General features: G+C 38.0%; 4 protein-coding genes, 1 long non-coding RNA gene and 1 pseudogene across 6 annotated transcripts; 4 read left to right on the top strand and 2 right to left on the bottom strand.

Moving 5' to 3' along the window:
- Window positions 1–24,689: 24,689 nt before the first annotated feature.
- LOC149819012 (uncharacterized) lies at window positions 24,690–47,526 on the top strand. Its single transcript, XM_089983987.1, has 7 exons — window positions 24,690–24,969; window positions 25,092–25,277; window positions 26,463–27,533; window positions 27,603–27,797; window positions 27,892–28,043; window positions 47,116–47,226; window positions 47,372–47,526. Exons 2-7 carry the CDS (start codon window positions 25,161–25,163, stop codon window positions 47,421–47,423), a joined length of 1,698 nt encoding a protein of 565 aa, XP_089840113.1. The 5' UTR covers window positions 24,690–24,969; window positions 25,092–25,160; the 3' UTR covers window positions 47,424–47,526.
- A 10,821-nt stretch (window positions 47,527–58,347) lies between these two features.
- Window positions 58,348–66,909, top strand: LOC149819011 (phytochrome-interacting ankyrin-repeat protein 2-like). The gene is made up of 3 exons (XM_089984921.1): window positions 58,348–59,043; window positions 65,170–65,341; window positions 66,451–66,909. The coding sequence occupies exons 1-3, from the start codon at window positions 58,912–58,914 to the stop codon at window positions 66,660–66,662; spliced, it is 516 nt and encodes a 171-aa protein (XP_089841047.1). The 5' UTR covers window positions 58,348–58,911; the 3' UTR covers window positions 66,663–66,909.
- Window positions 66,910–85,121: 18,212 nt separating this feature from the next.
- Window positions 85,122–85,510, top strand: LOC149819010 (uncharacterized). The gene is made up of 3 exons (XR_016427341.1): window positions 85,122–85,171; window positions 85,296–85,351; window positions 85,449–85,510. It is a non-coding gene; the product is annotated as an uncharacterized LOC149819010 (long non-coding RNA).
- A 12,498-nt stretch (window positions 85,511–98,008) lies between these two features.
- On the top strand, window positions 98,009–208,206 carry LOC149819009 (amino acid transporter AVT1C-like). The gene is made up of 14 exons (XM_089984574.1): window positions 98,009–98,119; window positions 99,438–99,529; window positions 99,837–100,046; window positions 100,479–100,798; window positions 101,223–101,437; window positions 143,671–143,694; window positions 148,112–148,292; window positions 149,258–149,477; window positions 149,612–149,747; window positions 149,855–149,874; window positions 205,415–205,560; window positions 206,362–206,405; window positions 206,499–206,561; window positions 207,975–208,206. Exons 3-14 carry the CDS (start codon window positions 99,865–99,867, stop codon window positions 208,068–208,070), a joined length of 1,647 nt encoding a protein of 548 aa, XP_089840700.1. The 5' UTR covers window positions 98,009–98,119; window positions 99,438–99,529; window positions 99,837–99,864; the 3' UTR covers window positions 208,071–208,206.
- Window positions 208,207–230,580: 22,374 nt separating this feature from the next.
- LOC149819008 (thioredoxin-like 3-2, chloroplastic) lies at window positions 230,581–240,938 on the bottom strand. 2 transcript variants are annotated; one of them, XR_016427337.1, is made up of 6 exons: window positions 240,182–240,938; window positions 239,890–239,964; window positions 239,616–239,682; window positions 237,298–237,315; window positions 237,055–237,220; window positions 230,581–230,857 (listed from the first exon to the last, which is right to left on the bottom strand). XR_016427337.1 is itself a non-coding variant. In XM_089985408.1 (5 exons), the coding sequence occupies exons 1-5, from the start codon at window positions 240,541–240,543 to the stop codon at window positions 237,122–237,124; spliced, it is 621 nt and encodes a 206-aa protein (XP_089841534.1). In that variant the 5' UTR covers window positions 240,544–240,938; the 3' UTR covers window positions 236,851–237,121. The 2 variants fall into 2 exon arrangements, 1 of the variants encoding a protein (XP_089841534.1); XM_089985408.1 differs by lacking the exon at window positions 230,581–230,857 and having other exon boundaries at window positions 236,851–237,220.
- A 12,221-nt stretch (window positions 240,939–253,159) lies between these two features.
- On the bottom strand, window positions 253,160–254,525 carry LOC149819007 (ADP/ATP translocase 3, mitochondrial pseudogene; annotated as a pseudogene).
- Between the last annotated feature and the right edge of the window lie 3,464 nt (window positions 254,526–257,989).

The following is a 257,989-nucleotide window of genomic DNA, read 5'->3' as shown; positions in this document are numbered from 1 at the left end:
CCTTTTGTTGTTGTCTGTTGTCGTCGGAGCATCATTTGCCATTGTTTGTTGCCGCCAGAGCACCCTTTGCCGTCGTCGTCGTCTATTATCGTCGGAGCACCTTTTGTTGTCGTTTGTTCGTGAGAAACACTTGAACTACTAGAAAAATCAGCATTTTGTCTATTGTTCATCATGATACGAGGGTACAAACGTCGAACTGACTAGACAGAGAATAACGATTTACAACAGAAATAATGATGATAACGTCAAACTGAGTAGAGTATCGATTTATAATAAAAAATAAATAAAAGAGTAACAATTTACAGTAGAAATCAAATAAGAGAGTAGCGATTTACAGTAGAAATCAGATAAGAGAGTAACGATTTAAAGTAGAAATCAAAGAAGAGAGTAACAATTTACAATAAAAATAAGATAAGAGAGTAGCGATTTACAGTAGAAATCAGATAAGACAGTAGCGATTTACAGTAGAAATCAAATCAGAGAGTAGCGATTTATAGTAGAAATCAGATAAGAGAGTAACGATTTACAGTAAAAATCAAATCAAAGAGTAGTAATTTACAGTAGAAATCAGATAAGAGAGTAGCGATTTATAGTAGAAATCAAATCAGAGAGTAACGATTTATAATAAAAATCAGATAAGAGAGTAGCGATTTACAGTAGAAATCAGATTAGAGAGTAACGATTTATAGTAGAAATCAAATCAGAGAGTAGCGATTTATAATAGAAATCAAATCAGAGAATAACGATTTACAGTATAAATCAGTTTTTTTTTATAAATCGCTATTCTCTTATTTGATTTCTATTGTAAATCGCTACTCTCTGATCTGATTTTTACTGTAAATCGCTACTCTTTGATTTGATTTCTACTGTAAATCGCTACTCTCTTATCTAACTTTTATTGTAAATCGCTACTCTTATATCTGATTTTTACTGTAAATCGTTACTCTTTGATTTGATTTCTACTATAAATTATTTTTTTAACCAGAGAGACAATAAATAAACCATGACCGCTCAGAGAGAAATCTTATTGCTCTTTTCAACAGTTACAAGAGAGAAAGAAAAGAAAGAATTTATACAAGGCAAGAGCGTCAACCCTAAACCTAAACAAGTTGGGTTTGATCCATAAGAAACCGAGTCTCAAACATAAGCCCAAAAAATTTTTCTTCCGGGGGGCGCTGCCCCCCACGACCCCCCCGCCAAGAGCTGCCCCCCTTAGACCGCTGATCGCGCAACGGGACCCGTGCCGGGGGGATCCCTCGAACCCCCCTTCCTGCAAGGGCAAAAACTCTGAATCAGGCTCCACAACTCATCAAGAAGAAACGAGAAGGCGGCCATGTGTTGTAACATAAGCTAAAAACAAAGGTGAAATATGCAAATCTATTTACGGGGAGCGAGAGGACATTTTCATCCAACACATATCTATCTTATCGAAGGACATTTCCGTCAAAAGCATATCTACCTTTTTTATATGTTATTTTATTATAAAGTCGCGGGTCCCAAGATATTCCTCCGTACACACAGGAACACATAAATTTGTGTTTCGGGGAGAACACACACCACCCTCAAGAATTATCAGGGTTAGAGAGGGTGTTATGTGTGCACCCCCGATTTCGGGGTCCCCACTGAGCACCACGTGGCGCTCAGTGGGGTGTATGAGGGAGTCATACACCCCACTGAGCGTCACGCGGTGCTTAGTGGGGACCCAGAAACATGCATTGTAGCTACAATGCGTGTTCCTGGGGGGGGAACATATAACCTGCCCGCAGAATTATCGAAAATATCAAGAGTTTAGGATAAACATGCAACCTGTATAGTTATCTTCCTGTCCATCTTTTTTGGTCTTCTTTAGAGGGTATAAATACTAGTATGCTGAATAGAATAACATCAACATTTTTCCAGTTATCTTCTTTTCTCTTTGTGTCAGAGCGATATCACCAAGGCTGAGATTTTGTTGAATGCATCACGTCAATGGCGTAAGAAGAAGAAAGTTCGAAGGATAAGTCTCTCAAGACTAAATCAGGTCAAGATACTTTTAGTTTCTTCTTCATTCATCACTTTGATATTCTCTAAAACATATTGGTCTCTCAACGGTTGATCTGAGATAATTATGACACTTGGAGTAGAGCCATAATGATGACTCTTAGTGCAAAAAATAAACTTGATTTTATTGACGGCTCTATTGCCGAACCTAAAGAAGGAACGATTGATCACCCTTCATGGATTTGCTGTAATAACATGATATTATCCTGGATTCTGAACTTAGTAAGTAAATATATTGTTGACAGTGTAATCTATTCCATCACTGCCTACGAAGTATGGAGAGATCTACAAGAAAGGTATACTCAAAGTCTGGCACCACAAATTTATCACATCCAAAGTTTTATTTATCACCTGCAACAAAAAACAATGTGACATGCTACTTATTTTACTAAAATAAAGTCTTTATGGGACGAACTTAGTTTGTATTCTCAAATACCAATGTGCAAATGTGGCTCAATAAAAATGTTTTCTGATCAAATATAAAAGGAAAGAGTTATTCAATTCTTCATGGGGTTAAATGACTCTTATAATGCAATAAGAAGACAAATTCTTTTGCTCGAATCCTTGCCTAGTGACTAAGGTATATGCATTGGTGCTTCAAGAAGAAAAACATCGTGAAGCCAGGTATACAACACCGGTAAATGGTCAATCAGGTACAACCTTAGTTGTACCATATGGTAATACTACCGGTCACGAACCCTCAAATGTGGTTAGACATGAACCTGCAGCCTGATTTCAAAAATTCAAAAATAGCTGGCAAAACCGACCCATGTGTAGTCATTGCAATGGAGTCGGTCACTTCAAAGAGAAATGTTTCAAGCTGATAGGTTATCCTCCAGGTCATCAGCTATATGACCCAAACTTTAAACCTACCGCAGCTACAACATCCTTTTGCAATGACCACTAGGCTACTTCAACAGATATACATAGTGTTACTAGTAAGAGTGATGGGTCAAGTAATATAGCTCTCGCATTCACTATAGACGAGTATCATAAAATCCTGTCACTTGTAAAAAACCAGCCTACATCGATTAACTTTGTAGGTATGACTTCTCCACTCATGGTTTCTTATAATCATATTTGGGTAATTGATTCTGGTGCCAGTCAACATATGGGAACCAAATCTCTTGCTTTTTATAATCTTGCTCCATGCAATATACATGTTTCATTACCTAACAGTAAACATATTCTTGTGTCACATCAAGGTTTAATTTCTCTTCTCTTGTTTAGCATGGATCATGTTTTATGTATTTCTTCATTCAAAATAAATTTACTATCAGTGAGTCAATTGACTAAATCTCTGAATTATTCAATAACTTTCAATCATAATTCTTGTGTTATTCAGGACATGAAATCGAAGATGATGATTGGACAAGGTGAAGAAAGAAACGGGTTGTATTTTCTATAACCAAACAATAATATCCGAGCTTGTTTTACCACCATAACCAATCATGAACTATGACATAGACGATTTGGACATCCCTTATCTTCAAGAATGAAATTAGTAAAATCATATTTGGATTTAGTTTCTTATTTTGATGAATTTCATTATTGTGATACCTGTCATAAAGCCAAGCAAACCAGATTGAAATTTTCTTTGAGTGAGATTAATACAGAAAGTGCTTTTGATATGATTCATTATGATATATGGAGATCCTATTCGCAGTCCATATTGTCTAGTGCACACTATTTTTTAAGCATAGTGGACGATTTTACAAAAACAACCAGGGTTTTCCTTATGAGAGACAAGTATGACACCTTTTCTCTTATAAAAGATTTTTTTAATCTTGTTATGACCTAATTTCTTAAACAAATCAAGATCTTTCGTTCTGATAATGGGTCTGAATTTTTTTCACATGAGATTCAAGATTTTTTTCAAAAATAATCATATGGTACTTCAACATAGTTGTGTTTACACTCTCCAACAGAATGAGATAGTTGAACATAAACATCAATGCCTTCTTGAAGTGGCCCGGGCTCTCCAGTTTCAATCAAACTTATCTATACATTTTTAGGGTGAGTGTGTTCTAGCCGCTGCCTATTTAATCAATCAAACACCAACACCTAAACTTGAGTAATAACGCTTTTCAAAAAACTTTTTCATAAAAGACCAATTTACAAGCATCTTCGTGTTTTTGGTTTATTATGTTATGCAACCAACACAGGCCAAAATAAAAGGAAATTTGACTCGAGAGCCCGACGTATATTTCTTGGATATTCGAAAGTACAAAAAGCATATAAGGTGTACGATTTAAAAAATCAATAAATTTATACTAGTAGAGATGTGATTTTTCATGAAAACATATTCCTTATAACTTTATTGAAGAAAATGAGGATGGTGTTGTGTTGCCTAAGCCTATAGATCATGCCGAAGATCAAGAAACTGTTATCATATCACACATGTTATAAGATCCAGTACCTGAAGTGCCTACCCATGAAGCTCTGGATTCTTTCATTGAGCTTCAACCAGAAATCATGAATGCAAACCCTAATAATATTGAACCCGTATCTTCCATACCTTCCTTTGAGAGTGGTCTTAGAAGATCATCTCGACCAAGAAAGCCCAATACGTGGTTGAGAAATTCTATTGCTCATTAATTTTTTCACCAAGCCCGAACACGTCTTCAACACAAGGGTCTAAGCTAAGTACTCATTTTTCATTATCAATGTTTATTTCTTTCAAAAAAAATTCAAGTAAGCATTATTCCTTTCTAGCCTCTATTGCTTCTACTCATGAACTTGACACCTTTGAAGAAGCGGTTTAGTATAAAGTTTGCCAGGATGCTATACACTCAGAAATATGTGCTTTACAAGAGAATAATACTTGGACCATCACCACTTTACCTAACAACATGAAACCCATTGGTTGCAAGTGGGTCTATAAAGTGAAATATAAATTTGACGGGTCGATCGGATGGTATAAGGTGCAGTTGGTCACCAAAAAATACTCACAACAAGAGGGTCTTAACTATAATAAGAATTTTGCCCCAGTTGCTAAGATGGTCAAGGTAAGAACCTTATTCATAGTTACGACTGCCCGCAATTGGGTGCTTTGCCAAATGGATGTTCAAAATGCATCTCTATATGAAGATTTACATGAGGATGTTTATATGGAGATTCCTCGGGGATATGTCCAACAGGGGGAGAACCATGTGTGTAAGCTTCAGAAATCCCTATATGGTTTGAAGCAGTCATCGCGGAATTGGTACAACAAACTCTCTAATGCTCTTGAAAGTTTTGGGTTTAAATAATCTCATGCAGATCATTCACTCTTTACTTATGTTCAACGCCATATCTTCGTGGTTGTTTTAATTTACGTGGATGATCTAGTCATTGCTGGCAACAATTCAAGAGAAATTGATAAGTTGAAGTTACATTTTTCATAGCTATTCCACATGAAAGATTTAGGTGCTCTTAAGTATTTTTGGAGAATCAAAGTTGCTCGCTCAGATAAAGGAATTTATCTGTCTCAACAGAAGTATGCTTTGGATACCATAACTGAGATGGGTCTTCTTAGTGCCAATTTTGTCTCTTTTCTCATAGAGCAAAAACACAAACTGAGTCTAGAATAGGGAGATCTTATAGATAATCCTCTTCACTATCATCGTCTAGTTGGATGATTGATATATTTAAGTGTCACATGACCGAATATTCAATTTGCAATGCATGTTCTGAGTTAGTTTATGCAGCAACCAAGGTTCCCACATTTTCAAGCTGCCCTTTGAGTAGTTCGATATTTGAAGTTACAGCCTGGATAAGGTATATTACTACAAAGCAATAATCTTCTTCATCTTACTGCATTTTGTAACTCAGATTGGTCAGCCTGTCCCAAACGTGATGCTCTATAACTGGGTATTGCATATTTTTGGGTCATACTCCTATCTCTTGGAAAACAAAGAAACAAGACACTGTTTCTCTTTCATCAGCCGAGTCGAAGTACCATGCTATGACAAATGTTGTGTGTGAGGTTGTATGACTTAAAATATTGTTGACTAATTTATGTGCTTTGCACACACAGACGGTCATCGTATTTTGTGATAATCAAACGACTCTACATATTGTCGAGAATCTGCTATTTCATGAGCGCACCAAACATATCGACATTGACTGTCATGTTGTGCATGAAAAGTTGGCATAAGGCATTATTCAGACATGTTACCTTCGTATTCAAGATCAAGTGGCAAACCTCTTTACCAAGGTATTGGGGAAGGAAGCTTTTCTTCATCTTCTTGACAAACTAGGTGTGTGCAACCTCCACGCATCTGTTTGAGGGGGAGTGTTAAGAGTACCGAATTATCAGAATTATTAGAGTACCAAATTATCAAAGTTATCAGAGTACTGAATCAAAATTATTGCCCATGTGTAAGAGTACAAAATTATCGAAAATATCAAGAGTTCAGGATAAACGTGTAACTTGTATAGTTATCTTCTTATATAATTTTTGTGGTCTTCTTTAGAGTGTATAAATACTCGTGTATGCTAAATGGAGTAACATGAACGTTTTTCATGTCATCTTCTCTTCCCTTTGTGTGCCGAATTTCACAAGGCACGACAGCTGGTGGCCCATCCCCCAAAGCCTCTCTCACGTCTATCTTTCCAGCTTCCCAGGCACGTAATGAGAAGCTTCCAGAATTGAATTTCCTTCCCATTCTAACCAGGGTTCGACTGTCCCTGTGGACTTGGATGCGGATACTCGAACTGCTCAACCTAACCCACATCATAGCAAAATCTACATGGAAGATTAAAAAATGGGACACTAGTAGCCCTCTAATGAGTCCTTACGAGCCGATTAAGAAGAAAGGCAAGGTTTTCGTAGCCCTTCTTGGGTGATGGAGGAGCTCTTGGATCGTACGGACGAAGTTCAAAATAGGCCTCCTAAAGACGAACTAGGGTACCTCCATTGATGTTGAGTGCTAGTGAGAAGACTCTGGTGTTGGACGCAGAGATACAAAGCTTGGAGGACTATGCAGAACACAACCAAGAGAGAATTTCCCCTCAATAACCCCCCCCCCCCCCGTTGACAATGATAATAGTCACGTGGAATGTTATAGGCCACTTGGTTGCAAGTAACAAAGAGGAACCTGACAAAATAGGCAAGAATAAAGGTTAAATTGGTCCTGAATGGATCAAGATGTTTAAATTGGATCCTAAGAAATTGCATAGACGAATTGAAGTCCAAATGCATTACCAAGGGAGGTTCAACTATAGGACAAACTTTAGAATCTGCTTAAGGTATAGGTTGAGACCTAGTTACCCAACTAGTGGGCTAATTAGGAACCCACACCCCTATCTGGTTCAAACCCAACCAAATTTGAACCCATTTGGACATAGTTTGCCTAGGTTCATACTCACATATTTAAGTCTTATTTGAGCATTCGAAATCCATAGATCTCTCTTTTTTCTCTCTCTTGGCTAACCCTCTATCACCTTCACTCTCACACTAACTCTCACCTTCTCTCTCCTTGGTGGATGACCCACCTGTTTCGCCACCAGCCTGTGCTTGAGCTGCACCATTGTTGGAGTCTTGCTGCAACTAGAACGATCTGTGGAGGTACCCTAGTTCATGCTTAGGCTTGTTTTGGAGTAGACAACTTCCTAATTCATGTATTGTAGTTGAGAATTCGAGTTTGTGTGTGGGAGCTATGCATAGAACTTTAGTGGTTCATGTTGTGTGCTTTTGTGGTCCTATTCCTGTCGGATATAATGATGCAAGGTAGGTACTTGATTCTTTATTTCATAGGTAGTGAGCATGCTAGGATTGAGTGTAGTGTGTGATGTACTTTTGTGAAATAAAATGCATAGGATCATGCTTAGAATGCCTTAATTTGTTGGTAAATTTGATTGTTAGTGATGTTCATGGTTGTTGATGTGTATTATCAATTTAAGATACCTCTAAATGTGTTGGGGTTGAGTTTCATTCGCGTTGGAGGCTTTAAACCTCAAGATTTTAGTGTTTCGAAAGCAGGGAGCTGAGTTGAAATTACTCAAGGGCTGACTCCTGCAGTTCAGGGGTCGACTCTTGTGTATTTTTTAGGTTATGGTTGACCCAAGGGTCGACTTCTGCAAAACAGAGGTCGACTCCTTATTTTGATCTGTTTGGTATGGTTGTGCAACAGAAGAGTCGACTCCTACAATTTGGTTGAGTTGACTCTTGAATGCAATAGTTGACCCATGCAGAGCAAGAGTCGACTACATCACCTCAAGAGTTGACTCTACAACACAAGAGCCGACTTATGTGCTCAAGAGCGCCGACTCTTATACTCAAAGAGTTGACTCCTTAGTGGGTAAAGTGATGAATAATGCGAATTATGTGTGATTTTGGGACTGTATAGCTTCGAGTTTGGGGAAACCAACCTGCAACAGTTGTGCATAGGTTGGTTGGACTTGTGTTTGTTGTACTTTTGATCTATGCTCATGTTTTGCAGAAATTTTCAACTGAACCATGTGGTTTTTCTCATATATTTGCTCAAGATAAGTTTTAAGAACAAAAATGTGCTTTTGTTGTTATTATAAACCATGGATATGCAAATCTGCATTGGTTGTTATTGTAAAGAGTGTTTACAAACCAATTTTTGGTATTTCTTAGATGAGCTAAAATTTTGGTAGTTTTTTCTTATTGCAAAAGTGTTTAGTATTTCTAAGGGTGTTTTTTTCGAATATAGAATGTTAGTTTTTGAGAAAAAATTAGGTTATTCAAGATGATAGTACAACAGGTTCTATGTGAAGAATGCATGATATAACATGTTTTGTGAATTTATATGCTTTCAACTATGTTAATGTTTAGCTCTTTAGTGGAGCTATGTTAGAATTGTTAAGTTAAGAAAGAAATTTGTGTTTGAGAGCTTGGAATAGATAAATTCTTGGGTTGCAAAACTAGATGTGTTCTAATTATGTAACCCAAGTTCTTATTCATGATATGATTGCTTAAAATTGTTCTAAGCTTGTCATTTTTATTGACCCCTAGCATGTTGGAGTGGAGTGTGATGAGGCAGAACCACTGCTTGATAGAGTATCATAACTCAAAATGATATTTTGGTAGAGCTACCTAAATCTGCAAAGCGTAGAAGTCGACCCTTGCTAAACAGGAGTCGATCATTACCGCTTTTTAGAGGTTGGGAAGACTCGAAGGTCGATTCCTACTTCATGGGGGGCGACTCCTCTCTTTGAACAGGGTCGATGACTGTTTTTTCAAAAAAAGTTGACTCTTATTTTGAAGAGTTGACTTATTTCAAAAGAGTTGACCCTTATTTTAGAAGGGTTGACTCTATTCATAAGAGTCTACTCTTGCTTCCTGTAGAGTTGGCTTCTGCAAACTGAGTAGGAGAGTTGACTCATGCACCCTATGAGTTGACTCCTGAATCATGGGAGTCAACTTCTGTGAGTTGTTTAAGAGTTGTCTAACCTGAGAGTCGACTCCTGTTTATTATTTAAGTTCTGGATGGCATGAGAGTTGACTCATGTGTACCAGAATGTGATATGTTGATGTTTTGATCTTGAGTATGGGATTCAAGTAAATCACCTTGAAAACAGGTTGGGAGACCTGTGTGTGTTGTATTTTTGAGATTGATGCACTGATATGTGTTTGGTGGTCCAAAGAGGACCTGGTTTGCATTGAGATGGACAAGTTTTCAAGTGTGCATGCATTAGATTATGTATATGAATGTGATTTATGCTATTTTCATTTCAGTATGTTTGATAAAAGGTTGTTAGTATGTTAATGCAAGTGTGACATTGTGTGGTTTATGCATGCATGATCTTGTTTGGTTATGGTTCATATTTGCAAGTGTGACAATATGAAGTTTTGGTGCTGATGTGGGCACAAGATTCATATTTGTATTGAAAGGATGGGCAATACATAGATGAATGCATGACATGATGTTGATTAGGGTATGAGTGTGACCTCATGTGTACAATGAGAATTGCGCATAAATAGCATATGTTGCTTAATTAATTGCATTGTGTAGCTTGTTGGACAAGGACCCAAGGTATTGGTGGGGGTACCTAGATAATTTGTATTAATGCATATAAACTAAAGATAAAGTGAAATAAGTTATACAGAGTTGTGTGGGTACGCCTTGAAAGATGGAGTAACTTGTTACCTTGAGTGACTTTGTACTCATCTAGTGAACGAGTTTGCACCAATCGTGTTGAGTTGATGATAAACTCATTCTCAACAACGGTGGCGTATTGTTATTATGGGCTCCATCTTGGTCACTGAGTATAGACCAGTTTCCAACCACTATGGCTTTAGGGACAAGGACTCCTGAGAGCGGGAGGTCCAGCTACGTACGCTAGCGGTAGTGTACTATGACTTTATCCGGAGAAAGGAATGTCTTGATAAAGGGTTTTAGACCTTAGTGTTGGTGTAACTGTGTGCTCTTGAGGTTAATAAAAGATATAAAATACCAGTATTTGAAAATAGACTCCCATGTAGACTGGTGAGCCTATAGCGGCCCGAGGCGGTGGTGCCTTCATGAAAACAATAATTAATATTGAAACAAAGTAATTGCATTGGCATCATATAGAGTGCAAAAGAGAAAAACATAAATGAAGAAAATAATTAAAATATGTGTATGCATTTAGGATTGTGTATGTCTTAGTCTGTTTGACCTAATCCTGCATAGAGATGGAAGTATGACTTGTACTTATACCATAGACCTTTGATAGGTCAGTTTGCTTGTAGACCTAGTTGTGTTCGCTATCGTGAGATGGGAGGTCGATTTACTTATTGAGACGTGTTGGTCTCACCCCTGCTTACTTTTTATTTTTCATGTACCCACATGTAGGCATGCCTTGATGATGATGGATGCGGTGGATCGAGCATCTCTAGAGCTGGATCATGGACCCTTCTATTCTTGTGACCGTTATGTGTTTTGATCTTTTGTAATTGAACTATGTTTGAATGAACTCTCTTTTGAATGAAATGAAAAGCTTAGTTGGATTTAAAATCTTGAGTTAGTTCATATTGAGAATGTTTTCTCTTAAATCGGTTTTCATAAACCATGCCTATTCCGTTGTTTTCAATGTCAACCTTTAAAAAAAAAATCTATTTGAGATTGGTTATGGAAGCTCCGATCCATCATTTCTATGGTCACTTCTTAAACAATGAGGTCATTCTAATGGAAAAGTAAAAAAAAATTCATGAGGATTTGGTTGATCCCACGCATGCCTCATGAACATCCTACTTTATTCAGATATAGGAGTCACCTCTGAAGATCAAGGTTTGACCAACATGAGTGAATATCAAGGATCAAATTGTATTATGGTTGGAAGCAGGACCCATCTTCCTATCTCTACAATGAGTAATATTTGTTTGAATCTTGAAAGTAAGAAATTTGTGTTGAAAGAAGTTCTTTATGCACCCTCTATTAAAGAAAAACTCTTGCCAATAGCCAAGTTTGCACTAGATAATCACAATTTGTTTCAGTTTGATACTAATGGTTTTTTTGTGAAGGACCTATGAAGCGGGATTACTCTTCTAAAAGGACCGAGTAGAGGAGAACTATATCCATGGCTGAATGGTCAGCATAGAAGCATGAATCAGTCTTCTTAGTCAGTTTTACAAAAGTGGGCAATAATAAGTTCAAATTTTTTTGATAGAGTTTGGCATTGTCGTCTGGGACACCTTGGTTTTAAACTTTTGAAAAAACTTGAGAAAAAACAAGTCTATTTTATTTATAAATGATAAAATTTATGTATGCTCATCATGTGCTATAAGCAAGATTTACAAGTTACCTTTCAGTATGCATGGGTTTTTTGCGCAAGCTCCTTTGAAGCTAATTCATGCAGATCTCAGAAGCCTTGCCTCTGTACCATCTCGTGAAGCGTACAAATTCTATATGCTTCGTGTAGATGATTTTTCATAGTTTTTATGGTTGTTCTCTTTAGTCAAGAAACCTGACACTTTTTCATGCTTTGTAAACTTCAAAAACATCGTGATCTTCCATAGTGATGTTGGTAAAGAGTTCGTTAGTAATGATTTTACAAAAAATTTTAAATCAATGTCAGATCAAATGTTGGTTATCATGTCCTCACACCCTCGAACAAAATGGTGTAGTAGAAAAGAAACATCGACATGTTGAATCGGGTCTAACTTTGTTATTTCATGCCTCTTTGTATCATAAATTTTGGGTAGATGCTTTTAGAACTGCTACTTATCTCATTAATATCCTACACCAAACCTTAGCCAAAAGTCCTCATATGAGTTGCTTCTTAAATGTGTCCCTGGTTATGAGCATTTAAGAATTTTTTGGTGCACATGCTACCGTTATCTAGTTCCCTTCACCAAGTCTAAGCTTGATCCAAGATCTAAACCCGGCATTTTCTTAAGTTATGGTATCAATTATAAAGGTTACTTATGCTTTGATCACATAACCAAGAAAACCTTTATCTCAAGAAATGTTGTTTTTGGTGAAGGACAATTTCTTTATGACAAAAGAAAAAACCCATTACAACTCAATGAGTCCCAAGGTCTGAACCTTATCATTGACCTTCTTCATCAAGCCCTGCTTAGAACTCATCACATGGTTACTAGATCCAAAGATGAAACCCTAAAACCAAGATTATTCTTTGGAATCAAATATCCTATATCCCTTCTCAGCGAAATGAGCCAATAAGAACATGAACCATACTCGTTTTACCAAGCTCTTACTGGACACAAATGGCATCAGGCTATGGAAGAGGAAGTTAAGGCTCTTTACCAAAACCATACTTAGTCACTAATACCTTTAGATAAATCTACCAATATGGTTGAGTGTAGATTGATCTATAAAGTCAAGAAGCATGCAGATGAGTCCATAGTTAGGTATAAAACTAGGCTTGTTGCTAAGGGTTACCGGGTATTGATTACCTTAAAACTTTTAGTCCAATTGTCAAACCCACATTCGTCAGACTGGTTCTTTCTATAGTTGTCAGTTTGGGTTGGTTGATCCATCCGTTGGATGTAAATAATGTCTTTCTTCATGGTGTCCTAAAAGAAAAATTATATATGAGTTAATCTCTAGGATTTGAAAACATGACTCTCCATAACTTTGTGTGCAAACTCAATCGTGCTCTATATGGCATAAAGCAATCTCCTAGAATGTGGTTCGAAAGGTTATGTGCTTATATAGAGAAATTGGGATTCATCGAGTCAAAGGTTGATCCATCATTGTTTATGTCTCAAAGCCAAAGGTTATATGTGTTTGTCCTGATTTATGTTGATGATATCATTATTACAGGAAACTCACATGAAAATATCAAAAATCTTATTCAAGACTTTGGATGTGAATTTTTCATTAAGGATATGGGTACCCTGCATTATTTCTTGAGATAAAAGTCATTCATGAGGCTTCAAGAATTATGCTTTGTCAAAGAAAGTACATCCTAGTACCTCTTGATTAAGACAAATATGATCGATTGCAAGCCAGTTATAACTCATGTAGTTCCAAATGTAGTCTTGTCAAAACATGGGGGACAACTATTAGAAGACGTCACATAGTACAAAAGTGTCGTTAGGGCATTGCAGTATGTCACGTTCACCTGACCAAATATTGCATACTCAGTTAATAGAGCCTACCAGTTTATGCACGAATCAAGTTAGGACCAATGAGCTCACGTAAAGTAGATATTGCATTAATTGAAGGAAACCATTAACCTGGGCCTATAGATTAAGAAGTCTTCTTCTCTTCGTTTATCTGCATTTTTTGATATTGACTGGGCATGATGCTTAGATAAACGTAAGTTCACAAGCGGTTACCTGACATATATGAGAATCAACCTACTGTCTTGGAGCTCTACCAAACAATGAACGATTGCCCGGTCTAGTATAGAGGTCGAATATAAAGCCATTGTAGGTGTCGTGTCTAAGCTTGCCTGGCTCAAACAATTATTAGCAGAGTTAAACGTCCTCTTGGATGAAGTCTCCTCCTTATGGTGTGACAACCTTGGTGCTACATACCTTGCGGCTAACCCTTTTTTCATGCATGAACCAAGCATATTGAAATTGACTATCACTTTGTGCGAGAAAAAGTTTTCAAAGGCAAAATTAATGTTGAGTTCATCTCTTCACAAAAGAAAATCGTTGATATTTTGACCAAGCCACTTCTAGGACCTAAATTCAATTACTTCAAAAATGAGTTCAACCTCGTGGAGGTAGTCGTGAGGGGGCGTGTAAAGATAACAGGTTCAGATCTGAGTCCAAGTCTAGGCCCATAATCCACCGTCAATCTAGAAGGAGCTCACTACCTTTCAAAAGGAATCCAAATGACTTCAACATTTTCTAAAGAAGCTCACATTGGCAAGGAGTCTCATTTGAGTGAGAAGTCTCGTACAAATAAAATATTTGTTGCAACTCCTAACGAGAGCATCCTTAATAAACAAGACTCACATAGTGGTATGGACTCCACGGAGATCAAGAACTGTAGAGTCCTTAATCAACTTATATATCATTCTATAAATAAGCAAGGAGCACCTTCTCCTCTCATCGTGTATGAGAGAGAGAGAGAGAGAGAGAGAGAGAGAGAGAGAGAGAGAGAGAGCTTTCATCGTGGACGTTGGTCAGTCATATGATCGAACCATGTTAAACGTGTGTGTGCTTATGTGTTTGTATTACCGTGTTTCGAACCTTTACAATTGTTACATCTCATGTCTGAATCAATGCAATGGTCTGCTGATCATTCTAGAAAGCCACCCTGGGAACTAGTTTGTGCAGATTGGGATGATGTCTGCTAGTGGGCAAGGATGGTCGATAAGTTGTCCTATTATTATTATTGATGAATTAAAATAATAAAATCATGATTTTTTTAATAGTCTAAGGAAAACAAAACCATCACCTACCGCACATTGGTAAACTGTTGAGGTCCCTCCTGCCTACTGGCGAGTAGGCCTAGCTTCAACCTTGTGGCAAGCAACGCCATATGCGGTTGTCAAACTTGTGACATTCACAAGTCGCCCCTATTAGATGAGCGGAACCCTTGTGGACTAAAAACTATTAGGGCCTGTTTGGAACCTGTAGTTGGGATGGCCGTTTTAGGGGTGGCAATTTCTGACACGACCCGCCAACCCGCTTCTTAGCCGGGTTTGGGTTTGGCTTAAACGGGTTCATGTCGTAAATGGGTCGACCCGCCTAACCCGTTTATTAAACGTGCCGGGTTCGTGTTAGGGGTATGCCAACCCGTTTAATAAACGGGTTAGGCAAGTCAGGTCAACCCGTTTACCCGAACCCGACCCGCCAACCCGCCCGCCAACCTGTAAACTTTTCAATGTAAAACCCTGAACCCGATCCGCCAACCCGCCCGCTAACCCGCCAACCCATTTACCCGACCCGTTTATTAAACAGGTTAATCGTGTCGTGTCAGATTACCCGTTTAATAAATGAGTCGGGTTTGTGTTTGTCACAGCCGACCCGTTTAATAAATGGGTTGGGTTCGTGTTGAGGTATGCTGACCCGCCGACACGACCCGCCTACCCAACCCGATTGCCACCCCTAGGCCGTTTAGGAGTTTATGCAAGTTGCAGCTGTCAAATCCATGATTTAGTGTAAATACAAAAGAGAAAGGGCCTCACTTCCCATCCTAAGTGCATAAACGCCCATCCCAGGGCCGAGATTCCAAACAAGACCACCAAGATAATTTGACCAATATTTTACCTTGCCCACCAAATGCATAAACGCCCATCCCAGGGCCGAGATTCCAAACAAGACCACCAAGATAATTTGACCAATATTTTACCTTGCCCACCAAATGCATAAACGCCCATCTCAGTGCCGAGATTCTAAGCAGGCCCTTAGTTTCACTCATTATATATTTCGCAAAAAATAAAAATAAAAGGCCACAAAACAATCAACATTTCTTTGGGGCCAAGGCTTGATCCATTTTGGCTATGTTTGTAGCTTGGACACAATTTTACAGTAGCTTGGACCCCATTTACAGTCTATATTGCTCGCCAAGGCACCATCCATTGAGCCTAGCACCACCAGTCTTATCATGTAGATCATATCCATGGTGTTAGATTGAGTCTCAGTAAGGGTGAGTCTCAGTAAGGGTCAGCTCATTGAAGCATCCTAAGAGCCAACTTACTATGCAACAAAAGCAGCCAGAAGTCACGTGGTTCCCCTTCACTTTGTTCAGCATGGGGATGCTCTAACCCATGTGAAGACATTGAGATGGTGGCCCAACTGATTGCCTCCAAATCATTGCTACCATATCCCCCACAGACATGGATTTTACAGTAATAGGCCTACATTCTCATTATCTACTTGTGAGCCAGGATCATTGGCTTTCAGGTAGGGGTGTCAACGGGTCGAGTATCACCCAATCCCGACCAGTACTGAATCCTGCTGGTTTGAGGTTTGGTTTGGTTTGGTTTGGTAATGAAGGAAGAGGTCAGGTTAGACATTCGGATCAGACCGGCCCATAAGGTCCGATTATCATACAGAGCTGGGTACGGTTTGTGAAACTTCATACCAGACCCAGGTCCTCCCCAAGTCTTGATTAAGATCTGCAATTTTTCCAATGCAGATGTTATAAAAACCATTATTTTAGCAGCTTTGTCTGGGACTTTTGTATATGATCCTCATAGGGTTGCAAAAGATCAAATTCACCAAGAGGAATTTGCAAAATTTAGCTGATCCGACTCTTCAATATATTTTGAGATCCGAAACCCGACCCGTTGTCATTCCTACTTTTTTTTTTATATATTTACAGGGAGAAACCACCTTCAGGATCATAGACCTAGCCATGCTGGCTTTGAATGCTGTACTTACAATCACTGTTTCAGGATGTCCCACTAAAGAGTTCTCTTTGGGTTTAAAATTATCAATATTGCTTAGATTAACCACTGGAACTTCTAGTTTCCCATTTTGAAGAGAGTTCCAAGACATGTTTCTCACGACTCAAAAAAGAGAAAATGCATTGGAGTATGAACGTGTATCATGCATGTAGATCAAATTCAGACTCTCATGCAAATAAGAGAATGAATCCCACTGGCATTGCTAACCAAAAGTTTAGAAAAATAAGCAATGGGAAATAGATTCTCATTTGTTTTCTCAAACGCAAGTTGGTTTCTCATTTAAGTGAGAATCATTAAGTCTGATCCATACGACTCCAAATCAAATTTGATTTACAATACACATGGTGACGTTTCTTTTCTTAATTTAATTTTGAAAATCTACATCGCTTCAGTCATGTGGGACAGTCACAATCTGTAGTGTTGTAGCCGTTGGGATGAGTGTAATGCAAAAAACAAAAAAAAATGACGCTCTTCATGGCCAAACAAGCGTCAAATTCAAACTAGGAACTCATAAATTTTAAGCATTGTTTTTATATGTTTCGTGAGACCCAACAACAAGCATGCTACTGCTGCATGGAAACTGGACATTTTCCATAAAAAAAAAACAATAATTGCTCTATTTGAGAGCTGTGGGATTCACTGAATCTCTTAATGCACTGCTGTTTGGGAGCTTAGATTTGGAAGATGAGAGTGGAAATGGACTTCTAAGTTCTATCATCTATTCATTTTACATACATTTTCGATCGTGAACAACTTCATCCTCATCACTCTCATCTTTTTTTCGAAAAAGAGTTGCACCTCATGATCCCTGTTTGTTCTATACATTCTCTGGGGCAATTCCAGTTTGATTCTAGCTATTGCTGGTATTAGAATTTATTGAGAGGCGCTTGAAGCTTTGCTCATTCTTGTGGTGAGCCAAGCCGGGTATCATCCCGGCTTGTTTATAGAAAAAATACACTATTTTCTAGCTGAAAGGAAAATAATCAATGTTGTCAGTATCGGCCCAAAATAGATGTGACTCACCCATGAATCGGCTGTTTTTTAATAAAATCCTTTAAAAATACTTAATATTATTTAAATTTCTGTAACACATGTCATGCATGTTCAGAACGATTCACTTTAATATCGGTATCGGTCGATTCCTATTCAGATGAATCGTTGGCCAAACGATATATGGCTGATACCGATACTGACAACAATGAATAGGATTACAAAAAAAGTACATGTAAATTATACCTAAAATATGTTAATGACCTTGTATGAGCGGAGCTGAGCCGAGCCGAGCCGTTAACCTATTGTTCATATTCAGCTTACCGGGCTTATTTTACGAGTTTGAACGAGCTCTTTGTGAGCTGAACACGAGCCGAGCTACAAGCAGCCCCGGCTTCGCTTCCCAGCCCTAGTTTCAGCTGCCAGAGCTGATCAACGGTCGTCCACACGAGGGTACGCTGCTGCTGGTTCTACATTGGATCTAACCTACATTGGATCAACGGTGGGTAACGCATCAAAGAGATTCATCCGTGTCCCGTCCTCCCTTGGATAAAAAGCAAGGGAGCCGTGGGGCTCTTTAGTCAGAGGAGAAAGTCAAAGACCATTTGCGTCACAGTTAGAGGCTCAAACGTGCCGCTCTGACTCCACGTGCCTCTGCGTTCTTTGGGAAACCGTAAACTCTTTGGGAGCTTTGACCGGATTTTAAAATTTTGAATTTTTTTTATAGAGATACAATCTCTTGCATGATATTTCAAAAAACACCTATGTTTCAATCAAATTCTCAAATATAGTCAATAATGTTATCAATGGATTCGTATGTATGATATAATTATCTGAATCTGTTTAGTAAATAAAACAACAACCACTCAATAGTTGAATTCCGATTTAGGAAAGGGTGGTGGATATCCGAATCCATTCTCGCATATTTGTATATTTGCTTAGCTAGTCACATCCAAATTTAGTATGCCTTATTTGGCATGAATCCTAATCCAATCAAACATATATATTTACGTTCGGTCCAATATCTACACCCAATCCGAATCTGACCTATTCACATTTCTATTGCATAAATCGGAAGTTGATTTCATGGTTAAAATGCATACAAATTGTAATACCCATAATTTTTTGGTATTTATTTAAATAAAAAAGATGAATTTTTGTCTTAAATATAAATTTTTATTTATTTAAATATGCATGTAAGTTAGAATTGATTGTGTACATTAATTCAAAATAAATCCTAAGTGAATTAGAATTTTAACTAAAGTTAAAATAGAATTTTAACTTCAGGTTAATTTAATGTAAATTAGAAATTAAATAGAATTTAACATGAATTTGGGTTTGGATTTAATTTTAATTAAATTTGGATTTGGTATGTAGGATTGGATCCAAATTATATTTGGAAACTAATTGAGTTTGGATTAGGTATGAAATCAAAAACCTAAAATGGATCTAAGATCCAAATTAAAAAATTTAGAATTAATCAAAATTAATAAGAGATATTAATTATATTAATGTAATAAGTCAATCCAAGTGGGTGGGATGCCCCCTAGGTGGGTCCACACCTCTTGGTTAGAATTTGATTTCCAAAAACATAAATCAACTAAAAATAATAAGTAGAAAAAAAAAACAAGGTAAGAAAAGTCAAGACTTATGAAATTTGATTTAGGTTTTAGTAAGGAAGCCTTAAGTCAAATTAGGAATTTATTTGGTAACAAAGGCAATAAGGGAGACCTACATAAGACATCAATGCCTATTTGGAATGTGAATGCATGAAAACAAAGAAAGAAAGAAGAAAGACTAGAGAAAAAAAAAGAAATTGAGTTAAAACAACCAAGTTTGAAAAGAGGGTTTTGCATTAGCCTTTTTTGAAAGGAGAATGAGTCAGGAAGGAGGGTCGACCCACCATTTTTCTTTTGCTAATTGGGCCGCTAAGGCAAGCCCAAAGTCTTGCCTTAGCTAGACCCAAACCCCATCAAAAGGGAGGAGCCCATGAAGAGCGTCTCACCCTATTTCTCTCTCTCTCTCTGTTTCTCAAATTCTTTTTTCTCTCCCTCTTTCTTCTTTCACATCTGGTCTAGAGCTTCCAACAATCATTGGAGCTCCTTGGAGGTACGTCTATAGGAGGTAGAAGCTTGCAAAGGAATTGAGAGCCATTACAAGGTATGTACCTCTATCGTATAAGCTCATATCAGGGTTTTGAGTGCATAAAATATATATTCTTGGGTTTTATGGAAATCCATGAGTATATCAGCCATATAACTAGAATGAGAGAGGTTTTGAAATGGGTTGGTTTCGGTATACTTCATGCATAGGGTTTTTGAAAAAGTTGATTTCACTAAAGCCATGATTTATTTCGTGTTTTAACCAAAGATTGGTTTTGAAAATCATGTAGTTTCAAGGGGATTAATGCAAATCAGTTATGGTGAGTATATAATGGTTTATTTGCATGCTTAGATGTATTAATGATGTTAAACATGTTATGTATGATGATTTAATAGAAGTGGAAATGTGGTTTTATTAAATTCCATGATTAAGAGTGAAAAACATGTTTTTTCAGTGAGGTGGTTTTGAGATCTTGGCAAAAGCGAGTGTAAAGTTGTGATCTAAATGCATGCAATGATTTGTTTTCCAAGTTTTAGCATCATGTTTGAATGTTCATGAATGCATTTTGCTTAGAAATCCATTATAGTTGTGTTTGTGCATGTATTTACATGTAGAACATTAAATCTTCAACCGTCTACATGCAGTTTGCGTTTTTTCTACTGTCAGTAGAAAAATTATAACACATATCTATGTACAACTCAACCATTTCCTTTTACATGGAACTTCTAGACACCTAGGAATACCCTATAAAAATAAAGATGGGCTCAGGGGAGCAACAGATCTAGGGTATATGGTTGCTGTAACATAAAAACAAAGATGAATTATATCCCAAGAAAAATAATTAAAAAATTAGAACTCTTACTTATGAGTATTAAAATTTTACCCAAATTTGTGAAATTTTGTTACCCGCAGAAAAATAGGACTTGTGAGTCTCTTGATAGGGATCCAGTCCAGAATAATTTTAAAATTATGAGCATGGAGTTTTAAACAAGAGTGAATTCTAATGAAAGGTAACATATAAGGATATTTCAAAAAAAATAGAGAAAATGATCAGCCATAGGTAAGGTTGTTGAATTATTGTTTCTTCGGGAAGTAAAATTCATCACATGTGTCGATTGACAAAAAAACTAGTTTTTATCTTAAATTTACAAATGTAAGAATATGATAGATATTTCAGATCTTTTACTTGGAGATATTAAGGGACATATGCAGGTGCTGCCTGAAATTTTTGGCAATCCTATGAAACTTTATGTGATGTATAACAAAGCTTGAAACAAAAGAGTGTTTTCTGTTAAATGTTGTATTTATGCAATGAATATGAAACTATGCTATATAATACATGTCATGCTTGCATGAATGTTATATAATTGCAAATTCATATATAATATGAAAATTTTATACAATTGTTGAATGTTAGAATGATAAATATTTTATGCATGATGATTATAAGAAATGCCATACTTAATTGATGTAATGTAACATAATGAGCTGAATCACATGCGATGACAACATGCATGGGTGATGCATTTATGGTTTATATTATGGGCATGGACAACATGCATTATGTGAGTGGTGTGTGTAGCATGTAGATGTGTGGTAGGTCATGAGGGACCCTACATGCACACGGCTCACAAGAGAGCTTAGGTTCGGTAGAACCACTATGGTGTTTGGGTGGACTATATTGTGAATGTTTATCATGCATGCTCATGCACGCTCTAAACCTCAAAAGAAGCAGGACTCAAGGGTATTCTTGAGGAGAATATGTTACTGTGAGTCAGCTCAAGGGTACTTCGGAGCGGAGATATGTTACCGAGAGCTTGGTTTTAATGTATTGAGTATTATCGTGTGTTGTTTGTAAGAGCATCTCAAGGGAAGCTTGGGTTGAAGAGTCTATGGTGCTGAGGCACTTGAGTTGACTTGTAAGTATACTTAATCGACATTAAGTAACTCGTTCAAACCTTTTGTCTACCTTAGAAAGGGTATGCAATATATACAATCGAGAAAATAAATGATTAATTTGAAAAGCAAAGTGTCTCCCCAGTTCCCCATCATCGGCGTAGAAAATCAAGACTACTTGATAAAGCCTAGGTAGGTAGCTCCAGGACATTGTAGGGTAGGAATCGATTCTCTAGACCATTGGTGTGTCTCTCATTTATGGACTGACCCAATAAGTATTTGCAGATTCTTTTAAGTCCTTGGAGATAATAAAATAATGGCATAATGAATACCCCATTTGATTGGTTGAATCAAAGTTGAAGTCCCTAAGAGTGTACCCCTATAGGGCGAGAAAAGGAGAATCAATGCATTAAAGATGAGATTCATATGTTTCATATTAAAATGCATAAAATGAGTATATGCAATGATGTATGATCTTGATTATTGAGGAGTTTGAATGCAAGTACAATGCTAAAGATTAAGTTAATATTGTGTATTTACACGTATGTTCTTTTGTGTTTGAATGTAATATGGATCTATGATATATGTTTGTTTGATATACCAATTGCATGCTTTGTGTTCTTAGAATTTCTTTCTTTGTTTATATGGTAGAGTGTTATTTAGTGAGGCATGGTTTGATCCTCTTACTTTTACTATTTTTCAAACAATGAGTAAGTTGGTGATGCAATATACTTGGAGTAGTGCCTAGATGAATGTCATAGCTCTATTCTCGGATGCACAACTCTTGGTTTTTGACACTTGAGCATTCAAGACATTTTAAATGTTAATATTTTGTTAAGACTCTGATTTAATTTATGATTAAATGTTTTAAATTTGAATGAATGATTTTATTTAAACCTCTAATTCAATCATATGTGTGTGTTGTAGTTTGATTGTAACCCGCTCAAGTTTAATCAGATTAAAAAAAAATCTTGAAAATTCTTGATACAAATTTGGTGCATTACACAAATTACCCTTTTAATTTGTTTCTTTGATATTTACATGAGAAAACCACTCCTAGGATCAAAGACATAGCCATCAATGCTTAAAACCGTATTTACCGTCACTATCCTGGCAGCGTAAAACTCCACGTGCTTACCCCTTGCCCTTAGGGAGTCACCACGCTTCAACTCGCGCAAGGGGTGATCACCTATAAGATTAGGTATCTAATTTGTTTCTTGAAACAGACCACAAAGGTTACACTCATTTGGTAGGCAATGTTAGATCATCACCATGCTAAAGTGACATTATGAGTTCAAAACCTGTGGATACATGTCCTTTGTTGCAAGGTGGAAGCTGGTTATGCCTCTTTGGTGGGCGAAGGGGATGAAGCAATGAACGTATAAGAAGAGAGATATTTTACTCCAATGTTGTCAATATTATTGTGAATTGGCCAATTTGTATTGTATGGCCCCAAAATTGACAAGAAATAGGGCAGATATGGCTACTCTTACCTAATAAAAGTTAAAAAATTTCAAAATTTGAGTATTTTGTCGTTGATCAGATCCTATAAATATGATCTACAATCATTATCTAGTGAAAAACACATTTTGGATCATTTGATTATGGTATACATGTAGAGTTTTTAAAAATTTAAAAAATCAGCCTCTCACGATGTGCCGAAATTTTATAACTAAGAAAAACTATTTTTATGTCAAAAAACATGCTTCCTATAAAATAAACTGTATAAAGTACATCTGTAAGGTTTGATCTAAAAGATGCAACCTACAACTATGATTTTTGTTAGGTAGTAACAGGTGCTCCTGGAAAACCGTATCATTACTCTTTAATGTTTTTACTGACATATGCTATCCTCTGGTTGAAAACTGGCCAATTCAAGATCGATTCAGGGTCTTTTCTCCAAGTATCAATTTTTTTTTGATAAAATGTCTTTAGCTAATGTTACTGTGTTTGAACAATAGAAGTAAGGGTGGCAAAATCTGACCCGACCTGCCAACCCGCTTCTTAGCCGGGTTAGGGTTTGACTTAAACAGGTTCGTGTCGTAAACGGGTCGACCCGCCTAACCCATTTATTAAACGGGTCGTATTCGTGTTAGGGGTATGCCAACCTGCCAACCGGTTTGACCCGTTTAATAAACGGGTTAGGCAGGTGGGTTAACCCGTATAATTATTTATGTTTATCTTGATGATTGTATGACAACTTGGTAGATATGTTTGTAGTATGGTTGTAACTTGTAAGACAATTATGTTGATGTTGTCTTTATGTTTATGACTTCATGTTGAAGTTTTATGTTATTGTTGGCAGTACAATTTCATATTGAGATTTGCATAAAAAAAAGTATAGCATGTGTTTTTTTTTTGTGTGTTTCTAATTGTGTTATAAGGGTTAGACAGGTTATTCAAGTTACTCAGGTGGGCTATCGTGTTGACCTGTTTAATAAATGGGTCACCATGTCGTGTCGACCCGACCTGTTTATTAAAAGGGTTAACCGTGTCGTGTCGGGTTACCCGTTTAATAAATGGGTCGTGTTTGTGTTTGCCACATCTGACCCATTTAATAAACGGGTCATGTTCGTGTTGAGGTATTCTGACCCGCCAACCTGTTAACCCGACCCGCCAACCCACCGACCCGACCCGATTGCCGCCCCTAAATAGAGGTTTACTAACTTTAATCATATATAATTAATTCACGGTTAAGCTGATGGTTAACCACTGACTGAGGTTTCCATTTTGCAATTTCGTTGTACCCATAGCTCTGCAATATTTGAAAATCTGGAGACCGTTTTTGAGATAACCAAAAAAAGGGTGGCGTCCAAACGAAAATTTCCCCCTTTTCGAAGACGCCTACAAAGTACCCTTTGCAACCTCTTCACCTCTCCCCTTCCCTCCCCTCCCCTCCCCTCCAAAGATGATGACGTGAACAATCTTCAAAAAGAGGGAACACATCGAGGAAAAATAGCAGGAGGGGAGGGAAGAATCATAATATTTGCCAACAAGCTCAATGAGATCCACAGATAAATAAATCCTCATCAGTGTCTGTGATTTCATCTCCTTCTCCATTTCTGGGCCAAACATCGATCCCCATTCTAGGGCTCCCTGTTTCTGATCAAATCTGAAGGGTTTTCCCTATTCATTAGGGTTTCCTGGAATATAGGGTTTCCATTTTTCTGTGTAAGAAGCGTGAAGGCGATTTGTTTCTTCTCTGCAGTTCTTCGGGAGCTGCGGAGTCGCTTGCTTCATCTTTTGTTTCTTTCTATCTATATTTATTTTTGGATTCTTTTTCATGGGGGAAGGAAGGGCGTGCTTGTAATGGAGTGAGGGGAAAAGGGCGCACGTGTGTGTTGTTGTTGTTGCGGAGGAAGATGGGGACGGGGTGTAGTAAGGATTGCTCGAGATCGCGTCGAAGGAGAGGTGGGCTGTTGCGGTCCTGTTTGGGAGGATTTCCGTGTTCTTCGGATCAGTTTGATGATCGCAACCAGGTCAGATCGGTTGCTTTCTTTTTTTATTGTTCTTTCTGAACGTCTTCGATGGATACCGATGAATGTTGATTTCATCTTGATTGATCAATCGAGGCGGTATCTTGCGATTGTTTTGCAAAGGTGAATTTTTGTGGAACTTTTGACTTCCGTATATTTTCCGTTTATGCATCTTGATTCCATTTCGTTGGGATACATTTATGCATTGCAAGAGCTATTTGAAGGTCGATTTGAGTGTATAGGGTCATGCATGATGTGTATGCTAGCTGAGAGAGCTAGTTAACGTGCATCTGTGTGAAATATTTGGTTTGTTAGCTTAGTGAATCACTCAGAGAAGCATTGAATATGCAACCATACGGAACATTTGTGAAGAGGATCTGAGCGTTGGCTTTTGAAGGTGGTTTCATTTTGATCTCTGCAGGGGTCTAGAAGGCCTACTAAAGTTGGAAAAAAGGCGCGATCTGCCATTCTTAGGAATGTTTTTTGATTGAATGTATGCTGTGAACTTGCATAGCGTGTGGAACTTCAAGAACAAATATTGGTTTAAACAGTCGAAAAAAACTAGAAAGTGTTTCATTTTCAGCTACTCTGAACATTTTGGCTCGAAAACTTGTCCAACAAACCTGGGAAAGACAAATTATATTATTCGAAAGATTTTTTCCCTGTTTTTGAGTCCTTACCTGCTATTGAAAATGAATCTCGGAGGAGGATCGGTTTAAGTAAACATTTTAGGTTAAAAGCCTGTATATTTGGTTTTTGTAACTTTGGCCAACTTGTTCACTAGATGTTTTAGCATTTTCAATTTCTTTGTTCATTTTCTTTTCTTTTGAGACGCCCTTTTTCACCAACTGCCTTAGACCTTCTTCTGTCTGTTTTCATAGGTTCACTGATACTTCAATTGCTTTGTTCATGTTTTTCCCTATATTGGCATTTAGCATGGCCAAAGTTACTTGCACTCATTTAGGTTCTGTTGGTCGTTTTGTCTCATTTATTTACAATTTTGTTTTCATCTAAATAAAATGATTATTTACTTTTAATGATTGCCTTTTTGTGTAGATTTTTGTTGCCGGCCTGTTTGTGTATAACAGCTAGATGCATTATCTTGCTTGTGGCATATGTAATGAACGTTGAGATTATTTGCTCCTGGAGAACAAGTTTCACGTAGTGTTTTTTTCTTTTTGTTTTCAGAGAAAGCAAATTGGTAGGACGGAGTGGGAACTATGCAGAGATCAGACCAAAAGGCAATCGGATAAAGTCAAGCATCAAAATTGTGTAAAAAGTCAAGGGTTGGGAACCATTCAAATACCTCCTATCTCCTCTAGTGGAGGGTTTGATGGATGGGTTCCAGAAAATGCATCATCTATTGACCCTGTTGATGGAAGCAGCTCTGTGCTAACTGCAAATACTCAACTGTTGGACCCTTCAAACCATTTTCATCCTCAGTCGAACCCAATCCCTGACCATATTGGCATCAGGTTGAATAGAGCTGCGAGTCTTGGGTCCTCTGAGTCTTGTTCACTTTTGTCTACTGGTCTTGAGATTTCAGACTCTACTGCGTCTTGTCAACAACATACTAATTGTTTGCAATGTGGCACTGGTATTCTTCTACACAGTAACTTATGCTGCTCTTCATCTGCACTACCTTCGATAGATTCATCAAATGTCTCTCAGGGTGTAGATCCTTCTTCTAGTGAACTACAATCAGCCCATTCAGTATCTGTGGTTCAAGGTCAGGAACAGGTTATGGTTCCTTTCCACGATGGAGGAAGTCATAATTTGATTGCATTGTCTGAAACTGCTGGAAATGGATGTTCTATAAGGAGGCATCCTGGAACAGATTATGTTGAATCAAGGCATGCTTGTAGACGGACAGGAACTTTGGAACCTTCCCGGGGCAGCATACAATTTGTCCGGACATTGAGTTTTGGGAGACTTCGTGATAGAGTTCTTCGAAGAAATGTATCATCTACAGGTCCATTCAATCGTATTGGGGATGATGATGTGTCTAGGGATGTTATACAGGGTAATCTGAGGCAGCTTGATGACTCCTCGACTGACGAAGTGATTAATCAAATTGCTGAAAATCCACAAACTTCCTCCAGTTTTGATCTTGCTAATGCTGACAGTTCTGTTGGGCCCACTAGCAGCAGCCAGCAATTCCAGGTGAACAATCAGCAACCAGGAGTAGATGCCAGTAATAATAATCCTTTGTTGCATAGAGCAACATTTCTTGAAAGAAGGCAGAGAGTGAGGTCTCAGGCAAGTAATACACACTTTATACCTCTGCCATAACTAGTGGTAAGTGTTTTAATAGCATGCATCTTGCAGGTTCATGCTCTTCAGCGGTTGGGCAGTCGATTTGAGAATTTAGTTGGACACGATAGGTCTTGCATCTTGTCTGGTCACTATCGTAGTGGCCGTTGTCTGTGCCACACAAGTATTAGGGCAGATAACACTGAAGATGATACAAGTACCAGAGCAAGTATATCAAGAATTGTTATGCTAGCAGAAGCATTATTTGAAGTAAGAGGCTTAGTTAAATATTCTATGGTTAATCATCTTCCTAATCTTATATTATGATTTTGAGTATTAATACTTCTTGAACTATATATTTTAGGTTCTGGATGAAATTCACCAGCAATCGGTGGTCTTATCTTCTCGTCCTTCTGTCTCTTCTTTCGGATCTGTACCTGCTCCAAAGGAGGATGTAGAGCGCCTACCTGTAAAAATATATTCTAGATCTGGCCTTAAGAATGAGGAAGCTGCTCAGTAAGTTGTCAATGTCCACCTCAGTATTTTTGTGCATATTTATTAATTTATATTTCTTTTGCTATTTCACATTATATTTCACCAAATCCTTGGGTTCATTGGATTGCTCTCTTTGATTCTGTTACCTAAGTAGTAACTATGTCACATGGGTACAGGTACAGGGAGCTTCTAAATGTATGTGTGTGATTTGGTGCATTTTTGACAAAGTGTATTTGTTTCCATAGTTGGGGCAGAGTTTGAAAGAGAAGAAAAATATACTTTTCTTATTGCAATTAAAATATTAGTAACAAAGTTCACGTTGCTATGCAATAAGGCACTCTTCACATCTAGTTGATATAAAAGCCCCGATGTATGAATCATTGGAGCAAGGATAACCTAAATAGAGTTCAATTTTGCCACATGAAAATTGTTTTACATAATTTATGCTTTAAGCTTGTGTATATCCTTTTTTCACAAGTCTAGCCTTTTATCTCTATAGATCATTTGACTTGAATTTCAATGTGCACACCCACTTGCATCCTATAACCTTCTCTCCTTGGATAAAGAAACAATGTCCCAAGTTTGATTCTTTTGTGGGGCCTCCATTTCAGTGATCATGGCGTCCCTCTACTGAGGAACTTTAAAGTTTCCTTCATATTCTTAGGAAGAACTAAATTGTAATTAGGAACAATTATCTTGTAGGACGAGGAAATGAACTGATGAGAAACAAAGTCATACAAAGGGTAAGTAGCAGAATGTCTCTTTCCTTTCTGGATAGCTTTGGGAAGGTTTAGGTCGACATCTTGATACAACAACAACAAAAACAACAACAACAACAACAACAACAACAACAACAACTACGCCTTCATCCCAAAACAATTGGGGTCAGCGATATGAACCAAAAAAGAAATTCATTTTGGGTCTTCCACATGAATCCTTTTCCTCCAATCATTTCTATCCAACGCCATGTCCTCGGTGAGGTTCAAAGCATTCATATCCTTTCCTATCATCTCCATCCAAGTCTTCCTAGGCCTACCCCGACCTCTTTTAACTAATATATTTTCCCATTTCTCCAACCTTCTAACTGGAGCATCATTAGGCCTTCGCCGAATATGTCCAAACCACCGTAAACGATTCTCTCGCATCTTATTTTCAATGGGTGCAACACCTACCTTCTTACGTATCTCTTCGTTCCGAATCTTATCTTTTATTGTTTTTCCACACATCCATCTAAGCATCCGCATCTCAGCTACACTCATTTTTTGAATATGATGTCTCTTGGCAGCCCAACATTCCGTACCATATAGTAAAGCGGGTCTAATAGTCGTCCTATAAAACTTTCCCTTCAACCGCAATGGCATTCTACGATCGCACAACACTCCAGTAGCACTTTTCCATTTCATCCACCCAACCTTTATCCTATGATTTACATCTCCATCAATTTCTCCATACTTTTGAATGATGGATCCCAAATATTTGAAATAATCATTCACCGGTATATCTTGCTCACCAAGCTTCACTACACTCCCATCACTACTTCGTTGCTTACTAAACCGACATTCCATATATTCAGTCTTACTCTTACTCAACTTAAAACCTCTAGCTTCCAATGTCTGTCTCCATAATTCTAACTTAGCATTAACCCCAGCTCTAGACTCATCAATCAAAACAATATCATCAGCAAACAACATACACCACGGTACATTTTCTTGAATTGATCTCGTAAGCTCATCCATCACTATCGCAAATAGGAAAGGGCTTAAAGCAGATCCTTGATGTAACCCAACCGTTATCGGAAAATTGGTTGTCACCCCTCCACAAGTGCGAACATTGGTTACTACTCCTTCATACATATCTTTAATTATACTAATGTACTTGAGAGAAACACCTTTCTTCATCATTGTCCACCAGAGAACGTCCCTAGGTACTCTATCGTATGCCTTCTCTAAATCAATAAAAACCATATGCAAATCTTTGTTCCTCTCTCTATATCTTTCAATAAGTTGTCTAAGAAGATGTATAGCTTCCATAGTTGATCTTCCAGGCATAAAACCAAATTGATTCTCCGATATCATGACAACCTTCCTCAACCTAGACTCAATCACCCTCTCCCAAAGTTTCATAGTATGACTCATGAGTTTTATACCACGATAGTTTGTGCAATCTTGTATATCACCCTTATTCTTATATAAAGGCACCAAAGTACTCTTCCTTCACTCATTAGGCATCTTATTTGTTCGCCAAATCAAGTTAAAAAGATTTGTCAACCATTCTAAACCTTTCTCTCCCAAGCATTTCCAAGCCTCGATAGGTATACCATCTGGGCCAACTGCCCTTCTTGATTTCATTTTCTTCAAAGCCTCTGCAATTTCTTTCTTTTGAATCTTGCGCATGAAGTCACGATTTATCTCATGAAAAGGAATGGAGAAGTCTCCAAGATCTTGAGCATGACTATCATTAAATAGCTTATCAAAATAATCTTTCCATCTCTCCTTAATCTCCTCATCTTTGACTAAAACCCTTTGCGTTTCATCTTTGATACATCTAACCATACCCAAATCCTTCGATTTCCTATCTCTCATCTTTGCAAGCCTATAAATATCCTTCTCGCCTTCTTTGGTATCCAACTTGTCATAAACCTTCTTATATACCTTAGCCCTCGCGTTTCGAACAACTTTTTTAGCTTCCTTCTTTGCTATCATATACTTCTCCAAATTCTCATTATCACGACTCTTACTTAGATTTCTATAACACTCTCTTTTAACCTTAATAGCTAATTTGACATCCTCGTTCCACCATGATGTATCCTTACCTAGTGGTGCACCGCCTTTAGACTCACCCAATACCTCCTTAGCTACTTTTCTCATACCACCCGCTATCTTATTCCACATTGATTCTGAATCCTCCTCGAGACACCAATCAACTTCCTTAACTACCTGCTCTACAAACATTCCTTGTTTAGCTCCTTTCAGTGCCCACCACTTAATTCTAGGATCTATCCTATGTCTATCCTTTTTGCGGCATTGTCTAATTCTAAGATCTAAAATTAAGACTCTATGTTGTGTAGCTACACTTTCTCCTGGTATAACCTTACAATCGATGCAACAACCCCTATCTCTCTTTCTAAGTAGGAAAAAATCTATCTGACTCGTATTAACCCCACTTTTAAATGTTACTAGGTGAGACTCCCTCTTCCTAAACCAAGTGTTTGCTAAGATCATATCATAGGACAAACAAAAATCTAAAATCCTTTCTCCACTTTCATTTCTTTCTCCTATACCATAGCCTCCATGGATATTCTCAAATCCATCCCTACTAATGCCTACATGTCCATTAAGGTCACCGCCGATGAAAAGCTTTTCTCCATAAGATGTCTTTTGTACTACTCCATCTAAATCTTCCCAAAATTGATGCTTAATGGAATCATCTAAACCTACTTGAGGTGCATAAACACTAATAATATTAATAATATCCGTACCTAATACTAATTTAATAAGTAAAATTCTATCACCCTTCCTACGGACCTCAACTACATTATCTATAAACTGACGACTCATAACAATCCCTACTCCATTCCTATTCCTATTTATTCCTGTATACCAAATCTTATATCCCCAAGGTTCTATCACTTTAGCTTTCTCACCTACCCATTTGGTCTCTTGAAGACATAAAATATCAATCTTTCTCCTACACATAACATCTACTAACTCTACCAACTTACCAGTTAAAGACCCTATGTTCCAAGTGGCTAACCTAATTTTATGGTCTTGGACTAACTTCTTTACCCCCACCCGTCCAACAAAGTGAGGGAACCCTTGCCTATTTGACACCACACCCGGGCGCCGGTGTGACGGGTCGCTTCTGGGCGACGACCTAGCAACCCTTGCACATTTATCACTGCCTCCGGGCCTAGAGAGTACAGCGCGTCGCTCAGTAGGGAACGCCCCAACAAAATTCTCATATTGGTTCATTTTCATAGGATATGACAAAGTTTTTATGCTGGCTGTCACAGGCCTACCGCAACCCTCCTCCTTTATCCGGGCTTGGGACCGGCAGTGTATAACTACACAGGCGGAGTTAGGTCGACATCTTGATAAGAAGGAATTTTTAGTTCTTCAGCTGGTACTTCCTCTAGGTTTCTACGATTAAATATCTCTTCATTCTTGCATATTGATAACATGAAGATAATTTTTTTCACCTCTACAACATATCCTAGCAGTTTCAAACTTAGAAAAGTGATTGCTAGTAGGAAAACATTCAAGAGGAACTCTGCTTAAATATGGTACTGGAGTGCCGATATCAGTTCATCCAATGGATCCTCCTTGCTTCCATCTTTGACATGGTATGGTGTGCTTGAAAAAGATGACATTCATATAAAAAATTTCCTCGTCTATGAGATTATAACACTTGTTACTTCTTTTGAGATGAGGAATATCAATAGATCTACATCTCTTATCTCTTTGATCAAATTTATCTTTATATATATGGAAGATGGACCTAGCAGATGCAACCAATTTCTGCAGCATTATGTGCATTGTAGCATGAACCTGCTGGGAATAGTGAATACGATTACTATTTGGACTATGGTATCATTTCAACTGTCAATGACATTATCCTTGTGCCTCCATAAGGTATTGTGTTGTGTCTACACTTATAACTGATCTTAGGTCTGTTACTATTAGTATTAATAAATGACTGCATAGTCTTTTTTTTCATGGATAGCTGATTACATATTTTGATTAGGAAAAAGGATTTATTATTTTCGACAACCATTTATGTAGTTAGTGTAGTTTTTAAAAGTATTTTCTTTTTCTCAAGTACATGTGCATTTAGATGTATCACTTGTTTCCTATTTCTGAATTCTCCATTGAATTCAGTTAGCCCTTTGGCCTTGCTCAAGATTTTGGCATTGTCTTTACCAATGGGGGCTTCGCTTGTCTGGTAGGAGCAGCTAGTGCACGCCACCTTTTGTTGGGACGTTGTAGGTTCAAAATCCAATGGCAGTGTTGTGAAAAGCATTGAGACGTAGCGAGGCGCTCCACCAAAAACCGAGGCGAGGCATAAGCCTCGAAACACAAAGAGTAAGCCTCAAAATTTTTTTTTTTGAAAACTTTAAAAAATTTATAAAAAAGTATCTAAAAATAGAAATAAATAAAGAAATGCTTTATTGATGAAATAACAACCAATAAGAAATAGAAAATCTCAAATAAGTACTAAAAAATATGAGATTAACATATAAAAGTAACTAAAAATTGATTATATAACTGGAAAATATATGAGATTAACAAAAAAAGTTAAAATATACTAAGAAACTTATTACATAACTGAAATAACTGAAAAATATATGAGACTAACCTACAAAAGTTAAAATATATGAGATTATTCTAAAAAATATGAGATTAACATATAAAAGTAACTAAAAAAATGATTACATAACTGGAAAATATAAGAGATTAACCAATAAAAGAAAAAAATATACTAAGAAACCATTTACATAACTGGAAAATACATAAGATTAACCAACAAAAGTTAAAATATATGTGATTATTCTAAAAAATATGAGATTAACATATAAAGGTAACTAAAAAACTGATTACATAACTGAAATAACTGGAAAATGTATGAGATTAACCTACAAAAGTTAAAATATATGAGATTATTTTAAAAATATGAGATTAACATATAAAAGTAACTAAAAACTGATTAAATAACTGGAAAATATATGATATTTGATGAGTTGTGGAGCCTGATTCAGAGTTTTTGCCCTTACAGGAGGGGGGGGGGGGGGGTCGGGGACTCCCCCCGGTGCGGGTCCCGCTGTGTGTTCAGGCTGCCCCTGGCGGGGGGTGGGGGTGGGTGGGTGGGTGGGTGGGGGTTCTTAGGGGGGTAGCGCCTAAGTTTGAGACCCGGTTTCTTATGGATCAGACTCGACTTGTTTAGGTTTAGGGTTGTCGCCCTTGCCTTGTATAAATTCTTTCTTTTTTTTCTCTCTTGTAACTGTCGAAAAAGAGCAATAAAGTTTTTCCTCTGGGCGGCCGTGGTTTTTTACTCTCTCCCTCGGATTTGAGGGGAGGTTTTTCCACGTAAATCTGTGTGTCCTTGCTGTGTTTGGTTTGATCGTTCTTGTTTATTGTTTCCTTCGGTTGTTTCTTGCTCACGGTTTTCGTAACAAGATTAACCAACAAAAGTTAAAATATACTAAGAAACTGATTACATAATTGAAATAACTGAAAAATATATGAGATTAACCTACAAAAGTTAAAATATATGAGATTATTCTAAAAAATATGAGATTAACATATAAAAGTAACTAAAAACTGATTACATATATGGAAAATATATGAGATTAACCAACAAAAGTTAAAATATATTAAGAAACTAATTACATGGCTGAAATAACTGAAAAATATACGAGATTAACCAACAAAAGTTAAAATATAGTAATATACTAAGAAACTAATTACATAACTGAAATAACTGGAAAATATATGAGATTAACCTACAAAAACATTTTTGATTATGTCTCAGAAGTCTTGTTTTAATTTTTTTTTTTTTTTGCACCTTGAGGCACAGAGGGCCATGCCTCAAGGCGAGGCGCGCCTTTTGTGCCTCAAGGCGCGTTTTTGATAACACTGCTCAATGGTATAGTTGTATAACCGGTAGGGGTCTGCCTAACCCCAGCTTGCCTTTAAAAAAAAAAAGAATTTGACATTGTCTTTAGTTCCAAACATAGCTCTTGGTGTCTAACCGTCAACACTTGCTTGGCTGTTGGGGTTCATGTAACCCTGCGGCAATTGCCTTAATATGTGGTGTTGAGATTTTTTTTAGCAATAATGCAAGTTGCCAAACGATGATGATGATGATGGTGAAAATAGGACTTTGGGTGTCAAACAAAATTTGAGGACCCAGTTGTTGTTTCAATATGGTTTTAGGTTCTTAAGCGAACCTTTTTGAAGTGGTCAGATAATGTTTATGAGGAGCATGTGATATATCAGGTCTAGTCTGTACTTTGTATTATGTCATTTGGGTACGGGTATGGAGGGTACGACAATTTCAAAAAATGTGGGTATGGGGACACAACTATATATATTAAATATCATATTAATACAAAATAAATTTAAAATAAACTGAATATAATCTAAATATATATGTTATATCCTATGTCACAGGGATTCGGCTAGGAGGGTGCCGCACCCGCATCGACGCGACTCGACGCGGGTGCGGGTGCCGCACCGGGTGCGGTCAACTCGATCCTGGGTGTGTTGACCGCACCCAGGATCATTAATGTCCATTTTAAAAAAAAAAATTGCCCAAATGGGCTTCGAATTTTTTTTTAAAAAACTTTATGCTAGTCTGTCAGCTGCCTAGCATAAAGTAAGTTTTTCAGTTTTCACGCACAGCTGCTGACAGCAGCTGTCAGCTGTGCTGTCAGCTGTGCTGTCAGCACAGCTGCAGCAGCTGCCTGTCAGCAGGCAGCTGCTGACAGCAGCTGCCTGACAGCTGCAAAGTTTAAAAAAAAAAACCCGCCTATTCCCCAACCCCCTTTATATATATATATATATATATATATATATATATATATATATTACTTATTACATTTTTGCCCCTGCCACACCCCCGCACCCGGGTTTTTTGGAAGTGCCGAATGCCCGCACCCGCACCCGCGCCCGCACCCGCACCCATGTGACATAGGTTATATCTAAAATATATATTATACATACTGAAAATATAATTATAAATTATAAATTGAATACAAACTTGTATATATAGAGGGTAAATGGTGTGTTAAGGTGTCGATGCATGTCAATGTTAAAATGTACCCATCAATTGTTGTAATTAGACATATTTTATATATATAAAAGATGATACATATACATATATGGTATATATGTATATGTATCCTCCTATTTATATATATAAAATATATATTTTCCTTTTGTTTAGCCGTAGGGGTATTTTAGTCTTTTCCTCTGTTTTACGCACATTCACTTTATGAATGTGATTGTAATTTATTTTATTTTTCTTTTTCTTTTATTTTTTATTTCTTTTTTCTCAAGTACCAAAAGGTACCTTGGGGGGCCCACTCAAATAGACGTTGGGCCCCTTCCAACGGTCACATTTGTGACCGTTGGAGGGGCTCCAACGTCTATGCGTGGAGCCCCTCCAAAGCTCCTTTTTGTTATAAATAGGGGCTCTCCCCTTTGTATTTCTTAATTTTTGAGGGAGCTTATGCTCCATTGTAATGGGGTTTTTACCCCTTCTCCATTATTCTTCAATGATATGCAACTTATGACTTTATGTCGTATTTTTCCCTTTTTATGGGTTTTATGTGTTAGCACATTATGTGCTTATATTGTTTCCCTTTAATGGGTATATTTGCACTCTACGTGCATAAGTATGGGTTCATTATTGAACCCAATGTATTCCAAGTCACTTTCTAACATGGTATCAGAGCAAGGTTGAGATTGAGTTGCTCTTTGGTGCATCGGGAAGCGTGGTATTCAAGAATTTGTTAAAGAAAAATGGTGAAGTGTTCATTTCTCTCTATTGTCTTTCTTATAGTTATTCGGTATGCATTCTATTTCTTTGAGTATTGTATGAAGAATGGAATATGTTCTTTTCTTTATGTGTGATTTTTGTCATTATGTCTTTTTTGAGTTTTTTGCTACTCCATTGAATCGTTTTCGTATGTTTTTCTTTGAAAAACTTTAAATGATAACTTGTTTGGCGAAAAATTAGATATATGATTGCTCAAAACTTGCTTTAATGGGTCGGTAAAAATTTATGACCGTTGGAACTTTGAATTTACATTTTAAACCTAACCTTGTTTATGAAAATACCTTTATATGAATGTTTAGTCTTTAAAGAAAGGTATGTTAAGATTAAAATGCTTGTGAAATATAGTTTTTTGAAAAATGTTTGGCATATATGAAAAATTCCATATTATGTGTCCGTTTTATATGAGCAACATTTAATTAAGAAAGTTTTTTTTTTTAATACCGGTTGAATTAAGTTTTAAAATGGTCTTATGGAATATGGTGATTTTCTTTCCATCTTTACACTCTTAAGGATGTTTTCAACATTTAGAGAGTTCTCTCTCTTTTCAATAAGAGACATTTATATTTTTATGTTGTGATTGTCTCTTGTGGGTTTTGGTGTTTGCCCTTTTGTTTGTTCATTAGTGAATGTTGTAAGTGCTTAATGCACTCTTTTGCTTTTCCGCATATTTCATTACAAAAGTTATGGTCTTCACTAATGTTTATTGTGTACTTATTTCATTAGGAGTAGGTAATAATCTATTAAGTCATGTTTTTCGATAAAACTTAAGAGTGTTAAATTTTTCCTCAATAAATGTTTACTTTTTATTTAAGCCATAGTACAATCTTATTTATCATAAGGTTTTGTTAATGAATCTATTTTGTTGGAATTTCTTACACTTTAATGGAGTTTTCTCCTTCTTTGGGAGTTGTATATGTTTGTTTGTTCAAACTCTCCTTAAGGAGCCTTTCGGTCATTATAATCTTCTTGTAAGTATATACTCTTTTATGAAGATTTCATGATTGTTTATCATTTTTAAGTTGAAATAGTAGATTTCATAAGTTTTTCGAAATTCATTTTTAAGGCTTGTTTGTTCCAAATCGGTTCATACACATGATGTTGCTTAATATTTCATGTTATGTTGCATAGTAAGCCTTTTTTGGTGTACAAGACTTCTTTTGAAGATTAAGCATAATTCGTGGTTATGCAAAATTGTTTTGATGGATTATATTGGACCTTTGATTCAATTTGTTAATCGGTCTTCTTTGTAAAAAATTTTTTATTTGGAAAATGATTCCTTATGTGTTTATTGCCCTTTTGTGGCATTTATGTTTGTCCATCACATGTTATTTAATGCATCATTGTTTTGGCCTTATTATTGTTTTATTAGAGATGTTTGTTGAGGTGAGTTATGGGCACCTCGTGTTATATCATTTTAGATTGTCCAAATTGCCATATTATAGATGGTGGTTGAGGTGAGTTATGGGCACCTTGGGACTCTAGAATGATTTGGTATATGATCTCTAATTATGAGTGTGACACTCATTGTTATGTCTTTTTAGATTGTCCACTTACCATATTATAGATGGTGGTTGAGGTGAGTTATGGGCACCTTGGGACTCTAGAATGATTTGATATATGAGTGTGTCACTAGTTTGTTCTTGTGCCATTGATATTATGGATGCTTCTAAGTAAATGTGATGGACATATGGTATTTGAAACCTTAAATGTTTTAAGGTACATTTAAAATCAAGATGTTTTGGGATTATAGCCCAACCTTTTATTTGTTTATGAATCTTATGAGTGCATTTGCACATTTGTGATTTCGTATGTTGTGCTCGTTGTGCACATGTGTTCTTGTGATTTTGCACAAGTATTCTAAGTGTTTTTGGTGTGTGTATGTTCACACATTTGTTCTAAAGAATATTATTTTATCATCTTGTTGAAGATACTTTTACATGCATTTATTCCAAAATGTTATTATTATGAGTATTCATGTTTTAAAAGGAATATTGTTTCATTTGAGGTTTATTTTCATTACAAGTTTATTGCCTCAAAAGTCTTTTCCTTTTATGCCCATTATCTAAGTGTCATCATATGTAGACAAGAATTTTATTACACCTTCGTGTGTTTTTAGCCCTTTGTTGGCTTTTGCTCTCTTGGTCTAGTAGCTGAACACACTTGTCTTGAGTGATCTTATATGTAGACAAGACACGTTGATTCACACCATGGTGTGTGATTTTTAGCCTATGTTGGCGTTTGTGTCCTTGTTCTAGTCGCTTAAGATGTATGCCCATGGTTGGCTTATTTCACTCATTTCAAGTGCTATCATATGTAGACAAGAGATGTATTATGTTTTAGCCCATGGTTGGCTTCTTACTCTTGTTCTAGTAGCTGAACATACTTGGTTTTAAGTGTATTTTTTACGTAGACAAGAGATACTTTTTAGTCCATGTTGGCATGTATTCTCTTGTTCTTGTCGTAGATGCACTTATTTCAAGTATTATTATATGTAGACAAGAGGTTCTTTTACACACCTTTGTGTGTGTCTTTGGCCTTTAATGGCTTTATATTCTTGATCTAGTAGCTTATACACTTGATTTACGGGTTTTGGAGGACTAATGAGGAAGATGTTTGTAATGGATAAACTATTATTGAAATTTGCAAAATTTCATTCATGACTTGTGTTTTTCAAGCAAATCATATTTTTGATATGCATATCAAGTTGATTTCTTAGCATTTAATCTATATATTAAGTGCTTATGGTTTTTGCGACCCTTATATGCAAAATGTGTATTAAGTATGTCTTTCATAAATGATTTTAAAACCTTGTGAACTCTTGGGTTTATTTTGCCTAAAGTATGCTTGGAGACTTCGTCTCTCTTGTTTGGGACTTCATTACATGTTTGAAGCATGTTTTAGTTCTTTGAGTATCAATTCATATTATGATTCGTATATGCATATGCTCTTTATGGCCTTTTTTGGGCTCTCATTCAATAAAGCATATGTATGTTATGCCTCTTCGTAGGCTTCTTGTGGTATCCCTTAGTGGATCATTTTGTTATTCCCCATTATGGGGTTATATTTGTCCAATGGTGGACCTTATGAATGCATTATGCATTCTTGCAATTTTTGCATAATTTGCTTCCGCTCATTTTGTTTTAACATAATGTATGATTTAGAAACTTTGGTTTTCTAAATTTTTCGTTTCATAATAAAGTAACTATCATATTATGCATAAATTTTGCACCTTGTTAGGAATGTTCCTTTTTGAGTAAAGTGCAAAGATATTGTTTACTTGTTCTTTGTTGTTTTCTTTTCTCATGATCTTGGAGATAGGACAAAGGGAAGTACCCTGGATGGTTCGGGAAATGGGTTCATCATTTGAAGACAATTGGAGGAAGGCTATTTCAAGTTTCATTGCATCCTTGCCGAAGCCTCTTGGAGTCGCCGAAGCCTCGTGGAGTTTTGCCATTTTTTCAATCTTTTCGTTTCCTTGCAAAGCTTGAGGGGGGGTGTTAAAATGTACCCATCAATTGTTGTAATTAGACATATTTTATATATATAAAAGATGATACATATACATATATGGTATATATGTATATGTATCCTCCTATTTATATATATAAAATATATATTTTCCTTTTGTTTAGCCGTAGGGATATTTTAGTCTTTTCCTCTGTTTTACGCACATTCACTTTATGAATGTGATTGTAATTTATTTTATTTTTCTTTTTCTTTTATTTTTTATTTCTTTTTTCTCAAGTACCAAAAGGTACCTTGGGGGGCCCACTCAAATAGACGTTAGGCCCCTTCCAACGGTCACATTTGTGACCGTTGGAGGGGCTCCAACGTCTATGCGTGGAGCCCCTCCAAGGCTCCTTTTTGTTGTTATAAATAGGGGCTCTCCCCTTTGTATTTCTTAATTTTTGAGGGAGCTTATGCTACATTGTAATGGGGTTTTTACCCCTTCTCCATTATTCTTCAATGATATGCAACTTATTACTTTATGTCATATTTTTCCCTTTTTATGGGTTTTATGTGTTAGCACATTATGTGCTTATGTTGTTTCCCTTTAATGGGTATATTTGCACTCTACGTGCATAAGTATGGGTTCATTATTGAACCCAATGTATTCCAAGTCACTTTCTAACAGTCAACACGAGGACATGCTTGTCGACACGGGTACAAAGGATAAAATAGAGTGTCTGTGTGACATAGGTTTGTAGCAGAGTTGCCAGAAGCTTCTTTGATAGGTGAGAAGCTCGCTTCCCAGAAACTCGCTTCGGAAGCGCGATACTCCTCGCTTTCGAAACTTGATGAGAACCTCGATTCCCTCACGCTTCTCGTATGCTTTTCACACACTTCATTTATTCATCTTATATGTTCTGTTACTCAACTTTTCATGTTTTTTTATGTGTTTTCTCTCACTCTTCTCACTTACTTCCATGTACTTTCTCTAAATTGGTAATCATCATTTTTAGATTTTGTTAAAAATTTAATTCTTACACTAAAAAATCATGACATTTAATATTAGTCACTTTTATTTTAGTTTTTATTTGTGTTTCATATGATTCACATTCAATTATTATATTTCTTTTTTTATTCCTCGCTTCCCGCTTCCTATACATTTTAAAATGCATCGCTTCTGCTTCCTAGTCTGGTAACCTTGGTTTGTAGTCTGCCCCATGGTTGTACGTATCTTCAGTATGATACATATCATTACTTTTGGGTTTTGTGATACGATACATACTCGTATCACAATACAAGTGTGTATCGTACGATACACCCATGTACCGTGTTGTATCGTACGATACAATATCAACGCACTTAAAAAGGCTGAAAGTTGTATTTTTTCATTTTGGGTTTAAAAGGCCTCTTGAGGATCGAGTTCTCCATGTGTAGAGTCCGTTAGAAGGGAACCCATGCACCATAGGTTCTGTGAGATCGATTTTGGGCCCGATTCGTGCGTAAGAGAGAGGGCTTTTGCGATTTTATCAAGTAAGAGTGCATTTTCATCATTTTTTTACTTAAGAAAGTGGGTTAAGGTACAAAATCCCTATTCTTTGCTTCTTATTGAGCTTTTTTGGGGAAGGGTGTGTCTGGTGCTTCTTATTGAGTGTTTGAATTAGTTATATTTTATTTTAGATCCTTCAATGTCATCTTTAGACTCTTCACGTTCATGTCATAGAGATGATTCTGCATGGCAGTATTGCAAAAGCATTGATGATGTACCACGACTAGGGTCACCATTGAATTTGAGATGTCAATTATGCTATTATTAGAGGTGGATTGCATAGATTTAAGCAACATGTTGCAGGTCAAGATCAAAATGTACGTCCATGTGATTCTCTCTCTGTTCCTGTCACTTTTTGTATTGATGTTATTGTTGAACTAGAAGAAATTCAAAGAAGAAGAATTTTGCAAAAATGCAAAGTTCCCGATTATTAAGATGATGATGATGACCTAATTGCCAAAAAAATGGTTGAAGATAAAGAGATCATCACACAACAATTGGATGCAACACTGAGGAAATATTGTCCTAATGTTTGGCAAATAAACTCTATAAGATAGTTTAGTTTTAGGATCTTTGTAGTTTATAACTTTAGAGATGAATATTGGCATGTAAGACTTTGGTTAAATGTAATATTTTTAGTTTTCGTGAACTCTTAGTAGTTTAGTTATGACTTATGACATTTTAGTATGACTTGAATATGAATTTAATATTGTTAGTTAAGCTTCAATTGTGTTTAAAGTTTAAATTATGTAGTTGCCTTTTATTTACATTGCCAGTTATCAGTTACATGGTTTGTTATTAATTTAAATTATATTGTTGCCTTCATATGTGATTTTAAGGTTGTATTTTGTGCAATTCATCATTGTTTTATGTGATATGATTTTTTTTAGAATTTTTGTTAACTTTTTCTGATTTTTTGGAATTTTTTTATTAAAAATTTACATTATGTTTAAGATACGATACAATGTTACTTTGGGCCCGACCGATACAGGTAACTATACGATACTTACAACCTTGGTCTGCCCTGATAGTATTGGAACTGATATGTCATCTTGGAGGCTTCACATTAGAAAAGGCACCTTAACAAGGATTAGAAAATCATGATTAGGTTGTTGATCCAGAAGCATTTTTGCTTTAACCAGAGGATGCCCTAAGCTCAATTTTGGGAGTTGGATATCAAAAATTCATGAAGATTAAGTTAACATGGCTGAAAACTTTGTTCCTATGACATGTTTTTATAAATTTTGAAAAATTTCCCAAAGAATACTGTTATTTGGCAAGCTTTTCCTGAAGAAGAGAAAAATTTGAAACTCTCTTAAAAAATCATTGACAATATAGAGTCATTTTTTAATGTTTGCCACCATGCTGTGTTGTATTTGCATTTCCTGCTATTCTCTTCAGACCATAGTTATCAGAGAAAGAAGTTAGTGTATGAATCAAGAAGCGGGTCTTGACATTATCTTAGTTTGTGAAGTGCCACCATGTGTGTTATAGATTCATGTCCTGCTATTCTAGCTAGACCATAGTTAAAGTGTATATATATATACACTTATTGTTATGTGTATGTACATGTATAGGTAATACCCATTAGGGGTATATTTATCTTTTAACTGATTGTAATTAGTTGTGTTCACTAGGGACACTTTAGGAGTAGTAACCAATGTCCGCACTTGTGGAGGGGTGACAACCAATTTTCCGATAACGGTTGGGTTACATCAAGGATCTGCTTTAAGCCCTTTCCTATTTGCGATAGTGATGGATGAGCTTACGAGATCAATTCAAGAAAATGTACCGTGGTGTATGTTGTTTGCTGATGATATTGTTTTGATTGATGAGTCTAGAGCTGGGGTTAATGCTAAGTTAGAATTATGGAGACAGACATTGGAAGCTAGAGGTTTTAAGTTAAGTAAGAGTAAGACTGAATATATGGAATGTCGGTTTAGTAAGCAACGAAGTAGTGATGGGAGTGTAGTGAAGCTTGGTGAGCAAGATATACCGGTGAATGATTATTTCAAATATTTGGGATCCATCTTTCAAAAGTATGGAGAAATTGATGAAGATGTAAATCATAGGATATAGGTTGGGTGGATGAAATGGAAAAGTGCTACTGGAGTGCTGTGCGATCGTAGAATGCCATTGCGGTTGAAGGGAAAGTTTTATAGGACGACTATTAGACCCGCTTTACTATATGGTACGGAATGTTGGGCTGCCAAGAGACAATCATATTCAAAAAATGAGTGTAGCTGAGATGCGGATGCTTAGATGGATGTGTGGAAATACAATAGAAGATAAGATTCGGAACGAAGAGATACGTAAGAAGGTAGGTGTTGCACCCATTGAAAATAAGATGCGAGAGAATCGTTTACGGTGGTTTGGACATATTCGGCGAAGGCCTAATGATGCTCCAGTTAGAAGGTTGGAGAAATGGGAAAATATATTAGTTAAAAGAGGTCGGGGTAGGCCTAGGAAGACTTGGATGGAGATGATAGGAAAGGATATGAATGCTTTGAACCTCACCGAGGACATGGCGTTGGATAGAAATGATTGGAGGAAAAGGATTCATGTGGAAGACCCAAAATGAATTTCTTTTTTGGTTCATATCGCTGACCCCAATTGTTTTGGGATGAAGGCGTAGTTGTTGTTGTTGTTGTTGTTGTTGTCAATGGCATTATTGTCTTTGTAATGCCCTTGATCCAAAGAGCCGTTGGGACCACTCCCAATGGCCCTTTGTGTCCCTTTTTTGTGTATAAATAGGGGATGAATCACCTCTTGTAAGTATGCTTTTCTCAAGCACTTATTAATAATATTTATATTTTTATGTTTGTTTCTTTCCCATTAGTGGCCTTGTGGTTGCGTTCTTGTATTTGACCCATAAGTGGTCCACTGGTCCTTGTTTATGCACACTTTTGTGTGTTTGTAAAGCCCATGAGAGGCATCCTATTGCTGTTTTTTGTATTTCATTACAAGTTACCGGAGAAAGAAGTGGGTCTGAGAAGCAAGAAGCAAATCTTGAAACTGTCCTAGTTTGTGAAGTGCAAAACATCTAGAAGCATAACAGGATGCACTAACAAGCTATGATGGAAGTGCATAGGGAGTTACGTTAAGAAAAAGGTGGACAGAACATGTGTTTTGACTTTAATGTATCTTTAAACTTTTGCGTAAAAGTACCAATTATATGTAGGTTTAATGATTAAAAAAAAGAACATGCAATTTCTTAATAATGAATAGTGTATTTTCAATATCAATGGAAGTTCAATTTCATCTGGAGGAAGTGAGCTTTCCACAAAGTCTCGAAGCGTGACAGAAGCAGGCAGCTTCAACTTTTGCATCGAGCTTCCAATGTTTTTAGAAGCTTATGGTCACTATGCTCCATACTACATTAGGCACTTCTCTCACTCGGGTGCTCCTTGTGTCAACTGGTTGTTTTTGTGGGCGTGGGGGATATAGGATGCAGTCACATTGTTGATATTAATCCAGGGTACCTTTTCTGTAGGCACTAATGGCACATGTCTAGCTGATGAGGTGAATGCTTTAACTAGTTCCACATTTATTGGGTGATTTGGAGGACAGGAAAATTTTATTAAGTGAGATTTAACTAGTTCCACATTTAACTAGACAATCTTCCTAGGTGAATGGTTGGATGATTTTTAGCCAAGATGGTTTTGTCATGGTCAAAGCTGTAGCCTCTAAAGACTAACTCATTGGCATCTCTATGAAGGGTGAATCCACATCTTTGGTTGGGTTAAAGTGTTGGTGCCTAGAAGTTAAAGCTAACATCCCCAAGTCCAACAATCATCTGCTGCAGATCTGGATTGTAGTTGATGGCCTTAGGATGTGATGCATCACCACAATCTTCCCATGAAAGTCCTCTACCTATAATTAGGACCTATAATTAGGACATCTATTTCTTTTCCTTGTATTGTGGACTATGTTACCGTGACACGATGGTTTGACTGCCATACCTGTGTCGACACGGGTATGGGTACCAAGCACAGTGCGGGTATGCCTGGTACCCGAACCTCAGACCCCCCCTCCCGAAACCTTTGACTCTCTCTCTGTCTTCCTGGTCTTGCTCTCCCCCATCGTATGGCTCTCGTCTGCCCCCCTCCCTCCTCTCTCCTCTTCCCCAGAGGGAGACAGCGAGAAGAATCAAGAGCGAGGGAGACCGAGACCAGGGAAAGAGAGAGAAAGGAGAAAAAGGGGAATCGAGAGGGGTAAATAGAGAGAGAGAGAGAGAGAGAGAGAGAGAGAGAGAGAGAGAGAGAGAGAGAGAGAGAGAGAGACGACAACCAGAGGGAGGGGGTGTAAGAGCGTACCTCTTCTCTTATTCTTCTTTGTCTCTCTGCAACAAACAGAGAGAGAGAGAGAGAGAGAGAGAGAGAGAGAGAGAGAGAGAGAGAGAGGTCTTGCCCTTCCCCTTTTTATAACTTGGTTAAACAAAGTTGATTTCGTTGACCAGTTTTAGACAAATCCAAATCTGGTCAATGAAACTAAAAAAAATGACCTTTAAAAAACAAGTTTCTCTCTCTCTCTCTATATATATATAGCAGTGTCCCCGTACCCTCATCTTTTGAAATTGCCGTCTCGTATCCTCTGTGCCCGCACCCACGACATAGATTGTGGAAGATGTCCAACTGTTGGTTTATGAAAGAATTCTTTGTTGATGGGGCTATCAAGTAAACTCCACACATTTCTTCCTGTGACGAACAGGTAGTTCTTGTCCATCAGATGAGTTCATTTGTTTCGCACTTGTCCTTCCTTCTGGTGTTTTTAATTCCCGCTTTTCCTGGCGAGTAAGAGGTTTTGTAAAGGTATACTAATTTCTGGAAATCGCATGACCCTGTATTAACTAGTCTAGAGAAAGACTCAATGAATTATAAGATTTCAGACAATCCATCGAGAAACCTTTCCTAAGCTTTGTGCTTGCAGCATCTGCGCTATAGGTGTGGTCAAAGCACCTGATGTTTGTTCGTGTTGTTGATTTACTTCAAAAAAGCTTTGGGTTGCAAATGGAAAGAGGAAAAGGAAGGAAAGAAATTTACTTGGTCCGAGTTGCTCTAACCTCTAATTTAAATCAATCCTTTGACTTGGGACAGTTGGTGGAAGTCAAAATCAACTTACACTTTCTGTTGAGCCCTATCCAGGTCAACAATCGGCCCATTTTGATATTGTTGGAGATAATTCTGTTAAATACATCATATCATTTACCTTGCATCCATAGTCTCCCACATGCATCACCAGGTGCCTATGTCACAGGGACTCGGCCAACTGGGTGCCGCATCGACACGACACGACGCGGGTGAGCATGCGGTCAACCTGACCCTGGGTGTGGTCAACACGCCCAGGGTCATTTATGTCCAACTTTTGGACTTTATATATATATATTTTTTGCTGCACCCCCGCACCCAAATTTTTTGAAAGTGCCGCACCCGCACCCATGTGACATAGCCAGGTGCAAGTTCTGTAGAATATTTCTGTTCATAAAATCACAGTAGTATGGCTCAACGTCTAATCTTCTTTGACATGTTTCATGTTCAGATGCCACATTTGCCTTGTGGAGTATGATGAGGGTGATGGGCTGAGAATACTCCCTTGCCACCACGAGTTTCATCAATCATGTGTAGATAAATGGCTGAAAGAAATTCATAGGTATGCTGTGTGTTTGCTGTCTATTTCCTTTCTATTGGTGATCACTTTGAAAATCATCTACTCTTTTATTAGGTGGTTCTACTTCCGTAGTTTGGCACTGCCAACTTTGGTTAGTTTGATATCTTTCTCCCGTTGGTCTCTGCAGGGTCTGCCCACTTTGCCGAGGAAACATTTGTTTATTAGATTCTTTGCCATAGGAGAGTTGATTGAAATACGAACAGATACAGTGGCTATTCTTCTTTATGCGTCATCCATATGTGTGTCTACCAATAATACATTTATAATGATTTCATTTATGGATCATCTTCTTCTTCATCATTATCAGGCTGCTTTCTTGATGGTTTAATTGAAATTTTCCATTTCAAAATTGTAGTTTCTTTATTTTACTCTGGCTTACCTTTGTTCTTTCTTGGTTCATTGCTGTTTTCTCCATGAAGGTTGTAATTTCAAGTTGTCCAGGCTTAGTTTGTTAAGGAATATCCAGTTCAAGTTAGAGCTCAAGCTTGTCTTCCGCGCAGCCTACCAAGCTTGAGCTTGATTTGATTCGTTCATGAGCTTATTGAGTTTATGCTTAATTTCAAACTTTTCCTCTCTATTATCATTGACATCATTGATCTTTATTTAAGTAGATGGTGATCGTACCATGGGATGATGATCAGTGTTTTTTTTTAAATAAATAAATAAATAAATTGAGTTTTTAGATGAATAAAAGGGATGGTTTTATAAAATACAAATAGTACTGTTAGAGGAAGTAAAAAGGACTACCGTGAGAGTTTAAGTGAAGAAAGAAAAGGGACATTAAGAATAAAAAAAATTATATATGTGACTTCAAAAGTTGATTCAATGCTAAAAATGAAGGTTTTCAAAATAGTAATTTAAATATGATAAATGTTATAGGTATTCTTCAAAAAAGGTTTGCACGTATCTCATATTTTGAAGGAAATTTCAAATTGAGAATGTTAATATATATTGGAAATTTTGATATATTACTAAATGAGAAAACATGTAAAATTCTTTATGAAAACCACACCCGTTCTAAACAAGTAGGCCATTTCCCGACATGCACACACATATTCACATATTTATTATTCGCAATTTTGAGTTTTACAATAAAACAAGAAAATTATTAAAAATGTTTCTATAGTAGTTCCTAGGAAAATTATCCTTACAATGGTTGTTCCAACCCCATCAGCAATTTCTTTTCACGTTTAAACTTTGATCCCTCGATCACCAACCCTTGCATGAATATCAAATTAACATTGGCATAGTGATTAATATTGAAAAAATTGACTGAGAAACATGTTGGCTTCGAGGCTTGCAATGAACTGCTTCGTTTATTAACTTGTCATTTGGTGCAATGGGCTTGGCACGATTGACTCCTGTTATGCAATCAAAATTTTCCATTGCTCACTGTGTCCAGCCCACCAACGGGGCCTCCGCTTGTTTGGTAGGAGCTGTTAGTGCATGTCACCATGTGTTGGGACGTTGCAAGTTCAAAACCCAATGGTATGTTGTGTAACTGGTGGGGGTCTGTCTAACCCCAGCTTGCCTTTCAAAACAAGACTGTCCAGCCCATAGCTTTCACTAGCTGACACTCGATGCTAGCCTTTTTTATTCAGAAAAGGCTCAAGACGAGATAAAAGGGAGAGAAGACTTGATAAATTCAAAATCTTTTAAATGGGAAATGAACTGAGTTTTATTTAGACCAGAGCCCAACAGCTAGAAATAAGTCCACAACAACTAAGAATAAAGATTAAATACCACCTAGGTGGTATCCCATTTGGTAAGCGGGGTTCTGTGCCAAGCTGAAGGCCCAGGTTCTAATCCCTCTGCCACATGGGGCTTAAGAGATATCTGGTCTGTCTAACCCCAGCTTGCCTTTCAAAAAAAAGAAAGAATGAACATTGAATAATTATGTTACAATAATCAAACAACTAGTTAATGTTGAACATTCAAAGTCAAATAATGGCTAGCTTTTAACAGCTAGTTTCTAACAGTTAAATAATCGCCGACTCAATTAAATTCCTAAGAATAGATCGTGATTTTTGCCCATAAGTTGGCTTCAACATTAAGTTAAATTTCAAATACATAGGACTTGAAAACAAACATCAAAAGTATCTTTTGTGCACTATGCTTGTCAAGTTAACATATGGCAAGGGCTTTATCAACAAACTAAACAACTCATACTTTAGCTCACTTTGCCTTGTACAAGAGCTTGTTCAAGGTTGTGAAATAGGTGAACTAACCAATAAAATCTATTGAAAATGAGCTAGCTCGAACACGATGTGGGCATGTGCTAACCCGAGCCCAAGCTATAGTATCAACTTGAGCTGGGTTTGAGCCAAAACGAGCCAAGCTTGAACAGTCCAAGACTTGTTAGTTCTAACATTTTCCAGACTCAGAAAAAAGTGCTTTGGAGTCTCGCTTTATTGGTTAGCAACTGATAGTCTAAGCTTTCCTCACTTTCAAAACTGGCTTGATTGTCTATAAGTCAGCTACCTCTCAACACTAAAAATCCAAAATGATCTTTTTTATTTAAAGAACCTCTAACACATAAGTTGCCTAGTGTAAATTTTAGGTACCTTATAGGTTTTGAAAAATGAAGCAAATATGTACTTAAGAATGTGTTGAAAAGTTGAGGGGGACTATCATATTTTTAATAAGAAATACTTTTTCTTTTCTTTGTGCTTTGCTCGAAGTCCAATACAAATTAATCAGCTATTGTTTGATTGGTATGTAATCCTTTTGAGAATTCTTTATATACTGCGTGTTTGGATTTCGTTAAGGTTCTCAAAATAGGTTAGATTATGAACTTTGGTTCTTTAATTAGATTTATAGATCTGAATTAGATATTATCAGTTCACTCATCTAGAGCCCGACCCTAACGCTGAAAATTGAATTTGAATCTGGATTCAGATCTTAGCAGTAGTACTGAAGTAGGATCCAATTAAATTCATAACGTTACATGGTGTTCATGGATTAGACCGTGGATCCAAATATGATATTATTAGTTAAAAAAATGATTGCAGTGGGACATATTTCAAAATTTTAAATGCCTCACAATTTTTGAAATATGCTCTATGTTCAAATTTGCAAATGTCAGACTTCTTGAAGACATTTTTACTCTTCCACACGTGCAAACCTCTTGAGTTTTGCATGATATATTGGTACTGTCTCCACGTACCACAAACTCTCAATAAAATGTAGATTATTTTTTTTTGTGGACATCACGAAGTTCACATAATCAAATTTGCAAACCTCCTATAACTAAAATTTGCGTAACTTTACAAATACCCCACTAAATTTGCATATATAGTATAACATTTGCAAGATACCGTGTGAACCTCCTTTCAGTACTGATTCTCAGGGAGATCCACAAATATGTGGCGATCTGCGCATATAACATGTTGTGAAGTTCACATTAACCAAATTTGGAACCTCTTGTAATTGAAACATGTGTAACTTCGCAAATTTGCATATATAATACAACATTCGTGAGAGACTGTGCGAACCTCATTTCAATGACCAATCTTAAAGGAAATCCGCAAATATATGAAAATTTCTGCAAATTTTAGGAATGTAAATTTTTATATATTCGTATGCTTGCTAAATTATACATAAAATTACTTTTATTCATTTTGTTTTTTTTTTATTTCTAGAAAGAACCCTAACCCTTTTTTCTCTAAAACCCTCAATATTTTCTCTCTCCTTGCATCAATTCCCATGAATTTTTTTTGATGCATTCTGACGAAAGATGAGTTATGGTATCCTTCTCATTGACTTCCCCAATTAAGTCAAAAAATGAGTTTTATACCAACAATATATGCTTATTATTTATTTTTTTATAGATATGAGCATTTAATAGCACCATGCATATTTGGTTTTTGTATATTTTCTTATGGTTTATTTAATATTTGCCACCAAATTTATCAGTTTTTTTACACACACACACATATATATTGTGTTGTAGATGATTTATGTTTGTTTGTCCTTCAGTTAATATTCAGTATTTTTTATTTAGTATAATGGGATTGGGGTTAACTGTGCACAATCATTGAATAAGGGTTAGGGGGTTAATATGGTTTGTTGGTTTTGAGAGTGGTTGTTGTAGGTATGAAGTGTATATAGATAACCTTTTCTCACATGCTATTTTTATTAGATAAACGATATGTTGTTTGATTGATGTATGCATTTAATGATGGCCTCTGAAAGAGTTAAACTATACTATCATAGCATTGATCACCGTACTTGGAGATCTATTGTGGTATTAAAAAATAGCCGCTGTAAGAAATTTATAGCGTTGATGTCTCGTAAAATTAGATATGTGAAAGAGTCAATGATTTTTCAGTATAATTATTCTCCAAAATTAGATGGTTAACATATATGGATAGATGTCTTGAACAATGATGATATAAAATTAATGTTATTTAGTTGTGACATTTACTTAGTTGCTCGCAAAATTGAACAAGAAGTAGTTGCTTGTGAAGTTAAACAAGCAATTGAAAGTGATGTACAAAAAGCAGTTGATAAATGAAATGATGAGAATCTTGTAAAGAATGTGTATTTATCTTAGATACCATCTATCGAGTTTAGTCAATTGGTGAACATCCAACTACCCCAAACAGTGAACTATGACCCAAATATTGAGTTTATACACACATAGGGCATAGAGTTGCCTAAACCGATTAGGAATAGATGTTTAACGTACCAACAATGAAAAACTTTCATGAACAATTGATGTTCTACATGATTAAAGGATCGTTGTAGATGATATGAAACCACATGGGCAAACTAGTGTCAGTGATCTTCATCAGAGTAATGTTGATGGCATCTAGCCTTATAGGAGAGATGACAAAACTAGATACAAGTTATTGCACTTTATAATTTATACTTGAGGTGTAAGTGTGATGATTGATGCTATATTTTTATGATTAATCTTGAAAGTTAGAAATGTAAGAATGTTGTATGCATGAAAACAAAATAATCAATAGATACGATGAATTTTGATTTACTTTGTACAGTAAAATAATTAATTAGTAATAATAGCGATGACATAGATAGTAGAGAATTAGATGACATTAGTGATGATGACTATACCATGTCTATTGAGCCGTACTAAGAAATGATAAGAGATGACTAAGACATTGATGATATGAGATAAGTATAAATAACAATTAGAAAGTAAAATACTTGGTATGCTGTATTAAGCTATATAAGCTTTTGTAGAAAAAATAGACCTATTTTATTCTTTTACAGTAATAAGACATTGAATAAGTTCTTGTTCAATGGATTCTTATACAATGAAGCACAATTGAAAATCATTAAAGCATTGGCATCTCAATTGTATGACGACTTGTTGGATCTTCTAAATCTTTTCATTACAGATTATCTAATCACAATTCACTTTGCTGGAATCAGTCAAATTAATAATTGAATAATACACATAAATATAATCAATCAATTTCAATATCCAAACTAGTTATCCTAAAAATATAATTCATACACACACATATATATGACAAATTAATAGATTTATATATCCAAACTAGTTATCTTATAAACATAATGCAAACACATATAGAAAATTATTCAATGAATTGCAATACTCAACATAATTATCTTACAAACATAATTTACACACACATATATATCATTTCATACATTGAATCACAAGAGTCAATCTAGTTATCCAAAAAATATGTTTCACGTATACATAACAAATTAATCAATCAATTACAATATTCAAATTAGTTATCCTAAAAACATATTTAGCACACACATAGGTATACAAATGATGCATAATTATTTTTGTATAAGGGGGAGTAGTTGTTCGAGCCCTGTTAGTCCCGTCCCGCCCTGGGATCCTACGAGTCAATTGATTCATCTCTCCACTATATCTAGGATCACAAGTGGAAGTTATTTATCGGGGTCCATTTCAGCGTCACAAACAACCTTTTTCCTTACACACCAGAAGTCTATCGTTGTATCCCTGCAGATATTTTTCTTTCTCGCCACAAAATTAGGAAGCAGTGCTAGATCATCTCAGTTTGAGTCTGAGTGATGGTATCCTCTAAAACTAACCCAACTCATGTTGGAGAGACCTGTTCAATGGTCACAAGTAGTTCACATCTTCACAGACATGTCTATTTCACTGAGCCTCTCTTCGAAACTCAGATAAGCCCTCCCTGAAAGGAGAAGGCAGCCTGGAATGCTAACATATCTAATTCATCGACACAATAGCACCCATTTTGGAAACATCTAGTGCCAAAGTCACTGAAGCCGAACCTAAACCTATGCTCAAGATATAGCTATCCATACATTGCTAAGGAATGTATGGATTCTTAAGAAGAGAGAAGCCATGATGCCCCCCCCCCCCCCCCCCCGTGGTGGAAGTCATCAGTTTAAGCTAGATTATTCATAAACCCTAGCAATTCAAATATCTTTTTTTAAATTCAAAAACTTCTAGTAAAATGCCCGCCCGTAACCTAGCAGATAAAGTATATTACATAGTCAATTTTAGGTTAGGGATTGGCGTCTTTTGACCAATTTGGGGTAAAAATGGTGCATATTTCTTTTACTTTAAATTTTTTATTAACAATGAGTCAAATCATTGCAAAAGGGGTCAAACTACCTGAGAAACATATGATTGATGCAATCAGGGACACCAATCAAAATAACTAATTGATGCAATCAGGTGCATCAATTAAAATACTTGAGATGTATTTGATTGATGCAATTAGGAAAACACCAATCAAAGTACTTTATAAAAGTTTAGCCTTCTAATAGGTTTTTTTAAGAAATATTATCATTTAGCTTTTACCATGTCTTTACCATTTATGATAAAGGATTTACTATTTTCTTGAGGCTATATATAATGCCATAAAACCATAAAATATATAGTTTTTAACTGGGCCTTTTTACTAGCAATCAAGGGAAATCAATGGCTGGGGGCGACCCCAAGATTTCTTTTTCACAAACCTGGAGAAATCTCAATCATTGCTCTTTCCTTCTGAGACTATAAATAGCACACCTTACACCCTTCATCCCACAACACACATAAAAAGTTAAAATATATGACAAACTTAATGAATGTATATATTAAAACTAGTTATCATATTAACATGTTGCAAACATATATAACAAATTAACCAATGAATTACAATGCTAAACGTGATTATCTTACCAACATGTTTCACACACACATATATAGCATTTTACATATTGAATTACAAGAATCAAATTAATCATCCTAAAAACATGCTCAATACACATGCACACACACACACACACACATATATATAATAATAATAATAATAATAATAATAATAATAATTTAATAAATAATTGAATGTAAAATTGACAATAATTGCAAACGTCTTATAAATATGTATATACAAAAAACACTCGTGTGCAAAGTACCTGTCCACTAGCACCAAACCTTATTTTCCGCTCCAGCCGCTTAATTTCTTAGAGCATGCACCGGGACATCAACCTTGAACTTTTAATGATGCTTTTATGATCTCTCCACATCCCCCTAAGTATCCTATCCAGTGCAGCCAAATGGCTCTCACTCACCACTACTTCTCGATGAACCTCTACATTAACCTTAGCCCTAAGGTTCACATCCTTCCCTTGCTGAAGTACGTCATTTGCCTTTGTACATAAACCTTCATCTCTATTTTCCACACTCTCCATCTTCATTTCTCCACAACCATTGCAGGTGGTAGCGTCTCTAGCTTCCTCTATTCGGGCATTGTGGTTAGCAACAATCTCAAAGTGAGTAAATGGGTCAAACTTTTGTAACATTGAGTCCTCCCCCCCCTCCTTAGATGCTTTTAGAATGAGAGACGATTGTTGTCACAAACTCGTCAACCTTTTTTTTGCGTATTCTGCCTTATATTTGGGCAATAATGAAATTGTTAGTTGTTGTTTGTTTAAGCACATCTGGATTTTCGATTAGTGAGGTTGTATTTTCTATGATAAATATCAGACACCTAGGACTTTGGCCATGGTGCAGACTCCTCTACCCAAGTATTAATTTCACGTCATACTTCATAGTAGGAAGAATCACCCACTATATAATTTTTCTTCTTTATCTCTTTTTGTTATGTTTTAATAGTAGCAGATGATGTGTATGGACTCCTCCAAGTCAGTCATCTCAATCGTCATATTGTAATAAACAAATTCGAAATTTTCTACAATAATAAATTGGATAATATATGTAAACATGTGAGCAACAGAGACAAGACACAAGCTATTGAAAAAACATTACAAAAAATAAAAAAATTTGCTATTCCCGATGCAAAAACTTGAATCATTAAAAAAACAAAAAAATGTTCCCTAATCATGTTTATAATACAAGATACACAATATATAAACAACCAAAATAGATTATACAAGTACGCAAATCGTTAAGGAAACAAATGATTTAAGACAACTAGTTAGACAAATGGACACTCACATATAGATGATTTAATTAAAGAAAATAATAAAATAGGTTATTGAATATGCAAAGATAACTTAAAACCATGCATTTTTTTTCATAAAATAACTAACTCATGCCAATATTTTAAAAAATTAATCAATTCAAGCTGTTAAAAAAAACTATTTCAGCCATTAAATATGTGTTTACCAAAATTTTTTAAGGATGAAGTGTCATCGATGAATTATCAAAAAAGGTCATAAAAAATTATTGTCGAGGAAAAGCACGTTCGGGACTACAAAAGACCCTTGTTTATGCGAAAATAGCCCTAAGGTGTAGACATTCAGTTTTTAAAATTGAAGGGTCACATTTAATGCTCATACAAAAATCCGTAAACAAGAAAAAAATTCACTTTGTATTCATTCTCAATCTTTGCGATGTTTCAGAAAATTCATAAATTTTCATTAAATCCGCATATAAAGAGCATATTCACAATGACCTAATTTGCAAAGGTAGAATCTTATTTGCGATAGTCGTTTTATAGTGTGAACTTTTTGAAAATTCGCAACATGTTATATGCATAGATCATCACATATTTGTGGATCTCCTTGAAGGTCAATTATTAAAATATGGTTCACATAGTCTCTCATGAATGCCATATTATATATGTGAATTTAGTACCTTATTTGCGGTGATAGTTTTGGAATGCAAACTTCATGAAAATTCACATGTTATATGCGCAGATCACCATATATTTGTGGATCTCCTTGTAAATCAATTACTGAAATGAGGTTCACATGGTATCATGTGAATGTCGTACTATATATGTGAATTTAATACCTTTTTTGCGATGGTCATTTTATAGTGTGAACTTCATAGAAATTCATATGTTATATACGCCGATGACCACATATTTGCCTATCTCTTTAAGGACCAGACCAGTTACTAAAAAGAGGTTTGCATGGTGTGTCATGAATGTTGTACTGTATATGTGAATTTAGAACTTATGAGCCATAATCATTTCATAGTGGGAACTTTACCTAAATTCACATGTTATATGCACAAATTACCACGTATTTGTGGATCTCCTTAAGGATAAGTTATTGAAAGGAAGTTTGCATGGTATCTCCTTAATGTCATACAATATAAGTGAATTTATTATGGTATTTGAAAAGTTACACATATTTCAGTTACAAAAGGTTCAAAAATTTGGTTATGCCAACTTCACGGGGTTCACGTAAAAAGATGTGTGTATATTTTACTGAGAGTTTGCAATACCTGAAAAGTGTACTGATATATATCCTGCAAAACTTAGGATGTTTGCTTATGTGAATTAAAAATGTCTTAAAAAAGTTAAACATTTGCAAATTTGGACATGGGGTAAATTTAAAAAATTGTGGGATATTCAGAGAAATTATTATTTTGTTGTACCGTACAGTTTTCCGTTATTAGTTCCTCACTGTATATTGACATTCACATCAAGGGCTGTATAGTGATCTGATTCGGTTTAGATCTTAGGATTACTGAAGCCAACCTAATCAGATTTTGCACAATCAGATTTTGGATGAAAAAAGCTAAAACCACATCTGATCCAACTAACTTAAATAGGTATCTGGATCACAAATTTACATGTATTCAGATTCAGATCCATGTGAGTTTTGGATTCGTTTAGATTTAGGATTTAATTGATGCTCTATACATAATCCAGATCTGATTATTAATGGGATATGACTTCTGCTATCGAATCCGACTAGCCAGATTTGAATTCGGTCAGATTTCTGACCTGAATCCCAACCATTTATCTGGTATCACATATCTGAAAACAGGATCCTAATTGTGTGTGTCAATGGGTTGGGTTTGACCCGGTCCTGACATGTACTAAACCCTATAAGGTCAGGGTTTGGTGATAAATGAGGTGGTCCAATTACAATCCCAGCCAAACTCCAAATGGTCTGATCAATATGTGGAGCCAAGTATGGTTTGTGAAGTTTCGTACCAGAGCTGAGCCCAACCCGAGTTCCAACTAAGATCTACAATTTCTTCAATGTAAAAAAGATAAAAAAACAATTGTTTCACCATGTATGGTCTGGTGTAATCTTTATAGGATCTGGGTATGACCTCTCTTATGATGGGTCTGATTGAACCTGTAACCGTACCCAATACCAGCATCTTAAATCAGATTTGAGTTTGGTCCCACCTTGGTCCGAATCAAACCCGACCCATTAACACCCCTAGTCCTAGGGGAGTCAACATGTCGGACCCTGTTAAAATGGGTGGTGCAAACTCGGATCTGACTAAGTGATGCGATATCAGATCCAGATTGGGCCCTGACCAGATTTTCATAAGAAAAATCATATCCGGATCCCATAAAAATTATATAAACCAAACCATATAAAATAATATCTTTTAAGTTTTTTACATTGAAAAATTACAGATCTTAGTCGGAACTAGACTTGCAACCCGAGTTTTAGTATAAATTTCATAAACCATACCCGGCCTATTTAATAATCGGAACTCATACTGCTGACCCGGATAGTTAATTGGACCCCTTCTTTGTAACCAAGTCCTGACCCTATAGTATCCGGCATGGGTTGGGATCGGGCCATACTCGAATTCGGATCCGAATTTCGGTCTAAATCCGGGAAACCTGAGGATTTCTCGCGGCTATAAATACCCGAGAAGGCTCCAAACAGAGTCCCTGTGCGTGAAGCGTCTAGGGTTCCATGTTTCCGTGCCAACGCCTCCCTTCACCTTCTCCTTGTCCTCTCCGAGTTTACACTTACATGCTCTCCTCTATCTGATGAATCTTTCTTTCTCCCTCTCCCCTGTTCTTTGATTCCTGCTTTCGATTTTCCCCTCTTTCCTCTCCTCATCCGTCTATCCCCTCTCAGATTTCCATTATGATTTTCGCTTCACCGTCGAAACTCCTCCCGAGCTTCTCCTCTCAGAATCTTCGCATCTTCGGACCCGGATTGAATCCTTTTTCACCGTACGGCATGGCCAACCATTCCTTTTCCTCTCGTTAATCTCGAAAACCCTAACCTACTATGTGAATTTCGGTCTTTTCCTTTTTAGTTTCTCGCGAAACCGTTGTTTCTTTCTTTTATGGGACGTCAGGAAACTTGATTCTTCTGGAGGTCCTTGAGGGCTGTATCTCCGGCACAGAAAAAGTTTTAGGTTGAGTGTTGAAGGAGTGGTATTTTCTGTATTCTTTTGGTCGGATTATACCCGGATAGTCTGTCTACGGTTTGTTTTTGTGCGATATGCCACAAGATTGTGCGGCTTCTCTGCGGCGGAACTTATCGAGAAGGAGGTCGTTCGTTTATCCTGAAGGGAGGGATGATAGAGGCTGGACTCTTCTTCACATTGGTGCGCATAAAGGCGATCTCAGGGAGGTATTGAGTTCATGCTTTTTTATATTTTTCTTTTCGTTTTCCACGTGAATTGTACCAGAGATTTTTCAGTTAGATAAATAGCAGTAATTTATGCGTTTTTTTTCATTGATGGTTTCAGACGTCTTTGTTTTTGAACTATGAAAAAGATCATCGATATTTCACAAGATAGAGAGAAATTTAGATTCATGCGTTCTATATAGTTTATATGCGTTCATGCCCCCGTCCTAGAGTTTCACATGATTTTTTTTAGGGCATGTATTTTTAAATTGTTGCTTTTTCCTTGTATCTACAGTTGGAACTTGCCTTACATGATTTCTTTCTTGCTGAAAGAAAAGTGTCACGACCATTTGATTCATCCTTAGCTCTTTCCTTCTATTGTTTGTTTGGCTTGATATTTGACTGTTAAAAGAGATCAATACATTTTTTTGATAGGCAGGATTAATAAAATTTGTCAGAGGGACATATCGAATATGTTGAAAAGTACTGTTATTCGCAGGAGAATCTTTGGGAAAATATCAACATGTATTAAAATTATAAATTATAAAAGTGTAAACTAATCTAAGGAAAGCAAAAGAGTATTTAAGACGTTAAAATCATTTTTTATGACATTAATATCAAGGCAAAAATAAATTGTGAAATATCAGTTTTTCAGGAAATACATCAGTTTTTGAAAAATATTGTAATAAAGTTGTGATGTTTTAAAAGTTTCATTGATATTTGTTATATCAGTATTTTCTACATTAATTTGGTTATTGTAATTTAAAGGCAGTTGAAAATTGGTTTTAGGGTGATGTTCATGTAACCTTCAATTTAAGATTTCAGATCTAGTGACTTTGAATATGATGTCTCCTTCTTGTCCAGCCAACGTCTCTTCCTACTACATTTTGTATTTCAATTAAAAAATGGACAAGTCTGTTCTCTCGACAGACTCATCCACGACTAGTATGTGTTGCCAGACTTGTGCCTAGGTTGACTAGGTGCAAATTTGACTTAACAAAGACATATCAATACAACAGCTTAAAGGATTATTTTACCAACTTGTCATGAATTTATCCTTCTTGGGAGATAGAATATGGAAAACAATCATTTCTCAATCTTGACATGTTCCTCTTCAGTGGGTGGACTTGATTTAACCAATTAAGTGAGTTTTGGCTGTGTTTGGATGCAGATCATCCCAAAATAAATAAAATGGTTTTGAGAAAAAAACATAATTTATTGTGTAATTATAGCTTTTATCTGTATAGAAAAAATTAAATGAAGTTCAAAAGAACTATTTTGTTTGCGTTAAAATTGTGTACGTTTATTTATTAGAATAAAATATGTTTGATAGTTTTTATACTTATGGTTTTAATTATTTTTAATGAATATTGTAGGGAATTACAAAATTTTATCACTTCTTTTAATGGTATTACAAGAAGGCTGATTCACTGGTAATGAAAGAGTAGAATGTTGAATTGTTTCTGCCCTAATTGGAGTATGCATGAAGAGAGATAGTATTGCACATGAAGAGATACGATAAATGCATAATGTTAAAGACCATTGTTGATCCACTCATGATCAACATCTCATGAACAAGTAGTTATGAGGCACAAATATTTGATCATCAATAAATATATTATTGATGGATGTCTTCAAAGATTTATTTGGCCCATGAAGTAAGGGGAAATTCAAAATCCTCGTTGGAAAGCAACTCAGCGTACATCTTCGAAAACTCTCAAAATGTTTTCGTGGAAAAGATTGTCATATAGCACTAAATTATTTTCAAAGAAAGAATAAGGAGAATTCAGACTTATTTTGCTATTCAAGTTGATAAGTGGGATTGAGACAATTGTTTTTTAGTAGATGCTATAGTGTGGGAAGATTGCTACTATTTTGGTGGTGACATTTGATACATAGTGGCAAAAGTTAAAAATGGCAAAATATCGGCAGCCAAAAACTTTTGAGAAATTGATTTTTTCTTAAATCTTGCATTTTTTGGCAAATTCTCTGCAATAAAAAGTATAAAAAATAATTTTTTATAAGGAAATATAAATAAATAATATTTAAAAATAATAACTACATGGGTTTTTCATGATAAATAACTGATAAAAATATAAATATCAAGTTTTAAATGCGATATTTATGTTTTTGGCGAAAAACTCATGAGAAATTATTGTTTTTAACTTTTGGGTAATTTCTTGCGATATTTTCACGAGATTTTCATAAATCTCGCGAGAATTATCACTATGATTCGATACAGCCTAGAAGACAAAAAAAGTATTTCATATCATTTGGCCCTAGTTTTGTTTTGTTTTTTTTCATGACCAGGAACCCTCGCTGTGAACCGGGCCACTTAATGGGTTCACTCCCCTACTTGGTAAACCCCAGGTGGGGTCACCGACAACCAAGCCCATACAGAGCCCACTAGATAAAGGCACCCACACACCCAGTGGGAGTCGGACCTGGGACAAGGGGGTCAGTACCTTCTTCCCAGGCCTGTTGCCACTCGAGTGACCCGGACAGGTGTCATTTGCCCCATTTTGTTGTAGATAAAAGGAGTGTAAATTATCATAATGAATTTTATGTAGTTGTGCACTACTTGTAGATGTAAAAGGGAGTCATATATTTGAAGACATCCGTCATTAATATAATTGGTGATGCTTAAAAATTTGAGTCCCGCAACTATTTTTTCATGATATGTTGATGCATGACTGTATCCACATTGAGCTTTAACATGATGCATTTCTTTTAGCTTTTCATCTGCATTCACCATCTCTTATCATGCATCCTTCAATTGGGACAGTAGAAATGTAGCCTTCTATTGTATTACTAGTGAACCATCCTCCTTGCAGCACTATTGGAAGAAGTGACAATTTTATAATTAAAATATTCAGTAAAAATCAGATTTTTACATTTTTTTTTAACTTATGGAACATTTTATTATGTTAAAAAATATACATAATTCGGACACTTAGTTGTCTTGATTACTTTATTTTTTTTTTGCTATATGTAGGTGCTATAATTCCACAATGACAATGTAGACCCTGAAAAATTCTGTTGCTTTCAATTAATACTGCACAAACAAACAAAGTGAGCATAATTGATGAAACAAGTGTGAACAGATTCTTGGTGTACAGGTGATTTTACTTGATAACTTAGAAATTAGTAAAGTTAGAATATTTTGTATATTACTCACAATCTCACATAAACTTAAAAAATAAGATTTTTCTTTTAGGAAATAAAACAAAAACCACAATGTTATATAAGAAATATGAATTGGCTTTTTTTTTCATCCATTTGTTACATTAAAAGTTAACATGTTTTTTCCAAAAAAGTTCTATGGCTTATTTGGATGATAAAGGGAAAACCTGGGTAGTTAGAAACCTAGTTTTGCTTATAACAAGATTTTTGTCAAAACCTGGTTTGCCAAAAACTTGTTTTTTTGCCTGTTTGAATGACCAAAAACACAAAAAGCCTAGTTTTTGGTTGCCAAAAACAAAAAAAGAAAAACGATGTTTGCCTTTTTCAAGCTACCGAGTAGCCATAAAATGTTTGGAAATGTGCCATTTTGGCCACCGGTCGGCCCAAACTGGTTATACAAAGAAATATCCCAATCATTTTTCGGTTAGTGGGGTGACCGAGAAATGACTGGACAAGATTTTTTTTACCAAAAAAAGGAAAAGGGAAAATATCTCATTTATTTCGTTTGGATGGTAAAAACATGTCAGCAGAAGTGTTTTTTCCAAAAAAAAGAAAAAATCTAGGCCATTTTCTGGCCTTCACTGGCCAGAAAATGTACTTAGCATCTTTAAGGCCATAATTTTTGGGTGGCACACCACACACACCGATCTTCATAGATTTCTTAGAATGCTCAATGGGTGCCTCTATAGCCTATTAGCCTGTTAGAATCCCCTTATTATACATGATTTCCCTTAACCCTAACAGGGTATGGGTTACGTATAACCTGCCCTTGACTCATAACTAACCCAAACTTCTAGATGCAATTAGGTAACTAACCCCAATTCCCCTCACAATACCTTGTTATCCTTGACTCCTAGGCACTTGATGTTCCTAACTAACAGTTCAAGACCAGTTCATAAGATATAATGAAAATTAATCATCTTACATGTTACTCAACAAGGGTCACCCATAGACAAAACTAGGTTTAACTGGAAGCAAATATCACTAAATATAATTTGAACAATTTGCATTCTCTTCATTTATATCCGAGCATTATAAACTGCTTAAACCCACTGAACTTTTAAAAGAAACATCTGAAAATGTCCAAGTTATCATTAAAGAACTTAAATCAACTTGTTGTAACCATTGTTGTTGTTTTTTCCCTTGATGGCGTCCCTTAACTGCCAAACTCTTCATTGAAGGTACTTGTGTTAAGCTTAAGCACCTCTGATTTTTCAATGTTGATTTCATACATTGAGTGATCCACTTGAACTTGCCTGACTGTGTCTCTGTGTCTTTGCCTTAATGGATTTCACATTTTCTCTCGACTAACAATTTAGAGGAAAATCTGCTCAAATGATCAAATCTGTCATAACTTGCCCGAATCAGTTGCCCATGAGTAGCATGAGCTTTTCTCTTCATTCTAGTGAAGATAGAAATGGAGTTCCCCTCTGGTAAAGTGGAATTGGTTGTTGAAGAGGGTTTTGCGTGTACATAAGCTGTAAGATAGCGGAAGAAACTTAGATATTCTATTGCTTGTCATTCCCACAATCTTTTCTTGGAAGGGCTGCAATTATCTCTTTCCCATTTGGGTGGCTAGAATCTCTCGAGAGTTCTCAACTTTCCAAATCCTAAGTCATGATGTTAGCTATGTCACATGGGTGCGGGTGCGACACGGGTGTGGCGCAATTCCAAAAAATTTGGACACGGGGACTCGGCTATATATATATATATATTAAAAATATATATTATAAATATATATATTTTAAATATTATAATTATTTATAATATACTGCCAAAATAATCTGCGAGCAGAGGGTGCAGGGAGGGGGGCCGAGCCCCTCCCCTGCGAGCAGAGGGTGCAGGGAGAGGGGCCGAGCCCCTCCCCTGCGAACCGAGGGTGCAGGGAGGGGGGCCGAGCCCCTCCCCTGCGAGCAGAGGGTGCAGGGAGGGGGGCCGAGCCCCTCTTCTGCGAGCAGAGGGTGCAGGGAGGGGGGCCGAGCCCCTCCTCTGCGAGCAGAGGGTGCAGGGAGGGGCCGAGCCCCTCCCCTGCGAGCCGAGGGTGCAGAGAGGGGGGCCGAGCCCCTCCCCTGCGAGCAGAGGGTGCAGGGAGGGGGGCCGAGCCCCTCTTCTGCGTGCAAATGGTGCAGGGAGGGGGGCGAGCCCCTCCTCTGTGAGCAGAGGGTGCAGGGAGGGGCCGAGCGCCTCCCCTGCGAGCAGAGGGTGCAGGGAGGGGGGCCGAGCCCCTCCCCTACGAGCAGAGGGTGCAGGGAGGGGGGCCGAGCCCCTCTTCTGCGTGCAAAGGGTGCAAGGAGGGAGGCTACGAGCAGAGGGTGTAGGAGGGTCGACATACCTGACGGAGGGGGAGACGGTGGCTGCCTGTCACCGGAGTTCGGATCGTCGGCGTGGTTGCAGGAGAAAGCTGCAGGGGCTGAGGGGGAGAGGCAAAATCGAGAGGGTAAGCCCCTCTCCCTGTCGATAAACCCCTTTTAGGGTTCGGCTGCCAAAAAAATTGGATCTGGGTCGGGTTTGGACCCGACCCGACCCGGATCCAAAACATAATTTAAAACTCGAAATGGACAATTTTGGACTCGGTCAAAGTTGACCGAGTCCAAAATGTGGACGGACTCGGCCCGGACTCGTTGACCGAGTCCGACTCGGCGTTGACCGAGTCCGGGCCGAGTCCGAAGCCGCACCCGAGTCCGCACCCGAGTCCGTGCGTGTCGACGCGGGTGCGGCAACCCTTTAGCCGAGTCCGTGTGACATAGGATGTTAGTTATATGCTTGAATGAGTTGGCCTGGCCTGATCCTCGATGCTTGGAAACCCCCATGATCAGATTCTTTTTTAGTTGGTTCACCCCCCCAAGCAATAGTTTTTGACTGGTCAAAAAACCTGATTTGCACAAACCTTCTGGAAACTGATTTATGTGCATGTCTTATCATTGTTGACATTTATTTTTCCGACAGGTGCGACGCCTTCTTGATGAGGGCATGGATGTCAATACCCCAGCATGGGGCCCGAAATCACATGGTGTGACCCCACTACATCTTGCTGCCCAGGGAGGCCACCTGAAGGTGATGGATGAATTACTTGAACGTGGTGCTGACATCGACGCTAGAACAAAAGGCGCCTGTGGCTGTAAGTATTCGACAGTTGTTCATGTCACTCTTTTCTTAAATTTCATAGTTACTCCAAAATATTGCTGTTATCATAGTCTGTCTACGAATTTCAGAAACTGTCTTTGATTGGGGTACTGAACTCTGTGAGTTTCGTGGGCTGTCTAAGCAATTTTCTATGCAGCCTGACCATATCCGGTAAGTGGAGAATGTTGGTAGTCCCCAGCTGGTCTGGACTTTGACCTTTCTTAATCTTGCATCAGAATGAAGGCATGATTTTGTGTGCTCTGATGCAAATATTCTTCTTTGGACAATGATAGGATAGATGCTGTTAAGACTGGGAAAATTAAAGTCATTCTTTCTGCTACATGCAAAAAAATAAGTGGTTCTAGGGGAGGTAACAGTAGATTTCATGAAAGCATCTTTCTTTTATGCATGGTTGTAGGCCATCGAGCAGACCACCTTTTCAAACATGTAACATGGCATCATGATTATAAATCCTTTTAACAGTGAGTCATTGATCACATCTTGAAATTTGAATTAAATTCAGGTCATTAATCTTGTGAATTATAAAGCAGATTAATTTGGAAATGCGAAAAAACTAAGACAACTTATGCAGACGTGTGTGAGTGTGCGTGCACGCTCAGTGTTAACAATATGAGCAATAAAACATGAATATCAAGTGCAAATTCTTGACTAACAATTCTAAATAGTTGTAATTTAGAAATCTATAGGTGAAAATTGAAATCTACATCATTAATGATAGATATTGAAAATAAGGCAGGTTGGTCATTCCAGAAGCAGGAATACCCATGAAGCGTGATGATTTTCGTGCTGTAGATGCTTGTGTCATGGGACATACTGTTTGTCTAAAAGTGCATGTCATTTTGGTGAAAACCTGTACACTTTTATGCATGGCATTTGTCTTAGAATCCACAACTTTAATCTTACCACGTTTTCTTCTCGAGTGGAAGTTATTTCTTATTATCATTGTTTGCCAATTTTGTGTAAAAATATATAGGCGTACTGTTTGAATTTTTGTTCTGCTTCCTGCTATCTGTTCTATATGAAAATGTCTTGCACCAACTTCATTTTTAAAATTTTCATAATCATTCATCTTTGATCTACCAGGGACTCCCCTGCACAATGCGGCAAAGGCTAGAAAGAAAGCAGCAGTAGAATTTCTCATCGAGAATGGTTCCTTCCTGCCACCCGACATCAACGATGTCAGATTTAATCCTCCCTTGCACTACTGTACTGGCTTGGAGTGGGCTTATGAAATGAAGAAGCTCCGAGAGGAGAACCTGTCTGCAGGAGATGGTTCTTCCACATCTGAGAGCTGATATGGTACGGTGTTTGTGGTTTGCCTACATGGTGTGCCTCGGCTTTTACTAGTCAGAGCTGCCATGAACGTTTAATTAGGTGACTGATCGTGTTTCCTTCAATGGGATTGTTTGGTGACACTCTTAATTAACTATACTGGTTCATTTCATTTTCTGTAAGTGTGGAAACTCACTTAGCGGACTAGTTCAACGTAAACAAGGTTGTCGTTATCGTAGATTTGGTGCAGCTGCTTGTGAACAAAGTTTGTTAACTTCATTGCAGGAGCTTGTGGTACAGATAGAATCTAGAAAGGTAATGCCACCTGAGTGGTTTCCTGATGGTTCAGACATATCCCAGTTTGTCAGAAAAAAAAACAAAGGGATGTCATAATCAAATGGTTGAGCCCTGCAGGAAACAAGATTCCTAACTTTTTTTTTTGAAGTTTAATCATTTTGCAATAAAAAATCATTTTCGTAAATCTAGTCTGCTTGATTTTATTCAAACCGGTTATTTTTTAATAGCATTGGTTGAACACATACGCATGAACTTATCATTAGTTGCATCATGTATGTCTTTCGGAGTTTGGACATAAAAAGCTTGGAGAAGCCCAGCCAGTAAGATTTCTTCTAGGCTTGTGTTTGATGCCAATCAAGTATCAACTGTGTAACTTTATGTTTTTGAAGTATATGATAATTATGATCCTAAATATTGTCCTTTTAGGGAATTTATCACATTGACCCAAGGATTTTCAATTTAAAAATGAAAAATTCAACGTATGAAAATCAATTAAGAACACCTGAGCACATGCTTAATCAAACAAACACCACCTGCAAATGACAATGTAGAGGCTTGCCAACTTTCAATATGTATAGAGGTCTTGTAGAAACTCGAATGGAGTGCGAAAGTGAAACTGTGACCAACTCTCCGGCGACGGAAAACCTTAACAGGGAGGTCGATGTGTGGCATGTCCCTCCGGACAAGGGAAAACCAGTCTCCATGCATGTTGTTGTCATCAACCGGGCTCCCATCCTGGTAGGAGACTCATCTGGGCGCCGCTCATGGGCGGGGGCGGTAGTTTCAGGCCATACCAAAGCTCCGGCGTTTCCTGTTCAGGTCTCATTAGCGGCTCCGGAGAATCCAAGGCCGAGGGTCCAGATCCCGGCGAGAAGATATGCCGAGCTGCTGGAACCGATGAACCTCACACTGCTTGCAGGCTTCCCTGGAAGTCTAACAAAGGAACGGACTATAGATTCATTATCGGATCGCTTAAAAAACAGTTGGTCGGGATGAAAGGTGTTACTTTCTCAACCTTCAAGGACGGGCTCTTCCTGATAACAGCAAAATCAGTGGAACAACTGAATCAAATCTCCAAGAAAGGTGCCTGGCGTGTGGCTGTGGGAGGACTCTAGGCATTAACCCATGGCGCCCAGGATTGAAGATGAAACTGGAGGTTAACACAGCGGTTCCTCTGTGGATACGCCTTCCTGAACTCTCGTTGGAGTTCTGGTCATTCGATATCTTCGTGGGTATTGCAAAAGCAATAGGGGGAACTTGTGGAAATGGACCATTACACGCGCTCCTTCGAGCGCGTTCAGTTCGCCCGTCATCGACTGTGGAGCTCGAAATCGAAGGTAAATCGCCAATTATGCAGGAGATACTTTACGAAAACATCATCCGCTACTGCAGCGCGATAACGCATGCTACAGACCGCTGCCGAAGCCGCCCGATTACAGAGGACAAATCGCCGGAGGCCGAAGATGGAGGCTGGAAGACGGTGAAAATCACGAAGAAATAAGGTTGAACCAAACTGAATAGCCGCCGACATCCTCAGCAGAACCGGTTTGATGTGTTAAGTTCGGTCCAGGATGATCAAGGAAAAGTGGAAGATGATCATCTAGGAACATGTGATTCCAATCCAAAGGCTGATGCGGTGAGTCCTCAGGCAAGTCCAGGTAAGGTATTACATCCATCGAAACAGAGCAAACTCGGTAAAGAAAACCAGGGTACTGCAGGGGGGTGCTTTCGCCGGAATCAGAGGATACAACAATGGAGGATGTTGGGCAGGCCAGAAAAGGGAAATACCGGCCGTAGTCCATCTCCAAAGTTCAGCAAGGAGTCGGCAGGTCCCTACACACAGGAGAGAGAACCGACAAACAGGGACTGAGTAAGGTTAAACCTGAGGCGCGAGAGGAAGGGGTGAAGGATCAAACAGCAAAAGTGGAGCAGACCGAGCTGTCGAACATGGCGGAGGATCTAGTCGTGAGCGAACCCGCTGCCGGTTTGGTAGAGGCGCAATCCCAGGACGACGAGCATGTGATGGTCGGGGGCAGTCGTCCGGCAGGTTTTCCGTTGAAATCTGGAGATGCTGAGGAGAAGTCACGGTCGGTGAGGCGGGACACGCCGTATCCGGGCGTTGGCTCGATTCCAAGGAGGTCAGAACGACCTCTTGCAAAAGCTGCAAGGGCCAGCCTGCCGTAGATTACTTCTGCAATAAGCAACTTGTATGAAGGGAGGGCGGCTGCAGGGTATGATGAGATCCTTCGAGACCTTCATAAAACTGCCCATCTGGGGAAAATAACCAACCAGGTTATTAACAACCCTCCACCGGGTTTTCAAAACCCGTTCAGTTGGACCGAGCCGTCGAACCTAGTCACGTTAAGTGAAATGGAGCCCCAACAAGGAGAGATCCGACAGTCCTGCCCACCGATCCGGAGGAGCTAAAATGGATAGTTCAACCGGAACTGGACCCAGACAAGCAGAGTTGCTCGGGTAAAATAAGGAGGAATTCAGCTGAAAAAGAAAGAGTTTATAGGAGAGGGTATTGCCCTTACGCAAAAAGCCCCCGCCAATCAAGCCGTTGAATGGCTCAAAAAGAAAAATCATCATTGCAATCCGTAACAATGGAGTCCGTGGATGGGAGCGAATGACAGCCGGAAGCGCAGGATCAAGAAACAATGGAAACGGGTCTCGAACAAGAGACACGCCACGATGGGATTCGACCCTTTAGCAGGGACGATCCAAATGAGGATAACTGCTTGGAATTTTAGGGGGCTTGGGAGGAAATGGGCGTGCAGGTACATTGCAAATGTTATCAAGGCATAAATTGTTTTTTTTAATGGAGACCAAGATCACGTATGATAAAATCCTGATGATGAAGAAAGAGTTTCCCAATCATGAAATAAGGGGCAATTTTGAAGCAACTTCTAATAGTCGTATCATATATGGCTATGGGATGTGGCCCAAGTGAGTGTAGAGGTGGTGCTAGTCACGGACCAGTTGATGACAGTGCTAGTGAATAGTGGACATGATCTGGTGATGGTTACTAGAGTGTACGGTTCAAATGAAGGCCTCTACAGAAGTTATTTGTGGCATTCCCTAGAGCACCACCCAAAGGAGGCTCCTTGGGTCCTCCTGGGAGATTAGAACACCACTCGATCAATAACGGAAAACGGAAAGGATGTGTACCTTGATTGGACATATTGATTCCGACCAATTCAACAACATATGAAAATCAATCACCCAGGACAAACCTTTTCCTGGCACAACAATCAAAGAGGGAATAAGTTCTGAGCCAGCAAGTTCGATAGAGTATTGATTAATCGCCAATGGGGTGAGATCTTCCCAAATTCGCAAGTAAGATGGCTTCCACATTCAATCTCAGACCATAACTGCTTGCTTAGTAGTTCTCCCGAAAAGAAGGTAGGTAGCCTCACCATTCAAATTCGTCAAATTTTGGGCTAATAAAGAAGGTTGTAAGGAGGTAATTCAAAAGTACTGGCAAAGAAAGGTGAATGGGAATCCGATGTTCAAATTGATGATGTGAAAAGAGGCCTCAAGGAATAGAACAAGCTATCCTTTGGTGACCTGCCAGAGCGAATTAAAGCGATCAATTTCCAACCGAGAGACATTTTGCAGATTGGGGAAACAAATGACAACTACATCATGAAGGAAATGACGTTGAGAGACGGACTCATAGAATTATGCAAATTAGAAGATCTGTAGAAACAGAAGTCTCAGATGCAGATGGTTGCGAGAGGGTGATAGGAACACTAGATTTTTCCACACAACGAAATATCATGAACAAGATCACCAGCCTTATAAGAGAGGACGAATCAGAGATTGAAGACCCGAAAGGAATAAAGCAGGAAGCACATAATTATTTCATCAACCTCTTTTCATCTTCGGGAAGCAAGTATAGTCAAAAGGCATCAAAGTCTCGGAGAGGGAGAACAGGAGTCTCTTAGTGGAGGTGTCAGGAGATGAGATCCGACCAGCCGTTTTTGAGATGGATCCAGAAAGTGCCCCGGGCCCTGATGGATTCTCAGGTATATTTTTCCAGAAATATTGGGATATAATTGAGGCAGACTTCAAGTTAGAGGTTGCGAACTTCTTCAAATCCAAGAAAATGTTAAGAAGAATCAACTCAACCAATATTGTCTTATTGCCCAATACAAAGGGAGTGAATAGGATGTCTCAGTATAGACCAATCAGTCTGTGCAACCTGGTTTATAAAGTGATAACTAAGATTATGGTGATCAGAATGAGACATATCCTGGACAAGATCATCAGTCAAAATCAGCAAGCATTTTTCAAAGGCCGTTCAATACAGGATAGCATGCTCCTGGCCCATGAGCTAAGTGGACTGTATGGAATCTAGCAAGAGTAAAAGTGTCCTATTTAAGACAGATTTGATGAAGGCCTATGATCACATTGAATGGAACTTCTTGGAGGAGTCTCTCAGTGTATTCGGTTTCACCAAGGATTGGATAGTATTGCTGATGCAATCCATCAAAACCGCTCGTTTTGCAGTAGTAATAAATGGAGAAGCAGATGATATGTTTAAGAGTGTCTGAGGTATCAGGCAGGGAGACCCTATATCTCCATATTTTTTCCTTCTAGTGATGGAAAGATTGACTAGAAGCATGAATCATGAGGTGGAAATGGGTAGAATTGTGCCGGTTAGGACGAGCAACTTCAGTTGGCATCATAGCTTCTATGCTGACGATGCCCTGTTCTTCTTGCTAGATAAAATGGATTCAATAAAGCATTTCCTTTCCCTGCTAGGGGCATTTGCTGAGCACTCAGGCCTTCAACCAAGTAAAGAAAAATCGGCCATGGTCCCTTTCCACATTCCTCTCACAAGGACTAATTATCTTTTGCAACTTTGCTGGTGGAAATGTAAGACGCTCCCAATCCCCTATCTTGGGCTTCCCTTGTTCGTTGGGAGACAAGGAGATGTGTGCACCATTAATTGCAAAGTTCAGAGCAAGACTTAGTCATGGAATGGAAGATTACTTGCTAGATCGGCCAAGGTGATCCTCATCAACACAGTGCTATCATCGTTCCGGGTAGCTTTAAAATTCCTATGGCTGCTATCAGCAGCATGGAAAAGATCATGAGAGAATTCTTATGGTATGATGAGGGTCAAAAGAAGCACATTCACCTACTGAGCAGGGAGGATGCCTGCAAACCCAAGATGGAGGGAGGCCTGGGCATCAAGAAAATGGAGGATGTCAACAAGGCAACACTTACAAAATTACCTTGGAGATTACTTCACCATGCCCCCAGTCCGTGGTCAGAGCTAACCAAAGCCAAACATGTGAGCAAAGAATCCATGTGGGTGCTGAAAAATAGGCCTTCTTGCTCGCATGGATGGAAGGGAGTGAGATATGGGGCGCAAGCCTTATTGGAAGAGCTAAAATGGAAAGTGGGCAACGGGCAAGGAACTGAGTTTTGGTTTGACCCTGGGATGCAACTTAGCCCCTTGGTCATGGAACTCTCAACAGGCACACGCTAAATTCTTTCCAATTCCCTAAGACATATCACTCTGGATAGTATGTTGGAGGAAAGTTTGGTGCCAAAGATAAAAATTACGGATCTCCGGGTAAGGCTTCCTCCCTCAGTCCACAGTCTGGTTGAAGATCAATGTTGGGATCCGTGTAAGGTGATGAAGTTGCAAGGGATGACACTAGTGGTTTCTGTTGGATTCCTGATTAGGGAAATCATATTTCTTGATCCCTAAATTTGTTCATGCTAAATCATTGAAAAGATCATAAATAAACAAATAAAATATAATGCAAAAGTGTACATGAATCCATTATTGTACCGGCAGATTTTGATGGGTTACATCTTCCAAAACCTTTTTAGGCGGCATTTCCTTCTTCTCTAAACCTAATGAGAGATGAACAATTTTCTTTCTTGATGAGAAGGCAAAAAAAGAACAACCATCATATAGTCTTATTTTTAATTCAACCCATCATAAAATAAAAATTGACATATGAGAGCACATAAGGTATCTACACATTATTCTAACTATACTTTATAAGAGATCATATGACCCAACCCTATAAGATCACTTTATAGGAGCCTTCATCTTAAGCAATTTATAATGTATGATCAATTACATATATTGGCCCACATGAAATATCTAACAATCTTTTACTTGGGCTACATATGTTACCATACAATCACACATTATACAATATCCTTATGAGATAAAAATATTGTCTTATTAGATGACATCTTCGACAATCTGGTTCATCGATCATGTCAACATAGAACCAAAGTGATTTTCATTATAATCATCATAATTAGACTCATCAATGATCACATATATTGACATAACCAACAACATAGATCAAGTATGGATGTGAAGCATGAAAATTACATGTAATGTGATCTGAACATGCCTATTTTCAACTGGTCCTGCTTTATTCTTTAGTGAGTTCACAATAAATGAGTACAAAATGAAACTAGAACCTAGCCTTATATTGAAGTAATAAAATAAAACTTTATTTTATCTCAGAACATTCAAATATAAACTCCCACTAAACAAGCATATCGTTAAATGATATAACACCCATTCGAATATAATTAAATGATATAACACCCATTCGAGCAGTATGCTCGTGAAAAACCTTGGGTGGTAAACCTTTGGTAAGCGGATTCGTAATTATAGAATTTATGTCAATATATTCAATAGATATCTGACCATTCTGCACTCTTTCTTTAACAAGGAACTTAATGTCTATATGTTTTGACTTTAACGAGCTCCTGTTGGTGTTGTAATATAGTACTGCAGAATTATTATCACAAAACAACTTTAATGATATTTTAATATTATCTAAAATCCGCAACCCAGTGACAATTACGTTTTTGACTGATTGCAAAATTGAAAAAATCCATGTCATTATATCCTGTTTTAAAAAAAAATCGTTGTTGACAGGTTGTACCAATATCTTTGTGACATAGACCAACAGGGGGCTCCATTGCATGTCTCCATATGGTGGGACGTCGCATGTTCGAAACCCAGTGCTACCTTGAATAATAACGGGTGGGGTCTGCCTAACCTCAGCTTCCTTTCAAAAAAAAAAAATCTTTGTGATATAGGAAACTTGCGTTAATATCTACGTAGGGGTGGGCAACCGGCTCGCCGGCCCGTTGAGAAAACCCCAGCACCCACCTGCCCACTAGGCTTGTGGGTCTAATCAGGTCAGGTTGGGTCTATTATATTATATATATTATATAATGTCTAGTATATATATAATATTATGTTATATATACGAACAGGTCCAGCTGAACTGAGGCCCGACCTGTGTCAGCCTGGTTTGGGCCGAGCTTAGGCCCAAGCCCGGCCGGTTGCCCACCCTTACTCTTACCCATTAACCTTGTTCTCTTGTGATATCAAAGGGCCTGGAATTCCTAATAAATTTCAGCATAGTCACAAATCTTGTTATAGGGATATTTTTTGACAAAGAAAAATATCGTAGTAAATTAAAATTTTATTTTTCTCAAAAGAATCTTGAGAAAAATCAGCATAATTATCTTTTAACAATAAATAAGAAAAATTTTAAAAACTGCCTTAAAAATATAAATATTGCATTAATAATTGCTATGATAATATCATGATGTAATCACAATGTTTTCAAAATAAGTGATATTTTTAGATATATTGCATTTGTTGGGATTATATTGTTTTCAAAAATCTCACAATAAAATTTTGAGATTTCAAAAAATTGGCAGATAATTGTGACAATGAATTTCACAACATACTTATTAATCTTTGCAAAAAAATGCCATTGTTTTTTGGTGCAAGCCATGGTAGCTCACATGGCCAACGGCAGATCAAGTGCAACCACATTGCACACTTTAGTGTGCCGCTAGACCTGATCCACTCTCCATCTTCTGTTGGGCCCCACAGCTGACAGGTTGTGTATCCCAGAGATAAAGGGTGGTCAAGTGCAGCGGGACACTCAAATTGTGTAATGTGAATGTACCTTATCCGCCCTCTATAAGGCCTGCTTCAAACCCTAATCTGAATAGCTTCCAACTTTTATTGGATCTATAATTTTACTGGTCAAGTTTAAGCAATTCCAAGTATTTTCTCACATTTACTGGATTTTAGACTTCGAAACCCTTATCAGATCGGACTATGCAGAGTCAGAATCAAGACCAAATATATGCTTGCACAATCTGAATAGATGTGTCCGGGTTGATCCAAACCCATTTCATCCACATCTGCATTCTCCACCAATGTGTCATTGCCTTTAAGGTTGTGTTTGCTTCCGTGGAAGAAGGTGCCGCGGCAGCACCTTATTCCGCAAAAAATGAATCGAACCACCCCTCCAGGGGAACTGGATCCACGGAAAGGGAGGTCCAGCGTGTAAAATGGGGGCTGCTTTCTATGAGGAAGGCAGCTCCCACGTTTGTGTTGCATTATGGGACCCGCGAAAATGGCATGGGGGCCCATGAGTTTCTGCGGAAAACTCACCTTTTTCATGACATGCAAACGGGCCCTAAGTCTCTGTTTTGGAGTCCCTTCAAAAATATCACGGAAAAAGTGATACTTGGATCACCATCTTAAACGGGGCCAAAATATTGTGATATTTTCAAAATATAGCGATAATACCGTCTTAAAAATCATTTTATGATTTTTGTTTATAATTTATGCTTTTGACGCCTATTTTGCAAGAGAAAACAGCTTGCTTTATTTTTTACTGCTCTTCGCATATTTCTGTATCTAATTTAATAAATTATTTATTCTGCTGATATTTTGTTGATTAAAATGTGAAAAAATAAAAAAGATTTTCAACTTCTCACGAGATGTTATTCTGCCCTGTTGAACTTGTTGTGTCGCTATGTGTGGGCCCTGCTGAGTCACTTGGGAGAAGTACACCTGTTAAGCTCTACAAGTTCAACTGCAGTGGGCCCCATCATATGATATTAGCATTTGAGTGGGGCCGTTCAAATGATGGGGGGCATCTCATTCGTATAAGTTTTAGATTCTGTTCAACTACAAATCAACGGCGTCCCATTCCATCTCATTTAATTGGACAAGATGTGGCCCTTGCAGAGAATCCCCAGACATGTCATTGGATTAATGAGTAGGGAATCTAGGGATGGCAATGGACCGGGGCGGGAGACCCCCTCTCAAAACCCGAACCTCTATCCCCTCCACCCCGCCTCCATCCCCGGTCCAAGTGGAGCCGGGTTTTTCTTCATTCTATTGTCATCTCTTAGAAGGATTAAAGATAGGGTAGAGCAGAACAAGGCGGGGATCGGGATGAGGATGGGGCGGGGGAAAGCGTAAGTCCATCCCCTCACCAGGATGAATTTAACCTTCATCCCCGTTTCATGCCCTTCATCCTCGGTCTAAACGGGGTGACGCGAGGCAGGGCTCCATTTTTCCCTGGTCCACTGCCATCCCTATTAATGAGTCGGTATCTCTTTATGATGTGCTTCGTCCCTCTCCCTATAAAGAGGGACGCATTGAATTAGGTTTGGATGTAGCATATATCAAATCCACCCAATAGGATTCGGATTCGAATGTTAAATTTCTTAAATAGGATCAAAATTAAATTGTTACCAATAAAAAGCAAAAGCCTACCCAAATTCGGATTTCCTTACCAAAGCCAAAGCTAATGTCCTAATGTATATATATATATATAACAGTGCATTGGTTTACAACATTTCTATTCAAGGTGAGGCTAAGATACTTGGTGCAAGTTTTTTGAAAACTGGGGCTCCCTTTTTCTGGCAGGAGCAGCTAGTGCATGTCACTTTGTGTTGAGAGGTTGCAAGTTCGAATCCCAATGGTATATGGTTGTATAACTGGTAGGGATCTGCCTAACCCCAGTTTTCTCTGTCGAAAAAAAAAAACTTTTTTTGAAAACTGGTTTCGTGCTTTTTAATGGAATTACATATTGAAAGGCGCCACCTACAACATATTTGAAGCCTTTTTTTATTGCATTTATAACGACAGAAACACGATTTATACCTTGTGAAATGTTGGTTTGCATGTCAATAACATACCAATAAGCATCCGTTCGGATTTGCATGTGAAACAGAATCCGATCAATTTAATACCGAATCTGACCCGATTATATAATCGAAGCTGCAATATCTTACCAAACCTGAGTAAACATATTCGGTTGGGTTGGATATCCAACCCAAACTGGAACCGTTGACATCCCTAAGTCTTTATATTAGAAAGCACAATAGACAAATTATACCATTTGTCTATGAACATGATAGGCTAATCACATCTATCTCCCTCGAAAGCCCTTCTACCTTATGAAGGGATAATTTTTTCTTTGAGAAATATATCTATGATAAAAAGTTGCAGCGGGTGTTCGATGACTTTTTATCTTGATTTTTTTGAGGATAAACACCCCCAAAACCGCTCAGGTTTCACTCATAGGGATGCATAGTATATGTGACCATAGTATATGGATTCATAATTTCACTCCCTAATCTGTCCACACCTGCTCAGGTTCATTCATAGGGATGCAAACGGGTCAAAGTTCTGACCTGAGTCTGGCTTAGATTTGACCAACATTATCGAACTTAAATGTTATATACTTGAATTTGGATTGGATCTGAAATATTTTATTCATGCACTAGGAGAAAGATTTTTTCATTCTTAACTGAAAAGGTATGTTGCTGTGAAAGAGGGACTAAGTGGAACAAAATTGACTGGATAGTAGCATAATCATTGATACACTTGTTTATTCCACTATCTACAATACAAATGCTGTCATCAATTTGGACTCTCAATTGAATAAGTTTTTTTTTTTTGTCATTCACCTCCTATCTTTGATCTTTAGGAGGTCAAATTTGATTGATATATTTTCACTTTAAATTCAAGTTAAAGTGATGCCATAGATCGGCTAGTTCCTATTTAGAAGGCTCCAATTTTTAAGTAATGCAGTTTCTACTTTTGCTAATAATTTAACATATTCATTATTGCTACTACGTCGAGGCTTGAAAGTGTAAGGAGATTTTACTCATTGATGCCATTTAGGTGGTATATGGACTTTTGTCACTTTTTTTCTTTCTATAGAATATAAAAAAACAGAGCAAAACATCAATAAAAAATGTGGAATACTATTCCATTGATTGAACCAATGGGTACTTATGATTTAATTCCATATTGAATCAATATTTCGAAGCATTATAAAGTTGAGTTTATGTAGACCGAATTGGAATTGGATGAGCATATTTGGTCAGATCCTGATCGTGATCAGCTCCAACCTAAAATATTTTACCTTTCTCACTTAAAACGAATGATTTTTGTGTGCTTTCACCATATCCAGTACTATATGGTGTATCTTTCAAACCAGATCCCAAAATTTAATATAAGATCCGGCTTGGATCTAAATCCGAAAAAGATCAATTCTTCAAAGTCAGATCCAATATCAGGTCTACTTTAACCCAATATGTTTGCAACCCTGATTTTTTGTGATGTATCCATGACCGACCCACTTCTGCATATCTGCATTGAGGGAAGATTCTCAATGCTTGTCAGGCCCTCCTCAAGATCCGGTTGAATCGGCTCAGAGTTTGGATTCGAAGGAAACCCCGAGCTAGCAACAAACATATCTATGCACGACGGAAGAGAGATGATCAAATCTGAGATTTTTGGCCCTCTAAGGCTTGGGCTGAATATGTTTGGGGTGCAGACCCCGACTGAACATGTTGGGGTAGAGGTCTAATGATATCCATGGTGAAGGTTTTGGATAGTTATGAGAAAAGGCCTACAAAAATGGAAAAATCAAGTAGGTTAAAAATGGCTCCTGAGGCTAATTGATAAAGGAGTTTGGTTCAAATCTGATATAGAATGAACCAAGAGGTTGTTGGACACTTAAGGATGCATGTTAGGGTTAAGATAGGCTAATAGAGGTCAGGGATCACTAACATAAGTCGTTGGGTGACTAGGATGCTCAAACAGTAAAAACTACATGTTCTACTGAATCAATAGAGTGCAGTTTTGGTATTTCGCGTCTCGAATGTGGTTAGGGTATTAGCTAAGGCTGAGATCAATTTCAAGGGTTGTGTAAGAGGTCTAGGAATGTCCTAAAGGGATCAAAACGTTCAAGTATGGTCAGAGTATATGCAGGAGATCGAAATAGGCAGAACAACCCATATAACGGGACAACACTGCTCTTTCGAATACGGTCTTAGGCTAGACGGCTTAGGCAACCTTAGGAAATATTAGAGATTAGTCCTAAGGTATGATAGAGGTCTAGAGAATAGTATAAATACCTTAAACTCATTTATAAGTAAGACTGATCAATAAAACCATGGTCAATAGGGTTCATATGTCAATTTTTAAGGTAGAGATCACTGCACAACAAAGATACGGGTACAAAAAAGGGCTTGTGATCTTGGAATGGATAAAAGACCATCCTAGAAAGGATTGGTCTTACTTGAATTACATAGAGGAGAGGGAGAAACATGAGAGAGGAGAGAGAGAGAAGAAGGAGAGACGTCTAGAAAGAGAAAGATTGAGAAACTTTAATTTCTTATTTCATAATGCATATAGGGAAACCCCAGACCTCTATTTATACATGGGAGACTTGAGATAGAGTCTTTATCCAATCAATTTATCATAAACCATAAAAACTTATACTAAAAAATAAAGACTGAGTAAGGACTCTAGAATCCTTCCTCTGACAGGGCCTTTTCTCTAAAAGAGACTCCTCAAAAGAATAAATCTACTAAGAACTATTTTATAATTAATTAACTACCTAATTAACTCTAATCAGATTCTACACTGGGGGATGCACCTTAGGACTCTCTTGCATGGCATACCTCACTACGTTGATCCTACTCCTTAATTGACTTACCTCATTTGCTTGACACATGTTTTGCTGAAACTCTGACTTGTCACATATTAGAGAATCCATATCAACTATCATGTCATCATAATGAACCCCACACACAAGCTAGAATCACCTCCTATAGGCATAAAGTGGCATTTGAGATTTGGAGCATAGATCCTGAGGTGACTCCTAAAAAATTAGGCTGTAACAAGGCCCAAAACAGATATTTGTTGGTTAGGACTTTTGGTTCATATCCTGTGGATCCGAAGTCTTTGAAATGGATTGAGATATATAGTTTGGACCGAGATCTCTCAATTCTGGAGTTCATATCACACAATAGATCATATAACTGTGTTGGAATAAAATAATTGTTGGTTGAGGATTGATTAGATATGGTTCAATTTTAGTTAGCTCAAGCATGTACCATCATAAGATTCATTCCATTTAAAATTTATCCATCTTCCAATATTCTGCCAATAAAAATGTAAGAAAACAAAAAAAAAAAATATTTCTCTTGAGATTTTTTGCTGTATTTTTTTTTTTTAAGCTTCTGTCACTATGATTTAGATTAAGTTTACGTTTGGCAGCCAAATTTGGGAATCACATTAGGGGTCGTTTGCTTGTCACAAAAATGGTGGGGTTTCCACAAAAGTGCACAAACCACAAAGCATTTTCGCGGGCCCCACCATAGTTATACAAACACTGCCAAGCTTTTCCTTGCAAAAAAATGACCCCAAAATCAATGACCATCCTCCCATTTTCACGAAAACCATTCTCCTGGTGGGTGGTCTGATTTCTCTACCGTGGAAGGACACTTTGTCCGGATTGCGACACGAAGTGCCCTTTCGTTACACAAATGCACTCTCAATGTCTATACCCAGACTTGTGCCTTATCTATTTATCTATATGATACACCCCTATATCACACAAATTTTTTAGTGTGTATGTGATGAACGACAACCCTAATACCTTTTGGTGAACTGCTTTTCAACCATTCATTTTGCAAATCCTAGATGTTGCCCTTCTAGGGCATAAATGGTTCTAAAAAAAAGTGTGGGACACATCTAAAATATTGGAAATTTTATACAATTATCGCATAACTTTTGATGAAATCCATGGATATTCAAATATGATCGCGATTATATTCATGAATTGTTGTTCTGGTATTGCATGCAATTATGATTTATGTAAGATCTTATCATGATTTTACTAGTTTTGGTTGCAGAATAAGCTTATTTGAAAACTTATATAAGTTGTATCAATTTGGACACAGAAAAAATCTCATACTTAGAACTTTAGATGCATTGATTTTGATGTCTCACAAATCAAGTTAAGGTATAAGCCTGAGTGAATTGAGGTGATGCAGTGTGATAATGCATGAAAATACATTCATATTTATTATTAAATTCATGAATTTATGTGTCTTTTATTATTTTGATCATGTTTTTGGTGTTTTATGTGTCAAGGAGTCATGGTTTGAATTTCATCCAAATTGAAGCTAAAATGATAAAGTTATAGCCGTTTTATGGTTTTGGATCAAATGTCAAGGATAACCGGTTCCAGAGCCAGCCTAAAATGCCATCTTATGGATCTTGGATCTAATCCACACATGTTTAGTAGCCCACTTAACTCAAATCCATTGTGGTTTGATTAACAAAATTTCTAAAATGTCCCTCCTCCTAGGCGCCACCCTTGTTTTTGCAAATTAAGATAGATTTAGGTACTCTTTTGAAATAACTTTTAAATTAAGTGTGGTTTTTGTAATTGTTTATTAAAACCTAGAATTCTAATATATATAATAGCAAGAGAAGGGCGTGAGGAGAAGATTGGCTCTCTCAACCGACCACCCCCTCTTCTTTTTCCTCTCTTTCTTCCTCACGCGAATCCCAAACCCCTCTTCTCTTTTTCTTCTTCCCAATGTCATCTTCATCTTCTTCTTTCTTTGTTTCTTTCCTTTTCTTTTTCTCCCTTATCTTCTTCTTCTTCTCTATTTTTTTTTTATTTTCTGCAGAACCATGCGTGTGTGGCAGCCGATCTAGCACCTTGGATCGATCATCCAAAGGCGCTCCAAGGGATCGACCTCCTAGCCTCCCCGATTGATTTCTCTCTCTTCTTCACCACCGATCATCGCCCCAACAACATTCTAGCCATGCAACGTGATGTCCAACAGTAAGAGCACGTGAGAAACACCTTCGGAGGGTGGTTGCACATTTTAAGAGGTCAAAGCTCACTCTCTCCTTTACCCAATCCATTGGGAGATGCTGAATCAGATGGTTCAGTATCTTCTTTCCCTTCTTCCCTATCGTTAGATCTAGGATTTTTAATTTATGCTATTTTTTTTATTTTTTATTGATTAGATTAGGTTTAACTAATTCTTATTCTTCCAGCATATATTTAAAATTTTTCTTTGTGATATTTTTTTAGAGAAGGGTAAATAAAAAAAAGAAACTGACGGCTAGAGTTGGCCATTTCCCAACTCAAGTCGCGGGTTAGAGCGTAGTAGTTTCTTTTTATTTTCTGCATTTTAGTTTTATTTTTTATTTTCTCTGTTATTTATTAGATTAATTCATTTACTTTTCTTCTAATTTCATTAGTTAGAATTTATTTTTCAAAAAAAATATGATGAGAGCATTTTTTGAGTTATTGCAATATCGTTAGTTTTAAATTTCTAGTTTTTTTTCTGATATTGTTTTGCTTATATATGGAGATTTCGAAAGTGTTTTGCAAATACATCAATTGGGTTAGGACTCTGGACTGATCTAGTATATTTCTGCAAAATTTCATCAAAATCTGAATCCATTTAGCTGTTTGTCGCATTGTTTTTCCAAAATCTTTCCAGAAATATTTTGTTTATTGGGTATGTGTTTTTCAGTTTGTCGTCATAATTTTATGTGACTTTTTTTGAAGTTTTTTTTTATTTCATAAATTGTATTGGATTTCTGAGCATGTCAAAAACTTTTTGGCAAAATTTTATTAGAATCTAAAGTTGTTTACTTGTCTATTTTTCTGTTTTTTTGAGAATTTGTTCAGAACATGCGATTCTCTAATCGCGCAGGGCAAATTTGTAATTTTTATAATTTTAAGTGTCTTTTTATGAATTTTTCAGTTGGTGTCATGTTCTGGAGCAAAGGAAACTTTGTTTTAGATCAGAAACCAACATGGTCACATTGAGATTTGTGTCTAGATTCTTTCTGTTCTTTTAATTCACGTTTAGTGCTCTCATTTCTTCATTTTTAACTAACATAGTTGTGTATAGTTCATTGTTTTGTTTACGTGTCTTTGTTTGTGCAGGTGGCTCCCGTAAGCTAGAACCGTGATTAGGTGATGGGCATTGAGGTGGATGCACCAAGATTCTCAACACTGACATATACGGATCATGATTCACGAGCAGAGGCATTTTCATTTACTTTTTTTCTCTTTTTTTTATTTTAGTTAAGTAGGGCCTTAGGCTAATTTTTAATTGATTGTATTTATTTTCATTTCTGCTCGAACATCTTGTAATAGGTTTTCGTGCTTGTTTGCTACATTTTATTTTTATTTTTAAGGCAATAAATATGTGATTTTATGTAGAATACTTAGATTTCTCTCCTGTTCCCTGAGTTTGACTCAGACTTCACCATTAGTGTGAATCAGTTTTATTATTTGGTGTTCGATTTGCACAAAAGTTTTATTGAAAATATTCTTCTAAAAATATCTTTTATAAAACTTACACTACATTGTATCTTATTCTTTTTCTAAAGTAGGGTCTCTTGAAGATGAGGCCTTCGAGAGTTAGGCCTACTCACGATGCCAATATGAGAAAATTACCTGATGACTCGATAGAGACCATGAAATATGCATCACACATGCTTGCAGTAGACCCGACATTGTTTTTCTGTTAGTTAGGCAATTTGACATGTGCGAGGGGGGGGGGGGGTAGGTAGCCTTATTTATAGACGATGGTTAATAACTACACTCGTTAGTAGCCTTTGATATATGATTGGCTACATAAACTTTGGTATTAGACAATCAACGTGCCCTATATTGGTATTGTGTGTCTATGTAATAACTAAGATTTTTGGTAATTAATAAATAATTAAAATACAAATTTTATGCTTTATTTGGTGAAATTAAGAATTTATTGAGTGTCAATTTGAATTTAAATTATATGTTAATTTGAATCTTAGTTGAATTTGAAATTTGAATTGAATTTGAATTTTAAGTTAAGAGTGAATTTGCATTTAGAATTTAATTTAGTGTGAATTTGGATTTGAGAGTTCAAATATGGATTTGGATTGGATGTGGGTTTACTTAAATTAATTTTGATCAACATTGAATTTAAAATCTAATATAGAAATCTATATAAAAAATTTTAAATGAAATCACTATAAGGATGAGGGTCAATAGGGGTGACTCTTTTTCAGCAAGAAAAAATCTCGCCTTTATTGATAAAGCGATAACGGTGATATTTTTGTCTTTGCTATTAGCTTCATCAATAATGGCGAGCTATGAATCTCGTCGCTAGTACTCTACTACGGCTATGAATTTTTCCGTTATTAGATTTATTAATAACAATGACATGGATATCCCCTGGAATGCCTTTGCTTTTGGACACATCTCGTTGTTAAAGATATATGTATAAGGGTGAGATTATCTGGCTGTTAGATATAGATCAATAATGACTAGTGAATCTGGCTCGCCCTTATAATTAATGGTGCTTTAGTATAAAAACGGCATGAAGGGTTTTAGGGTTGGTTTTACTCTATAACGACAAAAGTTACTTCGCCATTATAGAGTGACCTATAAAAAGCCCTTACACCTTTTGTTTTTAAATTTTGTTCTCTCTCTGCGATCTCTATCATTTCAAAATACCTTTTAGTTTAAAAACACGCATTTTAGAAGAAGAATTGCTCTTTTCTCTTTTTCCTAGAGGATTTAGGGTTTACCCCATCTTCGATCGATCCTTTTCGTTCTCATCTTCCTTCTTGAGTTTTTTTCGAGGGGTTTAGGGTTGCTGTATCGAAGATGAGGAAGATTCTGATGAAGGGTCACGAGAGGCTGCTCACTTTCCTCAAGTACAACAGGGATGACGATTTTCCTCTTCACCTGCGCCAAGGATCACATGCCAATAGAGAAGGCTGCTCACTTGTCCTTAATGGTAAACACGCGGTTACACTTGATTTTTCTTTTCACTGGTTTGATGTTCTTAAACATTCCATGGCCTCTCTCGCTCTTTCTCCATAGCACTAGATCAGTAAGGTAAGGATCTTGTCAAATTTTTTGTCACTATGATTATTAATCTTGTTAAATGCGGTAATTTCAATCTTTTAGTTATTATTTTCACTATGATTCATTTTTATCAAGATAGTAATGTCGGTTGCATCTTGTGTAGGATCATCAAGGTTTTGTGAACTCACTGGGCTGGAACTCAGAGATGCTCTCTTTTGGTATCTGGTCCAAATGGTTAACGACGTTTTGTGTTGCTTTTTGCAAAGGCTTGGACCTTCCATGAATATCTTTTTGGTTTGCTACTAAATAACCATTCATGACATGTCTCAAATGTTTATGCAGTTCTTTCCCAATGAAGACATCAACTGGATATGCACAAGCATGCTGAGATTTCAGATGTCTGTCAATGTGTTTAATATTTTACTGGAATGTCCTGAATTTGTTGGATACCTGTTAGGTTCTGTTCTACCGCTGACTTGGTCATGGTTTTTACAGCATTTGACTGAGGTGCATTGGTGGGTTTGAGGCATGTAAGATGTTTTGATCGACTTCCGCCACACGGTAGATGCACTGCTACTGCCTCACTGCTGCTACTCTACTACTCTGTATAATGTTTGTTGTTCTCATTCTATGTTTATACTGTTGTATTATGAACATTTTGGTTACCACTGGAGGGTAACATCTTTCTACAGTGATTTCTTTTTTCTTCATTGTTGCTCAGGTTTCAATGGAGAAGGAAAATTTATATCTTTATTGTTTATATTGTACTGTTGTATTATGAATGTACTCTTAATTGTAGCAATGTTCTATTTAACTAAACTCTCAAAAGACATTGAATTGGATTATGCTTTTGAGTTATCGCATACACCTATCTACTTTAATAGTTGGAAAGAGGGGATATTGCGGAGTCCCGAAAAGAAGCATGCAATTGAGCTAGTTCCTGCCAAAACTGTAAACACAAGGACGAGATTAACTGAGTTCTGAGAAGTTCCCGAGTCAGACTTAACGAAGTTAATTACTTCCAAACTATGACTAGGGATGTCAGTGGACTGGGGCCGGGGACAAGGTCTCCACCCCCGCCCCATCTCAAAATCCTGCCCTCCATCCCCGCACGGGTTTTGATTTTAACCTCCATTCCCGCCTCCATTCCCGTTTCATGTCCTGTTTGTCCTTGGTCCATTGCCATCCCTAAAGACGGATTGGGGACAGGGCAGGGCGGGGATCGGGACGAAGACGGAGCTGGAGAAAGCGTAAGTCCATCCCCGCCTTCACCCCCCTCACGGGTTTTGATTTTAACCTTCATCCCTGCCTCCATCCCCGGTCCAAACGGGGCGAGGTGGGGGCGGGGCCCGTTGCCCTCGGTCCACTGCCATCCCTAACTGTGACCAAGTTTTAGTTTAGACTTTAGATCTTGAAACTCTGCAAGTCAAAGGGGATTTTGTGTGTGAATAGTTCTCTCAGACTCTTGCCCTAATGATTTAGTAGGTTGTAGTGCCAGGTTCAGATGCTGCCTTGAATTAATTTTTTTGCTACTTGTGGCTGGTGTGTTTGTTTAATGTTTTACAAAGATACCTAGATTGGGTGGTGTTTCAGATCAAACTTTAAATTTTATTTTACAGTAGGATGAGCTATCTGAGCAAGTTAAATTTCATTATGTTGAAATAGTTAGCTAGTGGACAAATAAGATTGATGTTGTGGTGCCTGCCCATATCTTTTAGCTTAAGCGGAGTGTCGTGGTCACAGAGGTTGCGCTAGAGTGAATGCAAATGTATATATTTTAACAGTTGACATCAAATGAAAGAAAACCGTTACAAAACTACAAACAAACTTTTTGCCAAAAAAAATCCGTACCTATATTTGCTTTCAAAGTATAGACCGAGGGGTGTTCCTGTGATTGAATTTGGCAAACCCTTTGTGAAGAATTTCATTACTCAATCTGCCATAGTCTTGGGTCTAGAAGGATTCAGGGGAAGGGACTGGTTTGATTCCATCTCTCAACAGCCTATTTTTTATTTTGGGCTTCCCTTCATGTCTTCTGATGAGTGTGGGTCCTGCATGTGTATATGATGAGGTACCTTTGTGATGTAAGTGATATTGCTTTTTCCTATGTATGCTTAAACATGAAACACTGAAATTTTCACCTTATTAATATTGCATTTATGTGCTTGGTATGTCATCAGAACTGTTACAAGGGTTCCTTTTAGGCAACTGAATTCGTGGTTGGGTTTTGATTAAGCTGTTGAATTCTCGAGTGGTATTTTTATTGCCCTCGAGATAAGAAATACACAATTTTTTTTTTCAGGTTTATAGGTTATAATGGTGAGATCCCTGTCTCACTGTCATAGCTGATAACGACAAGTCAATTTCGTTGTTATAGGCTATAACAACAAGATACAGATCTCGCCTTTATATCCTATCTCGCCATTAAAACAACCTTGTTGCTATTAGTGTTCTCAGTTCCAGCGAGATTCTTCATTGGTATTGGTTCACTCTTTAACAACGACCTATAAATGTCGCTACTATTGGTGAACAAAAGCATTTTTTTTAGCAACTTATTCTCACCATTATAAGCCAATAGCAACAAGAAATAGAGCGATAGCGGAGATCAATAGCGCCATTATAGGCCATTTCCTGAATACCCTAAAGAATCAAACAAGCCTAAGATTTTTGTGATTTGTCAAAGCATTGAAATGGGAAATTGGAACCTACCATGTGGGTTTTAATAATCCCTAAACCAATATAAAAGGGGCTCACACGCCTCTCCCCCCTCTATTCTTTCTCACTATTCTCTTTCTCTCTCTTCTCGCAACGTGTGGAGGACTCTAGTAAAGGTGGAGGTGCTGTTGCTAGGAGGAAGAAGACCAGCAAGCTGATCCAGCCCACTCAGCCAACGTTTGCATGAATCCGTTCCCGACTTGGGTTTCGACTTTTCGAGATAGGGGTGCTTTAGCCCATGTGCATGTAAGTAGGACCGATGTACATAAGCATGTTGTGAGGATTCTAATTAATGAAATATGTATCTATATCAGTCATAACTGATTAGATATGGATTTCAGAAGTGAAGGAACTAAAAAAAAGATTTGAGTAAAAACCAAAATTTAAAAATATATCAAGCTTTATTCTTTAAAAAATTTTGGTGGATCTGATCCATATGTTGATCAGTCAAGGGACCCCATTGGATGTGTGTGTATGCGTCCATATTAGTATTAAGGCTGATCAGACATGGATTTGAAAGAGTTAACAAAAAAAAAAAACTGTTTGATCAAGCATTTATTAGAGGATCGTTTCCTTCTTTTTGAAGGGGATGGTAAGTTCAGACCGTGTGAGTCTTACCTATGGAGTGTGCATGGTGTATCAGTCTAAAGAGACCTTCGGACTGATCATGCATGGACTATAGTGAATGGTTTTCTCCAAAGGATTTCAGGTAAATCAGTTTTGGAGAAAACCCATTCACTCAATTATTAGAACAATCAATTCGGGTGTTCAATTGTATGGCTCATAGTATGACTGATAGAGCCTGTGCAAATGCGTATAAAATCAAATTCAAAGTGAAACTGAGGTTTACACACCTATTAATGTATAAAGAAAAAAATATTTAGTAGTAAGATGAGGGTCTTTTGTGTAAAACGTGAGATAGTGTGGGGGTTTCATGAATTCAAATTGGAAATTTTCATTTAGTGATTTCAGGTGTCTGAAAAGTTGTTGAATGTCATTTGATACATAAAAATGTTTCAGAAAATTAATTATGCAAAAAATATGTTAATCTGGTAGTATGTGTGTAAGACATTTTATATTTTTGCTTGCAGCCTAATTATGTTGATGTTGAATATTAATGAATTGTGTTTGTATTATGTCTAGGTCTGTAGCCATGTATTTATATGTTCTATGTGATTTTTGACATGATTAGAATAGGTCTAAATTAATTGAATTAGAAGATTATACACGGTTTGTGATTGTGGGTTTGACCAATTTCAAAGATGCAAGTGGGTCTCTCAAACCGCAAACTCAACGGCCATAAACATTTTTGGGGGTCTTTTACATACATGGAAGAGGTTCTAAAAAGAATTAAGATCCAGAGATGGCACGGTCTGAGAGCGAAACTCGCCACAAAATGAGATAGAAAAACATGCTCAGTTTGCGGGGTTGTTTTGACATGTTGTAGTGTCTGATTTTTATCTTCCAGAATATGTGTCATCTGAGACCACAATTTTTACATGTATTATACCACATGTGGTGTGACATAGGATAAAAATCTTGATTTTTTTCCTTAACAGTAATCACAAAAAATTCACGCAAGTTAAAAAAAAATGCACTATTCAGAAAACAAATTATGTCTTGTCCCACGAGTAGTGTCTGATCCCGAAATTTTAATTATTTATTGGTAATGATTTTGACTCGAGATTTTAGCATCTGAAAGATAAGATATGTGGAAACCTTCAATAAAAAATAAGATTTTATTTCTATTACAGTGGTTGATTCTTTATGACAGTCTTGGGCCAAAAATCGAATCTGTCATGTACAGTTTGAAAAAACAGATTTCAGTATTTGGTTTGTAATTTCCAAACTGCAATGAATTTTGACACCAGGTTCACCTGGTTTGAAAGCTAACATATGTGGGTACCTCCCATAAAAATATGGGACCCAAAATCCAACTACACAGGTGAACAACCATTGTAACAAATATATTTTATGTTAAATCAAACCCGTATTGGGGAACTAGGCGGTTTGTGTGATTGAAGTGTGTGCATTTGATAATGCTACACTAAATGCCATTATGACATGATATGTCAACTGCTAATAAATGTTGTACATGCATGCAAATGAATAGAATATATGAATGTTAGAGGATGCTATTGAGGTATGCTAATGCATGTTATTGAATTTGGTTAATGTATGTTATTAAATCCTGCAAATGCATGATAATGAATTATGCCAATGCATGTTATTGAAAAATGCAACTGTAAGATATGCCAATGCATGGTACTAAAATATGCATATGAATGTTACTTGCTTATGCGCATGCATAATAATTTGATATGCTTGGCATGCATTAATATATGACTCATGCATGACTATGCCCAATGAAGGTTGATAACCTGTGACTGGTTAACTGAAATCATACATGTATGTGCTTAAATGGGAGGCTAATGACCTTAATAAAATGGTTAACTATGTTATTGCATGTATGGTAATAGAATTATTGAAATAAAGAATAACATGAACATTAATTTTATTGGTGCTTACAATGAAAAAATAAATGATACTTCTGGCTCTGTGGAATATTGTTTTAAGCACGAAATGTTGCTTCTCACTATCCACGAAGATAGGGGATCTAGATACCACTACAATAAAAAAGGTAGTATGTATTATAACTTATGAGTGAAGTCTGATATACCAGATTAGAGGTATTGAAAGATCTCTTTCAACAATGGTCATTCCTCACTCACCACTAGTGAAAGGTGTACGATCGAGTTAGTAAGTCACAATATGTTTGAATCTAATCCTAAACTATGCCCTGATCCAGGACACTAATATATGTTAGTACCCATAGATTCTGAATATCGAAACAATTATTGATTGTACATTTAGTTAGGCATTGCATGCATCACTTAAGAAAGAAAATATAAATAAAATATGTTAAAACCACTCATGCATAAATGAGATATTTGGTTCACGTTGATAAGTATATGCATTATTCAACTGTTCATGCATAATCTGGATATCTGTGTCTGAATCAAATTGTGACATGCACTTGTATTTAAAATCATGCCCTAAATGAGATAACTACTTGAGTGTTTCAAAATTGAGATCATATTTTGATAACTGCTTAATTGTTATATGTATGTGAATGAATACATGCCACATGTATATTCAGTTCTATTCACATGTACTATGCTTTAGTATTTTTTACTGAGACTCAAACTTCACTTATAAACATGTCGGTACCAATTAAGAAGCCTTCTGATGGTGGGATGCTGCAGCAGTATAGAGAGCTAGTCCTTTTCCTTTCTTGAAATTGTTTTGAAAAAACAACTATTGTTTATTTTGGACTTAAGATTCTTTAATTTAACTGTTAACTTATTGAGACTGAATTAAATTTAATTGATGAATGTTATTATATTTTAATTCAGTTGTGATGATAGAACAATCTATAACTCACCCAAAATATTTAACCGATTTCAAACAAATGATTTTTGTTGTGTTTTAAAAATTATTTGATAAAAGGGTTTTATCAATTGGACATCTTTTCTCAAACTTTGTTCCAAGGAGCTGTTAAACACTAGTGCTTGTGCATGCTGACTCCTTAGCGCTTAATTCGGTTAAGGTAATGTTGTAGATGAGACATTAAATTGGATAATAAAAAAATTTGCATATTTTTTGGGTTAAAATTTTGGGGCGTTACAATCTATGTACTAGGTGAACAAAGTTTTTTTTATGCTCGTAATGGTATATAGCGTGAGAGCATTATATTAAGGTTACACTTCTATTACATCTTTTAATATGGTCTTAATTAATATACTAATAAATATGCATATATTGAGTCAAAGTTGTGATTTGCCAACATGAATTTTATAAATCTTGTTTTTAAAATATTTTTATAATTATTATATTTGTTAAATTTTATATTGAGTCAAAGTTGTGATTTGTTTTTGAGATATTTTTATATGCATATATTAAGTCAAAATTTTGGTATCTCTACAACTTTTAGAGTCTTATTTTAATTAAAAATATTACATAATGAGGAATAAACTTATCAATTTGGAAAGTGTGGTTGGCATTAATTGAGAATCCTTTTCTTAATGGGGGAGTAAAGTCCCCACACTCTATAAATAGAAGGTTTCACCTTAAGGATGAGCAATTGAGAAACCCTTTTGGATAGCCATGTAGCCAATAGACAAGCCCAAGTCTGCCCTATTTAGTATCTTAAACCTAGGATGGACACAAAATCTTGAGCTAGATTCTATTTTGATGGTGGTTCAAGTTAAAGTAAGTTGATCTAGCCTTATGTTTTATTTTTTAATCAACATGGATTTGAAATCTTTTGCTGGTGAAAAATGCATTTTCTTTTTTTCTCTTTCTTAATGTCATTATTGATTTATGTATATTATTTATTCAAATTCGTGATTGGGTCCTCTACATATATTTGGGTCGAATCATACTCAAAATTAGATAAAACTTGACATAGTCACTTTGCAGAAGCCATAACTATGCAACCGTATATCAAAATTTAGTAATTTTTTCTGCATTGGAAACCTTATTCAATTATCTAAAATTTGTTTTTTAAAGCTAAAAGCAAATTTCTCCTTTCTCATGTCTAAAATTATATGTCAATCAAATGGTTTATGTTTTGACAAATTCAGTTGCTTATTTAAGTAAGCTTGATCTTATTTTTTATCTTAACTAAAATTATATTTATAATTATTGATTATGATTACATGTTTGTTTTTAATTTTAAGTAGATATTATTTAAAATTTGATCCATCTAGATAAGTTGTTGTACCAACATTGAAATTGAGAGATGGGCCAGAAAAATGATTCAGATCTGCTACCGATAGGTATTCAATCGAAATTCAGTGGATTCAAGCGGATCAAACCTATGATGCTTACCGGTCGAAAAAAAAGAAGGAAGGTAGGGGCGGCGGCCCTGCCCTCTGGCTAAAAAAAATAGGCAGGGGGCATCGCCCCTCTGCCAGTCGACCGAAAAAATAAACAGGTGATGGCAGGAGGGCATCACCCTCCTGCCAGCTGAATCCTGCGAGAGATTGAGAGAGAGCAAAGAGAGCTCACCTGAGGGCGGGAGGGGTCAATAGGAGGTCATCGGCGAAGCTCCCAGCGAAGGGGGCTTTGACTCCAAAAAAGTGAGCATGAGATGAGAGAGTCAAGAGGAGAGAGAGAGGGGGAGCGGGGGGTCTCTTGCGCGTAAAAGGAGAACGAGAGGAGGAAGGGAGCGTTGGGGAGAGAGAGAGCAGCGCAGGGGCTGCATTCTTTTTTTTTCAAAGAAGACCCCCTGTGGGGGGTTTAAATAAGATATGGGGTGGGGGTTAAGACCCATATCCGGGTTGAATCCGGTCGGATCCAACCTGGATTTAAAACCAAATTTTTTCTTTGAAAAAGCAAGTGTTTCAATATGACTTGGGTTTGGGTCTAACTCCAATCTAAAAATGAAATACTAACCCATAATTATCCTACACCCTCTAACTATCAAAACAGGATCTTAAGTCACAGTCAGAACTAGACTAGAGAAGGGGCCAGTTAGCCTAACTAGGGACCCTCCCTAATCAAGTTTTAAAGACCTAACCAAAGTACTAAAAACATAAATTAAATAAATGAAAACAATATCAAGCTGGACCCCTTTTTACAAAATAGAAAAGAGAGAGAGAGGGGAAAGAAGGTGAGACATCCTCCCTTGTTTCCTTCTTTACTTTTCTTTCTCATTCACAAGTTGACCCTCACTTGTTGACTTTGTGGCTCCTCTAATTTAGTAATTTTTTTCCCTTCTTCCTTCATGTGCCAAGTGTTCTCTGAAGTTAAAAAAGTTTTTGTCTTTTAGTGAGCTCTCTTTATATGTCATATATCTTTTTTGTGAGATCCATATTCTCTTCTTTTATAAAAAAAAAACACGTTCTTTGACTTTTTCACACTATATTTAACCACAAAAGCTTTCATATTAGCACAATGAAGCTCACACAAGCTAGAATTGCTCCTCATAGGACATATGGTGATGTCTTAGGTTTGGATCACGGATCCTAGGGCATCTTTCATAGTTTAGGTTGTATAATAAGTTTTGATGACTCTTGGATCTTGACCCATATAGTCCCGACCCAATTCTTCAAAAAAATGTAAGAATCAAGCTTCCTGTACCAAAGACACCCTAAACCCACTCCAATGAAACATTAAATCCTCGTGAAATCAGAAAAACATCATGACAAACTGGACTTGATTCTGGACCTTAACATAAGCTTAGATATTTCAATTGACTATTTATGATCATGTGTACTAATTTAAAACATCAATTTGGCTTCAATTGCATATTTAAATTGACATATTGTATGGATCATGTATAAAAGTGTATAGCTGATCTTATTACTATGATTATTTTAAATAATAAAAAAAGCAATACTATTGTTTCTCATAAAATAAAGTAATGAAACTCTACTTAATTTCTATTATATATGGATATGCCATACTCGATTGATAATAATATTCATAGTACTTGAATGTACTTGAATTTTATAAAGTTTATAGGTTATGGTTTAGATCCTCTTACCATGTTTTCCAATATAAAAAAACACAGATTCCATCCATGGTGTTTGAGATACCCTTTATTACACCGATGAACGACATCAAAGCATGCTCTGACGGATTACAGCCAGAACATGCTCTGACCTGATATGCACTCTGAATTTTTAGTAGATATTTTGACGTGGTGGTCCAGTTTGTTGAGAAAAGATATACCACAAGGAAACAACAAAACGGATACGGAACATGCCATTTTATGAGAGTGCATGAGGTCAAACTCAGCTCTTATGGTAAACCGTCAAAGCTGCCTCAACTTCCATCCATACATCATTGTGATCACATGAACAGCAGCCAGAACACCACCCTGTTTCATTTTGTTTCAGCCACTGATTTTTGGAGGCTATAGATGTCGTTGATCTAAAATATGAATGGCTCTCAAAAATCTTGTGGGACCCATCCAAGAAACAGAGGGTTATCCATCTAATGATGTTTTGGTTGCCGTTCATTACATGGATGAATGACATCCAAACCAGCTCCACCTGATGCACTCTCAAATTTCATTACAAGAGAGCACACGAAACAAGCATAATTTGGAGCATCTCTTGAAAATGGGTACGGGTGCGACAACTGAGATTTGGCCCAAAAATACGACATTGAGGTTACTTTTGGCAGTAAATCACCCAAGAGTCGCAGGTGGCAGTGAGATCACATTTGAACTTGTTTTTCAAATTCCACAAGGGTGAGGGAGCCCATCTTCCAGACCAAATCGATTAACGACCGCTTCCACATGAGGGAAGAAGCCACTTTCTTGTTCGAAAAGAATGCAGATAGTTTTTTATAAGATTTAAAAATTGGTCGCTAAAAAATTTTCGTGGCTTACAAATTTATGTTTTTTTACATAAAAATAACATGATTCAAGTGTCGTTTTTCTTGCAGATCTATCATGCCAACAGATGTGTGGGTCAAATTTGCAAAAAAAAAAAAAAAATGGAAAGCAATCGTTTGCTGACGGTAATATAACAGTAAGTTAGAAGAGTGGTTGGCAACTGCCACTTTTAAAACTGTTCTAATGACAGATTGAATTGGCTTGAACTGCTGATGTGTTATTTTACCCCACACTCCGAACTAAGGAACCTGATCATCTCATTTTGAAAATGAGCTTTATGCCCATCCAAACATCTTGGCCTTTGGTTTCATGTTTTCGATGAATGCCACATATTATTGATGGTGTTCACTTTTTTGAGTTAACTTTGTTAATCCTTAACCCTTTCATTGTTTAAAAAAAAAAAATTTTATTGCATGAACCTCACCTTTTAGGGTCTCTCTCTCGTTTGTGTATGGCCATCAACCATTTGGTTTCCTTTCCCACTCTCTCTTAACGTAGAAAGCTCTCTCTCTTGCCATTAATATAATATTTGTGAATTTTATTTATTTTAATTTTTAAATTTGAGTGAAATTTAAGAGAAATTTAGGTTAAAATTAAGTTAAATTCAAGCAAAATTCAAGAGTCTAAGTTGAACTAGAACTCTAGTTAAGTTCGTTACAGGCCGTAGATCTCATAGGAGATCAGATTTGGTGGTTTAAGTTATGGCTAGTTTAAAAAATATAATTTTTAAAATTGATCGGCTTCTATTTTAGGTTTTCTAACTTAGATAAGGTTTAGAATTTGGTTATTTTAAATTGATCGAGCTATATTTTGAATCCAAACTAAGTTCCTTATGAGACACAAAGGGTCACATCCAACCCAATGAGGTGCTACGTGATGGCCAATAGTTTGTATGGATACTGGGCGAGTCATATTTGGATCCAAACACTAGTATTTGAATCCAATAATGATTTGGACTTCATATATGGATATGAATCTTTAATTTAAGTAATGGATCTGAAATTATGTTTGGTACTTGAATCCAATGCAACTTAGATTAGATTCGGTCTAAAATTTTCGGATCGAATCACATGAATTGGATCCAAGTGGGGCACCACCTTGGTGGAGCCCACTTGATATTCTAGAGGCCTCATGAAGGATGATCTCGAACCATATGAGAGGGGTTTTAGAGAGGGTGGGACGCCCCCATAGTGGACACCACAACTAATTAAAGATTGAAAAATTAATTCTAGAAAAACTCTTAAGAGGCCTATCGTTTTAAAAGACTTTTTGAAAAAGAGTTTCTTAATACTTGAAGACTCTTTAAAAGAGCCTTCTAGGTGGGACGCCCCCCTAGTGGGGTCCACCAAAGATTGTTGGAGGTAGAATCTATCTCTAGATCCTTTATAGAAGTCCAATAGGAGGGGACACCCTCCTATGAAACTGTTTATGCTACCTCTTTTAGTTGAGGTGCATTTCTTTCTTTTTCTTTCTTACATCTCCTTCCTTCCAACCTTTGTGGTGGTCCAAATCTCTATTAGAGACATGCAATTATCTTGGTGAAGGTTTAAACCGTCTCAGAAGCATGTACGTATGAAAGAAAAATCAACGGTATTGTTATGAGAAACACATTTTTGGTAGAGAATTTCTACTTACATGGTGTTCGATTTCAGGATGTATTAGCATACCTTCTTTTGATTTAGAGTTTGGATTTACATGTGATCTATGCCTAGAACGTCTATGACTATTGAATCTACATGAAAAAGATTTTTGAAAAAGTTAAAACAGTGTTTTGGTGAATCAATTTTGAGAAAAATATTTTGAAGAGAACTAGTTTAAAAAAGTGTAAAATCATTTTTTGTAGAATGGTTTCTTGTTTGTTTCAGATTATTGTGAGCATGATAATGAATTATATCATGTTAGAAAAGTGAATATTGATATTATCATATCTATAATAAACTGAAATATCATGATTTAGTTTATTTATCATGTGATTAGCGTTAAATATGAATTAAAGATTTGATTCATGATGTTTTATGGTTTACTAATGAGATTTATGAATTTTAACAGTAGGTCAATATGAAAAATGGCTAAATATTATTGTGTATTTACCGTATTCATGTTAGAACATCATTTATGGTTATGAATCATATTTTAATGCCATGTTTATCTTATGATTATGCTTTCTTCAAGAGTTCTGATAAACTTGGATTGTTGTTTTCGTTTACCAGATTAATTTTCAAAATAATTTTGTTTTTCATAGAATATAGATCATAAAAAAATAAATACAAATATCATAATTTTTTATACATATGAAGCTTAACACTCGTTATAAAATAGCACAAATTTTTTTGCCACGGTTTTGATCAGTTATTTTGAAAGTCTCAAAAACCTATTAAAAAAATCTGATAAAATTCGACAGCGTCTTCTTAAAATGACTTCTTTATGCGTAAAAGAGAGGGAGAGATTTTACGAAGTTGAAGAAGGGGAAAATCTCTCTTCCGGTTAAGTATGAAGAGAAAAAGTGGAGGAGGTTCGTAGGAATCTCTCTCTCTCTCCGAGGTTTAGAGGAAAGAAAAAGTTAAAACCTGTATCCGAATATCCCCATATCTCTCTCTCTCTGGATTGACAGATTCCAGAGAAGGGTATAAAGGACAGAAAGGGAGTCAGAAAGGTTTTATACTATACTTTTTACGCCCCACGTCATCGCTAAACAATCTTTTTGTTTATTAAATTAGTCTGAAATAGTAACGTGTTTTGGATTTGTTTTCCTTGTCGATTTGATTTACGGTTTGTTTCCCTCCCCTTTTTTTATTTATTTGTTGCTTTGTTCGTTTGTGAACAAGTGTGATGAGTAGGTACGAGAGTACGCTGGAAGCTCATCCCTCGCTGTAGTCGAGTGAGCGAAAGAAAGAGACGGTCTCCTCTTCTTCTTCTTATCTCTTCTCCTTCTCTTCCTTCCTCTAGATTTTAGTCTCTTTTGTTCTGCGGAAGAGCGAGCGATCGAATCGGAGGATTAACAACAAAAAACAGAGAAAAACACGAGCTTGAAGTGAATTCTGTAAATTCCGATCTTTTTATTCTTTCCGCTTATGGTTCTTGAGTTTTCTGTAACATTTGGTCGACATTTTGTCCCCAAGGGCGTTCTTTTAGATGTTAAGGTGAGGTAGAGAGTTTCTTTGGGTTCGATGAGTTGTTTTTGCAAAGGAAGTACTCCGCGTTTTGTTCTTGCAGATGCTACTTTCTAGCGTATTTTTGTAGATTCGTACGTCTTCCTTTGCTGAAGAAAAAAACAATATCGAAGATCGATGAGTTGTTTTTTGCAAAGAATTGATCTTCTTGTGCGTACTGTCGAGATTCACAGCGCATTTTGCTCCCGAAGTTGCTACTTTCTATTCACTTTTATAGATTCACACGTCTTCCTTTGCTTAAAAAAAAAAAAAAAAATCGATCTCTCTCCCCCCCTCTCATGCGATTCTTTTTTTGGCGATCAATTGCGAAAACTCGAAAATTTTCTCGAAATCTGAAGATTTCTTCTTCAGAATCCCGTCTTGAAGTCCTTTCTGCGATCGATTCTGTTTTGAAGGCTTTTCGAGGTGTTGATGGACGTTGTTGCCTTGTGTGTGTTTTTTTTTTTTCCTTTTTCTGAATCGGATCTGATGTTAGTTTGAATTTGGTAGATCCTAGCTCTTGACTGTTACATTAAGAGCTCTTTCGGAGTTGCCGGAAATTTTAAAATCCGAGTCGCTGAAAATAATGAATTTATTTTGGTATTTTATATATCATTCTTTCGAGGCAGTGAGTTTTGAATGCTGAAAATTCGACAATGACTGGAATTTAGCGGGCACAATTATCTGTTTTTATAGTTTTTCCTATACTTTTTTGAACGTTTTTTTTGTTAATAAAATTGCAACTGCATCAGCAGCTACTGTTTTTTTATTACTTCGCTGAAATTCTACATTTGATCATTGTTTATCTTTCAAAATGCGTAAATCTGGATTTGGCAGACAGTTCTTCTTCTTTCGTACTTGACATGATCCAATCCTAAGAATCTCAATCTCTTTTCTCTTTTTCCTTCTTTTATTCCATTTGGAAGATCTTTCTAACAAGATATTTGAGAAGGTAAATAGGCGGTTGAAGGATTCTTATGATATGGTTGTTGTTGTCCTTAATGATTTTGCTGTTATTGTTACTTTCGTTTGGCATGTTTGAAATAAAATTTCAACTGCTTTGTCGGGCGAATTTTATGCTAAATTTTGGTAAACCCTTGGATGTTTTGCCCTTTAGAGGTTATCAAGGTATTCAGATACCTTTGAGGTCATTGAAGCTAGAAATATCCAGGGTACTCATAAGCTGCTTCTGTTTCTCTAACCTTGTAGATCTGATTTATGGTCGCTGTGTTCCACCGGAGAGGCTGAATCATAACTTCTGCTTGTGGGTAGTGTTCTTATACTGCTGCTATTGGATTCTGGTAATCCTTACTATATTTGTTAAACTGTTTTTTAGCTATTATTTTTCGTTATCCGTCATTTCTCCGCTTTAGTTTTATCCAGAGTATACCTCTTCCTTTTGCCATGTTTTGAGATCAGGGAAAAAAAGTTGCTGGGCTGGTTGATATGCGATTCACTTTTCTCTGAAGCTACTGCGGCTTTCATTATCGATGTTTACATGTGTTATGTGTTCCGCCTTTGAGCATTAAAAGATGGAGTTCTGGTGCTTGAAAAACATTAATTCCACTCTGAAGACTTAGGCCTTGATAGCCATTGCCCTTTTTCCAGACTTCAGCAGAAGACTTTTCGGGGGAACATGAAGAAGTCGGATTCAGACCAGAAGTTTTACAGTGAGAGTGACGATGAGGAAAGCATTGCTGAGAAGGCTGATGAAAGAGGATATGGAGATGAATCAGATTCTGCGGATTCTTCTCCATCTGATAGCCCCCAGAGGACACAACCTAATTCATATAATATATCATGGCCAAAAAGTTACAGGTATAACCTTTTCTAATTTGAAATGGTGTCATGTGAAATGAAACTCTTTTGCATGGAAGATATTGAGGGCTGCAATTCCTGTCACCCAACATGATTTTGGTGCTCGAGTGTTTGGGGAAAAAGTTTTCTATTTTGGACAGATACAAACTGATGCTTCACAGCTCAGACTCCCTTGGCTGGTTTTAATGGTTACTTAGTTCATATTAGCAATCCACACCAAAAGTGGACCAATATAGAATCCGAGGACACAGTCTTTTCTTTGTTTTAATTTTTCATTTGAATCTTAACCTGATGGGACAGAGACAAAGATGTTTGAGATTGATTTGGCTGATTCCTGCATTTAGATGAACCAATTAGATATATAGTTTTTTTTAAATTCAAAATGTGTAAGAAATTTGAAACTAATATTCTTTGTATGATCACACTGGGCAGGCAATCCATCGATATGTACAGTTCCGTAGCTTCTCCAAATATTGGGTTTTTGGGCACCCCAAATTTAGCCCGATTGAGCAGCGCTTATTTATCAAGTTCACTTCAAAGGATGCATACTCCTGAAATACTTGTTTCACTGGTTAAGCCATTACTGCCAACGAGATCTGAACAGCAGCAAGAGCAAGATTCTGATGTTCTCGTACTTCCAGCACGTACACGGGTTTCATCAAAGAAGCCAATACATGATAAGAAAGAAACAAAGATATCACATGAGATGCCAGTCAATCGTGAGTGCACTTATGGACAGGCAGTACTCAATGGTACTCATCATTCTAATGCTATTTTAAATAAATAGCTGACTAATGCATTCCACACTCATCAATTTTAAACCAGTGATCAATGGGTTATACTAATTCCAGAAACGACAAAGTTATTCAAGACAAGTGATTTGCAGTTTTAACCACAGAATTTGATTTCGCCGTTCTATTTTTTTTTTTGCTTTTCTTGAAAATATAATCAGCTTTTCTTCTGGTCAATGTTATTCAAGTGCACCACTGAACCGACTGATTATTATGGACATCAACAGTAGGTTCCTTGCATACATGTTTTCTAATTCACTGAACGACCCTGTAGCTGCCACCAAAATGTTTCATAAGATGCATGCCATCCTCTGGGTGGTGTGAGGACCAATGATCAGTTACTCATGATCTGGGATTGAGATATCTTGTACTATTTGATGTGTAGGAATAAATGTTCTGTGTGGGGTAGGAATACTATCTACCCCATATGCAATTAAGGAAGGAGGGTGGCTTGGGCTCTTGGTGTTGGTTCTATTTGGGATTCTTTCATATTATACAGGGATCCTCCTCCGCTACTGCTTAGACAGTGAACCTGGACTTGAGACTTACCCTGATATCGGCCAGGCTGCATTCGGTACCATTGGTCGATTTTTCATCTCTGTGAGTTTTTCTCTTTTCTGTATGAAAAATATGCTGTTATTTTTAAGATTGTAGCCTGATGCTTGCAAGCTTCAACTATTATAAGTGACAATTTGGAGTTCCCTGCTGGTGACTTACAGTACCAAAATTTCTAGCACAAATTAACAACTCCATCTTTTTTCACATTAACTAATCCTCCTTAGTCTACCACACACACACATACTCTCTCTCTCTCTCACACACACACACCCATACACACACCCATACATGATACACATGGTGTGTTTGTTTTTTCATGCTGCTGCAGGCTTGCATCTAGTGATCGTTTTTATCTAGTTGACATTAACACATTTACCACATATTTTTCAGACCTCAAAGAATTCCTCATGTAGATTTTCTGACATCTGGTAGTTTAAAATAGTCAGATGACTTGTTAGAACTTAACCTCTTCCTTTTACTAGTGTAACGACCCCAACTCATCCCCGTTGAAAAGTGATTTTTTTTAAATAATTACGGAAACTATACCCAGAGATCCAGGGCCTTACACACATAATCACAATCCACACCATAATGGATCTTACATTAACTATCAACCAACTAAAATAACTTTATTTATTAATAACTAGAGTTTGAGACTATGTCACATGGGTGCGGGTGCGAGGGTGCGGCATTTTGAAAAAACTTGGGTGCGGGGGTGCAACAAATCTCTCTCTCTCTCTCTCTCTATATATATATATATATAAAGTCCAAAAGTTGGACATAAATGACCTTGGGTGCATTGACCGCACCCAGGGTCAGGTTGACCACACCAGTTGGCCGAGTCCCTGTGACATAGGTTTGAGAACATTATTCAAATGAATATCAATAAAAATAGAGCCACACTGTCCCAAAAGTAAAACGTCAAAGCAGTCACACAGTCCTCGTAGGCTCTCTATAACAGTTGATCTCATCACTGAGCTTCAGAGGCTGTGAAAAACATAAAGAGTACAGGGTCAGAATCATAGATCCTGCGTACGACTTCTTCTAACAATTCAAATAGGTAACAAAAACATAAATCAAATTCATCTAACATTTTTAGAGAATACAACTACAACCATTTTATAATCCAAATTTAAGGACAATTATCATGCAACAATCAATATATCACATGTAAGAGAGCAGGTAAGGATGCATGATCTAATACAGAATAGTTAATATGCATGAGTGACTTATTAACTTATTAGAGTTTTATTTTGTATGATGTCCCTATTAAATGCACACAAATTTAGTTTCACTTTCATTAAAACCTGCGGATACTCAAAACAGACACAACAAATTTTTGAAGTTTAAGTTAGGTTTTCAGTTGTAGCTTAACACACAATTTGTATTTTATTACTGGGTTCCACACTTATCCCTCGACCGATATCAGGAATCAACATCATCCATCGAAACATTATAAATTAACATCTAATGTCGGAACATTAGAGAAATCAACATCCACTAATGTTACTTTCTTGCTATACCAATAACAACAGTTGTGTTTACACACTACCCCCAGGCAAAGTAGAGGAATCTCCCTAAAACTGTGGTCGAGAGGTGAACCACCTAGTTAGGTTCAAGGGCACAATCACACATGGAGTTTTAGTATCCTCACGGTTCCCCAAAACTGAAATTCAGGATTCCCACACTGTAAAAGGGACATCGAGGAAGAAATATTAATTACACTGTTTATCTCTTTTTATCAAAAGAAAGATTCATTACATAATATTCATTTTGCAAATCAACATACAAAACACAACACAGGACCTCAACTCGTTATAATATGGAACAATGAAATTAATTCATAAATTCAATAAATATCAATTGGATTTTTGCAATGATATAACAAAACTTAGAGCAACACTTGCTCGTGGCCCACAGGGTCTATGGTGATTCACATTTGACTACTGATGCACCTTATGCAAAAACCACAATGAGCATGCAACATACGTAATCATTCAACATGCTCACAAATGTACATTCATGCACACATAATAAGAATATACATATATAACAATTTCATATGCATATGAACACACGCTTGGAACACACATCTTGTTCCCATAATTTATCTCATGCATATCATTCAAGAATGCACATGATTGTTGATGATGCAACAGTAAGCAACTTAAAAACTCAAGTGTTCATAATACACACATCTATGCCATTATTGTGCTAAATTGCATGATCATGAATACAACTATTATTTTTGTCAAAATCAGGCAGCTCGTGCTATAACACATAGCTACCGAGCCTGGAGCTATACTGCCCGCACACGGGACAACACTAGTAGTCATATGAAATTATTTCTAAAAATTATATGAAAGCATACCTAATAATCATATGAAAACATGCATAACAGTCCAGTCATAAAAACACATAATCTGGACATGGACAAATACACAAATATGAATATTCAACATACATAAGTTTAAACATTCAACATGTATAAATCTGAACCTTTAACATATGTTAATGTAATGCCTCGAAATTTGAACCCAGATTTTTAGAGGATTTTTTTTTTATAACAACGGAAACAATCATTTCATTGAGTTAAGCATTCAGGCGCATTACAGGAGTGATCAAGCAACAACATTAAATTTATTCCAAATAGATTTATAACATCAGAGTTCTAAATAACATAAATAATAATAAATTAAAATTTAATCTGAGATGTCCCGGGAACATAATAAATTAATATCTCGATCGATTCCCAATCCGCAGCCGCTCATAAACTCTATTCTTCACCTGAAAAATGGTAAATTTATAGGAATTAGACTACAACTGCCTAAGTAGGTAATTACTGTGAATTCGACAAATATACTAAGTAACAAGTATGCAAGAGATTTGTTTAATTACAGGCAATAAAGCATGACACTAAGCATAACATGATATTATGAACATGACTAAACTGCTGCACATTGCCACATTAAGTTTTTAACTAGTATATATGAACAATAACATGATCAATCAACAATCACAGGAGTAAAGAATTTATTGTTAAAATATGTATATATATACATATACTTATATATATATACATTCGTATATATATAAGTATATATATACATATATGTATATATATACAGTTTCCTTTTTAGTGAAATACCCGATAGGGGTATTCTTGTAAAACCACAATGTATTTTTTCTTTTTTACTTTTTCTCTTTTTCTTTTTACTTTTTTTCTTTTTCTTTTTTCCCCTTTTGTAAGACCACAAGGGCCCCACACTTGTAGTCGTTGGGGCCCCAACAGTCAGATTTCTGACCGTTGGGGCTCCCAACGACTACAAGGGAGCCCCTTGTGGTCCCTTCTTTGAGCCTCCCTCCTCTATAAATAGAGGAGGTATTCTCCTCTTGTAAGCATTGGGTTTTCACCCTTCTCTCCCTTTCTTCAATCAATCCAACTTATGACTTTAAGTCATTTTCTACTTTTGAGAGTTTTGTGTGTGCACTTTTAGTGTTTGTGTTCTTGGCTCTTGAGGTCACTCTTAAAGAGTGCTTTTTACTCCATTGGAGCTTCCGCCTCTTTTCATTACATGGTATCAGAGCTCGGTTGGTGATTGGGCTTCTCTTTATTATCTTGGAACGTGTGCCTCTCAAATTTTAAGAAGAAAGGAAGGATTTGGTGCCGATGGAACGTGATTCTAAAGTGGAGCTTTCTTTTAAGCTAAATGAGTCCAACTATCTCATGTGGGCCTCCGCGATGGAAAATCATCTAAGAGGTAAGAAACTTTGGGGTTTTGTTATGGGAACTACTTCCGAACCCTCTCTTGTTCTTACTAAAATCGAAAATGAGATTGAAAAAGCTTTAGATGGCGATGAGCGCATCAAAGCTATCAATGACCATCAATCCAAAGTTGAGGATTGGGAAAGTAACCATGCCAAAATTTTGGCATGGTTTATGAACAATGTTGACCTTAAAAATTGTGCTAATATTTCCAAATTTAGAAGGGCCAATGAGGCATGGTTTTTTCTTAAGGGTATGTATACCCAAAAGGATCTTGCTCGACAATTTTTTTGTCAAGAAAAAATTCGTTCCACCAAACAAATGGATATGAGTGTCCGAGACTATTTTAGCTCTCTAACCCCTCTTTGGGATGAACTTGTTCTTCTTGAGCCTAAATGGGTGGCTCCGGAAGATATTGAATTAAGAAGGAAACAAATTGAAAAGGAGCACTTCTTTCAATTTCTTCATGGTCTTCGCCCGGAATTTGAACAAGTTAGGGCATCTCTTCTCTATAGAAGCAAAGCCCTACCTATTGAAGATGCCCTTGCCGAAATATGCCAAGAGGAAACTCGACTTGGCTTAAGCATTAAGAATGATGAAGTTTTGGCCGTTACTAGGCCCGGATCAAATGTTAAAGTCTATAGACCTCCTCACTTTAACAAAAATAGTAATGGGCCTAGAAAGGGAATAATATACCATTATTGTAATGAACCGGGACACATTAGATTGGTTTGTCTCAAACTTAAAGGAAAAGTAGCCGCGGTTGGAGAAAATTCTCCAAAGAAGGAAGAAGAAAATGCCAAAGAGGGAGATATCAAAGAGACTCTTAATCATATCTCCGAAGTTCTCCAACATCTTCTCAAGACTTCTTCCTCAACATCCGGAGCCGCCATCGCTTCTTTTCATATAACATCTCATAAAAACTCTCTTTCAAATGTTTTTTCCGAACCCATATCCTCTTATGTTTCAACGGCCGATGAAACATCATTGAAAATTGAAAGTATTGGAACGCTTGATTTTAAAAATTCTCAAAATTTTTTTGTTCCTAAAGTAAGAATCGTTCCAAAAATTAATTTAAATCTTTTTTCCGTTTCTCAAATCACCGATCATGGATGCCAAGTCTCTTTCTCACCTAAAGATTGCACCGTGCAGGATCTCCAGTCAGGGAAGCTGATTGGGCAAGGCCATAGAAGGGGTGATCTCTATTTTATGAACTTTTTGACTATTCCATCTAAATCATCTTGCAATCTTATAAAAGACAAAAGTATTGGAATTTGGCATGAGAGACTTGGTTATCCAAATTTTGTAAAAATGTCTCTTTTTCCGTTTTTGAACAATACTTGTAAAGACAATCACATGACTTATAAAGATTGCATTTTTGGGAAATCTAAAGCTACTCCATTTCCTCAAAGAAGTTACTTTACTACTCGGCCATTTGAACTTGTTCATTCTGATGTGTGGGGACCTTCCCCTATTTTGTCTAAAGGAGGATTTTCGTATTATGTGGTCTTTATTGATGACTTCACTCGATTCACGTGGATTTACTTCCTAAGTCGCAAATCCGAAGTTTTCTCCTTCTTTAAAGAATTCTATGCAATGGTTAAAAATCAATTTTTGGGAAATCTATCTATTCTTAGGTCCGATTCGGGAGACAAATATATATCCAATGATTTTTAAAGCTATTTAAAAGAAAATGGAATTTGTCATCAACGTTCTTGTCCCAACACTCCGCAACAAAATGGTCTTGCAGAAAGAAAGCATAGACACATAATAGAAATGACAAGAACGTTATTAATTTCAAAAAATATTCCAAAATCCTTTTGCGCCGAAGCGGTTCTAACCTCAACGTATCTTATCAATAAAACCCCTTCATCCTCTTTGAAAAATCTTTCTCCATTTGAAAAACTTTACAATATGTCTCCCGATTATAAAAGACTAAGGATTTTTGGATGTAAATGCTTTGTTCTAACTCACAAAAATGATAAACTTTCTTCTAGGGCTATTGAATGTATTTTCTTGGGATATGGCGACAAACAAAAAGGTTATAGATGTTTTGACATACTAAAAAACAAACTTTATATCTCAAAAGATGTCACATTCCTAGAAAAAGAAAATGTTTTTTCGCACCAACCAAATGAAAATATTGATTATTCTTTTTTATTTGACTTATTGTCTCAAGAAAACATCATAGATGATCATATTGATCCTAGTGAACCCCTTGGTGAAAATTGTTTTGAACATCCAAATGATGATCAAAACTTAGAAGAAAATGTTTCAAGACAAATACAAGTCTACTCCAGAAGGAATGAAAGAAATCCTCCTTGTGCCCTTGAAAATTTTTCTCAAAGTGAGTCAATCGAAGAGACCTCTCAAAGAAAATCAAATCCGATTTCCAAAATACCCAATAGATTTGTTTCTTATGATTCTTTTTCTCCTAACTTTCGAGCATGCCTACTTGCTCTTCACTCCTTTCATGAACCATCTCATTACAATGATGCTAAACAATATGCTCATTGGAATGAAGCTATGGAACTAGAACTTAATGCTCTTAAAAGGGCGGAAACTTGGAAAATCGTTGATCCTCCCAATGGCAAGAAACCCATTGGATGTAGATGGGTTTTTAAAGTTAAAACTAAGAGTGATGGTTCATTGGAAAGATATAAGGCTAGGTTGGTAGCCAAAGGATATGCCCAAGAGTATGGGGTAGATTATGATGAAACTTTTGCCCTAGTTGCTCGAATGACTAGTGTTCAAGCTCTTATTGCTATAGTCTCTGTTAAAAAATGACCAATCTTTCAACTTGATGTCAAAAATGCTTTTTTGAATGGTAATTTAAATGAAGAAGTTTATATGGAACCACCTCCAGGTATGAATTTAAATGGAAAAAATTTGAAATTAAAAAAGGCTTTATATGAACTTAAGCAAGCTCCTAAAGCTTGGTATGATAGGTTTAGTAATGTATTAATCAATTTAGAATTTTCTTCTTGCTATACTGACACTGCACTTTTTGTTAAAAGGACAGGTGACTCCATTATTATGCTTCTATTGTATGTTGATGATATGATCATCATTGGGAATGACAAAAAGGGAGTAAATGATGTAAAGTCTATGCTAAAAGAAACTTTTGATGTCTGATCTTGGGTATTTGAGATATTTTTTAAGGATTAAAGTGGCTTATTCCCCGCGAGGATACATCCTATCTCAAATGAAATTAGCTGCAAAAATTTGTACCAAATCAGGAATATCTGATGAAAAGAAAGTTGAGACTCCCGAAGTTATTAATGCGAAACTGAGACTTGGAGATGGTGTTCTTCTTGAGGATCCAACCCCCTACCATCAATTAATCGGATCTCTCACCTATCTATCCATCACACATCCAGATATACTTGTAAAAACCAGTTAAAAAAAAAATTCGGACCCGGGTCGGGCCGGATCCAACCTGTGCCAGCCCCTCGAAAACCCTTTTCGAGGGGACTGGCAGCCCACGGCAGGGGGCTTCTTCGGCGACACAGGGGCGGGTCCTGTGTGCGCCCCCTCCCTATTAAAAGACTAGAGGGGAGAGGGGAGGGCCTACGAGCCTCCCCCGACCCCCCCCCCCGACTCTCTCTCATCTCCCGTCTCTCTCCCCTCTGCTCTCTCTTCCCCCGACTCCATCTCTCTCTCTCTTTGCCGACGCCGGCCAACTCCCCTTCACGGCACCTCTCCCTCCGGCGAGCCCTCCTTCACGGCAGCTCAGGTAAACCCCACCCCTCCCTCTTTTCTTCCGTTGGTTCGCCGGAAGGCCGGCAGGTGGCCGACGGCCCCTGCCGAGCCTTCCTCCTCCTTTTCTCGACAGGCAAGGGGCTCCGCCCCCTTGCCTTCCTCCTTTTCGACAAGCAAGGGGGCTCCGCCCCTTGCTTTCCTCTTCTTAGCAGGCAGGGGGCGGAGCCCCCTGCCCTTTTTAAATATTCTGGCAGGGGCCTTGGTCCCTGCCCTTCCATTTTCACGTAGGGGCCGATGGCCCCTACCCATCTCCTTAAGAAAGGAGGCAGGAGCCGAAGGCTCCTGCCTCACCTCTCGGAAACCGAGCAGGGGCCATTTGGCCCCTACCCCTCTTTTAAACCGACAGGGGCCAGAGGCCCCTGTCTCCTTTTCTGTCGAGCAAGGGCTCGGCAGGGGCCTTTGGCCCCTGCACTCTCCCCCTATGCATTCCCTTGGCAGGGGCCTTCGGCCCCTGCCCCTTCCTTTTCCTGCCCCTCCTTTTAAAAACCCAACAAGGGCCTCGAAGGCCCTTGCCCCTCCTTTTGAAGACTTAGCAGGGGCCAAAGGCCCCTGCCCCTCTTACTATTATCACGGCAGGGGCCGATGGCCCCTGCCCTCCTTTAGATATCCGGCAGGGGCCGATGGCCCCTGCACCCATCTCCTTTAATGGCATGGGTCATTGGACCCTACCCCGTTCTCTTTCGTAACGGTAGGGGCCGATGACCCCTTCGTTGAGTTGCGGAGAAACCGAACTTTCTCCCTACCTATATTCATTTTATACATGTTAAAACTTCGTACTTTTGCAGTGTTACGCAACGGAGCCCGTTCGCGCCCCGCGAACTAAACCGACGATCACTTACGTTCGTAGACGGCTTCATTCTCGCAATACTCCAAGGTAGGAGAAGTTGCACAAGGACTTAAATAATTAAATCAAGCTTAAATAATTGATAATCGAAAGGACTTAATGATATATTTATATACTTATATGTATATAAGTACACTTTTAAATCAAGAACGCGGTTTCGCGATCCTTGTCCCTTGCTTTCGCATTTCAGTTTGTCATCGCGCTTTGCGCCCAGGCTTTTACTTTCGTATTTACTGCTTATTGTCTTTTAATTCAAGGACGCGGTTTCGCGGTCCTTGTCCTTTGCTTACCCACTTTCTGTTTCTGTTGCCGTCGCGCTTTGCGCCCAGGCTTTTGCTTTCATAGTTACTATTTACTGTCTTTTAATTCAAGGACGCGGTTTCGCGATCCTTGTCCCTTGCTTTCGCAGTTACTGTTTGCCGTCGCGCTTCGCGCCCAGGCACTTCCTTTTCGTATTATTGTCTTTTGTTTCTTTTCCTTGCCATAGACTCAGTGTATTCGAGAGGAATACCTATTCCTCTTTCCATCCGATATGTTTTGGGAAAACCCTTGATCTGGGGCAATACCAAGTTGTTGGGTGATAGGTTTCTTTGTGAAACCCATTTACCAAAACCAGTGTCGTGACTTACATAGCACCCAGACACTGCGTCATCGGATGTCAGATTCGAGAAAATCACATGCCTTATGTTGGCAAGATTGTGTGTGGTTTCGAAAGATTTGATATGTTAAAATAGTTTTTAAAAAACATTATATCTTTGCGAAACACACTTCCGAGGCTCCTATTAAGGACATGTATCCCTTTTCTCGTAAGTGTACTTCTAAAACATGCGAGACATGTTAGTACTACGACGATTGGATGAGCGAGTCTTATGACCTCGCTTAATGCTTAGTGCAGGTTGTTGAAAACACATATAAGAGTGGGATCGCCTTCATAGGCAAAATGCTCGTTTCGGTCTAATGGACCAGAGCATGAAGAATGAGGCAACGGCTAAGAAACCCCGTCGCGCTCAATTCAACCTTGCTTCGTCAAGAGAGAGGACGAAGGGTACCAACTCCGATGGACAGTCCATTTATGGCTTTCAAAAAGGGCAAAAGACCCGTTTTTCCCCAGTCATCGGAGGTTAGGGGGAGGGATAGGGGCTACATAAGTTAGCCTAACACTTCTGCAGAAGTTGGATGCATCCCTATCAGGCCTTGGGGACTTACTCTCTCGACCATCGGTCGTCTCCATAGGAATAGGATTCAGTCAGACAACCGAGGTATATTAAAATACTTAACATAATGAACACTCGGTTTGGACTCGACTGTCTCGACTCACGTGCCATGTATGTACCCGCATGGTCGGTTATCAAGTAATAACTAAAATGAGCATGCACACCCTCTTCAGTTTATTGTACTTAGCTTATTCCTCCAGTCTATCTGCTTAGTTTGCTCGTTACTACCTGCTGCATAAATTATCTATGCCTAATTTAGTTCTTTCTGTCTTTGTACTCTCCTGCTAGTTTTTCGCAAAACTAACCCATCTCATGGGTACAAGTGACGATTAGGTGCATCAGGCGATGGCGCGACTGCGAGATGATTTAAGGATCCACTGTTTCTGCTCGTAGTGCTTCTCTTGGACATTTTTGGTTTTTGATACGGCTTTCCCTTGAGGAAACCCAAATTTTGTACAAACTTGATACTCTCTTTAAATAGAAGGAATGGTTTCCTAAGTATTATTGCAGATCATCCATAGTAAATCTTTGTTTTCTCGCTAACGTGCCCAAGGTTGTCAAACCTGTCCTTTTTTTTTAAAAAGAAATCGTTTCCGCTGATTTAGAATTAAACTCTGTAAAGAAAAGGAATTTTCCAACTATTTCAAGGAATTTATAAGGTTCGAAATTTTGGGGCGTTACAACTTGGTATCAGAGCAGATCGAAACAGTGATTCTTGGTCATCGAGCATCCGCATCGTGCTGTAAGTAACTTAATTTCTCTTTTTCTACTCTATTAGACTAGAGTATACCTTACATGAGTTTTTGGGTTTTTCTTGATTCAAAGAAAATGAACCCTCCGGATGGTGAAAGATTGGGACGCAGAATAGGCGCAAGAAGAACGCGCTATCGTTCTGTGAGGGGTAGAAGCTCTGTGGTAGGAAGACTTGAGCGTTCTTCTATCGGTTCAGATCATTGGACAAGCGGGCCGCCCCCTCCCACTTTTGCGGATTCTTGGGGCTTTACGCTTCCGGATACCTACCAGGCATCGCTAGCCGCGACTTGGGCAGTAGTGCACTTTCGGGAAGGAAGTCGTGTGCCAAATTATGTTTTAGTTAATCGACACACTTCTCGGGAATCCTCTGAAGTAGAATCCCCCTGGCAAGCCCAGATGGGATGCAAATTTTGTGGCAAAGAAGGACATACGATGGATAATTGTCAACTCAGGGAAGCATACGATAGAAGGGCTACTGCAGCACAAGATCTGGAAGACACAGCATCCTCTGTCCAGGGTACTTATGACACACCATCGTGTGATGGACAAATATTACCCTTAGAGAGTGTTCAGGACATCGCTCCACCCACTCATATGCCTTCCCCCAACTCACCAATATACACACCATCCCCAGACTCGCCACAGTACATATCGGATACTCCGGTAAACACTCCGGCTTCACCGCTGTACATATTGGATTCCCCGGTATACACACTAGCTTCACCGCAATACATACCGAATTCTCCGGTGTACACTCCGGCTTCGCCGCCCTATGCACCGGATGCCTCGCCACATTACTCCCCCACTACTCCTCTTCACGGGCAAGGAGTCCCGAATGAGGATTTGCATCTTTTTTCCCCTCTGCACGGGTTAAGGCGCACGGGTATCGCGAGAGAGTACTTGAGGAAGTACTCTCATCATCCCTAAAGGATATAAAACTCGTTGGTTTTTGTACCCTTGGGCAGCTTTTGTTTTTTTGGCTTTTGTAAATGCCCTCTTGTACCAGCACTGCTGGGCTTTTGTAATCTCTATTACTCGGAAATATGATAAACTTTTTGATATTACTCTTCTCTTTCAAGTATTGACTCATGTATCATCTGGGTATTTTAAGGATAGTTCGAGGGTCGAACGAGGGTTCGTCTGACGAATGGTCAGATCAGCGGGGATTCATCATGGATTCCTTAAGCGCATTGGCTAGCGCCATGCGAAATCAAGCACACAACCAAGTACCTACCCCAGAACCAAGCCACCCTGCGGCAATATCATATGAAAAGTTCTTAAAGCTCGATCCTCCAACCTTCGCAGGCAAGCTCGACCCCGATGCAGCCGAGAATTGGATATTGGAAGTAGAGCGGGTTTTCCAAGTTTTGGTAGTCCCAGAAGACAAGAAGACTCTTTATGGTACTTTCAGACTTTTGGGTGCCGCCCGCCATTGGTGGGACACGACTCGGAACATACAGTTCCCGACAGACTCGTTTATTCCTTGGGAGGCTTTCAAGAAGGCTTTCTTGGAGAACTATTTTCCTCCTCATGCGAGGGAGAGGAAAAAGGTGGAGTTCTTGGAACTTTGCCAAGGCACGTCAAGTCTGGTAGACTACATCTCCAGGTTCCAGGAGTTGGAGCGTCATTGCCCCAACTTATTCGCAGATGATCGGGAGCGGGCGGGTAAATTCATCCGCGGATTAAAAGAAGGACTCCGACCAAGGGTCCTAAACAGCATGCCATCAACTCTCTCCGCAGCTATTGCTGTAGCCACTCTCCTGACCGAGGATTGGGAACGCTCCAAGAGCACCCAAAGCAAGAAGCCACCCGTTGCGGGTAACGATCAAAAGAGATATCCCTCTGGCGGTCAAACCAAGCGACCGCCCTCTTTCATAAACAAGGAAGGTGGAAGAAAGCCTTATCCTCCTTCCAAACGTCAGCGTCCTCAGGGCAACCCTCCCGCCCGGCAGCAGGCGGGCGATGTCTGCCCCAAATGCGGACGACCTCACCCCGGGCAAGTATGCCCTCTTCTTACAGGCGGATGCCTGTACTGTGGCAAGATGGGCCACTTTGCACGCGAGTGCCGCAAGAAGGCGGCTGACGACCTCAGAAGGAATAGTGGAGCACCTCTGCTCCCTCGACCACCGCCGCAACCGCAACAACAACAACAACATTCTTACCAGGTGCAACAACCACAGTCCAGCGGCCAGAAGAAAGCACTAGGACGCGTTTACACTGCCACGATCGAACAACTGACCAAGGGCGAGCTTGTGCAAGGTACCATCTTGATTGCTAACCAAGCAACTTTTGTACTCTTTGATTGCGGTGTCACTCATTCTTTTATTTCTGTAAAATTTGCTGAACTCTTGCACGTACCTGTAAGTTCGTTAGATAATGCTCTCAACGTCTATAACCCGATTGGGAAGAGCACTATTTGTGCGACCTACGTGCCAGCTTTAGACGTAGTCTTGGCAGATCGACATTATCCGGCCTGCACTATCCTTCTAGATATGATCGAATTTGACGTCATCCTAGGCATGGATTGGCTGCACAAGTACCATGCCAAGATCTTTTGCCATGAAAGCAAAATTGTGTTATCTCCACCAGGGATGCCTAAGGTGGAATTCAAGTTCGTGAAGGTGGTCCGTGCAAGCAAGATGATTTCTTCGCTAAAGGCACAACATTACCTGAGAAGGGGATGCACTGCCTTTTTAGTCAGTGTCGTCCAGTCCGAGCCGACGCTAGTTTCGATTAGTGATATGGAGGTGGTTCGGGATTTTCCAGACATCTTCCCAGAGGAGCTGCCAGGACTTCCCCCACCACGAGAGGTTGAATTCAACATCGAATTGTTACCGGGTACTGCGCCAATTTCTAAAGCTCCATACCGTATGGCGCCAGCCGAGCTCGAAGAACTCAAGAAGCAGCTACAGGAGTTGATGGATCTAGGATTCATTCGCCCCAGTGTCTCGCCTTGGGGAGCTCCTGTTTTATTCGTTAAAAAGAAGGACGGATCATTGCGGTTGTGCATCGACTATCGAATGCTCAACCAAGCCACGATAAAGAATAAGTATCCGTTACCGCGTATCGAAGATTTGTTCGATCAACTGCGGAATGCCAAGATTTTCTCAAAGATCGACCTTAGGTCAGGATACCATCAACTCAGAATTAAGGGAGATGACATCTCCAAGACGGCTTTTCGAACCAGGTATGGGCATTTCGAGTTTACTGTCATGCCCTTCGGACTCACCAACGCTCCTGCAGCCTTCATGGACCTCATGAACCATGTGTTTAAACCCTTTTTAGACACCTTCGTCATCGTGTTTATTGATGACATCCTGGTGTACTCAGAAACCTGGGATCAACATCGCGAACACCTGATCATCATTTTGGAAACCTTGCGGAAGGAGCGTTTGTTCGCTAAATTCTCTAAAAGCGAGTTTTGGCTCAAGGAGGTTATGTTTTTGGGACATGTTATATCCAAGAAAGGCGTATCCGTAGATCCTGCCAAGGTGGAGGCCGTACTAAATTGGCAACAACCGAGGAATGTTCGTGACATCAGAAGTTTCCTTGGATTAGCTGCATATTATCGAAGATTTATCCAAGACTTTTCAAAAATCTCTCTGCCTATGACAAAGCTGCTAAAGAAGGAGGCTAAGTTCGTGTGGGACGATTCGTGCGAAAGCAGTTTTCAGTTGCTGAAGGAACGACTTACTACCGCTCCTATCTTGGCCTTGCCTTCAGGACAAGGCGGCTTCGTGATTTATACTGACGCTTCCGGGACAGGCTTGGGCTGCGTCCTTATGCAGAATGGTAAGGTAATCGCCTACGCATCGCGTCAACTTAAGATTCATGAGAAGAATTATCCGACTCATGACTTGGAATTAGCGGCTGTGGTGTTCGCATTAAAGATTTGGCGACACTACTTGTACGGGGAACAATTCGAGGATTTTACGGATCATAAGAGCCTCAAGTATTTGTTTTCACAGAAGGAGCTTAATATGAGGCAACGACGGTGGCTAGAATTTCTCAAGGATTACGATTTCACCCTTTCCTACCATCCAGGAAAGGCGAACGTAGTTGCTGATACTCTCAGTCGTAAGGCTTCTAGCATTTCCGTCAACCTATTATACGTAGGTTGGAAGTTGATTGAGGATTTGGTTTTATGGAAACCGTTTGCAGTCTCATCAAATTCTATCAGTCTTTCTAATCTGATAGCTCAACCTGAGCTGTTAGCCAAGATCCTTGCTGGGCAAAAGACTGATGCGCAGTACGAGAAGTTGAAGGCTCGTACACAACAGACCGATACTCCTTTCCGACTTAAGGACGATGGAAGCATTTGGCTCAAAAATCGTCTTTGGGTCCCAAATGATCCCGTTTTGAGAGACGAAATTCTCGTAGAGGCCCATAAATCCAAATATACGATTCACCCGGGAGGCACGAAGATGTTCAAAGACTTGCAACGCAGATATTGGTGGAGCGGAATGAAGCGAGACGTGGCCGAATACATCTCTAAGTGTTTGACTTGCCAGCAGATTAAGATCGAGCATCAACGGCCTGGCGGAGTGATGCAGCAAATGGAGATCCCACAACGGAAGTGGGAAGACATCACTATGGACTTTATCGTCGGTTTGCCAAGGACACGAAGAAAGAACGATGCGATTTGGGTGATCGTTGATCGACTCACCAAATCGGCTCATTTCCTTCCTATCCGTATTAGTCAGTCCTTAGACAGTTTGGCGGATCTCTACATTCGTGAGATTGTGAGGTTGCACGGTGTTCCGGTATCGATCATCTCCGATCGTGATCCGAGGTTTACCTCGAGGTTTTGGGGACAACTTCAAATCGCGTTGGGTACGAATTTAAAGTTCAGTACTGCTTTTCACCCTCAGACTGACGGACAGTCTGAACGCACAATTCAGACTTTGGAGGACATGCTGCGTGCGTGCATGATGGACTGGAAGGGAGAATGGGATTCTCATACCAGTCTGACCGAATTCGCGTACAATAATAGTTATCATGCTAGCATCGGGATGGCCCCCTACGAGGCTTTGTATGGAAAGCCCTGTCGTTCACCTCTCTACTGGGATGAGGTTGGCGACCGAAGGTTGGAATCTCCTGTAGTGCTACAACACTACACTCAGCAGGTGCAAATGATACGAGAGCGACTCCGTACTGCACAGAGTCAGCAGAAAAGTTACGCGGATCGTCGTCGTCGAGAGCTCACCTTCTCGATAGGAGATATGGTTTTTGTTAAGGTATCTCCCACAAAGAGCGTTTTTCGTTTTGGGAAAAAGGGAAAGCTAAGCCCTAGATTTGTCGGACCGTTCGAGATCCTGGAACGGATTGGTGAAGCAGCTTATCGTGTGGCTTTACCTCCTCAGTACGCTCAGATCCATAATGTTTTCCACGTATCCATGCTTCGGAAATACGTTCACGACCCATCACACATCATCCGTTATGATGATGTAGACATTCAGAAGGATTTGTCTTTTGAGGAAAGACCAGTCGAGATCGTTGATCGTCGAGAGCAAGTGCTTAGATCAAAGACGATATCTCTTGTAAAGGTGCGTTGGCAGCACCATGGAATAGAGGAATGTACTTGGGAGCCTGACTCTGCTATTAGGGAAAAATACCCTGACTTGTACCTTGATCGTTAAGTTCAATTTAATTTCGAGGACGAAATTATTTTAAGGAGGGTTGGATGTAAAAACCAGTTAAAAAAAAAAAAAATTGGACCCGGGTCGGGTCCAGACCCGACCCGGATCCAACCTGTGCCAGCCCCTCGAAAACCCTTTTCGAGGGGACTGGCAGCCCACGGCAGGGGGCTTCTCCGGCGATACAGGGGGCGGGCCCTGTGTGTGCCCCCTCCCTATTAAAAGACGAGAGGGGAGAGGGGAGGGCCTACGAGCCTCCCCCGACCCCCCCCCCCCTGACTCTCTCTCATCTCCCGTCTCTCTCCCCTCTGCTCTCTCTTCCCCCGACTCCATCTCTCTCTATCTTTGCCGACGCCGGCCAACTCCCCTTCACGACAGCTCAGGTAAACCCCACCCCTCCCTCTTTTCTTCCGTTGGTTCGCCGGAAGGCCGACAGGTGGCCGGCGGCCCCTGCCGAGCCTTCCTCCTCCTTTTCTCGACAGGTTGCCTTCCTCCTTTTCGACAAGCAAGGGGGCTCCGCCCCTTGCTTTCCTCTTCTTAGCAGGCAGGGGGCGGAGCCCCCTGCCCTTTTTAAATATTCTGGCAGGGGCCTTGGTCCCTGCCCTTCCATTTTCACATAGGGGCCGATGGCCCCTACCCATCTCCTTAAGAAAGGAGGCAGGAGCCGAAGGCTCCTGCCTCACCTCTCGGAAACCGAGCAGGGGCCATTTGGCCCCTGCCCCTCTTTTAAACCGACAGGGGCCAGAGGCCCCTGTCTCCTTTTCTGTCGAGCAAGGGCTCGGCAGGGGCCTTTGGCCCCTACACTCTCCCCCTATGCATTCCCTTGGCAGGGGCCTTCGGCCCCTGCCCCTGCCCCTTCCTTTTAAGAAGGCTGGCAGGAGCCGAAGGCTCCTGCCCCTCCTTTTAAAAACCCAGCAAGGGCCTCGAAGGCCCTTGCCCCTCCTTTTGAAGACTTAGCAGGGGCCAAAGGCCCCTGCCCCTCTTACTATTATCACGGCAGGGGCCGATGGCCCCTGCCCTCCTTTAGATATCTGGCAGGGGCCGATGGCCCCTGCACCCATCTCCTTTAATGGCATGGGTCATTGGACCCTACCCCGTTCTCTTTCGTAACGGTAGGGGCCGATGACCCCTTCATTGAGTTGCGGAGAAACCGAGCTTTCTCCCTACCTATATTCATTTTATACATGTTAAAACTTTGTACTTTTGCAGTGTTACGCAACGGAGCCCGTTCGCGCCCCGCGAACTAAACCGACGATCACTTACGTTCGTAGACGGCTTCATTCTCGCAATACTCCAAGGTAGGAGAAGTTGCACAAGGACTTAAATAATGAAATCAAGCTTAAATAATTGATAATCGAAAGGACTTAATGATATATTTATATACTTATATGTATATAAGTACACTTTTAAATCAAGGACGCGGTTTCGCGATCCTTGTCCTTTGCTTTCGCATTTCAGTTTGTCGTCGCGCTTTGCGCCCAGGCTTTTACTTTCGTATTTACTGCTTATTGTCTTTTAATTCAAGGACGCGGTTTCTCGGTCCTTGTCCTTTGCTTACGCACTTTCTGTTTCTGTTGCCGTCGCGCTTTGCGCCCAGGCTTTTGCTTTCATAGTTACTATTTACTGTCTTTTAATTCAAGGACGCGGTTTCGCGATCCTTGTCCCTTGCTTTCGCAGTTACTGTTTGCCGTCGCGCTTCGCGCCCAGGCACTTCCTTTTCGCATTATTGTCTTTTGTTTCTTTTCCTTGCCATAGACTCAGTGTATTCGAGAGGAATACCTATTCCTCTTTCCACCCGATATGTTTTGGGAAAACCCTTGATCTGGGGCAAAACCAAGTTGTTGGGTGATAGGTTCCTTTGTGAAACCCATTTACCAAAACCAGTGTCGTGACTTACATAGCACCCAGACACTGCGTCATCGGATGTCAGATTCGAGAAAATCACATGCCTTATGTTGGCAAGATTGTGTGTGGTTTCGAAAGATTTGATATGTTAAAATAGTTTTTAAAAAACATTATATCTTTGCGAAACACACTCCCGATGTAAGAACCACAAATTTTACAGTAAAACTTAAGAATTATGTGGATTTGGGCCTAGGATCCGTTATTGGACCCAAAAGAAAATTTCGGATATTAGAGTATTTTATTAATATTATATAAATAAATATTTAAGAAATTAGATATTTCAAATCCTTGGTTCGGACCCAAGTGGATCCAACCCTTGGGTCCACTGCTGTTTAAGCGACCCGGACCCAAATCAAATTTGGGTCCAGCATTTCGGGTCGTGGGTCGGACCCGGACCGACCCACACCCTGTGAAATTAAAAAAGAAGGGTTAATAAGGGGGGAGGGGGCAACCCGATATGGGTTGCCCGATAAAAAAAAAAAAAGAAAGTTTTGAGAGGGGAAAACCCTCTCCCCTGTGATATCGAGTGTTAGGGTTCAGCCGAACCCTAACACATAAGGAGATGGGAGGTGGGAGGTGGGGGAGCACACCGCAGCCGCCGGGAGGAGGAGGAGCTCCTTCCTTTTCGGGAGGCCACCCACCTACAAAGGAGGGACCCCGAACCATCTTTCCTCTCTCTCTCGCCATCCCCTTTCTCTCTCTTCTCTCTCTTCTCTCTCTAACCCTCGGATTCCCCTCCCCCGAGCTCGGGCCTGCTGTTGAAGCCGTGTCAGGAGACGCAACCGACCTCCTCTCGTAGCTGCCGCAACAACTTCACCGGAAAATGGTAGGGTTTCTCTAATTTTTCTTCATGTCGATCATGGATTGGGTGGGGTGTGGGTTGTCCAAAACCCAAATGGGTCGACTTGCTGGGGGAGGGAAAATCTCCAATGTTGGGGTTGTCTGTCACCCCAAACCGAAAACCCCAAAATTTTAATTTGGGGGTTTCGGATTTCTGTTTTAGGGATCGAGCATGTGTAGGGGGGTTTCAGATTATTATGAAAAACAAAAGAATAATAAAATAGATAAAAAAATTAAAGAGGGGACTGTCCGTGTTTCACAGTTTCGTAAAGAGATGACTTTAGAAGTAGCAGTGGATAAACCCAAATTGGAGGGGTTTCTTCCAGGCTTGTGATGATGCAGGCTGATTTTTTTTTAAGTAATGTTGTAATACAAGTTAGGCTTATGAAAATCTTGTTTAACAGATCATATTTTTCTTATTCTGAAACACATATCATGCTTGTGTTGATTCATGCTGGCCGATTGGTACAGCTGTTGCTTTGTGATTATAAGTTGTCCATGTTAATTCTGACCACCCACTTGATATTCTGGTTATTGCTCAATGTTGATGGTTTAGTCTGTAAAGCTATGCTGAACCATCATAGTTTATGATTGTTTGAGGTTGATTACTTTATTCTGGAAAGTGATGCTGAACTTAGCATAGTTTATAATCAGCCTATGTTGATTAAATTATTATGTAAACCTATGTTAAACATAACATAATTTATGTTGACTGATGTTAATGGTTTCATTCTGTAAAATATAGCATGTTGATGTTGGCCGATTGGTACAGCTGTTGCTTTGTGATTATAAGTTTTCCATGTTAATTCTGATCACCCACTTGATATTCTGGTTATTGCTCAATGTTGATGGTTTAGTCTGTAAAGCTATGCTGAACCATCATAGTTTATGATTGTTTGAGGTTGATTACTTTATTCTGGAAAGTTATGCTGAACTTAGCATAGTTTATAATCAGCCTATGTTGATTAAATTATTATGTAAACCTATGTTAAACATAACATAATTTATGTTGACTGATGCTAATGGTTTCATTATGTAAAATATAGCATGTTGATGCTGGCCGATTGGTACAGCTGTTGCTTTGTGATTATAAGTTTTCCATGTTAATTCTGATCACCCACTTGATATTCTTGTTATTGCTCAATGTTGATGGTTTAGTCTGTAAAGTTATGCTGAACTTAGCATAGTTATAATCAGCCTATGTTGATTAAATTATTATGTAAACCTATGTTAAACATAACATAATTTATGTTAACTGATGCTAATGGTTTCATCCTGTAAAATATAGCATGTTTATGCTGGCCGATTGACACTATTCTATTACGTAAACCCTAACTTGTCCAGGTAAATTCCTGTTAGCCTATTTTTGTCTATGTATTATGTTGGGAGATATGGCATGCTTATGATAACTCATGTTAACTATTGAAGATACTGGTAGTTACCAGGTTTGTTGGAAATTTTCATATTGAGACCCTGCATGATAATAAATTATGCTGAGCATACATAGAAGCTGTTATATATTAGATGTTGATTCAACACATAACTTGGTGTACGCTGCAATCTTTAGACATGTGCCTTGCCTAATGGGCAAGACAGAGTGGACTACCCGATACGGGTTAAGTGCCTAATGAAGGTGTGTGGTCTGGTTCAAGTATATTGGTAAGGAAATTAAATAATAACTTGTGTGCTTGACTGGTTTAAAGGCACCGGAGCACTGTGGGTGGGTTATGCAATTAAAATGACAAATGACTGAGACGGTTCTATACACCTGGGTAAGATGACTAAGGTTGAGAATCCTACTACTATGATAGTAGAAAGAAGTTGGGGAAATGCCCCATACTTCGGGAAATTAACTAAATGAAAAGATTAACCCACTCAGTTTCGGGCTTACCTTGGAGAGGGTAAGTGGTACAAAACTCTGGGGACATGTGTTTGGTTTCGAGCGTAAAGCGACTCGTTGGTCCCAGTCCTCAGAGTCGGGGGACCCGGACTACCAATTGTGTCCTAGGCGGTAGTTCCATGTTCTTCTGCAGAAGTTAGGGATGCATCCTGTTTTGGTTTTGGCCTTTGGGAGTTTCTCTCGGTCACTGGCCGCTCCCTTGGGATTTCAGTCACAGTTAGAATGTTCGGGTTAATAAAACAACCCTGAATAATATACCCCCGGACATTCTCTTCTGTGATGGTTGCCTTGGCCCGTGTGTACCCGCGGGATAAGAAAAGATAAACATTAACTAGAACAGTTAGGTATCACTGTGTTGGAGTCATTAAAGAGACAATTGCTTACTCTTTCATCATGCTTTATATTCGGTGCTTATGATGAAACGACATCCTAAATTGTGTATTTATTAGTTAATTGAATTCATATTATGGATGTTATTCATGTTAGTGTAAGTTCTGCTTTAATTGCTTAATACCTTGCTTAATTGTTGTAGTTGCATAAAATGCTTTTTGTGCTTAAGTATAACTGTTACATAATCTACCTTTCTATTCAGATATATGTCTATGATTGCTATTGCATCGAATTCCTTATGTGTTTATGTTTAGACTGAAATTCAAACACGACACCCACATCACACTTGACACATGATCTATTTGCAAGAATAATTACAGTTTTCCTACTTAGACGTGGTAGTCTAATTCCTATAATTTTTATCATTTTCAGGCTCAGAGTAGTCCAGGGGCGAAGCAGGATGAGGCGCTGACCATGACTGGATTTATTTGTTTCCTGGCGGCCCTACTTTCTTTAGGATTGAAAAGTTTTATTTTGAGACTTATGATGTGAAAACTCTGATTCTATTATTTTTGAAATAAGAATAAATGGTGTGGTTTGCTTTTACTTTCCTGTATCGTTCTGAAATGCTTAACCCTGTAATCATTTGTTGTTTCCGCTTTAAAAGAAAAAAAAATCCTCAAAAATCTGGGTTAAAATTTTGGGGCGTTACACCCGAGGCTCCTATTAAGGACATGTATCCCTTTTCTCGTAAGTGTACTTCTAAAACATGCGAGACATGTTAGTACTACGACGATTGGATGAGCGAGTCTTATGACCTCGCTTAATGCTTAGTGCAGGTTGTTGAAAACACATATAAGAGTGGGATCGCCTTCATAGGCAAAATGCTCGTTTCGGTCTAATGGACCAGAGCATGAAGAATGAGGCAACGGCTAAGAAACCCCGTCGCGCTCAATTCAACCTTGCTTCGTCAAGAGAGAGGACGAAGGGTACCAACTCCGATGGACAGTCCATTTATGGCTTTCAAAAAGGGCAAAAGACCCGTTTTTCCCCAGTCATCGGAGGTTAGGGGGAGGGATAGGGGCTACATAAGTTAGCCTAACACTTCTGCAGAAGTTGGATGCATCCCTATCAGGCCTTGGGGACTTACTCTCTCGACCATCGGTCGTCTCCATAGGAATAGGATTCAGTCAGACAACCGAGGTATATTAAAATACTTAACATAATGAACACTCGGTTTGGACTCGACTGTCTCGACTCACGTGCCATGTATGTACCCGCATGGTCGGTTATCAAGTAATAACTAAAATGAGCATGCACACCCTCTTCAGTTTATTGTACTTAGCTTATTCCTCCAGTCTATCTGCTTAGTTTGCTCGTTACTACCTGTTGCATAAATTATCTATGCCTAATTTAGTTCTTTTTGTCTTTGTACTCTCCTGCTAGTTTTTCGCAAAACTAACCCATCTCATGGGTACAGGTGACGATTAGGTGCATCAGGCGATGGCGCGACTGCGAGATGATTTAAGGATCCACTGTTTCTGCTCGTAGTGCTTCTCCTGGACATTTTTTGTTTTTGATACGGCTTTCCCTTGAGGAAACCCAAATTTTGTACAAACTTGATACTTTCTTTAAATAGAAGAAATGGTTTCCTAAGTATTATTGCAGATCGTCCATAGTAAATCTTTGTTTTCTCGCTAACGTGCCCAAGGTTGTCAAACCTGTCCTTTTTTTTTTAAAAAGAAATCGTTTCCGCTGATTTAGAAATAAACTCTGTAAAGAAAAGGAATTTTCCAACTATTTCAAGGAATTTATAAGGTTCGAAATTTTGGGGCATTACATAGCTCATGCGGTTTATGCAGCAAACCAGTTTCAGCATGCACCTACTTTGGTTCATATTGTTAAATAATGTAACATAATTCAATATGTAATCTCATAGTTTTAGTTTACTTTTAAGTTTAGTTAGGATTAGGTTAGTTTATTTAACTAGGTTAGGTTTCTTTTTCTTTTTTAGTTTAGTTTTTGGACTTATTTGGCTTTATGCTTTTTTGACCAAAGTCAAAAAGCATAAAGTAGAGAGAGTTGTTGGACTCCCAACAGCTCTATTTAGAGCCGTTGGGAGCCCAACACTCCCTCATTCCCTCTCTCCCTTGTATTATAAATATGGGGTGTTACCCCCTTGTAACTTACACTTTTGTAAAGCCCTCTTTTGGGACCCAACATATTGAAGTTGATATTTTTTTACGTTTGTGCATTTGTATCCGTGCTTTTGTGCACTTGTGAGAGTTCTCCTTTTATGCCTTTGTGCATTTGTATCCGTGCCTTTGTGCACTTGTGAGAGTTCTCCTTTGATGCCTTTGTGCACACTTTGTGTTTCTAGTATTGTGTTTATACACAAAATGCTTTTTTATAGAGATTTTCACATGGTATCAAAGCAAGGTTGCTTGAGAAGGAAAGTCTTGTGATTCTTCACAATATTGAGTATCTCGAAAAGCGTGCCTTCAATTTTTTCGAGATTAGCGTGAAGACTTCTCTTCATCAAATATTTTGGAAGATTACTACAACAAGTAAGAGTTAAAATCTCTTTGTGGTACGTATTTTTCTCCTTCATCTTATCTCTCTAATGGGTGAAAAAGACTCTCATTTCTCTCTTGGCTTTAAGCTCAATGGTTCCAATTATCATGTATGGGCCAGAAATATGGAAGCTCATATTAAAGGAAAGGGGCTTTGGGGATATGTTCAAGGTTCCATAACGGAACCCGAACAAAAAATTATGATGGTTGAAAGAGGAGAAATCAAAATTATTGAAGGAGAAGAAAGACAAAAAGCTCTTGAAGAATATTCAAAGAAACATGAGGAATGGGAAATGAGAAACTTCAAGATCCTATCTTGGATCTTCTCATCCGTTGAAACCAAGATCAATGCCAATATCATCAAATTCAAGAAAGCCTTCGAAGCTTGGCATTATCTTGAAAAGATGTATACTTCACGAGACTTATCTCACAAGTACTATCTTCAAAAGAGGGCCTTGACCCTACAACAAAATGAGATGTCTATTCGTGAGTACTTTGCTGAATTATCCTCTATTTGGGATGAGCTTGCCATGCTTGAGCCCAAGTAGAGTGGCGAAGCTATTGAACTTAGATACAAGCAATTAGAGGAAGATCACTTCTTTAACTTCCTAAATGGTCTTCGACCCGAATTTGAACAAATTCGGTCCTCTCTTCTATCTTCTTTCACATCTCCTTCCATTGAAGATGTTATTACCAAGTTAAGTGGAGAGGAAACTCGTATGGGCATTAGCAAGCAAAATCCAAGTGTTCTTGCAATGCCCACAAATCAAGATGAATGTGATGGAGCTAATGCCGTGTCTAGGCCTGGAAACAACTTGAGGACATATAAACCTCCTTACTTTAAAAACCAAAATCAAGGATACAATGGTGGTCAAGGCGGAAGAAGGGACAATAGCAAAATTGTGTGCCACTTTTGCAAGGAACCCGGTCACATCAAACCGGTTTGTCCTAAATGAAAGAAACTACTTGAAATGGCAACCACATCTCAATCACAAAAAGAGGAATCTACAAGTGGAGCTCTCTCTCTAAATCAAATTATGGAAGCTCTTCAACCTCTTCTTAAGGGAGCTATTTCCGGTGCCGCCGTATCCACTCCTTCTCCTCTAGGTAAAACTTCTTGGCTTTTAGATTTGGGTGCATCTTTTCATATGTCTCCAAACATCTCTTCTCTTTCTGAATATTCTAAAAGTTTATCACCATCTTTTGTTTCAACTGCGGATGACACTTCTCTTGAAATTAAGGGGATTGGAAACTTTGAAACTCAAAATTTTTTTATTCCCAAAATTAGATTTATACCTAAATTGAATTTGAACTTACTTTCTGTCTCTCAACTCTCGGACCTTGGATGTGACATTCAATTTTCATCTAATAAGTGTTTAATACAGGATCACCGGTCCGGGAAGTTGATTGGGGAAGGCTCTAGGAAGGGAGACTTGTACTATGTGGATTCTCTCCAAATCCCTAAAACCCCTTTTTGTAATGTGGCCCAACATAAAGACATAAATGTTTGGCACAAAAGACTTGGTCATCCCAACATCACCAAGTTATCCTATTTACATTTTATTAAAAATCTTTGTAAAAATACTTTCTCTTATAATGATTGTATTTTTGGAAAAATGAGAAGTATGCCTTTTGAACAAAGATCTATGTTTACCACAAAACCTTTTGAAATTGTTCATTCGGATGTTTGGGGACCAGCACCCGTCATATCCAAGGGAGGCTTTGCCTATTATGTGATTTTTGTAGATGATTTTTCTCGATATTGTTGGATATATTTCCTTAAACATAAGCACGAAGTGTTTTCATGTTTTAAATCATATCATATGATAATTAAGAATCAATTTAATAGTAATTTAAAGATTTTTAGGACCGATTCTGGAGGCGAATATCTTTCCAATGAATTTAAGAAATATCTTGAAGACTATGGTATTGTCCATCAAAGATCGTGTCCTAAGACCCCACAACAAAATGGGTTAGCCGAAAGGAAGCATAAGCATATCATTGAAACCACTAGAACCCTTCTTATTTCCCAAAGTATTCCAAAAAAATTTTGGGCCGAAGCGGCTCTTGCTTCAGTTTATCTTATTAATCGTCTTCCATCCAAAAATTTAGATAAAATCTCTCATTTCGAAACTCTATATGAAAAAGAACCCGATTATAATAGATTGGGAGTTTTTGGTTGTAAGTGCTTTGTCCTTACAGATAAGAATGATAAACTCTCACCTAAAGCCATTCCTTGTGCTTTTCTTGGCTACTCCGAAACCCAAAAAGGGTTTCGATGTTATGATACTAAAAATGATAAGTTATATGTCTCAAGGAATGTAACATTTTTAGAAAATGATAGTGGTTTTGAAAAGAATGAATCTCATTTAGAAATTGCTGACTATTCCTTTCTCTTTGATCTTTTATCTAAAGATGATGATATCTCTAGTGATGATGAATCAACATATAACAGTGACAATGAAGTGGTTGAAATCAACAATAACTCTAACCCTACTACCTCTCAAGAAGGAAATATAACTAGAGACCCTATCACCTATACTCATAGAGATAGACTCCCCTTTAGAAGTGCTATTGAGCAATATAGTGAACCTAGCGAATCTATCCCCTCACATGATTCAAACCCTAGAAGAACCGAGAGAACTAGAAGAACTCCCTCTAGATTTGTATCTTTTGATTCTTTCTCTCCTAAATATCGGGCTTGCTTAAGTGCCATTCACTCATATTTTGAACCAAAAAATTTTGAAGATGCCAAACGATGTATTGAATGGAGAGAAGCCATGGAGAATGAACTCAAAGCGCTTAGGAAAACCAACACTTGGGAATTTCAAACGCTTCCCAGTGGAAAGAAAACTATAGGATGCCGATGGGTGTTCAAAGTCAAAACAAAGAGTGATGGATCTCTTGAGAGGTATAAAGCTCGTCTTGTAGCTAAAGGGTATAGTCAAGAATACATGATTTACTATGAAGAGACATTTGCTCCAGTAGCTCGTATGGTTACTGTTAGATGTCTCATCACCATTGCTTCCATTAGAAAATGGAATATTTACCAAATGGATGTCAAAAATGCCTTTCTAAATGGTGATCTTAATGAAGAAGTCTACATGGATGCTTCATCTGGTATGAAAATTCCTAAAAATAAAGTTCTTCGTCTTCGTAAAGCTCTTTATGGCTTGAAACAAGCTCCCAAGGCTTGGCACGATAGGTTTAACAATGTAATGACTGAAAATGGTTTTACTTCATGCTATACTGACACTGCATTGTTTGTTAAGAAATCTGATGCAGGGATTGTTATATTATTGTTATATGTTGATGATATGTTAATAACAGGTGATGATGTCAAAGGAATCAAGAGCATTAAATCTATCCTGACTTTAAGATTTGAAATGTCAGACTTATGATTTCTGACATATTTTTTGGGAATTGAGGTTGCCTATTCTCACAGAGGCTATTTTTTGTCTCAAACTAAACTTGCTTGTGACATTCTTGACAGATCAGGAATCACAGATGACAAGGTCTGTGAAACTCCTGAAATAGTAGGTTCAAAGATGAAGATTGATGATGGGATTCTCCTAAAAGATCCCACACCTTACCGGCAACTGGTTGGATCTTTAACGTATCTCAGCATTACGAGGCCTGATATTTCTCATGTTGTACATGTTGCTAGTCAGTTTCAACATGCACCTACTTCAGTTCATATGAGTGCCATTCTCCGCATCATCAAATACATAAAGGGTACAGTAAACAATGGGGTATTTCTATCTTCTTCTTCTGAATTGAATTTAATTGCTTATACTGACTCTGATTGGGGAGGTGACCCAAATAACAGTCACTCCACCACTGGTTTTTGTATTTTTTTAGGGGAATCTTTAATTTCTTGGAGATGCAAGAAACAACATAAGGTCTCACTTTCATCCACAGAAGCCGAATATAGAGCCATGACATCTACTACCATGGAGATTGTTTGAATTCGCAACTTGCTGGAAGATATGAATATTCAAGTTCAAGGGCCCACAAAACTATGTTGTGATAATAAAAGTGCAATTTATATTGCCAAAAATCACACATTTCATGAGCGCACGAAGCACATTGAGATGGACTGCCACTATGTTCATGAAGAATACTTAAGAAGAACTATAGACCTTCCATATGTTACATCAGAATACCAACTAGCAGACTTCTTCACCAAAGCGTTGTGCTCTCCAAGATTTAACTTCCTTCTTGGCAAACTTTCGGTTATGTCACCCTAAGTTTGAGGGGGGGTGTTAAATAATGTAACATAATTCAATATGTAATCTCATAGTTTTAGTTTACTTTTAAGTTTAGTTAGGATTAGGTTAGTTTATTTAACTAGGTTAGGTTTCTTTTTCTTTTTTAGTTTAGTTTTTGGACTTATTTGGCTTTATGCTTTTTTGACCAAAGTCAAAAAGCATAAAGTAGAGAGAGTTGTTGGACTCCCAACAGCTCTATTTAGAGCCGTTGGGAGCCCAACACTCCCTCATTCCCTCTCTCCCTTGTATTATAAATATGGGGTGTTACCCCCTTGTAACTTACACTTTTGTAAAGCCCTCTTTTGGGACCCAACATATTGAAGTTGATATTTTTTTACGTTTGTGCATTTGTATCCGTGCCTTTGTGCACTTGTGAGAGTTCTCCTTTTATGCCTTTGTGCATTTGTATACGTGCCTTTGTGCACTTGTGAGAGTTCTCCTTTTATGCCTTTGTGCACATTTTGTGTTTCTAGTATTGTGTTTATACACAAAATCCTTTTTTATAGAGATTTTCACACATATGGTGGCCGTAATGAGAATTGTGCGATATATCAAAAATACTATATCCAAGGGACTCTTCTTATCCTCTTCCTCATCTCTTGACTTAACTGCTTTTGCTGATGCTGACTGGGGAGGAAATCCCAATGATCGTATCTCAATAACGGGTCTTTGTATTTTTTTAGGTGAATCCCTCATTTCGTGGAGATGCAAGAAGCAACAGAAGGTTTCACTGTCATCCACTGAAGCTAAATATCGGGCCATGGCAATGACAACTATGGAAATCGTATGGCTCAGGAGTCTCCTTAGTGACATGGGCGTCCATATTTCCACTCCCACCAAGCTCTGCTGTGATAACAAAAGTGCGATATACATTGCCAGCAATCACACCTTTCATGAGCGAACCAAGCATATCGAAATGGATTGCCATTATGTTCGAGACGAATATCTCAGAGGGACTATCTCATTACCATATGTTACTTCAGAGTATCAACTAGCTGACTTCTTCACCAAGGCGCTCCCAACTCCACGATTTATGTTTCTTCTTAGCAAACTTTTGGTCTTCTCCCCGTAAAGTTTGAGGGGGCATGTTAAAATATGTATATATATATACATATACTTATATATATATATACATTCATATATATATAAGTATATATATATATATATGTATATATATACAGTTTCCTTTTTAGTGAAATACACGATAGGGGTATTCTTGTAAAACCACAATGTATTTTTTCTTTTTTACTTTTTCTCTTTTTCTTTTTACTTTTTTTCTTTTTTTTTTCCCCTTTTGTAAGACCACAAGGGCCCCACACTTGTAGTCGTTGGGGCCCCAACGGTCAGATTTCTGACCGTTGGGGCTCCCAACGACTACAAGGGAGCCCCTTGTGGTCCCTTCTTTGAGCCTCCCTCCTCTATAAATAGAGGAGGTATTCTCCTCTTGTAAGCATTGGGTTTTCACCCTTCTCTCCCTTTCTTCAATCAATCCAACTTATGACTTTAAGTCATTTTCTACTTTTGAGAGTTTTGTGTGTGCACTTTTAGTGTTTGTGTTCTTGGCTCTTAAGGTCACTCTTAAAGAGTGCTTTTTACTCCATTGGAGCTTCCGCCTCTTTTCATTACATTTATTTCATGCTAAGTTAACTTATGACAGATGAAAACGTAATGTAAATAACATGAACTGAAGTACTACATCAAAAAATTCTAAGAATCTAACTAACATATGTGAACAATAGCAGGCTCAAATCAAACTTACAGATATACTGAATTTATTTTATGCTAATTTAACAAACCTGCCAACTCCCTGCTCAACTGATGTACACAAGGTGTTTTTTATCAGTGTTTTTCTTTAATTATTCTGTGGGTACACGCGGGCTAAGGCAACCATTTCAGAAGAGAACATTCGGAGGTTCATTATTCATTTGTGTTTTATTAACCCGAACATTCTAACTGAAACTGTAAATACTAAGAGAACGGTTAGTGACTGAGAGAACCTCCCAAAGGCCCAAAAACCAAAACAGGATGCATCCCTAACTTCTGCAGAAGAACATGGAGCTACCACCTAGGACACATTTGGTAGTTTGACTCCCCTAACTCCGAGAACTGGGGACCAATGAGCCATTGTCGCTCGAAGCAATAAAAACATGTCCCCGAAGTTTTGTACCACCTACCTTCTCCAAGGTAAGCTAAAAAACTGAGTGGGTTGATTTTTTCATTTATTTAAATTTTCTAAAGTACAGAGACATTTCTCCAAAATTAATTTCCTACTACCATAGTAGTAGATCTCCAACCTTTATTTTCTTACAAAGGTATACAATCTAATTTTTTCTCTATTTGATTGTACAGACTCACTCAGAGTGCTCTGGTGCCTTTAAACCAGTCAAGCACGGATGCCCCGGTACCTTTAAACCAGTCAGGCCCCAAAAAATTTAATTTAAGTTTCTTACCAGTGTCATTGATATTTCATACAAGTTTAACACCCCAAGTACCCGCATCGGGTATCCCTTTAGTTATGCAGACCCAATTAATTCACTTAGGGATCACGCCATATAATCTCAAGAGTGTTATAACCGAATTGAGGATTTGTGATTCATTAACCTCGGTTATTTAAGTGAAAATCAGAAAGTATAAACAGAACCCGAGCAGGGTCTCTACTTTGAAAAATGTATCGAATGAAAACACTGGATTTAAGCATGCATCTACATTTATCAATTGCGTTAACAGAATGTCACAAAAACATGTACAACTGCCATTTTGTCATTTCTATGTTGCCATTAAAATTTAACCAACATTTGCCATTACTAGAATGATGCACATGTCAAGATTGTTCTACAAGTGTTCTATGGATGATTCACATCTTACCCATGGAAATGGATGCAACCATGTGTGAAAATATCTCAAAAATGAGATAAAGTGTGCGATAAGCACAACACCACCAATGTGCACAAATGCACAAGAACACTTAGAACAAATGTACACAAAGGTACAATAAAGAAACTCAAATGCACAAAGGGATAAAAAATATAAAGAATTTTATTGAGAAGAATGGAGAACAAAAGCTCCAAGAAGTGCATTTTACAAAGGGGGAACTCCCCTATTTATAAGAGGAAAAGGAGCCTTGGAGGGGCTCCACTAGCTGTTGGAGCCCCTCCAACGGTTAGAATTCTAACCGTTGGAGAGGCTCAACAGCTAGTGTTAAGCCCTCCAAGTTGACTTTGAGTCAACAAAAAATAAAGACAAAAAAGTGAAAAGAAAAAAGAAAAGGAAGAAAAGTAAAAATACAAAAAGAATTATAACATATTCATAATTATGAATATGCGCAAAAGGAAGAGAAATGACTAAAATACCCTTGCGGGTTTTACAAGAAAAAAAGGAAACATATATATTTACATATATATAAAGATAGATACATATACATATATACATGATGTATATATGTATATGTATCTCTCTTTATATATATATATGTAAATATTTACATAAAGAGAGATACATTTTAACACCCTCCCTCAAACTTAGGGCACAATGACCGAAAGTTTGCTAAGGAGAAATTTGAATCTTGGAGAGCAAAGCGCCTTGGTGAAGAAATCTGCCAACTGATATTATGAAGTTACATAAGGAAGATCGATGATTTTTTGTAGATATGCCTCTCGGACATAATGGCAGTCCATCTCAATATGCTTTGTTCGCTCATGAAACATGTGATTCTTAGCAATATAGATTGCACTCTTATTATCACAACACAACTTTGTGGGTTCTTGAATTAGAATCCCCATGTCTTGCAGCAACTGATGAATCCAAACAATCTCCATAGTTGTAGATGCCATGGCTCGATATTCTGCTTCGGTGGATGATAGAGACACCTTCTGTTGTTTCTTACATCTCCATGAGATCAGGGATTCACCTAAAAAAATGCAAAAGCCTGTAGTGGAGTGACGATTATTTGGGTCACCTCCCCAATCAGAGTCAGTATATGCAATTAAATTTAACTCAGAAGATGAGGAAATAAAAACTCCCTTGTTTAAAGTTCCTTTTATGTATCTGACAACTCAGAGAACGACACTCATATGAACGGATGTAGGAGCATGCTGAAATTGGCTTGCAGTATGCACGACATGAGAGATGTCCGACCTTGTGATGCTAAGATACATTAGAGATCCCATAAGTTGCCGGTAGGGGGTAGGATCCTCCAAAGGTTTCCCATCATCGATCTTCATTTTTGATCCCACAATTTCAGGGGTCTCATAGATTTTATCATCAGTAATACCTGATCTGTCAAGAATCTCACAGACAAGTTTAGTTTGAGACAAAAAATAGCCTCTATGAGAATAGGCTACCTCGATACCAAGAAAGTAAGTCAGATACCCCAGGTCTGACATTTCAAACCTTTCTTTTAAAGTGGTTTTAATGTTTCTGATGCCCTTTATGTCACTACATGTTATCAACATATCATCAACATACAACAGTAAAATCACAATTCCTGCATCAGACTTTTTGACGAACAGAGTAGTGTCAGTGTAGCATGAGGAAAAACCATTTTGAACCATCACACCATTAAATCGATCATACCAAGCCTTAGGGGCTTGTTTTAAACCATAAAGCGCTTTTTGCAAACGAAGGACTTTCCCCTTTGGTACGTTCATACCAGGAGGAGCATCCATGTAGACTTCTTCATTAAGGTCCCCATTTAGAAATGCATTTTTAACATTCATTTGGTAAATATTATATTTTTTAATAGATGCAATGGTGATCAAACACCTTACAGTCACCATTCGTGCAACAGGAGCAAAGGTTTCTTCGTAATCGATGCCGTATTCTTGACTATATCCTTTTGCGACAAGACGAGCTTTATATCTTTCGAGAGTGCCATCACTCTTGGTTTTGACTTTAAAAACCCATCTACATCCTATTGTTTTCTTTCCTTCTGGAAGACATTGAAAAACCCACGTTTTGGCTTTGTTGAGGGTTCTAAGTTCATTGTCCATGGCATCCCTCCATTCTATCATTTCCTTAGCTTCTTTAAAATTTCTAGGTTCTTGATATGAGTGAATGGCACTAAGACATGCCCTATGCTTTGGAGAAAAAGACTCATAGGATATAAATCTAGAAGGATTTTTCCTAGATCTTTCAGTTCTTTGAGAGTTGTTGGAAGCAGTGTTGTGAGAGGCGTACGCCTCAGTACCTGAAGCGTACGCCTCAGAGGCGAGGCGCACGCTCAAGGTACTGAGGCGTTGCTGTGATGCGCCCCTCATCAACCTCCGACCAGTTGTGACCACCGACCACCGGAGTTGCTGTGCTGCAGCTGCTGCTCAGTCTTCTCCGACCACCGGACGACCGGCATATCCCTCGCTTCCGTACCAGCTGGGCGGTGGTCCTTCTCTTACTGCCTCCCCTCCCACCGCTTCACTTCCATTCCAGTTGTGAGAGGCGTACGCCTCAGAGGCGAAGCGCAGGCTCAACGCCTCGCTTCGCCTCATCGCATTTAACAACCTTGGTTGGAAGATTCACTAAGGTCACTATATTTCTCTATTGCACTTTTAAAAGTGCTTTTATCTCTATGTGTATAGGTAATTGGTTCATTTATCATTTCTTCTTCATCATGAATGGTTTGGGGAATACTTTCACTTATATCCTCATTCTCATTTAATTCATCGCTAAAAAAATCTTCATTTCTAGATAATAGTTCAAACAAAAAAGAATAATCGGCATTATCTTCATGAGTTTTGTGTTCTTCAAAACCACTTATGTTTTCTAAAAAGGTTACATTTCTTGAAACATATAGTTTATCATTCTTAATATCATAACACCTAAAACCTTTTTGGGTTTCCGAATATCCTAAAAACGCACAAGGAATAGCTTTGGGAGATAATTTATCATTCTTATCGGTGAGAACAAAACATTTACAACAAAAAATTCTTAACCTATTGTAATCGGGTTCTTTTTTATACAAGATTTCATATGGAGATATTTGATTCAAGTTTTTGGATGGAAGTCGGTTGATGAGATAAACCGATGCAAGAGCCGCTTCGGCCCAAAATCTTTTTGGAATTTTTTGAAAAATTAGCAAAGTTCTTGTAGTTTCAATTATGTGTCTATGTTTTCGTTCGGCCAACCCATTTTGTTGAGGAGTTTTGGGACAAGACCTTTGATGAACAATCCCATTATTTTCAATATAACTTTTGAAATCATTTGAGAGATATTCTCCCCTGGAATCGGTTCTAAGAATTTGTAATTTACTATTGAATTGATTTTGTATTAACATGTGAAAAACCTTAAAAGTAGAGAAAACCTCATGTTTATGTTTGAGGAAGTATATCCAACTATACCTTGAGAAATCATCCACATAAATAACATAATACGAAAAACCTCCCTTAGACACAATGGGTGCCGGTCCCCAAACATTCGAATGCACAATTTCGAAAGGCTTAGTTGAAAACATAGTTCTTTGTCCAAAAGGTAAGCTTCTCATTTTACCAAGAATACAATCATTACAATTGAAATTGTCTTTACATAAGGTTTTAGTAAAATGTAAATACGAAAGCTTGACAATATTTGGATGCCCAAGGCGTTTATGCCAAACATTTATATCCTTATGTTGGACAACATTACAAAAAGAGGTTTTTGGAATTTGAAGAAATTCCATGAGATAAAGATTTCCCTTCCTAGAGCCTTCCCCAATCAACTTCCCGGACCGGCGATCCTGTATCCGACATTTATTTGATGAGAATTTGATATTACACCCATGATCCGATAGTTGAGAGACGGAAAACAAATTTAAATTTAGTTTTGGTATAAATCTAACTTTTGGAATAGAAAACCTTGTCTTTCAAAATCACCAATTCCTTTTATTTCAAGAGAAGCCCCATCCGCGGTGGAGACAAAAGAGGGTGACAAATTTTTTGAGTATTTAGAAAGTGAAAAAACATTTGGAGTCATATGAAAGGATGCACCCGAGTCTAAGAGCCAAAGAGTCTTATCGGGAGGAGAGAAGGTGGTCATGACAGCTCCGGAAACGGATCCCTTGAAGAGTGGTTGAAGAGCTTCCATGATTTGATTGAGAGACAAAGTAGCATGATTGGAAGTAGAAGGACCTTCCTCCTTGGTTGATTGGAAAGTAGTAGACATAGCCACCATCTTCTTCCATTTAGGGCATACCGGTTTAATATGACCCGGTTCTTTGCAAAAATGGCATATGATCTTACTATAATCTCTTTTTCCATAATGCTCACCATTTTCTCTTCCTCCTTGATTTTTGTTAAAATGAGGGGGTTTATAGGTTTTAACATTATTCCCCGGTCTTGAGACGGCATAAGCACCCTCATCCTCATCTTTAGAGGGAACGACCAACACACTTAGATTGGTTTTATTCATTCCCAATCTAGTTTCTTCTCCACTTAATTTGGTAAGCACATCTTCCAAAGGAGAGGAAGAAAAAGAAGATAAGAGAGAGGATTTAGTTTGTTCAAACTCGGGTGTAAGCCCATTTAAAAAGTTAAAGAAATGATCCTCTTCTAATTGTTTGGCGCTTAATTCAATAGCCTCACCACTCCATTTAGGTTCTTGGAGGGCAAGTTCATCCCAAATAGTGGATAACTCGGCGAAATACTCTCTAACGGACATTTCTCCTTGTTGAAGGGTTAAAGCCTTCTTTTGGAGATAGTATTTATGAGACAAATCTCTTGAAGTATACATTCTTTCAAGATATTCCCATACTTGATATGCCTTTTTGAACTTTAGAATGTTGGTATTAATTTTGGTCTCAACCAAAGAGAAGAACCATGAGAGTATTTTGTAATTTTTCATTTCCCACTCTTCATGCTTCTTATTGTAATCTTCAAAAGCCTTTTCTCTTTCTTCTCCCTCAAGAACCTTGATCTCCCCTCTCTCAAGGGTAGTAATTTTTGGTTCGGGTTCGGGAATAGTTCCTTGAACATATCCCCAAAGACCCTTTCCTTTTATATGGGCCTCCATATTCCCGGCCCATACATGATAATTCGTTCCATTCAATTTGAAGCCAAGAGAGAAGTGAGAATCCTTTTCGCCCATTAGAGAGGATACAAAGAGAAATAAAATGCGTACCACAATGCAAAATGAGTCCCTTCTTGATGTAGGAAGCTTCTAAAATATAGAATAAAGAGCCGAGTCTTCACTCTAACCACCATAACTTAATGACACGCTTTACGAGGTACTTCAACGAAGAGAGAAAAAAAGCACGATCTTCTTTTCCTTTAAGCCTAGCTCTGATACCATGTGAAAATATCTCAAAAATGAGATAAAGTGTGCGATAAGCACAACACCACCAATGTGCACAAATGCACAAGAACACTTAGAACAAATGTACACAAAGGTACAATAAAGAAACTCAAATGCACAAAGGGATACAAAATATAAAGAATTTTATTGAGAAGAATGGAGAACAAAAGCTCCAAGAAGTGCATTTTACAAAGGGGGAACTCCCCTATTTATAAGAGGAAAAGGAGCCTTGGAGGGGCTCTACTAGCTGTTGGAGCCCCTCCAACGGTTAGAATTCTAACCGTTGGAGAGGCTCAACAGCTAGTGTTGAGCCCTCCAAGTTGACTTTGAGTCAACAAAAAATAAAGACAAAAAAGTGAAAAGAAAAAAGAAAAAAGAAAAAAGAAAAAAGAAAAAAGAAAAAAGAAAAGGAAGAAATGTAAAAATACAAAAAGAATTACAACATATTCATAATTATGAATATGCGCAAAAGGAAGAGAAATGACTAAAATACCCTTGAGGGTTTTACAAGAAAAAAAGAAAACATATATATTTACATATATATATAAAGATAGATATATATACATATATACATGATGTATATATGTATATGTATCTCTCTTTATATATATGTAAATATTTACATAAAGAGAGATACATTTTAACACCATGTTCATGTGTGATGCATACAAACGTTATCGGTATTAGACATTTGGTGTGTGTCGTGAACTATCAACTCTCACCAAGACAAGTGAAGTTTCAATTTGTTCATTTAGAGAGCACACAGTGCGGCTCAGAGATCCAGGATTGCAACAATCTATACACTTTTCTCCAGCACATTAGCATTTGACAATTCAAAATTATGCAGCTTAACATGCATTTGAACATTAGAGCATATGCAGCTTAACATGCATTGACTATATATCCGAGAATAAACAGCTTAATAGACATTTGAGCATTATTAATTTCATACCATATTGGTCGTTGACTATTTCAGAAAGTCATACCCGATATAACTCATTTTATGACATTTCACGGATTTTCAAAGACAAACAACAAGAGTTCATATGAGCAACGTCTTTCTTGAATGATTAATTGTTTGTAGCTAGAGCAAAACAGAATTAGAACCTACTAGGTATAGACGTTTCCAGTTATAGAAATCGACAACCACAGAATTCATTTTCAATACATTTATGACAAAATTCCTAATATTATCGATACACTTTCAACATATAAACAAAATTTACACCATGTAAGGAGGTTCAATCAAATTTCAGCACATATACAACTTAATAGGTATGTCAGCATCAGAATTATGCAGCTTAACCGGTAAAACATCACAGGCATAATCGATATTTCAGAACCAATTGCATATAAAGTTTACGAAAAAAATGCAGAGCATACGAGCATGCTAACATGTACCACCAATTATTCAGAACTCTAACAATTAGAGTTATCAACATGTATTTATTAACATGGAATTAGTATATGTATGTCCTGTACATGCTTATACACTGACATATGCCAAAACCAAAAAAAAACTTCTTTTCATACACTATGATCTGAATATTAACATTTCAGAACATGTGGTAGTGTGGCCATGGAATCATACTCTGAACATGGCATAACTTGAGTATCGATTTTTTTTTTTAAATCGGGGAATTAAATCAGAATATACTTAAGCTGCAGAAAATAAATATACTAATCTTTATGCATAATACACTCATACAGTTAGTATTCACATGAAGGCGGTAAAAAATACCTATCAAAACTGCAGTATAAGAATATGTTGTTGGCATTCATATGCATAAAAACTGCATATCAAAGCAGCAGGATACCCGTACGATGTGGGTATTCACATGTCAACAATTTTCTGAGTGACCCACCTATATACACCGGATGGACAGTTTCTCAAGAAACAAAAATAATTGTCTTTCTGTCTCAGCCCCACAGTTCTGATTAAGTGCATACATCATCGATTATAAATTAGTTAACGAACTTACAAAGCATTGTTTTATTTCCAATCACAACACATATTCTCAAAAACATACAAATCATGGTTTTTAGCAGGGAATAATTAGTAACAGTTCAATGTTTGATATCCCTTGATAAAGCAAGATTTTCAGAACCCGAAAAAGGAAAATCGAAAGTCAATCCACCTATTAAGGTCACATAACACTAGAGCTAAAACTAATACTTTCAGAAGTTAGCAATACTGGAAAATTAACATTTTATGAAGCCACACTCTTACACGCATATACTTGAATTAAGTTACTCACATAACTGATTGAACAAAGGCCTCTTGTATCGAATTAAAAGAAACACTAATTAGACTTTTACAGCAAGTACTACCCATTGATTACACAACATCCTATACAGATGACAGTTGAATAAAAGAAATGGGCCTGAACCAACATTGAGCAACCCAAAAACCCAAATCCTTGCTAGTCACTCGAACATATTAAGATGAATCCAACCTGGATGATAGTTAAACATGATCTTATGCAACAATCGTGTATGAGTGTGCAGAGATAAACTGGGACAATAGAAAATCGTGTATGGATTTTTGGTAGCTTAAACCCCAAATCCCCTTTCCTTTTTGATTAGGGTTTCATGGCAACCCAAAAACCCCAATTTTTTTCGAGTTGGGAGTCACAGCAAATCCAAAGGATGCTTGAAACTTAGTAAATATACGTAATCACAGTAAAACCTACGACGTTCTGGAGGATGTTGCTACCGCGAGAGGGTGGTTCGCCGACTTTGGTGACTCTGCTGCCGAGCAAGAGGTCGAGAGGGAGAGCGAGAATGTGAGGTCGAGAGAGAGAGAGGGAGGAAGAGAGGTATGGGAGGGCCTTTGTAGAAGGTTGCCTGAAAAGGGAGAGTTGTTACCCTCACCTCCGGCGGCTATGCACCCCCCCTTTTTACGTTTTTTTTTTCTGTTGTGTTAGGGTTCGTTCATTCAGAACCCTAACACCTGTTTTATCGGGCAGCCCGTATCGGGTTTCCTTTGTTTCATTTCATGGGGCGCGGCCCGGGTCCGAGACCCGAGATCCAGCAACGAGGTGGATTCACGGTTCTCTTGCGGTGTGGATCCGCATGTTGGATCCAACTATGGATCCATACATTAAAATTATTTATATATATATTTAATATATGTTTATTATTATATTGCTATTATTATTATTATTCCTTTTTCTAATATATGTATATGATATTATATATATATGGACCCTAATTGATATGGATCCTGGATCCGAAACATGGATTCCAGCCCAAAACTCAGAAAATTATGTATAAATTCAAATAATTAACAAAAATTTAAGGTTATAAACCCTAACTAGATTTCTTTGGACCCAAATACATTATCATGGGTCTCAACCACTTATTATGGTTCCAAGATCCATTGAAATCATAAAACCCTCTTAAGAAATACGGATCTAAGGATCCAAAATTTTCTTCACACTATGGATCCAAATTACCATACATGGATCTAGACCACTATTATGGATCCAAACATAAAAATTCTAATTGGGTCATTGTCATATTTAAATCTCCGATGTCCAGGATCCAAATGTAATATTGTGGATCCGAACGTCGCATAGGCTATTACGAATTTCAATTAAAGTGTTATAGATCTGATATAGAAATTTTCTTATTAAGAATCTGATTTAAACTTCGTTGATCCGCTTCATTCATCCTGGATCCAATATCAAATTTGATCCTGATATCGAGGATCCAATATCAGAGATCCGAACAGGATACTAATAATCCAACGTTGAAGATCCAAATAGGATATCCAAAATCCAAGTACAAATAAACGATTAAAACAATAAAATATCTTTGTACCAGCTTAAGGACATAAATTTTAAATTTATTTATTTGGTAAAATTCATGGGTATTACAGTCAATCTGGACATAAACATGAACTTTTTTCATATGTAAATGTGGACATTAACATACATACATATTAACATGCATACACATTAACCTGTAAATCTGGACATTAATATGCATACACATTAACATGTAAATCTGGACATTTAACATGCATACACATCAATATGTAAATCTGGACATTAAACATATTTATTCTCTTTTTTTTTTTTTGAAAACTGCCCAGCCGATGCAAGCCGGCTGGGCTTACTAATGCATGGGCTTAACAGAAGCCCACCTTTTCCCTTTTTTTTAATCTGCCCAGTCGACCTGCGTTCGGCTGGGCTTGATAGATTGTAAATCTGCCCAACCGACTGCAGGTCGGTTGGGTCTTAACAGCTTATGAGTCTGCCCAGCTGACCGCAGGTCGGCTGGGATTAATAGATCACAATTCTGTCCAGCCGATTGCAGGTCGGCTGGGCCCATTAAAAGCCCCACTTTATATATATATATATATATATATATATATATATATATATATATATATAATGCTGCGACAGACCCGGTTTGGGTCGAATCTAGCCCAAACTGTGGCTGTGATTCACATGGACAACATCTTATATATATACACATATGTGTGCATTGATTATAGATAAAACATGCTCTTGCCATTAACAAAAATTTAAATCCGAAATACACATTGCCAGCCATGCATATATCGATTTTTTTCATAGGTTGGACATGGGAAACCAAATCAGATTCATGGTTTCCTTCCAAAAATATCACCTAAATCTGATTTAGGCTCTTTTTCTCCATCCGAATCAAAAGAGAAACCTATACATTTTTCCTTGTTGTGGGTTAAACTTCGAAGAAAGTAGAAGAAGGAGACGTTGATGGAGCTGCAGTTGCTCCTCTCCACGCCAATCTCTCTCTCTCTTTCTTTCTTTCTTTCTCTCTTTTCCTCTTTCTTGCTCACAATTTTTTTGTTGAACTTTTTATAGAGGTTGGCTCCTCTAAAGGGTGACGCCCCTCTAGAGTCTAGTTTTGGGGCTGAGGATAGAGAACTCTCTATCTTTCCTAAACCACTTCTATCTCTTTTTTTATTATCTTCTATATTTATTATTATTATTATTTAATTATCCTTTTGGGTTCTTCTAGAGGGTGACGCCCCCTCTAGAATTCCTTTTTAATAGGTAATTGCCATATCAAAACAGATTTTTGAAATTAATTATTATTTAATATTTAATTAATTATTTATTAAATAAGGAATATTCAAAAAGTTCCAGAGGGTGTCTTATCCCTCTGGGAGTCTTCTTAACTTTAAATTTTTTTAATTTAAACCTGTATATTGAATTTAAAGCTTTAATTTCGTTGGATCTGGATTTTAGATTTGAATCTAGATCCAAGATCCAAATCCATATCCAAAATCCATATGGATCTTGAACTGGATAAGATCCTAATTAATATGGGTCTTGGACTGAGTCTAGATCCATATTAACTTTGATCATACGGATCGGATCCAGTCCGATCCAACCCAGACCTGATCTCATTGAGGAGGGCCTTTTTTGAAAAAATGTGATTTTCGGGCCAACCATAGTCCGAATTCAGAAAAATAAAATATTGTTGGACTCAGAATTTCAAGGCACATCTATCAATATATAATTCGAATTTCGCCCCCGAATATCGTCTGAATTTAACTCGAATTTCGCCTGAGTTTAACCTGAATTTCATTTGATAAGGTTGAAAATAAAAGTTTTTATCACCTTTTAATTGGCTCGTTTAGGTTTTTCCGATGAGACCTGGGTTAAGCCCAAACTCAAATATCATAACCTAACATCGAGTGTTTTACCGATGTTTCTACAACACTTAGCCAATTTTTTCAGAATTTCTAAGTCTAGCATAATATAAAAACACACGATATTACAACTAGAACATATTCTTAGCACTTAAATCAATTTTGCATGTTTAATTGCAACTCTCCAAAGAACCCACCAATATCCATTTCAGAACATTGGACCTATCCTTGGCCATCTTAGCTTCTAACTCAGGACCAATAGTTGTTTATCTTGCATGCCACCTGATGATATGGAATGTGGTACATGCAGTAGTGGTGACACTCATTGATCAACATGTTGGAGAGTAAGGGGCCCATCACAGACTTGATTGCCTCCCACATCTAGTGCATTCCCTTGTAGTTGGGATTTCACTTTTTTTTTTCTTTCCACTGCAGTAACTGTTGCATGGTTTTTCCAATGTTAGTAAAGTACCATATGGACACTATGCACATTTTCTTTCATTTATTTATTGCAAAGTTTTCTTTCATGCATTTTATAATTGATCTCATAAGCTAATGTGTCTTCTTTTTGTATACAGATAATCTTGTATGCAGAATTGTACGTAAGTATAACTTCACCCTTCATATTATTCAACACCTAACACTGTGTCTGGTTCATGGAATTCTGTCACATTGAAAATTTTGTTTTCTGAATTACCTGGAAATGTGGAATCATTAAACCATGAAAAACCAAGGAAAGAGCATTCATAGACCCTAGAATGCACTTTACTCTTTTTCTTGAAACTGTGATACTGAGGATTGAAACAACTTTTTGATTTGATTCCATGGCTGTCACCTGGGTACAGGTGCCGGTATGGAGGGTACGATACAGCAATTCTAAAAAATGTGGGTATGGGGACACGGCTAAATATATACTGAAAAATATATATTATATATCTAAATTATATTGGAAATATATATTATATATTGAAAATATAATATAATATAATGTAGGACACAACAAATGCCATGTCCAGTTACCAGTAACACGGGTACGGCACCCAAAGTGCCGTGTCTCAATATCATAGTTCCATGGACTCTTTTCAATTGTATGAACCAAATTCACCATAAATATCTAAATATCAAATTATTGTCTTGACCAAGAGTTGTAGACAGGCCAGACATGGATCAGATCTAAATCCGTTTTGTCAGGTCTGGTTGAAGTGGGTTGACCCAGTCTCACCTTGAGGGATTAGGCCTTCTCCTTTATTATTTGTTTGTGTATAGATAGACACACACACATATTTGTGTGCATGTGTGTATTTGTATGTGTGTGCTGGACCAGAATTGGATCCAAGCTGAGGTCATAAATACTTCAACTTCGTCTCCTTGTCCAAGTGGGTTTCAAATACTAAAAGAAATTGGAACTATTGGCGAGCTGCTGAGCGTAGCGAAGTCAAGAGGGTGAAATTCTTGGCAAAAAGAACTCCAAGGTTCGATCATCCTATAAAGAAAGCCTTGTAAAGCGGAAGGCAAAGCTCGGTAGCGGATCGAGAAAAGCAAACTAAACAACTTCAAGAAAGCACTCACAAAGCCTGAATTGTTTTTTTCTTTGCGTACGAGCAAAGTCTGTAGCTCCGAAGCAAGTGCTTTGGGAATACCTCATGGGGTCTGGTTTTGTTGGCATCTGAAACCCATTTCGGCCTTGACTTGTGCTATAATTTGGTTAGAACTCACTTACCATTGTTGAAGGCCCTTCATAGAGCCCTACCATTCAAACTGACCTCTGAAGGCTTGAGGCGACCGGTCATCAAGATTGGTTGGCTAGCTCCTACAAGCCATTTGAATATGTGGCTGCACATTTTCTTCATCTACCAATTTTTATGCAGTAGACTCCTCATTGAGTCCTTCCTCTCACACCCTAGGACATTGTGAACTCTTGGCCCATGAATGGGCATTTTCCGTGTCTGCTTTGGTAGCTTGTAACACAATTCAAGCTCTGAGGCTGCAAGGCTGCATTCAAATGCCTCAAACCATAAATCTGAGGATGGTTCTCTGGGTGGATAGGAGAAATTTGAGCAGGGGATAGATATTTGAGATCCAATGAAAAACCAATGATTCTTGCCCCATCGGGCCAGTAGTATGAGAATATTAAGATTGATCCTTGGATTTTCAATCCAAAGTGCATTCATGGTGCATTCTGTGTCACATAGGTGCAGGTGCTGGTGCAAAGAGTATGGCATGGCAATTTAAAAAAACTTGGGTGCAATTATATATATATATGATTTATTCATATACACACATATATATGTATTTATATAATGCATTTGCAATTATACAATATAAGTTTTTATAAACTTGGACTATTTTGGATCTATGTCACATGTGTGCGGGTGCAGGTGCAAATGTGGCACAGGTGCTTTGGGGGTGAAAAGCACCATGATGCATAGGGTGCATTCAGATGCAGTTTAACATTGAAAAAATATGTTCTTCAATAGGATCATCTTTTGTCTTGCAAAATTTTTAACAGTTGGAGAATGCCAAGTTCTATGATAAGGTAAAAATGTTGGACCTCCATGACCAAAAACCCAAACGTTTGGTAGAAGCAAGTGCAGTTAATGAGCTTGGTTAGGTTTCATTCTATGTTACTTGGATACTGACACGGGTGTTGGTGTCAGACATGGTGGGTCTTAAAAAAATAGATACTTGGACATAATATATATATATATATATATATATATATAGGAGAGAGAGAGAGAATTATGCAAACAAAGCCTCAAAATATAAATTCGCATTCCTTTTCCATTTGTAATTTGGTCTTTGATAATTTACAGTTTTATGAACATGTAAGAATCGTAAGATAGTAAGTATAAAAACTCAAAAAAAAAAATCCAGACTAATGGGAGTGTCAACGCATAATGGATACTTCTCAAGTATCTTCCACACCTTAGAACAGTCGACATTTCTTTGTTTATAAAGCTGGACACCACTGTCCTTTATGCAAGAAACTGGACACTCCTTGTACACGTGTCCAAACACAATTTAAGGGGTCGAACACCTGACACGCATGTCCAAATTTTTGGATACTTCTAATTTTAAAAAGAGCATGTCAATGTCAGGAAGTGTCCGACACCAACACTTTAGCTTAGGTGAAGTGTCCATATAACATAGGTTTCATTTGATGCTTAATACATGGTTAATTTTTTCTAAAAAAAAGAAGGAAATGATTGTAGCCAAAGGTAATGCAAGAATCACAACGTTATCTTACCTTCACCATGATACAGATTCCAAGTTCTTATGGTGGAGGTGTTTCCTAGTTCACACATATCACCTAGAAAGAGATGAAGAAAAGGGAAAAAATATAAAAATAAAAGGAAGAAGAAGAAAAGGTAAAATTCTTTGGTTTTATTGGAAGTGGATCGGGTGAATATGAGACTCTTTAGGAACCATGTCACAGGGACACATTATACATGGTCCATGTCTAGGGGAGTGGCACAACAAGTGGGCATGCCATAATATTTTTAATAATATGTTGAATAGAAACTGTATTATATATTAAAATATCAAAAATATGTTTTTATAAATTAAATATTAAAAAATCTGTCCTTATATTCTAGTTAAAAAAAATTTGTGTATGTGTCCATATTGAATCCCTGTATGTGTCATGTCGTGACAGTTAAGCAATCTGCCAATCTCTGCATTGTCTTCTAAAAGGAATGGTTATTGTATTTTGAAGTGACCCCTTACATCTTTGTCTTAGTTAAGTTTTGGCTGGAACATTGAAATAAGGTGATTGCAAGGACAGAATGCCAATTACCTCTGTCAATGGATCATGCCTGACCTTATCTGTCATGCTGGGACCTAAACCTGGATCAGTCGAGTTACATTTGTAGGAGAACTCCTAGCATCAAGACCGGTCATTTGTGTGTTCTACCTGATTTCAATCTGGTCCAAGATGAGTAGTCTGACTCTTTGAGGCATATATGCAATTATGCGCTTCCCTCTATGCTTTCAATCTATTTACTTGGACACTGAGAGAGAGAGAGAGAGAGAGAGAGAGAGAGAGAGAGAGAGAGAGAGTTATGCAAACAAAGCCATAAAATATAAAATGTACATTCCTTTCCCATTTGTAATATGATCCTTGATAATTTACAGTTTTATGTACATGTAAGATTGCAAGTACAAAATGTCAAAACCAAATCATCAAGACTAATGGGAGTGTCAACGCATGATGGATACTTCCCAAGTATCTTCCACACCCTAGAATAGTCAACATAAGTGTCTATAAAACTGGACACCCTTGTCCTTTATGCAAAAAACTGGACACTCGTATAGACACTCCTTGGACACGGCGTCTCCAAACCATAGTCATAGATATCAGTGATATTTTAAAAATATCTCATTTTTATCGCAATATGATGGAAAAACGATATTAATGGTAAAATATTGTGATATTTTTAAAATATCAGTAATTTATATATTGTGATATTATCGTGCCAATATCACGATACTGTCGTGATATTATCAATTAGTTTTACTTTTATTTTTTGTTTTTTACATTTTAAATATGTTTTTCTTCTTTCTTTTACATATTTGACTTATTTCTTTTATTATTTATATACTTTTTTGTCTAAACATGAAATTTTCTTATTTTTGTTATTTTTTTTATTTTTTAAGTCCCGAGATTTTCCTGAGATTTATCACCAAACCGATAATATCACGAGAAATAGCCGATACCGATATTTGTGACTATGGTCTAAACACAATTTAAGGTGTCGGACACTTGACACGCGTGTCCAAATTTTTGGTCACTTTTAATTTTGAAAACGACCTGTCGGTGTCAGGAAGTGTCTGATATCGATACTTCAACTTAAGTGAAGTGTCCATGTAACATAGCTTTCAATTGAATCACATAGGAACGGCCTTCGTTCATGCCCAATATGATGGAGCCACCTAGTTTTGCTTGACATTTTTAGTGACTATTCACTGTCACTTTGTTGCTGCTTTTTAATGCTGGTTGCATTGGTTTGTTGCTGGCAGGCTTGTTGTGTGGAATTCATAATTCTTGAGAGTGATAACTTAAGTTCGCTCTTCCCAAATGCACATTTGAGTCTAGGTGGTTTTGAGCTTGACTGCCACCACCTGTTCGCTGCCATGACCTGCCTTGCCGTCCTCCCCACTGTCTGGCTTCGAGATCTGAGCTTTCTTAGCTACATCTCAGGTTTGTAGTCCATGCCTATTTGTTGGTGTTGAGTTGTTGTAGAAAGACTTGGACTAGGATTCCATTGCTGGAGGCCAGTTTTTCCATGACTGTGGCCCAACCAAACCTAGGCAGGCCATTGGATTGAACCAACTTGTGCCTTTGGAGTGAGCGCATTGTGTTTATAGGAAGTCTTGACATGTTCCCTTTTTCCTCTTTTTATTTTCCTGATCAAGTATATAAACCAGTATTCTATCGAATGATCATCCAAAATGGATGCATGCAATTATTCATGGGATGAATTTCCAAATTAGGCCTAACTCTTGCCCATATTCGAAAAGTAGGGTGGTTGCATAGAAACTAAATCGGTGGGTGTTATGGGAATGTGTGCACAGACAGCATTCCACGGGCCCCACAGAAACAGAAGGTAGGACCTGCTTGAAATGCTGTGATTGGCTGTGCGCATGTAGAAGATGAGTTAAGAGATCAGTGAATCTCAATTTGGTTGCTTACATATGCCTACTAACTTTTTCTAGGAAAACACATTTTCAATTTGGTTGTTAGAGTCTGAAAAAGGTGAGCACTATATGCGACCAGATATGCTGTCAGTTCTCTTTGGCAAATCCCTGAATCACTTTGGCTTGAAATACACACCCTAGCCAGTCTGAGTTTTTAAGGGCAAACCTGCTTGGCCCATATTGATTACCTGCTTGTCATGAAGCAGAATCATCTCTATAGCTTTATGGGTGCAGCAGGTCAAAAATTGTTCCTCTACTGATTTTGGTATAACGTTGGCTAAGTCCTGCATTCCAAAGAATTTAAGTGATATATTCACTGCAAGTCTGGTTTCTATGCAACTGAATGAAACTAAAAATAGATGTAGATGCTACATGCAATGGAAGTTATTTCTCAAAAACATTCAAGTTTGTTGTTAGCATGACTTTTAGTTCATTTTGCTAAACGAGGTCTTTGATGTTTTGTTTCAGCTGGGGGAGTTATTGCATCAATATTGGTTGCCCTTTGCTTGTTTTGGGTTGGTTTGGTTAATCAAGTTGGTTTTCAATATAAAGGAACCGCTCTGAGCCTCACTAACTTCCCTGTTGTAATTGGACTTTATGGATACTGCTATTCTGGGCATGCTGTCTTCCCAAATATTTACTCTTCAATGAAGAAACCCAGTCAGTACCCAGCTTTTCTTCTGACAAGGTGTCATATTTTTATTGCTTCAACCTCTCAATTTCATTTATATTTTTTAGCTTTTATCTGGTTCTTGTTCTCTGTTATTGGATATTCTATCTTCATTCTTATGTGAAATTGAAACATTTAACTTGTACTTGCAGCTTTGCAATTTGTACAGTTTTATATTCTGTAGTTGCTTTCATGGGTTACACCATGTTTGGAGAATCGATTGCCTCACAGTTCACATTGAACATGCCCCAAAATTTTGTTGCATCCAAGATAGCAGTTTGGACAACGGTATGCAATTGTTATGTAGTTAGTTTTTTCTCTACATCTATGAACATGTTTAGAACTGTTTGTTCTGTTTTAGTAAGTCATCAATTTGCTCATGTTTCTTTTTTCAGGTGGTGAACCCATTCACAAAATATCCACACATCTTATCTTGAGTAGGATTTTACCTGATTAGGATCTTCAATGTAACATTGTGCATTCAGCATTATTTATTCTGTTATTCTTATTAGTCAACATGCTATGGTGAGGGTCATCTAAGAAATCTTATTGAATTTGAATTTGTGTTTATACAACAAAGTATTCAACTTGAGATTGATAATATTCAACTGTTTTTCTTCAACCATATCTCCTCTTACCTTATCTGACATAGAAAAATAAGAGAACCTATAGCGCACCTCTCTGTTTGAAATTGATGAATAATAAACTTCATTGCAACAGTTAAGATGATTTTCCTACTTTATAAATAAACCTTGTCCATGAAAGATGTTGAAAATCTTGAATTTGGTAAATTTAGATATTTTATATGAATTGCACAATCTGTTTCGTGTGGAAAACTTGATCTCAAATAGCATTTTTCAGTGCATAGTGGCACACCTGTCTTTAGGGTTCAACTAAAAGCTTGCCTAGTCAATGCTAATTGGTCCTTGTTACACCTTTCCAGGCATTAGACTTATGGTTGATTAGTGAGAATATATATCCAAAATATTGGAGTTTGTCTTTGCTTTATTTGCAACTGTTAACATTGTAAATAGACAAGTGTTTGTAATGAATTTTGCAGAAATATAAACCCAAGAATGCAAAAGCATTCGCAAAGTCCAATAACGGACAAGCACGACAAGAGAAATATAAGTAATAAGTCCACAATGGGACAATACCAAAGCCTTAAAAGGCTACACAAGCAAGTAAAGAAATGAAATTCTTATTAAAGAGAGCTTTGGAATACCTTAGAATACAAGGGGAGAACACAAAAGAGGGTTAAAGAGGGTGAGTGAGAGGCCATTAATGTCCCAACGACTCTATGCTGGGACCCCCAATGCTATTAAGAAAAGGAAAAAAATAAAAAAATAAAAAAAAGAATCTAACCTAATTAAAACAGTTGTTTCTAGAAACAACTATGTAAAAAGACTAAAATACCCCTATCGGGTATATATATATATATATATATATTAACACCCCCTTAAACTTTACGGGGAGATGACCAAAAGTTTGTTAAGAAGAAAAATAAAACGAGGAGCAGGAAAAGCTTTGGTGAAAAAGTTTGCCAACTGGTACTCTGATGTGACATATGGCAATGTAGTAGTTCCTCTCAGATATTCATCATGTACATAGTGACAGTCCATCTCAATATGCGTAGTACGCTCGTGGAAGGTATGGTTGCTTGCGATGTAAATTGTACTTTTGTTATCACAACATATCTTCGAAGGTGTGGAGATGACTATGCCCATATCACTGAGAAGACTTTGAAGCCACACAAACTTCATGGTCGTAGTGGCCATTGCATGATATTCGACTCCATTTGAGGATAACGATACTTTGTGCTGCTTCTTGTAGCTCCATGAGATCATCGAGTCACCTAAAAACACACAGAAACCTATAGTTGAGACTCTATCATTGGGATTTTCACCCTAGTCAGCATCAGTATAGGCAAAAAAATCAAATGAAGAGGATGGAGAAAGAAAACCCCCCTTGGTTATGGTATTCTTGATGTATCTGATAATTCTTAAGACAATACTCATGTGCATAGTGGTAGGAGCATGTTTAAACTGACTCACTGAATGAACTGCGTGATCTATCTCTGTCCGAGTGATGGACAAGTATGTAAGAGATCCAACAAGTTGGCGGTAAGGAGTAGGATCTTCGAGTAGAGTCCCATCTTCCAGTCTCAATTTGACATTAATGACTTCAGGGGTTTCTATCTTCTTATCATCTGAAATACCAGAATGTCAACAGAAAGTTTTATTTGAAAAAGAATGTACCCTCTGGGAGAGGAATCAACTTCAATACCTAAGAAGTATCTTAAGAATCCTAAACAGACATATCAAAAATTTCTTTTAAAATTTTCTTAATGTCATTGATTCCTTGTTTATCGCTTTCAGTGATCATCATATCATCTAAATAAAGTAGAAGAATAACCACCATAGAACTTGTACTTTTCACAAAAAGAGTTGTGTCAGTATAACACGAATGAAAATCCAGATGAGTCATTACATTACTAAATTTATCATGCCAAGCTTTTGAGGCTTGTTTTAGACCATATAAGGCTTTTTTAAGTTTAAGAATTTTTTCTTTTCCAATGAAAACCCCCGGCGAAGGATCTATGTAAACTTATTCACTTAATTCACTATTTAAAAACACATTTTTTACATCTAATTGATAAATAGGCCATTATTTAATAGATGCAACAACTATGAGGGTCCTAACACTAGTCATTCTGGCATCGGGGGCAAATGTTTCTTCGTAGTCAATACCATATTATTAAGAATATCTTTTAGCCACTAGTCTAGCTTTGTAACGTTCTAAAGACCCATCACTCTTGGTCTTAACTTTGAAAACCCATCTACATCCTATAGATTTCTTTCCTATGGGTAACGAAGTTATCTCGTAAGTTTTAGCCTTTTCAATAGCACTAAGTTCTAAATTCATAACTTCAAACCATTGGGGAAGATTTTTTGCTTCATTATAATGGGATGGTTCATGAAATGAATGTAATGCAATTAGTTATGACCTATATTTTGTTGCTAATGTCTATATGGTGGATTGAAAATATGATTGAATCTCTTAAGAGAGGTTTCCTCTACGTTTGAACCTTGAGAATATTTTTCTAAAGCATTTATAGGATTTCTTTGATCACTCAGGGTATAAGTTTGCATAGGTCTATTAACAATAACATCACTTATATGTATTGTTTCTTCAATATTTTCATTATCATTGATATTTAGGGGAATATCCCCTTCGTCATTCAAAGAATTATCATAGGAGATTAACTCTTCTTATGGTAAAAGATCAAATAAAAAGGTATATTCAACTTCATTATTGTCTTTGGTCTTCTCAAAACCATTTTCATTTTCTAAAAAGGTTACATCTTTAGAATCATATAGTTTGTTGTTTTTGGGATCAAAACATCTATATCCTTTTTTGTTTTCTCCATAACCTAAGAATACACATTTAATAGCTTTGGGAGACAATTTATCTCTTTTATGAAAAAACACAAAGCACTTACAACTAAAAATTCTTAATTTATTGAAGTTGGGTGTTCTTTCAAATAATTTTTCATAGAGAGATATATTTTGCAAAGATGATGAGGTCATTCTATTTATTAAATAAGTTGATGTTAGAGTGACTTCAACCCAAAAACTTTTTGAAATTTCTTTAGAAATAAGTAGTGTCCTAATGGTTTCCAAGATGTGTCTATGTTTCCTTTCGGCTAATCTATTTTGTTGGGGACTTCTACGACATGATCTTTGATGACAAATTTCATTTGTTTCTAAATAATTTTGAAACTCATTTAATAAATATTCACCACCCGAATCGGATCTAAGGATAGAGATGTTGCTTGAAAATTGATTTTTGACAATCATATGAAATTTTTTAAAGAATGAGAAGACATCAGATTTGAAACTAAGAAAGTATATCCATACATATTTGGTGAAATCATCAATAAACGTCACATAATATGAGTATCCTCCATTTGACATGACTGGAGAATATCCCTAAACATCTGAATGCACTAATTCAAAAGGTCTCTCAGAAACGAAAGTTCTATTTGGAAAAAGGAGTGGATTTCATTTTTTCAAAAATACAATCCTTACAAGCAAAATTTTTCTCATTACAAATTTTTTTCCAAAGGGAAAATGATACATCTTAGAGAAACTTTGATGTCCAAGTCTTTTATGCCAAGTTTCAATATTTTTATCTTGGACATAATTACAAAAAGAGTTGGTAGGAAGGTTTAAATAGTTCATGTAGTAGAGATCTCCCTTCCTATGGCCTTGCCCAATCAACTTTCCGGACTGGAGATCTTGTACGAAGCAACCCTTAGACTATGTCACATGGGTTCGAGTGCAGGTGCGACACGGGTGCGGCGTAATTTAAAAAATTTTGGACACGGGGACTCGGCTATATATATAAGTTTTTTTAAAATATTTATAATTATATATATAACAATAAATTAATAATAATTGTATGGCAGGGGCGGAGCCCCCTGCCAGAAAATAAAGTATGGTAGGGGCCTCCGCCCCCTGCCGAAAAAAAAGAACGAGGCAGGGGGCATCCCCCTGCCGGAAAATACATCTGAGGCAGGGGAGCCCCCTACCTGAAAATAAAGTATGGCAGGGGCCTCTGCCCCCTGTCAAAAAAAAAGAACGAGGCAGGGGGAAGCCCCCTGTCGAAAAACAAGGAGGAAGGGGGATCCCCTTGCAGGACGAAGAGAAAGAAGAACGGAAGAGGGAGGAGGCATACCTGAGACTGATGGCTGGGGAAGAGGGTGGCTGGCGTCGCCTGCGGCTACGGTCGCCGGGGTCTGGGTTGCCGGCATGACTGTAGGGATAAAGACCAAACGACTGGGGGGGAGGCAAAGATCGACAGGGTAAGCCCCTCCCCCTTTCGTAAACCCCTCTTTAAGGTTCGACCCTGATGCAGGAAACATTTTGGATCTGGGTTGGGTCCAGATCCGAACTCGACCCAGATCCAAAATGAGTTTGAAAATAGACCTTTATAGTCTCGGTCAAAGTTGACTGAGTTTATAAAGTGGACGAACTCGGCTCAGGTGCGTTGACTGAGTCCGACACCTGTTGATCGAGTCTGCCCCGTGTCCGAAGCCGCACCCGTGTCTGCACCCGTGTCAGGGCATGTCGACGCGGGTGTGTCACCTCTCTAGCCGAGTTCGTGTAACATAGCCCTTAGATGAGAAGGAGATTCCATATCCATGATCGGATATTTGAGAAACAAAAATAAGATTTAGATTTAGTTGTGGAAAAAGTCTAACATTTGGCACAAAAAAGGTTTTAGAAGAATTTAAAGTTAAACACTTTTAATTTGTAAAGATGTTCCATCGGCAGTTGAAACATAAGAGGTTTTTTAATTAGTGCATAATTCGGATAAACCACTCTCAAGAGGTGTCATATGAAAAGAAACCCCCGAATCAAGGATCCAAGAAGACATACCTAGAGGAGAGGAAGAGGCAATGGCGACACCCGATGCAGATGGAGATTTGAGTAGAATTTGAAGTGCCTCCGATAGTTGAGCTAATAAAAAAAATCCTTTCCTTTGGTTGGTTCTTCTTTTCTTGGTGTAATTTCTTCGACGAAAGAAACTTTGTTCTTAGGGGCTTCATTTAACTTGGGACAATTAAGCCTTATATGTCGCGGTTAATGGCAATGATGGCAAATGACTTTCCTATAGTTTCTATTATAACCATTTTGCCTCCCAAAGTGTGGAGGCATATAAGTTTTAACATGATTGCCGAGCTTGAACACAGCTAAGACTTCATCTTCTCATTTTATCATGCCAAAACGAGTTTTCTCTTGGCATATTTTGGCAATGGCATCCTCTAAGGGAAGAGACTTAAATCTATGAAGGAGAGAAGATCTAACTTGTTCATATTCTAGCCTAAGCCCATGTAGAAATTAGAAAAAAATGTTATTTTTCCTTTTGTTCTCTTCTAAGTTCAACATCTTTACTTGCAACCCATTTGGGTTCAAGAAGAGATAATTCATCCCACAAGAGGCTAAGTGTGCTAAAATAATCACAAACACTCATGTTCCCTTTATTAATGGTATAAATTTTTTCTTGAAGAAAAAATTATCTCGCAAGGTCTTTTTGGGTATACATACATTTCATAAAAAACCATGCCTCGTTTGCTTTGCGGAATTTGGCTATGTTAACACATATCTTTAACTCCACGTTGTTCATAAACCATGCAAGTATTTTTGCATGTTTACTTTCCTAATCCTCTATCTTGGATGGGTGATCTTCAATGGCTTTAGTGCGAGCATTTCTCTCTAGAGCTTTTTCTTGTCCTCCTTCCATATTAGTAAGTTTGAGTTGTGGTTCTGAAATGAAGCCCATCACATGTCCCCAAAGCTTTTTGTCCTTGAGGTTGTTCTCCATGGCGAATGCCCACATCAGGTAGTTGGTGCCGTTTAACTTGAAGGATTGATCAATCTTATGCTCACTCTCCATAGTGACTTAGAGAGGATGAGCAAAAAGTGTGGAAGAGATATCTGAATCACAACTATCAATAGATAGTTTTAACAAAAATCAAGGGCACAACCTTGCTCTCGTACCATGTAATGAAGTATGTGAAAATATAACCCAAGAATGCAAAAGCATTCATAAAGTCCAATAATGGACAAGCACGATGGCACAAGAGAAATATAAGAAGTCAACAATGGGACAATACAAAAGCCTTAAAAGGCTATACAAGCAAGTAAAGAAATGAAATCTTTATTAAAGAGAGCTTTGGAATACCTTAGAATACAAGGAGAGAAGTCCCTTATTTATACACAAAAGAGGGTGAGTGAGAGGCCATTGGGGACTCCCACATAGAGTCGTCACCGTTGGGGGTCCCAATGACTCTATGTTGGGACCCCCAATGTTATTAAAAAAAGGAAAAGAAAAAAGAAATAAAAAGTAAAAAATACAAAAAAGAAATCTAACCTAATTAAAATAGTTGTTTCTAGAAACAACTATATAAAAAAACTAAAATACCCTTATCGGGTATATTGTACACACACACACACACACACACACACACACACACACACACACACATATATATATATATATGTACGGACATATATTTTAACAGTGTTCTATGTAGAATTTGGTGTAGTTAGTACATGCTACCCAGAATTTTCCCCATGCTTGGTCACACATTATCAGTGGTTTGGTTGTTAATTTTTGAATCATCATTTAGTGGTTGGTCAGTTTGTTTTCTCCAGGATCTAAGGTTTCTTGGTGGATTGTTACAAAAATATGTTAAAGTATATGGATGTCATATATATATATATATATATATATATATATATATATATATATATATATATATATATATATATATATAATGCCCACTAGGGGCAAATTAGTCTTTTCTCTTGTAAATACGCATGTCCATTAGGGACTTCTCTTTTTTTTTTGTATTTTGTTTTTTGAAATGGGACCACATAGAGCCATTGGGATCCTCCCCAACGGTCACAAATGTGATCGTTAGAGGGGCTCCCAACGACTCTATGGGAGCCCCTCTGCTTTCACTTGTTGTATAAATAAGGGGACTTGCCCCACTACAATGCAATGCTTTTTAGAGCATTTTCAATAAGAAGATTATTTATATTTTTAAGTTTTCTCTCTCATATTGTGTGTTTGTCACTTGCCACTTTGTGGCCTATTGTATTTTGCCCATTAGTGGCTTCTTGCTTGTATGCTTGTGCATCTCTAATAGTCACTTTGTAACATTGTTCTTTACCTAGTGTTTCATTACATGGTATGAGAGCCACTAGGTATTGGAAGCACTATTGGGACTTCTCTCTCTTATGTTTGAGTGGTTTTGAGATTCATATCTTTGTTCTTCTTCAACTCCTACAATGGCCGACAAAGATGCAAAGATAGACCTTTCATTCAAATTAAATAGGACTAACTATAAAACGTGCGCGACCGCTATGAAAAACCACCTTAAAGGTAAGAAACTTTGGAGATATGCATGTGGAACCATTCCAGAACTATAATTGAAGCTCACCAAGGAGGGGAATGAAGAAAAAGCCTCGAATGATGAAGAAAAGGCCAAAGCTATTCAAAAATATCAATCTAAAGTTGAAGATTTAGAAAACGAGCATGCCAAAATATTGGCATGGTTCATGAATAACGTGAAACTCAAGATTTGTGCTAATCTAGCCAAATTCAAAAAAGCAAACGAAGCATGGTTCTTCATGAAAGGTATGTACACTCAAAAAGACCTTGCTAGGCACTTTTTTTTACAAGAAAAAATAAGAGGAACCAAGAAAGGAGATATGAGTATTAAAGACTATTATAGTACTATATCCCCTCTATGAGATGAACTTGCTCTCCTCGAACCACAATGGAAAGGAAGCGCTATTGCCATGAGGCAAGAGCAAATGAAGAGAGATATTTTTTCAATTTATTCATGGGCTTCGTGCCAAATTTGAACAACTAAGAGGATCCCTTCTTCATAGGGCATCTACTCCTCTTAGTGAAATCCTTGCTAACTTATGCCAAGAAAAAACTTGCTTGGCTCTCAAAAAAAACTTTAATGAGGTCCATGCGGTATCTAGACCGGGAAATAACATGAGGACATATAAACCTCCTCATTTTTTGAAAAAATAACAATGGTGGAGGATGAAAAATTATTTGTTACCATTGTAATGAACCGGGTCATCTTAGACCGGATTGTCCTAAGCTTAAAAAGAAGGTGGCCTCCATTGTTGATAGTCCAAGCAATTCCAGTGAAGAATCAAAGAGAGATGGAGACATAAAGGACTCCATTGCTCAACTTACGAAAACTCTCCAACAATTCATGAGAATTAATTCTTCCACACCTTCCATCTCTGGTGCTGCAATCTCATCAACTCTCGATATGTCTTGTTGATTCAAGTGCCTCCTTTCATATGACTTCAAATGCATCTCTTTCATCCAAACTAAGTCTTAATTCTTTTAAATCATTCGTTTCCACTGCCGATGGAACATCATTAGATGTTGAAGGGATGAAAAACCTTAAAAAAGTTTTTAGTCAAGGCAAAAAATTTTGTGTTTCAAAAATTAGGATTATTCCAAAACTTAACTTAAATCTCTTTTCCGTTTATCAAATAACTGATTTTGGATATAGTGTCTTTTTTTTACCAAGCAATTGCTATGTGCAGGATCTCTCGTCCGAGAAGCGGATTGGGCAAGGCCATAGAAGTGGAGACCCATATTACATGGATTTTTTGTCTTTGCCATCCAAATCATTTTGTAATCATATCCAATCTAAAGACATTGTTACTTGGCACAAGAGGCTTGGTCACCCTAGTATTTCTAAGTTGTATCTTTTTCTTTTTTTGGAAAAATTTTGTAATAAAAAAGAATTTGCATGCAATGATTGTATCCTTGAAAAGATGCATTCTCTTCCTTATCTGCATAGCAACTTTATTTTCAAGCGACCATTTGAATTAGTGCATTCGGATGTATGGGACCGACACCGTTATGTTTAAAGGAGGATATTCATATTATGTTGTCTTTATTCATGATTTTACTAGATATACATGAGTTTATTTTATTAAAAACAAATCCAATGTTTTCTCTACCTTTAAAGAATTTCATATCCTTACTCAAAATCAATTTCAAAACAACATATGTAATACCCGTGAATTCTAGCAGGTAAATAAACTTAAAGCTATTTTTTTATTGTTATCCGTAGGTGGATCTTAGAAATCCTATTTGGATCTTCAATGATGGGTCCCTAATATCCTGTTTCAGAACCTCGATATTTTCATCCGGATCTTGGATATTGGATCACGAACATTAGATTGGATAATTGGTAAAAGATTTCGGTCTAATGGATTGAATCTCTGATATTGGATCCTCAATATTCGGGTTAGTATTGATATTGGATCCATAATGATTTATTTGTATCCAGATTTGCTCACATGAAATAAAAAAAATAAATTTAAAGTAAACTATGCGAGGATCCGTAAGTTGGATCCATTTGGATCCGACCTGCGGATCCACCTTGCGAAGACCAATGGATCCATTTCACAAGAACATCGTGGATCCGAAGTCTAACCCGGTTGCACTATAAAGAATAGGGTTAAAGAATCATGCTTAGGGCACACTTCTTTCAAGTTTGTTACAGAGGAGAGAGGAGGGGTTCACCTCTCGTTAAAAGGTGGGGGAAAAGCAGATCTCTCCCCTCTCAGCTCTCTTCTTCTTGGATTGCATCTCCCCCACACTCTCTGTCTCCTCTCTCACTTTCTTGCTCTCCCTCTCCTCTGCCCCTCATCACCCTCTCGACCGGCATCGCGACTGTGGAAACAACAGGTCAACCATCGACAACAGCCTCCCGATCGCGTCCTTCACGGTGGCAGGAGCAACCGGAGCCGGCCGACCATCATCTCGCGATAGCAGTCTCCGATCGTCGAAAAAAGCACCGGAAAAGGTAGGATTCTGGACTTTTCTTGTTGGTTGTGGACTGAATCAATTGTGTTTGGGTCGGTCAAAGGGGAACCCCAATTCTTTTTCATGATTTAGAGTGTTTTCAATGTGATTCTTGGTCGCCGGAAAAACCCAGATCGGTGAGCTAGGGTTTCCCGGTAGTGGTGATGTCGATTTGGGGGTTCCCTTCATTTCTTTATGGGTTTTATGTCATGGACATCTCTTGTTATTTTAGATGGGTTTTCTTGAAATTTCGTGCGAGTACTTGTTATAAAGGGTTATTTGGTTGCTTAGTTCAGTTTAGCCTATTTTTCTTGATGTCATTCACTATTTGGATGGTATTATGAAGTATCGACCGAATGGTTTTGGTTGGATTTCTATTGGGATTCTCTCTCCATTGCTTGTGTTTATGTCATGAATATTATGAGTTCTGTTGAAAGATGCACCCAACCCTAGGTAGAGAGAGAGATAGAGGGAAAGATAGAAGAGAGAGAGAGAGAGTGAGAGGGAGAGACGACTGCACAGAGAAAACACTTCACTTCTTATTAGGGCTTCTCTCTATGTTAAATAGAGAGAGGCTAAAAAGAATAATTACATCTTAGCCCATTATGAAAACATAATTTCAAATAGCCTCTAATATAAAAAGACTTAACTTAAAACCACCTATTCTCAACAATATCAAATAAACTTAAAACTTAAAACCTCTTAATCTCAACACTCCCCCTCAAGCTGGAGCATAGATATCAATCATGCTCAGCTTGTCACAACATTTTGAGAAATTTGGTCTCGCCAGGGCTTTGGTAAAAACATCTGCTACTTGATCTTCGAAAGATACATGATCGGTGCAGATAAACCCAACTTGAACCAGGTCACGAACATAGTGACAGTCAACTTCAATATGTTTAGTCCTTTCATGAAACACTGGGTTGTTGGCAATATATGTAGCAGCCCTATTGTCACACATCATCAACATAGGCAGGGATACTTTCTCCTGAAGCTCGGTCAAGACTGATTTTACCCACATAATCTCAGCTGCAGTCTGGGCCATTGCTCGATATTCAGATTCAACACTCGACCTGGCTACAACGGTTTGTTTCTTACTCCTCCAGGTAACAAGATTTCCTCCCACAAACACACAAAATCCAGATGTTGACTTCCTATCTTCGACAGATCCTGCGTAATCTGCGTCAGTGTAAGCAATCACATCCAAAGATGGATTTCGTTTAAACAACAGACCTTTACCAGGAGATGACTTTAAATACCGAAGAACCATCATAGCTGCATCCCCGTGAACTTTTGTAGGTTTGTCCATGAACTGACTGATTTTACTCACGGCTAATGAAATGTCAGGTCTAGTAACAGTCACATATAGCAACTTACCCACCAAGGATCTAAAGCTGGCACTATCCACATAGTCAGACTTCTCATCGAACATGTGAGTTTTGGGATCCATTGAAATATTAGCTGGCTTAGCTCCTAGCATTCCAGTCTCTTTTAATAAGTCCAACACATACTTTCTTTGAGACAACACTAAGCCCTCTTTGTTTCTTGCAACCTCGATACCCAGAAAATATCGAAGGTGACCAAGATCTTTAGTAACAAAGTACTTCTGAAGATGATCTTTTGTTGCAGAAATATCTTGGGCACTGCTCCCTGTTAATATGATGTCATCGACATATACCACCATAAAAACAATTCCAGTAATGGTTTTCTTGATAAACAAGGAATGATTTGAAGCTGACCTGACAAATCCAAAGCTCGACATTACCTCAAATAATTTGTGAAACCATGCCCGCGGACTCTGCTTCAGGCTATAAATAGCCTTCTTCAACTTACACACCTTCTGACACTCCCCCTGAACCTCGAAGCCTGGGGGTTGTTGCATGTAGACAGTTTTATGCAAATCCCCATACAAAAAGGCATTCTTGACATCCAACTGAAACAAGGGCCATCCATGGTGCACAACAACAGAAAGAATGAGACGAATAGTGCCAAGACGAGCAACTGGGGAGAAAGTTTCAAAAAAGTCAACCCCGTAAGTCTGAGTGTAGCCTTTTGCAACCAACCGAGCTTTGTACTGTTCAATCGACCCATCCGAGTTATATTTAATGCTATATACCCATTTACAGCCTACAATATCTGCATCTGTGGGAGGATCAACCAAGTCCCAGGTGCCTCGAGACCATAGGGCATCCATCTCATCACGCATAGCCTGCATCCAGTTGGAGTCGACTAGAGCTTGACTGTGATGAAGCGAAACAAAAGAGGCAGACAAAGCAGAAATAAAATTCTTCATAGATGCCCCAAGATTAGCTTCTGATACAAATTGCGTGATGGGGTAAAGAGTGCACTGTCTTTTTCCCTTGCGCAGAGCAATGGGAAGATCGACATCAGATGTAGGGGCAACAGTTTGCTCAGAAATACTTACCTGAGGAGAAGGAGGTGATGGCGGCATGGAGGTAGGAGGCACCCTGTGCGTGTATACTATGGGAGGGTTTCAGAAGCGAGACACACCCGACACTGGAACCAAGGACTGAGGAGGAGGCGACTCTAACGGAAAGGGAGGAATCGGCAGAGGAAGGATATCACCAAGGCTCTTCAGTAGTCTGGGAGTAGAGCTTGAAAAATAAGGAATAAACTCAAAGAAGGTAACGTCTGCACTAACATACTCTTTATGAGATATAGGGTCGTAGCAACGATATCCTTTTTGGTTCTTAGGATACCCAAGGAAAACACATTTAATAGACTGAGCAGCAAGTTTATTTCGATCCGGACCCAGCTTATGCACACAAAACACACATCCAAAAACTTTAGGGGGGATAGGGAAGAGAGGAGCCTCTGGATGGAGAATTTGAATAGGGATCTGGTCTTCTACAGAGCTTGACGGCATGCGATTTATCAGAAAACCAGCTGTCAGAACCGCATCGCCCCAATATGAAGCAGGCATATTGGATTGAATCATAAGGCACCGAGCAACATTAAGGATTTGTCTATGTTTCCTCTCAGCCACCCCATTTTGCTGGGAGGTATGGGGGCATGTAAATTGAGGTTGAATCCCATTACCAGAATAGAATTGAAGTCTTTGGATTTGAACTCAAGAGCATTATCAGTGCGAACAATTTTAACACATACATCAAATTGAGTTTTTATCTCGGCAATTAAAGATTTAAGAATGACAGGACCTTGAGACCGATCTTTTAACAGGAACAACCACGATAACCTTGAGAAGTCATCAACAATAACTAGATAATAACGACACTGCGATCTATTCGGAATCCTACTCGGATCCCACACATCGACATGAAGAAGATCAAACAATCCTTGACTTGACGGACTCTGACTAGAAGGGAAAGAGCTTCGACAATGTTTTCTCAATTGACATGTTTCACACTGAAAAGAAACTGAGGGAGGTATATGAGGAATGACACGACGAAGTTTTGTCACTAGAAGGTGACCCAAACGATGATGCCACAATAGAGGACTTGAGGATGATGTACCAGCAGAATAGGCCGAAACTTCTGGTTGGTGTAGGTAATACAGACCACCTTCCTCATAGCCGCCACCAATCTTTCTCCCCGTCAGCAAGTCCTGAAACGTGCACCCCATAGGATAAAAAATCACTCTATAATTCAAATCTTTTGTCATTCGACTGACGGATAGTAAATTCTATGGAAACGAAGGAGCATGAAGAACATGCGACAATTGAAGAGTAGGGGTAATAGACTTGCTTCCCTGCCCTACAATTGGGGAAGAACTACCATCAGCAAGACGTACCCCTTTTTGACCAGTCACAGGTTTTAAACTCAGAAAATTACTCGAATTTCCGCACAAGTGACCAGAGGCTCCAGAATCAATGATCCACCTATCACCTTGACTAGATAGGCCATCACCTGCCGAGCACACAACCTCCGCAACAGAAGACTTCGAAGTGGATGATCGTAAAGCAAGGAGCTTGTCATATTCAGCCCTGCTAAGAGTTACACAATCATTGGAGGAATCTGCATCTGATTTAACCACCTGAGCCATAATATAAACTAATTGGCTGGATTTACAAAATGAAGAAGCAACCACACGCGCACACCCACAATCAACTACGAACACGACTGTATCAAGTTTTGACTTCACCAATGAAATCTGAGAAACACGACCTACGACTATTCAGATCCAAACTTAAATTTTTTTTTTAAAGAAACTTGACCAGCACCTTCCACCTCAACCGCGGATGGCTATAGGTTGCAAATCAAAATATTTTCCCATAAACAAAATATTTTCCCACACTGCAGGGAATCACGCCTGCTGCCAAAAAAAAATTAACATGCTGTTGTGAAAGATATTTCTGTAATAAATTAACATGCTGCTTTCACAGCACACACTTTCCAGCCAAACAGATCACGACACAGCAGGGAATCACGGCTGCTAATATTCATCTTCTGAACTCGAACAACAAAATAGAATCTGAGACGAACTCAACACTCAGATTCACAACCAACTATAGTATGAGCACGCAGAAACATAGAACTTCAAAGAACTCGGCAACAATACAGTGCAGGAACCACGATACTCCCAGCCATATAATCACAGAAACCACGACAATAAAGAACTCGGCAACAACACAGTGCAGGAAATCACGACAGAGATAAACTTAGCAAGAATCACGGCAGGGAATCACAGCAAGGTTTACGTGGCGCTGATCAGATCTGATTTAAGAAAAGGGCTGCGACACGCAGCTTGAAACCCACAACCGTAACAGGAAGTTTATAACCACCCAAAAACTGAACACAGACTTACCAAATCGACTCCAAGAAGCGACTGCAATCTTGGTTTACATACCCGATGATACCAAGTCAGAGCTTCAGATCACTGGTTCACGAGCAGCAACCTCAGCACAACATAGTCACGATCACAAACAGATCACGATACACAGGTTGCAGGCTGATCACGATCCAGCGCCACCACTCCTGCTTCACACTTCACTACCAACATCATCCTTGAGCAACCTCAGCAGCAGCGTCATCCCAGAAGGGAGACCCGCTCTGATACCATGTTGAAAGACGCACCCAACCCTAGGTAGAGAGTGAGAGAGAGAGTGAGAGGGAGAGACGGCTGCACAGAGAAAACACTTCACTTCTTATTAGGGCTTCTCTATATGTAAAATAGAGAGAGGCTAAAAATAATAATTACATCTTAGCCCATTATGAAAACATAATTTCAAATAGCCTCTAATATAAAAAGACTTAACTTAAAACCACCTATTCTCAACAATGTCAAATAAACTTAAAACTTAAAACCTCTTAATCTCAACAAGTTCCATGATGGTTTTTATGAATCAAGTCGGAATCCCTCTTTAGTTACTGTTATTCTTGGCTTAAGATGAGGGAGTGTAACGCCCCGAAATTTTAACCCAGATTTTTGAGGTTTTTTTTTTATAAAGCGGAAACAACTAATAATTCCAGGGTTAAGCATTTCAGAACGATACAAGAAGGTAAAAGCAAACCACACCATTTATTTTTATTTCATTAATAATAGAATCCAACATCAGAGTTTATCACATTATGAGTCTCAAGACAAAAATTTCAATATGAAAGAAAGTAGGACCGCCAAGGAACAAGTAGATCAAGTCTTGGTCAGCACCTCATCCCGCGTCGCTCATAGAACTACTTTGTGCCTGAAAATGATAAAAATTATAGGAATTAGACTACCACGTCTAAGTAGAAAATCTGTAATTTTTCTTGTAAGTAGATCATGTATCGAGTATGTGATGTGGGTGTCGTGTTTGATTTTCAGCCTATACATAAGCACGTAAAAAAGTCTATGCAACAACAATAACAGACATATATCTAAGTGGAGAAGTAGATTATGCAACTATTATAATTGGGCAAGTAAAGCATTTTATGCAACTACAACAATTAAACAAGGTATTAAGCAATTAAAGCATAAGCTGCAACAACGATAACAGTAACATGCATAACATCCATGTAACATCCACAATATGAATTCAATTGTCTCAGCTCTACACAGTTCAAGATTTCGTTTCATCACAGGCTCCGAATATAAAATATGCTGAAAAATGTCTCTCTAGAATCTACACTCACTGTGATACCTAACTGTTCTAAATAGTGATTATTTTATCTTATCCCGCGGGTACACACGGGCCGAGGCAACCGTCTCAGAAAATAACGTTCGGAGGTATATTATTCAAGGGTATTTTATTAACCCGAACATTATAACTGAGACTGAAATCCCAAGGGAGCGGCCAGTGACCGAGAGAACCTCCCAAAGGCCAAAACCAAAACAGGATGCATCCCTAACTTCTGCAGAAGAACAAAAAGCTACCACCTAGGACATATTGGTAGTCCGGGTCCCCCAACTCTGAGGATTGAGACCAACGAATCGCTTTACGCTCGAAACCAAAACACATGTCCCGAGAGTTTTGTACCACCTACCCTCTCCAAGGTAAGCCCAAGAACTGAGTGGGTTAATCTTTTCATTTAATTTATTTCCCAAAGTACAGGGCATTTCCCCAACTTCCTTCTACTACCACAACAGTAGAATTCCCAACCTTAGTCACTTTACCAAGGTGTATAGAACAGTCCCAATTCTTTGTCATATTGATTGCATAACCCACCCAAGGTGCTCTGGTGCCTTTAAACCAGTCAAACACAAATGCCCCGGTGTCTTTAAACCAGTTAGGCACTCATTCATTAATAATAAGCTTTTCATCAGTTTCATTGTCATAGCCTACAAGCTAATAGTTCTAGTACCCGTATCGGGTATTCAACCCATATTGCCCATTAGGCTGGGTTTCCCAATGTAATACCCTACTAAGTTAACTATCTTTTATATGCTATAGCATATTAAATGACAATATTAACAACATATTGCAATATCAACCGAACAAGACATACAAGAGAATGTATCTCAAACATCACTAAGAAGCACATGATTGAATCCAATTTAATCTGAGAAAACAATGAATTCCACTCAAACAATCACAACCAACATACTTTATGTTAGAAAATAACATATATATGTATATACTTGAATATATATATATATATATATATATATATACATACTTTTCGTAATACAAGAGTATGTATATGTATATAACTATATATTTAAAGTATATACTTATATTCTTGTAATACTTTTTTATTTATTTATTTTTGTAATTTTATTTATTTCTTATTTTTTTATCTTTTTGTCAAACTGTCATAATTGACTAGAGCTATTGGGCTGTCAAAACAGCCAACAACCTTTTTGTCAGGTTCTGTCAAACAGTCAAAATGTTGACTGTTTGAATAGAGTTGTTGGGCTACTCCCAACAGCTCTAATTAGAGCTGTTGGGAGTAGCCCAACAGCTATCCCAACAGCTATTTTAATAGCTCCTCTCATGTAACCTCTCTATAAATACGGGCATGCTGCCCATTGTAATTTCAATACAAAGGTAGAGGGTTTTACCTCTTACATATTCAGATTCAAGTGCATTTATGCACTATTCTTATGTTTGTGCTGTGGAGCATTTTGTATGCTATTTTGGTTTACCATATTGGGTGAATGTATGTTTTGTCAAGTTGTTTGTAGACTTGATTGTGTGTAAGACTCTTTACATGGTATCAGAGCTTGGTATATGATCATTGGTGAGCTGCCTCGTAAAGCATGCGTTCTCTTTTTCGTGATTGGTGGTTCCTTTTTTTCTTTGGATTCATCATGGGTGAATTTTTTCCACACAATAGAAACAACTCCAACTTCATTCCGCCATTCAAATTTGAAGGAAGCAACTATAACATTTGGGCGGGACACTTGTAGATATTCATCAAGGGTCAAGGTTTGTGGGGATTTGTAAGAGGTACTATTCTTGAACCCACTCCCAAAATTACATTAGGTGAAAATGACGTTGAGACTAGTCTTGAAGAAAAAAACAAAGCCATGGAAGAATACTACAAAAAATTAGATGAATGGGAAATGAAAAATGCCAAAATTCTTTCATGGATGCTTAGTGGAGTTGAGACAAAAATTGCCTCAAACCTTTTGTGTTACAAAAAGGCAAATGAAGCATGGGAATATCTTAGAGGTATGTTTACTGAAAAGGATATGGCTCACAAGTATTATCTCCAAGAAAAAGTTAGAACATTAAACAAGGAGATAAGAATATAAGAGATTATTTTATGGAGTTATCTTCCATTTGGACCCAACTTGCCCAATTTGAACCCAAATGGGAAGGAAAGTGTATAGAAATGCGGAGAGTTCAAGTTGAAGAAGAGAGACTTTTCGCTTTTCTCTATGGTTTGAGACCCGAGTTTGAACAAACAAGGGCCTCCTTGCTATCATCTTCATCACCTCCTCCTATTCATGAGATTCTCACTAAACTTAGTGGAGAAGAGACTAGGCTATGTAATGAGATATTGCGGAAATATAAAGAGTGCATACAAGTACTTACAACAATGAATAAAAGAGACAATATCACAAGTCCACAAAGGGATAATACAAGCACAAGCCTTTAAGAAGGCAACAATATACAAAGCCTCTTATTGAGAAGAGAGAAAAGCTCTCAAGGATGAAAATACACAAGGGGTTCACCCCTATTTATACAAGAGGAAGAGGAGGAAAAAGGAGGGCCAAAGGGCCTCAAAAGGAGAGCCAAAAGGGGGCTCCCATAGAGTCGTTGGGAGCCCCCAACGGTCACATTTGTGACCGTTGGGGGCTCCAACGACTCTATGGTTGGAGCCCCTTTAGGTCCTCAAAAAGAATAAAAAAAGAATTAAAAAAATAAAAATAAAAATTACATTTATTCAAAAAAAGAAAAATAGTTGTTTTCTAAAACAACTATGTGAAATTACAAAAATACCACTATCGGGTATTGATGTAATATACAGTATATATATATATATATATATATATATATATATATATATATATATATATATATATATTAGGTACATTTTAACACCTCCCCTCAAACTTTACGGGGAAATGACAGAAAGTTTGCCAAGTAGAAACATGAAGCGAGGAGCCGAAAGAGCTTTAGTGAAGAAGTCCGCCAACTGATATTCTGAAGTGACATATGGCAGAGCAATAGTTCATCGTAAAAATTCGTCACGAATATAGTGGCAATCCATTTCGATATGTTTTGTACGTTCATGAAAAGTATGATTGCTCGCAATATAGATGGCACTCTTGTTGTCGCAACATAGCTTTGAGGCTTTGGTAATATCAACTCCCATGTCTTTAAGCAAACTGCGAAGCCATACAAGTTCCATTGTCGTGGTTGCCATCGCCCGGTACTCAGCTTCAGTGGATGATAGTGAAACTTTCTACTGCTTCTTGCATCGCCAGGCAATCAAAGAGTCCCCTAAAAAGACACAAAAACCAGTAGTTGAGACTCGATCATTGGGATTACCTCCCCAATCTGCATCAGTATAAGCAAGAAGATTCAAGGAAGAAGAAGAGGATAGAAATAGCTTTTTATTGGTGGTATTCCGAATGTAGCGGATGATTCGGAGAACAACACTCATATGCACAGTTGTATGAGCATGCTGAAATTGACTAACTGAGTGAACCGCATGAGTGATATCTGGTCTGGTGATAGTCAAATAGGTAAGAGACCCAATGAGTTGTCTGTAAGGTGTGGGATTGTAACGCCCCAAAATTTCGACTTGTGATTTCGAAAACCTTATCGAAAAACCTTTCAAAGATTTAAAGTTTAATATTTAAAAACAACAGCGGAAGACATTTAGAAAGGGACACAAGTCAACAATCCTGGGTACGTTAGCTGAAAAACCATCATTCACATGTACCACATCTTAAAAGAATTTACGAAATAAGGCAATCGATTAAAATCTGCAGTTTATTACAAAATGGGTCTTTTATTCCAAAGTTCTATAAATCTAAGAAAAACTCCAAAAAGTCCCAGAGCCAAGCCGCCAGCAGAAAGAAAATGAATCTTGATCCACGTTGCATCACGCCATCGGCCGCCAGTGAAGTCCTACTCCTCACCTGCCCATGAAATGGGTCAGTTTCATAACAAACTAGTAGGTGCACGAACAGATAAGTAGAATGAAAATAAAACAGGATATTCATGAGATAAGCAATTATGATATTTAAGCAATTAAAGCAGTTGTAGTCTATTCTAGCAAATGTAATAAGTGCAAAGAGAAACAGTGTAAGTCTCAGTCATCTATATCTATTCCTGAATATATTCTTTAAGTTCTGATATTAACTGGCCTGTGAGTATGCACAGACGCGAAACGTAGAAACAACCGAGACTGATCCGGGGGTTTATTATGTCAGGTGTTTTCATTAACCCGGATGGCTGACTGAGTCCGCTCCTAAGGGGACGGTCAGTGACCAAGAGAGTAAACCCTCAAAGGCATTCGTGGCCCATGGATGCATCCAACTTCTGCAGAAGTGCCTGGGAATTACCACCTAGGATAATTTATGGTAATCCCAATTCCCCTAACTCCGATGACTGGGGAAAACCGAGTCTTTTGCTCGTGGGGTGGTTGTTAACAACCTGTCCATCGGAGTCTTTGTACCATCCATCCTCTCCCTTGATGAACCGTGAAGATCGGATGGGTACGACGGGGGTTTCTTAACCGCCGTCCCATCCTACATGCTCTGGTCCATTAGACCCACTCGAGCATCTTGCCTGTGAAGGCGAAATGGTCACCATTTTATGTGATCTCAGCTTTTTGCTAATAGCATTCATCGAGGTTGCCACAACCTCATCATCCCACCATCGTAACCCACATGGGACGTACTTGTCCAAAAGTACGATCGTACCTTCCCAGAAGTACAACTACGATGAGAGGGCAGCATAATGGTTTATGATTCTTTTGGTTCATACATAACATGAATTGCTCTCTGAGCAGAGGGGCCTGGGGAGGCCGGTATCATCTCATGGATATCAATAAGGAATTTCTTAATCACTTTGAGGTACTGAATGACCTCCCGTACTATTGTATCATACTTTTCTTCAGGTCTAATTACCAAAGGAAATTTGTGGTTTCTTGATAGATAGCCTATCACAAGGTTTTATAAATGTCTGTATTATGCTTGGCATGCTCGAATACTAAGAATCAAGAAGTCACCTCCAAGATTCATCAGACAATAATCAATAAGGCATTTATAGTAACTTATAACAGTGAGCCAGGCGAACATACAGGAATAAGGTCTTTCTAGCAATGAGTCTACTCGTAGAGCTTCAACAATAAGTATGAAATTTCAAAAGAATACAGATGCAGAAACACAACACAGACAATCACCAGTTAGGAATTTCTACGAGTGAGAATGCATGCCAAATAAACTATTCTATCACAAAAGCCTTATAATTTTAATTCATTCTTACAAACCCATCGTGCGACTTTCCCCTACCTCGGGATGTCGTGCAGCTGCGTGCGTCTACGCGTGTAGATGATACGAGGCTCGGGCCGCGGAGCCAGAGCGAGGGGTCCGATGCGAGGTCTGCAACAGTGCTACGTTAATTATCATGCGGAAAGTAAAAGAAACAAACCTGCCTACAGGGAAAGAGAGAGGCAATAGGGGTGTGCCCCTACTGGCTGAAATCAGGAAAGCGACAGGGGGCGAACCCCTGCCTGCCGACAACAGTGGGGCGACTGGGACAGAGCCCCTGTCGAAAACAGCGATGCGACAGGGGGCCAGCACGAGGCGGCAGGGAACCAGCCCCTGCCGGTAGCATCGATGCGGCAGGGGGCAGCCCCTGCCGACAACCCAGAAGCGGCAGGGGTTGAGCCCCTGTCGACAGCCAAAAGACGACAGGGCTAGCCCCTGCCGACAGAGTGAGGGAGAAAGCTCGAGACGGGGGGGGGGTGACAGGGGAACAAGCCCCTGTGTGCCGAGAATCAAGGGGCAGCAGGGGAGTATCCCCTGCCCTCCCAGAAGCCAAGAGGCGGCAGGGGACGAGCCCCTGCCAGCCTAGCAAAACTAAGGGCAACAGGGGCATAGCCCCTGTTAGCCGAGAAAAATCAAGGGCGACAGAGGCATTGCCCCTGTCAGCCGAGCAAGACAAAGAGTGATAGGGGCATTGCCCTTGCCAGCCGATCAAGACAAAGGGTGACAGGGGCATTGCCCCTGCCAGCCGAAACAGGAAGGCGGCAGGGGCATTGCCCCTGCCAGCCAAAACAGGAAGGCGGCAGGGGCACTACCCCTGCGCGCCAAAACTTTAGAGGCAGCGGGGCTAGCCCCTGCCTGCCGGGAACCATGAAGCGGCAGGGGCACTGCCCCTGCCTACCTATGATCGAGGGGTGGCAGGGGGACTAACCCCTGCCAGAGAGAGTGATTGGCTTGGGACGGGGGTGACAGGGAGGGCAACCGACCTCCCGTCGGTTCCCTATCACCCACCGAGGAGAGGGAGTGTCGCAGGGGCCATTGGTCCCCTGCCGGCACTCCGGCGCACCCCCAGAGGGAAGAAGGGACGACAGGGGCCTTGCAGGCCACCTGTCGGCCCTTCGGTGAATACCGGAGAGGCAGGAGGGCACGGCAAGGCTGTGCGCCGCCTGCCGGCCTCCCGACGAGGTGACAGCGAGGGGGGGTGAGGAAAAGAAGAGGGAGGAGAAGAGAAGAGGGAGGATGGCGTACCTGGGAGCGGTGGCCGCCGTCGGCGACAGGGCGCAGCGAGGGAGGTGACCGGCGCGGAGGGGGGAGCGAGGGCTGCGAGAGGGAGGCGTGACTCCCCTCGCCCTCCAACCTCTCTCTTAAAGCCGCAGGGGAAAAACAGAAGGGGAAACCCCTGGTGGGTTTCCCAAATTTGCCCGCACGCGAAGGGGAAAGAAAAAAAAAGGGGGGGGTTGCGGCGCCCGAACGTTCGGGTTACTTAAAACCCTAAATAAAAAGGGGCCCGGGTCGGGTCCGGACCCGACCCGGGTCCAAACAGATTTTTTTTTTTTTTAAATTGGGGTTTTACATCCTACCCCTCTTAAAAGAATTTCGTCCGCGAAATATCTATTACCTTGAAGAATCAAAATACAGGTCAGGATATTTTTCCCTAATATCGTTCTCAGGTTCCCAAGTACATTCGTCAATTCCATGATGTTGCCACCGAACCTTTACAAAGGAAATGGTCTTTGATCTAAGCACTTGGTCACGACGGTCGACGATCTCCACTGGTCTTTCTTCGAATGTCAAGTCCCTTCTAATGTCCACATCATCATAATGAATGATATGCGATGGATCGTGAACATACTTCCTCAACATGGATACGTGAAAAACATTATGGATTTGAGCATACTGCGGAGGTAACGCCACGCGATAAGCTGCTTCTCCAATCCGCTCCAGGATTTCGAACGGTCCGACGTATCTAGGACTTAGCTTTCCCTTCTTCCCGAACCGAAATACCCTCTTCGTCGGAGATACCTTAACAAAAACCATCTCGCCAATATCGAAGACAAGCTCTCGTCGGCGTCTATCTGCATAGCTTTTCTGCCGACTCTGAGCGGTACGGAGTCGTTGTAACGCCCCAAAATTTCGAACCTTATAAATTCCTTGAAATAGTTGGAAAATGCCTTTTCTTTACAGAGTTTATTTCTAAATCAGCGGAAACGATTTCTTTTAAAAGAAAAAAAAAAAGATGGGTTTGACAACCTTGGGCACGTTAGCGAGAAAACAAAGATTTACCATGGACGATCTGCAATAATACTTAGGAAACCATTCCTTCTATTTGAAGAGAGTATTAAGTTTGTACAAAATTTGGGTTTCCTCAAGGGAAAACCGTATCAAAAACCAAAAATGTCCAGGAGAAACACTACGAGCAGAAACAGTGGATCCTTAAATCATCTCGCAGTCGCGCCATCGCCTGATGCACCTAATCGTCACCTGTGCCCATGAAATGGGTTAGTTTTGCGAAAAACTAGCAGAAGAGTACAAAGACAGAAAGAACTAAATTAGGCATAGATAATTTATGCAACATGTAGTAACGAGCAAACTAAGCAGATAGACTGGAGGAATAAGCTAAGTACAACAAACTGAAAAGGGTGTGCATGCTCAATTTAGTTATTACTTGATAACCGACCATGCGGGTACATACATGGCACGTGAGTCGAAACAGTCGAGTCCAAGCCGAGTGTTTATTATGTTAAGTATTTTAATATACCTCGGTTGTCTGATTGAATCCTATTCCTATGGAGACGACCGATGGTCGAGAGAGTAAGTCCCCAAGGCCTGATAGGGATGCATCCAACTTCTGCAGAAGTGTTAGGCTAACTTATGTAGCCCCTATCCCTCCCCCTAACCTCCGATGACTGGGGAAAAACGGGTCTTTTGCCCTTTTTGAAAGCCATAAATGGACTGTCTATCGGAGTTGGTACCCTTCGTCCTCTCTCGACGAAGCAAGGTTGAATTGAGCGCGACGGGGTTTCTTAGCCGTTGCCTCATTCTACATGCTCTGGTCCATTAGACCGAAACGAGCATCTTGCCTATGAAGGCGATCCCACTCTTATATGTGTTTCCAACAGCCTGCATTAAGCATTAATCGAAGTCATAAGACTCTCTCATCCTAATCGTCGTAGTACTAACATGTCTCGCATGTTTAAGAAGTATACTTACGAGAAAAGGGATACAGGTCCTTAATAGGAGCCTCGGGAGTGTGTTTCGCAAAGATATAATGTTTTTTTTAAAAAAAAAACTATTTTAACATATCAAATCTTTCGAAACCACACACATTTTTGCCAACATAAGGCATGTGATTTTCTCGAATCTGACATCCGATGACGCAGTGTCTGGGTGCTTTGTAAGTCACGACACTGGTTTTGGTAAATGGGTTTCACAAAGGAACCTATCACCCAACAACTTGGTCTTGCCCCAGATCAAGGGTTTTCCCAAAACATATCGGGTGGAAAGAGGAATAGGTATTCCTCTCGAATACACTGAGTCTATGGCAAGGAAAAGAAACAAAAGATAATAATGCGAAAAGGTAGTGCCTGGGCGCGAAGCGCGACGGCAAACAGGAACTGCGAAAGCAAGGGACAAGGATCGCGAAACCGCGTCCTTGAATTAAAAGACAGTAAGTAGTAACTTATGAAAGCAAAGGCCTTGGCGCAAAGCGCGACGGCAACAGAAACAGAAAGTGCGTAAGCAAAGGACAAGGACCGCGAAACCGCGTCCTTGAATTAAAAGACAATAAGCAGTAAATACGAAAGTAAAAGCCTGGGCGCAAAGCGCGACGGCAAACTGAAATGCGAAAGCAAAGGACAAGGATCGCGAAACCGCGTCCTTGATTTAAAAGTGTACTTATATACATATAAGTATATAAATATATCAGTAAGTCCTTTCGATTATCAATTATTTAAGCTTGATTTAATTATTTAAGTCCTTGTGCATCTTCTCCTACCTTGGAGTATTGCGAGAATGAAGCCGTCTACGAACGTAAGTGATTGTCGGTTTAGTTCGCGGGGCGCGAACGGGCTCCGTTGCGTAAACTGCAAAAATACGTAGTTTAGCATGCATAAAATGAATACAGGTAGGGAGAAAGCTCGGTTTCTCCGCAACTCAATGCATGGGTCATCGGCCCCTACCGTTGCGAAAGAGAACGGGGTAGGGTCCAATGACCCATGCCGTTAAAGGAGATGGGTGCAGGGGCCTTCTTAAAAGAAAGGGGCAGGGGCCGATGGCCCCTGCCAATGGAACGAGTAGGGAGGAGGGAGCGCAGGGGCCAAAGGCCCCCCTGCGGCTCAAAAGGAGAGGAGGTAGGGGAGTGCAGGGGCCAAAGGCCCCTGCCGAGCCCTTGCTCGACAGAAAAGAGACAGGGGCCTCTGGCCCCTGTCGGTTTAAAAGAGGGGCAGGGGCCAAATGGCCCCTGCTTGGTTTCCGAGGGGTGGGGCAGGAGCCTTCGGCTCCTGCCCCCCTCTCTTAAGGGGAAGGGTAGGGGCCATCGGCCCCTACGTGGAAAGGGAAGGGCAGGGGCCATGGCCCCTGCCGGAAAATTAAAAGGGCAGGGGGCTCCGCACCCTGCCTGGTAAGAAGAGGAAAGCAAGGGGGGCGGAGCCCCCTTGCTTGTCGAAAAAGAGGAAGGCAAGGGGGCGGAGCCCCTTGCCTGTCAAGATAAGAGGAAGGCAAGGGGGCGGAGCCCCTTGCCTGTCGAGATAAGAGGAAGGCAAGGGGGCGGAGCCCCTTGCCTGTCGTGAAAAAAGAGGAGGAAGGCTCAGCAGGGGCCGCCGACCACCTGCCGGCCTTCCGGCGAATCAGGGGGAGGAAAAAAAAAGGGGGAAAAAGAGGGGGAAAAGGAGGAGGCTACCTGGGCTGCCGTGAAGGGGGTTCGCCGGAGAGGGTGGCGCCGTGAAGAGGGGGGGGGGGTTGTTCTGCGTCGGCAAAAAGGGAGAGGGAGGTGGAGTCGGGGGAAGAGAGAGCAGAGGGGAGAGAGATGAGAGAGAGAGTCGGGGGGTCGGGGGAGGCTCGTAGGCCCTCCCCTCTCCCCTCTCGTCTTTTAGTAGGGAGGGGGCGCACACAGGGCTCGCCCCCTGTGTCGCCGGAGGCTTCCCTCCCCCTGTGGGCTGCCAGTCCCCTCGAAAAGGGTTTTCGAAAAGGTCCAGACCCGACCCGGGTCCGATCTTAATTTTTTTTTTTTTAACTGGTATTACAGTCGTTCTCGAATCATCTGCACTTGTTGAGTATAGTGTTGCAAGACTATAGGTGCCTCCAATTTTCGCTCGCCAACCTCGTCCCAGTAAACAGGTAATCGACATGGCCTCCCATACAAAGCTTCGTATGGGGCCATCCCGATGCTCGCATGATAGCTGTTGTTATACGCGAACTCCGCCAAACTGATGTGGGAATCCCACTCTCCCTTCCAGTCCATCATACAGGCTCGAAGCATGTCTTCCAAGGTTTGAATCGTACGCTCCGACTGCCCGTCCGTCTGAGGGTGAAACGCAGTACTAAACTTTAACTTTGTGCCCAACGCCAACTGAAGTTGTCCCCAAAACCTTGAAGTGAATCTAGGATCACGATCGGAGATAATCGAGACTGGAACACCGTGCAATCTCACAATCTCTCTAACATAGAGATCAGCGAGACTATCTAACGATTGGTTGAGACGGATAGGTAGAAAGTGAGCCGACTTGGTGAGTCTATCGACGATCACCCAAATCGCGTCATGCTTTCTCCGCGTCCTCGGAAGACCGACTATAAAGTCCATGGTAACATCTTCCCACTTCCATAGAGGGATCTCTATCTGCTGCATGACCCCACCGGGTCTCTGGTGCTCGATCTTGATTTGCTGACACGTTAAACACTTCGAGACATACTTAGCCACGTCTCGCTTCATACCGTTCCACCAATAACTGCGTTGCAGGTCCTTGAACATCTTCGTGCTACCCGGGTGAATTGTGTACCTAGACTTGTGGGCTTCCGCAAGAACTTCATCTCGAAGAACCGGGTCATCAGGAACTTCATCTCCCTCAACCATATACTTCCATCCTCCTTCAGACGAAAAGGTGTATCTTCCAATACCGCTTGAGCCTTCAACTTCTCGTAGCGCGCATCAGTCTTCTGCCCATTGATGATTCTCGCTAGTAGCTCAGGTTGAGCAACAAGGTGGGATAAACCAATTGAACCTTGAGTGATTGCGAAAGGTTCCCATGAGGCTAGGTCTTCGACCAACCTCCATCCAGCAAATAAAGCATTAATCGAAACTTCCGGTGCTTTGCGGCTGAGGGCGTCAGCCACGACGTTCGCCTTTCCTGGGTGGTAGGAGAGGGTGAAGTCGTAATCCTTGAGGAATTCAAGCCAACGCCGTTGTCTCATATTCAATTCCTTCTGTGAAAATAGGTACTTAAGGCTCTTATGATCGGTGAATGCTTCAAACTGCTCCCCATACAAGTAATGTCGCCATATCTTCAGTGCGAACACCACCGCAGCTAACTCTAAATCGTGAGTTGGGTAGTTTTTCTCGTGAATTTTAAGTTGCCGAGAAGCGTAAGCGATCACCTTCCCATTCTGCATCAGCACAGCCCCTAGGCCTGACCCAGAGGCATCGGTATAAATCACAAATCCGCCTTTACCAGAAGGTAAGGTCAAAATAGGAGCACTGGTAAGTCGCTCCTTCAATAATTGAAAACTCGCCTCGCACTTTTCGTCCCATAAGAATTTAGCCTCTTTCTTCAGTAACTTTGTCAGGGGTAACGCAATTTTAGAAAAATCCTGAATGAATCTTCTGTAGTAACCCGCTAGTCCAAGGAAACTCCTGATATCACGCGCGTTCTTTGGTTGCTGCCAACCAAGTACAACCTCCACCTTTGCAGGGTCCACGGACACTCCTTCTTTAGAAATAACGTGTCCCAGAAACATGACTTCCTCGAGCCAGAATTCACATTTAGAGAACTTGGCATACAATTGTTCCTTTCGCAAGGTTTCTAACACAACGGTTAGGTGCTCTCGATGTTGCTCTCGACTTTCTGAGTACACCAAGATGTCGTCGATGAACACGATCACGAAGGTGTCCAAAAATGGCTTGAACACCCTATTCATCAAGTCCATGAAAGCTGCAGGGGCATTGGTCAGTCCGAACGGCATGACTGTGAACTCGTAATGTCCGTATCTCGTCCGAAAGGTCGTCTTAGGAATATCTTCATTCCTAATTCTGAGCTGATGATATCCAGACCTAAGATCGATTTTCGAGAAAACCTTGGCCTTCTGCAACTGATCGAACAAGTCTTCGATACGCGGCAATGGGTACTTGTTTTTTATTGTGGCCTGGTTGAGCATTCGATAGTCGATACACAACCGCAAGGTCCCGTCCTTCTTCTTCACGAAGAGCACAGGAGCTCCCCAAGGAGAAACGCTGGGGCGAATGAATCCCTGATCCAACAACTCCTGCAACTGCTTCTTCAGCTCCTCAAGCTCAGCTGGCGCCATCCTGTAGGGTGCTTTGGAGATTGGTGTCGTACCTGGTAGCAATTCAATATTGAATTCCACCTCACGAGACGGGGGAAGTCCCGACAGCTCTTTAGGAAAAACGTCGGGATAATCGCGAACAACATCCAGCTCACCGATGGGAATAGGCATTGGATCTGACTGGATAACACTAACCAAAAAGGCAGTGCATCCCTTCCGCAAAAAGTTTTGCGCCTTAAGCGCCGAGATCCTCCGGCTTGCTCGAACAGGTCTGGGAATTCTGAATTCTACTCTCGAAGAGCTTGGAGGTGATAAAACGATCTTGCCATCACGGCAAAAGATCTTGGCATGATACTTGTGCAACCAATCCATGCCTAGGATAACGTCAAATTCAGTCATCTCCAGCAGGATAGCACAAGCAGGCAAGTGCCGCTCTGCCACAACTACGTCCAATTCAGGTATGAAAGTGGTGCAAACCGTGTTCTTCCCAACGGGGTTATACACGTCTAATGTATTATCAAGCGTTTTTACCGTTATATGCAATTGTTTTACGAATTTTTCTGAAACAAACGAATGTGTGGCACCACAATCAAAGAGTGCAAAAGCTGCTTGATCAGCAACAAGAATGGTACCTTGAACGAGATCTCCTTTGGTCAATTGATCGACCGAGGCTGCATAAACTCGACCCGGCTCTCTGCCACTACTTGGTTGTGTTCGCTGTTGTTGCTGATGAGGTGGTCGAGGAGGCTGAGATACGTTGCCGGTTCGCTTGAGGTCATCTGCTGCTTTCTTCCGACAGTCGCGTATGAAATGGCCCATCTTGCCACAGTACAGGCATCCGCCAGTGTCCTGCGGACAAGATTGTCCCACATGAGGCCTCTTGCACCTGGGGCAGTTATCACTCGACGGTTGCCTGGGTGGTGGAGGGCCCTGTTGTCGCTGGCGTTTTGCTGGAGGAAATTGTTTCTTCCCTGCTTCAGTCTTCACTGGAAAAGGTGGTCGTTGCCCTGGGCCGCCGGAAAATGTCTTCTTCTGCTCGCCACCTGACGCGGTTGACTTCTTGGCTTGCACACTTTTTGAACGCTCCCAATCCTCGTTCAGTAGGGTGGCTGCTGCTACTGCCGCCGAAAAAGTCGCGGGCATGCTGGTGAGAACCCTATGCCTGAGTCCTTCCTTCAGTCCGCGAATAAACTTCCCGGCCCGCTCATGATCATCCTCGAATAGGTGAGGACAATAGCGCTCCAACCGTTGAAATTTGGCGATATATTCGTTCAAACTTAAGGTTCCTTGGCACAACTCCAGAAATTCCACCTTCTTCTTTTCCCTCGCATGAGGAGGGAAATAGTTTCCGAGAAAAACCCTTCGGAAGGCCTCCCACGGAATCACCTCAGCACCCGGAAACTGCACCTCCCGCGTAGTGTCCCACCAGTCGCGAGCGTTGTCCTTCAAACGAAAGGACCTGAACATTGTCTTCTTATCATCAGGAACGGACAACACTTGGAACACCCGTTCCGCCTCTTTAACCCAACCCTCCGCCAAGTCAGGATCAACCTTGCCCGAGAAAGTAGGAGGGTCCAGCTTTAGAATTTTTTCATATGTGGCGGTTGGTGCATTCCCAACAAGGGAACCTGGATCCTGATGGGGGCGACCCTGGTTACGAATCGCCTCAGCTAAGGAGTTGAGGGTATCCATCATGAATCCCCTCTGTTCACGCAGCTCATCGGCCATGCTGTGGCTTGAGTTTCCCGCCATCCTTAAAAAGCAACCAAGATAAAAATCAAAAACACTGAAGACGTACTAGTAGGCATAAGTATAGAAACAAAGGCAAGAACATAAATCTTTATTCCGAGAGTCAAATATTTAGAATCCAGCTGTGCTGGTACATAAGCAAAAGTTATATTCCGCATTTATAAATGAGTTCACAGACTCCAACAAAACTGGGTGCGTGCTACCTCCCCTTAGGGACGACTAGAATACTTCCTAAGATATTCCCTTCTATTGCCTGTGCGCCTGAATCTGCGCTTAGGGGTGAAGGGAAGTGGCTCATCGTAGGAGGGCTCCTGCCCGTAAAGAGGCGTCGCCGGAGTATATTCCGGTGAGCCAAGACTATAATTTGAAGAATCCGTAGCAGGTGTATATGTGGGTGATACACCGCCCACTGGGTCTGCCGGAGGTGGCGGTTGCTCGCCGGCAGTCGAAATTGCGATCTTGTCGCCATGCTGAGCCTTGTGGAAGCAAGCATCCATGGTGTGGCCTGTTTCTCCGCAGAAACCACACTCCTCTGCTAACTCAGGGGGAACAAAATCTCCCGATGACTCCTGTGGTGTCTGATGGTGCACCTGAATGTGTGAAGGCGCGAAACCACCTTCTCGAGCATGCACTTCAGCCCACGCTGCTGCCAAGGGTATCTGGTAGGTGATCGGTAGTGCGAAGCCTTGCTCATCCGTAAAAATGGGTAGAGGAGGGCGGTTAGCCCAGTAACCAGCCCCGAACATCTCACGTCCGCCCCTCCCCCTTACGGAACGGCCACGTACACTACGCGTGCTCCTACCGCGAATACCATTAGAACCAGTAACTGGATCCTTATATCCAACGATACTACGAATAAACAAGAATATCATTTAGTCTAAACATGCTATGAAATATCAAAGATTTACTTACAGCGCGATGGGATGCTCAATAGTCAAGATTCACTTCTTTCTAACCTGGCTCTGATACCAAGTTGTAACGCCCCAAAATTTTGACTTGTGATTTCGAAAACCTTATCGAATAACCTTTCAAAGATTTAAAGTTTAATATTTAAAAATAACAGCGGAAGACATTTAGAAAGGGACACAAGTCAACAATCCTGGGTACGTTAGCTGAAAAACCATCATTCACATGTACCACATCTTAAAGGAATTTAAGAAATAAGGCAATCGATTAAAATCTGCAGTTTATTACAAAATGGGTCTTTTATTCCAAAGTTCTATAAATCTAAGAAAAACTCCAAAAAGTCCCAGAGCCAAGCCGCCAGCAGAAAGAAAATGAATCTTGATCCACGTTGCACCACGCCATCGGCCGCCAGTGAAGTCCTACTCTTCACCTGCCCATGAAATGGGTCAGTTTCATAACAAACTAGTAGGTGCACGAACAGATAAATAGAATGAAAATAAAACAGGATATTCATGAGATAAGCAATTATGATATTTAAGCAATTAAAGCAGTTGTAGTCTATTCTAGCAAATGTAATAAGTGCAAAGACAAAACAGTGTAAGTCTCAGTCATCTATATCTATTCCTGAATATATTCTTTAAGTTATGATATTAACTGGCCTGTGGGTACGCACAGACGCGAAACGTAGAAACAGCCGAGACCGATCCGGGGGTTTATTATGTCAAGTGTTTTCATTAACCCGGATGGCTGACTGAGTCCGCTCCTAAGGGGACGGTCAGTGACCAAGAGAGTAAACCCCCAAAGGCATTCGTGGCCCATGGATGCATCCAACTTCTGCAGAAGTGCCTGGGAATTACCACCTAGGATAATTTATGGTAATCCCAATTCCCCTAACTCCGATGACTGGGGAAAACCGAGTCTTTTGCTCGTGGGGTGGTTGTTAACAACCTGTCCATCGGAGTCTTTGTACCATCCATCCTCTCCCTTGATGAACCGTGAAGATCGGATGGGTACGACGGGGGTTTCTTAACCGCCGTCCCATCCTACATGCTCTGGTCCATTAGACCCACTCGAGCATCTTGCCTGTGAAGGCGAAATGGTCACCATTTTATGTGATCTCAGCTTTTTGCTAATAGCATTCATCGAGGTTGCCACAACCTCATCATCCCACCATCGTAACCCACATGGGACGTACTTGTCCAAAAGTACGATCGTACCTTCCCAGAAGTACAACTACGATGAGAGGGCAGCATAATGGTTTATGATTCTTTTGGTTCATACATAACATGAATTGCTCTCTGAGCAGAGGGGCCTGGGGAGGCCGGTATCATCTCATGGATATCAATAAGGAATTTCTTAATCACTTTGAGGTACTGAATGACCTCCCGTACTATTGTATCATACTTTTCTTCAGGTCTAATTACCAAAGGAAATTTGTGGTTTCTTGATAGATAGCCTATCACAAGGTTTTATAAATGTCTGTATTATGCTTGGCATGCTCGAATACTAAGAATCAAGAAGTCACCTCCAAGATTCATCAGGCAATAATCAATAAGGCATTTATAGTAACTTATAACAGTGAGCCAGGCGAACATACAGGAATAAGGTCTTTCTAGCAATGAGTCTACTCGTAGAGCTTCAACAATAAGTATGAAATTTCAAAAGAATACAGATGCAGAAACACAACACAGACAATCACCAGTTAGGAATTTCTACGAGTGAGAATGCATGCCAAATAAACTATTCTATCACAAAATCCTTATAATTTTAATTCATTCTTACAAACCCATCGTGCGACTTTCCCCTACCTCGGGATGTCGTGCAGCTGCGTGCGTCTACGCGTGTAGATGATACGAGGCTCGGGCCGCGGAGCCAGAGCGAGGGGTCCGATGCGAGGTCTGCAACAGTGCTACGTTAATTATCATGCGGAAAGTAAAAGAAACAAACCTGCTTACAGGGAAAGAGAGAGGCAATAGGGGTGTGCCCCTACTGGCTGAAATCAGGAAAGCGACAGGGGGCGAACCCCTGCCTGCCGACAACAGTGGGGCGACTGGGACAGAGCCCCTGTCGAAAACAGCGATGCGACAGGGGGCCAGCACGAGGCGGCAGGGAACCAGACCCTGCCGGTAGCATCGATGCGGCAGGGGGCAGCCCTTGCCGACAACCCAGAAGCGGCAGGGGTTGAGCCCCTGCCGACAGCCAAAAGACGGCAGGGCTAGCCCCTGCCGACAGAGTGAGGGAGAAAGCTCGAGACGGGGGGGGGTGACAGGGGAACAAGCCCCTGTGTGCCGAGAATCAAGGGGCAGCAGGGGAGTATCCCCTGCCCTCCCAGAAGCCAAGAGGCGGCAGGGGACGAGCCCCTGCCAGCCTAGCAAAACTAAGGGCAACAGGGGCATAGCCCCTGTTAGCCGAGAAAAATCAAGGGCGACAGAGGCATTGCCCCTGTCAGCCGAGCAAGACAAAGAGTGACAGGGGCATTGCCCTTGCCAGCCGATCAAGACAAAGGGTGACAGGGGCATTGCCCCTGCCAGCCGAAACAGGAAGGCGGCAGGGGCACTACCCCTGCGCGCCAAAACTTTAGAGGCAGCGGGGCTAGCCCCTGCCTGCCGGGAACCATGAAGCGGCAGGGGCACTGCCCCTGCCTACCTATGATCGAGGGGTGGCAGGGGGACTAACCCCTGCCAGAGAGAGTGATTGGCTTGGGACGGGGGTGACAGGGAGGGCAACCGACCTCCCATCGGTTCCCTATCACCCACCGAGGAGAGGGAGTGTCGCAGGGGCCATTGGTCCCCTGTCGGCACTCCGGCGCACCCCCAGAGGGAAGAAGGGACGACAGGGGCCTTGCAGGCCACCTGTCGGCCCTTCGGTGAATACCAGAGAGGCAGGAGGGCACGACAAGGTTGTGCGCCGCCTGCCGGCCTCCCGGCGAGGTGACAGCGAGGGGGGGGGGGGTGAGGAAAAGAAGAGGGAGGAGAAGAGAAGAGGGAGGATGGCGTACCTGGGAGCGGTGGCCGGCGTCGGCGACAGGGCGCAGCGAGGGAGGTGACCGGCGCGGAGGGGGGAGCGAGGGCTGCGAGAGGGAGGCGTGACTCCCCTCGCCCTCCAACCTCTCTCTTAAAGCCACAGGGGAAAAACAGAAGGGGAAACCCCTGGTGGGTTTCCCAAATTTGCCCGCACGCGAAGGGGAAAGAAAAAAAAAGGGGGGGTTGCGGCGCCCGAACGCTCGGGTTACTTAAAACCCTAAATAAAAAGGGGCCCGGGTCGGGTCCGGACCCGACCCGGCCCGGTTCCAAACAGATTTTTGTTTTTTTTTAAATTGGGGTTTTACAGGGATCTTCCAGAAGAACCCCATCCTCTAACCGCAATTTGGCATTAATAACCTCGGGAGTCTCTACCTTCTTATCATCAGAAATCCCAGACTTAGAACATATATCTGCAGCAAGCTTCATCTGTGACAAAATATATCCTTTAGGAGAATATGCAACCTCAATTCCAAGAAAATATTTGAGAAAACCTAAGTCAGACATATCAAAATTATCTTTTAACATATTTTTAACATTAATAATACTACTTTGATCATTCTCAGTGAGAATCATATCATCAACATAAAGCAACAAAATTACGATACTAGAACCTGCATGTTTAACAAAAAGAGCAGTGTCAGTATAACAAGAATGAAATCCTAACTTTATCATGATATCACTGAAACGATCATACCAAGCCTTAGGGGCTTGTTTAAGACCATACAATGCCTTCAAAAGCCAAAGTGTTTGACCTTGCTTAATATTTATTCCGGGTGGCGGATCCATATAAACTTCTTCACTTAAACTTCCATTTAAAAAGACATTTTTTACGTCAAGTTGATAAATAGGCCATTTTTTGGTTGATGCGACAACTATTAAGGTTCTGACACTAGTCATTCGAGCTACGGGAGCGAATGTTTCTTCGTAATCAATGCCATATTCTTTGGAGTATCCCTTAGCAACTAATCTAGCTTTATATCGTTCTAAAGAACCATCGCATTTAGTTTTAACTTTGAAGACCCAGCGACAACCAATAGGTTTTTTGTGTGAGGGTAGATTAACTATTTCTCAAGTATTGGCCTTTTTTTAAAGCATTTAGTTCAGCTTGCATCGCTTCAACCCAATGAGGTATAGATTTAGCTTGATTATAGTGGGCCGGTTCAAAATAAGAATGTAGGGTTATCAAACATGCCCGATAGTTGGGAGTTAAGGAATCATAGGATACAAACCTATTTGGGGGTATTGATATTCTAGAAGAGTGCCTAACTTGTGGTTCCTCAGTGGATTCAGAAATTTGAGAGTATTTTTCGAGGACACTAATAGGTTTTTCTTGATTTCTTCTTGAGTAAACATTTATATTGGTATCACTATCATGAACATTTATATTTGAATCACTATCATTTGAGAGTGTTATGTCAAGAGGGGATACCTCATGAGTATCGTCTATGTTTTCAAGAAAAACTTCTTGTGTGTCATCAATAAGATCATATAAGAATATATAATCAATTTCATTTGTTTCTTTTATTTTATCAAAACCGTTTTCTTCTTCTAGAAATGTTACATCTTTTGAAACATATAGTTTATCATTCTTAAAATCATAACATCTATACCCTTTTTTATTTTCACCATATCCGAAAAATACACATTCAATTGCTTTTGGAGATAACTTATCCCTTTTATGTAGTAGGACAAAACATTTGCAACAAAAAATACGAAGGCGATTAAAATCGGGTGAAAACTTAAAGAGTTTTTCATAGGGAGAAGCATTTTTTAACTTAGAAGAGGGCATTCTATTGATTAGATAGGTTGAGGTTAGAACGGCTTCGGCCCAAAACTTCTTTGGAATATTCCTAGACACAAGTAATGTTCTAGCGGTTTCTATAATGTGCCTATGTTTCGTTTCCGCTAGGTCATTTTGTTGAGGAGTCCTAGGATATGACTTTTGGTGGCAAATGCCATTTTGGGTTAAATAGTTTTGGAATTCGTGAGATAAATATTCGCCACCGGAATCGGATCTTAAAATAGATATGTTACTTTGAAATTGATTTTGAACCTTTTTATGAAAATCTTTAAAGAAAGTAAATACTTCCGACTTATGACTAAGGAAATAAATCCAAACATACCGAGTAAAGTCATCAATAAACGTAACATAATATGAATAGCCTCCTTTAGACATAACCGGAGAAGGCCCCCAAACATCCGAATGCACCAATTCAAAAGGCCTTGATGAGAGAAAAGTTCTAGTTGGAAATGGAATAGACTTCATTTTTCCAAAAATACAATCTTTGCAATTAATTTCTTTTTCCTTACAAAATTTGTTTCCAAAAGGAAAGAGATACATTTTGGAATAACTTGGATGACCAAGTATTTTATGCCAAGTTTCCATGTTTTTTTCTTGGACATAAGAACAAAAAAAGTTTGTAGGGAGATCAAGATGGTCCATATAATAGAGGTCTCCCTTTCTATGGCATTGCCCAATCCGCTTCCCGGATCGGAGATCCTGCACAAAGCAACCATTAGATGAGAAAGATATTTCACATCCATGGTCGGCAATTTGAGAAACCGAAAAAAGGTTTAAATTTAGTTTGAGAACAACTCTTACTTTTGGAACACAAAAATTTTGTGAATCTTTAAAAGAGCCAATACTTGAAATTTTCAAAAAAGTTCCATCGGCCGTAGAGACACAAGCGTCCTTTGAATTGGTGCAAACATCACTAAGTGCATTTTCATGAGGGGTCATATGAAAGGAAGCTCCGGAATCAAGGATCCAAGAATACGTACCGGGTGATGATGTTGAAGCAATAGCCGCACTCGATGTGGAGGAAGAAACTTTTAGCATTTGTTGGAGAGCCATAGATATTTGTCCAAGAGTTTCTTTAATGTCATTGTTCTTGCCTTCATCTTCCTTGGTGGTGGTGTCTTCAAGAGAGGCCACTTTAGGCTTGAAGGTTCCAATAAGCTTTGGACAAGCGGGTCTAATGTGACCCGGCTCATTGCAATAATGACAAATAATCATTTTTCTTCCTTCATTGTAGTTCCCTTGTTTCCCAAAATGAGGAGGCTTATAGGTTCTAACATTGTTACCCGGTTTTGATACGGCAAGAACTTCATCAACATGCTTACTCATGCCAAGCCTTGTCTCCTCTTGAGTGATTTCGGCAATAGCATCCTCAATAGAAGGAAAAATAGATCTATGGAGAAGTGAGGATCTCACTTGCTCAAATTCGGGACGTAGCCCAAAAAGAAATTGAAACAATCGCTCTTGTTCCATTTGTTTTTGCCTTAAATCAATATCTTCCATAGAAACCCATTTTGGCTCCAAGAGAGCCAATTCATCCCATAGTGGGTTTAGGGCACTATAGTAGTCTTGAATGCTAGAATCACCTTTCTTGGTGGTTCTAATCTTTTCTTACAAGAAGTATGCTCTTGCAAGATCCTTTTGGGTATACATACCCCTCATAAAGGACCAAGCCTCATTGGCTCTACGAAATTTAGCTATATTAGCACATACCTTAAGCTCCACATTGTTCATAAACCACGCAAGGATTTTTGCGTGATTGCTTTCCCAATCTTCCACTTCCTTTTGATGACTTTCAATGGCCTTGAGGCGAGCATCTCTCTCAAGAGCCTTTTCTTGACCTTCTTCCATCTTCGTGAGCATAAGCTTAGGTTTCGGAATGGTCCCCATGACAAAACCCCAAAGCTTCTTTCCTTTGAGATTATTCTCCATTGCCGATGCCCACATCATATAATTCTTTTCATTGAGCTTGAAAGATAGGTCAATCTTTGTCTCCATGATGTTGCCAAGAAGTGAGAAGATGTTCACTAAATATGAGATACACGAACCACACCTTTCCTTCAAGAATCGAGTGGCTCTGATACCATGTAATGAGATATTGCGGAAATATAGAGTGCATACAAGTACTTACAACAATGAATAAAAGAGACAATATCACAAGTCCACAAAGGGACAATACAAGCACAAGCCTTTAAGAAGGCAACAATATACAAAGCCTCTTATTGAGAAGAGAGAAAAGCTCTCAAGGATGAAAATACACAAGGGCTTCACCCCTATTTATACAAGAGGAAGAGGAGGAAAAAGGAGGGCCAAAGGGCCTCAAAAGGAGAGCCAAAAGGGGGCTCCCATAGAGTCGTTGGGAGCCCCCAACGGTCATATTTGTGACCGTTGGGGGCTCCAACGACTCTATGGTTGGAGCCCCTTTAGGTCCTCAAAAAGAATAAAAAAAGAATTAAAAAAGAATTAAAAAAATAAAAATAAAAATTACATTTATTCAAAAAAAGAAAAATAGTTGTTTTCTAAAACAACTATGTGAAATTACAAAAATACCCCTATCAGGTATTGATGTAATATACAATATATATATATATATATATATTAGGTACATTTTAACAGGCTAAACATGAGTAAAAATGTTAGTGTGCTTGCTACTTCTAGCAATGGTCAAGAAGAGTATTGTGCACTTGCCGCATCAAAACCAGGACACTATATCAAGCCATATAAACCTCCTCATTTTAATAAGAATCAAAAATCATTTGCCATAATTGTAATGAGCCCGATCATATTAGGCCTCAATGTCCTAAATACAAATATAGGTCTCAAGAAAAGCGTGTTGCGGCTGCATCATCAAAACAAGATGAAGATACTTTGAATCTCAAAGACCTCACCAAATCATTATCTCAACTGACGGAGGCATTGCAACCACTGCTTAAAGGATCTACCTCAGGAGCGGCCATTGCAACCTCTTCTACTCCTGGTATGTGCTCTTGGCTTCTTGATTAAGGAGCTTCTTTTCATATGACCCCACATAGATTTATACTATCCAAATGTCAACCTAATTCAAATGCATCATTTGTTTCCACTGCCGATGGTACTGCCTTGGAAATAAAGGGTGTTGAAATTTTTAAAAATGATTTGTCAAAACATAACAACTTTTATATTCCGAAAATAAGACTTATACCAAAACTTCATCTTAATCTACTTTCTGTTTCTCAAATCTCGGATCATGGATATGATGTCATTTTCTTATCAAGTAAATGTTGGGTGCAGGATCGCCAGTCCAAGAAATTGATTGGGGAAGGTTCTAGGCAAGGAGATCTCTATTATATGGATTTCCTTTGTATTCCAAAGGAATCATTTTGCAACACTGCCCAAACAAAAGACATACGGACTTGGCATCATAGACTTGGGCATCCAAATATAAAAAAATTAAATTTTATACCTATTACCAAGAATGTTTGTAAAGATAATTTTGAATGCAACTTGGTAAAATGACAGTCTTGCCTTATGGTCAAAGAACTTTTTACTCCTTAATGCCTTTTGAATTAGTTAATTCGGATGTATGGGGTCCTGCTCCTGTAGCCTCTAAAGGCGGATTCTCCTACTATGTTGTGTTTATTGATGACTTCACTAAATATTGTTGGATTTACTTTCTTAAGTATAAATCAGATGTATTTGCAACCTTCAAAATATTTCATAACATGATTAAAAATCAATTTGAAAGTAAACTCAAAATTCTCAGAACTGACTCTAGAGGAGAATACTTGTCAAATGAGTTTAAACAATTTTTAGAAAATGAAGGAATTTTACATCAAAGATCATGTTCTAGAACCCCGCAACAAAATGAAATTTCAGAAAGGAAACACAGACATATTATGGAAACTACAAGAACTATTCTTATTGCTAAAAATGTTTCAAAAAATCTTTGGGCTGAAGCTGCATTAACCTCAGTATATCTTATAAATAGGATGCCTTCCAAAACTTTATCTAATGAAATTCCTTTTGAAAAGTTATTCAAATATCAACCTGACTATCAAAGATTGAGAATCTTTGGTTGCAAATGTTATGTTTTGAATGATAAAGGAGATAAACTATCTTCTAAAGCTATTTCCTGTGCGTTCGTTGGTTATTCAGAAACACAAAAAGGACTTAAATGTTATGATACCAAAAATGATAAACTTCTCATTTCAAGGAATGTTAATTTTGTTGAAAATGAAAGTGGATTTGAAGAAAACATGTCGGAAGACATAAACTTTGATTGTTCTTTCTTGTTCAAACTATTGTCTAATGATGAAAATATTTATGTAGAACCTCTTATTGAAAATAGAACAACAGTTGAACCAATAGTATACACTAGAAATCAAAATGCATTCAATGAAGGTGTAAATCAAAGTAATCATGAAGCATCAGAAATTCCTTCAGAACAAACCACTATTCGTAGATCAGAACGAACCTCAAGAATCCCAAATAAATTTGTGTCTTATGATTCATTCTCTCCTAAACATAGAGCATGTCTTATAGCTATCCACTCATATTTTGAACCCTCATGTTACAATGAAGCAAAAAATTTACCTGAATGGATAAAAACTATGCACATAGAATTAGAAGCTCTTAAAGATGCTAATACTTGTGAAATTCTGGATTTACCTATAGGAAAGAAGACAATAGGTTGTAGATGGGTTTTTAAAGTAAAAACCAAAAGTGATGGATCCTTGGAAAGGCATAAAGCCAGGCTAGTTGCCAAAGGATATTCTCAAGAATACGGAGTAGATTACGAAAAAACTTTTGCTCCTGTTGCCAGGATGACCACTGTTCGAATGCTTGTAGCTATTTCAGCTATTAAAAATTGGAATATATTTCAAATGGATGTTAAAAATGCATTTTTAAATGAGAATCTCAATGAGGAAGTATATATGGATATTCCACCTGGATTAATAATTCCTTCAGGTAAAGTGCTTAAATTAAAAAAGGCATTATATGGCCTCAAACAAGCACCTAAAGCTTGGTTTGATACTTTTAACAATGTTATTACAAGGTATGGTTTTAAACCATGCTATACTGATACAGCTTTGTTTATCAAGAACTCTTCTGCTGGTATTATAATTTTACTTTTATATGTTGATGATATGTTAATTACAGGTAGTGACAAGGAGGGAATCAAGAAAGTAAAACAGTTTTTGAAAAATTCTTTTGAAATGACAGATCTTGGGTTTCTAACATACTTTCTTGGTATAGAAGTTTCATACTCTAACCGATGATACATATTGTCACAAACAAAGTTTTTCTTCAGATATTATTGACAGGTCAGGACTTTCAGATGATAAAGTTGTTGATACTCCAGAGATTGTCGGAATGAAAATGCGAGCCGATGATGGAGTTCCTTTGGACAATCCGACTCCCTTCAGACAACTAGTAGGATCTCTTATGTATTTAAGTATTACAAGACCAGACATAGCCCATGCTGTACATATAGTCAGTCAATTTCAACATGCTCCAACATCAGCTCATATGAGTGCAGTCATGAGAATTATTAAATACATCAGAGGCACTATAAATAAGGGAGTCTTTCTGTCCTCTTTGTGAACACCCCAAATTTTTCAAAGTTTTGTAAAAATGACCCTTTTGCCCCTGACCTCATTTTCTGAGAAAATCAAAGCGATTTCAAAGCTAAATTTCAGTCATTCTTCAGATTTTCTGAATTAAATCCCATAAGGCTATATTCAAAATCAACTCCGGATCCGAATCCAGTACTTTAAATCCATATTTCCTCAAAATCCGGATCCAAAAACCATTTCTGAAGAATTTTTCTCAAAATAGCTTTTAAATTCTTAGAAAAATTCCCTTTTGTAAATATTTTTGCAAAAATACAAAAAAATTAGCTTCAATCTTTGTTTTCTCACAAGATTTAGGATCTTATTCCAAAAATACAAAAAAAAAATTGAAAAATAACACAAAAACCAAAAAAAATGGAAAAACTACGAGAAAAGGCAAATGATTTTGGGTCTTTTTGAAAATTAATTTTGCTAAAAACCTCGGGAACCCCCTTTTGTAAAAATTTAAAAATCAAAGAGAGGGGGTCTTTTGCAAAAAACTCTTTAGGGTTTTTTTTTTTCTTCATAAGGAAAAGGGAAAACTGTCGACCCCCTCTCCATTCTCTCTTCACCATGGCGCACCCTCAATCGTGAAACCATCGCCCGGATCCTCCATTCACCTCTCATCTCTAACAAACCCCCCTTCGAGAGGCTTCTTCCTCTTCTTTAAGAATTGGTAGAGGCAAACCCTACAGGGACCGCGTTCCACCCCTCCATCCTCTTCTTCTTAAACGATCTCCTGCGCCTCCACTCTTCTCCTTCATGATCGCCGTCGCTCCTTCTCACCATTTATTTTCTTCCTTTTGATCTTCCCTGTGGACTGAAGAAAGTCGATCTCTCAAACCAAGTGGTGGTTGTTTCAACTAGTAGTTGCTGCGCTGTTATCACGAACTTTCCTGCTACCTGATAGCCTCTCCAATGAAAGGTATTTCAAATTTTACAGTCTTCTGGCGTTGTAGGTATGAACAACCATCTGTATACACCTCTGTTTTATGCATTTTTACGAGAATTGAAAAAGTCTTGTTCCTCCAAGATTAGTTTTTTTTTTCTGTATGTAATCCCCTTGCATTCACTCTGTAGCACATCCATCATACTTCGTGTGCTATCCACCCACCTTACCACAACACTATTAATCACTTGTATGTTTTCTCTGCACCTCATACTATAGGCCTTTGCCACCATTTTCACTTACACAGCACGTTACTTCAATTTCTCTTGTACAGCACCCTCCACAGTATATATATATATATGTTTAGTTTTTATATACATTCATCCATGCCCTCAACCACACTCACTCCAGTTTTCACTACCAACACTCACCATTCCTATGTTCACCTTCATCACTGTGCACCCCACATATCCACAGCAATTTAGATAATATATAGATGGTCAAAATAGTTGTATAGTGTGTAATGCTAGTAGACAAATTGATATGAATATGGAGATGAGGTCTAGTAAGCACCCCAAAGCATCAGCTTACGGTTTCTCAGGTAGAATTTTGAATGATAGGTTGGCAGCAGTAGAGAATAGTATGAAATTAATGGGACTGCACCCTCTGAGAGTTATTTAAATTCTCTTGCTCATGTGAATTCTCAGAGAACTCCACCAACGGCAGCCTAATCACCTGTGACAACAGAGTGATGGTTATAAAATTGATGGCACTGATATCTATGGGTTTGGAAGCCCTTTTGGATCTATAGGAAATGACCAGAATATGAGTTCTCTTGGGTTTCAGTCTAATCTGAAAGCAAATTCTATGTTGCAGGTTCATTAATAAAATCTGTGGACACTTCAACAGGTATGTAGCATTAAGTCTCAGTCTCCTGACCATTCTACAAAGGTAAATCTACCAGAACCCTATTCTAGAGACCATTTACTCCAGCTTCAACCACTTCAAAAGGGTCCAGCAGCAACAATTCTCATAACATCCACCATTCACACCTAAAACACTCAATACACTGTGATACTCACGCACAACCTTTACCTGTTGCCATGTACATACACTCATTTTACCTCCATCAACAGTATCACATTCAACTCGTTATCTTATGCATATTATTGTCACACACTCATCACCTTATGCACTTCACTTCATTGCACAGTAAGCATCATTCACCCTTACAAATATCCACCATCATCTCTCTTACCACAGCACTGTCATGTGTATCTTATCTTTTACCAATGTGCAATACCTTAATGATTAGTCTTGATAACTTGTAGCTTAGTACATTGACATGTTTGTTTCCCTCAATATAATGTATCAAATATATATCTCTGTGTAGATTTGCTTATTAGTATAATCGTTGCACATATATTTTTGCTTTTTGATATCATCACAGTACAATCTTTTGAAATGACTTCTTTTCCATGTTCATATCCTGCTTGGCATTAACTTTTCTTTTCTTCCTTGGAAATATGTGAGGTTATCCTCCTTCTGAGATTAGAAGCCTTATAATTGCAATTAATGTAATAACTAGATGCTAAGTGAGGCTCTACATTTCCAGTCCTAGATAGAATGAATGAGCAATGTAAAAGGCATTGAACTACTTGTATTCATGCATTTCTTCCTTTATTCTCACAATGGTGAAACGCGAATGGCACGCGCACCGTTTCGTAAGAGGTAATTGATACTAAGTTGATGATCCACATCAATGGCCATAGTCAGGGTGTGGACAAAACTTAGCATTTTTTTATCTCTTACAAAATAACACTGGATCCACTTTTAAAATTCATCATATTTTCTTAAAATATTTTCTTTCTTTTATCAGAATTTAACTTAGGATTAACTCAAAATATATACCAATGGCTATAGTCAGGGTATATTGAGGGTTAATTTCATTTTAAATTCTATAAAAGCACCAAAAGGGTATTTTATCCTTCAATTGAATTTAGATATGACTATCATATAATACATTCAATGACCATAGTCAGGAGTGTATTATATCATTAGTCTTGTTTAAATTCATTTGAAGAATGAAATATGATTTTTAAACCCAATTTCAAACTTATTTAAATTCATTCATCATATAGGATTGAATTGCATCATATTTTCAAAATTTACTTCTCAAAATTCCAAATGATTCTTCTTCTCCATTTCTCATATCAGATCTTATTCAAATCCAATTTTATTTCATTTCAAGATTCAAAAATTCAATTTCAAAGACCAATTTGACTTTTAAATTCCAAAATCACTTTTATATTCAAACTTCCAACTCAAATCAAAATTCAAAATCAAAGTTCAATTTAACTTTGAAGCTATCATCTGATTTCAAAATCAAGTTCATCCCCTTATCTTCAAATCAAGGTTTTCCAAATTTAAATTTGGGTTTCTAAAACCCAGATCCATTTTTTAAAGGTCCTATTTGGATTTTTCATAAACCAAATCCAAAATCAAATCCTAGTCTCAACTTGGATCCAGATTTCCAAGTATAAAACTCCATTCCACTTTGGATCTCCAATTACAGATCCAAATTCCATTTAGGATCCAAATCCTTATTCCATTTGGATCTCCAGTTACAGATCCAAATTCCATTTAGGATACAGATCCTCATTCCATTGGATCTCAGATTCAGATCCAATATCCAATTCTTAGGATCCAGAATCCAACTCTGCTTTGGATCTCAGATTCAGATCCAAATTCCAATTCTTAGGATCCAGAATCCAACTCTGCTTTGGATCTCAGATTCAGATCCAAATTCCAAATTCTTAGGATCCAAATCCTTATCCCATTTTGGATCTCCCATCACAGATCCAAATTCCATTTAGGATCCAAATCCTTATCCCATTTTGGATCTCCCATCACAGATCCAAATTCCATCAAAATCCTTATTCTACCTTGGATCTCCCATCATGGATCCAAATTCCATTTAGGATCCAAATCCTTATTCCACTTTGGATCTCCAATCATAGGTCCAAATTTCTTTTAGGATCCAGATCCTCATTCTACCATTGGATCTCAGATTCAGATCCAAATTCCAATTCTTAGGATCCAGAAACCAATTCTACATTGGATCTCAGACTTTAGATCCAAATCCATTCTAGGATCCAGAACCCAATCCTACATTGGATCTTAGACTTCAGATCCAATTCCATCTTGGGATCCAGAGTCCAACCCTATCTTGGATCTCAGATTTCGGATCCAAATATCATCTTGGATTCCAAATCTTGAATCCGATTCCATTCAAAATTCCAAATCCAAATTTCACTTTAAATTCCAATTCTTAAAACCAATTCCATTTCATTCCAGATTTCAGATCAAGTTCCCATTTCAGATCCTAAATCCAAAAATCAACTGAAAACTCTATTCAGAATCCAGAACTTGGATTCAGATTTCATCTTGAAATTCCAACTGTTACAAATCTCATTCCTCAATTCCTTTAGATTTCCCACATTTCCTTCTAAAATCAGAACTTCAAAAGTGGAATTCAATTCCATTCCAAATATTCATCCAAATTCAAAGTCCATTTATGACTTTGAAAATTTCCTTCATTCTCTTTTTATTTCAAGACTTCAAGATCAATTTCCAAATTCCAGATTTATTTTCCCAAGCTCCTGATTATTCTAAAAACTTAGAACTTTAATCTTAAGTTCTAAGTTAGAAAACATTTCTTTACTTTATCGGATTCACTTGGGATTTCTTCAAAACATTTTCAAAAAGAGCATACATCTTTGCATTTGCACAAGCATGATTCATTGTGCATTTTAGACTTAGGATAAATACTTAGATAATTTCTTAGCAAAGCAAAAGGCATTAATTCGACCCTTGGTTCGATTACCCCTGGTAAAGGCGCCAGGAACGGTCGAACCTCGTACCGACGAGCGGATCCCGTCTCCCAGTTTTCCCGCAAATATTTCAAAAACGGAGGCGAGTTATTTCAAATATTTTTAAAATTAAGGTCAAGTGAGACCCGCAAAAGAGTTCCTCTTCTCTTCTCTTCTCTTCTTTCTTTTCTCTTCTCTCTTTCTTTCCGTTCTTTTATCTTTTCTCCCTTCAAAAAGGAGGAAAATAAGAGGTTGGAAAGGAAAAGAGAAGGAAGAGAGAGAACATTATGAGAGGAAAAATTTTGCGATGATCACACTCTTCTTTCTCCTTGGATCTTATTGCATATTCTGATGCTGATTGGGGAGGAGATCCAAATAACAGGCGCTCAACAACTGGTTTTTGTATATTTCTAGGTGAATCTTTGATTTCATGGAGGTGCAAGAAACAACAAAATGTGTCATTATCATCTACAGAAGTTGAATATAGAGCAATGACAACTACTACTATGGAAGTCGTGTGGCTCAAACAACTGATTTCAGATATGAGGATTCACCTTCAGAATCCTACAAGATTGTGTTGTGACAATAAGAGTTCGATATACATTGCTCGAAATCATACGTTTCATGAAAGAACTAAGCATATAGAGATGGATTGCCATTTTGTTCGTGAAGAATATTTGAAGAAGACTATTGATCTTCCCTATGTGACATCAGAATATCAACTTGCTGACTTCTTCACCAAGGTACTATGCTCACCAAGATTCAACTTTTTACTTGACAAACTTTCGGTGATTTCACCATAAGTTTGAGGGAGACTGTTAGAAAATAACATATATATGTATATGCTTGAATATATATATATATATATATATTTATATATATACATACTTTTCGTAATACAAGAGTATGTATATATATATATGTATATAACTATATATTTAAAGTATATACTTATATTCTTGTAATACTTTTTTATTTATTTATTTTTGTAATTTTATTTCTTTCTTATTTTTTTGTCAAACAGTCATAATTGACTAGAGCTGTTGGGCTGTCAAAACAGCCAACAACCTTTTTGTCAGGTTCTGTCAAACAGTCAAAATGTTGACTGTTTGAATAGAGCTGTTGGGCTACTCCCGACGGCTCTAATTAGAGCTGTTGGGAGTAGCCCAACAGCTATCCCAACAGCTATTTTAATAGCTCCTCTCATGTAACCTCTCTATAAATAAGGGCATGCTGCCCATTGTAATTTCAATACAAAGGTAGAGGGTTTTACCTCTTACATATTCAGATTCAAGTGCATTTATGCACTATTCTTATGTTTGTGCTGTGGAGCCTTTTGTATGCTATTTTGGTTTACCATATTGGGTGAATGTATGTTTTGTCAAGTTGTTTGTAGACTTGATTGTGTGTAAGACTCTTTACACTTTAAACTATGAGAAAGAAGCTTATGAGACTGCAACATATTTAATTTCACACAACATCATGCATACAATTGTATAAGCTTATACATGATCTCAAGTACTCAGATCTGATCACAACCAACCAAATAATAGAAAAATCAGACTTAATAGCAATCCCCAAAATAACGTATTACTCTAGTATTAAAACCGTCAAAATAATATAACATCTCTAGACTATCATACACTCTGAGATTTGCTATTTTAGAGCATTTACAGTAAGATCATTTATATTTTTAAGTTCTCTCTCTCATATTGTGTGTTTGTCTCTTGCCACTTTGTGGCCTATTGTATTTTGCCCATTAGTGGCTTCTTGCTTGTATGCTTGTGCATCTCTTATAGTCACTTTGTGACATTGTTCTTTGCCTAGTGTTTCATTACAAAATATGCTTGCATGTCCGGTAACATATTACAAATTTTGTTATCTGCCTTGTTACATTTACTTATCTGGAACATCACATGATGCCTTTTGAGGTCATGCAAAATTTGTCATTTTATTGGCTTGCTGCCAATTTCTGTTAGTAACCAAACGGAGTAACCCTAGTTTGTGCTTGCAAAATCAGAACAGTACCAACAAAGAGAGTAGTTCCAGAAGGAACATTTCTCTTTGCAGAAGGTCAAAATGGTATACATGATGATAACTAATCTTTCGTGGGAATGACTGCCAATGAACATGATTAGGTGTGCTCCCGGCATTGACTTACTGCTTGTAAGCCTTAGAAAACTATGAGTGAAGTGTCATAGGAATTTAAGTACCAAATGGTCTTCTTTTTTGTCTTTTACCCTCTTTTTATGTTATAAGAAGGGTTCACTATACTTAGTTTCAAATTAAATTTTAAAACTTTTATTAGGGGTTCCTATTTTGCAACCAAAAGAAAGTCAAAGTGCATGGGGGACATTGTTGTCAGCTTGTTCTATTTGTGTGAGGTTGACCTTTCTAGCCCCTGTTCTCCCATTTATTTCTACAGGTGATCTTTGAGTCGCTCCTTTCTATTATAATATACAAATTGCTCATTTCTTCCTATACAATCTGAGCAAAGTTCAGGATATCCTATAAAGTTAATAATGGGTGTCATATCTAGCCCTATTGCTTTCTTAGCTTTCTTTATTAGATAATATAGTTGCCCATATTTTTGGCCATTTTCCTTTGACTTGCCAAGCATTTCCTGTGGAATCTGTTTGATAACGATGAGACCTGCATATACATACCTATATCATTGTTGTGTTATCTCATAGTTCCATTATTTCTTCTTTTTCTTCTTCTTCTTTATCTTCCCTCTCTCTGTGTCTCTCTTTCCCAATGCTGCTATTGTTAAATTATGTAATTCAATCTTGTAACTTCGTATATATATTTTACATATATAAGGTAATACATATACATATATATAATATATGTATATGTATCTACCTATTATATATGTAAAATATATATATATAATTCTATCTTTAGTCTTAGGGGTAGTTTAGACATTTTTACACATATTCTTTTTCGAATATGTTTTGTAATTTCTTTTACCCTTTTTATTTTTCTTTTTCATTTAATAAATGCCTTGTACCTACCTTGGGAGGGGCCCAACACACTAGTCGTTGGACCCCTCCAACGGTCACATTTGTGACCGTTGGAGGGGCTCCAACGACTATGTGGAGCCCCTTCCAAGGTCTCCTTTAGCCCTATAAATATGGGCACTCTCTCTTGTATTTGGTAGTGGTTGTTGGGATTTATTGCCCAACCATTTTAGTGTTTATAAAACTTATGAGTGCATTTGCACTTTTGTGATTTCGTATTTTGTGCTTTTGGTGCACAAGTGTTCCAAGTGTTCTTGGTGTGTGTATGCTTGCACATTTATATCGTTCCTTTGACTTTAGTATCTTGTTGAAGATACTTTTACATGGTATCAAAGCCTTGTTGAAAAAGGAGAATTGCGATTCGCCCTCTCTAGCATTCCTCGAAAAGCGTGCCTTCAAGTTTTTTGAAATCAAAGAGGATCACCTTCTTCGAGCAATATTTTAGGAGTCTCTCGTATCAAGGAAGACGCGAAAAGTAATTGAGGTACGTATTATTCCTTGGCTTCTTTCCTCTCTAATGGGTGAAAAAGACTCCCATTTCTCTCTTGGGTTTAAGCTTAATGGCTCAAACTATCATGTTTGGGCTGGTAATATGGAAGCTCATATTAAAGGAAAGGGCCTTTGGGGTTACGTCCATGGATCCATACCGGAACCGGAACCTAAAATTACCATTGTTGAAGGAGGGGATATCAAGATCCTCGAAGGGGATGAAAGACAAAAGGCCCTTGAAGAGTATTCTAAAAAACATGATGATTGGGAAATGAAGAACTTCAAGATCTTATCTTGGATTTTCTCATCCGTTGAGACCAAGATAAATGCCAACATCATCAAATTTAAAAGGGCTTCCGAAGCTTGGGTATATCTTGAGAAAATGTACACCTCAAGAGATTTATCCCACAAGTACTTTCTCCAAAAGAGGGCTTTGACTCTCCAACAAAATGACATGACCATTCGGGAGTACTTTGCCGAATTATCCGCTATTTGGGACGAACTCGCAATTCTTGAACCTAAGTGGAGTGGTGAGGCAATCGAATTAAGGCACAAACAACTTGAGGAAGACCGGTTCTTCAATTTTTTAAATGGCCTTAGACCCGAATTTGAACAAGTTCGGTCCTCTCTTCTCTCCGCTTTCACATCTCCCTCGCTTGAAGATGTTATCACCAAGCTAAGTGGTGAAGAAACCCGTATGGGGATTGGCAAAAATAATTCTAGCATTCTTGTTGCTTCCTCTACTCAAGAAGATGGTGAAATGGCTAATGTCGTGTCAAGACCGGGAAACAACATGAAAACCTATAGACCTCCTCATTTCAAGAATCAAGGTCAAGGAGGAAATGATCGATATGGCAAAAGAGACTATAGCAAAGTGACTTGATACTATTGTAAAGAACCCGGACATATCAAACCGTTGTGTCCTAAATGGAAGAAATTAATTGCAACGGCTATGGCATCCCAAGTTGAAGAATGACCTTCTTCATCAAATGAGTCTCTTTCTCTTCAACAAATTGTAGAAGCATTCCAACCTCTTCTCAAGGGAGGCACTTCCGGAGCCGCTATGTCATCCACTTCCCCAGGTAAGACATCTTGGCTTTTAGATTCCAGAGCATCCTTTCACATGACCCCTAGCTCTTGCTCTCTTTCAAATTTCTCTAAAAATTCTTTTCCATCTTTTGTCTCAACCGCGGACGGAACATCTCTTGAGATTAAAGGAGTAGGTAATTTTGAAAAACAAGACTTCTTTGTTCCAAAAATTCGTTTTATCCCAAACCTTAACTTAAATCTTCTTTCCGTCTCCCAACTCTCGGACCATGGTTGCGATATAAAATTCTCTTCTAATAAATTTTGGATACAGGATCGCCAATCCGGGAGATTGATTAGGGAAGGCTCTAGAAGAGGAGACCTCTACTACGTAGATTTTCTTCAAGTTCCTAAGAGTCAATTTTGCAACGTCGTCCAAAACAAAGACATTCATGTATGGCATAAGAGATTGGGTCATCCCAATATTGTTAAAATCTCTTATTTACCTTTTGTTAAACATCTTTGTAAAAGTGACTTTTTGTGTAATGAATGCATTCTTGGGAAAATGAAATGTTTGCCTTTTCCTCAAAGATCCATGTTCACGACAAAACCATTTGAAATTGTCCATTCCGATGTATAGGGACCGGCTCCGGTAATGTCTAAAGGAGGATTTTCATATTATGTGATATTTGTAGATGACTACACTAGGTTTTGTTGGATTTATTTCCTTAAACATAAACATGAAGTCTTCTCAACCTTTAAAAGTTTTCACACAATGATTTCAAATCAATTCAATGGATGTTTAAAAATTTTTAGGTCTGACTCTGGAGGAGAATACCTTTCAAATGAATTTAAAAGTTATCTTGAAAACTTTGGTATTCTTCATCAAAATCTTGTCCGAAAACCCCTCAACAAAATGGATTAGTCGAACGAAAGCACAGGCACATCATTGAAACAACCAGGACTTTACTCATTTCTCAAAACATTCCAAAAAATCTCTGGGCTGAGGCAACCCTTACTTCTGTCTATCTCATAAACAGACTCCCATCGAAGAATTTAAACAAAATTTCTCCCTTTGAAAAACTGTACGATAAGGAACCTGATTATAGCAGGTTAAGGGTCTTTGGGTGTAAATGTTTTGTTCTTACTGATAAGAATGACAAACTTTCTCCGAAAGTCATTCCTTGTGCCTTTCTTGGCTATTCAGAAACCCAAAAGGGGTTTCGTTGTTATGATATCAAAAGTGATAAATTGTATGTTTCCAGAAATGTGAGTTTTTTGGAAAATGTTAGTGGGTTCGAACATAGTAACCCTCAAAATGAAAATATGGATTACTCCTTTTTATTCGATTTACTGAATAAAGACGATGATACTAGTGATAATGAGTCAGATCAAAGTAACCCAAATGATTTTGAAACCGAGGAAAACTCCTCCTTGCCTTCTTCGTCACATCAACATATTGACTTACCTAGAGACTCTATCACCTATACTCATAGAGATCAAAACAACTTTAGGAGTGCTCTTGACAGATATAGTAATGCCAGTCCCAATGGTTCACAGAATGAAATAATCCCTCGTAGAACCGAAAGAAGTAGAAGGCCTCCCTCTAGGTTCATCTCCTATGACTCTTTTTCACCAAGATATAGAGCCTGCTTTAGTGCCATTCACTCCTATATAGAACCTAGAAATTTTGAAGAAGCACGAAAGTGCCCTGAATGGATTAATGCAATGGACAGTGAACTTGAGGCTCTGAGAAGAGCCAAAACTTGGGAGTTTCAACATCTTTCTAAAGGTAAGAAAACAATAGGATGCAGATGGGTTTTTAAAGTAAAAACTAAAAGTGATGGATCCCTTGAAAGGTATAAAGCTCGCTTGGTTGCAAAAGGATATAGTCAAGAATATGGTATTGACTATGAAGAAACTTTTGCTCCTGTAGCCCGTATGGTCACTGTCCGATGCCTGATAACCGTTGCTTCTATCAACAAATGGAACATCTATCAAATGGATGTTAAAAATGCATTTTTAAATGGTGATTTAAGTGAAGAAGTTTATATGGATACTCCTGGAATGGAGGCTCCTAAGGGAAAGATACTTCGTCTTCAAAAAGCTCTCTATGGACTAAAACAAGCCCCCAAGGCTTGGTATGATAGATTTAACTCTGTTATGATTGAGAATGGTTTTTCCTCTTGTTTTACTGACACTGCTCTATTTGTTAGAAAATCCAATACAGGGATTGTTATTTTACTTCTGTATGTTGATGACATGCTCATCACTGGGAGTGACTCTAACGGGGTTAAGAGTATAAAATCTATCTTAAAAGATAAATTTGAAATGTCTGACTTGGGTTTTCTAACTTATTTTTTGGGAATTGAAGTAGCATACTCTCTTAGAGGATATTTCTTATCTCAAACTAAGCTTGCATCTGAGATCATTGACAGGTCAGGTATTACGGATGAGAAGCTTTGCGAAACTCCTGCGGTAGTAGGAGCAAAGATGAAAATTGATGATGGGGTTCCACTTTTGGATCCTACACCCTACAGACAGCTTGTAGGATCTCTGATGTATTTGAGTATTACCAGACCAGATATATCCCATGCAGTCCATACTGCAAGTCAGTTTCAGCATGTGCCTACATCCGTTCACATGAGTGCCATCTTACGAGTCGTAAGATACATAAAGGGTACTCTAAACAAGGGAGTTTTTCTGTCATCTTCTTCCGATTTAAAATTAATCGCTTATATTGATTCTGATTGGGGAGGTGACCCAAATAACCGTCACTCCACCACTGGTTTTTGTGTATTCTTAGGTGACTCACTGATTTCATGGAGATGCAAGAAGCAACAAAAGGTGTCACTCTCCTCAACAGAAGTTGAATATCGTGCCATGGCAACTACTACCATGGAGATTGTTTGGATTCATCAACTGCTTGAAGACATGGGAGTCACAATAGAAGGGCCCACCAAACTGTGTTGCGACAACAAGAGCGCAATTTACATTGCGAAAAACCACACATTCCATGAGCGGACCAAACACATTGAAATGGACTGTCACTACGTTCGCGAAGCATTTCTCCGAGGAGTCATTGATCTTCCTTATGTTACGTCCGAATATTAGTTGGCAGACTTCTTTACCAAAGTCTTGTGTGCTCCGCGGTTCAACTTCCTTCTTGGCAAACTATCGGTCATCCTGCCCTAAGTTTGAGGGGGGGTGTTAAATTATGTAATTCAATCTTGTAACTTCATATATATATTTTACATATATAAGGTAATACATATACATATATATATAATATATGTATATGTATCTACCTATTATATATGTAAAATATATATATAATTCTATCTTTAGTCTTAGGGGTAGTTTAGACATTTTTACACATATTCTTTTTCGAATATGTTTTGTAATTTCTTTTTCCCTTTTTATTTTTCTTTTTCATTTAATAAATGCCTTGTACCTACCTTGGGAGGGGCCCAACACACTAGTCGTTGGACCCCTCCAACGGTCACATTTGTGACCGTTGCAGGGGCTCCAACGACTATGTGGAGCCCCTTCCAAGGTCTCCTTTAGCCCTATAAATATGGGCACTCTCTCTTGTATTTGGTAGTGGTTGTTGGGATTTATTGCCCAACCATTTTAGTGTTTATAAAACTTATGAGTGCATTTGCACTTTTGTGATTTCGTATTTTGTGCTTTTGGTGCACAAGTGTTCCAAGTGTTCTTGGTGTGTGTATGCTTGCACATTTATATCGTTCCTTTGACTTTAGTATCTTGTTGAAGATACTTTTACAGCTATAACAGCACACACTGAATTTCTCTTTTTGTAAGTGCAAAAGTCCAACTTATTCCCTCTCATCTTTTCGTATCTTGCACAGTAAAACGATGGTTTCCCCATGAGACTAATATTTGGTAACTTATTGAGTATATTAGCAGTTCATAGATTATTGTGTGCCCACTACTTTACAAAAGAGGCATAAGATAAGACAAATCATAGAGTTCACATTATTCCAATGACCAGTGCTCAGATTACAAAAGCTAGTCTATCTCTTCCATTGAAATTTCTACATTACTTCTCTTTCTAGAGTATATCTTGGACTAAGTACTTTGTAGTCTGCATGTGCATGTGAAAATGTGTGTATATCGGGAAAGAGTGTGCTGAATTTGGTATATGCTTACTGTATAAAGTAAGTCATTATTATCCCTGAATGTTCATAGACTTTCTCATGTTTCTGCACAATGATTGTTGCATTATTAGAACATGCAAAATTCATGCTCTCAAATGGAGTGGACTAGTCTCCTTGTCTTATTTTCCTTAACCAGAATACACATATGCATTGACGTTGTCTCCAGTTGCTCTGAGTTTGGAAGAGTTGATACCATCAAACAATCTGAAGTCTCACATGTATGCAATCCTCATTAGAACTGTGCTTGTCATCTCCACCTTGGTTGTGGCTCTCATTGTTCCATTTTTCGGTAAGTTTGATTTCATTAATTGTTTGAGATAACTGTGCAAGGATCTGAGTTATATACTTTTTCTAGACTAGTTCTTATCTCATTTCTGGAAACAGTATCAGATAAGAAGTTTTCTTTTTCTCTTATCCTTTTTTGTAAAGAAATATGAAAAGAGTATTTATCTCCATCTTAAGGTGCTGCTTTCCAGATGATTAATTAATTGATTGATATGTTCCACATCTAAAATGGAATCAGCTGTTTGTGGAGATAATTTTCTCCATTTTGCAAATGTTGGTTAGAAGTTGAAGTTGCCAAGTTTAGAGATGAGTTGAACAATTTGCTAACTAATTTACTTAGTGTTCACTGGCACCAAGTTATGTCATAAGGTTCTAAAATGTTTCTGTAAATAGTTGAAAAGCAATAAAAGTGATCTGCGTATACTTAAAGAATTCCTGATGCTATTTAGCTTTGGTGCTTTATGAGCATTTCATCTTTTCTTTCTCAAATAATGATCACGCTATCTTTAGTCATGGTCTTTGATTGATCAAGTGGCTATGTTTTTCGTCTAGCACATTCTAAAGTTTATTGTCATGATCATTGATACACCATTTATGGCTTTCTTTCTGGAATCATTAATGTTACTTGTATTGCTGAACTGCAGTATAGAAAATTGTTTCACATCTAACACCTACCTACAGTTCTATTTAGCTAATTCATTTTGCATCCAGAGTTTTTATCTTGGAGCTAAAAATTTGATTACTAAAGTTCAATAGTCTATAATTGTGTGGAAGATATTCATGATCATTTGGATTTATCCCACAGGTCTTGTGATGGCTCTGATTGGATCCCTCCTAACAATGCTCGTAGTAAGTTACAGTGTTATTTTATGTCCATTGTTGTATTTAGTTAGCTTTATTATTTTACGGAAACTAATTTAAGGATGCAATCTGTTTTCACAGTCCTTGATTTTTCCATGTGCTTGCTTTCTAAGCATCCTTTGGGGAAAGATCACCTGGGTACAGGTATATGTTCCTTCTTATGGTTGTCTTGGAAAATTTTACCAAGATATATCTGATCCTAGTTGAGAAGGGACTTATATTTTGACTGCATTAGTTAGTCTCTATTGAAAAATTTGTGTTTTTAACTTTCTCTATATCTTTTATAGGTCCATATATTAGAATTATGCTACCAAAAAAGAAAAAAAAGATACTAGAACTACTATATGGGTAATTATACTCAGGGTTGATAAATTTCTTATTTGGTTTCAAGATGGAGGTTCTTGTATCCTGGACAAAAAGTTCCTATAGACCCTTTTCCTCTGTACACTGTAACCTTGTGAAGTTAGACAAATAGCTAGTTTTGTCGCACCAGGATTATTCAACTTCATGTAATGGGCACTTAATCCCAGAATTGACAGACAGCTAGGTGCAAAACATTCACATCTTGCTTTCCATTGATCAGTGGTGATCATACGAAATTTCTTTAGTTCAAAGTATGGATCATTAACATGATATAAATGTACCAACATGTACAATAGAATAGTCCTGTGGGAACCACAAAATGAGCAAAAATGCGCTAGGAAGAAAACAAAGATAATTGCAAAATTTAGATCTTTTGCCATAACCTGAGGTTCAACCATTTGTTGTAGGCAATCAGTGCCAATTCTCCTTTTCTGTCCCCTCTGAATTTCTCTCTCCAGAATTATTAATATTAGAACTTAAAAGTGCCAAAGAGTATGACTTATTTTGTCCCATGTGTTCTATATGCGATGAATTCATGTTAGGGTAAGAATCTTCACAGGTTTCTTTCTTTAATTATGTGGGATAATATGCGGCTGCATAATGTCCATGTTTCTCCATGGACACAATAAGTAGAAACCACTTCCCTGAGTATATGGAGCAATCCATCAGTACATGTCTTTAGAGCTTTTCCTTCTCATTTGTCATGATTATTCTGATGGAATGAGGAGTTTTGATGATGATGATGATGATGATGCATGCTTATATTAATGGGCTTAATATTCCAAAATCCTTTTTGCTTCTTCAACCACCTCATCTAGTTTTATTGAATATCTATATGCCTACTGAAATCAATCGCTTTAGTTCATAGTCAAATATGTAGCAGCATGATAGCTACAATTAATTCATACTTGAATTACAAACTGAATTCTTTTTAGAAATGGTTTAGTTGGAAATATTTCTTACAGTTTTCTGAAAAAATGTATTCTGCCTCTATAACCACAACAATTCTCTGGATGTTTATCCCGTGAAAGAATAAATGGATAACCCAACTAGACATCAAAGTATACATCATAGGATATATGCATTATTGAGTCACATCCAACATCCAATATATAAGAACTGAAGTTCTTATTCCCCCTCCTTACTAAATCCTCCTTTTATTTGTAAATCAATCTGAAAATGCTTAACTTGCAGGGTTCTTTATGCACGTTGATCATCACAATTGGGATTGCTTGCTCTATCTTGGGTACATACTCTGCTGTATCCAAAATCATAGAACTTCTAGGTTGATCTCTCTCTCGCTGTGCATGTGCACACATTTGTAATAATATATTGGCACTCTCAACTTGTTTCTTATATGTTCTCGCAGAAAAGACTTCATTTGGGCCTAATTTTTTGTCCAATAAAGTAGATGTACATTTATTTTTACTTGTACAAAGACTGTTCATCTGCCTATAAGTTTTGTCCATGTACTCTTAAAGATCTCTCTTTTTTACCATTCAAGATTTTCCTCTCATCACATTGCATTTTCCTTTTTTCCCTCCTTGTCTGCTTATAGCTATGCCAATGTTATATCCTAATTTCTAGGGGAAATTGATAAAAACGAGTTTTTGCTCTTCTATTTTTTATTTGAGTTATAATTGTTAAAATGTAATCTCGTATTTGTATAAATATATATTTATATATATAGAGATACATTTACATATATACCACATATATATGCAAATCTCTCTCTCTCTCTTTCTCTCTCTCTCTCTCTCTCTATATATATATATATAGTAATTCTTGTAAAACCCGACAAGGGTATTTTTGTCTTTTTGCTTTGCACATATTCCAATAGGAATATGTTGTACTTTTATTTTTTATTTATTTTTATTTATTTTCTTTTTCTTTTTCCTTATTTCTTTTTTCTTTTTGGTCAAACCTTGGGAGGCCCAATATAGTCATTGGGCCCCTCCAACGACTATGTTGGAGGCCCCTCCAAGGCCTCCTTTGGTTCCTTATAAATAGGGGTATTTTCCCTTGTTATATGCAAGCTTGTGAGCTCAAGTTTTTTTCTCTTTTTCAATATATTTCATTTTTGTGCCCTTGTGCATGATTATTTTTCTTACGCCTTTGTGCGTACTTGTTCAAGTGTTATTTGAGTGCCTTTGTGCACATCTCTTGTGAGGTATTTGTGCTTGCATGCGTATTGTCTCTTCGTAGACATTTTTACATGGTATCAGAGCTTGGTTAAAGATTGAAGATCGTGTGATTCTTCATTTTTTGGGTGCCTCGAGAAACATGCCTTTGGCTTCTTGGAGATTGGAGTGGGGGCTTCTCTTCATTATTTTAAGAGGGCCTTACAACAAATAAGACTTAAAAATCTTATTGCGGTATGTCTTTTTCTTTCATCTTTCCTCTCTAATGGGTGAAAAAGAGTCTCATTTCTCTCTTGGATTTAAACTCAATGGCTCCAACTATCACGTTTGGTCCGGAAACATGGAGGCTTACATAAAAGGAAAAGGTCTTTGGGGTTATGTGCAAGGCATAATCCCGGAACCGAAACCGGAACCCAAAATCACCTTGATAGAGAAATGTGAAATTAAGATTCTTGAAGAGGAGAAAAGAACCAAAGCCCTTGAGAAATATTCAAAAAAGCATGATGAATGAGAAAAGAAGAATTTCAAAATATTGTCTTGAATTTTTTCTTTCGTTGAAACCAAAATCAACATAAATATTATCAAATTCAAAAAGGTTTCTCAAGCATGACAGTATCTTGAGAAAATGTATACTTCTAGGGACTTGTCCCATAAATACTACCTTTAAAAGAATGCTCTAACTCTTCTTAAAGGCGAAATGACCATTAGAGAATATTTCGCCGAACTTTCTTTCGTTTGGGATGAGCTTGCTATGCTCGAACCAAAATGGAGTGGAGAGGCGATTGAACTTCGTCACAAACAATTAGAAGAAGATCAATTCTTCAATTTTTTGAATGGGCTAAGGCCCGAATTTGAGCAAATAAGCTCTTTCCTTTTGCCATCTTTCATTCCCCCTTCTCTTGAAGATGTTCTCATCAAATTAAGTGGGAAAGAAACTCGTATGAATCTAAGTAAGCAAGGGTCTAATGTACTTGCGGTTCCATCCAATTCTGAAGACAATGATGGGGTCAATGCGGTGTCTAGGCACGAAAACAATTTAAGAGCTTATCGTCTTCCTCATTTTAAAAATCAAAACCAAGGAGAAAATGGCGGACAAGTGTTATCATCGCAAAATTTTACTTTTACAAGTCAAACTGACCTTTGAAAAAGTTTTTGAAAATAACTCGCCTCCATTTTTAAAATGCGGGAAAATTCCGAGGAATGAGACTCGCCTGTCGGTACGAGGTTCAACCGTTCTTGGCGCCTTTACCAGGGGTAATTGAACCAAGGATCAATCAAATGCTTTGCTCTGCACAACTTATCTAAATTGTGTTCTATTTCCTAAATGCACAAAGAATCACGTATGTGCTATGAATTTTCTGAAAATATAGATTTGAAAACATGATGCTTGCTTCAGAGTTGGGAAAATACTTAGAAAAGGAGCCCTTTGAAAATCATGAATCATGATTGATAGAATGTTTCTGAGAAAATAAAAATCGATTTCTGAAGAATCCAAGTGTTTTTAGGAAAATCGATTTCTAAGGAATTTCAAGTAACTTTGGAAAACTTGATTTTTTCGAATTAGAACTTGGAAATTGAAATGTTAAGACTTGGAAAATCATGAAATGTGCTTAATAAATACTTGAAATACCACTTGAAAGCTCATAGTTTTGAGAAAATCAATTTTTGAGTAAGACTTTGAAATTTTGAGAAAATCAATATCTCTGAATTGGAATTGGAATTTGCAAATTGAATGAGATGAATGAATGTGGATTTGAAAGTCATTGCTTTGAAAGATTGAGAAAATCTTTTTGTATTTTTGAGAAATGTAGTGCATTTTGAAGTTAGCTTAAGAGTGTAGGTTGATTGTGGTTAATACGAAGATCACAAATCTGAGTCTCATTCGTATTCTGACTACGAAGATCACTTTCCAATTTTTTTTTGGGTCGAAGCGGCTCTTGTATCTGTCTATCTTATCAATCGTTTACCATCTAGAAATTTGGGTAAAATCTCTCCCTTTGAAACACTATATAAAAGAGAACCTAATTATAACAGTTTACAAGTTTTTGGTTGTAAATGTTTTGTTCTTATAGATAAAAATGATAAACTTTTACCTAAAGCTATTCCTTGTGTCTTTCTTGAATATTTCGAGACTCAAAAAGACTTTCGTTATGATTTTAAAAATGATAAGCTATATGTTTCAAGAAATGTGACGTTTTTGGAAAATGAGAGGTTTTGAAAAAAACGACTCTCACCACGAAAATGTTGACTATTCTTTTTTATTTGACATATTATCTAGTAATGATGATATGTCTAGTGATGATGAAATATCATCAAACCATGATAATGATAATGAAGTATACATTAACGACTTTAACTCACCCAGTACTCAAGAAGACAGAACAACAAATGGCCCAATAACCTATTCTCGTAGAGATAGAAATACTTTCAGAAGTGCAATTGATCAATATAGTGATTCTATTCCCACACATGATCCCAGATGGTCTGAAAGAAATAGGAAGCCTCCAATAAGATTTGTCTCTTTTTCACTTAAGTATAAAGCTTGTCTTAGTGCCATTCATTCTTATTTTGAACCAAGAAATTTTGAGGAAGGCAAAAAATGTGTCGAATGACAAGAAGCTATGAAAAATGAACTCAAAGCTCTTAGAAAAGCTAATATAAATTTCAAACTCTACCTTTTGGAAAGAAAACTATAGGTTGGCATTGGATGTTTAAAGTTAAGACTAGGAGCAGTGGATCTCTGAATAGGTATAAAGCTCGCTTAGTCGTGAAAGAGTATGATCAAGAATATGAAATTGACTATGAAGAAACATTTGCACCCATGGCACGAATGATTACAGTCAGATGTCGCATCACTATTGCGTCTATTAAAAAATAGAACATTTTTCAAATGGATATTAAAAATGCATTTTTAAGTGGTGATCTTAATGAAGAAGTTTATATGGATGCCCCACTAGGTATGAAAGTTTCTAAAGATAAAGTTCTTCGTCTTCGAAAAGCTCTCTATGGCTTGAAACAAACACCCAAAGCTTGATATGACAGATTTAACAATGTTATGTTAGAAAATGAATTCTCTTCCTGTTATATAGATACTGCATTATTTATCAAAAAATCTGATGCAGGTATTGTGATATTATTATTATATGTTGATGATATATTAATAACAGGTGATGATGTCAAAGGAGTCAAGGATATCAAATCCATCTTGACTTCGAAATTTAAAATGTCAGACTTAGGGTTTCTGACATATTTCTTGGGAATTGAGGTTGCTTACTCTTAACGTGGTTATTTTCTATCTCAAACTAAACTTGCTTGTGAGTTTATTGACAAGTTAGGAATCACATATGTCAAAATTTGTGAAACTCTTGAAATAATGGGCTCAAAAATGAAGATCGATGACAGGATTCCTCTGACCGATCCTACTTCTTACAGACAATTGGTAGGCTCACTGATATATCTTAGCATCACACAACCTGATTTGTCACATGCGATCCATATTGCCAGTCAGTTTCAACATGCTCCTACAACGGTTCACATGAGTGTCGTTCTTCGCATCATCAGATACTTAAAGGGAATTGCAAATAAGAGAGTATTTTTATCTTCATCTTATGAATTAAAGTTAATTGCCTATACTGATTTTGATTGGGGAGGTCACTCCACCACTGGTTTATGTATTTTCTTAGGTGAATCGTTGGTCTCTTGGAGGTGCAAGAAGCAACAAAAAGGTCTCTTTGTCCTCCACTGAAGCTGAGTATAGAGCCATGGCATCTACAACCATGAAAATAATATAGATTCAACGTCTGCTAGAAGATATGAGAGTTCATATTCAAGAACCAACAAAGCTATGCTGTGACAATAAGAGTGCGATATACATTACCAATAATCATACCTTTCATGAGCGCACAAAGCACATAGAGATGGACTACCATTATGTTCGAGAAAATATTTGAAGGTTATCGATCTTTCATATGTGACATCTGAATATCAACTAACAGATTTCTTTACCAAGGCGCTTTGCTCCCCCAAATTTAATTTTCTTTTGAGCAAACTTGCGGTCATCACACCGTAAGTTTGAGGGGGGTGTTAAAATGTAATCTCATATATATATATATATATATATATATATATATATATATATATATATATATATATATATATATATATATATAGAGAGAGAGAGAGAGAGAGAGAGATTTACATATATATCACGTATATATGCAAATATCTCTCTCTTTATATATATATATAAATATATATAGTAATTCTTGTAAAACGCGACAAGGGTATTTTTGCCTTTTTGTTTTATGCATATTCCAATAGAAATATGTTGTAATTTTATTTTTTGTTTCTTTTTCTTTATTTTCTTTTTCTTTTTCCTTAATTTTTTTTCTTTTTGGTCAAACCTTGGGGGGGGGGGGGCAATATAGTTGTTGGGCCCCTCCAACGGTCACATTTGTGACCGTTGGAGGGGCTCCAACGACTATGTTGGAGGCTCTTTCAAGGCCTCCTTTGGTTCCTTATAAATAGGGGTATTTCCTCTTGTTGTATGCAAGCTTGTGAGCTCAAGGTTTTTTCTTTTTTTCAATATATTTTATTTTCATGCCCTTGTGCATGATTATTTTTCTTACGCCTTTGTGCGTACTTGTTCAAGTGTTATCTGAGTGCCTTTGTGCACATCTCTTATGAGGTATTTGTGCTTGTATGCGTATTGTCTCTTCGTAGACGTATTTATAATAATTGCATACTGAAGATATAAATATGAATTAGTATAGTGTCCATCAGCGATGCATTCTATTTTGAGAGTGAGAAGTAACAAATTGTCTAGGTCTAGGGTTCATGATGCAGTTATGGTTTGACCAGACTTAACAGGATATGAAGCGGGATATGATTGTGAAGCAGCTGTGAAATCATGTGGGAAGTAAAAAAGAAAATGCATAGGAAGTGATATGAAGGGAAAGAGGAAGTGAATAGGAAATGACATGAAAACTAGTAGAAACAACATGGAGAAGTAGGAAGTAATATGGAGACAAGGTGCAACTAGAATATTTTTACTGGACATATGTTTACAAGTGTGAATTAAGTATTTCCAACACTTTTTTTTTGTAAATCCATCCCAGCATATGCGTTCGACACAGTCCATTTGCTAGGAATTGATTGTCGGATTGTGTATTTTTGACAAAAAAATGTTTTTTAGATGCTTAAATGCTTACAAGAATTTTGAGTTGTCGTTTTTTAAACCCTAAAATATCATACTTATGCATCATAATCGGCAGTTTCAAGAGCCAGTACCCATAAAATCGAGCATGCAGATCACATCCGTACATTGAGATTTAAGAAAAAAAAAACTCACTAAAAAGAAGCGAATAGTCCAAGAAAACACTGAAGTGAGGAAGATTGATTTGGGACGCACACTATTACATGGGAAGTTCCCTTTGCACTAAATCTGAAAATATCGAAAGAATAGAAGATGCGCCAGGTGTTAATCACAAACTATCATATGCCATTTCAATCCATTATAAATGACCCATATCTGGATTGTTTATGCATACATTAGTATGAAAAATCATCGTACTATCCTTGTAAAATGACGCAATTTCAGAAATGCCTCACAATTTGTCAAAATCCTCACATGTTCAAAATTCTGATTCTCGACTTTTTTAGGACATTTTTATCTTTCGCACAAGTGAACCTATTGATGTTTGCACGATAGATACATGCGATGTTCGAAAGTCGCAATATCTCAATAACAAAGAGATTCACATAAACATTTTGTAGATATGATGAAATCCGCATAAAGTATTTGTGAACATAGCTAACTTGAATATCAATATATGAAATGTGCAGATCTAATGAGATTCATAACCCTGGTGTGAACATTTTAGAATCTAAAAGTTTGAGCTTGACAGGTTCATTCTATACATTTGCGGCAATCTTGATATTCTCGTAAGCGTTATGCAAACCTCGAGTAACTAAAAACTCGCTTAAAGTTAGGATGTATGTCTGTATGACATTTGCAAATATGTGTTGCTAATGTCCTTACCTTCACATGTTTATTGATTGTAAATTCACGTCGCACATTTGTGAACGTAATGACTTTCTCATAGATACTATGCAAATTTCTTTTAACTAGAAACTCACATAAAGTTTGGACATACATTTGTAAATATGTGTATGACATTACAAATATGTGTTTTGAATATCTTTACCTTCACATGTTTCTTGATTATAGGTTTGTGTCACACATTTGCTGATGTCATGACCTTCGCACAAATACCATGCAAGCATTTTTTACCTAAAAACTCACATAAATTTTGCCATACATCCGCAAAAGTCTCAGATTCACAAATGTCTTTAACTTCACATTTTTTTTGCTTTTGGTCGCATCATGTCCTGACATTTGCATAGATGACTCATGAACATCCTCTGCACATGCGAAACTTCCGAGCTCAGTTGCAGATATACCGAACATTCACATGTTCAACTTGTGCTTCATAAATATTCTCATGAGATTTTTGCAAATCTCCTGTGCTTTGCGGTAATGTTTGTGAACCTCCATACGTGCATTAAACGTGACTTCATATTTACAAAAGTTCTATTTCACATTTGAGGTCCATTTTTGCTAAAAATTTATGGTTTCTTAGCGAGGGTTTTGTGGTCCCCAACCTATTTCCCCCAACAAGTTTTTTTAGTGAGGTGTTGATCATCTCCGTCATGCGGTGAAATTTGATCATGAGTTTTTGAGTGTACAACACATCATCAACGATGATATATTTTTTGAGTTTAAATGTGACTTCATACAAGCACAAGTTTCACTTTTTGTAACAACTAAATCAATTATTTATTGGGAATAGTGACAAATAAGTTATTTTGTGAAACAATGACATTGTTCTCAAGTTATTTTTGTATATTCAATAACCAATTTTATTTTTTGTTTAATTCAATTTCATGAGTCTTCTTTACCTATTTTTTTTCTTAATTTGGTGTGAATCTATTCTTGAATTTAGTTCTTTACCTTTTATTTATCTTGTATTATAAAGATGACTAAGAAACAATGACATAATTTTTAAGGTATTTTTTCATTTTTAATAGCCTATTCTTTTTTTTTTTTGGTAATTTGATTTCATGTCAGTCTCCTTTGCCCACTTGTTTACCTCTATCCTCGAATTTGGTTGTCTAAAAAAATGTTCGTCTTTTATTATAAAGATAACAAATAAAGAAATTGTTATGGAGACACCAATACCTACTAATGGATCAGAGAAAGCTGTAGGATATATACATGCTACAAAAAGACCATTTGAATTTGTTGTCTACCATAAACCTTATGTAATATATTGAATTTGCTTTCTCTTGAATATTGTTTTTTCATAAACATTACCCACTAGTTGATGGTTTATACTATGAGGTACGAAAGAGGTTTGACACGTGGATAGATAGAGAACCTGCTCTTTAGTCAAGAGCATGAGTTTCCAATATAATTTATAAAAAATGCAACATTAGTAAGATAAGACCGATATTGTTGTGATCAAATAAGAAGCCTCATACATATTTCTTGAAAAAGAAGGCTTCAGTAAGAAAATTATTAATGCAAAAAAGGTTGATGTATTTGTGTTCATAATCGTGTCTGCAATCCATGAAGCATCTAAAGATGGAGATGTAAGTGAATAGTTAATAGTTAAGAAGTGTAAAGAGTCATTGACTTTGGATTCTTCGATAGTTGCTAACCTATGAGCCCGACTGGAGGAAGTAGGAAACGTGGCCACCTGCAATAACAATGATAAGATGAAAAGGAAGATAGTGGACACCATAAGGGTAGAAGAGGAACCTTAGCAAGGGAAAAATATTTGCAAAATATGTTTGTGAATTCCAAGACATACATTTACGGATGTACGTTCAAACTTTATGCATGTTTTACATAAAGGAGGTTCACATGGTATCTATGCGAAACTCGTGACGTTTGCAATTGTGTCACGTGAATCTGTCGAGCTCGAATAAGGAAACATGTGAAGTTTAGAGATATTCACAACACTGATTTGTGAAGGTCGGGCATACATTTGTGGACGTATTTTTTTACTTTAAGAGAGTTATTAGTTCAAAGAGGTTCGCATGACGTTTGCGTGAATGTCCTGATGTTAACATACTCTATATTAATTAACCTTATGATTATATGATGTTCACGTATCATAATATCATGACATTCACATAGTTGATTAACCTTATGATTAGATAATGTTACTGCACAAATATTCTGAGGTCTGCATACTAAGATATGCGAACATCACCGAATTGTGAGGTTAAGTTAATGCACCAATGTCATGACTTCGCAAACTCTGATGTGTAAACATTATTCAGACCCTACAAATATATTTATATATTTAAACATGATATAAAAACTTTTTATTTACATAAAATCTCATATAAAAAATATCAACACATTCATTTCTTCAAATACATCCACTCTTTTAACTCCTTTTTCTGTAAAAAATCATAAATAATTAACAACAGTTTAAATAATTGCCAATACATTCATACATTAAAAAACACTGCAAAAATTCTGGGCAATATATCCATTTCTCCAAATGTTGCCAATATATCTAATCATTCAACTCATCTTTCTATAAAAAATCTTAAGGAATTACAACACTATAAGTAATTGCCAATACATTCATACATTTAAAAACAACATTCAGACCCTATAAATATATTTATATATTCAAACACAATATAAAAAACTTTTTATTAACATAAAATCTCATATAAAAAATTTCAACACATTCATTCCTTCAAATACATCTACTCTTTTAACTCATCTTTCTGTAAAAAATCATAAATAATTAACAACAATGTAAGTAATTGCCAATACATTCATAAAACACTGCAAAATTCCTAAATATATCCATTTCTCCAAAATTTTGCCAATAGATCTAATCATTCAACTCATCTTTTTGTAAAAAATCGTAAGGAATTACAACACTATAAGTAATTGCCAATACATTCATACATTTAAAAACACTACAAAAAACCTGGCCAATACATTTAGGATATTAAAAAACATTACAAATTAAACAATAATTCAATTCATGGTGTTCCATATTTCTTCAAGAGCTCCTTCTTTATCATAAGTCTCTGGCTTATCCTGACTAGTTGTTGGAGTCATTGTCATGGTTGCCTCTGCTTTTTTTTTTGGCATGTGGAGTCATTGTCATGGTTGCCTCTATATTTTTTTGCTCTTTTTGCACCACCTTCATCTTCTTTAGTCTCTCATAGAATTTGATCATGGACATCCTTATGTGTTTTACATTATCCTGAAAAGGTTATTAGCAATCAACTAATTATCTTAAATTTCAAACACCCATAAAAACTATACAAGACAATATACCTCTGTGAATCTGAGTTTCATCCCATTGCACAAATAATTCATATACATTAGCACAAATACACCACAATCATATCTATAATGAACACATTGTCAAAAGTATGTACATGTACATATTGAATTAACTATTATATACAAAAGTAATTATTCATTGTTTTGTTGAGCAATCTGTTACATGGGTCAAACTTGTTAATCAGTATAAATTTCGTAACCAAACTTCTCTGAAAAATAAAAAAAAATCTGAAACACAACATTAATCTTGCCTTATATAGGAGAAAACTAAAGATATTATTGAATAAGTTAATATTTTATACTAGATTTGCAATGTCCTTATCTACATGCATTGTGGTCCTAGTGAAATTATACAACATGAACTCTTTTGCTTTCATGTCCATCTCTCAAAGGACACAGTATTGATGCCCCAGTTGATAAGGATTAAGATCTACAACATAAATTAGGTTGAAGACATACTGAATCTTAAAAGAGACAACATACTGTTGGCTAACCTTAAATCTCGAACTTGCACGAGGTCTTGAAAACATCAGATTTTTCAAAGATCAAGCAGAGATACATATACCGAGAATAGTTATCAATAAAGGTGACAAAATATTTTTTTTCTGTGTAATAGGAAAAAAAGGTTCACATACAACTGTGTGAAATATCTCTAATATCTCACTACTGCGTTTGACACCCTCTTTATATGTGTTTGTATGCTTAACCTTTATGCAATCAACACATGGGTCATTGTCGGTAAAATCTAGAGATTTCAAGATCCCTTCATTTACGAGTCTCTTTATTCTCTTTTCAGAGATATGATCTAACCTTTGATGCCAAAGCATGTAAGATTTATCAAGCTACATTTATTTTCAACTAATGCGTATTCAGAAGTCAGAGACTCCTGAGTTTGGATCTTCACGTTCAATCTATACAAACCATCATAAACTGATGCAGAATCAATTTCAATTGAATTCCTGTAAATGAATAATTTAGAATTTTCAAACTTAAAACAATATCCAAATTTATCAAATTTCGAAATTGAAATTAAGTTTCTACTATATGATGAAATATAAAAGACATCATGAAGATCCAAAATTATGCCTGTATCTAGAGTAATCATGCAGGTTCCAACACCCTTCACATGTGAACACATCTTGTTTTCCGAATAGATGCTCTTCTCATGCATTGTTGGTTCTCTTCTGCTCAAAAATAGCTGTAGATAGTTGGAAATATGAATAGTAACACCAAAATCAATCCACCAGCTATTTTCAGGAATTTGTAATAAATTACATTCATGAGAAACAAATGATAAATTACCTCTCTTTTCCAACCACTTTTTGTACTTTATGCAATCTATCTTCATGTGTCCCTTCTTCTTGCAAAAAAAAACACTTTATGGGATCAGAGTCAGATTGCTTGCCTTGGGATGTCTTATCTTTTGTTGGTTTCCTTATAGCATTTCTCTTAAATGCATTCTTCCTTGGTCCTACCTTGGATGCATGAGAAGCTATATGTGCACTCTGTACCTTCTCCCCCTTCCAACCTCTCTTCTTCTTCAACACACTTAGACATAAGTTCATTAAACGTCTATTCATCATTATGTATGTTGTAAGAGATTTTGAAAGGTCTGTACTCCAAGGGTAAGGACGCTAGAACTAAATGCACTAGAAAAGAATCAGAGATGGTGAGCTTCATGTCATTTAGCTGATACGCTATGTTCCTCATTTCCAAAATGTGCTGGCGAATGTTGCCCCCTCCAGTATATTTCATAGACATGGGTTTACACATCAGGGTACTGGCTCTGACCTTGTTTGAACTCACAAATTATGCTTTAATAGTACTTAAAAACTCTCTAACTGTCCTGCATTGTGGTATGACACTACGAATATTTTTAGCCACCTTAGATTGCAAAATGAACATGCTAAGTCTATTCGAGCGCTCCCACTTCTCAAAAGCAGTCTTTTGATCAATAGTACTTTGATCAGTTAGCGCAACAGGTTCTTCTATCCTTACGGCCATATTCAGATCCATATACCCTAATATAAAAAGTACAGTCTCTTTTCAATCACTAAAATTTGATTCATTTAGAAAATGTATACAACTAGAGCCATCTAAAATCACAGGACTAAAAACTGCATGATAAAAGATATGCATTAAAAAGCCTTCGTACGAGACTAAAACTTTAATAGAAAAAGCAAAAGAATAAAGGCCCTTAATATGTTTATTTCCAAGTGAGTGAAGGGGGTCATCAGAGTCCTACTTTGGTAAGAGTTTTGACACGCGAAACCACTTCTCCTACCGACCATATTCGGTAAAACTAAAGTTCTTGTAAAGTTAGACCATCGACACAAGGTACCTTTGGATACACATGTGTGATCTATCTCGACATATTTACCTTATTCTACCCTACTAAAATTCCAAACACGATAAAATTACCTTTAGGTCATTTATCGTTTCACGAATCTAAGTATAATGTTGATATCAACTTAAATTGAATGATAGTATTGAAATTCTTTGATAACATACATGTATTCAGTCACTTTGGTGATGTGAAGACACTAAGACATCTAACTATCCTTAATGCCAATATGAAACAACGCCTTGAAATGGTCCAAAACTGGATGAACTGATCATATGACCCATGAACCGGTTAAAAAAATGAATGAACCGGTCATATGACCCACGAACTGGTCCAAAAACTGAATGAACCGGTCATATGACCCACGAATTGGTCTGAAAACTAGATGAACCGATCATATGACCCACGAACCGGTCTGAAAACTGGATGAACCGGTCATATGACTCATGAACTGGTCCAAAAACTGGATGAACTGATCATACAAAGCTCTGAATTAGTTCAAAATATATTGAACCGGGTCTGTAACACTCTGAACCAGTCTCAATTGTCTGAGAACCGGTTCCAGAGAGATCCAGATCGGTTCAGAAACAGGCCAAACCGGTTGAACCAATTTGGTCTCTGTTACAGGCCGTTTGGATCGGTTCTGTCAAGCTGATCCAAAACTGTATAATCCGGTTTTAACCAGATTCTGGATCTGCTAATGAAAGAACCAGATCTGAATTACCCAGATTCGATCCAGAGAAAATTATTTGGATTCGGGACTTGAGACCCGAAGATCTGTATCCGGATCTAACCCTGATTATCATCATGGGTCAGTACGGGTCATCAAATCTGGGTCTGAACCGCAATCCGATCCAAAAGTTCTTGACGGATCGGTTGTGGTTCCAAAGAGATCCAAAATGAACCTCTCAGGCCTGACCCGAATCCTAAAACACAATGGGTCAAGGTCAAAAGGACTTCAGATCCATTACCCGAGAACCAAATCCGATCTAAAGAACATTATTTGGATTCGGGACCTGAGACCTGAAGATCTGTATCCGAATCCAACCCAGATTATCATCATGGGTCGGTACGGGTCATAAGATCTGGGTCTAAATCGTAATCCGATCCAAAAGTTCTTAACAGATCGATTGCGGTTCTAGAGAGATCCAAAATGAACCTCTCAGACCCGACCCGAATCCTAAAACACAACGGGTCAGGGTCAAGAGGACTTCAGATCCATTACCCAAGAACCAGATCCGATCTAAAGGACCTTTTATGGATCGAATCGAGTAATATGGATCAAATCATAACGTTGACCCGATCTAGATCCAAAGGTCTGTGGATCATGGTACGAAACAGAACGGGTCTCCCATCTGAATCCCGGATTTGATCCAGATAACTTTATAGATCGGATTCGGGTGGGGCGGATTGGGGATTGAACCCGACCTGAAACCTTTAAAATGGATTGAAAATACGAAATAGGGTTTTCAAAACCCTATTTTGCTTTTCTTCTCCGGTTGCTGAGGAGGAACACCGCCGCCGGCCCTGGCAATCCAACGATTGCCGGTGATCCGAAGGCAAAAGAGGAGCTGCCACCACCGTCAGTGACCCAACAGTCACTAGCTTTTGACGGTGGGGCAAAAAAATAGCCTCTATCAAGCCTGCTGTCGTGCTCCGACGACTCGATAGTCGTCGGCGACAGTAGTGTCGGTTCTGCAGCACCAGATGGAGAAGAAGCCACAATGGGGTAGCCGACGCACCCTGCCCGATTGAAAACCCCCAAAACAAAGGTAAGCCTCTTTTTTTTTTGTCGCCCTACGACGACAATCGCTGGTGCCGGCGACCAGCTGCAGCGTCGCCCCATGGTGACCTGCATAGCCGGACGACCAGGACACACCCCGTAAAACAGATGTGGGGTGTGGGCCCATAACCCAATGTTGGGTTTCGAAGTCAGAGGTCGGCTTCCCTGTAGCGGTGACCCTGCACTGTGACCGAAAAGCACAACAACTGTTATGTAAACACAGTTCAGCAGGGAGATGCTGCATACCTGAGGCACTCATTGACAGGCTGTTGTTGCAGATGGTGGAGTCGACTCGAGCAGAGGAGAAATGTTATCAGTCCGATAGTGATCGATCAGGCAACAAGGAGAATTTCTCTGCTCAGTCGGGCTGCAGCCACCACGAACGCAGGCTTTTGAATGCAGTCGATGAGTAGACCACTTCCCTCTCTTAGCAGGTTACTCACACTTTTACTTGATGAGGGTCGCTCATGATACCCTCTGATTTATACGGCACGAGATGTGAACAGTTTACATAACCGTTCTTCCTTTATCCCATGCTGGTTTATCGAAAGTGATCATTCCAGATGTGGGGATGAATCCACATCGTGGATAACCACCACATAAATCGTGGTGGTTAATCCAACAACCTTCTCCTTCGTTTAATCATTGATGAAAAATACACCATTCCTTACATTCTAGTTTCTCAAAAGGAGAACAACAACCATGATATATAACAAATGGAACTTTTATATTTTATAGACAATAGAGGAATAGAAGTAGCGAAAACATTAAGTATTGAATTCTTGTTTCCGGGCCTTTAAGAGAAGCTTTCATTGCACGCAGTACACCGAGCTTTGGAGATTGGTTAAATGCTAAATGACCCTTGGATAAGATGGATGTCCTTTGTTAAACGAGTTTTAACAGTTTAATGATAATTTCTAGATGTAACAATTTCCATATATTCCAAATGAATATAGATAAGGTCATATTCTAACATCTCTCAAGCCATGGAAATTCAAATTTGATGATAGCTAGTGTGAGTTTTGGAAAACGCTTTTAAAACATTATTTTTATTGAAAACTAAGTGAAAGCCAGATACTAAATAAAAAAAAAATGGCTCGCACTAGTGCTGAAATCCGAGTAAATCTCAGAGAACAGAAAATACTTCGTATTCAACACATAGTCTAAACTACTCTTTATTATAAAAAATAAAAGAATTAATTAATTAAAAAAAACAAGAGAGTATTGTCCTACGTAGAGGGCTTAAACAAATAATTAAAGTGCCTTATTACAACCCAAATGAATTGAATTAAATTAAAAATAAAAACCTAATATAAAACTAAATGAAAGGTCTTCAGTGCTCGAGTCCTTGTGTGATCCTTTTTTGAATGGTTATAATCTTTATACTTCTTCTTTACTGATCCTTATTCTGGAGGGCTTCCTGAGGGACACTTTTGAGGGCACGAAAAGAGGTCTACCACACGTCCAACGATTCTATGCAAAACACGAAACAGTACGAATAGAAATCTACGAGAAAATCAAAGGTGAAAAAAAAATCATAAAAACATAAACCAATCAACATGAACTAATCTACTCTATGAACTAACTAATAACTAATTGAAAACAACTAACACTAAAAGACAAAATAGCTAAACAAACTTAACTAACTATAATTCAAGAAAGCAAATGTAATAAATTAAGCTTAACTAGTTCAAGAACTCAAGAACTTAAAGAAACTAAGACAAACTAAAAAAACAAGAAATTACCTAGCTGAACTAATATAAATTTGCACGATAAAAAAAGACTAACCACTCATGCAACACTAACCTACGTAAAGCAATGACTCACCTAAACACAAAAAAAAATCTGATAAAAGTCAACAGAAAGGATTTGGCCGATAAAAAAAACTAGCATGCAATTCTAATGCAAACATATAGCACACAAAAAAAATTAATATTATAACTAAGGCTAAAAACATTAATGGAAAGCAACTAATAAACAAAGCGTGGCTGGACTAATAGACAAAAGATAAAAATCAAACTAAGGCATACGTTGCTGCATTAAGATCAACAAAAGAAAACGAAACGTGATGATTAAAAACTAACAAAGACTTTCCTTAAGGAACAAACTGCTGAACCTAAATGTAAAAAAAATAAAAATGTTCAACCACTGATAAAACTGAATGGACAATTAATATCCTACAGTGAACAGAACCCGACTAAATAAAAGTTAGAATACAGTGAATAAAAAAAACCCCGCTATATGCTGGAAACAGTCAAACACAACCCACGATTTGAACTACGATTTGAATTAAGTGTAAACAGCTAAGTCTGGGAATACTACACCCATCGTTTAATCTAATGATGGAAAGATTTCTGAACAAAATAAATTAATTACTTGACTGATAACAAAACTACACCAAATGAAATCTGGATCATTCTAAAAAAAACGAGAACACAAAACCTCGTGCAGCCTATTCTAAAATAGATCTAATCTAAGACTGATCAAACATCAAGAACGAAATCCAAACTTACCTTAACCCGATGATTCACCCGAAACAAGAGAGATGCTAAAAATAATTCGGCTAATCTAGAAAACACAGTACTTTTTTTTCATTTTCAGATAATAAAACTAATGTAATATGCAAATCTAGATGCAGATGCAATCACGAAAAAAAAATTATAAAATAAAATGATGAAATGCAATGCAATCTAACTATGATGAAGGGAAGAGAAGAAAAGAGCAAACCATACGATTTGCTCCAACGAGATGGGTGTGGCTCTTTCTAACTGAAATCAAGCACCTCCCCGACGATGTAGATAAGAAAAGCTGATGAAGAAAGGGGTTAGAAGATGAATGAAATGAAGAATAAAAAGAGGAAGACGGAGGAGAAATAGAGAAAGAAAAGATGTCGGCTATGGATGAGAGGAAAAAGGGAGAAGAAAAGATGGAGAGAAAAAGCAAGGGAGGGGGCGTGTTTTTGAAGAGGAAAAAAAATGCCCCCTATGCTGGAATGCTTCTATTTAATCAGCCTTAATTAGGTTAAAACCCCATTTTCCATAAAAAGTCCAAAAATTTTCAATAATTTCCAAAACAACTTTTTATGAAAAATGTGTTTCACAAGACTTCAAAACTAGCTAAATTGTAATTATTATTTTTACCCTAAACTAAACTAAACTACCTCTAATAAAATCTAAAGCTAAAAACTAAAATTGCAGGAAAAGCTTTGAAAATATGATTTTTTGATAAAATTCAATTCAATACGGTTTCTCAAAATTAATGATAAAATTAGGTTTTTAATTCGATTTTCCACTAGATCATGCATAAATTAAGATAAATAAACATGTGAAATGTATGCATGATCAAATACCTTCATACTTATCGTTTGCAAGTCTTCGAGCAAACTGAAGCAAAAAGTAAAAATTCTAAACCAATCAAAGCAAATAGACTAACTCACTTTCATAGGAATCACGATTGCATTTAGCATATGCAACAAGCCCTTTCAACCCCTGGGTTACCTCAGTGGATGGGCAAGGTCTCGTGAGGGTTTGCAGTGATGCTACCCACAAACATCTCTGTCATGTATGCATAAAAATTCAACCTCAAAAAGTATTAAGCAATTATGGAGTTCATTTTCACAAATATTTTATGCCATTACATTATCAAAACATGATTAAAGTCTTTTACATACCACCATAGAATAAACTTTTTTCTTTCACTTTTCTATTTTCAAAAAATCAAATATATACATGTCATTATTTACTTATCCTCACTCATATATTTTTTGCACAGGTTTTCTCAATATTTGCTTCTAAGCAGTGAACTTTTTCTTCTTTTACGTTTTTTTTTTTGAAGCACTATTTCAAATTTTTAGTTTCATGACCCGTGTAACGAGCTTTGGGTCAATGACTCTCAGGTCAAACGACCTTAGGGCATCAGAAATAAAGTATCCCTCAGACTTAATTGCTCGAGTCACCTTCAATTTTTATAGTTTTACGTACAACTTGCTTCTCTGTCACGTGCAATGTCAACATCTATGAGGCTTTCTATAAAGTCTATTTAACGAGCTTTCAAGCTAGTGGCTCCTAAATCAGATGACTTTAGGGCACCAGGTGTAAACATCCCTCAGGATCTACTTGCTCGAACCAAATAGGCCACATATATTAACTAGACAAATAAGTGATTTCCTTCGTTATCTTTTTTGACATGAGAATCAAATACTTTAACTTGTGTCTGAGCTCAGCTACTGGGGAGTACGAAGAGATCAAAACAACTAAACGTATGCTCTTTTCACTTTTTGAGCTCATGAATGCAATATTGTTCATTTGCTTAGTTTTTTAAAAATAAACTGTGCATATTCATACTTATGATTCAAAATAAACTCTAACATGTCTCTATCATCATTTCTTTGAAATCCACACAAACAACCACATTTTTCTATATCAGTGTCAGAAAAAAAATTTTGCGGGGCTTAAAAATTCTCTAAAAGCATTAGATTCTCTAAAAGCATTCATATAAGATCAAACACATTCCTTAAAAGCCCATTTTTTTGAGTTGTTATCAAAAGTGCAAGTACAAAGATAGAAAAAATTTGGGTGTGCAAACTACACTCTCCCCCATGCTTGAATGACATTGTCCTCAGTGACACTCCTCCATGCTTGTGTGAAACTGAGTGAATGCATATGAGAACAAAATAAATGAGAGCAAATGAATAGAAATCATCGGATCCACACTGTGGAACCTGATCTGGCACGTGAATGGCTCTGCATAGGTTCCACCTGTCTCACAGTTCACAACTCATAGAAATATGCAAAAGAATGCAATGTATACATGATCTAGGCTTGACACTCATGAAGAAAAATTACCTAAAAACAGAAAAACTACTAAAGCTACTAATGGTACATCACAAATATGGGTTGCCTCTCATAAAGCGTTAAATTTTACGTCCTCAATCAAACGAATCTCTGGTGACCCTTCATCATCCATGAGATTAATGGACGTGAAGCCACGCTCAATCAGGGGTTCTAAGGAAGATGGTGTCATCTGTGACACTGCGCACTATGTTTCCTCTAACTCTATCCCTGTGCATCCTACGATAACTCTCTAGACTGGAAGGACAGAGTTTAGTCTCCATGTGGAGACTATTCTCAAATGATGAGTCATAAACAAACCGACTAGCATGACATACATCCAACTGTGGATCAGATTGCTTCCCTGTGGCATGTCACCTGGAAGCAGTCGTTATGTTATGTCGCTCTGTTGGCAGGATCAAAGATATGCAAGTGCAACCGCTTGTTGCTAAAAGAAACCTTCATCTCTCCAGTGTGACAATCTATACGAGCATGGGCAGTGGCCAAGAATGGTCTGCCCAGAATGATGGGGATCTGACGAGCAACATCGGTGCCCTCCATGTTCAAAACAAGAGAATCGATAGGAAAGTAGAAGTCCTCGACCTTGACTAATACATCTTTCAAGATTTCTCGCAGACACTTGGTAGACCTATCAGCCAACTACAAAATAGTAGTCGTGGGCTTCAAATCCCCAATCCCGAAAGTGTCATATAGGAAACCCAGCAAAATGTTCACACTTGCCCCAAGATCGAGCAGTGCACGCCCAATAGCCATATTTCCTATAACACATAAGATAATTGGTGCCCCAGGATCTTTGAGCTTGGGTGGGACTTGGTGCCGAAACATAGAGCTCACCTGCTCACTCAAGAAGATCGTTTTGGGCAATGACCTTGATTTTTTCTTTTGCGTGCAAAGTTCTTTGAGAAACTTTGCATAGGCAGGCACCTGTTGGATGGCATCGACCAGGGAGATATTTATGTGAACCTGCTTGAACATGTCAAGCATATCGTGCATGCGTGCCCCTTGCTTGCCAAAATCAATCGGTTTGGTTAGGGCCTGAGAAAAAAGGGCTCTAGGGATATACGAAAAAGAGGGCACAGGTCGTGGGCCCTGCCCGCTTTTCTTGGGCCTAGTGGAAGAGATCGACTAGTCAATAGGTGTGGCAATGGACTCGCCAATCGACTCCTGAGTAGGGTGAAATGCCTTCCCACTCCGAAGGGTCACAACAGAATTGGCCTGCTCTTTGTGGGACTCTGTGAAGTGCGGGCCATAAGACATGGGTTTCTTACCCTTCGGGTTGACGACAGACTGACTCAGGAGACTTTCCTCAATGCCCCTGCTCAAGGCCTCAGTCAACTGTCTCATCTGGGTCTTTAGCTTTGCTATCGACTGCGTATGTGAACTGAGATTGGCTTTGATGTCAGAGAAGGCCTCTAACAACTTCCCTTAAAAAGATGGGCTCGATGTGGGCTCCTGAAGAGAAGGCAAGCTAAGCTGGGGATGGGCCTTTGAAAATGTAGGACGCGGGTAACCTTGTGGGAGGTTACACTGTCTGTATTGTGTTTGGGGAGGCATGTGGGGTGACTCTTGTGAATTTCTCCACGCAAAGTTGGGATGATTTCATCATCCCGGGTAATAGGTGGGTGCATAAGGATCGTGCATCGGTCTGGCAAAACCTTAGGCAACATTCACTTGCTCCTAAACGAATTCAGGATAGAGTGGTGTTGTCGGACACTCAGAAACAAAGTATGTAGGGCTAGCGCATAGCTCACACACTTTTTCTACTAAATTTATCAAAATTGGGTTGGCCAGTAATTGATCTACTCTCCTAGTCAACTGGTTCACTTTGATTTGCAAATCATGCTCGGACCCAACTTCGTAAATCCCTCCCTTCTTAGGACCACTAGGGACAGGTGTGGTCCTATCAGTACGCGAGGACATGGCATGGTGCATGACATTTTCGCTTAATGTCTCGAATAGGGTCCATGCCTCATCCTCGCTCTTGGGCATGAACGTGCCCCCACACGAAGAGTCAACCATTTGTCTGTCTTTCTCGGTTAGGCCATCGTAAAAGTACTGCACCAGTTGCCAACATGGCACTTGGTGGTAGAGGCACTTCCGGAGAAGATATTTTATCCTCTCTCAGGTATAATGAAACTGTTCTCTCTTAATCTGAGAGAAACTGATAATGATTTTATGAAACTGGTTCGTCTTACCAATTAAGAAATACTTTTTGAGGAACTCACGTTGCATGTGTTCTCAAGTAGTAATTTGATCAGTATCGAGGGCCTTCAGCCAGTGCTTGGCTTTGTCCTTGGGGAAGAAATAAAACAATGTCAACCTCAATGCATCATTCCTGAAATTATTGATCCGCAACATAGAGCAGATCTTGAGAAATTCATCGAGATGACAATATAGGTCTTCGTTGCTAAAGCCGTAGAAAGAGGGTAACATCTAGATGACACTGGCCTTAATCTCAAAATGGTTCACTCCTATATCAGGTCTTGTGATGCATGAGGGGAGAGTGTATGTGTTGGGCATGAAGTACTCCCTAAGAGGACGGATCAACTGCTGATCTTCAGCCATGGGGCCGGATCAATGGGCTCTCCTAATGAGGGACTTGGGGTCCTCGACAATCTCTGCAAGCTCGGGGGCAAGCGAGCGTCACCCTTGCATACACCAAAGAGTAGACCGGTGCAACAACCGTCCTAGACACTGGTTTTCTACCTACTTAACGCGCTACGTAGCCAAACTACAGTAAACCACAAGTGGGCAAAAAGAGAGATAACTAAAAAGCAGTAAACAAGCATCACGCAAGTGCACCCACAGATATTCTGCGAAAAATCAAACTATGAGCACGGTACCAATCGTGCGCAGTCACCTCTAAGGGTATCCTAATCGATGGGTTGTGTAGGAAAGGTAAATTGGTATCTAGGGTTCGCAAACAACATGATTCTAAACCTAAATGCAAAAAATAAACTAAGCAATCCTAGTTAATTAATAGAAAAAAAGAAACTAAACAGTCCTAAGTAAGGAATAAAAAAGAAACTAACAATCTATCAAAACACGAACAAACACTGACAATAAAGTGAATACTCGTATTAATCGTCGTTTCCCGACAACAATGCCAAAAATTTAGTATAAGTTTTGGAAAACGCTTTTAAAATAATATTTTTATTAAAAACTAAGTGAAAGCTAGACACCAAACAATAAAAACCGGCTCGCACGAGTGGTGAAATCCGAGTTGATCTCAGGGAACGAAAAATACTTCGTATTCAACACATAGTCTAAACTACTCTTTATTGCTAAAAATAAAAGAATTAATTAATTAAAATAAATAAGAGAGTACTGCCCTACACAGAGGACTTAAACAAATAATTAAAGTGCCATATTACAACCCAAATGAATTGAATTGAATTTTAAATAAAAACCTAATCTAAAAATAAACAAAAGGTCTTCAGTGCTCGAGTCCTTTTGTGATCCCTTTTTGAATGGTTATAATCTTTATACTTCTCCTGGATCCTTATTCCAGAGGGTTCCCTGAGGAGCACTTCTGAGGGCACAAAAAAGAGTCTACCGTACGTCCAACGCTTCCCTGCAAAACACGAAAACAAAACGAAGCAATACGAATAAAAATCTATGAGAAAATCAAGGGTGAAAATGAAAAAAAATCATAAAAACATGAACCAATCAACATAAACTAATCTACTTTATGAACTAACTAATAACTAATTGAAAACAGTTAACACTAAATGACAAAATAGCTAAACAAACTTAACTAACTATAATTCAAGAAAACAAATGTAACAAACTAAGCTTAACTAATTCAAGAACTTAAGAAACTAAGACAAACTAAAAAAATCAAGAAATTACCCAATTGAACTAATTGATTAAACTACTATTAATAAATTACTAAAGAAAGCAATTAACTAAAACAAAAAGAATCGGCTGAACAAGAATTAATTGGAACTAACTATCAAGATAAAAAAAACTAACTACTCATGCATGACACTAACCTACGTAAAGCAATGACTCACCTAAACACCAAAAAAAATCTGTTAAAAGTCAACAACAAGGATTTGGCTGATAAAAAAACTAGCATGCAATTCTAATGCAAACATATAACACAAAAAAAAATTAATATTATAACTAAGGATAAAAACGTTAATGGAAAGCAACTAATAAACAAAGTGCTGCTGGACTAATAGACAAAAGATAAAAATCAAACAAAGGCATACGTTGCTGCATTAAGATCAACAAAAGAAAACAAAGACTTTTCCTTAAAGAACAAAAGCTGCTGAACCTAAATGTAAAAAAAATAAAAAGATGAACCACTGATAAAACTGAATGGACAATTAATATCCTGCAGTGAATAGAACCCGACTAAATAAAAGTTAGAATACAGTGAATAAAAAAAACCCCGCTATATGCTGAAAACACCAAACACAACCCGCAATTTGAACTAAGTGTAAACAGCTAAGCCTGGGAATACTACACCTAACAAAATTAATTAATTACTTGACTGATAACAAAACTACACCAAATGAAATTTGGATTATTCTTAAAAAAATGAGAAGACACTATTCCACTTGCTAATCGGCTAAACAAAAATTAACTAAGCAAACAAAAACAAAATAACCATTATCAAAACCTCGTGCAACCTATTCTAAAATAGATCTAATCTAAGACTGATCAAACATCAAGAATGAAATCCAAACTTACCTTAACCTGATGATTCACCCAAAAGACGCTAGATGCAAATGCAATCACGAAAAAAAACTATAAAATAAAATGATGAAATGCAATGCAATCTAACTATGATGAAGGGAAGAGAAGAAAAGAGCAAACCATGTGGTTTGCTCAACGAGATGGGTGTGGCTCTTCCCGGCTGAAATCAAGCATCTCCCGGACAACGTAGATAAGAAAAGCCGATGAAGAAAGGGTTTAGAAGATGGATGAAATAAAGAATAAGAAGAGGAAAATGGAGGAGAAATAAAGAAAGAAAAGAAGTCAGGCTATAGATGAGAGGAAAAAGGGAGAAGAGAAGATGGAGAGAAGAAGCAAGGGAGGGAGCATGTTTTTCAAGAGGGGAAAAAAATGCCCCCTATGCTGAAATGCTTCTATTTAATCAGCCTTAATTAGGTTAAAACCCCATTTTTCATAAAAAGATCAAAAACTTTTGATAATTTTCAAAACAATTTTTTTATGAAAAATGTGTTTCACAATACTTTAAAACTAGCTAAATTGCAATTATTAATTTTACCATAAACTAAACTAAACTACCTCTAATAAAATCTAAAGCTAAAAACTAAAATTGCATGAAAAGATTTAAAAAATATGTTTTTATGATAAAATTCAATTCAATGCGGTTTCTCAAAACTAACGCTAAAACTGAATTTTTAATTCGATTTTCCACTGGATTATGCATAGATTAAGATAAATAAACATGTGAAATGTATGCATGATCAATAGCCTACAATTTGAGCTCTTGAATAATGTTAGCGCAAGGGCTTCTTCTTTGGTTAATCCTGGTCATGGTATATGGTCCCAGATCATTGCATCAACTATGTATTTTTTGTTAAAGATCAACCGGTCATGCATGTCATGTTCAAGAAAGTGGTGTATTTTTCATCAATGATTAAATGAAGGGAGGCCTTGTATGTCATATTCAAGAAGGTGGTGGCATCCTGTTTTATTCATACGCTTCCTCTTGATGGACTCGGGATTTTCCACTATTATAATATGGAGACAATGTTTTGCTTTTTGGCCTGGCATGCCCTTCACAAATGTCTCACATTTGGATGTTGTTAAGGGGATTTGAAAACAAGTGCAAACTCTCTGTCGTTAATGAAATCCCAAGCAATGTTCGTCTTGTTGAAATATTGTTTGATTGTAGTCACTCACCGCTCTCAATGGATTTTTTGGGGCTCAAAATCCAGAAGATCCCACTGAATGTATGGTTAGCTCTTGAGGAGAAGATTCAATCTAGAATTGAATCTTGGGATGGTATCTATCTCTCAAAATTGTCTAAAGTCACCCTTATTCACCTTGTGTTGAATTGTTTGATGTTCCATCATGTTGCCATGTTCCTCATGCAAAAAAAAAATAGAAAAAAAGATTAATAAGATTTTTTTTATCTTCCTTTAGAATGGTTCGGCTTGTCAATTGGCAGAGGGCTACTTCCTCTTATGATCGATGTGGTCTAAGCATAAAAAGGCTATCAACTTTCAATATAGCTCTTTTATGTCAGTGGTGGTGGTGGTGGCGTTTGGCTTAATCCCTTTTTCACATTTCTTAAAGCACAAATATTAGTTGGATGACTCCCCGCTAGATTGGTTTGAGCACAACTCTTGGAAAAAGGTTCACATGTATGAAAGGCAATTTCTAAAGCTTTTCAAGTTTTTTTTTCTTTTCTAGCTTCTTCCATTGATGGATCGGGCCTCATTTGGTCCCTTGCTTCTGGGGAGAGTTCTAGTTGCCTCTTGTTATGCTGCAAGCATTGAGTTTGGCATAGATTGATTGTTTAAGGGTTCGGTTTGGGGGTGGGTCCCTCACCTCAACTGCAATTTTTCACATGAACTTTGTTAGCTGGCCATGTCAACACTCTTGATCGGATCCAAAAGTGAGAAGGTGCAGTTTCCCAATCGGTGTTCTTGGTGTTCTTTGTGTGAACAAGACGTTGAGACGACCATTCACTTATTTTGCTCTTGTCCATTCTTCCAACGGATTTTTAAATCAGCTTGGAACAATTCAAGCTTGTTGGAGTCTCTATGTAAAAGTTTCAAGAATTTGGTTTTGGGGCCTCCTTTTACTAAGTTCTCTAAGAAGTGGCGATGGGCTTGGAAGTGTTGTATTTCCTTGGTTTGGAGGCAGATTTGGAAAGAGAGAAACGGCAGGCTATTCAACGGAAAGAAGCATGACAGTGGCTGTGTTATCCTGGCAACTCAATCTGATATGTTTTATTCGGCCCTTGCAGCTTGGTCGGGCCATGATTTTTCATGGCTGGGTGCTCGTCTTCTAGGTCCTTATGATATGTTCCTCTAGAATCTCTCCCCTGTAAATTCTTCTTTTATCATTCTTTCTATTTCTGTATGACGAATTCTCTTCGTCTTAGCTGCTGGTTTTTTTAATATCTTCATCCTTCTCAGAAAAAAAAAACATTGGTAAGGCAAAAAAACTAATGCAAATATATAAAATGATTGGTAATAACAAAAAAACATCTGAAAAGACTGATATAAGCTGAAATAAATAATTTAATATATGTTCTATATAAATATATTTAATAATCAAACTAATTATTTTGTATTTAATTCTGGTATGCACAATTCTCAAAAGAATAATTTAAGTCTTAACAAAATCAAATGAATTTAGAAGTGAAATAGTTTGTAGCTTCATGTTAAGCACAAAAAAAGGTGTTATTATATGTAAATTTTTATAAATAATTAAAAGGCAAACATATTCATACTTTTGAAGTTCATGACTCATGTTTCATTGACTTTTTTAATTAAATAGCAATCATTTTTAATTTCAAAATCATAAGATTCTTTTTTAAGATCACAAAGAGAAGCTAAAATATTGTTCTTAGTCATCTATGTCAAGAAAACTCTGACCAAATTTTTGTAACTTCTGAAGTGCAACATATATCCACCAATTTCAGGGCCTGACTGATGGGCAACATATATCCACCAATTAAAAGACCTGATAAAACTAAAGTTCGATGCCAAAAGCTTTCAGACAAAGTTACCTAGACTGAGTAATCCAGCATTCAATTTCCGTTAACTTTCATAAGAATATCTATGCCTGATTTTCCCTCATGCAGGGTAAGTTATCCGCAGAGTAACCTGGTTTATGATATACAGAGACAGCAAGCTGAATTGTTTAGCAGAAACAGATGGAAAAATTTCTTCTCTCTGAGAACTACAAATAAATTGTCTGTTGAAAATATAACAAATTTAACATTTACAGCTTTTTGCTGGGTGTTTTGCATGCATGCACACCATACCTTCTATATGGAAAAAGTTGCTTAAATAGACCAGTCACAGACTATAGAGGATAATTTCAATTTAAGGGTACACTTGGACATTTGTGAAGAATTTGTGGTAACTCTCCAATAGTTGCCTCCGGTAGGGATGCACAACGAACCGACCCGGCTCGAAGCTCATCCATGCTTTAAATGAGCCGAGCTTGAACATGGTTCTAAGGCTCGGACGAGCAAACGAGACGAGCTTGATCAGCCTACCGATAAAGCTCGGTAGGCTCGGATACAAGTATATATATATAATATATTTGCAATTTTATTCAACAAGTTATTGTTAGTGTAATGGGTAAGCCGTTGGGTTTTATTCAAAAGGCTAGTAGTTCGAATCCCGTTTTTCACTTTTCCTGCTATTAATATAGAGTACTTTTAGTATGTATATATTATTTTTGGTGTCAATAACTAAAATATATGTTTTGGCTTTCTGGTGGGTCACTTGAGAAAGTTGAGAGAGGTTAGGGTTCAAAACCCACTTTCAACAATATTTTTAAAAGATGATTTTTTTTGGAATGCCTTGAAGCTCGGAACCGAGCCGAGTCCGGACAAAAGCATTCAAGCTTGGCTCCAAGCTCAAGCCGAGCTTGGACAGAAATATTTTGCACTGAGCCGAGTTCGAACAGCCCTGGCTCAACTCAAACTCGGCTCGTGTCCATCCCTAGCCTCCGGTACACATCCACAAGTACATTCTAGTGACTTCACATGTTTGCATACTTCTCACATGGAACAAGGACAAAGAAAAGAAACTCGCCACACAAACGGTTTGAAACAATGTAAATCTTCAAGAGGGATAAGGATAACATTCGAAGTTTCTAAACCAAATAGTGAAGAGGAAAATGTTATTTCAAATAATTATGCATATAAGGAAGGTTTTGAAATCATAGTTGGCAAACCCGGTGAGTTGACTCGGGAATCGCCCGAGTCAACCTGGATCGGACCCTAAGGTCACGATTCAAGACTGCCGATCCAACCCAAAAATAAATTTTTTTATCATGTATTTTATTATTTTAATGCATAATTCTTATATAAAGTCACTTGTTATGAAGAATCTAATATTGTTCAATGAAAAGTTAATAATCATGTGTAATTATATGTTTTTGATACTTATCTATTGACATATTAGCTTGAAGTTTAGTTATTTCCATGTCTTATTCATGTGTTTACACTATAAAATATAGAGTCCTGACTCGTTCGAGTCACCGAGTCAACCGACTAACTCGGTGACCAGTAGGGGTCTGATCCGAGTCATGAGTTTGCCAACTATGTTTGAAGTACCCCTGTCTTCATGTAATCAATGTTGGAAGAATAAATGTGAGAAAAAGAAACTGCGAACGAATCCACAACCAAAATGAATGTTTAGATTGGTGACAATGACAATATACCTGAACATACAGGTGAGCATAAGACACGTTCAAAGGCCTTGGAAGAAGGTCATTTGATCTAATAGACATAAGCAACTCAACCAAGAACCAATGATTGAGGAAGCTGAACCACAAATGAGGTACCTATGTGCAAAAAATCTTGAGATATGGATTCCACACGAAATCTGGCAGCAGTTGCAAATTGCATTATCAGGATTGGCAAGATGAAATAGAAGCTAAGAAATAAGAACAATATCATTTAAACAGGAAAATGGGAACCATGAAGGATAGCAAGCAGAAGCAATTTTACCTTCAAAATAAATCTCTAGAAGAAAACAGCATAGCACAAACTATTGAAACACAAGGCCTGGATAATATATGATGAATATATTCTACAACCTCAATTTTCTGGAAACGTGGACCATAAATGGTCGCATTTATGGCACATGCTGCAGATATTAAATACTTAGCACACATTCTCAATCATCTCATGTATATCCTGCACTACCATCCAAGCTTTGTGGCCACCGATCACCTCCGCTTGTTTGCAGCCATCCTTCCACAGCTAGATTTTGCATTTGTCTAATTAGAGGAAATAAAAATTTCTACAATGAGATATCAACTGGCTAGAGAAAAACTCACCTGAATAGTTGGCATTTTCTGATTAATTTTGTTCACATCCACGTACCAAACAGCATACGCACAACATACAAAAGTTGGAAAAAGTTATGGCCACAACTAATAATAATGATAGAATGAACTTGCAAAAGGTTATTTAAATGACAAGAATTCTCCAGCGTAAAAGAATCAAAATAGTGTTTACACATCATTTGAAGGCAAAAGATTTCAATTAAGACAGATGAAAGATCTTATTTATGAAAACAGTGTTAAAGCCCAATGTTAAGATAGAGAAGAAGGAAAAGAGTAATAAGAAACAAATGTCATCAATCAAAGTACTTACACAACATGATCAGCATGACAAAATAAAGGAGCAATACCGAATTAAGTTATAGCAATTATCAAAGCCCTTTCACATCAATAAGTACATTAATCTCATAAAATATGGTTTAGGTATTAGCTTATAATACTGCCTTATGCTACCATCAACACTCAACTACCCACCCTTTAACAAGTATTCATTGAACCTAATCACTAGGAAGCAGTAAAAAAGGCTCTTTTGCCAACCTTGCAGCACAAGAAGTTGCTTGTCAGTTTTAATCACAAGTTGCCAAAGCAAGAACTACAAAATGAGCACTAAAAGGGCCCAAATAAATGAGTAGCAAATGCTACAAACACATGTGCAGCATTCAGAAAGGCAAAAGGGAGCAGATCATACCACATCATCAAAAGCAAATATGAGCAGCAACTGAAGTAGATGAAAAACAGGAAGTTGTAGATCAAAAGAACACAAAGCAAAAGTATGCTGAAAATTATATATAGAGGGCGATACAGGCTCAAAGGAAACAACTGGGAAGCATCCAAGTTGGACAATTTATACATCATAATAAATAATAGATTCTGATGCTTGATGTACTAATTTGGTGACTTATAAAATTCATAAGGTTTTATTTTTATATTCATATTTTTTTATATCAGAATATTTCGAATCTAATCTGCAAACTTTTCCATGACGGGGTGATGGGGAAACTGTGATAGCAGCTAGGCTGGGCTATCAAATTATTTTGAATCCTTTAGGTGGCTAAAAAAATCCACTCTCTCTCTATACATACATACACAGGTCAAATATACGTATGTTTGAATGTATGTATGCATGTATGTATAAGCATCAAATAGAAATGAGTAATTTTATTTGTGTCTAAAAACACAAGCATCTTGATGATTCTTATTGGCCAGATGGTTAGGGATTTATTTGAATCATCAAATAAAGAATTATGAAATAACAACTAACTTTTGCATTCAACCTCATACATTGCATTACTAATTTAGTCCCAACTCTCTTTGTAGATCAATGTTGAAACATGCTTTACCCGCTCTTGTTATAGTTCTGTGTTCAAGAACTTTTTTCGATCTCGCCTCGTAATTTGAAGTCCAAAGTTCAAACATACTGTACTGATGTGTGTCTGTGCGTGCATGTGTATGATATATGATTTTTTCCAACACATTGAACTTATGTCTAACATACTGACCCACTGTGTAAACATGAAAGGCATCATCAGTGCCAATACAACACCAATCATGCTTTTCGTTGACAATGCTGGATTTATTCTGGAAAGGCCCTAAACTGCTTTCACTGCTTAATCATCTTAAAATATGATGGGACAAGGTTTTCCCCTTCTCTGCTGCAATTGTAGCACAGGCGAGACTTAGAGCTAGAATGGTTGCACTCTCAGTATAGCAACATGATAAGTTTTCAACATTACTAGTGCTGGATTCATGCCAACAAACAAAGAAAGTAACATACATACATACATACATACATACATACATACATACATACATACATACATACATACATACATACATACATACATACATACATACATACATACATACATACATACATACATACATGTCGAGAGGACATGACCATCTCTCTCTCTCTCTCTCTCTCTCTCTCTCTCTCTCTGAGATTTTGACATATATGTCCACAATCCACATGTGCAAGCACACACAAATGCACGCACGTGCATACACACACACACGCTCTTTACTCACAAACAGCCATGAGGAAAGCAGTTGTACATACAATGCAAATATTGCTCAATACCTTCAGTGGCGTAGGCTCCCATTTACACATTTGTGTCTCATGGTAGGGATGTTACAACTTACAACAGAAGTGTCATCTCTAGGATCCTATTCTCACAAGAGGCAGTTATGTATTACGATTTTCAATGACCTATAAATGGAAAGAATAGAAAAAAACATAGTAAAAAGATATCACATCAGATCCACAAACAAGCAGAATAAGATTTCACACATGGATTCTGTGCTGAACTTACCACGACACCTGCTCGACTAACCAGCCTTTGTGGAACAGCATTAACATCAACATAGTAGAAACGGATCCTAGAGAAAATATAAAACAAGGAATTATCCATCTTAAAAAAAAAATCTTCTCAGCATGCAGATGATAAGGTACACATGAAGACTGTAAAACCACACAGCAATTGAGCTGATCTTTTGGCAAATTCCATTCAAAATTAAGAAGTACATTTCAATGAGTTACGAAAAACAGAAAGAAAACAATCACACAATAACAAGAGTAGCACTAACCTTGGATAGTATGCTGGTGCCATTTTTTCCAACTTTGGTTTCAAATATATACATTTTCTACACCAGCTAGCCACCCTACAAGTTCAAAGGAACCACATAACATGCTTTGTTTTTACATGTTCGGGATCACCATCATAACCAAACGAAGAAAAAAACAGCAATCTTAAAGAACACAGGCAACTTCTGAACACCCAGACTAGATATGTAAAAGACCCATATGAATTCCAGCATAGAGACTCCTAATTTTCCAAAAGACTTGAAAAGGAGAGAACAAAGACAGCCTGAGACGAACCAGACCACGATCACCGATTCTTGAAGCCTCCGGCCTTCGGCGATAACCCGATCGAAATGTTCTTCGCTGTCGATTCGCTCCAGTGCCATGGAAGACGGCAACTCGAGATCCTGGGGGATGCCCTCCACATTCCAAGCTTCCATCATCAATCTCCCGCAAACCCCCGAGAATTTCTTGCCAAAGAAAGAGGACCGCATTCTCACTGAAACAATTGATGGGTTTCTGCCACCATGAACAGCAAATTGGTCGACCCACCTCAAATTCTCCGTTGTCGACGGAACGACGGCTCCGACAGCCAAATTTTTTTGTGGGTGCAGAAGATTCGTGGATAGAAACTTGTGGGTGATCGCATTCATGGGCATTGTTGAAGGGAAGCCCAAGAAAAAGGAAGGTGATCCGATGATACTGAGCCCTCACAAAGGAAGCGATTCTGATAGGGAGATTGAGAATAAACCAAAATGGTGACTAAGTTAATAGGAACATTTTTTTCTTTTTTTCCCCCTTTTCTTCGAGGGGAGTGATCCACTGATTCAGGGGCTGATTGGAAGGAGGAGAGGGGTCCGCGAATGGCGAGAGCGATCCTAGGCGAGAAGAAAATCCAGGGAATTACCAAACTTTTCCTATATCTCCAATTCCTTTTCCACAAAATCGTTTGTATCCTCATTCCAATGCGGTTAGGGGTAGGGATGGCAGTGGACCGGGGAAAGCGGGGCCCCGCCTCGCCCCATTTGGACCGGGGATGGAGGCGGGGACGAAGGTTAAAATTCATCCCCGTGCAAGGATGGACCGACACTTGCCTCTGCCCTGCCCCGTTAATAATATTATTAAAATATCTTAAATAAAAAATAAAATTACAAAATAACTACATTCATAAATACTCTTCTTACTAACCCTAACATTATATTTTATCAGTCGATGCCATCGGCGTCCAGAAGAGAGAGAAGGTAAATGGTTTTTTTTTTTCTTCTCTTATACCATCTCTGAGAAGTTGCACTCAGAAGCCCCATCGGCCTCCCGGTTACACGGAATGTTGTCGGTGAGGCTGCCGGTGAATTGGTGACCCCCTGCGAAAGACAACCCCCTGTCCCAGCAATAACCCAACTGCAGAAACCCTAGCTAGAAAACCCAGCAGACAAATGGGTTTGGGGTTTCGGCTAACACAACGGTTTGGTGATGACGAAAATCTGGCGACCCTTCTCTGCAACCAACGGTGCCGGCGAAGCCGCCAGCGATCCATGGCGGAAACCTCCTTCTAACGAAGGGGTTTCATCATCGACCACCCCATCCCGAGGCTGGCTGAAAACACCACCAGCGAACGGCGATGCTCCTGCTCTGCCAGCGGTGTTGGCGAGGTCGCTGACCATCGTCGGCCGCCTTACCTCCTTGGTAAACGCCATGAAAGGTAAAGGGTTCTAAATGAAAAAAAAAGGTTTGCAGTTTTTTTTTAACCATTCCATCGGCAGCCAATGATGGCTGTCGGTCACCAACATAGGTAGCCGACTGCGAAGATTGGTCGATGGTGACGGAGAACACTGTTTGCCATCACCGATCTGCCGGTGGAAGACAGAGGGCCGTTTCGGTTTTTGATTTCTCAGAAATCAAATGCCTGGAAAAAAAATTGAGTCGCCGCTCTTTGATTACAAAGAACGGCTCCGATGAAGGCCGATGGTGGCGAGGAGGGGGATGAGGCAGGGGCGGTGGCGAGGCGGGGGCGGGGATTAATATTTTGAGACGGGGCGGGGGTGGAGACCTTGTCCCCCGCCCCGCCCTGGTCCCCTGACATCCCTAATTAGGGGTGGACAACGAGCCGGGCGGCTCGATGGGCCAAGCTGACCCGGTCTGCTATGGGCCAGGTTTGGGCGAAGAATTTAAGCCCGAGCCCATTAGGTACCGGGCCGAAACCCAGTTGTGTTATATACGTGGGTTGGGATATCGGCCGACCCGATGGGCTTGAGTTATTTATTAATTTTTAATAATATAAAATTTTAAAAATTAATTATTACCTAATAAATATTACTATTTACTTAATTAGTTTCATTAATTTTATGAAAACTAGAAAGATAATTAGTTGAGTACCTAGGTATTTAAAAACTTATTAATTATTACTATTTACAAAGGGATTTGGGTCGGCCCAAGCCGCACCCGATCGTTTCACATTGGCACGATGGGCCAATGGGTTGGGCCATAGGCTGCTCTTCAAACCTGAACCCATTAAAAACCGAGCCATCTCTAGGTTGAGCTGCACTTAAAGCTCGATGGGCCGAGCTCTAAACGAGCTTGGGCCAGACCGGCCTGATGTCCACCCCTGCATGCGATGCACAAAGAGAGAGAGAGAAAGAGAATGAATTTAGATGGTTCAGGCGTTCAAAAGGAGTGTCAATGTGTTGGGTTTGACCCGGACCTGACCTGTATCAAACCCTATAAGGTTAGAGTTTGATTATAATGAAGACTCCAATTAGAAACCAGGTCGGGTCCAATTAATATATGGTGCAGGGTATGGTTTGTGAAATTTTATACCAGATTGGGGTCTTACCTGAGTTTCGATTTAGACCTGTAAATTTTTAATAAAAAAAGATAAAAAAGATTATTTTATCAGGTATGGTGCAGGGTCCGGTTCATGTAATCATTATAGGAATTGCGTATGGTTTCTGACAGATTCGAAGTCACCTCAAAGTCAGATTCAGGTTATGACTCACCTAGGTCCGAACCAGATCGCACTCTAAGTATGAATTGATACCAACCCATAATAGGTAATGGTAGGGTCAGGGTTTGGTAACAAAGGGGTCTGATTAACTATTCTGGCCGAGCCCATGAGGTCCGGTTATTGAACGGTTCAAGTATAATTTATGGAAATTTATACTAAATCCAGATCCGACCTGAGTTCCGGTTAAGATCCACAAATTTTTAATGTAATTAACTAAAAAAGATATTATTTTACCGAGTATGGACTAGGTCTGGTTTATGTAACCTTTATCGGATCCGGCTATGGTTTTTCATATAAAAGATCTGAATCTGATACCGACGCCTCCTAGTCAGGTCTGGGTCTGGACTCACCTATTTTGATGGAGCTCCGACCCATCGACACTCTTAGGAGTCAGGTGCAGGGGTGTTAATTGGTCAGACCTTCATTACACTTGGATGGGTCGAGACAGAGATCCGACTTTGAGGTGCTGGTACTAAGTACCAGGTCCTACCAAAGGCAAAACCATATTCTGTTCCTATAAGAACATCATGAACCTAACCCAGCAAATTGCTAACCTCTTTTTTTTATATATATTTAAAAAATGCCGAACTTAATGGAAACTGAGTCGGGCACGGATCTGGTATGAAATTCTATAAATATACTCAGCTCCGTATGCTAATCAGATCACACGGGTCTGACCCAAATGATTGATCGAACCCTCTCTTGGTTACCAAACCTGGATATGAAATCGGGTGATACCCCAAACCATTGTCAGTTTTGCCACCCCTACTCAAGAGACAAAGTTTGCATGCTGCCTTCCCTTTACACAAACCGTTGTCAGTTTTGCCACCACTACTCAAGAGACAAAGTTAGCATCCTGCCTTCCCTTTACTTGAAAACGTGGCTATGGGTATCTAGGAAAAATAGGGAAAAATAAAGTTTATGTGCCAACTGACAATGGTTTGGGGGTACATCATGTTATACATCAGAACATAATTGGTCAGCTTCATGATTTTCCATCATGTTTTGTCCATGAAAAGGGGTAGACACACATGAGAGAGAGAGAGAGAGGGCACGGCCGTGTCATTTATACATACTGTGTGTACACTAAACAAAATATTTCTGATATTCATTGTAAGAAGGATATACAATAGAGGAGAAACATATCATCCACCTCTACAAACCATACTTTCTAACCTTTGCCTCTAGGAGGTAAATGCTTACACATCCATATGATCTCTCATCACTGCCTTGGTTCAGACTCTTTCTTAGGTTCACAAACCAAGTATTCAAAAGGGTGAGAGTTTACATATCGACTTGGTGCCGAAGGCGGTGGCCGGAAACCTTTAGGCAAGCAGTCCTTGAGTTCGGGACCCTCAGAAACTCGCTTGTTCTTGTTGGTTCTAGGCGCTCGGTTGGCAACATCACCCGACTGTAAGATGAACGTTTGCATACCTCCCGGAGCGAGTTTCCAGTGTGCCGCAGCAACTTCTGGCGGGAAGAGAAGTAGTAGGATCATGAAGGCCATGGTGGTAATGCTAGAAGTGCTTGGACTCATTTAAATTCAAAGAGCGAAGAATATATTGATTCATAATGGTGCATAGGGATGTATATCATATATAAGATTTAGAGAGAGAAAAAGGAGAGAGTAGAGCTAATAAATGAGCTCGTGACTCCAGCAATGCAGTATGTAGAGAGAGAGAGAGAGAGAGAGAGAGAGAGAGAGAGAGAGAGAGAGAGAGAGAACTTGGAGATGGCGTGACCCTGGGCATTGACACAGAGAGAGAGAGAGAGAGAGAGAGAGAGAGAGAGAGAGAGAGAGAACTTGGAGATGGCGTGACCCTGGGCATTGACATGAGGCACATTTGACCACATTGTGGGGATGCTCGTGCACCTTCATTTACTTCTTTGTAAGGGTCAGACCCTGGAGACCATCAAAACCTGTGGGCATTAACTACTGCCCTACATGCCTACAAAATGTGCCAAACAAGTGCAAGAGCTTCCCTTGTTCTTGCCAATGGATCCACTTGCATTGCAAGTGTTGGGACTTTCATTCATTAGTTAGTACGGGATGATCACAGACTCCATGTTAGCATCTGAACCATATGGCTCAGGCACACCATCATTGTTATTATTTGTTGGGTCACAAAGATACGGGTACAACCCGACAGGTGAGTTTGAATTTTTTGAAAGATATTATACAAGGATACGCATTTTTAGATTTTTCAACCAATAGAAACTGTTTTTGATATTTTAATATATAGAATTACATTTTCACTGGAATACTATTAACAAATTTAAAAATATGTCAAAATATTAAAATAATGTTTGTATATGTTAAGTTCAAGTCAACGTTTCATGGCGTGTCCGAGTTGTGACACCCATGACATGCGCTCTAAACGGCATGCCATTGTGACAGTTTTCAGTAGTTCTAAGATTAGCATAATATACACTAGCTGTTAAGAGAGAGTCATGCTTCCCGTTGTTGATTTGTTGCATTGTCAAAGGGACATGCAATGTTTGGCTTTGTGTCTAGGGACACGACATGCCTATGGCACATGTAGATAATATTTTATTATTTTTAATAATTTTTTATATATATCAAAATATCAAAAAGTAATTTGAATCAATTAAATAATGAAAAAGTCACTATCCTCTGCCAGTACTTTCAAAATGTTTGTGAATTTGTGTCTTGAACTCTTATGGAGTCAAAGTGTAACATCCTTAAAAAAATCAACTTTTTTAAAACTTTTTCAAACCTAAAATTTTGAGATAAATTTATTTTTTTTTTAATCGTTACAAAGTTTCATATGATTTTCGAAAGTAATATATTAACAAGTTCATCTATGACCACATTTCAACCATTTCAAATACTAGATGACCCACCTAAACGCAAGTACAAGTGTGCCTCCCAGTATCTGATTCATTATAAAATCATCCATAAACACAACTCGATTGAGGTTATTACTTCAAGAATTCTCACACGTAGAAAATTGTGAAAGACAAAATTTATTTAAGGTTTAAGATAATTGAAGAGTTACGTAAAGATTTAAAATTTTCAAATCATAGGTATAACCATTGCATAAGTAAAAAAACTGAATTCACAAATATTCTCATTTCAAAATGTTACAATTCTTCAAATATAAAGATCCAAACATAAAAGAGTTAAATTGCTACAAGTTTATAACTATAAAAAATTGTCTGGGTCCTCCAGAAATCGTAATAGGTAAGAGTGAAGCCTTTAGCCGTACAACAAACTACACTTCACTTCAGTCATCCACGAGGTTATTTGTAATGTTGTAAAGCATCAACCACTTGCTCATAAAAAACCCAAAACTAAACTTGAAGAATATATATCAAGTTTGTAATAGTACAATCAAAGTGTGATTCTTAGCATTTTAAAAAAATGAGGGTTAAGGGAATACACATCCTAACATACACAGAATATTTAATCACCTTTATCATCATTCATTCCATGGCATTCATAATTGCGTAAGTTGTATGCATAAAACTCATTCATTTTCATTCATGGCATTAAACATTACATTCATTAATATCCATGACACGTGTTCGCATAAATGAATGAGAATACACAATTTAAAGCATGTTTCAAAGTGAAATAAAACATAACATTCATGAAAATGTAAACTTTCACTTTATTTATCTTAAAAAAGGGCATACTTATGTCCAACTCATGACTATGCTATGCATTATCTAAATTATAAATTCTCATATCCATTCTCATAACATTAATACACATTTGCATTCAAATATATATGAAACAAGCCCTGATTCGACATTTCCTGTGTATCTCACACACACAAGCACCTCACGTGTAACAAACAAGCTCATGACTTGTATTAACAGGTCAATCACATGACCAATAAACATGTCTTTTTCATTCACATGTGAAAATTCATATGCAATGACATATACAAACCTTAGTAGTCTTTGCATGTTTATATCTATATGTTTATACATAAGATAACAATGATTTTAAAAAGATCTAATTCATTGCTTCTCTTATTTATTTAGACCTATCTGATACAAAAGAAGATATAGACATCCAGAAACAACCATAATAGTATTTATTATTCCATATATTTTATTTATTCTCCTATGACTTAACTAGTTCTTTCCCGAGTAATTCAATCATGCAATGCAGCAGTTGGAAGAACGGACCCAAAGTCCCAGGTCATGGGCTGTGCCAAACCAAAATTGTTGGCGAAAAATCGAGCATGCATCCCTAACTATGTAGAGTTGTAGTACTACCACGTAGGACTCATTAATAGACCTGTCTCCTAACCTCCGTGGAACGGAGATAAGAGGTGCCTTCAGCCCTCAAAAACTCAATATGTCCCACGAGGCTTATACAATCTTTCTATTTCTTGAGAGGACAAGAGATCGGGATGAACCCAACCATCTCAGAGAGCCTGACTTCACTAATGTCTCAAATGGACCCATAGTCCAGAGTTATCTTTATTATTAAGTCATAGGTTATTATTATCTCAAAGGATAACACTCTCATGCCCTCATGCATGATATCAACAGTTCATGCCCTCTCGCATGACTAAATGGTATACGTCATATGCATGACTTAATCTTACATGCTCTCATGCATGTACATGACATAATTATAATTACTTTCATGCATGATCCTATCATGTTATGATTTATGCTACACATACTCTCATATATGATTCATTTCTGATATGCTTTCATGTATGATATTAATTATAATATACCCGACTCATGATTCTTTTACATGTATTCTATGCATGAACATGTCATAGATGATTTAATTTTTTTTCGTGCTTAACATATGTCACATCATAATTCAACACACAAACATGATACATGTTAAAACGTATTCATGTTCCCATATATGATTCATTTATTTCAAGGCATACATTCAGAATTCATACTTTATATATGTAACATGCTTTATCAAATTATCATATCATATAAACATTTATGGTAGACATGTCAAATCACAATCAATTATGCAATACTCATTTCACACAATGCATGCTCAAACATGTACCTGCAACAATTATTCTGCAATATAAAATTATGACAAGCATGATTTCTGAACTACAGCAAGAAAATCACTTTTATTCTCATACATTCAAATCATGCTCAGTATGATCTCCGAACTACAGTCACAACAGTCCTAAATATCCACAACTAGGTGGTGTGTGTGAGTAGGAAGGTGTTGCATACAATAAAAATAAATTCATTGTGCAATGCATTTGCACCACATACCTACCATGGGTACACCCGATTTGCAATTTGCATGATTTTCAATGCGCTTGGCTTTTCTAGCCACAAGCGATACTTAGCAATAAGTATCATTTATTTTTCCTTTTTTGTATCTGTAATTAAACCAGCACAGTGTTATATATATATATGACTCTAAGCATTTTTTTAACATTTCTGTCAAACTATTAAACTCTTCTAAGCACATTCCATTTCTGAACATAACTATGCACGCGTGCGTGCAAAGACCACATTAGCGATGTGTGTGTTATCATGGTTAACTACGCACATTCATGCACTCTCAAGTGTATGTTTATGATGCAAACTATGAAATCAAAAGTATATCTAATAACATGTATAAAACCTATTTTGAAATAAAGTTTCAAATATGCATATCTAGCCTTTGAAAACCTTTTTTGACACTTTGTTCGCAAACCACATTAAAAAACTGTGTTTCAATCTCACATAGGCATTTCACCGAACACTTAACATGTAGCAAAATTCTCAAGACATAATCAAAATTCAGAATTATACAAAATGCTTAACAATGTTAATACGCCACACTAATCATGTTAATAACAAAATAAACAAAATTGCTAATTTAATTCATGCAAGACCATCTAATTAGGCATTTCTAAACTTGATTTGCTAAATTTGCACTACACTATGATTCTTACGCAACATAGTATTAAAACATACTAGATTAATACCAAACAACAAGAATTTACATTCTACAAATTTAGTTTAGGAATTTTACCTTTGCGATATAAAGATAAAGTAGTAGGAGTAAAAAAATAAATAAGTTTCGCGAGAACTGCAATTGATTTGCCGCGTAGGAAAAACACTGAATACTTGGTATGCGCCACGCAACACCAAGCGAAAGCACCAGAATTGGATCAGCTGGGTGTCCTCTCGTAGTGGGTGAGTGCTACAGTGCTACACACATAACTTTAAATTTATCAAAATATGTTTTTGCATATGGGTGACAAAATTTATAATGTAAATTGGTAACCCGATTAGCGAAAACCATAAAACAACATACTAAAAAGTCTAAAACAAAATTGGACAGCTGTGTGGAGCATCTCCATAGGTCAACACACTGTCCAAAGCACCACCATAGTGATGGCATGAAAATTGAGGCACTCGATATAAAACTCTAATTTTTAAATCCTCAAAATCATGATTTTTTTTGAAATACTTTTAATTACTTTAGCAAAAAAATCTATCAGGACTAAAGCTTGACGTGTTATTTCTCAATTACATTCATAACCATGCAATATTGGAATTGGAAATCAAACATTCATGAATTGAATTAAATATCCATAATTGTCCAAAAATTAAATACAAATACCCAATTAATAAATAAGTTTAATTATCAGAGTCTTGAGCAATTAAAATTGTTCTCAATTAAAAACATTGAAGGTTTGGAAAAGGTATGGCTCGGTCCTCATCGCAAGCTCCCACCATCGCACGCGAATTCACTCACTTCCTGAAAAACATTAAAATTATAAGGGCATACATACATTGTCTCAGTAGGGTAGAGCTATGCTAAAAAAGAAATTAAAATACGTAATAAAAAATTTCATCCAATTTTTATGCAATTAATCAAATTAAATATAGATGAATTGAACATGTACTTCAAATATCTCAAGTAAGCATGCTATTGCAAAAATAACAATTTTTATCATTCATTCAAGCTTAAACAAATAAAAATACATGAATAATTAAAAATGCATGTACTTACCAATGTAGAAGTCGATTTTCATGCATGAACCAATTCTTATCTTTAATTATATATTTTTATTATATAATGCATGCTATGCCTATCTAACACACAATCAATTAGGTTACAGTTGTTAGAGCTAAGAGCTCTATGGTACAAATATAGGCAGAAGTCCTGGGTCAGGGCCACGGTGCAGACAATGTTTTAAATCAAATGGTACCTTTTATCCTAGCCGGGCAACCATTATCCAGTGTCGGGCGAGGGATGCAAAGAGCGAGAGAAGTTTCCACACTACCATCCTGATGCATCAGACTTTACTCATGAGATTCTGTATCCTCCACGCTGCAGTCTAATGTAGAGGGTTCCACTATCTTCGTGGTTGAGGAGGAGCAACCTTCTGTGCTCAAATCAATACCTACGAAGCCAGACTAGTACCACTCACCTTCTCTTAGTGAGTATCAATTATTTAATGTTACATGTTTAACTTTTAATTATTTGTTTGATATACAACATCCATTTAACAGTCTCATTCAATAAATTCGGCCACTCCAGGGCCTAATGATGCATTTTCGAAACCTTTAGTTCAAAAACATAGTATGTGTTTCATTCCTTTCAAAATCGTACATGAATGTGTAACAAAGAAATATAATTTCTTTAAACACTAGATGCATCCACTCATATCATGTACATGACAGTCATATGTAAGGATTTGTAGCATATTTAATAATGTATAATATTTGCATTCATTACACATAAAGGACACTTTGGTTCATCCATTCGATGTAGGCCACAGGGACATGCTTGTGCCTTAATATTTTTATCAATTCATGTCTATTAAGTGAATACTTTAATTCCTTGCAACAAACTTATAATCATAACAATTCATAGCAGCTAAACATTCATTCGAAACATCATGCATTCATATACATAGTTTTCACAATAAATAACTAGCCAGGTACGAAATCAATTCCTATCTCATAAAAAACTCAACTCTATCCGACTGTTTTAAAGACTGCAAGAAAATTTTCATTCAATGGTCAGGGCTGAATTTTTCACACTTTGTATAAAATTTTGTTAGCTTTTTGGTGCCACAAACTGTTTATAAAAATTCATCTGTATGGGGGAGTTATGAATGTTTTGGTACATACCTATACTTTTCTGTTTTAACTGTCATAAAACAATGCTTAGTCTATGAACAAAGCTCAAAATTTCACAATAGATATGAAATTTTGTTAGATTTTCAACTCAATAAACCTCTCATCAAAACTCCTTCAGACGAGGGAGATACGAGCGATTTACCGATTGGGTGTCAAGTCAAAAATATGTAATATTGGGTATATGTATTCGGGTAGGGGCAAAATGGGCCACCCGAATTCATATTTCCGATTTTTTTTGTATAAACTAAGCAAGAAAGTTTATAAAATCTTAACTACACTAAACTAAGACCGACTTCTATGAACAAATCTTATTTTCACAACCGTTTGGCTGGAAAACAGACCCGTCTTATGTAAAGCTTATTTTCTCAGAAATAATTTCGGTAAATTTCACAATAAATGAAGTAAATTGCATAATTTACATACAAATAAAAAATCAAAAAATTATGTAACAATTCCAGACTATTCACATGCATGTACACTACAACTTTCAATTAATTTTTGCGTAAAATTATTAAGACGCATCATGGTTTTTGCTAAAATTATCATTTTTTCTAAGAAACCCGATAACACAAACTACGTAATTTCCTAGGAATTCGACTATGGAAATCATTCAAATTTTTACATAGCATCTAAATTTTTACATTAACATGATCTACTAATCTAAATTGAAATTTGCAGAAAAATAATTAGGTAACACATGTATTTTGAATTTTTTACAGTTTTATTTTCTGGGAAATCGGTTTTTGAAAGAATATGATTTTTAGAGGGGTTTTCGAAAGAAAACCCCTTTTAATCGCATACTTTGATAGCCCTAAGCCAAACCCACATGTGGGAGGCATGGTTTAGGGTCTAGACTTATGAAAATTTGATAGATTTTGTGCCCATGAATTCCGTTCTATGTGTAGAGCATAAAACCCCCTACCTTTTTGGCAAAAAAGTGATCCTATGCATGCAGATAGCTCTTCTAGCATAAACCGGCCATTCCACACGAACAATGGCCTCACCCACAACCTCTTTACACTTCCTTCATGAAAGTAAAAGCCTCCCTTGCTAAGCCAAGGGTGAAAACCCTAAGAGTTTGGTGTAGGAGAAAGGAAGAGAGAAAAGAAGCCTTGAAAATCAAAGGGGAGCAAAATGGGGGGGAGAGCCCCTCCTCTTTATTTATAGCTTTAGGGTTTGGGTCAAGGGCTAGAATTAATCCTAGCCCTTGATCCAAATCAAGGTTTCTTTCTTCTTGTCAATGCTTCATTTTCTTTCTTTTGGATTCTTTTTTCTTTTCTAATTAGCATAGGTTATATAATGAATTATATATATCATATAGTATAACATATATATTATATATTACACATAGAAATAAAGGGAAGGGTTGGTAGACCTCTATGGGTTGGCCCTCCCTTTCCAAATTTTCAACTTGCTTAGCAAGTTGATTTTTTTCTTTCTTTCTTGTTCTTTTCCTTTCTTTCCTTCTTTCTTTCTTGGTCCAGCCTCTAGAATCCTCTAGGCTTGATGCCCCCTACTTATGGAGCTTTGTTTTGAAATAAGGCAAGTTTTGACTTTTCAAAACTTGCCTTAAAATTTGGTAAGTTTATTTTAAACCTTTATTTTTAAGTTCTCTTATTATTTTTTTAATTTTTAAAGATTAAATTGGAGTGCCACATAGGATGAGACAGCCCACTTATGGACTCCTATCTAATTATATAATTTAATTAATTTTTGAGTTTCATTTCACTAAATAAAATTCAAATTCAATTCTTTACAAATTCAAATGTAAAATTAAATGAAATGTCAATAAATGAAATCGGAATTAAGTTTAAATGTAATCAAATTTTATCTATAAAATTTCAAATTCTTATATATTTAAATGATTTATTTTAAATATCTCTTTATAGGTTAATTCAAATTTCTCAGAAATAATTTCTAAAACAATTCGAACTCAATAGGGTCGATGAGACCCTTGGGTGTGTAGGGTATTTTTTTTGCACTTAAGATATTTCTTCTAAACCCTACAAACCCTCTAACACCGTGCCTATCAAAATGTAAAATTTAGATTTATTATTCAATAAATAAAAATGCAAAAAAATTATGAAAATTTCTAAAAAAATTACAGGTATTAGACCAGATTCTAAGAAAAAAAAATAGTATTCCCTTGAAAATCAAACCAAAACAAGGAAAACACTAAAAATGCTAGCTGAGCGAAAGATACACTTGCTGTAAGTGAATGGCTATGCCAACGACCATAAGCCACCGCCACCGGAATCTGTACTCCTTACAGAAGGCGATCACCTGCAGCTTGTATTAGCCAGCAAGCACACCAGCACCAGCCACAGTACGCAGGATGTTAGCATCTGCACCCTTGAATAGCCACTTGGCGTCCTCGTTCTTCAATATCAGTGTGAAGCATTTTCAGGACCTTGCACTTGACAGCTTCCCCAGAAGGCATCATCATCCTTCTACGCATAGTGATTCCCCAACCAAGGAGGAAGCTTGCAAGGAAGCTGTCCTGCAGATCTCCAAACAGAACCACAGGCTTTAGAGAACCTTATATTCCAAAATACAGACCACGGTAGACGATGATTCCAATGCAATAGATGTTGAACCCACGGTAATGTCCAGCAATGCCATCTGATTTAATGGTTTTCCTGTGGATTTCTACAAGGCCATTGAAATGCCTTCCTCCCCCCTTCTTTGCAGCCTTTGCGGCCATACGAGTTCGAGCATAGAAGAAAGAGTACACAAAGAGTACAGAAGAGGCACCCGCAACTCCTCCAGATGTCAGGCTTCCAGCAAAACATTTCCAGTCTCCATCTCAGTCTTTCTTGAAATTGAATAGGTGCTTGAAATAATCCTTGAAAGCAAAGTTTTAGTGCCTGCGTAGGGAAGTAACGGATCACATTAGCTGTGTTTTCTCTCCACCACGCCACAACTCCTTCATCCTTTATTATACGGCTAAAGCAATCTGCAACTCCCTTATAGGGCTCCGAAGGGTGACCAGTTTTAATCATCTCATCATGCTTCTGGATCAAGAGCTTCACACGATCAAAAGGAGCAGCCGCAGTCTTTGATACAACAGCAGAAACTCCGTTACCATAAATACCGGCCATATGGCTCATGCTGAACTTAGGGATTTCATGAATGCTGGCATGTCTGATCTGCAAATTGGGAGGGAGTCATGAATATAGGTAAAATTGCCCAGAAAATTTCCGAGTAATAGAGGGATGACACCGCTGTTCAGCCACATTGCGCCTCAGAAGACCTCCTCCAGGAGCTCTGACCACCTACGCATCCCTCCTAAGCCTTCTCCTCTCTGCTTCTTCTCCCAAAGAAGAAGGAGAGAGCTCCAGTAGGGAAGAGGGTGTCGACCCTCTAGGTTAGAAAAGAGGGGATTAGGGTGTGCCCTAGTGGCCCCAGGCATCTCTCAATAGGCGCCATCTCCAATGGGTCATATCTAGATCTATTTTGGATCCAAATAAGCCCAAACACTAATTAACTTTTAAAATTTTAAAACAAAAACTTTAGTTAAATCAAAATTGTTATTTCATTACAATTACTTGCTAGAGTTCAACTTAGGCTTAGTTATCATTTTATTTTATGACTCAAAGATGCATACAATTTTAGGTTTGGATAGATCCACTGGGTCTAAACCATATGGAATTCGGGTCCTTTTTAAAATCTCCAATTTTTTTCTCAATTAGTTTATTATGTTTTATTCGCATTAATTACTCATCTAATTTTAAATAGTTCAAGGGTTTTGGTATTTTCTAAACTCATAATTTATTGATTAAAATATTTACCAAAATTTGTTTTATGACCAAAATATTCTTTCTAAGACTTTTTTTCTCAACCATTGAAATGTATCCAGTTAAGTTTAAAACACCTCAAAAATACTTGATGAGTTAGTGACTCACTAAAATAATACTTTTTTATGCTAATTTAAATGTTTTAATCAATATTTTGTCTAAAATAATACTTGAAATAACTATTTTACACTTATTAACCAAAACTGAGTAATTTAGCGTGTATAATACCAATATTTGCAAATAAAAAGTAAAAATACATCTTTAATTCATCCATAAAGCTGAATTATTTATAATCTCAAAATTTTACCATGTCCGTGTCTTTAAAATTATTGGCAGAGAGAAGGGGAAAGGAGCATCAACATGGTTTAATCAACCAACTTCAAGGCCTTTAGTGAAGTCAACCAGTATCCATCTTTATCGGTTTTTATCTAGGACCAACCTGCAATGTCTTGTTAGTAGCTGCACATCTGCCTCCGGTTTATCAATCTCACCAGTTCCCCTTACTAGGCAACATATTATTTACCATCTCTCCATCTCCACTTTTGGATGCAGCCAGGTAGCACAAACATTAGACCAAAATCTCACTAATGGATTCTCCCAACCACCTAGTATTCCAGCTAGGCAGCTAACCATTAATTTACTATGAAAACGATATGGGCTTCTCTAGATAAACATGAGAAAAGAGAGAGAGAGAGTTGTGCTAATGGAGATTTAGGGCATGAAAATAGCTTATTGGGGGAATCCATGTAAAACATATACCTGAAAGGGCTGAAACTTCATAGTTTGACTAGTGAAGGGTATATCCCAGAGTTACCAAAAGCTTCTTAGGTATGTGGGAAGTGAGCTTCCCGAAAACTCATTTAAGAAGCATGATACTCCTAGCTTCCGAAACTTCATGGGAATCTCGATTCTCCCACGCTTCTTCTATGTTTTCTACATGCATGGTTTATACTTTCTATATGCTTTTTCACATTTTCTTTCATATTTTTCATATATTTTCTCTCACGCTTCCACTCACTTCGCATGTACTTTCTCTAAATTGGTAACCATCATTGTTAAATTTTAACAAAAATTTAAATCTTTTACTGAAAAATCATGAAATATAAGAATGATCAATTTTATTTTAATTTTTATTTATTTTTTTCATTCCTATTCAGTTACCATATTGCTTTATTTTTTATTCATATTTCACATTCAAATTGATACTTCATTTTCCACTTCATATAAATTTTAAAATGCCTTGCTTCTTGCTTCCACTTCCCGTATTGTTTTCCACTTATGCTTCCTAGTTTGGCAACCTCGGTATATTCCCTTACGAGTCCAACACTTGTGATGTTTTGTGTTATATATTGCACGTCAAAGCTGATAGAGTGTGCAATGTGGGTATTGGTCAATACAATTCAAGGATGAGGGTCAATAGCGGTGACAAAAAAATTTGCTGCTATTGGTCAAACAATAACAATGAGATTTTTATCCCCGCTAAATGAGGAACAATAGTAGCAACTCTTTAACGATGACAAAAAAATTTGCCGCTATTGATCAAGCAATAATGACAAGATTTTTATCCTCGCTAGTCGATAGGTAATAACAGAGATATAAATATATCACCATTATTATTGTGCTACAACCATGAATGTTGCCGCTATAGCTTCATCAATAACATTGATATTTATGTCCCAACAAATGCCATGCCACTACACATATCTCACCATTAAAGACTTATGTATAATAGTGAGATTTTTTGGCCAATAGATATTGCATTAAAACACATTAACATGTACATTTAACGGCCAGAAGATCTTGCCATTATTGATCAATAAAGGTGAGATCTAGCTCTCGCTGTTATAGGGTTACTATATAATGGCAACAATTATGTCACCATTATAGAGTGAAGTCAAAGCCCCATTTGACCAACATTTAAAAAAAAAATTTAAGACGGGGCCCCGACGACAACCACCCTCTCTTTTTCTTTCTCTCGTCTTTCCTTGCTATTCTCTCCCTGCTCTCTCGTCTCTCGATCCCTGCTCACTCCAACGACCCCCTTCCCGACTCCTTTCCTTCCTCTTCTTCGTTGCTCAATCCGGTGACCCCTTGCCCAAAGTACCCTCTCTCTCATCATCTCTTTCAGCATTTGGACGAAGACACAACGCCTATCAAGTGTTTGGGCATCTCTTCCATTCATCGAGGTGCCAAAAGCCTTTTCGTTGTCCACCCTCCCTCCCTTTCCCACTTATTTTTCCTTCCATCTTTCACATATATAGCAGCTTGCAAAACTTGTGTGCCTACCTCTTTGGCTCTTATTTTTCTTCCCTTCCATTATCAAAGTTTACAATATTGCTCATTGTTGGTGCACATAGGGAAGCAACTCTACAGTATTGCTCATTGCTGCACTCTCTCTTTATGAATCTTGTGGTGTGTGTTTTCCAAACTAATGCATATATAATTAAATATGGTTTTTACTTTTACTTTTTCTTTTCTTTTCTTGATGATTTCTTATTGATTTAGGTTTCTTTAATCTTGATTTGCATTCTATTCATGGTTAAATTGCTTCTTGATCTGTATTCTAGTTGTGGTTAATGTGGATTTGCTCTCTCTTTGTTTTACTGTATTTGGTTGATATAATGATTAATCTGCAAACTAGTTATCTATTTGCCTTTAATGGTAACTGAAATAAAGTTTTCTCTTGGATTATTTTGCTTTCTACCAAATGAAGTATGCGTCAGAGTGTTCCTTTATTAGTAGGTTTCCCCATCTCACTGCACATCGATGAAAATCATGTGAAAAGTATTACATTCTGTTCTGACAAAGAGCAAAAGTCAACATTTGAAGATTTAATTCTGGATATCTGTTAAGCTTCTCTCTGGATCAACATGATTAGCTAAGCATCTGCATATCTTACTCATGGTAAACCTGAATTAAAACCGATTTTGGTGAGATGGATATCCAATTTAAACCTAAATAATTTTCATTGGATCTATTTTTTTTTGTTGGTGGATCTAAACCAATAGCTAATACTCATCATTTTTTACATCTTAAAATTGAAATTTTTATGGATTCTTTGAACTTAGGTGTTGGGTTTTTATTCTGAGTCGAGGCATTGTTATGATCTGAGTGGTTACATTGAAGTATTATAAAAAATATTGAACTAAGCACGTCCTACTACATGAAGATATTTCATTGCCAATAAAA

The sequence above is a fragment of the Nuphar pumila genome, chromosome 13 (assembly GCF_984573655.1).
Source record: "Nuphar pumila chromosome 13, dmNupPumi1.hap1.1, whole genome shotgun sequence".
NCBI classification, from domain to species: domain Eukaryota; kingdom Viridiplantae; phylum Streptophyta; class Magnoliopsida; order Nymphaeales; family Nymphaeaceae; genus Nuphar; species Nuphar pumila.
The sequence above is the reverse complement of the archived record's forward strand: the minus strand, read 5'-3'. Positions and strand labels throughout refer to the sequence as shown.

Bases quoted from the DNA above. Each gene is read 5' to 3' on its own strand.
- LOC149819012 (XM_089983987.1), top strand. From the start codon at position 25,161: ATGGGGACGGGGTGTAGTAAGGATTGCTCGAGATCGCGTCGAAGGAGA. The intron at 25,278-26,462 runs GTCAGATCGGTT...TTTTGTTTTCAG, and splicing joins AGTTTGATGATCGCAACCAG to AGAAAGCAAATTGGTAGGAC. The intron at 27,534-27,602 runs GCAAGTAATACA...TGCATCTTGCAG, and splicing joins GGCAGAGAGTGAGGTCTCAG to GTTCATGCTCTTCAGCGGTT.
- LOC149819011 (XM_089984921.1), top strand. From the start codon at position 58,912: ATGCCACAAGATTGTGCGGCTTCTCTGCGGCGGAACTTATCGAGAAGG. The intron at 59,044-65,169 runs GTATTGAGTTCA...TTTTTCCGACAG, and splicing joins ATAAAGGCGATCTCAGGGAG to GTGCGACGCCTTCTTGATGA. The intron at 65,342-66,450 runs GTAAGTATTCGA...TTGATCTACCAG, and splicing joins AACAAAAGGCGCCTGTGGCT to GGACTCCCCTGCACAATGCG.
- LOC149819009 (XM_089984574.1), top strand. From the start codon at position 99,865: ATGAAGAAGTCGGATTCAGACCAGAAGTTTTACAGTGAGAGTGACGAT. The intron at 143,695-148,111 runs GTAAGTATAACT...TGTTGCTGGCAG, and splicing joins TCTTGTATGCAGAATTGTAC to GCTTGTTGTGTGGAATTCAT. The intron at 206,406-206,498 runs GTAAGTTACAGT...CTGTTTTCACAG, and splicing joins CCCTCCTAACAATGCTCGTA to TCCTTGATTTTTCCATGTGC.
- LOC149819008 (XM_089985408.1), bottom strand. From the start codon at position 240,543: ATGCCCATGAATGCGATCACCCACAAGTTTCTATCCACGAATCTTCTG. The intron at 239,965-240,181 runs GTTCGTCTCAGG...TTGAACTTGTAG, and splicing joins GAATCGGTGATCGTGGTCTG to GGTGGCTAGCTGGTGTAGAA. The intron at 239,683-239,889 runs GTTAGTGCTACT...TATTTTCTCTAG, and splicing joins GCACCAGCATACTATCCAAG to GATCCGTTTCTACTATGTTG.